General features: G+C 47.6%; 6 protein-coding genes and 1 long non-coding RNA gene across 16 annotated transcripts; 3 read left to right on the top strand and 4 right to left on the bottom strand.

Moving 5' to 3' along the window:
* Window positions 1-13,626: 13,626 nt before the first annotated feature.
* On the top strand, window positions 13,627-38,149 carry CD80 (CD80 molecule). Its single transcript, XM_075102812.1, has 7 exons — window positions 13,627-13,759; window positions 13,919-14,024; window positions 26,790-27,128; window positions 29,770-30,051; window positions 32,061-32,186; window positions 35,146-35,269; window positions 37,163-38,149. The coding sequence occupies exons 2-6, from the start codon at window positions 13,937-13,939 to the stop codon at window positions 35,250-35,252; spliced, it is 942 nt and encodes a 313-aa protein (XP_074958913.1). The 5' UTR covers window positions 13,627-13,759; window positions 13,919-13,936; the 3' UTR covers window positions 35,253-35,269; window positions 37,163-38,149.
* A 3,944-nt stretch (window positions 38,150-42,093) lies between these two features.
* Window positions 42,094-49,633, bottom strand: TIMMDC1 (translocase of inner mitochondrial membrane domain containing 1). Its single transcript, XM_075102798.1, has 7 exons — window positions 49,500-49,633; window positions 49,223-49,388; window positions 48,037-48,125; window positions 46,157-46,224; window positions 45,180-45,258; window positions 43,643-43,753; window positions 42,094-43,070 (listed from the first exon to the last, which is right to left on the bottom strand). Exons 1-7 carry the CDS (start codon window positions 49,592-49,594, stop codon window positions 42,971-42,973), a joined length of 708 nt encoding a protein of 235 aa, XP_074958899.1. The 5' UTR covers window positions 49,595-49,633; the 3' UTR covers window positions 42,094-42,970.
* A 302-nt stretch (window positions 49,634-49,935) lies between these two features.
* On the bottom strand, window positions 49,936-66,628 carry POGLUT1 (protein O-glucosyltransferase 1). The gene is made up of 11 exons (XM_075102784.1): window positions 66,473-66,628; window positions 65,852-65,942; window positions 62,052-62,195; window positions 61,489-61,624; window positions 58,857-58,978; window positions 57,253-57,312; window positions 56,133-56,232; window positions 55,290-55,348; window positions 53,024-53,191; window positions 52,491-52,547; window positions 49,936-51,874 (listed from the first exon to the last, which is right to left on the bottom strand). The coding sequence occupies exons 1-11, from the start codon at window positions 66,558-66,560 to the stop codon at window positions 51,718-51,720; spliced, it is 1,182 nt and encodes a 393-aa protein (XP_074958885.1). The 5' UTR covers window positions 66,561-66,628; the 3' UTR covers window positions 49,936-51,717.
* Window positions 66,629-101,164: 34,536 nt separating this feature from the next.
* Window positions 101,165-161,458, top strand: BCL9 (BCL9 transcription coactivator). 4 transcript variants are annotated; one of them, XM_075102680.1, is made up of 8 exons: window positions 101,165-101,263; window positions 149,195-149,501; window positions 151,083-151,399; window positions 152,315-152,504; window positions 152,998-153,097; window positions 153,504-155,733; window positions 157,637-157,897; window positions 159,258-161,458. In XM_075102680.1, exons 2-8 carry the CDS (start codon window positions 149,449-149,451, stop codon window positions 160,373-160,375), a joined length of 4,269 nt encoding a protein of 1,422 aa, XP_074958781.1. In that variant the 5' UTR covers window positions 101,165-101,263; window positions 149,195-149,448; the 3' UTR covers window positions 160,376-161,458. The 4 variants fall into 4 exon arrangements, with proteins under 4 accessions (XP_074958781.1, XP_074958771.1, XP_074958764.1 ...); XM_075102670.1 differs by lacking the exon at window positions 101,165-101,263 and adding an exon at window positions 129,693-129,713; XM_075102663.1 differs by lacking the exon at window positions 101,165-101,263 and adding an exon at window positions 129,888-130,052 and having other exon boundaries at window positions 151,086-151,399.
* A 5,049-nt stretch (window positions 161,459-166,507) lies between these two features.
* ACP6 (acid phosphatase 6, lysophosphatidic) lies at window positions 166,508-175,230 on the bottom strand. Of its 6 annotated transcripts, none has more exons than XM_075102693.1 (11): window positions 174,973-175,230; window positions 174,071-174,199; window positions 173,850-173,980; window positions 173,135-173,214; window positions 172,242-172,329; window positions 170,502-170,634; window positions 169,668-169,768; window positions 168,217-168,312; window positions 167,848-168,013; window positions 167,388-167,528; window positions 166,508-166,801 (listed from the first exon to the last, which is right to left on the bottom strand). In XM_075102693.1, the coding sequence occupies exons 1-10, from the start codon at window positions 175,156-175,158 to the stop codon at window positions 167,388-167,390; spliced, it is 1,251 nt and encodes a 416-aa protein (XP_074958794.1). In that variant the 5' UTR covers window positions 175,159-175,230; the 3' UTR covers window positions 166,508-166,801. The 6 variants fall into 6 exon arrangements, with proteins under 6 accessions (XP_074958794.1, XP_074958821.1, XP_074958812.1 ...); XM_075102720.1 differs by having other exon boundaries at window positions 167,848-167,918; window positions 174,973-175,173; XM_075102711.1 differs by having other exon boundaries at window positions 175,030-175,173.
* A 114-nt stretch (window positions 175,231-175,344) lies between these two features.
* Window positions 175,345-182,490, top strand: LOC142061549 (uncharacterized). 2 transcript variants are annotated; one of them, XR_012662143.1, is made up of 4 exons: window positions 175,345-175,996; window positions 176,104-176,238; window positions 180,841-180,883; window positions 181,018-182,490. It is a non-coding gene; the product is annotated as an uncharacterized LOC142061549 (long non-coding RNA). The 2 variants fall into 2 exon arrangements; XR_012662142.1 differs by having other exon boundaries at window positions 180,841-182,490.
* A 9,296-nt stretch (window positions 182,491-191,786) lies between these two features.
* GJA5 (gap junction protein alpha 5) lies at window positions 191,787-194,655 on the bottom strand. The gene has a single exon (XM_075102753.1). The coding sequence runs from the start codon at window positions 194,651-194,653 to the stop codon at window positions 193,544-193,546; it is 1,110 nt and encodes a 369-aa protein (XP_074958854.1). The 5' UTR covers window positions 194,654-194,655; the 3' UTR covers window positions 191,787-193,543.
* Between the last annotated feature and the right edge of the window lie 12,611 nt (window positions 194,656-207,266).

Raw genomic sequence — 207,266 nt, 5'->3', positions numbered from 1 at the left:
AATGACAGGCATTTTTTGAGTGGGGAATATTTCTGGGCTTACCCTAATTCTCAGTCCCCAGGTGCACATCTGTCTTTGTCACTGGCCAGTAAATAATAATATGCTATAACAGGGACATTCAAAACAGGGGCAGCAAATGCCACGTGAGGTCTGCTCAGGACCTGGCTGGCTCGCTGTGGGGAGCCCAGGCAGCAATTGCTGGTGAGGCAGCGGTGCATGACCCCGCATGCACGTGCGAGGGAAGCACTTGCTGCTACGGGATGCTCGGGGCTGCTGTGCTTGCTCTGGCTGGATGTTTGCAGCAGGGAACCGGCACCCAGCAGTAGTGGGTGCTTCTGGATCTGAGCTTCCTTCACCCTAGGCATGGCAGGGCGCTTTCTGCCTTGATTTCTCCAGCTAATCCTAGTGGGGTGGTGAACCTCACTTGTTGCCTGACTTCCAGTGGTAATGACGCGGGGGGCCCTCACCTCCCCCCATCCTGTGCAGGGAAGCACAGCTGAAAAAGCTGGCAAGAGCCTTGGCTGCAAATACAGCCTGTGCCTGGTGGAAAGCCAGTTGCAAAGATGCTTTTGCCTGGACATGGGATCACGTGTGGGCGTATTTGTGAGAGTTGTTTTGAAGGGCTTGGCTGAAGCAAGTTTTGGAGATGGCAGCAGAGGAGGTGCCTCTGGGTGACTAACCTGGTTTCAGGGAATACTGGACTTCAGCTTCTTATTTGAGAAAACAGACTTCACTGCAGAAATACCTGCCTCTCTCTGTCCAGTCTTGCCTTCTTCCACAAAACTGTTCAAGATTGGGTCTGGCTTGCTACCCAGGGCAAAAGAGAAACAGTGGAAAATTAGTATGATCTGTGCTTTGTGGCACCTGCCACTCTCCTCAGGATGCTTCCAAAAGCCCTCTTTAACACAGATGTAGAAAGAAAAATTAAAAAAAAAAAAAACAACAAAAGCAAAAACAAAAACAAAAAACCACCCCCAATGAATCTGACTGTTTCAAATAACCATAATTCTGAAGGGTAGAAGATAGGCAGGTTAATTGCTTTACCAGAAAGAGGCACTGCAATGCCGACTTGGGGCAACCAGCAAGGACAGTGTCACAGGGAACATCTCCTGGGTGAGCTGAGGGCTGTGATCACTTCTCCCACATCCACATCTAGCAAAAGAAACTGCAAATTCCTCTTTACTGCCCCTCCATTATATTTATAGTTGGCTTCTTGGTGAGCAGGAGTGTGTAGGGACAGGGACCTCCCAGCAGGCTGCAAGTCCTGCTTTCGAGCCTGGGGATGTCAGTGAAGCAATCCCGGCCCCTCCTGTGGGGTTTGGCTCAAGCAGTGGATCTGAGGCTCCAGGGCTGGCAGGCCAGTTGCTCCAAGGAGCAAATCAAATGACATTTTCATTTTCGCTTGTGTGTCAGTGCTGGCACTGTGCTCCCCACCCACAGGGTGAAGACGTCTGCAGGCCTGCGCTGCTGTCCCTTCTGCCACTTTCTTGCCGTGAGCTGCTGGCAGTTGTGTCCGAGTACTTCCTGAGTGTATCAGGGGAACCCAGGGGAGCCCTTCAGAAGGGTGTCGAGCCTGCCAGCGGAGGACCCCATCAAGCCTGCCTTATACCCACTCTCAACTCACTGTACAGCCACTGGCAAGCTAAATCTGGAGGTTCTTGGCACTTGCCAGTGAAGATAAGCCCTAGCAGGATGTGGTGGGTGAAATGTGGCCAGCCGCTTGGCAATGGGAGGGGAGGAGGTTTCATCATGCTGTAGGTTTTGAAATGTGGTGCTCTTCCTGCATTGCAGAAGCAGCAGTGTTTAAAGTGTTAGATGTGCTTTCCACTTTAAGAGTGGGTTTCTCCTTTCTGTGTGAAAAGATACAGTCTGGGGAACATAACTGCAGGCTGTGCTGTAGCAAAGATGTGTCAGGCGTGAGGAATATGAAGAACAGCCACAGGAGAGGGAGTTCAGCCTTCTGGGACAGAGAGCGCAGTGCCTCTCGCAATCCCGGTGGTAGCTCTGCTGAGGCTCCTGGTGTTGCAACAGCAACAGACATGGCCAACCAGATGTGTTTCACACAGGCAATGTGTGCTTCCACACTGCAGCAGAGGCAAATTAACTATCAGGCCCCTCCAAAAACTGCTCCTCCTCTTTCTCTCCAGCTTTTCCTCCTCCCAGCTGCGTGCACCCACCTTGTGCTATAAGGGTCATCCACCTGCAGCATAAATCCCGTTTGGCCCTCCACCTCGCTAAAACAGAGTTAGGTGAAGGTGAGAGTTAGTATAAAAATAAGGGTGGGAAAGGAACAAGGCTGGGGAGTAGGGTCTCCTCTTTCTTCTGCCAGTTGCAAGTTGCAAGCGTGTTCAAGCTGTCTAAGGAAATCACAGGTTATGTACAGGCATGAGAGCTAAGCCTGAGTAAGGAAGATGTGGAGGCACTAGCTGAGGTCTGGGGAAGCAGGCGAATGGGAGTGGCACTCAGAAATTCCCATTAGCTTGTCGGGGAGCTCTTATACACCAGGGCCTGCCATGCTGAAGTATTACTTTCCTCAGCTTGAATGAGTTAAACGGAGACTAGGCAAAATCCTAGGTATGATAGGTTAGGAAAAGCCCTGTAGTGGCTTTCGGTTATTTGATTGGGTGGTTATTTTCCACCACAGGGATTTCTCTAATGCTGGGTTGTGGCCTGAGCCTTCTGTCCTGCCTTTCTCTGCTGGATGTTTCTTCACCAGATCCTCTAAAACACCACTGTTCCTGGGAACGTCTCCTGCTTTTGGCCATATACCAAAAGAACCAAGGAGCATGAGAATTAGTGGGAAAGGGCTTAGGGTCAGCAAAACATGACATTTGAAAGGTTACTTCTGCATTTCATTCTTCATGAATTGGATTTCAGAGAATTGGGAAGTGCTGGTGTGTGACAGAAGAGGAACGTATGAACAAGAGCATTGAATGCTCTCTTTTATCCCTTGGTCTAACACATCTGCCTGCTTCCTTTCTGTACTTACGCACCCTGTGTGATGCAATTCAATGCTGACATTGCCTTGATGCATGAAGTCCTCCTGGAAGGGGGAACGGTGAGGCGTTGCAAGGACATCAACTGCTGGCCTCCCCTCTTCCAGTTTCACCCACACCCCATGCACGTACCCAAACTCACAGGGTAATGAAGCCTTTGAAGGAGGTCACCAAAGACACTGCTGTGCTGTGGTTAGCCCTGTGGTGTCTTCCCACAATGGCCCTGGTCTGGCAGAAAGGACCTGCAAGCTCTTAACAGCAATCACTAGGCAAAGGAAGCTGCTAACTGTGAAACCTCTTGCTCTTAAAACAGATAGCATTTGAGATCTGGGAGGAGATGATCTGTCACTGATCTGCCAGATATGTGGCTGCACAAAGCTGAAAGACAGTGTAAGAGGATCTGGTTTTGGGAAAAAAAAAACCAAACGCATTTGATTGGTGATACATGTCAGACCATGTGTTGTCAAAAGTCAGGTGAAAGTTAAGAAAATCGTAACTCCAGGAGACAGAGGGAGGCATGGGAATAAGGATGCTGCCCCTCTTGTAGGTCCAGTACTGCTGCGGTCCAAAACCCCCACAATGACAGTGGCTCTGTACCACCTATGAGCAGTTACTTCTGCTTGGAGCAGAAGAGAAAATAACACTTGCTCTTTCATTCTGTATCAAAGACACCTTCGCTGTGTTCCACCTCAAGTCCTCAGCAGCAGGAGTGCAGGACAGCTTCTTGTTTGACATGGATGTGACAAGAGCACGAGCTCAGGGGACAGGCTTCATGTCAGACCAGGCATTTGCTGGGTGTGGGAAACGTTGGTCTCTGGTCTGTCAAAGCAGCCGTCATGCTGGAGTAGCTGGATGGCTGTAAGTCGCAGAGGAGTGTGAGATCTTTTTGCATGCTGTTCAGTCATCTGATTGCAATGGGACTGGTGCTTGGGAAGTGAAATGTTGCTTATCCCATCCTTGGTCTCCAGAGCCTTTTCATTTTTTCCACTGAATATCCCTGACATGCCAGTTGCTTTGATGTAACCTAGCCATGCGTGGCTTAAGTTGTCTTGGCTGCGATAGTAAAACCTGTGAGGCCGCACTTGGACTGACACAAATGTGTCCAGCCATAAACGAGGCTGGTGTGAGGAACCCATAGGCGCCTTGTGCCGTGGCCAGGAGGAAGCAAACTAGAAGAGTTGATTGTGCTCCTTACTGAAAAGGGGGTGGTTGTATGTGTGGATGGTTGTAGGGGGAAATGAGGGGAAACATAATCCCCAAGTTCAGGAACTGGCACGTGAAAACACAGTCCGGTGATAAGAAATTCTGCCAGTGGAGAGGAGCATAGCAAAGGTGATTGCTATCATTAAGAAACCAAGCCTGGAGAGGTATGTGAGCTGGGATCTCCAAGCAGCCAACTAGCCTGACCTCAGTAAATGGGAAATGAGATAAAGTGCAAAATGAGTTTACCAAGGCTATCTCATGCCAGGCTATCGTAGTAGGTTTATTTTGATAAAATAATTGACTATGTAGACAGAGGACTTTAGAAAGGCAGTCCTTACAGTGCTACAGGCAAAGCCATTAAGCTGGAGAAATGGGATTAATGTGAGCGTTGCAAGAATTTCCCTAAAGAAAGGATGTCAGGAGGTTCTGCCTCAAGGGAAGCAAGCGGGGTGGAAAGGGGTTATTAATGATGCTCCTCAAAGGGGTGATCTTGTTTACCCAGCAGAAAAACAAGCTCTAATCAGATTTGGTCAGATTTGAAGGGCTAGTCACAGCAGAGATCGCTCAGGCGAAGATCGCACAAGAAGAGCTGATGGCACCAAAGACTAGAATAGGGGAACCAGGATGAAAGTAAGCAGCACGAAGTGTGAGCCTGCATGTGCAGAGAGTAGCTGTAAGATGTTTTGCTCCCAGCTCGTCCCCTGCCGTTTGGAAGTTACAGAGGAGGGGAAGTTTTGATTGACTGATCATGAGTCCTCACCGTAGTGTAGCCAAGAAAAAGAAGCCGGTGACGACAGATGAGATCTCCCCAGCTGGTTAAAGGCACCTTTGGGTGGCTATGGAGGCACAGGGCTCCTGCAGTGGGCATGCAGCGTAGCTCTGGGCAGCCCTGCCAGGCTGACAGAGGACAATGAAGAGAGGGCCAGGTTTGAGGGAGAGCCTACTGTGTGGGGAGAGACCAAAATGGAATGGCCAGCGCCCATGTGTGCGGGGGCATGGCTGCTGGGTGGGAAAAGCTCCATGGCAGTGACAGTGGGGTGCTGGTCCTAGAAAATGCACAGTGCCAGTGTCTCACCAGGGCAAGTCTGAGCCTGTGCCTCCCCACGAGCCCACTGCAAAGCCATGCTCACCCAACAGGGCTGGTGATGCCAGCTGTCCACTGCTCAGTGTGCCACCTAACCCTGGGGTAGGTCTTTCCTGCAGTAGTAGGAACAGGGCTGGTGGCTTGGAAAAGCTCTTCCAGACCTGTTTGCTTCAGGCTTATTTCCAAAGGCCATCTTAGGGTTGCTGGTGGTGCTTGCAACCTTCTTCTGAAGGTCCTTACCATGGTTCAGCCTTCTTTGGAAGGTTGAAAACTTCTGAAAACCACGGCTCAGCTGTGGGATGCCAGAGGGGGAACCTGTGTGTACATGGGTGCGGGCAGCACACCTGCCGAACAGGCCAAACACAGCACCTGTGCCACAGGATCCCTTTGTCTCCCCTTGTGGCTTCTCACGAGCACATTTAGATCTTGGGCCTCCCCTTGGTCTTTGTCCTCTCCCAGTGCCCTAACTGGAAGATGAGATACATTGGCGGAGGAGCTGAATTCAACAGACAGGCTCACCTGAGGCTCACAGCAAGTGAATGGTGCCTCTGAAGGAAGGCACGACCAAGTAAAAGGTACCTGTGCCCAGAGGTCCAAGGGTTTCCATCAAAAAAGTGTGATACCCATGTAAAGGGGGAAGTCCCATGGCTTGCGCTTACAGAAAATCACACTTTTGTAGGTTCAAAGGGAAAAGAAACAAACCGAAGCTGGACACCACGTTCAGGTTTGAGGTTCAAATGTTTTCAGGCTTGGTTCTTGTTTTAGGCTTTGGGGGCTTTTGCTTTTGTTTGTTTTCTCCTGAACTCCCCCTCCCACCTTCAAATGTCAGCCTGGCAGGTTTCTGGAATTGAGTCCTTTTGAGCTTTGCTTCCCGAAAGCCCTGAATTTGCACTTCCCATGTTGCCATCTGATCTGTGTGTACACTAGAATGAGCTATGAGTGTGGATGCATCAGCAAAGACAGATATGTAGCTGTCTCTAAATAAGCAAATCTGCCAAAAAAATGTTGTGTTTGGCAAGAACACTACTCCAATGTGACAAGTGGCCAGTCTGCAGGTTGCCAGCACAACCTTGCTGCAGATGGAGGTTTTGGAGGCTTTCTGTACTGATCCCTTTACTGGGCACATGTAAACTGAAACCAGCTAATGCTTTTTAACACATATATGGGCATATATTTTCGTAGGGTTGGAAAAAACAGTGTCCCTGACAATGCTCTTCTGAACATTCAATATCTTATTCCAATGCAGAAACAAGCCAGACCCTGGTATGGATACACAGGCACAAGCTCAGCACAAGGAAAAAAATCTTCTTATTTTCTTACTGTTAGTCTTAGAAATATATACTTCTTTCCTCTTTTTTTGGTGCATATTTCTAATAGATCCGTCTAAACCGTATATGTTATAAAAAATTTCATCCCTGTGGAGCTAATGCTTTTAAAATGAAGCCTAACCACAACTAAAGCAGCAGATAACAATGCCTAGCAGCACTGATTACAGGTAGTGCTTTCAGCTCTGCTTTTAACAGAGGGTATAATTCTGCTCTTCAGGCGTGACTCCTGTTGAAATCAGTGTTGCATTATATATACAAATGTGTTTCAGAATGTTATTCACACTTGCAAACACTGTGCTTGTCCATATGGGAAACTTGCAGGTAGGAAGCTGGGTTGTGAGGTAGCAGCATGCTCATCAATTCTCATTAACTCCTCATCTACATGCTCTAAGTGAGGCTGGGATGTGATTTGCCTTCCTCCACTCTCAAAGACAGGAGAGGTCCGAACACAGCGGTTTGGGTGAAACTATATACAACAGTCAGAGCTGATTTAATGCCCAGCTTTTGCCAACAGGGACCTGTCCCTCTCTCTGCCCTCAGCCCAGGTGATCCTGCTGCTGATGCTGGTTCTTGGGCTGGTCTGATATTCCAGTAAATTGATGCAACTCACAAAGATGGCCAAGAAAAGCAAGTTGATTGTTTTTTTATTTTCTTTGCTGGGTTAGGGTGTTGATCCAGATTCCAAGGGGGCACTGAGGGATAAATGTTCCAGGGTGAAATTTGTCCCTCTCTCTGATCGACCGTGTGGAAGTAATTCTTAGGATTTTGCAAGCCTGCATCTTAGAAACCAAGCACCATGTGAATCAACTGTGGATTACTAAAATCAAAACAACATTTTGACAAGCAAAACCCACTTACAGGTTGTCAGCCCTTAGTCATATTGACAAATTCCTCAAGTTGGCAGGACAAATGCCCAGCAGACCTCATGGAGAAGGCAGATCTAAAGAGACTTCTTAAACATCCTACTTCATAGCTTGATTCCTTTGTTTTTACACAAGCATTTTCATATCCGCACGTCATCATGTTGACACACATGCTTGAACTTTTACTTGCTTACATTTGCACTGTGCCAGTTTCTCACTGTGGTTTTATGATTAGGGCAGCTTGAACTTCCGCGGAGCTCTGCAAAACCTCTAGAACTGAAGTCCTCAGACCTCGCCTCCATGTGGTCCACTCTGAAGCCAGCTCAGAGCCTTACACCTTTTTCCTCAGTGAATGCAAGGGCAGGCTCTGTTCCCCAGGTAACACAGAGCAATACTGTCCTATCTGGATAGGAACCAGACTGGAAACCATCTTCCCCATGATGCAGTCACTTGTGCCAAATAGTAAAATGCCTGATTAGGCAGGCTTTCCAGGGACCCGTCTGTCCTCAGCTGCACTCTGGCACTGCTAACACCCAGAGCAGGGAGCGCAGGTGCCCTGCCTGCCAGGAGAAGCAGGGCTCCAGCAGCCCTTTGAGGCCGGAGAACAGGGCAGGGAGCATGCTGTAAATGTGCATGCCACGCACCAGCAGCCCTCTGAGGTCAGGTAGGTTCCTTTTCCATGCTTGCTCATTGCCGCATATAGATGTCTTCCACACAATAACACAAAAAAGGAAAATACAGCCCAGCATGTACTACCAGGTGCTGCGTTTCAGTGGTGTCTACCTGATTGCTCGCCTGGTGCTACAGCTAGTGCTGCTGCACATGGTGCTGTGTTGTTGTCCCTGCTCTCTGTCCTGGGATGCAGGGAGGGTAGTCAGGACAAGGCCATCTCGGGTACAGTCATGCTTCCCCTGCAGAGCTGTCATGCCCTGGCAGCCTAAGCTGCTTGTGCAACAGGACCAAGGCTCTCAGCCCCTTATGAGCCAGCAGAAGACTACAAAGCAACCAGCACAAATAGTAATTTACAGCACAGCACAGCCAGCAATAGAGTTTGAGCCACCGTTGTGCTGAAATAGCTGGCGCAAATGTTAAACAAAAAATCACCCTGTGTCTTCTTCACAGCCTGCTACTGCCGAGGGCCCTGACTCCCTAGCAGGGAGGGCTGGCACAACCATGGCAGGCAGCACAGCCTGCTTTGTTGAGGAGAACCAGCATACCTGCTCCTCTATCTTCACACGCTGGAATGGAAACTGTGGTTGGAGATCCAGTTCTCCTTTACGAGCAGATAAATCACCTCTGCTGCAAAGGAAGAGCTTGTAGGAACTAGACTGGGGGATTGGGGGTGGATGAAGGCAACTGCAAGTGCCAGCTTGCATGCTGTGGGGCAGCGACCCACTTGCGCTTTCTTGCATGGACCATGTGAGCATGCTGGGCTTCTACATGGTGGGTATGCAAACAGCGATGCCTCACAGCAACAGTGTACAGTGATCAAGTAGGTGCCATACAGCAGTTTGCTGTGAGGGTAACTGACAAAGGCTAATCCCAGATTATTAAGGCAACTTTGGTTTTGCAAGAAGCCCTGGTGCTTTGAGCAGTAAATATCAAATATCCTTGCAGTAATTAGTTACACTTGCCAAAACAAGACAGAGTGTGGGTGCATTTTGTATTTACCTTACTTGAGTTAATTTCCCACATTTCCCCCTCTCTGTTTCTGAGTTCAGAAGATTTTTTTTATTAACTTCATTCATCACCCCTGATTTACCATGGCACAGCAGACATGCTACCTGTGCTTTCTAATACACCACATCACCAAAGCGTATTATCTGTCTGTGCATGGCCAGCCCAGCACCAAGCAGTGCTGCATGCCCTGGGTGTTGCTGGACTCTGGTGCCAGCCGGGCACTGTTCTTATGATACTCGTCCCATCCCCAGCACATTTTGATAGCAGTGACTCTCTGCCTTGGTCGTATGAGAGCAGAGTTTGGCCCTTCAGATTACTGAGCTAAGGAATCTGTGGATTTGAATAGCTGGGTGATAGTGGGAAACAGTCTATCTGCTAGCTTGGATGTAATCTGATTGCAAAACTCTTAGCCCTCTGAAGGGCCTGCCACAGCATACCAACCACTCGAAGGCCAGAGGAATGCTGATCTCTGGAGCATGCATCATGCTGGATGGGCTGCAGAACAATGGTGCACCAAGCCCCGAACACTGTACAGGGAAAGGGCACAAATGCTGGCTCTGAGTCCATCTTCCATGTTTAGAAATGGCTTTTACAGTTCCATTGAGGACTTCTTTTGTCCCAGGGTGGTGGAGGAGCACAGTACCTAGGGGATGATCGCCAGCAAACACATGTGACCTTTGCTGAACACAGGGAGAGGACTGAGCCCAGCATGAGGACACTGCCCCTGGTTTCCTCCTCCAGTCAGCATCAGCGCATACTGAATGCCAAATCCCTTGAAATGGGACATCACACAGCAACATCTTTGGATTAAAGTAGTTTTGAGATCTCAGTGAAGGGTATAGGGCACAAGAGGCACAGGCTCCCTCCATGCTCTGAGGGGTTGGTGCCGTCTGTCCCGCCATGCTGAAAGTTGCACAAGTGAAACCTGCCCTTGTATCCAGAAAGTCCTCCTTTTTTTCTTTTCTGTAAACCAGATCATACCTGAGCTCTAATCTGTGCTGAGGTGAAGCATTTAACTTCTTCAAATCTTTCCATCTTTACAGTCTGCATGTTGGGGACGGCTAGGGGGAAAAACAAGAACAAGACATCTCTTGAGCTGTGGGGGTTTTGTTATTGTTGTTTTCCTTTTGTAAGATGAAAGTGATTTTCTGTAAACTGGAACTGTTGGATTCTCCTCTTTCCCCAAAAAGTTTTTTCTTTTGCTGTTGATATTTCGTAGGAGACAGTATCTGTGTGAATGGCTTAATTTTTCAGGATGCTGGGACCTCTTTGGTAAGGCTGCCTTCTGCCCCTCTCTTACAAGAAGGAAAAAAAAAAGGTGTAATTTACTTTCACTGGTGAACAGATGAGTGTTATCAGCTGAATCCAGTTCATTACTCTGTATACATTGTATTACACATGCTGGTATTGGAGCCATCAGATGCTGACAGGACGAGCGGAAATGGCCTCAAGTTGCTCCAGGGGAGGTTTAGATTGGATATCAGGAAAAACTGCTTTGCTGAAAGGGTTGTCAAGCATTGGAACAGGCTGCCCAGGGAAGTGGTTGAGTCTCCATCCCTGGTGGTATTTAAAAGATGTGTAGACGTGGTTTAGTGGTGGACTTGGCAGTGTTAACAGTTTGACTCAATGATCTTAGAGGTCTTTTCCAACCTAAATGATTCTATGAAAAATACTTCCTAAAAATATTACTCTGCTTTGCAATGGGGTCATTTCTCTGACAAAGATGTTTTTAGGACACTTGAACAACCATTCCTTGACGATGCACATCTCTGGAAACACATCTTGGATACTTCCCATTCAACCTGGACATTGTTGTATTAAAAGCATGTGGATGTGCTTTTAGTTCAGATTAATGCAGATGGGAATGTCTGTTTGCCTTAAAACCAATAAAAAGGGTCCCGGTTCTGTAGGAGGGAATGCAGTTATGAATCCTCACTTGAGAGTAGGTGCTGTGTTTTGGTTTTCCGTATTTACCCAGTTCTGCCCTTTCTGATACTTCTCTGAGATGCCAACTGAGAAATAGGGGGAGGTTGGTTTTTTTTGTTTGTTTTTACCAATCACTAAATGTTCAAAGTAATGGTGTTTGACTGCAATGGAAGTGCGTTTCTGCAGTGGTGGTTCTGCCGTTTGGAAAAACTTGGTGATGTCAGTGGGTCTACCGGAGAAATCTAGCCGCGATATGTTTGAAGAGCTTTCCCTTTGAGTGCAAAGGATTTCTACCCTAAGTGCTGATTAGTGAAATTAATTTCCTCTAGATAGCGCATATGCTGCAAACTTTCACGTCTTTTCTGCTCGTTTCCTAATGATTTTGTGTGAAAGCAAAGGAAAAATGTTGTGTGTGTGATGCTCTCACATCTTCCTCTTTCCACAGGCATTTTTTTAGCAACATTTAAATTCTTATTAAATCCAAGCTTCCCTTTTCAGGCTGCAATGCTGTTTCTACCCATTTAAAACTCTTTCTGGAACACATATAGGTGAAATGCTGAAAGCCTACTAATGTGTGCAAGAAAGCTTATTCCTATGGGGATTTCTCTGTGAATTAATGAGCTTATAGTACCTGCTACAGCGTTCATATAAAGGAGTCTCTTCTGAACTATGACTTCAATATGTATGAGTCCTTCAACTTTGTTAGCATCCTAAGGATGCATAATACCTCTTCCCTTGAATCCAAGAATCAAGAATAAGCGCTTAGGGAGCTTTAAGTGATGGAAAAATTATGACTTCTTCCTCTGATCAAAGCAGAACAAAGCAGTTGGCCGCTACGCTCTCCCTGTTCTTGCGGTCTCCTTACAATCAGGGTGCTCTCTGAAGGCGAAGATACCAAGAGCCATGATACCTAGAAAAAGAGAAGGAGCTCTGACCAAAAATAGCATTCGTGAGATCAGCTGTCTATCTAAAACCTAGGCAGCCATAACGAAGTGACTAGTTGCACTGGGTTCCTCTGTGGGTAAGAAGGGGTATGTTCCCTCCTTGCTACAGACTGCAGCTGATGAGCTCAATCGCTTTCCCTGGGACCGCTCATCTAAGAAGAGCAACGTTTAACCTCAAGCAAGAAATATAGATGTGGATATAACAGGCTGGGGTTTCCTTCTGGTTGTAATCTGCTAATGGCAGAAATATATATATATATATATATTTTAAAAAGCTTGGATTTAAAATGAAAGTGAGATGGTAGACTGTACTGCTGTAACAGGGTTGCCGGTAACTCTGTAATGATGCAGGATATGTGATCAGACTACCACCTCGTTAGTTATGTCAAAATAAAACTCTGATTTATATTACGATCCAATAAGCCCAATTCACTTCAACATCAGTACATCTACTCACCTAATCCAAGGCACCTATACTGAAGAAAAACCAGAGCATCATAGTGACAAACCATTTCTGATAAAAAGGATGCATTTGCTTTAAATCAAAGTAATTTAAATCAGCCAGCCAGAAATCTGCATTTAAATAAATGATTTTAATCTTGGTTTGCATTTGCACTTTAGGTTTTTCCTTGAAGAAAATCAGGCTTTCATTGGTGAGTAACCCTCTCACTGTGATTAGTACAGCTAAATATAACCCCTTACACAATACCGGGGTTCATTTTGTTTTGCAGGAGGGTGTGCAATATGTTGTACAAATCTACATCACTTAGCAATGCTTACTCCCCCGGGCTCTTGTTTACTAAGTGGTTTGTTTTTCTGCTTAGAATTTGCTTCAGACAGGTTTTGTTTGGCCTCTCAGGTTCATGAGGGCTCTGCCCTTCCAAGGTTCAGAGCAAGGACAGCCCACACCTCTGCCCTGCCCCATCCATCCGGAGCCGGGGTGAGGCAGGGAGTGGGAGGAAGGGGCTGGTGGTGGGTGCCATGGGTGAGCGGTGGTTGCCTACTGGAGGAGGAGGACCCGGTGCTGGGAAGGGAAGCACTCCCTCCGCCTCTCCTGCCACAGCTGACGGATGCTCTGCGGAGCCCCTTTGGTCGGGGTGGTGCATCTGGCAGCTGCTCCCCGTCCAGCTGCTCGGCCATGGTGGCCAACATGTGCAGCTTAAGCAATCTTTCTTACATTTTCTTCATGTAACTGAGCTTGAGGGATTATATCCAGCTGGGCCTGAAACGATGGTGTGGAGTTTTTTTTCTTTATTTTCAAATACAATTTTATAGGATTATGCCCAAAGTACTGTCAAGTGTTTACTTTAGTTGCTCTAAGAGAAGCAAGCCCCACCAGTGCCAGCAGTGCCCAACACTTAGCCTCGATACCCACCCGTCATGGGCACAGCACTTTGCTGCCCCCTCAGCCCAAAACCCTCCTGCCCCTTGCCAGAGGCCCATCCAAGCCGGCACCGAGGGGCGAAGGCAGCAGCTGAGCCCCATCCCTGGGCAGCGGGGGTGGCAGGCATGCAGACTTACGCACGCCCCACGAGGAAGATGTGGGCGGGCATGAGGTGACTTATGAAGCTGAGCACCCGCCCGCCGCCCGGCCTTCCCCCCGCACCCCGGCAGGGAGTGAGTGTCTCGGCAGCCCTGCAGCAGGAGCCGGGCACCTATGGACGGGCACTGAGCCCCCTACCTCCTCCCCACCTCAGGGGGTGGCCTCAGGGCCGCTCACCCAGGGAACCTGCAGGTACCCCGGGGGCACCAGGGAGGAAAGCGGGGTGGGCTGGGCTGGCTTCTGCTCGTGGTTTTTTTGCGGCAGCAGGCAGCAGGAAGGAAGGGAGCTCGGCAGCGGGTGCTGTGGCTCCTTGGGCGCCATTCCCCTAACCGTGTCCCCCTCTCCTCCCAGCCCAGGAGCTACAGGAAGATGGCGTGCCTGCCTGGTGCCCTGCCGGCGCTGGCCTTGAGGAGGTGGCTGGGGCTCGGGGTCTTCATGCTGCTCTGCCTTAGCTTAGGTAAGCAGGAGCGGCCGGCATGGGAGTGTGGGAGGGGTCATGCTGGTCCCGACCGGGCGGCAGTGCCCGCCTGACAGTCTTTGGCGGCCGGCAGCCCCCAGGGTGCTCGTTCTGGTGCCCTCTGCCAGGGCTGAGGCTGGGCCGGGGTTTGGGGGTGGCTGGCTTGCTAACCACGGTGCTGAGTGCTGAGCTGCCGGCTCCCAGAGGGACGAGGTCACCCATCCCAGTCAGGGTGAGAACAAGGAGGGTATTTTTGGGGCGGCTAATGTCCACAGCCAGCATGCGGCACAGCCCCTTGGGCATCGGCTTCGGCGGCGGGGCAGTTTCTGTAGTGTTTGGGGTGGCTGAAAGTGAGTGTGCGGTGGGGAAGACAGGGCGGAGTGGTGGGCTGGAGGGCTCTCCACTGCCCGGGCAGCGCAGTGCACAGCGAGTGCTTTCTGCAACAACAAAAGTCCCTGTGGGAGGACTGCAAGGGCTGTCCTCTGTCCTTCTCTAAGGACCTGCTGCAAAGCATGCTGAAGTCCACAGGTCCCCCCCGACCTCAACAAGCTTGGGATGAGTCTTCCCAGCTGTGTGAAATGTTAACCTTGAAACCACACAAAACTCACTTCTCAGCTGGGATTCGTTGTGGATGCAAAATAGGTTGTGCTTATTGGCAATTTTAGTGTTTCATTGCAGCTAATGGTACTCTGGAGCAAACCTGGGCTGAGCTGAGGCTTTGATTAAAAATCAAGTGATGCAAAATTAGGAGTTTTTCATGCTGATGTTGTGAAACTGGGAGATATTTGATGCTGAGTTTCATTTTGAGTTTCAGTCTCATAATCTTTGAACAAAACTCGGAGAATTATACAGGGGTCAGATCACAGAGCTCACCTGTAAAGAAAGCAAGCACTTCAAGCGCCATTCATGAGATTTCTACTCTCCTGTCTTACCCCGCACTCTTTCCCCTACCTCTGCGCTTGTGAAACACGTGTCAAGTACAGATGTATTTTGCCCTTACTGCAATGGACAAACAATCCATCATGTGCAGAGCTGTTTCTTCTCTCTGTACTGTAAGAGCTTGTGGTATGTTATTAATGTAACTATGAGCATGTGGTAATTAGCCAGCCTTGTAGTTTTTCTAGAAAGGATGCTGATTCCAAGACCAAAGACAGTCACTACTTGGATATATAGTCTGATGCATCCTAATATCCAGTACTGGAAATAGGAGCTTGATAATAGAAAACTACGTGTTCCTGTAGCTGTGCTTTTTCTGGTATGGCTTACTAAGGGAATGATAGTTTATCCTGCTTTCCATCTCTCCATCTGTTTCTTTAGGCCCCTGATTGTAACTTTCGAATCCCCTGCCCAGTTTCAACCAAATTTGACAGGGAGGCAGAGCTGGCAGAGGTGCGGCATCCTTGTCCACTGAATGGAAACCCCTGGCTAGCCACAGGCAGCACCCGAACGGCCAGAGCCTGTGCTGCCCCTGCTCATGCCCAGCTGACGGAAAGGGCAGGAGGCTGCTGTGAGAGGGGCCTGTAAGGGGCATGGCAGTACCGAGGACTTGGGAATGGGGTGGGAGGCATGGGGAGAGGTGCCTGGGCTGGGAAACACAAGGCACAAGTCTATATGCTGGCAGGGTTTCATCATCATGTTGCTGAGAAGACTTACTTCTCCAAATCTGATTGATTACAAAAGTCCAGGGTTTAATTCTGCAAGAGGCCGAGTGGAAAAAGAAAAGCTTTTAAAGGCATTATATCAGCTTTTGGGGCATAATTGTTAGATGCTTCCCACAGAAAGAGTCTGCGGAAGTCATGGTGCCTCGGGAGCGGGTTGCTTGGCAGGCTGACAAGGACAGCACATCTGATGCACTTTCTTTCTCCCTCCATATGCACGCCTACACACCCTTGCCACCTTTCTCTCCAAAAAGGAGTATTCCTATGTTAGTGACCCTTGAAAATACCTGCTACAGTACCCACAAACAAGTGGTTTTAAAAGCTTTACTGGCACTTGTAGGTGATGTCTTTCCTAGGTCACCCACAGGCACCACAAGGACCAACTTTTGACCTTATCGTGGCAAAACTGCGAAGCCCAGAAAGGAAACCTGCCATGGCCCTGCCAGTGCCTTCCCGTGCGTTGTTAAGCAAGTCGCCAAGGCCAGCATTTACAGAACTGACCCCTTGTGGGACTGGTCATGACCACATCAAGGCACAGTCAAAGCTGGCACCCAGAGCCTGTGTCTACATCTTGCATCCTTGGGTTTAGCTCAGGTGTTTTGGTGCTTGCACACCTCTGTGCTGTGGCACTCCAAAAGGTCATGTAGCATGCTAGCATGAAAGCAGTTGCTCTCATTATGCCCTATGTGAATGAAATAGTAATGTGGGGAATGCCAGACTGAATTTTTACATCGCAGCAGAAGGTGGCTTTAAGAGGGTCTTAATTAAAAAGGATAATCTGAAGGTTGTATTTTGTAGGAAACGGTTTATGCCCAAGCTACATAGATACATTTGTTTCCCCTTGAATTGAATTTTGCTACTCTGGGGTTCACCTGAGGTGACCCACTGAAATGCCAGTGTAATTTAGAGCTGCTTCTGAGATGTCATCTGCTGCTGGAGACACTGATGTGCATGAACGCCCTGCTGTCTCAGCACAGCGGAAAACTGGCAGAACAGCCTTGATTACAGCACAAATTTATTTATGGTCTAAAGGCATTGCTGGTATCCCCACAGGCTTGTTTTTCTCCTGCCATTGCACTTTCACACCTACCTACGAATATCAGGATGTTCTCAGTCCCACTTCATTGTATGAGGAGACTGTTGCTAGAGATCACCCAGTATGACCTTTCCCTGCCCTGTGTGCAAATGTGGCCTAGGCACTGATTACAGGGCCCCAGCAAGTCTGGTTTTTGTCCCATGGAGTATTCCTTTTAGGCTCCCCTGGAGTCTTTTCATCTGACTGGGGACTGTCTAGCTCTTGGTTTCTTCCCAGTGCTGAAAATCTTTGGGAAGTTTTGAGGAAAATCCCTACAGCTTTTCTGAGTTATTGGAGAGTTGGGGGGGGGGGGGAGGAATAGCCACTTCCCTCCGTAGTGCAAGCGAGGGCTGGCTCACAAGTAACTCACTCTGGGAATCCCCTCCTGCGTGTCACTGCCAATAAAGAGCTCGGAGTAGAGCTGGGTTTCAGAAAGGGACAAAGAGGGTTGAGAAAGAGAAAGATTCCCTGTTTTGTGGCCACCCCCAAATAATGAAGTATCTAGCAATGAGCTTTAGGTGCTTGGTGGCTAATTTCTGTGTCAGCTCCAGGGTGGGTGGTGCCTAGGGCAGATTTCGTGGCGGAGATGGCAGAAATTTTTCTTTATGTATCAGATTTGCCCACTTGATCACTGGATGCAAATTGAGTTTCTGTCTTATTGCTCCTGCTGCCTTCAGCTGTATTTTTCAATTTCCTTTTTTCCAATGAGTTTCTGTCTCCTCCTGTTCCAGCCATGCAGAAAAGGAATTACTTTGGTTCAAAAACAAGAGCAGCGGAACTAAGAAACTCCTTTTTCTGTCAGTCTGTCTATCCAGAGTGAAACCTGCTAGAGAAACTTGTCTGGAGAAACAGAAACCCAACTAAAGGGTCCTGCTTTTGCTTTACTACTCTGTTTTACTACTTCTGTTGCGTTCTTTTTAATGAAAGAATTCTTTAGAAAAAACACAGAAAATTAAGCATAGACAGGCTACATTCTTACACAGTCAAAATACATTTATACACCTGCACACTGAGTTTGTAAGGCTACTGGTTGAACATTTGTCTCACCCACTTTATTTCCCTTTTCCAGCTAGATCGGAATAAACCCAGATAACTTTGTTAAGCTCACATTAGAATGAGGGCAACAGCTCTTTTGCATTTCTTGGATCACTGAGACATTTGTAACCTTTTTGCAGTGTGAATGTCAGACATCCCTGCATTTAAACATGCAAAGTCTGGGGCTGAAATTTTTGTGCACTGCGGTAGGTTGCCAGCAGAAGTTGCCACCCTGTACGCCCTCCCACCTTTCCTGCCTGTCGCTGCCTCAATTCTGTTACAAGCATGGTTTAGTGGGCATAATTTATCTGACATAAATGAAGGCTGCCACTGACAGAGTTATCCCCCTGCCTCGCTTGCAATGAGTTAGTTTTTTGTGGGGGGTCAGCCTCCTCTCTTCAGTGCCAATTTGCTTTTACACTCAATACTGTATACCCCGGAGGGGGATGCAGACAGGCAGCACCGCTGAGAGGGCCAAACGGGTCACCGCCACCGAAAGGTGCAGTCCTGCTCCTCTCTCCTCTGCTCCTGGCTACACGATCCTCCTCTCCTTTGCACTAGTTCTGGTACATGTCCGATCCTTGGATGATCTAATTTGCCTTCCAGCTTAGCAGAAAGTTTCTTTTCTCCCCCCCCTTTTTTACACCAATGTGGCATATGGAACCAGCCTCTGGAGAGCCCTGCAAGGAAAGCAGTGGGAGTACATGAGGTTGGAAGGGAAAGGGGAGCCAGATCCCCTCTGCTTATGTGGGGAAGGCATGAGGTCAGTGCCAGTTTGTCGTCTGGCTGCACCCTGAGGTCGTGCCAGGCTGGAGGAGAATTTCCACATTCAAAGAAGCTCTCCTTTTTTAAGATGTGTTTCCTACGATAAATGCTGGTGGTATTTTTCATGAGGTGGCAAGGCAAATGTGCTAAAGGCAGTGAAGTCTGTTTGCTTGGTGAAAGGAGGTTGGTTTTGTTTTTAAATAGATGAAATTAATGTTTAACTGTAGATGTTCTGTCCCCTTGGAGGGACATCACCATCGGGAGTCTCGGGAGGTCATCTGAGAGTATATAAACCTTTCCCAATGCGGAAATGCCACGGGCTTTGCTTCTGCTTTTTCACTGTTACGCTTTTAAAATATCATTGGTCCCAGGGGACTCCCTGGCTGAAAATAAAAGTGCTGACTGCTGGCTAACGGTGGCATATCTAGCTATACAGTGCTCAAAAGGCGTTCACCTTTTGGCAAGCCCAGGATGCCATTGTATCATATGAAAAGTTGTTAGAAAAGGCCATCGAGGCAAGTCTGCGCACCACTGCTTTCCCCATAGCAGGTACCCTCTGGTGTAGTTTTAAATGTCTGGCAGACAAGGCTTTCATCCCTGCACCGGGGGAAGTGCTTCAGTCTGAACAGACCTCGCCATCAGACACTGCTTCCTACCGAGAGAGCCCCCTCCCCACGCCGCCCTGCCCTGCGATGCTCCCAGCCCGTGCCTCCAGTGGTCCCTGCCCAAGTCTCAAGTTTCACTCCTTCTGTGGCTTTTGTAGCTTTCAGACACCTCTGGACTGCTTTGGTCTTGTTTCCTAAGTCATCCTTCCGTTAATTACCATTCACCGTGCTGTCCTCTTGTATAGGGCTGTTTAATTTCTCCTCCAGCTGCGGTGCTATTGTCAAGGTTGTTGCTCGCAGAGCATTCGTGACTTAGTAGCCAAGCAGGGACCAGGCTTTTATAACAAAATAATGGCTGGCAGGCCTGTAGCGTTGTTAGCTGCACTGGTGAATATTGCTATGACTGTGGACAAGTACTTTAGAAGGAGAAAGAAAAAAAGTCATTTTTCTAATTTTGAGCGGGCTTATGTGAGAGATATCATAATTTTCCTGGTTACTGGGCACTTTCACCTTCTATTAGTTTCAAGAGTGGGCTGGCTACTTGGGGAGCACACGAGGCAGTGAGGTTTAGCAAGCACTGAAGAAAACTGAGGCCTTAAGCAGTGGGGAGGACCTCAACTTCAAAAGCTGTGCCGCGAGGACAGCAGCATGCATGGCAGTGGTGCTGGAGGAAATAGGAAAAATATCTGAGAACATCTTCAGCTGGGAGATAAATATAGAGGAAGTGCAAAGTAATCCAGTCAGCAAGGGACAGAGTCTGCAGGGGAAAAAATTAACAAATCTATTTTTGTCTTTGTGTGTGACAAATCTCTCCCAAAGGCCTGTCTAACACAACTGCCACATCTAGCTTCAGCCCCCAAACTGGGAAGTCATAAGAGTGCTGAGCCAGTTGCAGGAATCTGATCTCAGACAAAACTAAAATATGCCAAGCCTCTGAGGACATCCTGATTTAGGGTCTCCCCTGCCCATTTCTATTCTAGTGGGGTCACCCACTCCACATGCTAGGAATGGAGAAAGGGGGAAGGTTCAGAAAGACCCTTCGCTCCTTTCTCCAAGTCAAAGATGTCTTTCTGTCCCCATCGCCAGTGCCCCTGCTGCTGTTCAGCATGGGAGGTAAGCAAGCCCTCCTTCCTCTCCTCCCCGAGCGGAGGGCTCCGCAGCAAAGGGGAAGATCTTAAGACACGATATAGTCCCCACCCCCAAGTAGTTTGGCATCTCATCTCCAGCTCCTTGCTTGGGTCTGGCCTCCTGGCTAGTGCCAGAAATTTGCCAACTGACTTGAGAAGAGTTGCGATCTTACTCACGTTATAAACAAAGCAGACTGGACATACCCAGGTGGTGGGCTCGTCCCAGCTGGGGCAGTGGTGACTCAGAAAGCAGGAGATCTTTATTGCAAAAAGTACTGAAACACAAGCTGGGCATGGCAAGAGCAAGAGGGAGGCGTACTGGCTGGCTGGAACTGCCCCAGCGCAGTAGCGAGCCCCTTTGCTAGAGTATTTCAGATTCCCTTTCATCTTCTCAGTTGCTAACAGCAGATCATGGAACTTTTTCGTGATTAATGGAGTTCCCTTCCCTTTGAAGCCAGGTTTTTGACTGAGTTGTGGCTCAGTAACAGCACTTCCTTTCGTTCCCCATCTGGCTGGGTTGCCTTGCTGGCTTTTGTGGTAAACAGGCTATCAGGGGAGCATGAAGTCTGCTTTCTGGTGAGCAGCGATTAAGACTGGAGAAAGCGGAGTGTTTGGTATGCAACCTGGAAAGGCAACCGTAGTCGGAGGGAGGGCTTCAGCGGGAGTAGGGCATGTCTAAGGGACTGGGACCACATCGGACACCAGCATGTGTCGGGAGCGCCCTGTGAACCTCTCTAAAATGAGTGTTACCTACAGTACATCGCTGGTTATCAAAGTATGCTCTGGGAGACAAATAAGATTGATAATTTCATTTGTTGTCAGTAAGGCCTCAAGGTAACATGCTGCTGGGAAAAAAAAATTGTATTAGTGCTCACCCCCAGAGATTGGCTATCTTTCTGTCTACAGATGCAGGAAGGTGTCATTTGGTTTTCACAGCCACTTCATGATCTCAAGGATTTCTTTGCTAAAGGCTTTGCATGTGAAACAAAACAGCATTAAAATGGAATGAAGGCTGCTGAAGGAGTGAAGCACCAAAACACCATGGAGATGTTATAACTGTTGCCAAATCACACAGTATAGAGCTGGGTGAAGCAAGGTTATTGTTTTGTTTAGGAGGAATGTGGCAATGTAAAGATGGGAAGTGCATAAAGCCACATAAGGGCTGCCATGCCCTTGCTATACCACTCCAAGGAGGGTGCCCCGAGGTTATGGCACAGAAGCAAGCAGAGCTGAACTTTCAGAAAAAGCTCTTTAAACTGTTTTCCTATCTCAAACGTGCCATGGCATCATTGTAAACTAGGATTAATCCCGTCACTTAATGGCTGTGGGTATGCTTGACTAGTGAGTGGGTACAGGGAAGCAAGACAGTGGAACCGCTGCCAAATGAAGTGCATCGCTGTTCTTCTTTTGGACGCCTTCTGTTCTGCTCCTCTCTCTCACGGTATACGAGGTGAGTAAGGAAACACGACCTTGCAAGAGGTCACCGTGACCTGAGTGAAGCAAACTGGGTTTGCAGCTGCTTTGCTTTGCCAGAGCAGCCTAGAGCAGTTGAAGGGTAGGAGCAGGCCTGTAGTTTGTGACCAGAAGGTTAGATTGTGCGAGGGGAAGGGACTCTCCTTTCTCTGCATGCCGAGACCTGCCTTTGCGTGCCTCCACTTGCTGAAGCAGAGTCGGGGTAGAAGGAGCCTAGGAGGCTTGCCAAGCACTCGTGCCCAGGTTAATATGCAGACATGGACTCCTTAAAGAGGATGGTCAAGCAGAGCCTGCCAGCACCCACTTTTCTCTGTTTCATCCCATCTTTCTTATTTCCTGGGGTCTTTACAGCAAAACGCAAAGGAAAGCGATGATTTTATGCTCTGCTGAAGTGTCATGATGTCTCCATAGAAGTGAGCTGGGCATCTAATGGGGTCTTTTCTCTGATCTCTGTGTTCGCAGTGTCACAACACCAACTTAGCTTAAAAACTAAGCATTTCTTCATGTATTCCAGTGTAGCACAGGACATTTGCTGAATTTTAACTCCATGGAAAGCTGTGGGAGAATATGTTTCCTCACAGGTAAAATCACCTGGGGTAAAGAAAAGACCAAAGTCCTTTCAAGACTCAGCTTTTCAAAATTTCTCAGTTTTTCAGCTGATTATCTGTCTTGCTTGGAAATCCCTGCAAAATACAGAGTTGTCCTCAAAGGATAAAACCTGCAACTTTGGGGCAAATGTGCTGTTCACAGAGAATGAGGGGGCTTGAGCTGCAGAATTACCCAGGGACTGTCGAGTGTGATTCCCACACTGACCCGAGGGGATGGCTGCCAGGAGAAAGCTGCAGCGCCACAAGACATATTTTCCTCAGCTGGCCCAGCCTGGTTGCCAGAAGTGCCCTTGCCTCACCACAATGAGTCGTGTACCCACTCCCAGAGCTGTTTGAAGTCCTTTTTTCCAGCCCATGTGCAGGCAGAGGGTGAGAAAGGTGTCAGTGCCCCAGCAGAGCAGGAACCCTGGGTGCATGGTGCTAGGCAAAGTCGGTGATGCCAGTAATTTAGAGAGACCAGCTGCTGTTGCCAAGATAAATAGGGGACCTTATGGAAAAAAAGCAATGCAAGGCTGTTTTGACCCTCCCAGTTTTGGAGTGCCACTGACAATATGCCTCGGAGCTTTTTGCAGGACTGTCAGCTTTAAAAATGTGCAGATGCACTGTCTTACCTGCTGCTTACACAGAGGGGCAAAGGACTCCAGGCCCACCAAGAAGGACCTTTCCCTTATTGTGCATTGCTTTGTGGGTTGTGTGCGAGGCAAGGTAACACAAGATAAGATCAAAAAAAGGCAAAGCAGTTCAGAAGGGCAGAGAAATGGAGAACAGAGGGGAAGGAGAATGTTTTTGGGGTTTCTGATCACCAGAAATTATCTGAAGGTTTCCAACAGTTCAGCGCTGCTTCTCTAAAGCCTGGCGTGGTCTTTCACTGCCTTTTACAGTCAAATGTCTCTGCAGAACTTCTGTCCCAGGGGCAGTTTGCTCTTCCCATACTGCCTGATTGTATGCGTGGTCAGGATAACCAAGCTCTCGGTGGCCGGGGAATTTCTGAGGCATGGCTTGGGCAAGGATTGAAGGAAATAGGGATACGGGCTCAACAGCTCTTCTGCTTGCTGACTGTCAGAGAAAACAGGAAAGGACAGGTTTCCTCTACACTCACCTTTCTGTTCTCTTTAGCCCTGCCATGTGGGCCATCTGCAGCACAGGCATAGTGTGAATGACACAGGTTTCTTCTGCCTGGGGAACAGAATGTCAGCCACCATCGGTTCAGCATTGCCACACCCCACAGGCTTCCAGTGGTGGAGCAATGTGCATGCACAGCAAGGCAGCAGGTGGGCTTCAGGGGGGCATGGGAACAGAAGGCATCTTTTTTCTATAAAAGTCATTAAAAATTATTTCCATGGTGGATATCTCCCCCACAGACTGGTTACGGAGAGCATTCAGCACAGAAATGGGACAGAACTGAATTTTCATTTTTGCTTTGCAGTTCACCTTTAAAGTGAAAGGGGACTTTTATGGGGCTGAATGACTCTTCATGGACTTTGGTTCCTTCAGGCTTGCAGCATTCAGGTTACAGTTTCAAGGGTGCAGAGCCTTTTAAGGGCAGATGTGACATCAGCAGGAGTTTCCAGCCCCTGCACATGTACTGCTGAGGAGGTTTTTGTTCTCCTTTTGGTTGCAAAGGAGACTCTTAGGGGCAAGGTGCGGAGAACCTTATGCAACTCATGATGCGATGTCACCCTGACATTTACTGTACGCCTACTCTTCCCCTATTGCTGCAAAAGAAAATAGAAAATTGTTTTTGTCAGGCTTCACAATCCCAAAGTTTGACCAGTCACTCTTGTGAATCTCTCCAGCAATAGTAAGAGCTGAACTGTGAGAACAAGCAAAGATGTGGTCGAGGGAAAAAACACACGCACACACAAATGCATGAAGACATGCAGGAGGAGGAACTTCAAGAATCTCGCCTAAAGTGGGCTGCTTTTAAAGCGAACAGAAGGAAATGCATTTTCACACAGCATGTAATCAAACCGTGTTACTCACCGTCACAGGATGTTGTGGAAACCAAAAATATACGTGCATTCCTGAAGGGGCAAGATCTTTTCATGAAGGGTAGGTCTAGGAGTAACGATTGAACTGCCAGTGCCAAAAAATCCCTAAATTCATGACTGCCAAAGGTTGGCAGGGCATGGCAGTTCTTATCCTGTGTGGTGTGGAAGAACTAGTTTTACTACCGTTTTGCTACCAGTTGCTGGCTGACACAGGTCAGCGGGCTGAGTGGGCTCCTGGTCTGCCCCAGTCTGGCTGCTTGTGGTCTGCGATGCATTATAAGGGGAAGTACAGGTAGTGGGGGTGGGAATTGTGTTTGAATCTTTCCCTTTGGAAGAACACTGAAGTGGCTGAGTGGAGGGAAACCAGTTAAATGAGAAGTTGCTTGTTTAATTACATATTCTATTTATTTAGTATTAGAGCATTCCATAGTGTTGCCAGGACTTCCCCAGTATTTTTCAATGTGTTTGCTATTGATTTAATAGAAAGCATGTGGGTGGGACAGGGGTGGATGTGTCGTAGGGGAAAGGGGTAAAAACTTATTTCACGTTCTGTCCTAGGCTCTCTGCCTGGGCCAAGCTTCATCAAGCAGCCCCAGTGCTGCCCCAAGATCAGGCTGTGCTGGGGCACTGCTAGAGCATCTGATTGTCTTCTTCTAACACCGGCAGCTGGAGGACTGCAAAGAGCATCATCTGGTGTGTCACTGTGCACAGGTCGGCATGCTGCAGGGGTCTTGCTGCCGGCTGTGTGACAGCACCCCAAGGGTTTTGTGAGTCACCTCTAAGCAAACAAGCCCTGGTGGGCAACAAGCTTGTGTCTGTTTTGGACACTTCTGCTGAATCTGAGTGTCACAGCGCCCCGGTCACACCCTGAGTGCTGCACTCTGTGCCTGCATATGGCGTGGCTGTGGTTAGGCGTTAGTTGTGGCAATAACATGTGAGCCAACATCAGCCAGATTTTGCTGGGGGTGGGTGGCAGTTCTTAGGCTCAGCTTTGTCAAGCGTTCAGTTCGCACTTCAGGCTGAGGCTTTGCACACGGGGTCTCACCTCCACCGAAGGCTGATGCTGCGCTCTCCCCGTCAGTGACACACTCTGCCTGGTCAGGACTTCCCTGCTTTCTCTCTCTCGGACATGTTTACTGAGATCTGTTCTGCAAGGCAGGAAGAGGGAATTTGAATCTTCTCTGTCCTGAGGATAGTTATTTCCTTGTTTTTCTACTTTCAGTGAATGGAGCGCAACAGATTGGTATCCCCCTTCCACTACTGGAGATGGGTGCTCAGGTAGCGAGGCTGAGTCAAGCAGGGCAAACATAAAGCAACCTGACTTTCTGGACTAACAAAGCAGGGTGCACAGGGATAAGCATCACCCTGAAGGCTGCACAAACCCAGGCAAAAGCCCAGCCATCTGCCCTGGCCTTGCAGCGCAGGGCTGCACGTCAGTACTGGGTCACTCTTCCAACAACAGCAGGAGCTCCTTGCTAGGCTGCTCCCTCACCTGTCAGGTCCTAGCCCCTGTGAGCATGTACCCACTGGAAACAGGAAGGGGAGTGGGAAAGCCGGGCTGATCACGGGAGTGGCATGCATAGAAGTTGGAGCACAAAGCAGGGGGATAACTGCTGACCTGGTCAAAGTTGTACTAGATTTCCCCCTTGCAAGGGCCTCAGCTTGTTATTGTAGGCACATGCCTGTATACTAGGTATGGCACCAACACATTTGCTGGGCAGGAGTTGGGGAATGCCTGTGCTGGTTTGCAAGTAATCCCAAGGGAGACCCATGGGCCTTCACAAGTATAAATTTGTTTTAGCTAGACTAGAGAAAATTGTTCATTTACTAATACTGGGAGGCTGAAGACAGTGTGGCTGTAACCTTTGTTTATCATGGTACGGTTGCTTCTAGCTTCTGGGATCTTGAAAGTTTTGGGTTTTATTCTTTTACAAAAAAAAAAAATAAACCACCCAGACCTCCACACTAATAGTCCAATGTGGCCCTGTTTGGCATGCAGGGAACCCACCAGAGGGTGACACAAACATGGCAAACACTGAACTCTGAAAAGGGAGAGCAGAGGAGATAGCAGTTTGGGAATGTGTGTTTTTAGCCCTTTACATGAGTAACGGCAATCCTTTACTCCGAGGTGTGGCTTTTTTCAAGGGGTCAGCAAAATTTCTGTTCAGGCAGGTAACTCTCCTGCCTTTGCCTTCAGTAATCCCTGCAGAAATCATTATGTGCCTGCTAGGTTGGGATCCTACATAGGACTAGAGCATTATGTAAAAGGCAATGCCAAGGTAAGTCTTTCCTCAGTGCAGAGCTTGGTGGGTGACAAGGTACATTATCGGGGGCAGATAGAGCCGAAAGAGGTGAGGTCTATGCAGCAGGTGCTGGCACAAGGCTATACCACTGTCTCACTGACTTTTGTTTGCCCCCCCGCCTACAGGCTATGCACTGGAGAAGAAAGTAGTCAAAAGCAAAGTCGGGGAAAAAGTCTTCCTGCCTTGTTGTCATGAAATTCCCAGCTCAGATAGCCTACAAAACTACCGGGTCTACTGGCAGAAGAACACCACGGAGGTAGTGCTTGCCTATGCAGAGGGGAAGAAGATGCCCCAGCAAGAGCGGTACGAGAACCGGACAGGGATGGATGTCAGGAACCTCACCCTGTGGATCTCCCCCGTGGAAATCCTGGACAATGGCCCTTACCAGTGTGTAGTTCAGCACCGCAAACATTCACAGAACTCAGTTGTCGTGTGTGATGAGACTGTCACCCTCTTTGTTACAGGTAGGTGGATTGCATCCTGACACCTGAGGCTTTCTGGTGCCAACCTCGGGGGTAACAGACACTCCTTCAAGATTTAGTCACAGTGTAGCAGATAGACTTTCAACAGAAAGCCTACTTTTAGGTTACGTTTAGTACTGGAAGATGTGTTAAGACCCCTGTATTTCCATTCTAGTAGCCTCCCTCCTTACCTTTCCAAAGCTACCCCAGGTACAGAAAATTCGCCTTTCCCACCAGCAGCCCACCATCCTCCCCTTGATGCCTCCCGCTTAGCCAAGGACTCCTCCCCAGGTACCACTGCTGGTGGATGCCCTAGGCCACCTCTGCCCCCTGCTGTCTTTTGGGCAAAGCAGAGACAAAGCCTGTGGTGGCCAGGAAGCATCCAGGCCGAAAGAGGAATGGGGTGGCATTGCTTCTCTGTGGCCACAGCAGCATCCCAGCCCTGCATCCAAGCCCCTGGGAGCCCAGACTCTCCAGGGAGCCCTGCAGCTCCACAACCTAAGGCTGAACTCAGCTGGAGATTTGAGGCTTTTTACCTTAAAGAAATAACCCGAGTTCCTGTGCTCAGAATGAATCTGAATCTTTTCTTGGAGGCTAAAAAGGTTCCAGTGACATTATTTTCCATTTCTACCACTGTTTTTGTGGCGGTTGGTTTCAACCAAAGGCAGATGTACCGGTAACATATATAAATATATACACACATTTGAATACCTTTAACAGCAGAGAGTTCCAGGAATCTTCTAGACAAGCCAGTTGAATGAACATTGCCCATCCGGAATGAGATTCATCAACAAAACAGCTAAGCTCCTGAGATTTGACCATTGCCTGCCTGTCCGAGGGCATGGTGGGCATATGTGCAAGGAGACAAATTTAGTGATCTTTCTGGGAACCGATATGAAAAAAGGGAAGTGCACTGCCAGCACCCTCTCTAGCTGTGAGGGCTGAGGAATTAACTGCATGAAAAATGTGAAACAACAGATCTCTTTTCCTCCCCACAAATACTCCAGTTTCTTTCCTTCAAGAAATCCCCTTGCTGTCTTAACTGGTCAATTGTAATAATTGTGGTAGACTTCTGCCCCCTTTGGAAAAGCGGTATCAGTTGTTGTGGGGAACAGGAAAGGGAGAGCTCCCCTTGCTCCTGCTGGAATCAGGCTACCCTGAGAGAGGCAGAAAGGTGTTACTCCCTGGAGACTGATCAGGGAGCCTTGGTGAAGTCAGCTGGGATGCTTGAAGGGACTTTCCAGACTGGGTGTCAATGCCGTATTGCTCAACAGATAGTGGGCCGGGAAGGAAATCCGGGTGCCTCCTTGTCTGCCACTGGTCGACCAAGCAATGGTGAGCAAGTTTATTTCACAAATTGCTTGGTAGCCTAGACCACGGGTTTGTGGTCAACATAAGCTGTGGAAGACGCGCTATGACTGCAAGGCTGTCTGCCTTATCCCAGCGGTCATGTGGTCAAATGGTGAGTCAGGCAGGGAGCAGTCGCAGACAAAACCGTACTGCTCCAAAAGGGTCATTTTGCAGTGAGTTGAGCAACCTGCTGCAGCTCTCTGCCTGGCCTTGCCGTGCCTGGGCTTAGCACCTGAGGGGGTGTGCAGGCTACAGACCTACAGCTGGCAGGGGTGGGAGGCACAGTTTGGTCCCTTGGGCAGCAGTGGTGTTGGTGTGACTTACGCCTACAAGGAAGCCACACGCTGAGTTTCTTTTTCTGACTGGTGCCTTTCTTGCTAAAGTTGTGGTCCCACAGAGATTTTTCCAATGGGAGAGTTGCCTAAAGTAGTTCCTTTGCCACACCTCCTCACCCTGGGCTGTTTATTGCAACCCATGGGCATCCTCAATTGTACCAATGCAACTGTTTACAGTAACACGATGAATGAGATTGGCAAAGGGAAGCAGGCTAAAAATGACACCACCTTTCTTCTCCTTCTTCACCCATCAGTCCTCTCATCCATTTCACCATGCAGTCTCACAAACACTTAAAGCAGTACATCAGACCGGGCAGGAAGGCATGGAACAAGTTGTATGGGTGGGAAACCTCTGAAAACTCTCCTCGGCAATGATAACCAGTCTGGTGAGAACATGGTCTGAGAGGACCTGTGTAGTGCTGCACATTTTTGCAGTGACTACTATGACTGGGTCTTGCTCTCAGCTGGGCCTTCTGGAGGGGCACTCATGCAGAACATGTAATTTAGTCTCTTGCTGGCCATCCCAGCTTAGAGCCCAACCTCCACTACCAGCAGAGATGGACCCTCTGTGAGCTTCTGGCTAGGATGGGACTACAGGGAGGGAAAGGAAATTGTCTACCATTGCCTGCAGTATGGATTTTTATTCAGTCCTGAATTTTTCCTACCTGTTTTATGATTCCTTCTGTTGTTCCACAAACTGCTGGTACGTAGAGAGAAATGGCAGCATTGGAGAGGTGGGGTCACGAAGTCTATGTACTGCCCAGGGAGGAGAAGAAGCAAAGGCCAAGGCCATATCCAGTCAAGGCTGTGGGGAGGACACTAAGGCACATGAGAGGCCAAACAGAATATGATAGAGGAAGAATGACCTGTGGGGGAGTCTTTGGTTTGACCATGGGTGATCAGGACTGCAGCCCTTGCTATAATCTGACAGAATGGTAACTAAATCTTTCTTGCTTCAGCTGACTTCAGTAAGCCGAACGTAACAGTAGAAGAACGCTTTAAAACTTGTGAATCAACTGTGATGGTGGTAAGCTGTTCTTCTCACGGAGGTTTCCCCAAACCCAAAATCTCTGGAGCCCTCAACAACGTGTCTGTGGTGTGGAATACCAGCTCTGTGTCCAAGTCCAGCCTCGGCCTGTACAACGTCACCGGCCAACTGTGGCTCAACGTGACCAAAGACGTCAGCTTCACTTGCTCCGTTGAATACAATGGCTTTCTCAAGTCCACCAGTTTGCTTCTGAGTAGGTTTTTATAATAGTTTGTGTTATAAAACCATTCTGTTGAACCTGCTGAGTTGCTTCTCTGAGAAAGCAGTAGATTTTGTGTATCTGTTCATGCAAGGATGACCCAATGATCTAGCCCGTGAGCTGCACACCAAAATATTTCAAAGGCTGTAAGACAGTGGGGGTGGGAGAGGAGAGTTATGACAGTGACTGACAAGCAGAGACAGCTTTGTCTACCTGCTGCTCTACTGTGAGTCACAGCTGGGCTGAGAGGGCAACTGGATCCCGTTGTGACCTGGTGATGTCAGCCTCAGTGGCTCCCACAGGTTGGTGTTGCCGCCATTCAGTGCCCCTCTGTGCCAGCATGATCTTGCTGCCAGTTCCATTGCACAGACCTGGTATTCAAATGGAGGGACTGGAGAAATGTGTGTGCCTTAGAAGCCACAGGTTACATTCAAAGGGAATTTCCTCATTTAACAAGCATGCTTTTTCCTGCTTCAGTGACTAAAACTGTCAGCTGGGGTCTAGACAAAATTTTTCTTTCATACACATGTTTAATATAGGGTTAACTCATATGGAAAAAATTCCATCACGGTGCATGGCTTAAAAGTGATAACACAATAGATAAGTCTGTGCTTTGAAAAGCTTGAGGCAAAAATGGGAACAGCATGAGGGAAGGCATCACACTATAGTCCTGATGTTTTGCAGTAGAAGGGGATTTGCAAGAAAATTCTTAAAGCCAAAAGGAGTTTTTTTAATGTTGTTCCCAAAAAAGTATTCTGAAATGTCTCTGTGTCTGATGTCTTCACTGTAGAGATAAAGGCACCTTCAAGGGAAGGTAGAAAAGTGCTATTTTTACCTAGGGAATTGTACCTTATTCATCCAGGTAGCTTATTCATCAATCTTACTAAAATCAAAGGGGCTCGTGAGGGGAGGTGCCATTCAGCTTCAGGACGAATGCCAGAAACTAGTGCTTTATGACTATTGGTTATTGCTGGATGTAGTGCATAATGTCCCTAGAGATGGTAATAGCAGAAGGTTATCATACTACATAGAAAAGGAGAACAGCCAAAAAAGTAACAATAGTACTAGCACTGTTGTCACACAGCTTCTCAGAGAGGGGTGCAATCAACAGTGACAACAGCAGTCACAAAACCCCCACTTCTTGATTTTTAAGATGTGGAACTACTCCCATTCTGGCATGATGGAAATGGTCCTCCAAACAAGTCTTTCATGAACACGGAGTCCCAGGCAGAATACAGCCTCTGGTGAACATAGGAGGCAAACCCTACAGTGGAGGGGAAGGTTGTACAGCGGATCAGGCTAGTGTCTTAGAAGTTGAATGATGCTTAATTGTGCCAGATGCAGATGATGAAAATCTAAAGACCTGTGAACATGCACCAAGTCCGTCCCTCCTGTTGACTTAGGGCTGTCCTGTACTGTACAAGAATGGCCGGTCATCTAATGTCCAAGTGGCAGAATGGTCATCTCCAGTGGTGAAAAGCCAAAGGCTCCAGATCCATTGAAACTGAACTCTGCCACAGCACTCCTTCCCTGCCATGCAGAAAAAAAAAGCCTATTCTAGTCTGTTCAATGCATCATTCTCCATCACCTGTGAATTCAGAGGGAAAAAAATTAGGCATAAATCTGGCGAAAACAGTAAGAAAAACTGCAGAGTACCTTGGAGAATGGAAGTTTACTAGATACAGGCTCAGACTTTTCCACCAAGTCTAAATAGTTTCTTTAAAAACAGCTTATGTGTTTTTTAAATATTGCCTGTCTCAGTCTTGCTCTGGACAAGGACCTAGCATTTCAGATTCTGTGTATTTCAGTACATAGCAAATGTGGGAGAATGGGAGAATTTAGATACCAGCTCTGTCTGTTTGTTTATTGAATAGGTAAATTTTCAGGCTGAATATCTGAGTTAGAACTTGTCCAGAACCACCAAAATTCATGTACCTGCTCTTACACTAACATGCCAATATGTTGCTCGGCTCTTTATTTATGTTTTATTTCTTCTGTCTCAGAAAATAAAAATGACTGTGTTGTCCCTACTGTGCCTCCATCTTATAATGTCATTACTGCTTCAAGTATCATCATTATCATCTTCCTTTTGGCCATCACCCTAGCAGCAAAATACCTTCCAAGGCATGGTAAGTATAGCTCCTTTTTCAGGAAACGGTCTCTTACTGCATATGGAGTTTCTGTGTAAAACACACATTTATAGAAACTATACTGACCCACTAGGTATTTTTGTAACTTCTTCTCATTTCCCTTTTTTATTTTTTTTTTCATGCAACATCTACTGTCACAAATATAAGTCCAGCTCAGGACTTTCCTATATTTTGTGTGCAGGCAGCATGAGGGTTCAGGTTTGAGAGCAAAAGGGCGATGAGGAGTTTTACCAGCAGATCAGAATATTGACAAAATCAGGGGTATACAGACTTGAAGAGATTCACAAAGATCCATTTTTGTGTATTAAGGTGCTTGAAGATGCCAAGAATCGTGGTGATCACAATAGATACAGCTGAGCCCTACCGGTCTCAGAACGGGATGTCTCTACACACCCTACTTAGACAATCCCTCAGAAAAGTCACAGAGCCAAAGTTACAAAAATACACAGTGCTAGGGCCACAGAAAGGACTTAAGCATAGCAGTGTCCCACTTTTAGGAGAACCCCCATCAGGAGAGATGGATTTGTCATCTTTGTGTGGCCAAAACCAGCACAAGTCAGGTGCCCTGTCCTACCCTATGAAGTCTTCAGTAAGTCCAGACATGTCTCCAGGAGTTTTTCAATGGCAAAGGCGACTTCAGGCATCTCAGGGTTAGCTGGCGGCTTAGTAGGTTTTTATTTTGGTGGCTCAAAAAAAGAAAATCTCATCTGTTAGCTGTTGCTCCTAATCATGTCTAAGCTGACCTAGCCAGAAAGCCCCTGAAGAAGTGGGTAAGCATCTAATGGATTTATAAAGTCAGCTAGGTATCCAGCCAGTATAAAGTCAACAGTAGTAGATGTCCTATCCACACCCTGGTAGCAGCTTTGAAAAGCAATCCTGAGGAAGACAGCAGGCCTTGCAACATGTTATAAATATCACCCAATCAAGTTCTGTCAGGTCACTGGGGAGGTAAAGTCTGGAGACAAGAATCCCACACTGAGAGCACTCTATGTTTAGCCCACTTAAAGCAAAAGCCACCCGTCTGAGAGTCTTAGCTTATCACAGTCACAGTGGTATCCTCCGTTGGAAAGAGGTTATTTTCTAGGCAGCAGGGACTCAGTTCACTCAGGGACACTTGGAGGTCTGTCATGCTTGTGTCTTCTGCTACCTGTTTCAACTTCAGTCAAGTCCACTCTCAAGTCAGAGGTCTGGAGATAGCATTACTAGTTTTCTTTCCCCCCCACACCAACCACATCCCTTCAAAAACTAATAGGACCACTGAGTCAGGCTGGGCTAATTTTCTTTTTGGTGTTTTATTACAAAGAAAGGAAGTTTCTGGAAAGCAGTGACTCTTGGCTACACCTGTACACCTCCTCATTTTCCACTCATGTGCCCCTATGACACCAGTGCTGGTTCTCCCCTGCCGTTCCCTGCGGCTATGTCAGTGGAAAAGAAGCAAGCAGGTTGAAACCAAGAAAATAACAGCTGATCACAGCCTGTGCTGTTAGCTGTGAGGATAATGAACTTCTAATTATAGGAGAAAATGAACTGGAATTGGAAGATTTGGCTCTAAACAAATATAGGCTGGAAATTAAAAGGTTCCTTAACATTAAATTAGTAAGATTCTGGAGCATTCTGAGATAGCCTTTTACATAGAAACCAAATTGCTTTTAAGGTAGATGTAAAAAGCATACCAATGTGGTAGAATGTAGTCACCTGCAGCAGCATGGGGCATAGCTGCATAAACTGGCATTTCCCTTTCAGTCCCATTTTCCTAATATGCACAGGGAGTAAATTTGCCGAGTCAGATGGTGCTGTTTTGTACGCACACTTTCCAGACCAGGTGTATACTGTAAAAAACTGAAGCTAGAGCTTCAATCCAACTTCCCGGTTTGTACAGTTGTCACATTTCGGTGCTACTATGCATTACCACGTGTCTGGGAATATCTGTCCCAAGAGTACTTCCTGCTGGTGTTGTTAGAGGTCACCTTTCAAGAGATATTGTGGGAGCTCAGAATAGTCTGAGAGTACCTCTGTTGTTCTGGCATACGGAAAGCTGAGTTGGGAGCTGCCTTGATGCTAAGAGTGGTTTCTGAGCTCAAAAAGCCATGCTTCAAAGAGCTGAAGCGTGGGAGGGAAGAATAGAAAGATAGAGCAAAACGGAAATAAGAGGTCTCAGATGTGTGATTGTGGTGGTGACCAAAACATGTAGATGCTTTGCTGAGGTTTGCAACTCCCTCCTTTGAGGAGCTCACAGCCTGTCTTTGCAGTAATTTAAGACTGGAAACTCTTTAGACTGGTATTTCTTTTTTGGCTTTTCAATTAACACAAAGCACCAGGATTAGACCAAGAGTAGAGGCCACCTAAAGAATAGCTGAGGATCCATGTTGTAAAATTTGTGCAAGTACAATCTGCTGTAATAGTACAGAGACATTCAACTTCAATTATTAAACGAAAAGTCATTTATAGACCCTGAGATACTAAGAGGACCTGCTTAATCTGAACTCCCTTTAAAGCACTGAAAAAGTTGGTTGGCTGGTTCTAACACCAGTATTCTTTCACTTGCTTGGTAAACTGCATTTAGTGACATATAACTTTTACCATTATTTCCCTTCTGAACTGTACCAACTTGTCTTTGTGCCAGGCTGAGGTCCTAGCCCTGTGCTAGTAAGAACTGTTCTATCCATATGACACTATATAGATAACATTTATATATAACAAAGCTTTCTATCAGATCAGATTATGGCTATGGGCCAGTCATATTCAGATGTACTGCAGGGACGAGTCCTGTCAAGGAAAAGTAGAAGTAACTAGACCTAAAAGATTTCTTTTTCTTTAATGTCTTCTCTCCTTTCTTACCCCTCTCAGTTATACTTTACATTGTTGAAGAACACATTTGGATTCAGCACTTTTATGTCTTCTGGAATTCCAAATACTAATGAGGGATCTTCTTTTTCAGTCTGTTCTCACTGTTGTAAGCCTCAGGATTCAGTGGAAGAGGATGTGAAAGAATCTATGAAGCCACCTGTGAGCTCTAAAGTGACACGTGAAACTTCATCTGTATGACCAGATTGCATTTGCAGGTAGTTTTTGTCACCATTCTTCTCTTGGCAAAATAGCTTCTTGAATACTATTAGATCCTCATGTGATGTTAGCTCACAAAACCAGGTATGGCTTTTAATATGAGTGTGTGCTGTCCTTTAAAGTAAATAAAAGCGATAGGGTCCTCCTGCCGACTCAGACACATGGTGTTTCCTGGTCAGGTAACTAGAAGAATGATGCTCATGTTGGTTGTGGGGCATTGCTTTGTTTGGGTTATTTCAAATTTCTAGAAATGAATCTAGTGAAAAATGTTATAGGAACAAATATCCTGGGCTGCTAAGCTGCTTTCTCCACAGAATGGTCCCTGCATGGATGGCGTGCAAGTTTTTGTGGCATTCATTTCCTTAATTAATATAAATTTTTAGGGACTAAGTGGGGATGAAGAGAGAGAAATATTTGGTAACTTTGACTGTCAGTGTCTCCTCTGAACCTGTGTAAGGAAGCTAGTTAATGTCTGAGAGGTGGGTTTGTAGCACGGTCAGCCATCTGTCAGGATCTGCAGTGACATCCCCTGCCACTGCCCTTGTGCTCATTTTATGGGCCTCCCAACTAAGAACTGGGCAGCCTTTTAGTTCCTGTCCTGTTGGACTAACTTGTGAGTAGCTCATCACTACTACAGGTCCCACATGTGGGTTCATCCCCTGGAGGTTATTTCTGGCTGATGCCCTGTGAGCTGTGTGCCTGATCTGATCTGATGCATAAACATGGGAACATCGCAGATGATAGAAATGAAGGATTGTCTAAGTGGTGCTGAGGGAGAGGTGAACAACAGGAGAACAACTCAAGCTTTCCCAGTAATATTAGCAATGCCGATCCACTTCTGGAGGAATGAGAAGGAAAAGTTTCCCTTCTAAGACTTGCCCAGAAAACACTTGCATTTTTAAAAGAAGTTACTTCTGATAATGAGGTGTTGTGAAGTAAGGGCTGGGGAAAAGTCTGGCTTACCAAGGTTTTATGACTACAAGGCATTATACCCATTTTGGCTTGAAAGCTCAACTGTGTCCTCCAAAGGCATTTTTCAAGTCAAGAGACTTAAGGAAACATTAGCAGCTAACTGTCCTTATTTGCATCATTATCCAGGTGACTGCTCTCACCACAGCATGCTGAATTGCCAGGGTAATGCCATAGACTAACAGATGTAGAGTCCTAGAAGTCATGAATTTGTCACGCTGTGCATTGCAGCAATCTAAAAGCTTTACATTTTTGAGATGGAAAGGAGGGGAAACTATCATTCAGGCCACTCGTCTCATTTCCAAACCTGACCACCCACTCATGTTTTCCTCTGGGGAAGGCCCTATCTGGAACAGATACTAGAGCCTCGGTTAGCATGAATTCTGGGGGGTTTTGTGATGGGAGTGGCAGGAGTTCACCTACTGAATAAATCCATTCTGCCATATTCCTCTTTTGTTATAAAAGTTTGCCAGGCTTTTTCTGTAAGTGGCTGGTGTTTCCCAGCTCCAGCACCTGGAATGGCTGCTGTCTGTGGACACGGATGGAAGCTGTGCTTCCTTAGTGGCTGACTGTCATCTCGTACCTGTGTGATGCACTGAGCCCTGTTCTATTGCCACTTAAATAGGGTAGTGCATACATTAATCATCCTCACTTCTCAGAGGGACAGCGCCTCTGCACAGTCCAAAGGTTTCCACAGTAAGCATTGAGCCAGTCTGTAGCTCACTGTAGTGCCTGTCTTGAGCTGCCTAGCTCTGAATAGCTCTGTCTTTACTGTTATTACAGTATTACACTATCGGGGCCCTCTTGTGGAAGGCTATCGCAGGTGATCCGTGTTTGTCTCGGCTCTGCAACATTCTGGCTTACATTTAGGATTAAGAAGGAGGGGGTGAAAATCAGCAAAATCTCTTCTTTGTGTCCCTCAGGTTTCTTACACTGTGTATTCCGCACTGCAGTCCCCACTGTTCATTCTACAGCAATGCTTACTGCATTGACCCTTTGGCTCTCTGGAAAGGGATAACAGCAGTAGAAAATTCCGCTCAAGAAGACTGACAACATAACCTCGTGTGAATGAATACAAAACTCCACCTATGCCACAGAAGCTGTGGGGTGGTCTCGTTACAGTGGGGTCACTGGAATTCCAGCCATCCTGGACCCTCCATGTTCCTGCAATGGGGCAGAAGAAGAGTGTCATCAGCATCGACACACCAGTTCAAGAGTTTGGGATCCTCTGGCTTTGATGCTGCCTCTATGAAAATCAGGGGGCCTGCAGAGCCCTAGCAGGTAGCCCACACCCACCTACTCCTTTAGTAACACAGAGCTGGCCTTTGGGAGACCCCAGACCCCGACACACAAGCTCAAGTCAGGCTTGTGCCTCCATGTTGCGACTGGGAGCAGCTAAAACTTCTTTTGTATTCACCCTCGCATGGATATCTGCCAGTACGGTTCTTTGTGCTGGAGGACTTTGGATTGCGACTTGAATGTTACAGATACATGTCCTTTCTCCCCTCAGGAGGCAATAATGCACGCACTTTTCATGAAAAAAGCAGCTTGAGGTGGGACTGTATGCCTCATGCTTATTTTCAGGGCTATGAGACTTTCTAGGAAATCATACCTACTGACGGCACACCTAACAGCTAACTACTATTGCTTATCTACAGCAGTGGCAGAAGTTCTCCTAACCTTTCTCTTCTGAAAGGATGGCCTCACCAACCCAGGTACCATGATACAGCTCCTCCGTTAAATTACTTAGAGAGAGAGGAGCACATCCGACACAGCGCAGCCCGCTGGTGGTGGCTTGTGCGAGTGCACGCATGTGCACACCTTTGCGCATACACATGTACAAGCTTTTATACGCATTCCTTCGTACCCATACTTGTAAATTTCTACCCATTTAAATTTCTGTAACACTGGGTGGTTCTCTCACATGTATCTGTTGTAACAAAAAGTAACTCAGGGCCTTGCTTCATATACATAGGTCTGCTTTTGTTTGTACATTTGCCTAGGAATACACGTTAGGGTAGGCTCTCCAGGTTCTTGGGCGTCTCTCACAGCAACACAGGGATTTACTTTGCGTTGAATGCTGCTGCTTTCTGCCAGCGTTCTCTCTACCCAGCCAGGACGTGAAGGAAAGTCCCTTTAGGATGCTAACATTGGACAGGACTCATCTGGTCTGGGTGGATAGGATTCATCTTACCTACTGTGTAGGAAAAAGTGGTTTCTCATTTTGAAGGGAAAAGAGGAAGAAGCCCCAAGCTGCAACAAGCTTCCTGAGCAACTCTGCATACTAACCTAACTCAGCCTTGCCCTGAGTTTGACCGGTTTGGGTTTCCCTTTTGCTCTGTCCCATTGCAAGCTGTACCCATTCCCTCACTGCTCTGTCCATGCATGTAGTTAGCAGGGCAGGCCAAAGTCTGAAAGCAGCATGCATGCCGTCCTCTTTGTGGGATGTTTTGTTGCTTGAGCTGTTCATCTTGCTAGGACATGGCAAAGAAATATTCCATCTATTTCACTTTTTTTCCAGCGGGTACATATTGAGACAGAAATTGCTGGAGGAAATAGGACTAAAAACAGTTTATAGAGGATTGAGCTATGAGAGGCTAAGGGATCAAGGTGCTAGTAAAAAAATAAGACACTGCTCCCTTTCTACTCCTGCAGAGTCATGCTGCCCCATCAGCTTTTTAACTGCTTTCCCGTTGTATGAAGTGAAATGGGAACGTTCTTATTGAGGGCTTTTTGACAAAGAAAAGGAGATAAGGTGGGCAATAAGGAAACAATACCCTTCGTACTAGTGCATTCTTGTTGCAAGCAGAACGTAGTTGACTCAGAAAGCAGTGTTTCCAAACGGCAGCCTGACTTTATTGCAGGACTTGGTGGCAATGGTGTCTCATACTTTTCAAGTTTCCTTTTCTTTCAGTCTATGCTTGTTCTTTCTGGCACAAACTACTAGCTTCTTTCAGGCTGAACACTCTCTTCTTTATTTTGCTCATTTTCAACATCATGCTTCCTTCCCTGCTATAACCATGGTGCACGTCCAACTTACCAAGCACACCACAGCTCTGACGGTTGTACCAGCATGTTTTCCCTCTGACTATCCCAAGCTCTACTTCTGCTCCTGACTGATGATCGCACAGCCTCCTGGAGAAAGGTTTGTCTTTTGCACTGTGCAAAACCTTTCTACATCAACACAGACTCCTGTGACACTTTAAGTAACTCCTTTTGAAGGAAACAAAAAGTTTCACTGACAAATATGTCTAGCATCATTTTGTTTCTATATCCTTGATGGGCAGGTTAGTTGGTTTATTTTTCCCTTAAGCACTTATACTATGAACCATGTTTTCTATTGCCTTATGCTGTATTCAGTGAATTGCACACAAATGGTTTCTGTGAGACCTTTTCAGCTTAATATCTGGGTCTTTGTACCAGGTGAGCTGCTCTGTTTATCACAGGTATTTTTTATATAACTTTTTTTTCCCCGGGGTTCCTCCTTAAATCATATTAAAGAATAAATGGTAAACTCAGTTCCCTTTCCTCAGTAATAAAAGATGTCTGTTCTATGTGCTGGGAAGTGGTAGAGACTTTCAATTACTCACATGCACCCCAGCCACCATTTCCCAGCTGCTAAAAACATATGCTGTTGTCCTGGTTTTGTCTGGGATAGAGTTAATTTTCCTCCCAGTAGCTGGTACGGTGCTGTGGTTTGGGTTTAGGATGAGACTAATGTTGACAACACACTGTTTTAGTTGTTGCTAAGCAGTGCTTACACTACTCAAGGACTTTTCAGCTTCCCATGCTCTGCTAGGTGCACAAGAAGCCAGGAAGGGAGGCGGCACAGCCGACCCCAACTGGCCAAAGGGATATTCCATACCATATGACATCATGCTCAGTACATAAACTGGGGGGGAGCTGGCTGGGGGGGGTGGCAAATGCTGTTTGGGGAAGGACTGGGCATCAGTCAGTAGGTGGTGAGTGGTTGCATCACTTGTTTTTCCTGGGTTTTGTTTCTCTTTCTCTCTCATTATTTTCCTTTTTATTACAATTTATTATTCTCATAATAATTATTATTTTAATTATTCATCTGTTCTTATCTCAACCCATGAGTTTTCTTACTTTTGCTCTTCGGATTCTCTCCCCCAGCCCAGCGGGGGCAGGAGGGTGAGCGAGCAGCTGTGTGGTGCTTGGTTGCTGACCGGGGCTAAACCACAACAGCTGTGTAGCACCAAGGTAGGCGATGCAGCTGGTTGACAAAGCTGTAACAGGTACAGCTGTGTTCAAGAGCAATGACAAAACGGCACTCAGGTACCCAACTTGTAACTTCCACATATCTCATGTCTGACAACATGCCAGGGATTAACTGAGCAGTGTAGCTATGGGGCTCGACACTCAGTTTGCAACAGGACTTCCTTCTCCCTCCCAGAAAGGGAGGTTCTCCACAACAGCAAAATCCAATGTAAAATGTTCTCACTGTATCCCTGCTGCTTGTGTTAGCTCCTCTGAAAGTGGAGGACTAACAACTTCAGTGCTGTGCTTTTGCTGGGGCGGGATAGACAGGATGGAGTGGGGGTGCAAAGAATCCCTTACATTTGTGTTATTTAAAAAATAAGCTCTGAACCACTTCACTCCCTGTTTGGACAGTGACTTTGAATACAAGAAGTGAGGAAGCGCAGGGAACTAAATGCAGCAGGGAATAGAGAAAAAAATGGCTGTTAATCTTCAGTGTAATCCTGCCTGCTTCCCCTTGCTGATGTGCAGCGTTAAGGACATCTAGGAGCCCTTCTTCCCTTACATGGAGAGTAAATCCACAAAAGTGCTGCACCTTGGCTCTACCTACCCTCCCATGGAAAAACATCTCTGCATCATGGTGAGGAACAAGAAAATTAGTATTCTTTAGACACCACATCAAATACTGCTAAATAGGAAGAGAGAAAGACAAGGCAACAACACAGCTAAATGTCATCGGAACTGCTGTACAGGTAAGAGTGTGGGATATTGGGTGGAGATATAACAGCAAAAAAAGAGCAGGAGGGAAAAAAAAAGAAAAAGAAAAAACATTGCTATGTAACTACAATGGCAAAATGTGCCTTGGAAAGGCCTCCATTTTTGTTTGTGAGGGGGCAGAGGACTGTCACCAATGCATGCAGAGCTTAAAACAAGAAGGGGGAGACACATACCCATACCCATACCCCTGCTTATTCAGATCCTTCACTTACACATAGAAAAGGAAAATCAAAGCTCATTGATTAAAAATTAACTACACTGAGGTGTTCAAAAAATCAAATGCTCATTTCTGAAGTCAGGAAACAAAACACCTTCTGGGAAGCAAGCTGTGCCAAAAATCTGCTTTGGGTGGCTGCAATACGCTCTGTGGAATCGACTGTTCATATTTTAATCAACCTTAATCAGCTGTAACAGAGAAAAGCATCCACCCAGAACACAGTGACTACTCTCTTCTTGTGAGAAGGAGACCCAGACCTGTTGCCTGGATGTAATTCTCTTCAACAGGAGAAAAAACTCCAACAAAGAAAGGGGACCAGAATTCTGACCTTCTGCTTTGAGTGAAATGGTGATGGGCCACCTGGCCTTCCTGGGCTCAGATCATTATTCCATTAACTTCAGCCCTACCCGTAGGTAACAGCTATGACTTACAGTTCACCTCTGGTACAAAATAATAAACAGAGCTGGCACTCTCCTGGCTCTTGACTCTGTTACTGCCCAGATAGAGGAATGTCTGATGCTGCCACCAGACTTTATTGCTCGATGGCGGGATCTTAGATAGTGCTCTTCTCATGGGACATCACTACAAGTCTGTTTCTCTAATGCAAATACTGTGCTAACATAAAGAGCTTATGGACACAACCACCGCTGCTAGATGGCTTTATTGAGTGCCTTGAACCACATGCCCCCAAAAGGTAATCCCCTAATTTCCAACCTTCAAATGAAATTAGAGGCCTTTTTGTTGCTGTTGGAACTGTCCACAGTGCCAATTCTTCCACCATCTCCACCAGAAACAAGTCATCCTTTCCGTGGCCCCCTCAGCCATGGTGCTATTGAGGAGCCCAAACATGTCTTTTTCAGGGTATTTCTGTATCATTTCCAGCTCCTCCACCCTTCTTCATCATTGACTGCAAAATACCCCAAGTACTGTAGGAACCAAGTGTGTTTTTCTGCAAAAAGCCTGAAGAAACCACTGTCAGCAAAACAGCATTGGTCCCAGCCAGGCCAAGTCAAGCTGTTGGAGGATGATGGTGGGAGGATGATGGTGACAGGAGGAGAAACGCTCACTCTGACGCTGCCTGTACTGCGCTTTGACAGCAAGTTCTTCTGGTGCTGTCTGAAGAGCAGCTTTCAGCAGAGCATAACTAGCTTTTGGCATCAGGGTACCTTTCGCATCTAAAGGCTCTGCTACCTTGAATATTTCTACATTGCTGGTGGTTTGGACATTTTCAGCAGTGAAATGGGTTCCAGATGAGGCTCTGGGGCTGCCCTCACCCCCTGCCAAACCTAGTTAACACTTCCTAGTCTGTGGAGTCTGCAATCCACCTTCTCAGGTGGAACAGGTTCGGCCCTTCAAAGCTCTTGTGCAGTGATATGCATCCATGAACAATGTTTTCAGCAAAATGCTTTTTCACAAGTGCACAGGATATAACTGTGTTCACAGAAGACTTCCATGACCCCTTGACTGAAGACTTTTATGAGCACTTTATAGCTGCTTACAACAGAGATCTGGGGAAGACTCAGTAGCTCCTAGATTCTCTTGCTATCTCCAACTCCGGCCCTCCGTGGGCGTTGCTTTCCGTTTGGCCCAAGCCTTCAGTCACACTGATCCTGGATTGCCTAACGAGAGAAGAGAGAGCGCAAAGTAATTTTATGCCTGTATCCTCCTGACAAAGGCATCACTGCAGAATCCCAACTCTTGCAAAAGTTTCTTCTAGGACTGGCACTATTTTGAGTTTTAGTAAGCCATGCAACCAGTGTCATAGCTTTTTCTGGCCAAAGCCTCCAGCTATCCTTCTTCTTTTCTTTCTTTAATGGGGATGGAAAGAAGGCAGCAATGAAGGAAAAGCCAGAGTTATGGCCTCTCTCAATTTTGGTAAAGAAATACAAATGTGCTTGTCCTGCTGTCTTCTCCGCCACTGCAAGAGTAAAGAACTGATGCAGAGTTACCAGGCTGGGGCAGGGTGTGAATTTTGAACAAAATACCTTGTTACAAAAGAAGCAGCAACATCTAACACTGGGGAGACTAAATCAGCAGTTTTCAGACTGGTATGTGAAACACAGCAAAGACCAAGAGCAGAAGAACCGAGGTTTAGAAAATGTAGTGTGTAATGGTTTCTTTAAATGTTTGAACCACACAGACCTAGACACACTTCTACTCAAAGACGCAAACAGGCAGAGCTGTTCCTTACCACTCTGCTAACTTCTGTTCATACAGCTCCCTGCGCTCACGATTTCTCTTCTCCTGCAAGGTCTCACCAGCAAGCTTCTGCATTATCATTAAGAGGCCCCCTGCAGGGATCCTAGAGGAGGAAGCAGAAAAGTCACAAGTCACCCAAGGGACACGCAACAGTAGTAACTTACCGACATCGGCAAAAGGAGCATGCGGGGGACCAGCCACCGGATCAGTGGAGCGTAACGTTCCCCAATACTCACATCGCACCACAGACTACAGCACTCCTATTCTAGTGTCAGCCACCAAACACAGCCCGCCTTCAGCTGTGACTCACTGCAGCCCTTTCGATAGCATATTTTGAATTTACTCATTGACAGGCACGCATAGGGCAAAGGGCTGGAAGGATTTAAGGTGCCCAACCAACACCTGTAGATCACCTAACCCATAATTTAGAAAGTCACACACCTGCTTAGCTTCTGCCTGGCTCTGGAGGTATTTGTGTTTTCATTGGTAAAGCTCCCTAGGCTGCTCCAGACATGCCTACAGCTGCCGTCATCCTGACAGTGCTAAGTAGGGCATATAAAGCTCATTCACTTGTCCAGGCAGCATCCCCAAATTCATTTGTGAGGATATTTACAAGTCAGTACGCTGGGAAGAAATCCCAGTTCTGCTTGCAAAGCCAGAATTCTCCTGAGTTAAGAGGTCATTGTCCTGATGGACAGGTCCCCGGAGAGAGAACCATGGGTTCCTCCATGCCCCAGGGAGCTTTAGGAAGTACACGACTGCAAGACATACACAAAGAGATGTGCCACCTTACGGCCTTGGGTTGTGCAGCCCAACCACACAGCTTCCTCCTCAGCATTTCATAATGGCTGCTGCTCCACGTTTTGGCTTTGATGGAGCCTATTTTGCAAAAAAAATAACGTTTACACAGATTCCTAACCTAGGCACTGGCAGTTCCCAAGGTGTCCCCTTCTTCAAAAGGTGTCATCGTGACATCCAACGCTCCTTGTGTGCCCTCTGGATTCTGAGCTGCTACAGGAGCGGTTGCTGTTGCAGCTGAGAAGGGAGCCCAGAAACTCTTACGCTCCTGCCTTTACCCACAAACAACACAGTTCCTTTAAACAAACGGCCAACAGTTCTGCGGAGAACCACTGGGCTCACCAGTGACCACACCAAGGAAGGGGGGCAGGAGACACGTCTATAAGCCATCCTCCTAACTTCGTATTTAACAGTAGTTAGTGTCTCCTCTAATAAGCAAACAGCAGCAAGTAAGATGCTCTATTAAAAGCACCAAGTTCTTATCACTGAGGCAGCAGCAAAACACAAATCAAGAAAAAAAAAGAAAGAAGAAAAAAAGCAGTTTAAAGGTCGGAAGGAAAGTCATCACCATGAGGTCCCAAGAGAGATACAGAAAATCCCTCAAGGCAAGAGAAGAAAGGAAGCTTCTATAACCCCACCTATGACTCGTTTGGTGTGTGAGGCCACCATCTAACAAACACCCTAAAGAGTAGCTGTGTCTCGATCACTTATCAGCAGCAGTTACAACTCACCCAAACACTGCTCCGAACACGAAGCCGCCTACCAGTCCCTGCAGGCCCAAGTGCATTCTGAAAAGGGCTCCCGTGAAGGCTAAAAAAAAAAAAACCAACAAAAAAACCACAAACCCATTGAAACCATAAACAGCCCCCCACCAGCTATCACATACAGATGGAGGGAGCTGCTTTGCTGCATTTCTCCTCTCCGTGAGCTGACATCTACTTTTAACAGAGCAGAAAGCAAGCGCCGTGGCCAGCGGGAGGAACCCTCACCATACAGTCATCATGGTCTCTGCACTAAAACATTGCACAAAGCTCATTCTGCTTCAGAAAAACTCCCCAAGAAATGCTAAGAAATAAAAGTATCTATGAAAGTAAAACCGGGCTTCCTCCAGGCTGCAGCATGATCCCTACCCCCCTTTTGTTTTTTTTTTAGTTTTCAGCAACAGCTAATAATAGTAGCTGCCATGTAAGGCAGAAAAGATCAGTAAAGCATGTATCCAGCTGTAGGGCAACAAAGCCTGCAGATCATTTACCCAGAGGCCTGTTGCCAAAAGCAGACAGACAAACCTTGGCATGAAGAGGGTAGTTTATAAACAGTGCACTGAACCGTTATAAAGAGCAGAAATAAGAAATTATTTCCCTGCTAAATAGGTGGTTACGAGAGCAGGCTATGCACCAAGGGTTCCCTTTACCCTACACAAACATTTTTCACCCAAAAAACTCCAACAAGTATTTTGAAGATGAACTGATAACCACAAAACTCCCCAATGGTTTCAGAAGTGCATCGATAGCTCTCTGCTGCAAAGGCATGCAGCAGTTCAACAACAGAGCAAAGTTGCAATGGCAGTCGGTAGAACAGGAAACAAAACCCAGGAGCACAGAAGCTAGAGACCTCCTCAAATCCAAGAGATATGGATTTCTGCTTATGCTTTTCTGCTTATGACCCTAGCTCTTCAAGAGGAAAGTACACAAGGTTATAGCAGTCTTACCTCCTGCTGAAGCAAAATTACTGACGGTGGTTTTATTGCGGTACACAGACAGACCCGTGCTCACTGTGCTGCAAAGATAAGGCCCAGAAGAAGTCAGCAGTTGCACATGGAAAAGACAGGTAGCAAAACATAGCCAGAAACAAAGCCGGATTTCATTAAGCCAACCCTCAGGTTGCCTCTAACTACCTTGCTGCCCATCTGTCCAGAGCGCACACGTGCCAGCCACGACTGCCTTGACTTCTGTGACTTTACTGCAGGCAGCTGCACAGCCAGAGGCCAGGGAATACCAGGATTCCTGGCCAGGATCTGGGACATTCTTTTTCTTTTTAATCAAAGATATTTTTTTCCATCATACATTCAAGGGTAAAAGGAACAGTCAGTCAGTCCTGACATAGCACCTTTAGCCCCAGAAGCTGAATCCGTACGTCGTTAAGTTCCCGCCTGATGTAGACAGTCCCCACCCCTAGAGCTAAGTCACACTAATGACGTCAGCAGAGTCACCTACTCTTGCAGCATGAGATTTCCCACTAGGGTAGGTACACCAAAAACATCAGTTAAGCCCCACAACACACTCTGTTCTCAGTTCAGCCGCTACATCCTCCCCAGCACTTTATCGAGCCTCCTGCATGACATCTGCAAGTCAACAGTGACCTTCCTCTCCTCCCCATCGCTGTAACCTCACCCTAGCCTTCGTACAAGGGAAAACAAACAATTTGGTTTTAAGCTGAGGAACTTAAAATTCACACAACCACGGGACAAAACCTTGAGTTGGACTTTAGAGAAACGATTCATGCTGAGTGGCAAATATCTTCTTTCAAGCCCTTTTACAAAGGGGTGGTGAAAAAGGGCGATGATCTGACTGCATGGGAGACATCTCGTGGAAGAGGATGAGGTTACATCTCAAGCCCAGGAAAATGCTCCAGGAGAGAAAGCAAACAGTATGCTAACTAAACCTAAGCACAGACATTAAACCAGAAGGAACCAGAGGAACAAAGCAAGACTGAGGAAGAAAGTCAGAAAGGAACAAAAAATTAGGAAGCTGGAAGTACAAAATAATGCTAGTTAATACTGCTGGTATCTTAAAAGCAGAAGGGGAATGTAAATAGAACATACCTGCAGATGTAGTCAATCCAGGTTTAGGACTACATATAAATTTACCATTTTGAATGTCAGGGAAGGAGATATTCCTAGTTTAAAAGGGCATTATTTGGAAAAGCATGCTTAGTTTGATGCTATATTGTCAGAAATACACTGAGACATCTGAGGGAGAAAATCAGGGAAGCGGAACACTATCTCTGCGTTGGTTGTACGTGTAGGAAAAATTTGAAGGCCTAAAGAGGTACCGGTAGGTCTGATGTTCAGCAATTGCTTAACAACAAGACAATCATCTGCAAGCATTTGAGGACAACAACAAAGAATTGTGAGTAATGGTCGTGTATACAAACTAGAGGTAATGACACATAACGAAAAGGAAGAAAACGAGCACGGGATAGAAAGTTCTTCCAGAAACAGCCAACAGACTGTAACAATCTCCCAAAGAAAAATGCAAAAAAAGAGATGAAGCAAAAGCAGAAAGAAGCCGTCAAGTACAGGGAGGAACAGTAGTCAAGTCAGTGACAGCATGGATTACAGGTAAAGAACGGGGCTTTTGCTGTTTTAGTTTTTGTGTTGGTTCATCAGAAGATTTGAATTCTGGGATAATTATAAAGGTTAAATCCTCTTCATGTTCACGCCTTATCAATAGGACTCGCTGTTAGCAAAACACTTTGAGCCTCAATCAATCACCAGCAGTGCTGTGAGCACTGCCAGCACAAAGGGCTCCTCACCACTAGTGTTTAAGCCTAAGCCAGCTCTTCTCCCACTACCGTCAGGGAACATACTTGAATATTGTCACAAAAGCAGCTACTCTCCAGCTCCAGCGCCAGCCGTAGCGGATGAAACTCCTGAGACCGGCACGATGTGCAGATTGCTAGGGGGAGAGAGAAGACGGGTTATGGATCACAGCCCGGCTCCACCACACCAGCACCACCAGCCCGCTGCTATCTGGGGTAGTCACCACGGGTCACTTGGGAATGGTACCCTGACCCTTAGGGATGGAGCTGGTCACCTCCAGAGGAAAAGCTGCCTGCGTTTACCCCAGCCACCAACAGGAAAAGCAAGAATTAATTCCGGTTTGTAATGTCAACTGGTCCTTCTAATCCTGGTGCTGAAACACATCTGGTGGAACAGGGAGGGCTTGAGTAGCAGAGGAGGAGAAACAGGGGACAAACTAGAAACTAGTTCTGCACTGTTATGGGTTTGTAAGTGTTACTAAATAATAACCACTAATAACCATAATAAGTCAATAATAACCACCTACTTTAAATGTTATGAGACCATCAAGCTCTGCAGTTCAGCACTGGCACTTAGAAGTTTGGCAATAAGCGGCTTTTAAAAAGACATGATAGACCCAAGCTTCATAAAAATTAAAAATATTCCAGTTAATACCAGGAAAGTAAACAAATCCTCTCTTCCAGCACCTGCGGTGTAAGTGCGTAGCCTGGGCGCAGATACACACAGGAGTCAGCGGAAGCACAGAGCGAAGCCAGGCACTGACGCTTCGCAGGCCGCTGCGTCAGGGCCAGATCTAAATGTCGAATGACGTAAAATTAGGCAGATTTTTAAAGGGTTTTCTTTCCCTAATAATCCAGGTAACCAACACTTTAACTGAAGGGCAAACTCCCAATGCACCTATAAAATGTCGCAACCGCTCTTTGTTGCCAGGTGCGGCGATAAGCTAAAAGAACTTTAAATGGTCTTAAAATAACTCGGGTGCATGAGAGGACAGCACCGGTTCGAGGCGACGGCGTGAAGCCTCTTGCCAAGAGACCACTTTAAAAGCCAAAAGACTTTTCAAGGCGTACTAACCGGCCGTTTAACGCCCGCTCAGAGGTGCCCGTTACCCGCCCCACTGACACGAGCCCTCCCGGCCTCCCGCGGGCTCCAGCGGCAACTCCCTCCGCCGCCGGGCGCCGCCTCACCCGCCCCCACGCACGGCGCGCCTCCCGGCGCGGCCGGGGCTCGTACCACCGCATCGGCGCGGTTCTGGAAGAGCTCCCCGTGGCTCCTCTCAATGAAGGCCTTCCGTCCTTGGTAGAAGGCCGGCACCCCTCCGTACACCCAGCCGACGACTCCCCCGGTGAAGGCCGACTTGACGATATTCATCGTTTCCTCCGGGTACCGCTGCCGCTCGCTGCAAGGGAACGGGCAGTGCTGGGCTCCGCGCTCCGGCGGGGGAGGCACGGGGGGCCCGCGGGGACCCGCCGCCCCGCCCCAGCCCACCCCAGCCCGGCCCGGCCCTCACTCGCGCCGCCACAGCTCGCTGAGCCGCTCCCAGCCCGTCTGCGGCGGCGGCGCGGGGCGGCCGAACCGCGCCTCAGCGCCTGGATCCACCGCCATGGCCGCGGCCCTGCCCCTCTCTACCTCTGCCCGCCGCCGCCGGCAGCGCCCCCTGCACCCCCGGCGGGGCGCGGCGCGGCGGGAGGCGCGGGTCTTGCCCGCTCTACTACGAGCAACAAAGAGGGGGCGGGGAAGAAGGGAGCGGAGTAAAAAGCCCCCGCTTCCCGGGAGCGATGAGGCAGAGGAAGCTTCCAGCCGCCGCCGACCGAGTCTGGCGGCAGAGACAGTTGCAGTGTTACTGCGAAAGAGAAAAAACCAGAAAGACACGCTCCGCTGTCTTTGGGGAAACAGCTGGGCCCTATCCAGCTCTTCCACTGCAGTTCTGATTAAGCAACAAGGCATCGAACAAAAACTTCATTTTATTCCAAAAGCACTTCATTAAAAATCGTTTAAAAATACTGTACATAGCTGTTTCAGTTTCTCAGAGCTTTGTCTCTCCATTGACTGCAACTACAAAACCAGAAAACCCCTTCCACTCTTGGCACAGTTCTTTTCGTCAGAAACCAGGCTACTTTAATACCTGACTTGTTTCCTTTGCAGGCTGGGATAACCCAGGCGCCGGTCGCGTAAGCAGTCTGCTGCCCCAGCAGCTGGCGCTTGACCAATAGGTCAGTTACACCCCCATACCGGGACTCAGCGGTGCTGCAAGGCCTCCTCGTAAGCGCATACACCTGTAGGTGCACTTAGGGTTATTGCTCCTCATAGTGTCGTCTTCTCTGATCCAAGCTGACCGCAGAGGAGAGCGTGAGCTACTACTATCATTCTCTCCCACCACCGTCCTGCCTCCTAACCCTTGAGGCCACTTTATCATCAAGGGTGCTCACCTGGGAGGTGGCAGCCCTCCCGAGATCCTGTGCTGCTGCCCATGCTCTTCTGAGTACCTGCCTGGATGCCAGAGATGCTGCTTCCTACCAGGCCTCTCAGCCCAGGGGCCAGAGGAGGGCATTCCAGAAATCGCACTCCCTCTGAGCTGAGCAGCCTGTAGTGGGCATAAATACAGTGAGGACAGGCAACCTCTGACTGAACTCAAATTAAGTAACGTGAGGAGTAGCTGCCACTGGGTGGCTGAAGGGATCCCCTCAGCCAGACTGAAGGAGACAGGAAAAGGAGCATAACAGCCATGGGAAAGAAAAATGAATACTGAAGTGAGCAGATGTGTTACCAGCCTAGGGAAAAAAAAAAAAACACAACCAAAAAAAAAAACCCAACCCAAAACAACCCTAGAAAGATTACAGAAGGGGGTCAGAGCAGAGAATCTGTGAGCATCTGGAAAAAAGAAGAGCTGATCTAACTCTGCACACACTTTCTCTGCGTTCTTACCGATGTCCACCAGCCACTGGGGAGAGCTTGGTAATAGGTGCTCAGCTCTGTGTGGCTGTGCGGGCACCCAGCTCACCCGTCAGAGGGTAAGCCGTCTTTATCTTGGTTGCCAACTGCTTGGCTGCCTGCTACTCAGGCTTAGCACTGCGGCATCATCATCACTGGCTGCTCCCCCGTGAGGTAGGTAGTTTTAAGTATGCGAGGATCATTCGTCCTTTCAGTGGCACATCACAGCCTGACCATCAACTTGTTTAAAAACCTGACATAAACGTCAGAAAACTAAGCTGTAAGCTATCTAGAAAGGTTACTCGAAATCCCAGTACCTGCTTCTGTCAGAGAACACCTAATATCCCAAGCGCTATCGCAAGGGTGAGAAAACATTGACTATCTGCAAAAAAAGGGGGACGTATCTCCCAGCTGCGCATAGCTGACAGTCTGCATGCCTTGCGCAGGAGTGCAGAGGGCTTGGTAAAATGTCCAATAAACAGAAAGGCTTCTCATTGGCTGAATAGGATTTAGGATCACTCTGAGACAGGTAGTAACTAAGCCCCAAATGCTAACAAACCTCTTCCCGCATAACCATCCTGTTAAATAGCCACAATCTAACATTCTACTTGATGATCTTATGGCAACAGTATAACCAGGTCCCACTGTGAGGGACCGATTTCAAAGTTTGCCTATTGCTGTTCCCTGTAGCTCTAGTGTAAAGGGTAAGAAGTCAGAACAAGAAAGAAGATACACTGATCTTCAGGTTTCCACAGAGATCAGTTTGAGCTGAAGAAAAAAAAAAACCAGAGAAGTCTCTACAGTTCTGTTTTCAGCCATTCAGATGTGATCTCGCTGTAGCTCTTCCTCCTTTTCACTTTGTAAGTCAAGGCTTGGGAATATTCAGACAGCAGATGCTCCCAGTAGCAAGAGACATCCTCCATCTGCAAGTGCTCTGTGATGAATTGGCGTCCCCTAGAGACACACAAGGCACAGTCAGAACCAATTTCCAGTTCCTACAAGAGTCTTTGGTTTTGTTCTGTACATATATCAACTTTCACTCTCCCATGTTTCAAATGAGAAACAACATGCACTGCTCTGTACCGTCTATTTTAATTTCACACTTTTCTTTCACACTCACAGCTCTGACAGTTGCAGTGCTTTTGTTGTCCTCAAGATGGTATTTGTTATCTGGGATAATAAATATCAGATACAGCCTGAGCAGCGCCGATGCACGCTGCTTCACAAGGCAGTCGCTGCCAGCCTGGATACAGAGCGCTTCTATGGCAGACGCAGTTCCCAGGGGTCAACTCACCTCATACTGAGACGAAAGCTCCTGACTTCCAACAGCTTTCAGTGGGGTTCCTGACATGGGTCACATCTGAACCAAAGACCTAAGCATATGATCTTGTTCTCCCGTTCCCCCTGCTTGTTATGAGTTCTCCAACCCTCCTGCTGTTACCGCAGAATACCAGTTATACTGCACCCTATTAACACAAGGCTGTCTTTGATAGGTAAACCCTTCAAAAGCTGCCTCAGAAAATGCTTTGGAAGAACACTGCCTGATAGCCAGAAAGGACACACCACTTACCTCTCTGAAATTTCTTGCGCTATGGCATCGTTTTCCTTTACAAATTGCAAGAGCTCCCTAAAATGGAGACAAAAAAAAAAAGGCTATGAAACAACTAGCTCAATGGAGAACGTTGTCCCTTAGCCAAACTTCAGAGCACAGAAGAAACCTGCCGTTCTCAGTTGTTCTGTACCCGTTCTGGACGGCATGCTGAAATCCGGGAGCTAACACATTTTTGGCCCAGTGATATGTTCCTCTTTTCCTTACCTGTGCTGCAGGGCCCACTTGCAAATATAAGTGCCTAGTGCCTGGTGACTTCAGTGAGGGTGACAGACCTCTGTACCCCAACGAAACTGCGCTCTCTGAGTAATATGAGCAAAGACTTCTTTGGGGCCAGTAATAAAGAGAAAAGAAGACGACCTCCAAGAGCCTCTCCCTGATGCCTAGGAGCAGAGGCACCTCTTCCTGTAACACAAACCAAACCGCTTTCCCGAACACAGCAGGATTTTCCTGTGGCATGCAATGCTCCACTAAGTGCACCTGGGGTCTCCCACCTGACGTTGGAGAGATCTGATCGGACTGGGATGTAGTGGACCCAAGGCTTCAGCTGGGGGTAGAAGAACTCCAACCACTCTTCTCCAACGTGAAAGACGAGCGAACCGCACAAGAAAAGGTGTTTCAACCGGAAACTGGCAGCCACTCCCCGAAAATTAAACAGATACCTTTAAAGAGAGAAGCACAGAGAGGGGCCTGATTACACCTGGCACTTTGTGAGGAAACGCACTAAGAAACTGGGCTCCAAGCAGCAGTTGGCCTTCCCTCACAGGAGCAGCTGGGGGGCTCCCTCACACTGAGCCAACAACCCATTGCTAAAACAAAGGGGAGACATTTATTTGAAGCTCCTCACGGGAGAGGTGAGCTTAAGTGAAGGATGTGCTAGGTGAGTTTCTGCTGCCAGCCAAAGCAGAGGGAGGAAAGCAAGGCATGCTGCTTTACCTCTGATAAAGACACCCACCTGCGACAAACCAGATGAGGCCTCATGGTCAACTGCCAATGAGGCATGGAAGGTCACAACATGGTGTTGATTCTCTGACTCTACACTTTAGAGACTCTGTACCACAAGGAGCTTTTTCCCAGTTCTCTGTTGTCTTGCAAGTGAGCTTTTCTGTTCATTGTTCTGCTTTGCCACATCTATCTCAGTTGGATTTTTGTTCTTCTTTTTTCTTCTGGGACCCTGCTTTAATCTGAATCTAATTGTTTCATATTAACTTGGGAATGCAACCCTAGGAGGTTAAACGGGCTAGCGCACAACAGATGGACTTTGCAGATAACAAAGAATCCACAATTTTGTTTTCAGTTTTTTCTGCCAAGTTATTAAAGTGGGCTTGACTGGGGGAGGAGGCGGGGGGGGCTGAGATTTCTCTTAGCAAACTGTATCTCACAGGGATGTTTGCTTGCTTGCTTTTTTAAACCCACAAATCTCCAATTATATTGAAAACTGTTTTTCCTGTGGGTAAAACCCCAAAGCACATACAACTAATCTTTGAAGTCAAACATTTTGGGGGAAGGGTGTTCTTCCTTTAATTAAGCTATTTTGGGCGAGATGGGGACTATATTTTATATATATATATATATATATATAGGGTGAGATGGGAATTATAGCTAAACTTAGTTGAGCACTAAGTGACAAGGAGTAAATCTGAAATTATTCTGCATTCTTTGTATTACTTAGGAGTCCAAGGCAGGGATAAGGAGCTTATTGTATCAGGAACTCAACAAATACATGTAAAGATGTAAGAAGAACAGCAGTCTGGAAGCAAGGAAATGGCCCTGTCTAATTCCAGACGCAGCTCCCACCATCCCTGTCCTCAGCTAAGCCATCGAGGGCTGCCCTCAGACAGCCTGCTATAGCACCTGCACTGAAGGAAGCAGTGAGAAGTTCATGTTGACCCTAGCAGACCCTGGGCTGTGACAAAAGTGCATGAGGATGTCTCAGCCTGTACTGTATGAGGGGCTTGGGAGGCATCAGGAGTTGGAAAGTCTACAAGTAACAGAAGGGAGAAATCTGGGCAGCAGTCTAGCTAAATATAAAATGAGACAAGTCAACAAATTTGCACAAAAACACAGATCCAGCCAAATGACTGAGTTCTTCTATCCGCAGATTCTAGCTGGTAGAATCATAAATAGGTAATTCTAAAGCAAAAGGACAACATCAGACATACAAGTGCATACACATCAAACCCACAAGAATATTACACCAAAACCCTCTCCCTAAAGTAGTTAAAAAATAAACACCTTTGTAAATCAGAACCACGTTCTGCCAAACAACATACAAAGTATGAATCAATACTATATTGCTCAATCATATTTCAGGTTCTCCCTTTTACTGTATACATCCAGTGGCAATGCTTGCTGCAGTATGCGTATGAAGACATGATTGTTTAGTTCCCCCTATGTCTTTGAGGACAGTAATGCAATCACTGTAGCACCGAAAAAATAATTTTGAACACACACCTTGGTACAGGTATATAAAAAAAAATTGATAGAAAGCCTTTTTTGATTAAAATTAGATTTCTAATCTATATGTCTATTAGCGATCTAAGACCTCTACTTGCCCCAAAGCACTTTGGGGCATCCTGACCTGATGGGGAAAGCTGACACTGAAGGTGGCCATGCTAAACTCCCAAACTTTCGATTGCCTTAAGTCTGTTAACAAGCTTTCTTGTCTGCATGGAGCTGGTTGCTGCAGTTAGATCTTAAACTAAAATTAATAAAAATAACTTACAGCCCTTGAACAGCTTTACTGATTGAAAGTCTTACTTGTATTTGCAGTGATCAACCAGTGGAACTTCCTTTGCAGGAGGCTTTCCTAAGGTGTCCTTAAAAATAAAGATAATTAAAAAAAAATCAGTAAGCTTTACATGGTGATTTCATATTTGTTTTCCTTCTCAGCTGGAAACAAAGCTGAAGTCTCAAAACCCTCCATTCCCACTTCTGAGAAAACCCTCTCTGGTGGGCTTTTTTAAGTATTATGAAGAATTCCCAGCCCTTCAGACAGAAAAAAAGTTCAGTAAATTACACACTGCCTGTAAGCAAACACCAGCACAAACCCATTAAATGATAATGCTTAGCTGGCAGCTACAGAATGGAAAACAGCTTGGGACAATGGGCTACGTGAAGCCAAGCGTAACGGGATTTGCCAAGACTGTCTGGAGAGAGCTGGACTGTAGACTAAGTATGGAACTAAAAAGTTATCAGCAACAGTTATCAGAGAGTTATCAACAAAAAGACCAAGAAATGGACATGACTGAAAAAGGTTTAAAAAGGCTGACAACAACATACAGGCAGCTTGGGGCTAGAAGGGGAAAAGTTGGCTAATTTTGTTGTGATGGAAGAGGAGGGGATTGGCACAGGTTCATTTTCTTACGTGTGCTGGTTTCCTTGAACAAAAGCGTAGATGGAAGAAAAGTGTTCAGCCTGCCAGGCTCCAGAGACCCCTTTCTTTCATACATCAGAGAGATGCAGCCATCAAGGGACGTACAAGCCTCCCCCACTCTAGAAGATCACCCACAACTCCAACAAGATGCATCTCAATCATCAAAGCCAACTTGCAACACCACCCTTTCTGGCCTTCGCATTCAAGAGACAGACACACCCACACACCTTCTCAGATTTCCAAGCCTGGTTTTTAGTGTACTCAGCATCAACAAGTTCTGGGTGTTCTCGGGACAGCAGAATGAGGGGGTCTCTCTCAGGGCTCGTTCTGCAAAAGAAATGCTAGCAGTAATTGCCAAGCCACATGACCCAATGGAGATAAACTACAGGACTCACGACACTGCCTCTTTATGAGGCTGGCTCCCTATGTGCCCCCAGAACATTACTAAGTGCCCACCATAAAGTGTATTCCTGTCCCCGGGCATACTAGCAGAAGAGAATGAGTTATGTGTACCAAAATCATTTGAGGCTACGCTTTTTTATTTCACATCCTAAATATTTAATAGTATTATTTAAGCAATTCCCAGGACAAGTCAGCAGAGATGATGCTTCCTTCAGGCCTTATCCTGATGGGTGCCAAAATATTTAACTCCCTTCTAAGTCAGAGAGAGAGCCAAGAGATGTTAAGCATCTTCAGCACTTGATCCCTCTGACACTGAAACACTACTGATAAGCAAGGCTATGACACCCCTGAGACTCACTCCTCAATCTCTTGAGCCTACCTAGTAAGATATCAAATCCAACCCTACTGGGGATGGAGGAGGAACAAAAAGGAGTAGGGGTTAACATTGTTTTCAAACTGTCACAGGGGAGAGGGCAAAAATCTACTCTCTCATCCCCCACCACTCAGGTAATTTAATGCAAGAATACCTGTTGATTCACTGTCGAGCACTTGCATAGCAAATGAAGTATTCACACTGGCAAGAAGAACACACATCAGTATCAAATCTTTAAATTTGTATCATGCACCTGCAGTTCCCTTCACAGAACAAAACAATCTGGTTCCTAGTGCGACAGTTTTACTCATTGAGAAATAATGTAGCAAATCCATCATGAATTCTGTTTCTGATATTAGACTTATTATAATAACCTAGTTGCAAATGGAAATCCTTATGGAGAATCACTAACAGTGAAATGCTGCTGGACAAAATGTCTCACTTTCCTTACTTTTAAAAAGTACACCCTGGGTTACATTTGTTTAGGTCTTGGAGACAGAGAAGTTTCTGTGTACAGGCAGCTGTCACTCTGTATTTTGGTAGAATGCCCTGCTATGGGAAAATATGCTCACCTGGATCCTCGGAAATATGCTTTAGAGATTTTTTTCATCCATGGCCATTTTTCTGCAGATCTGAAAATATTGTTTATACATGGCAATGAGTGACTTAATATAACCATGAAACAGCACTCTCATCAGTTTTCACAGCATGATCTCTTTTTGTTATTCTTCATTTTTGATGGAAATCACCTTCTTCATTATAGCAGAAAAAACTCTCAGCCAGGTCCACAGGTTTTCCTGTGAATATTGTGTTGAAGGCAACATGGCAGAAGCTACTTTTCAGAATGCTTTTCAGTCAAAACAATGAATTACACACAACCCCCTCACCAAATCTTTAAGGGTATTAAAATTTACCTAAACTTTGAATCCACTTTTTGCATTGTTGCTTTTTTTTTCTGTACTTCACTGAACATGGGTAGTGCAAAATGGCTAGTTTCTAACCGCTGTCATTTCCCATTAAAAACAAACCCCAAACAACGACAAACAAAAAAAACCTGCCTAGCATTTTGCATTTAACACACGGGGGTTCATTGTTTTCCCAAATAACTTCCGTTTTAAATCTGAATGAGTCCTTCAAAGCAGCTGTTCACATGTGTTATTTCTGCCAGTGCAGTCCCCTGCCTCCCTCTGAGGAACATTCTGTTGCACTCTCTTGTTTCACCTGGCTTGACATGTAGGTCCTGATCCCCAAACTGATCTGCACAGGTCAAGCTCTGCATCTGCTTGTAACAACCCAGTGACACAAGTGGGGTTCACTGGGAAAGAAAGGATAAGTAAATGCTTTGGACCTTCATTACATTAGGCTTCATCTATGATTAGTCCCACAGATCTGCAGATTTCGAAGAGGGAAACATTCAGCCCTGCATTCCGATGTTAAGTGATTGACACCAAGGTGGGTTTTTTGTTATGTTTCCATGTTCACCCCCACTGTTGAACACTTTGTTTGTGCCTCTCCAGGGGAAACATCCCCTTATTTTGCTAATAGTCAAAGATCCTGCCAAAAGTAAGACTCCCAGCCAGAAATGTCTTCTGTCACTCTCGAGCCCAGTAAGGACTCTTGATTCTTGGGAATGATTCCAGGTTTCTCTATTGTACAACAATACTCAAGTAAAAGCAGATCTAAAGAAGGCTTTCCTTTACCCTTCCAGAGGCTTATACAAACATCCTGGATCATCCCTGCAGTGAAAAAACCACAGCTCTTAGAGAAGTAGTTGGAAACAAAGGAAAATATTTCCATGTGTCAAGGGAGATTTCTGCAGGCAAAAGATAACTGCTGCTTTATTGACAAACCCTATCCCAGCAAAAATGATACTAATCTGGCCCTGACAGCATGAAGAATGTGTATACTTTGTCCCCTGCATTCCTTAATACGGCACTGGAAACAGAGAAGCTAATTATAACCCCTAGTTGCATCATCCAAGGTTTCCACAGTGAATCCTTATAGAGCAGTTAGGCTGTATGTAGTTAATGAGAGGCAGCAGAATAGATCACAGGCCAACAGACGCGTGGCCTTAGACGTCAATGTTGCCCTAATGCTGCCCAGTGCTAGATAGCTTTTACTGCGAGTTTGTCTCCCATTAAACCTCCCCTTCTGCATAACTATTTCCAAAACATACCTTCTGAGGTCCTCTCTCATGAGATCCCAGCGCCCTAAACCGGCTGGGTAAATTGGCCAAACAGCTGGTCCTCCTTCCCAAAACGTCCAGGCAGGATACATGATATCATTGTAGTCAGGTGTCTAGAAAAAGGAGAATAATGTAAGAATAAGAGTAATATCTGCTTCAGTTTACTGACCGAGCCCACCAATAACAAACATCCCTTGTGGGAGTTCAGTCTGCTTTCTCTGTTACTGTTGCATCAGCAGCCACGAGAGCTTTGTGGTCAGCACAGCGCTGCTGAGGTTTGTACAAAGACAACCCAATACTGACATGTTTCAGTGATTTCAAAAAGGCGATGCCTTGCTGCACAACAACGTGGGACTTTCATGTTGGAAAATAACAGAAGAGATCCACGATATAGCTGATCAGTAAACAGTAGAAGACCTGAGCTCCACTCACCTTTCTAAAGACTTGTACCTATGTGTAGCTACAAATGTTGTCTACTGATCATAAGTTAAGAGGCGTTATTATCTCCTCAAAGACAGAGGCACTTATAGACACCCAGACCTTTAGGTTTCCAACACTTCAGTTCATTCCAGCCTTCCTAGAAATCACTTAACAACTCCCTGTAACAAATACCCAGGTCATGTAAGAACTTCAGTTCCTCACTCCTATTTGGATGCTTCAATTCCCAAATTATCAGAGGGAAGACGAGCACCTGAGTAAGACTAAACACTTTCATGAAACCAGACTGTAGGCCACTTCCTTGCACTAGTAATAAACATCCTATAAAATTTATTCATCTATCACCTGGAGATACCAGAGAGAGAGTCTAAGGCCACCAAGGTAGTTAGGAGGTTGATGCACATGACATATAAACGGGCGCTGAGGAATGGGTTTGTTCATGTGCAGGAAGAGAAGGCTTGGGGGAATCTAAATGCTGTCTCCTGCTACCTAATGAGAGAGTTCAGAGAAGATGGAGGCAGGCTCTTTTCAGAAGTGCAGACAGAATCAGAGGCAACAGGCTTTGATTACAAGAAGGGAAAGTCCAATTAGGTATCGGCAAACATGTTTTCATTCTGAGGGAGGTCAAACACTTGCTGTGGAGATGCTGTCCTCTGGGATGCTCAGAACTGGGCAGGACACAGCCTGGAGAGCCCTGATCTAGTTGGTCCTGCTCTAAGCAAGGTGCTGAAGCATGCGACCTCCTGAGGTCCCTTCCAACTTAAATGAGTGTGTGCTTCTACGATCTGCTCTTTCTCAGTCTTGCTATAAACAGACATTGATAACAAACCATGACAGCTCCACCACAACCTCAGGGTGGGCCTTCTGATATGCAGAATAGGACAATCCTGCAATCCCTTATGCTTTTGGTTTTAGTACACATCCCAGAGCCTTCCTCATTCCAGCAGTGTCTAACACTGACTGGTTAAATATGAGTTGTGTCTAGTTCACTGGATTTCAGTTAAGGATAGGGCTGAGGTTACAACTCAGATACCAGACCATGGTGACCAGAGAACTTGCAGGGTCCTGCAAGGCACCCAGGGGCAGGACGATGAGTACGGCTGCAAAGATGGAACTCCTGCAACCTGCTCGGCATCAGTTTGGGTTCTGCTGGCTAGAGTTAAGCCTGTGCAATGGTCATGGGGTATGACAGCTAGCTTTAATACTACACCTGGCAACAAACGTGGTTCTTGCATGACAGTGCCTGCAATGCTGTACTGAAATTCTAGAGAGAGTTTTAGGATGGCTGTGGACTAGGCAATAGTTACGGACCATATTAGGGTTCAGATTGCATGAGCTGAAGACCTGGGTAAGATGCTACAAGTTAGCCAAAACAGAATAGGGCCTGAACTAGCAAAAGCAAACAGTTTATTGCTTCTTTTTGCATCTTACTCTCTGCTGGCCTTCAGCCAAGGACAGGATCATGACCAGGATTAGGTAAGTGAGGGTGCAGAGTTTGGGCATGTTGGGCATACACTAAGGCAAAGCAAGAGTAGCTGAAGCTTGAGGTGTATGGTATTTTTCTGGAAAGGATGAGACACTATGTCACCATCAGGTTTAACAATGGGAGAGGCAGGAAAGCATATGGGAGGGCTCTCCAGTCTGGGAACAGAGATGCAGAGAATGAATGCCTCTGTGTGTGCACCTCTGCGTTTGTGTGCGTGTTTGGAGGTGAAGGGATTCAAGGGGAAAAGGGTTCACAGGAGACAGTAATATTACAGAAAAGAAGGTAAGAAACACTTATCTGTGGTACCAAAAAAAGAGGACTAAAATATTCATATTAAATGAGATTAATTGTATGACAGCTGACCGATAATGAAAAACCCTTAACAACGCTGATAAACTACAGCTACAATTTTAACAGAGGCATTGTAGTAACTGACAGCTATGCTGGCACATATCCCATCCAGCTGTGCATCATTCCGCTGTGGCAGAGGTACATTTTTTGACCTGGAAGAGAAGCTAATGAGGAGAAACACTGTTCTGTTGAATACATCTGCAAGTCTGTCTGCCAGAAAACTGGAAGCAAAAGCAAAGACAAAGAGCAAGCAATTTTGATGCACAGAAAACCTGTGTGGGGAACCGTCCTCAAAAATATGTTCCCATGCACTTTTCAGAAATGCTCAGCTTTTAAAGGTGTGCGCACCTTACTGAAGGAGAAGACTGGGATAATGGGTTTCATCCACTTGGGGACCTGGGGGTAGTCTCGCACATTGATCACCATTTCCATGTCAGGGAGGCGGTTGATGATCCCCAGAAGGAAGTGCTCAACTCCACTGCATCTGTGGAGAAATGACATACAGCAAAGAACTATAAGGAGACAGCACAATCCTGCAGTCTCTCTTTGTGAAGGAGCAGAAGAGATGGTGAGCCTCAGCCATACCATGATGCATGCCGCGAACTGCCTATAGCAGCCTCTTAACCTGAGTACAGTACAGACACCAGTGAAGTAACCCATCCTGCTAAATCTTGCCTTGTCTGCAGCTCTGAATCCCACAACCAACCAACCCACCCTTTGTACACTGAAGTGCAACAATGACACTTGCCTCTTGCTACATTTAAGCTTCATACATAATTTTCTAGGCTTCTGCTCTGATAAGGAATTCAGACCTTTGAAATACCACTGTACTCAACGACTTTCAACCTGGCAGAGCTGAAAGTACTCCTGTGTCCCAGCTAGGAAGATGAGATCATCTGCACAGCTCTTACCTTGCAGGGAACAAGCAGTCCTGCTCACGGAACAATTTGTTCTTAATGATTTGGTAGTGTGTCCCCAGCTTCCGGCTCACCACATCTGATATCATGTCCTTGGAAATGCCACCTCGAAAAGGAGCCAGGTCCTGCTTCCAGACACTGAAACAAAACAATCAGCCATTACTGTGTACAATAGGGAGAATACTGTACATTAAATTGCTGCAGTATACAAAACAGACTTCTAGCTAAAACAAGCTCCATGTAGCTTCCAGGAGCTCTGCTACATGTGGCATCACGGAGAATTTAAGTCACTTGGAAGAGCTGTTATGCAGAGACTCACAGGTCCAAGCAGACTCTTTGAATACCTGTGTGTTGTTTGCCCAAACAGAAAGCCCAGTACAGGACTCTGAGGCTAAATCAACATCGACAACTCCAGTTACTTTCCCAGAAAGCACCTTACATCCCTGGCAGGTTATGGGTAAAAGCCTTCAGTTCACTTAACCTTTGGGTTGCAAAGCTCGTGCTCTGGCCTTCCATGAATGATGATCCACAACAGGACCAAACTCCTCACACAATGTGATGCTACTTAGACATAAAAAAAAGAAGGTAAGAGTCTAGTTCCAAGGAGCAGCAGCACCAAATAATGCTCTGTGTGGTGAAAACCAGCCCAGGAGGAGAGGCCTATGCAGCATGTGTGCTGTGACATCTGCACATCACCAGTGAGCTCCAGGAATGCAGTATGAAAACATAAACCTAACGTATGTAAGAAGACACAGGAGGAGGATGCTGTTTATATAAATTTAGTCTAAAAGGACCCCAGATTGAACTCCTTGGAGCAGTTATCGAACCCTGCCAGATTTTAACAGCCGCGGAGACATCCTCCCCACTTTTTGGTAGACACTGCATCAATGCTTTGGTTTAATATAAGACTGTAGGGGTGATCCCACTGTGAGAGTAGTCAAATGGTGGCAGAGGTTGCCCAGAGATGTGGTGGAATCTCTATCCCGAGATATTCAAAACCCGACTGGATACAGTCTGGGCAACCCTGTATGAGCAGACGTATTTGACCTCATGATCTCAAGAGGTCCCCTCCAACCTCCAGAATTCTTCTATTTCATCATCAGGTAGAAAACGGTAAGACTACATAAGAATTGCCGTTGACCACAAGATAAGCAGTCTGGCAGGGACGCAAACATAATAAGCTTGAGAACAGGAAGAAAGTTGAAGTTTTGTGGCACATCCATGTAATTGTAACCTAAGTGACAAATGCAAGGTAGCAACAAATGGGTAGGACCTTAATTCATTGGCCACCGAGTCACAGAAGACTAGACACAAGTAAAATCTGTTATATGGGGAAAAGTACTGGCTTTCAGCATTCTGCTGCATATTTATATACTTCCAAATCAGCTATCAAGATGAACCGAGTTTCTCCTAGCATATATGCTGTATTACCTTCCTGGATTCATTTGTAACTCCTCAACAACCCTGAAATAAACCACTGCTTTAGTGAAAACTAGGTTTCAAGACCCACAGCAACCATAACTTCATGTTACTATTGCCTATCATGTTCTGAAAGCAGGTTTGGAGGTTGTAACCACTCGGGAACGTGTTCTTCCCAAAGGTGGTCAGGAGATGGTGGAGCGTATGTTTAAAGATTAGGAGATGTCTAGGCTTTATCTGAATTGGAACTGAGGAAAAAGACTGGAAGGCTAAACTAGAAGAGACTTTTCCCCATTCATATTTCAAGAACAATGAAGATCAAAAACTCCAAACAGAGTGTACAAAGAGTTGCCCAACACGACTCATCTGATATTAAAAGCCCATATAGCACTCTTCTCACCCCCAAAATGAGTGAACACATCTGGTATTTCTTTAAAGAGGAGGCTTAAAGTTGGGCATCTGTGTTTCTCCATTTGGAATCCAAATCCTATGGACAAAAGAATATTTTGAGTCTTCCCTCTATTCCCTCTTCCCCTTTAAATATAAATTGCTTAAAGATATCAGAAAAACCCCGTCTCACAGTCCCTACCTACATAACAGTGATGACCTACACACCTGTAATATTCTCCATGCTGAAGTCATGCTCTACCAGTGGGAGCAGATGGGAAGTTGGGTTTGGCTATGTCTACACTTGTACTGCCTACAATGGTCTTGCATCCACATATAAGTCTCTAGGTCACTGCACTATATCACTGTAGGAAGATTATGCACAGTGCTGGCATTTTGCATAACACTCCATAGTTATAAAAAATCAAACAGGACTTGGGTCTTCCTGAATGAGCTCCTCTTGGATCACACTTTGGTCACGTGAAAATCAGGTAGTTAAATATCCACTGCCACTCCAGTTCTCACAAGCAGTGAGCTAAACTACCTAGAAAGAGTACTCCGCCAATTCTCTCCTCTTCCACGGGAAGCCCTGTCCAAGCACAGGGAGTGAGCAAAGCACAAGAAGCTACCACACCAAATGGATCTCTGTTCTCTAACAACCTTTCTTAATTGAGACTATTTTAAAACATTTTGCACATACTTGGTTTCTTCTACATTTAAAAGCCCATGAGAAAGAGTTGTTAGCAACATTGCGCCGAGAGAGAAGGCAGAAGTGGATTGTTAACACAGAAATATCACAACTGCATATGGGTTTATAGTGTAATCACATTTGAGGTCATAGAATCATAGAATGTCCTCAGTTGGAAGGGACCCACAAGGATCATCAAGTCCAACTCCTGTCCCTGCACAGGACAGCCCCAAATTCATACCATGTGCCTGAGGGCACTGTCCACGTGCTTCTTGAATAGCATCAGGCTTGGTGCCATGACTGCCTCCCTGGGGAGCCTGTTCCAGTGGTCCACCACCCTCTGGGTGAAGAACCTTTTCCTAATATCCAACCTAACCCTCCCCTGGCCCATCTTCCTGCCATTCCCTTGGGTCCTATCATTGGTCACCAGAGAGGAGAGACCAGCACCTGCCCCTCCTCCTCCCCTTGTGAGGATGCTGTAGACCATGATGAGGTCCGCCCTCAGTCTCCTCCAGGCTGAACAAACCAAGTGACTTCAGCTGCTCCTCATATGGTTTCCCCTCTAAACCCTTCACCAACTTCATGGCCCTCCTCTGGACACTCTCTAGTAGCTTTGTATCCTTCATGTACTGTGGCGCCCAAAACTGCATACAGTACTCGAGGTGAAGCCGCACCAGCGCAGAGTCAAGCGGGACAATCCCCTCCCTCAGCTGGCTGCGATGCAGGGCTTGACGCACCCCAGGACACAGTTGGCCCTCTTGGCTGCCAGGGCACAACTGTTGGCTCACGTTCAACTTGCCATCGACCAGACCCCACAGGTCCCTCTCTCGGGGGTGCACACAACTGTGCACCTATGTTTGTGTGTGTAGAGGAACAGAATTTCCTGGGATTTGTTGCAGAAAGGTATTTAGAAATTGGCGGGTATTTATTAACATCTCAGCATTTAGTGTTGATGTTTCTCTGTTGTACTGCCGATAATGTTTCTGAATACACAACTCACCGATAGCTGTTTAACTACCTGTTGTTAATAACAGTGTTTGTTGTTCAGCGACAGAGGACAACAAGGAGAGCGGTCAGTTTGCAGGTGGACACACCTCCTACTGGAACTATGAAGGCCAACCTGCTTCACACAGTGCCATTAATAACCCCCCTCTTGCAAGCACCGTGACTTATGACAGCTGCAGATGTGACACTTTAGAGCCCAAATATTCTTTAGCTAATTCCCATCCATCAGCACTGGAAAAAGTATTCCCTCTCATGGCCAGAGCCCTGTGCAGCCAAAAGGAAACCAGTTTCTCACCTTTGGTGACAGCTGCAATTCTCCTTTACACAGGGCTCATAGACTTCCACAGCTTTCTTAATTTGGTCAATTATTGCTTTCCATTTGACATCTAAAATACACAGGAAGGAAAAGTAAAGGAATCAATACCACAGCAACTAGTGGGAGCTGAACAGGATTGCAATAGCAATGCACCACGGCCCCACAACACACGCCGGTACTGCCCCAGTCCACGCAGCTCAACTAGTGCGAGCCTAGAGCAAGGAAAGAAGAGCCGCACGGCCAAGAGGAGCCCAGCTGCGACCACGGCGGGACCACCCAGATGAGGGGGGCCGGCGATGGGGCAGCGGGTCGGGCACCCTATGAATGGCCCCGGGGCTGAAGGGGAAGCGGGCAGAAGCCTCCGCTTCTCCTTGAAAGTCTCTCAAGCTCCTCCCGGCTTCCCTCTCAGCCGAGGGGCCTTCACAGGGTGGGGGGGCAGCTGCCCGACCGGAGGAGGAGGCGAGAGTCCCCCGGCATCCTCACAGCAGGGGCGGGCTCCCGCCCGTGCCACCGACCCTCGCCATCGGCCGCGAAGCCGCGACCCGTTCCGTGTCCCCCACGCCCCCCCAGCAACTCCCTCATACCCGGGCGACCGCTCACCTGCCGGTCCCCCCGCCGCGGCGGGCTCCAGCCGCCAGAGTACGGCTACCGCCGCCAGAGCCCACAGGGCCAGCGCCGCCCGCCCCATACCGCCACCACCGCGAGCACGGCCCTGCGCATGCGCCGGCACCGCCGGCGGGCGCGGGCAGCGGGTGTGATGCCCCAACCAAAGATGGCGGCCGCCGCCGCCAGCCCCGCACAAAGATGGCGGCGCGAACAACGGGCCTTATGCCGCGGCGCTTGGTGGGAGCCGTAGTTCCCGCGGCGGCTCAGCGGCGGCGCTGTCCCGCCCCGCTCGGGGGCTGCCTGTGAGGACCGCGGGGCCGCGTCCTCACCGCAGGCGGCTTTTGTAGTTTAGGGAAATAAAAGCACTGGCGGGGAGGGGGGCGCTACAGGAGATGGGGCCTGTGCTGCAAAAATATCCACTGCCCAGAGCAGATCTGAGCGTGCATCTGTAATAGTTCCTCCAAATCAGCTCCTCGCTCTGCTTGTGTGTGACTTGGGACTCACACAAGCCCTATGCAGGTCTTGCGTACCTGCTGGCCCTCGATCCCTTTGGGCTTTTGGGGGTAGGGGGGAACTTCCCCGGACACCTGAAGTCATCAAGCAGTTTATCCAACCTGTAAGAGGCTCCTTCTCCTGGCCCAACCTCTTGCAGTTGCCAAGGCCTGAATCAATCTAATCATTGATGATTAAGACGTAAATCTCATCATTACAGTATAAAGGTTTAGACTGATTTGTAGAAACTTCTCTGCAGCTTCAGGGGTGTGGACTGCAAGAAAGAAGAGAAACAGCAGGATTGAGAATTGGTGGTTGAGTGCCATCAACGTAATGCACAGGACCTTCTCTTTGCAAAATGGTTTCTAAAAATACAGTCTTCAAAACTACCCTCCTCTTAGTGTTTAAGTCAGCCTTGAGGAGACAGGCTCATTAACCCAGTGCTGGATATAATAACCATGCTGATAAGCAGGCAAATTAATGGAGGTAAGAAAGCATGGGGATAAGCAGACATTGTCCTAACATTAATCCAGACCAGTCAATCAATGTTTGTTCTCTAGGTTGAATGTGGGAAGGCCTGTCCCCTCTTCGTGGGGTCTATGTACTCATGTGTGAACACTAAATCTTCATCTTTCCTAGCCCGCATCCAGCTTGGTGGTTTCAATTCAAGGAGGAGGTGCTGTGGCTGCTCATAAATAAGAAGGAGCCACATTTACATCAAACTTCTACAGACAGCATGGAGGCTGAGTGATTAGGCCCAAAAGCCACCAACTCAACTTGTCAGAAAAGCCTCTTTTGTGTGAAAGTGAATTGGTCCTGTAGATACCTGTAAGTTTGGATGGAGAAACAGTTACCAGAAAACAGACCAAAGAAGAAAAGCATGTGCTGAGAAAGAGTGTGAAGGTTTCCCAAGGAGTGATAAATTCTAGAGTCCTGCTGGAACTGCAAGAGCTGATAAACTCCAGGCACCGAGTGTCTGCTCAATCTGTGCAAGGCCACAAGTGAATGCTGGTATCAACCGGGGGTTATGTGACTGTAGGGCAGGGGCTGCTGTATGCAGGCAAAGACTGCAGGATTATGCGTACATCCATCAAAATAAATGACTTTGAGGGACTTTGTGAACACCTACTTGGAAGCTGCTAGTGTGTCAGCACAACTTTCTACTGAGTATACAGCTGGGGTTGTCCTCTAACTGGGTAATTGGGTGATTGTGTGAGTGAACTATGAGGGAATAAGTGAATGTTGTGCATATTATCTGCTATTAGTAGTAACAGCTTCCTAGAGTGAAAACCTTGAGTACTTCTGGCTGTCTCATCCTGAACTCCTGTTGCACAGCCAAGGAATTTTTAAGCAAATCAGGGGAATTAATCCCTTCTTTCCATCTTCTCCCAGAGTCCCTCTCTCTTCCTTTTGATTTCTGCATAGGGTCTGCTTTTTTTCTTTTCCTCTGCAGTCTCTCTCACAGCTGCAGTAGTCATAGATCCAAAACTGGAGGCTGGTCTGAAGACTCCCCCAAAAGTGTGAACCTTAAGTAAGGTAAAAGCAAAAATTGCCAATACTCATATATCTATATTTGCCCCCACTGGCCTCACTTAGTCTTAGCCATCTCTATGTGGCTAATTCACCCATTATTTCTAGCAGTTTTCTGTCTTCCCTCTCGGGTTCCAGACCAGATTTTCCTGCTTCTTTCCTGGCTGACAGAACAGAGACATGAGCGCACTGTTCCAACACCATTTCTGGTTGTTTCTCACAGCTCCTCAGTAGTCTCCTACACAGCCGGCAGAGCTGTAGTAGTTTGCTCTGTAGCAAAGGTTATTTCGGGTGGTTTCTCTGAGGCAAAGAGTAGGAGTGGTAGTCAGCATAAATGTTTAATAGGCCCTGAGAGCTAAGACTTAAGATGAAGCTCCTTTTGAAGCTACATTTACAGCCTCTGCTCTCCCAGGCTTTGTATAATGAAAGCACCCCAGGCCACTGTGGTGTGGTTTTGGCATGCGCTGTAGTTCCCCCCGAGCACCTTGGATGGTTGTAAGCTTCAGAACGCCTTGACTCTCACTTCAAACACAGGCTTTGCCTCACCTTCTCTACCTTCTTAATTTCCTGCAAATCCAGAGCTCTGTGCAGGAGCATCTGGCTCTGATCTTTGATACCCTCCCTCAAACACAATCCCTCCCTCATTTTTTTTCTCTGCCAAATCAAGCACAAACACCCACAAATTTACTTTCATCGTGTTCCATGTGCCTGGAGTGGATAATCACTTGGCTGTAAGTCTGGTGTCCTTGCTTTACATATTCAACATAGGTTAGAAGAAGGGTGCTTGGGAAAGTTTGGTTCTCTAAGCTGGTTACAAGACTAAGCTAAAGGAAATGTGCTTTCTAGATCTTGTGTTTCTCTCAGAGCTGTGGTCTGCCTTTTCTAATTGTTACCATCTGCTTGTGCAGGGGTAAAGCCTGCACAAGGCTCTACCACCAAGGGGGCTTTTCTCCCTTAATTCATCCTTTTGTGCTAAATGGAATTCCTAGGTTTTCTGAACTCCTCAAAGAATGGCAATTTTTTCTTATGAAGAATGACCATCCTATGTGCACTGAAGTTCTCCAGAAGTATGGACAACTAGAGAAGGTTTATTTGCAGGTAGAAAAAATGGTGCTAGTAAAAGGGGAAATACTCAGACGCTATAAATGAAGCTTCTGATAGTTGTGAGGCAGCTGATGTGTGGCTCTTATAGCTTTCATGCTTGATCTTCAGTGGGGCTAGGCTGCTGCAAAAGCCTTAGTCTCAAAGCCCAGTGGAGAGGGCAAGGAAGCTATACAGGCTGCTGAGTTTCAAAACCTATGATTGACATTACAAGGGCTTCTGGGGCTGAGCCCAGCCTTTCCCATAAGAAGCCACACGGCTTCTAGACAGTCAAGATTGTTTCCTGTTAGTGAGCTCCTCATGGAGCTTCTTTTCCCTTTGGCTCTGAGCTGTGTCCCATAACACTCACTCCTGTGGAGGTGTTGGACTGTGGCTGGCAGGATTCACGAAAGCTGGCCACATCTTCAGTACCTGGCTTGGGGATGTTTGGTATTTAATATTCAATTATTTTATGCAAAGGAGGCTAATTATGAAACTGTTACAGCAAGTGGAGCACTGCATGAGAAGTGTAGTACAAGAATATGACACCCAGTAAGGGCTGGGGTCACGAACTAAGGCTCAGACTACGACTGCAGGGCCTGCAGAACAGCTGAGTTGGAGTGGGCAAAACAAGTGCAGGAGATCCCAGAGTTAGGTCTTGATGAAACCCCATCCGAGTCTGCCAGTGAAGGAAGTCAGTAACCCAGCCCTCAGCCTAGCCTGAGGGTTTGTGAAGGCAATGGAAACAATGGAGGATTCAAGAAAAAGTGGGCGAGGCGTCTGTAGCTCAAGCCTGAGGTCAAAGTTTAAGTACTTGTGCATGCTGTGGGAACAACACAAAGCAACTACATCTGGTGCCTGAGAGAAGATGCAAGAACTGCAGTGGTTTCATCCCTTGAGGAATCTGTATGTGTCAGGGGATGCCTGTGCTCATGGCAGTGATGACAGTATTATAAAGAATTTTTTATAATGGCAACAGAGCGTAGCAGTCCCAAAAGGGAAGAAGGACACCTGTTTAGTGTGAACTGTATGTGTAAGTGCGCATATAAACGTGGGACCAGGACTACATTTAAGTCTTTTTATTTGTACCCTTAAAAAGGGAATCCACCTTTCTTGGAGGAGTTCAGAAAATGTAGGATTCTTGTTTTGTACAGAAGAATGAACTGAGGAATTAAAAGTCATCAACACCCCTGCACACACAACAAACTGGAAAAGGCACAGATTTGTAATGGTGGAGCATGGGGGATCTGGTAGATTCAGAAGGTATGATAAGGCCCTTGGCCTCATCAAGAGGATGTATTTAATATCTGTACTCATTTGCCTTTGCAGTTGCATCGCAGGGCATCAGCACAAGCTAAAATTGAGTATATTCCTATAGAAAAGGCTTTGGCATTAGGCCATGGCTGTAAAGACTTTGTAAAATCTGTTTGAGAGGCCATGTTAACTAAAACTGATCATAAATCACTTTTTGCCATTGCCAGTGGGAATCTGGCAAACACCTTCCTGCAAACAGAAAGTCTCTTTCTCCCTACAGTTGTATAACTTGCAAATTGAATGAGAACCTGAGAAAGATTTAGTAGTTGCAGGCATACTCTCTAGTGCCTTTGACAAAAATGCTGTGGAACAAAGTCCCAGGCTAGATTATGTATATGTCAATTGGGGAAAACAAAACAGAAAAACCCAGCCCTGTCGGTTCTCAAATGAAATACAGACTTTTATTGCTAGTGGTTTGCTGAGGATGAGACACTGCAGGATGTAATTAAGGTTCTACTAGAAAATGATTTGCACAGCTTATTCTGTCCCTGTTTCAGTTTAAAACGATTTAGATACCACTTCTCTGAGGCATGAAGAAAACTGATCCTTGAAGTGTTGCAGGAAAATAAAGATACAGAAAGCCATTTAGAGCCTGAAGGCAGCGCGAGACATCTCTGCCTCCCTCAATAGTCAGAAATACAAGTGATGTTAAATGGAAGAGCGCATGCTGGTGGGAAACACTCACCCTCTAGAAGGAAGTTAACGAAGTAGGCTTGCATCAGCTTGATGTGGGAGTCCTGAGCAGCCATTTTCATATCGCCAGGTAGCCTTTACTGGAAGGCGCTAAAGCATTATAAGGGAGCAGGTCGCTTCTATCTGCTAACAGTGGATTTCATATGTATAGCAGTAATGTCTGTCAATGGAATACAGTTCAGTACAAGCTTACGTGTATCGCAGCTAATCCCCAGGGCCTAAACCTACCATGCCGGTGGAAAGCAATGTCGAAATACTGCCAGAAAGGGGGCAGTGTCAATCTGTTGCACTTCTGGCACTACTCAGCTGCAGTGGATTGTCACATCTGTGCTAGCAGAAACTGATATCATAGTACGGGTGGGTTGGCTGAGATAAGTAAACAGAAAAAGTGGAACAAAAACGTGGTATGATTTTGCAGTCTGGGATTGGCAGTGTTTCACAAGTGATATAAATGCATAGTAACAGCAAGAAACAATTACAGATGGGGTGTGCTCTGTGGAGACTTCGTGATCATATGAAGCAGTTGTTGTAGGCAGTGCGTGCTGTGGAGAAATAGATTCACGTTTCCTAAATTCCAGAGGGCAGTGGGAGAGTGTAAATTGCTGCCTTTCACAGTGGTGGTGTGAGGTTTGAGTGGCTGTAGTCCAGAAAGGCGAGAAGCTAGAAGTAGGGGGCTTTTTCCTAACTAACCATGGCATGGGTTTTCCAGAGGAGACAGATGACAACACGGGACATCTGGGACAACAGGACGTTTATTAAGGGGAGCAGACAGCTTGTATGTACTTGCCGTTGTCCATTAGTTGAGCGTAGTTTAACTTGGCTCCCCAGGGAAGCTTTGGGGACCTGTACCTTTCAGAAGCTCTCAGAGTGATATCCCTAAGAAAGTGGAATTTTTGGAACTGTCTGCTAAAGACATAACAATGGGCTATGCGAGCCTGGCAAAACAGCAGTTGAGGGCCAGAGACAGAAACTGAGAGATAAAGAAGCACTTGTTTTATGATTATATCCTTGAGGAGAGCTGAGAAACGGATCAAAGCAAACATCCCGTCTCAGAAGCCGCTGAGAACAGGGTGATAAAGCGTATAGTCAAGGAGAACAACTAATTGGGGTGTAGATAAGAACTAAAATGAAGTGCCCAGTAGGGGAACTATCCTCATTACAATCCTAAAAATCAGGCCCATAGGCCAGGAACTTCTCCCCCCCTCTAGTAAGTCCCTTAATCTATGAGCATGCGTGGTAAATTAAAAGTGAGCTGTACTGTTACATCCAAGCGAGAAAGAAATTAAACAATTATTAGCTGATGCGCGTGAATATTAGCTATGACTGACACATTTAACTGTATAAATGCCTTGTTTCTCGGTGCGGTGTGCTAGCTTTGTGGGCTACCACCTAGCATCAATCTGCAGAAAAATGACTTAAGTAAAATACCTCTGCTCTGTGTGTAGTTTGACGTTTTGCACACCGGGTGAATGAATCCGCTTTTCAGGATAGCAAAAGGAGGTGCCATTGTGCAGAAGCTCACGCTGAACAGCACTGATCAGCTAGAGCTCATACAGGGATCAATGCAAAGCTGTTTGGGGTTCCCGGTTAGAGTAATTCATGAACAACATGGAATATGGGAGCTCTTCCGCGCTAATTCAACTGGCAACAAATAGCGTGTTCATGTACAAAGTGCTGAGTGTTGAAAGGGCTCTAGTTCCTCCTAAAGTCGCAGCCCTTGTCACTACCAGTGTCATTGCTTCAGATACTTTGTTTCCTGAAGACCATCATCGCTGGAGAATTCCTAGCTGTTTGTGACTCCGTAGACGTTAATTCATTCAAGTTGTTAAATCATTGAAGCATTGAACTGTAATTGTGAGCAGCTTTGTTCCAACTACTTTTTTGCAGAGCTGCACAAAAATTGTGATTTTCTGTATCTTAACATTGCTTGAATGTAATAGAATTTCCTTCTGCTAGTAAACTGAAGCATTAGGTTTCTAATTCAGGGACAGGATAAAATGAATTGTGCTGTGACTTCTAATCATGGGAGAACTCTTCTAATGTGCGCACGTTTACTGTTTGTCTTACAAAAATAGTTTCTTAACAATGCCCATCGCAGCTAATTTGTAACTACATAGGGTAAACATTGATTTCTGAAGTTTTTTAATAGATCCCCAAGCTACTTAATTATCACTTACTGACCCTTGTTTTTTAATGGTGATTAGTTTAGTTTCCTCAAACTTTATAAGAGCCGGGTCTCAAGTGGCAGTAAGATGGACAACTTCTTATTCCATATCTAGTAGGACAAGAAGGTCTCCAAAGCATTACTAGTTCGTGTTTTCCCAGGAGTAGGTTCTTCCCTTCACAGTGATACCCCTCTTAGCTGGGCATCTAGAATGTTCTTTCTGGTTCAGCTAAAGCTTGTATTAAAATCAGGGTTAAGCAAATTCAAATAAAAACTTCTCTGGGGTTTAAAAAAATCCTTCCTCTCGCTAAGTCTCTTGCTTGTGGAAGGCTTCTTTCAGGTCTGGCACACCTTTTGGTCTATGAACCAGCTGGATTCCTCAGTACCCGTGTCAATATGAGCTGAGGGGAGATCTGAGAACTATTTGCCATGAGGAAAATCTTCAGGCTAAGTTAATCCTTATTACAGTTCCATTGACGTGAACAGCTATCAGAGCTGAACTTCTCTTCTAGGCATCAAGTCTTCCACTACACTATTTAAATGACTAGCACATTGGCTGTAATATCAGAGCATCACATCTTACTCTGATGTTCTTATAGAGCAGATGGTTAGAGACCAGTTCAGAGAGCTGGCCACCTTGAATGAGCTATCACCAACAGGAAAGGGGATGGTTGTAGAAAAAGGTCATCAGTCTCTATCCACCTTTGGCAAAATAAAAGGTGAGACACATGGAGGGAGATTGGGAAAGGATAAGGAAATTACAGAAGGGTCATCAGAGACACCAGAGGTTTCAAAAGCTTTCAAGGCTATCGCAGACCATAAGGTACATTCCTTATTGTCTTTGTTTTGCTGTAGACTAATCACCAATCTGTAGCGGGCACTAAGCTAGCAACTCGAACACATGACCTCAGAGTACCCCCTGCACTGCCTCTGCTACAAAAATAATAGCTGTACTTTACCTGTCAGGTAAAGCCTACAGTTTATAAAGGGTGAATAATTACCAGCTATTGAAGATCTGAGGAGCAACAGATGCACACATCCAGAAGAGATGTGAAACAGTTGGCACAGAGTTCAACAGATGGCTTGTACTCCTCTATAGCAACCTGGGACATCTTCTTGTAACAGGACTGGAAAGAATATCCTTGGGCTAGGAATGCAGGCCCTTGGACCATGTGCTGCAAGCAGCTGTGTTGTGTAGAGTACCCACAAGGCTAAAAGCACTTGGCTTATTCAGTCCTCCAAGCAAGATAAATCCTGTCCTGACAGCATTGTTAGTTACTGAAATATATTGAGAAGGCTAGAAGAGAAGTAGGAAGTGCGGGCAAAAGTACTAATTAAAGTAAGGGGCATAAAAGAGAAAAGGTAGAGACTGGTTTTGACTCTGTTTAGATAGAAAAATTGAGAAAAGCTTTTACTGATCAGAGAGGAGAGCTTCTGGAAGAGACTTCCAAAAGCAGTAGTTGTTGGTTTTCTTGTCACCTCCTGCCGTCATAGGGCTAGATCTATCTTAAAAGAAATACTGAGGCGGTCTGTCAGTGATGGTAGGGCATGGCTCAGAGACGCCCACCAGTCTGAAACAAGCGGTGAAACTTTTCTTCTTGTCAAATACAGTTTCACTGAAAACTCAGAAAATAGCACTGAAAGATGCACTGGAATGCCTTCTAGTCCATCCCACTATCCGATAGAGTGGCTATCTGTATCTGTCATTCTTGACCAGCATTTGCCCTTTTCTTAAAGACACGCAGTGATGGAGCCTGCTCAGACTTGCAGGAGTTTGTGGCTCCTTTTGGGCTTGCTTCCATGGTAAGTCCAAATCCCATCTTCCAATGCTGGCATTGTAGCTCCCATGTAGCTAGTCCTACCCCTGTCTACTACATTTGAATAGCTGATTTTTCCTAAGTAACTGTAGAATTTTGCATGTCTTTTTTGAATAACATCCTTTTCTTTCCCAGACTTTCTCAGATAATCAAAGCTGTTTTGAATACTGCTGTTTTCCAGCATATTTCCAGCCCCTCCCAGCAAGGTGCCATCTAAAAGTTTAATAAGGTCAGCCTCTGTTCCTTCATTCTTGTCATTAATGAAAATACTGAATAATACAAGTTCTGGGAGAGTTCTCTACAAAAATCTAGCTTGATGCATCTCTACAGTTTGATGGAGAAGTAGCATAACTTCACTGAGTATGAAATTTCCCTCTCCCCCAACTGACGATCAAAAGCAATTTGCTTTCACAGATTGTGAAAAGTTCCAAGTTTAAAATCTTCTATGAATAAAAGTCTCCAAAGGCTGGGGAAGCGTAGAATATGCCTAAAAGCAGAATTTTGTCATGGATTGTAGGAGATCCATGCTCTAGCTGTAAAATCCATAAACATTTAAAGGGAGATGATCTGCTCAAGGAAATTCTTTAAGTATTTATGGCACCCTGCCAGACAGCTACCAGGCCAAGACACCTCCTGGCCTTAAAGCTGGAGTGTCACAGAAATAGTCTCAGCAGATTGTGAAAAAAACCTGTGGATTTAAGTCTTTTGGAACAGGTATGACCTCTGTAGAAAGCCTGGCAATTCCTTAAAGGTTTTATTTCTTTGAAAAACCTCTCATGATTTGCTGCTTTTGATTTTTGAGTCACACAGAGATCTCATACTGATGGTACATTGATCTGCATGTAGCCAAGTACTTCTCAGACATACTTCTAAGGTTGGTAGACATTCAAATGACCAAGAGTAGTGTTTGTATTTTCCAAGGTAATGTGCCTCATACCTTCAAGATTTAAGCCAATCTCTAACTTTTTGGTATCAGGAAGAGCGCTTTGCAGAAGGCAGATTATTCCAAATGGTCGTGCTGCTGTTCAAAGGGATCTCAACAGGCTGGAGAAATGGGCCAACGAGAGTCTCATGAAGTTCAACAAAGGGAGATGCCAAGCTCTGTCCCTGGGCAGAAATAACCCCATGCCACCAGTACAGGCTGGATTTGCTTGGGTCCTGGTGGACACCAAGCTGAACATAAGCCAGCAGTGTGCCCTTGTGGCAAAGGCGGCCAACAGCTCCTGGGCTGTATTAGGAAAAGCATCACCAGCAGGTCAAGGGAGGGGACCTGGCCCCTCTGCTCAGTACCGGTGAGTTATATCCGGAGTGGTGTCCAGTCCTGGGCTCCCCAGTACAAGACAGACATGGGCTACTGGAACAAGTTCAGCAACGGGCCAGGAAGATGATGAAGGTTTTGGTGAGTTTCTCATATGGGGAAAGGCTGAGGGGGCTCGGACTGTCCAGCCTGGAGAAGGGAAGGCTCAGGGGGCTCTTATCAACATATATAAATGCCTGATGTGGGGGCAGTAAGGAAGACAGAGTCAGACTCTTCTTTATGGTATATAGTGAAAGGACAGGAAGCAGCAGGCACAAGGTGAAATACAAGAAGTTCTGTCTGAACATAAGAAAACACTTACTTTTTTTTTTTTATGGTGATGAGGGGTTGAACACTGGAACGGGTGTCCAGAGACATTGCAGAGTCTCTATCCATGAAGATATTAAAAATCTGACTGGATATGGCCCTAAGCAACCTGCTTTGACCAGGGTTGGACTAGGCAATTTTCAGAGGTCCCTTTCCACCTCAATGATTTTGTGATTCTTGGGGACATTCTTACACATTCCTTCGAAGCACCCATGTGAGGCACCATCAGAAACAGGGCTCAGAGTTGAGTCCCAGTTTGTACAGAAGTCCAAAGGAGGAATTTGCATTTTGATGTAAGGGAATGAGAGAAAGGTGTCTTTTCCCTTGTGTCTCTCACACTTGGCAGAAACACATCTACGTGTGCCAACTGATGCCAAATTAGCATTTTACACATAACTAACTCTGGAAAGGCAAAAGGAGGCGGTGAAGAAAGCCCTGTAAGTGCAGACCTTTCTATATGTACAGGTCTGGATACATAATTAAGGATGCTCTCACTCAGTTATAGACTTTATCCATTATTATTATCATTGCTAATGTTTTCCTATCATTATCTGTTTTTAATTACAGGCAAAGATGGATATGTAAATCATCCCCACTCTGACCTAATGATGAAGCAATTGCATTTTCTTTCCTGTAGTGGGAGAGGACGCATATGAAGCCAGTGCCCCAAGACACGGCCCTGAGCACAAGGCAAGCCATTAGTTTCAAATGGCCTGTTTGAAAAACAGGGGATGGGGTGCTGGGGAGCTGCCCGAGAAGGGCTGTGGGAAGAGCTGGGAGCATGGTCTGGCAAGGGACAAGGGACATTGCTTGCTCCAAAGGCAGACTCCAACTTCTGTACAGGGAAGCTGCTTGTCCTTGTACGTTTTTACAACACGTAGGGAAACGGGACTGGAATGAAAGACAGAGGCTGTGTATGAAGAAACACTTTGCTGATTCAATAGATTTCTTCTCCACATAGAAACAACACAGCAGAGCCTCAAAAACTAGGCAATGAGCAAAAAGCATATTGTATTTTTCTGTATAGGTATATTAACAACATGTATTTTTCTCAGCTTCTCAGATACACCTTTTCCTGTTTTGTCTATTTCTTATTTCAACTTCCTTTTTTTCCAAGTTGTATGGTCTTTGTGCGCTGCAGAGATGCTTTTGTGAATATAGTCTGTCCAATAGGCCTCCAATGTGTAGATAAATGCTGCTTTCTGAAGGCATCTATAGGATCCTGAGAAAGAAATAATTCTTTAGTTTACAAGTAGGTCAGAGAGCATTACTTCATTGCTCAAACGTAGGATTCTTCTCTTATTTTGGGGTGCAGAACCTGGAGCTCTGCTTGTGCTCTGACTTCAGTTTGTTCTGTGACAGAACTGCTTGGCCTACCCTGTAGCAAAAGTAAGAAGGCAAACATTGTAAGGGACATTTTAACGTGTATGTAAAGTCTGAGCGGTATTTCCATACTACTCTATATCACAGAACAGTAGTGGTCCAATCTTTCTATACTAACACCCAGTAATTCTGGACCGAATCTGAGGGCTGACCTGTTACTGGGATGTAACTGGTGCTGTGTGAGGACAAGTAGCAAAAGTGGCCATTGTATCACTGCATCTGGATGCCATATACATATTCTGAATGACCTGTCATCAACAGCTGGCCTGCGTAAACAGGCGGTTTGAACTGGAATTGAAAAGTGCTGCCATGATGCTGGTATCAGCAAGTTCTGGCTGCAGAGGCGTCAGCCTCTCAGGTGCCACCTTCTGTGGAGCTGAACTGGCTTTATGTGAGGGCTTTTCCAACAGAATCCTAGATGCTGCAAGAACAGCTGTCTGCCACTGTGACACCCAGACAAGGTAGCATACTCTCTCTCTCTGGTACAATTAGCTGCTGAGCTGTCTGAATCCCAGCCCTGCCATCCTGGTAGGACCTCTGCAGCAAAATAAAATGGCCTGCAGGACTGGGGTGAGGCTGCTGGAGCTTCTCCTATTATCCCAGATCTCAAAGACTCCCGGAAGAAGGAAGAATTCCTCCTTCCCAGAACAGTGTTTCTCATTAGCCCTAGTTTCAGGCAAACAATTTTTGGGTGAACTGGTATCCTTCAGTGAGACAATAATACCTTAAATGCACTCCTTTCAGGGCCATGTGCTTTGTGCATTAGTCCCTCCTGCCTTGAAATGAGAGATGTCTGTATTTATGGGTTTATCTACACAGTGTCATCATATCCATGTGGAGTAGCATACATTGAAACTTTAAAATGTGCCAGGCTCCCTGCCCTTTTTTCCTTTAAGCCGTAGGGTGTTTCTGATTTGTTCTTTACTCTGCCCTCCTTGAAAGGGGGGAGCATTGTGTTGCTGAAGTGGCAGCCTTGGGCAAGGTGTGGTATGTCATTTCTCTCACCAGCTTTGAGGTTAAGTGCCAGCATTGGGGTACTTTGTCTTGCACTCCCCTCCTGTCCTTCTTTCCCTCCCAAGAAGCAGGGAGAAAATGCTGCCCCTGTTGTTAACCCGTATCCATTTGGGACAATGGGGACTTCTGCCTCAGTCTCCAGGAGAAGTGGAAGCAGCCCCTGCTGCTGGAGCATCTTCAGCTGCAGCCCTGCTGAGGTGCCCCGCCTGCTGCTGAAGTGTAAATCCCCAGCAGCTCTTTTAACCACCCTTCTCATACTACTTGAAAAATAACTTTCTCTTGTCATTAACGCTGATCTATAGCCGCATTAATGTGTGAAATCACTGGGTGTGAAAATAGTGTACTAACCGCTACTTAATGTAATATTACCACAGTAATGTCTCTAAAAATATCTTGTCCACTTGATTGCTTTCATTGTGAACTAGAGATAATGTACCACTTACAGCTGATGATTAAAATTCATAAAGCTTTGGTTCTTAATTACAGCAACTTGCAATCAAAGTGAAATGTCAGATCCTGAATGTTGTTTATCTGTATACAAATTCACAAAAACAAGAAAATATAAGGACCGTCTATACAACAAAGCTGAGCTGCTTTGTTTTAAGGTTAAGTAAAATAAATATCCGTGTGGGTATTTATTGAGACAGGTTGGAATCGGTGAGCATGAGATCTTTGATGCGGCAGAACTCATCTCTTACAAAACGCACATCTCTGGGAATATTCAAATGTTCAAATTATGGATGAGACTTGGAAAATATATTGATGAAGATGTAAATGTAAACTTGATAGAAAACTGTTGTGGGTGGATGGAAGTAACTAACTGATGTGCTACGAATGGAAATTTTGCAACGCAAGCTCAAGGTTAAACCTAAGAGGCATCCAAAGAGGGAGATATCTGAAAATGCAGAGATGGATTCCCGCTGCCATGGGGAATTACCATGGTGGCTGGCAGGAGAGGGTAAGATATTCGGCTTCAAACGTCAACATGACTTAACTATAATCACGCTCTTGGTCAACGATGGCACTGTAAAACAAAATCATGTTCTTTTGGGTGCCCTTAGCTCTGCATTTCCAGAGCTATGGTATTTCTTTTTTTGTTTGTTTATTTTTGAGTTAATGATAACTCTGAGGGTTTACAGTACTCCGAGATGTATCTCACCCTAAATTTACTAACACATAGTCTCAGCCCTAACTCCTTGTCAACATAGCTCACCCCCTTGCCTTTTTTTTTTTCCCCCCTGTTGTTCTGGTATGTGAGATACACGCGTAACTAACTGTAGAAACTACAGTTCTATTCCATTTGTCCTCCTGGCATTCTTCATTGCTTGTATCTGTCCTGTGCCAGTCTGGAAAAAACCAAACCAGAGGGAGCCAATTTCTCGTAACATCAGTAAAACAAAATAACATTAGAACAATAGGATCACTTCCTTACTAAATCTGAGTAGTTCCATTTCTTTCTTCTGATTAAATGTCACTTTGAAGGAGATCTGGCCCATTGTTTGGAAGTTCTTTAGAAAAGCTAAGGGTTTTTTCCACAGGATATTCCCACTGTCCACACACTGATTTTTTTTTTGCATCCTTTTTTTTGCCAGTAGAATAAAAAAGAAATCACTGCATAAATGGGAAATCAAACCTTGACAATGGTATTCATTTTCCTAGGCTTTCCATGCCACCAGCCCTTTCAGGTGTTACTCTTCCTGGTGATTTTTGTCATCTTTGCGTTGACACTGATGAGGAAAGTGCTCAATTTTAGAGCTGATCCTGTACACCCAAGTGTTATTCCCTTGGCAATTTGTCTCATAGACATTTGCTATTTGCCTACCTCTGTTCCAGCTACACTGGCGAACGTTTTCGAAACAGGAAAACCATTTCCTATGCTGGCTGCATCATGCAGCTCTGATTCACTGTGCCTTATCCTGGCATGGAGTCTGTACTGCTGGCTGTCATGGCTTAGGTAGCTTTTGTAGCTGTCTGCTGGTGTTTACACTGCTTGTGTATCATGAACAGGACGGCTAGTTTGCAGTGGGAAGGATTTCTATCGCTGTGTGGCTTGGGGAGCTCCTCGGTATGTGCTTTCCTAATGTCAGCTTTAGCCGTCAGCAACTTGTAACAGCTCAGCATGTCTGGGATGTCCTGCTGCTACCGAAGCTCTCTTGCTCGGACTGCAGCTGCAGCAAAAGCTGCTCTCCGTGTGGATTGTGCTTCAACTGGAGGGCGCCTATTCTTGTGCTCTTCTGTACCGGTTTCACAGGTGTCATCCAGAAGACATGCTCAGCCACAAGAAGAGCAGAATCCTCTAAGCGATGCAGAGGCAAAGTAAGTCACCTTCCCTCCCCGCTTCTGCCCTTCTCCAACTTCAGGCTAACCCCTTTGCCTGGGGCATGCTATGACCTTGCTGGGATGTTAGCTCTCTGTAGCAGCTTCAAAAGCTCTCTCTCGAGTCCTGCTCAGAGCTTTTCCTGATCCCTGTTTCAGTGTACAAGGTGTGTGTAGCACAGTCTGGGACAAAAAAAGAAGATTCTCATAATGAAAAAATACTAACTCCTTCCTCGTTTTGACATCCCAGCCAGAAAACTAGCAGGAAATTTGGTGCAAAGGTCCTGTTCATCTCTATGTTGCAGATAACTTGGCCCCTCACATCTCAAGCAATGGGTTTGCAATCCATTACTTCCTGCAAAATCTGTAAGACGATTACCCATCCTTTTTAGTGCCAAGTGCATCACGTTTTATGTCAGGTGGCTTGCAGCTGCAAGCGGCATCTATATGTACTTCCTAGGCTGCTTCCAGAGCCTACACAAGTTCATTTGCAGGTAACTCGGTTATCCCTCCCCTCCATGGCAGCGTGTGCTGCAGGCACACCCCTCTCAGCTTACTTTCAGTCCCACTCTTGGGGCTGTTCACCGTCCCTGGGTGGTTTAGGTGCTTCTCTTGGGAGTCTGCAGCTGTGGTGGGGGTATGAAAGGAGATGCATCTAGCTAATCTGTGTCTGAATTGAACACAGAGGTACAGAGAAATGCCCCAGTTTTCATGGTGCAGCTGCAGCAGGCAGAACCCAGCACAGCAGTGCAGGGACTGGTAACGGGGAGCTGCCTGGCCTGGGGGAGGAACCCAGGATTTTCTGAGCAGCCCGAGCCCACTGAGGAACGTGTCCTCAGAGGCAACGTCTGTCAGCTATCCCACTCGCATGAAACACCACATGTCGAGGAATTTAATGTGAGCACAGTGGGCCAGGTTTGCATTTCGCCTGTTGCCTCTTCACACTTCCCAAATGCTGCAAAAAGGCCCAAGCGTCAAAGGGAAGGCAGCCCCTGGCAGTCGTGCTTCGTGCCACTGGAGATCCTGCAGGTTCCCGCTGCCATATGCTGCAGGTTGCTCAGGGAGGGAAGGCTCTCTTGTGCCTCTCACGTTAGCCTTTTATTCCATGTAACAGGTTCAGGGCTAGTGATGACAGCTTTGCACCTAGGGGTAAGACAGTTAATTTAGATTGGGCACCTGTAGCTCTCTTGTCCTCTTCTGGCTGAGGAGAGCTCTCCTTTAAATACTGTATTTGTTACCTACTCCATGAGCAAGAAATCAGACTGCAAAGGAGGCGAGGAGGTACAACATGTAAAAAACATGTCCTCCCACTCTCCCTTTCCTGCAGGATAGGCGATGTTTGACTTCACACTTGAGGAAGCAGCTGAGAAATCCTTCAGATGGTTAAACATTTCAAACGGTTTGGATGGGTAAATGTCCTAGATTTTAAAAAATTCACAAAAGTACTTAAGTTAAGAAGTGGACCATGAAATGTTTGTGGAGATGTTCTTGTCTTCCTGCTACTGGCATCAGAACAAATAACGGGGTGAGGGAGGGGAAGTGGGAATTTTAGGGTAACGGGAAAGTAACTGGGTGATGGTAGGTTTCAAAGTAGATTTCTCATCCTTAGAAAGGAAATGCTACACTTGCCTGGCTTTGGTTTCCCTTGTTTTAAGAATATTTCATGTCTGTGAAAATTTGCCATTTCGTTTTAATAGTGTTTATGTTTCGAGTGACGCTTTCCATCTCAGAGGGCTGCGGTTCTGGTGACCCCGGGCTGAGGCTTGGGCTAACCGACGGTCACTGGGGAATCTGAAGGGGAAAATTGCCAGTGCTGGTGAATTACCATTTAGTAAGAGGAAAACATGTATTCTGGAATACATAATATTGCTCCTCAGTGACGCTTGGCTTCAGCTTCTCATTCAGCAGCACGGACGTGAGTGATTTTTCTTGCACTCTGCAGTGAATATGATGTTGGTGAAAGGTCCCGGCCTGACCGCCCTGGGAATTGAGCCCTGTGTAAACCCTCAGCAGAGAGGCAAAGGATCCTGGCTACAGGCTGTTCTTCTCATCCGGTCGCAATGATGGAAGAGGAAACAGAGTTTATACAAAACCTAGCCCAACCCCCAGAAACATCTTGCTTTGTTTATGTTCTGAGCTAAGCCTGCGAATCTTGCTGTTTGGAAGAGCTATCCAGACATTTCTCCATCCAACTGACTTCACATCTACCCTTGATCTCATCCAGAGATCTGGCTTTTAGCTCCTGCTCGTGACGTCCCACTTTTCTCCCTCTCTCGCTCTGCTCTCCAGCGTCTGAAAGATCCCTGTATAACATGATTATGCAACCATGCAAATGGACACGGTTCTTTTCATTTACTGCAAACCCTGCTTTGGGTCTCCCGTAATGAAAATAAAATCGTCGGCAAGAGACATGCTGTAGAAGGTAGCAGGAAGGGAGTTTTATGTGGCTGCGTTTGAATGCTTGAAGGTGGTATTAGAGATGGAAACAGACTATTTGAAGTAAACCAGTGTGCCACCATCTCTCCACAGGAACCAGCATCAACTAATAGACTCAGACAGTTCTCCTCGGAATCCTTTCCCCTAGGAAATGGCAGATACTTGCCTTCCTGGTTGTTTTCCTCAGCTGGAGGTCTCCCCCCCCGCCCAACCCTGAGCTGCAGGGAAATTAGCAGAACAGCTCTCCCAAAAGGCTAATTTGCACCCTTCCACTGTAAACAGGCAGTTGCCTTCTTTACTTTGCACCCAGGCAGGAGGGCCGGGGGGGCAGTTAACAATGCTGGTGCTGGTGCTGCACCCGGTGCTCAGCACAAGGGCACCCAGCACCAGACTGAGGATGGTTCTCGACCTGCGGGGATGAACCAGCCTCTCAAATTACTCGTGTTGTGAGGAGGAGGAGGAGGAGTAGTGAGGAAATCCCTTACACAGAGAGGGGAAAAAATAAAGTAAAAAGCACAAAGCTTGTGCTACTCGGTTAATGATTCAAGAGACCTTGGCCACCTCATGTTATCCCTGTATGTGAAGGTGCCCCTCTCAACCATGGTAGCAGTAAGACCTGTTCAGTTCTGGTGGCCTTTCTCACCACAGCGCCCAAGACCCTTGCCGGGGCTTCACGGCCCTTATCCGATGGGATGATCCCATGGATCGTCCTCGTGTTACCTGTGCTGAGAGCAAAGGTACAGGGCAGGCTGAACTCTGCCACCAACGTGGGCTGCAAGCTTGTGCCCGTCTTCCTTGGGCAAACCCTTCCTCGCTCTCCAGCGGTGGTGCTATGTTGCCTGCATGGTGAAAGAGAGGATACGTTAGCTCTCTCCAAATCTCTCCAGAAAAGCTGTTTTTCTATTTCACTGCCCTTGAGGAGGATCTTACCGATACAAAAGTTCCCCTCACCGGGTAAGCAGGGCTCCTGTATCCGTATCCATCCAGTTCCCCTTATCGGGTAACCGGGCCCCCGATACTTCCCAGATTTGGGCAGCACTTTGCAGACAGCGTGTTCCGAAGCAGCAGCAGGAGGTCCCGCTCCGCGGCAGGTGCTGCAGGGGAAGCGACGCCGGCCCTGGGCCCGCAGCGGCGGCAGGTGCGGCGCGGCGGCAGGACGAGCCTGGGGGCGAGCGGGCAGGGAGCGGCGGGGACCCTCGCCGCGGGGCGGGGGGGCCTGCGGGGGCTCCCCGGGGTTTGGGCGGATTTGGGGGGGTTCGGGGGGGGGGGGGGGGGTGGAGGCGGGGCGGGGCCGCCCGGGCGCGCCCCGCCGGCCTGCAGGGGGCGCCCCGTCCCGCCGCGCGGGGCCGGCAGGGGGCAGGCGCGGCCCCGCCTTCGGCGCGGTGGCGGGGGCGCGGGCGGCCCCCAAAAGGCACCCGGGCCTGGGTGCACCCACCCGGCCTTTCCCTCTCTCCCCCCCCCCCGCCCCCTTTCAATTTTTTCTCCCTTTTTTTTTTCTTTCCCATTTTCCCCCTTTTAATTTTTTTTGTTTGGGGGGGGGGGGGGGGATTGCTGTTGTTGCTGCCTGTCTCCCCTTAGTTGCATTTGTCTCCCCTTAGTTGCATTTGTCTCCCCCCGTCCTCTCCGCCTGCCTCTCCGTTTCCTCCGGCTCCCTCTGTCAGCTCTGTGTAGCCTGGCGTGTTTCTCTGTTTCTCTCCCCGCCACGCAGCCCTCCCCCTGTGCTGCTCTCTCCATGAAATGGAGCTGAACAATTGCACCGGAGCAGCTTTTTCTGTTACTGCCATATGTCCCTCTGCCGAGGCACCATTTCTCTTGCAGTACTTTGAATGCATTCGTCCTGGAAATACCAGGACAATAACGAAACCGAGAATTTCTGCCTGTGCCTTTTTGGATCATAATGAGAACTGAAATCCCGCATGAATGAGATTTGATGGATGGTTGTACTGATATTTTGAGCTGGTTTAGTTCAGTCGTCTGAGGTGCCCAGGGCAGACAGATGCTGACGGGAGGACCTTTCAGGAGGAAAGGAGAGCACCTGCCCCCGAATATTACCTGCCATCTGAGCACCAAGAGGACATACCAAGTCACCAGTGGCATCATGCTTTCTTCCCCCCACCCCCACTCCCCCATTTCTTTTGGAGATAGATGTGGTTCTGCAATCGAAGAATCTCTAGTGATCACCCAATTCCTTAAATATAAAAAGATGATGCCTGCCTTAATCTGCAGGATACCTGAAATGACAGTAGCTGTGATCAATGTACACTGTCCCCTTCACCTTAATATGGAGTTAGCTGAGCCTGCCTCTGTGGCACGGGAGTCCCTCCTCTTGTCCCCTGATCTGCCACCTTGAAATCCCTGCTGGAGTACCCTGTAGGTCTGTCCCCTGTCACACACAGGGGATCCACAGCCCTGTGTCACTCCTCCTGGTAAAAAGGAGCTTTGAGACTGGGAGCAGTACTGCCCTGTAATTAATGTACACTCAGCCTCCGACACACAGTGACAACAACTTAAATGTCAACATTCCTAGTTAATCCCTTGCTGACAAAATATGCCTGGAAAAAGGTGGCTCTGCATAATCTCCAGTGAACAAGATCTTATTTTAGTAGTACAAGCACTTGGGAGATTTCCTCAGTTTGACCACCGAAACTGAAAGATTGGCTTTGATAATCGCAGCTGTAAATGATGCGTTTGATCCCCTCAGTGAAGAAACCCACTGCATGTGGCAGAGCGTTACAAACCCTCCTCCGACCAATCCCTCCTCCAGAGCAGCAGCAGGCTGGTCTTCCTGGGTGGTGTCTGTGTGACAAGGGATGTGATTTCTGTTCTCTGATGTTCACTGCTCTCCTCTCTGTTCAAGGAGATGGCCACAGACTCTCCCTGAGTCATGTTTTCCAGCCCAAACAGCTAGCAATATTAAAAAGGAAGCTATAGGGTAACATTTATTTTAATACCCTCTCTGGGTCATTGGATCAGGCACCATAGACGTGTGCTGTTTGGATTCCTCTCTTTATGTGTTGAGGCCGGCCTTGTGTGTATCGTGGGGAGCCCAGGCAGACCCCGAGTGGTGTTCACGTCATCTCCCTGCGGCTGCTTTAAGCCTTCAGCATCAGTGAAAGGCAGAGCACCCAAGGTGAGGAGATGAAGCTCCTCGCTGTTCAAAGCAGTCTGACGTTTTCAGCGCCCAGGCTCCCCACAGGCAGGATACCTGCGCTTCCAAGGCTGGCATCCACAGTTTCAGGGCAGCAGCATCCCCCATGGAGCAGGCTGCAGAGCCAGGAGGGCACTGACACAGGTTTTCTTGCCTGTGGGGTGGATTGGTGCCTGAGCTCTAGGCTCTGCACAAAACCACAGCAGAAAAGGTGATGGGCCATTCTCCTGGGGATCACCCCAATTTAACACCCCGTCCTTGCATCCCCTGGTTATTTGTGTCTGTGGTATGCAAGCACGTATTGGGGAAATTCACCGTTCTGCCTCTGGTTTTCAATCACTGGGTTCCTGCACACGAGCATCACCTTACACTCGGTGATAAAATGATATCCACTTCTTTCCCTTGCATTTTATGTGGTTTTTTTTCTTTTTTCTCTTTGTCACTTCCTTTCTGAAGGATGTCTGAGGGGTGCTCTCCCCACCATTATTTCAGTCTCTCATTTCAGCCTGACTCCGTTCACGCTCTCTTTCTCACACCGCCTCTTTTATTCTGCTTTGTTCTTCCACCACCACCTGTCACCAAAGCCTCTTCCTTCCCTACTGTGTTATCTTCTAGAGACCCATCGATCTCCTTTTTATCCATTCCTAATCTCTCCCTTCCATTATTTGCTAAAATATCTTCTCCATCCCCCTCTTTCCCACTTGCCCGTGTCTCAGTCATCCCTCCCCAGCTCCCCACCATGGCAACACCCCCCCACCAAACTCACAGTCTCTCCACGCCTGTTGTATGCCACGACTGTGCAGCAACACTCCCTTCTGCAGCACTTTTTGCCTGCATGAACGGACAGCGCACCCACCACCACCCCTGTTGCAGGCAAGCAACCACACCTCAGGCTGGGAGGACGGGCAGCGGGAAGGCTGCTCGCCCAACCCTGTAGTTGCTTGTCCTCCAGCATCTCCTGCTCGCAGCAGTTGGAGGCAGGCTACTGGGCTGCCCTGAGCTTTGAGGCCCAGCACAGCTGTGCTTACTGGTGGAGCTGCCCTCTTCTCTGAGTGTCCCTCCAGCAGCCTCTCACGCCCCAGAGGAGTCCTTCCCCAAGGTCATATTTGCCCCAGTACTCCCCATTGCTCCTCCACAGGGGCTCTTGGGGGCTGCAGTTTTTGCCCCTCTCCACCGCCCCTGCCCGCCACAGCTGCCTTCCTCTGCCTTGCCTGCTCGTCACCTCTGGGGCCCTGAACCCTGCTAGAGCCCCCATGCTGCTGGTCCTCTGGACCCTGGTGGGATGGAAATGTTCAGCTTAAGTCAACGTGGAAAGATGTGACTTCTGGGCTAGGATGGGCTCCCTAATTACTTAGTAATGAGTCTTAGGTGCTTGAATCCAAATAACTGTTAGAGATGGCTTCATGTAGCCCTGAGCCACGCTCTTTACCATCTTCCTGTGCCGAAACAAGCGTGCAGCACACTCAGGCTCTGGACATAATTGGATATTTTTGAAGCCTCAATTCTTCTGCAGACCTGTAGTGCTTCCATCTTTCCTTGCCCTTGCCTTATTCCTGACTCTTTTCCCATCTACCGTGACTGTTTTCTATTTTTACTTTTGACAAAGGGTTGTGGGCTTAGAGGCTGCTCTTGTAGCTGTAGATGTAAAATGCCTGCTGTGTGGTGTTTGTAATGAAAGAACCGCTCCTGGAAATTAACTAATTCACAGACCTAACTAATTAACTCTGCAGCCGCGCAGAGCTGCGGAGGAGTGTCAGTGTGGTTTCATTGCCGAGGGCGCTGGTCTGGGGGAGCGGGAGAGAAGGGAGGCGGAGAGACCCATGTCTGTGATCCCAGCTCTTCCCCCGGCTCCTGCCACCGTAAGCAAGTTGTTTCCCATCCCTGTCCCCCTTCCCCGTGCCCTCGCTCTTTTCTTCAGTCTTGCTGCTCAGGGCAGGAGCTGTTTCTTATTATGCCTATTCAGTGCCTTGTACAGGGAGGCCTTGACATTGGCGGGGGCACTAACCACTGCCGTTGCACAAACAATAAATACTGGAGAGACAAGGAATTATAAAGCCAGATAGGTCCAGATGTCAGTCTGTCCCTTTCTGGATTTTCTCCCTTTGCTATCTCTGCCTCCAGGAGAATGGATGTACAGCTTTGACAAGGGCAGGTTGATTCCTCCATGGTGGCACCACACCCCATCTCTTCTCCTTCCCTCAGGCCCAAACCCAGTCCCCCCTGGAGCCAGTGAAGAGATTCCTGCAGAAATACGTTGGAAGTGGACCAGGCTGTTCCACCCTAAGCAGCATAGTTTTGACATCAACCAGCCAGTGTTTGAGTACACTGGGAGCCAGACAAGGCCGCCCATGCTATTTCAAGGCTAGATGCTTGATAGGAGAGGTTTCTCTCCATGCGTACTCCCACAGAGTTTCAGTACGTCCATGTTGCCCGCCCTGGCTCACTCTCCCTCCCCGCATGCTGCTGGAGCTCCCCAGGGAGCTCAGCTGGGCACCTGTGCAGCAATCACTGGCAGCACGAGGATGGGGTGAGCCTGCTGCTCAGGGGCCTGCTGAGAGACTGCCAGGAGCTTCCCTGACCCGCAGGAGGGTCACCCCTTCCTTCTGCCTGCTGCCTGCTCCCAAGCAGGCAGCACAGTAACTGCGGCTTGTTCTTGCTGGGATGGTGGTTAGGACTGGGGCTTGCTGAGTAATGCACAGCTCAGATGGGTTTCTCAGGCTCGGGCAGCCAGAATGCAGGAACTAGAAAAACCCCATTCCACCGAGTCCCAGTGGGTCGAAGTGGTGACAGCTGGTGCTATTTGGGATCAGGGATCATGCCTGATGTCACGGCTGTGTGCACTCCCAGCTGACACGCAGGGCTGAGCACTTGTGGGACTGCATCCAGCATGCGAGGAGGCAGAGGCACTCAGGCTGGGAACCTAGAGTGAGGAGAGGAAGCAGAATAATTGCTGGATGAGAGAGGAGATATATTCAGCTCCTCGACTTAAGCATGCCTTCCTGCAGGATTGCTGGGCTGTGCTTGCCGAATGCAAGCACTGGCCACCAGGGAAAGCAAAGCGGGAGCTTTTCTGGCAGTTGACGGAAACTCAAGGAGAAGGCTCAGAGCCAGGCAGTGCTCACTAAGGGGATGCATGATGATGACTGCCAGGCTGGGAGTATGTGAGTGTGCATGCTGAGGCATACCTGGCACTAGGGCAGGTGACAAAACATACCTGAGATCACCCTAGGGTGAGCCCTCTGGATTTCACCCCCTCCCCCACCCCGAAACAAATCTCCTGATGTTACTCATTCCTCCATTTGGTCCCCCTGCATGCTGCAAACATCTTGACACCATGATGCATGACACAAAAGGTGGTACGATGATGTCCATGCTGGTGACGACCCAAAACACTATGCCTGTGCAAGCACCATGAAGCCTGGTAGACTTCATAGCTCAGGACCTGATCCCATGGAGTCATGGTCCCCTTTTGAAGCTGTGCGAAAGGCAGTAAGGGTAACAGAAGGCACACTGCTGAACTGAGGAAGCAGGACTAGTGCTGGACCCAAGATAACTCATGTCCCACCAGCTCTGCTATGCTTGTGTGCCCTGGGACAGTTAGCAGCAGCAGAGCTAACTCTCTGTACTGCACAGGTGTCAGTGTCACCGAGGTGGCCAACACTGCAGGACTGTGCAGATTGATTCTTTGGGACATTGGCTGACCTTCCAGCTGCGGGAGGTGTAGCTTTTGAAAGGACTACTTTGTCACCAGGTGTCATCCCCGTCACTGCAGAGATGTATCCAACTGTGATTCCCAGGGACCCTTGGACCTGCACCCAGTTTGGGAACCCTGCCTTGCTTCATAAGGATCACTCTGGTTATTGCTATGGTTGGTGACTGTGAACCTGCAGAGTAGCCAAAGACAAATGGAAGTAACTGGAGTGTTGAAAGCCTCCTTTTTGTAATTTCATGCTGCAGGACTTTACGTCGTTGTCAGAGCAGACGGTCAGAGGTCAACTAAGAGGGCAGAGCCAGAGCTGAGGAGATGTAGGAATTAATCTAGCAAAATCACTATCTCTGGTTCAAGACCACTTGCACTTTCAAGCTCTGCCAGGCTGCCAAGGCTGGAGGTGATGTCAGTCTCACGTACCCGGCTCACACATGAGTCAGAAGCTGTGCTCCTTTTTTGCACCGTATATGCCAGAGGTCTGGAGAAACAGCTATTGTGCTGGTCCTTACTGCGCCCACACAAGTAGGCTCTTTCTTTTGACCTAGCAGCACTAAGCACCGGATTACGACAATCTAGGCTTGCCACCCAGTATCTCTGCAAGACCCCAGACAGCCTAGATACAAGCTTGTGCTGAACCTGGAGCAGGTAGCTCAGGCTAATGACAGCAGAGAGCTGTTACTGTTTTTTTTCCAACAACTGTGGTTGTTAATTTGCCTGATAATAGCAACAGATATTTGGGCAGGAAAAAAACCCAGAATAAAACACCAGTTCACAGTTTGAAGTTTTAATTCCCTTATTGTCCCCACTCGTGGCACCCAGCCTCTGTGCCCTCTTACTCTAGGTCCTAGCTGTATGCTCCAGCTTTGCTAAGTTTCTTTGGACCATCATGCACCCAGGTACATGCCATTCCTCTGCCTCATCCCAGTCCCTGATCTGTTGTCCTGGCCTGATGTGTGCCCCTGAGCTCTCCCTGTGGCTCTCTACTGTCTCAGGGGCTCCTGGGCAAAAGGTTAGGTGGGGATCATCGGTGCTGGTGAGAGGGGACATGAGGGACCCTCCTATGGCACAAACTGTTCACTCACAGGTGACTTTGGAGCATTCTGCCCCAGCTTTGAAAGTGACTTAGCAATTGGTTTAGCTGGTTAACAGCTCTAATCTAGGCTCATCCACCTGGACCCAAGCGTAGATCTCTGCCGTCCTGTCACTAGTGGTGTTCCCTGGGGGTCTGTGCTGTGTCCAGTCCTGTTCAACGTATTTATCAATGTCCTGGATGATGGAATGGAGTGTAACCTCAGCAAGTTTGCTGATGATACCAAGCTGGGAGGAGTGGCTGATACACCAGAAGGCTGTGCTGCCATTCAGCGAGACCTGGACAGGCTGGAGAGCTGGGCCAAGGGGAACCTCATGAAATTCAACAAGAGCAAGTGCAAGGTCCTGCACCTGGGGAGGAACAACCCCATGCACTGGTACAGGCTGGGGGCTGAACTACTGGAAAGGGGCTCTGTTGAGAAGGACCTGGGAGTGCTGGTGGACAGCAAAGCGACCATGAGCCAGCCATGTGCCCTTGTGGCCAAGAAGGCCAACGGTATCCTGGGGTGCATTAAAAGGAGTGTGGCCAGCAGGTCGAGGAAGGTTATCTTCCCTCTTTACTCTGCCCTAGTGAGACCACATTTGGAGTACTGTGTCCAGTTTTGGGCCCTCCAGTTTAAGAAGGACAAAGAACTCCTTGAGCAAGTCCAGCGGAGAGCTACCAAGATGATCAGGGGGCTGGAGCATCTCCCTTATGAGGAAAGGCTGAGAGACTTGGGTTTGTTCAGCCTGGAGAAGAGAAGACTGAGGGGGGATTTCATAAATACCTATAAATATCTAAAGGGTGGGTGTCAGGAGGATGGGACTGGACTCTTTTCAATACTGCCCAATGACAGGCCAAGGGGCAATGGGCACAAGTTGGAACACAGAAAGTTCCACCTCAATATGAGAAAAAGCTTCTTTCCTGTGCGGGTGCCAGAGCAGGGGCACAGGCTGCCCAGGGAGGGCGTGGAGTCTCTCTCCCTGGAGACATTCAAAACCCACCTGGATGCGTTCCTGTGCCCCCTGCTCTGGGTGTGCCTGTTGCTCAAGCAGGGGGTTGGACAAGATGATCTCCAGAGGTCCCTTCCAACCCCAACCGTTCTGTGATTCTCTGGGATTCTGTGTAACCCTGCTGTGCAGGACAAGCAGCTGGCATGCTGCCCTGGCACCACACCTGAAACACACAGCCCTGCCCGAACCTCTGGCACCTGACATGTTCCTGCCTCGTAGAGCCCAGCATGGGCAGTGCTGTCAGTGCTGGCTGCCCGCTGGAAGCACTGGGAGCAGGCAGGGGGAAGGTGGAAGGCTGTCCCCACTGAGCTGAGGGCTGGGAACGGGAGGACTGTCAGCTCCAGCCCTGGCCCTGCTGGCAGGGAGAAGGGTGTGTGTGCAGCTGCAGCATTGGGCAAGAGATGCTAATGGAAAACAGAAACAATTCAAACTGCATGGCGGTGGGGGAAACACTAACAACGTTATGAGCTTGGAGCTTGTAACAGTCCCACTAGTGAAGTAACTACCAGTGAAATAACTTTTTTTTTTTAAATTTCATTTGGATACAGAAGCCTTCCAGCTTGTTATGCCAGGGCCAACATAATTCTTCAGTGTCCACAGGATCTTGGGTGGGCAAGCCAACATTTTTCCTGCTAAGCACTACCATAGAAAGAAGAGCGGCACATGGCATCCCCTTCCCATGCACTAGGCACTGGGAGCATTGCCTGTCTCCTTGTTCCTTGGGCAGGCAGAGGGTCAGGGGGGTTCCTGACAGGGCAGCAGTGGCTCTTGTGGGTGTGCTGTCCCTCTTTCCCGGCAGAAGTCCACAGGGCAAGCATACTGCAAATGGCACCCTTGCAGAGAGAGGCTGGGAGGGCTGGAACAAGTCTTTTTTTCCTCTGGGAGGTGACAGAGCACATTCTGGATAATGATTTCATGCTGCTTGGGAGTGGTGCATAGTTTGGTTCCTCTGGTTGTGTTAATTGTGTGGTAAGGTGCCTAGAGCCTTCTATTGGCATCTTTATTTATTTGAATACAAATTAAGAAGGCATTAAATCAATTGTTCCTTTTTCTTTGCTCTCTTTTGTCTTATTGTTTCTATCATGTACACTTAGCTGTACCAGGCTTTTGCTTTTTCAGCCTGATCAGGTACACTAAGTGAGAGTCCCAGGCTGAATTTTCTGGAGTCCCAGGGAGGCTGCACTGAGGGAGCAAGTACACCTTACATCCCTGGCTTTCCCCCACTGCTAGTCCACTTTTTTTTCAGGGCAATTCCTAACCTTATTTGCTGTCCAAGGCTTCGGTCTGTGAACCCCTGCACGCCTAACCCTCCTGCAATGCCAAATTAAACAAGGAGAGACTAGAATACTGTTCTCTCATCCCTTCAACTACTCTGCCTTTCATCTGGATGGGCTAAATCTACGTGGTGACTTGGTTGGCCCCTCTGCTATTTTAACCTCTGGGTCCTATAGCTAGGAGCAGAACCCAGGATTCCTTGGTTTGATCATTCTCCTGCTATTTAGCAAACGGTTTGTAACCAAATGGCAAACTATAAGCTGAGGCCTTCTCTCCTTGCCAAACTCCATAAAAGATAATTACTCCTGGAGTTCAAGTGGTGGCATGTTTTGCGAGAGATCTGGAAGCCTAGTACGCAGCTTTCAGATAGACATTGTAATTGTGCCTATGATTCCCCCGCTCCTTTTTTGTTCCCAATGATTTATTAAATTTGCAGATTGAAAACTTGCTGGAAAACCAAGATGTCTTGTCAACAATCTGTACATCGTTGTGTGCCAGATATCGAAATACCTGTATGCTGATTTGGGGGCATTTGTTACGCGTATGGACTGGTGAAATCACAAGCGTGTGGTCCTGAGGGCTGAGGTCCCTGTGTCTGTTGTTACGTGGCAGTAGCAGGATGAAGGCAGATTTGGTCCTTCCCAGAGGCTGTATGTCTTCACCATGCAGAGGTTAGAGCAAGGGATGCTCTTCATTAGGGAATGGGTTCCTTCTTTTTGGAGCCTATACATTTTCTTTTAAACTTTGACTCCCCTTTGTCTCTGGTGATATCTCCTGTGATGGATGCTGGCCTCTTTGCTTGCCCTAAATTCTGTTGTACTTACCTCATTAGTCTCCTAATGATGAGCTGACAAATGCTTTCGCTTGATTTACTGGCGGTGTTACAGGTGTGTGGAACACTTGTCAGTACCTTGCTACTACATGCCTAATTTTTCAAATGGCTGGGTGTGCTAGCTTCCTTTGCAAAACGTCCCTGCACATCTACCTGGTATTATTCCCCTATTGTAGGCTTCATCACATATCTGTACCCAAAGCTTCTGGAGCTATGCCCTAAGATTTCCTACCCGCCCCCCAAAAAAACCAGGCCTTACGTGCAGGTGTTGATGTAACTGGCCTTCTGATAAGAAGTGAATAGAGAAATGGCATGACGGAGCAGCCCTCCAGCTGGTTGTGGGTACTCTGGACCAAGGATGGTACCCACCCTGAGACAGGCAGCAGGGCAGCATGCGTCCCTTGTGAGGAGCTCCCGGCTGCTGCAGCCCATGGCGCAGGTTTGCACCCTGCCTTTCACCTCTCACCTGTTTGTCTTTTTAAACCAGAAAAGGACGTTTTCACTGATCAAACCCCAGAAAACAGACCTTGCTACCACCTGCATAAGTGCGTCCCTGAGGTCAAACAGAGCTTTTGGAGTGAGGGAGCAGGGCAGGTGAGGGGGCTCCAGGCACCGCACAGCAATGGAGCAGGAGCTTCTTGGCAAGGGAGGAACATCAACATTTCGTGCACACAGTTCCTCACCAGTTGGGCAGAGCTCTTCTGCTCTTCTGGTTGTGTTGCTAGGAGAGGAGTGCTCTGCCCTCTTCATGGCTATGAATAGCTCGCTCTTGTTTATTCAGCTCAGCTCCGCCTGCTGGTTACAACCACAACCGGCACCATCTCATTGCATGACACCACCATAAAACAATGCAACTGCAAGACGAACAATCCCCCCTTTTGGCTGAGAAGACTTCAGGATACCTCTCCAGTGCAATGCTCCAGAGCCATCCTCCTCCTCTTGCCACACTTCACGGCGCATCCTCTGCCTCCAGCAGAAAGGTCAAAAACCAGCTGGACCTTGCACTGTCACCCCCAAAAAGCAATGCTGAGAGGCAGAACCTGCAAGTCAGGGCATGAGCTCAGAAAACTGGCTTGAAAATAAATGCACGATCATTTCAAGGGTCCTCTTCTGCTATTCCAGTGTCGGATGGAGCATTTCCTGAGCTAGAAGAGTTACTTTTCCTTTAATAGTGAAGGCTGAGATTCTTGCATAAGCCCATGAATCCAAGAACAGGGACTTTAAGAAAAGTAACAGATGGCTTGAAAATTGGCCATAATGGGATTCCTGAGATTTTCTTAAGAATATTTTGTCTGAGGTCTGACCGGGAATGAAGCATCTATGGCAATGGAATTAGATGGGCTGTGTTGACAATGGGAAAAACTAATGGGGCTGAGCAAAGTGCTGCAAAATGTGACCGAGCACAGCATTTCGAACACCTGCTCCAAGGGTCAGTGGGACAGGCAGCAGTCACAACCAGCCTACACATTATGAGACGGGATGCATGCATACTGGCAACCACAGAGAGCCATGCAAGTTCAGAGTAGCAGAGCAGACACAAACCTCCCAGCTTTCAGAACAGCCCGGGCACTCGGCTGAAAAGAGCAAGTACTAGGCAAGGCACAGCAGCATGAATCAGAACATCTATGGATGGTTGCTGCACAGGTACAGATGAACGACCCCTTCTTTTTCCAGCATTTGTGAGCTTCCACGTGTGTGTTTCTCCCTGGACATCTCATCTTTCTCCACCTGGGAATTTTGTTGGGATGAAATCTGAATAGTGCGTGTGTTTATCCAGAGTTTCCACATGCCCATCAGGCCTTTCAGATAGCTGGGCTGCTGAACATCCGGAAATTCAGGATAGGTCGACTGCACACTGGGGAGGTGAACTGTATAGCATGCACACACTATGTCTAATGAACCCAAAAACTGTCAGACCTGCCTTGCATATGCTGTGCAGATGATCTGCATATGTACAGTATGACCAGCGTGCTTGAAAGATGTCTGGTCTACCCTGCATGCGCAGAACATCTACATGGTGCAGCTGTAGGTATTCCTGCTTGGGAAATAGGATAAACATAAGGGGTTTTACACGTTCTTAATATATTTGTAGAAGAGGGAACAGCTGAACGCTTCAGTGCAGTAGGCAAGGAAACTTAGGCGTATTCATATGTATGGAAGCTAGGCTATCCTATTAAATGCTACTAGTTTTACAGCAGCCACCTAAACAACATAACTGGGGTTGGGGTCCTATTATACAAGACACTGCACATGCACATAGTGAAAAGGTGTTATTCTCCCCCACTCCCTCTCAAAAAACCCCACCATATAATCTAAACAAACATTAGTGCAAGAAAGCGGCAACGTAATTCCTACTTGACAGACAGGGAGGTGAATCCCAGAGATGGGCCAAATAAAAGGAAACTCTTAGTCTCCTCAAGCGGGACAAAGGTGAATTTTAGACATCTGAGCACAAATTAGGATCCTGCAAACCTTTGTTCAGCTGATGCCTGGTGCTGGGGACACCCAGATTTTGACAGTGGAGGCCCCATGGCTTCAGCAGCTCTGCTCTGCACCTATCTGGGAAAGCCTCCTGCTTGACAAGGCTAAGCACAACAGCAGCAGCAGGAGGAGCCAGCCACGAAACGCCTCTTTGCCTAAAAGAGCAAGCCTCCAGAATGGACTCTGCACAAGTCCCCAGAGAGGCTGATCCTTCTTTTTAAGGTGCAGTGTCCAAAGGGGTTAAAGCACCCATGGAAGATATGGAAGACCCAGCCTGTGCAGCCTCCTCTGCCCCAGGGCTTTCCTGTCTGCATCTCCCATGGACATGCTCCAGCTTCTGAGCTGCCAGCTGTTTCAGAGAGAGAGGGCATGCTCACCTCTTCTGCCACAGGCGCTATGATTTTCTTAAAAGAGTTGTGGCTTCCCTGGGCATACACACACACCCCAGAGAGAAAGGATCTGCAGGAATCACCAGCCTGGCTGTTCAGGATTTCAGCAGAGAGGAGGGGGAAGTTCACACTCCAGTCCACTCTCAAGTGACCGCTTCTGACTTCTACCTCACATCTCTTTAATGTAAAATTTATAAGCAGGCGCTGGGCAAAGGGACCCATGTTTTCCTTCGTACATGGAGTGCCATGAGATCAATGAGATTAAACATGTGCTTACATGCTGTCCTGAATTGGGGCCATGAGGAGAGCAGTGGGAAAGTAAACAGAAGAGAAACGTTATGGAAATGAAGGAAGAGGGAAAATCCACCCTGCCAAGAGCAGCAGCTCTCATCAGTTGCAAGAAGATATGGCCTCACCCAGAGCTGATTAGGCATTAGGAAGTCGACGGACTGGAAAAGAAGACCAAGTCATCATCATCAAGGTTCAAAAATGTCCTGAAAGAGTGGGACCTGGAGTGGTGGAAAAAGGCTATCTATTGGGCACAGCTGTTCCCTGAGAAGGTAAGTTTAGCCCTGGGTTGTTTTTCCCCATTAACAGAATGTGGGTACTTGAAATAATCAGGCTTTGACCTGCAACAGTTCAGAGAGGTTTTTGTTCTCCCTTAAAAGGCTCAGAAATCTTGAACTGGACTTCAGGCTCAGGAGATATGCCAGAGCCTTGCTGTGGAGAGCATGCACTGTGCTGACCCTGTTGCCCTACATCCTGTTGTGGAGACCGCAGCAGACGAAGCTGGATGTGATGACTGCCCCGCATATTATCTGTCGTTGCTTTCAACAGGATGAGTGTGGCAGCCAACCTCTTCTGAGGACTTGTAGTGCCATGCTCCCGGTGCTTGCCAAGACGCGAGTCCTGTTGAGGGGTCTGTGCCTGCCCCCGCTGCTTCCCGCAGCCTGCTCACAGTTGTTGACTGACACCTTTGCCCAAGGCTTTGACAAAAGTGCGCTTTACCAGCTCCCAAGTGCCTGACTGCAAATGTTTTGAGTTGGTTTTCCTCCTTGTCCAATTCTAGACTCTACGTTCTTCCACCTTTTTATGTTCTCCACATTGCCTTCAGTCCTTTCACCCGGATCTCTTGATGCTGCCCTGCTCTTCCTCCAGCTGGGAAATTTGTAAGATTGTCTCTGGTTTTCCAGCCTTCTTTGCTTTTCCTCTTCTCTTTCTCCCTAGTGATTCTTGGTTGCAGTCTTCCTTCCCCGCTTGACCTCTATTTCTCTTTCCTGGGAAGCACCTCATTTGCATCTGTCCCAGTATCCAAGCTACAAATTAGACCTGGTTAACATTTCTCACAGTGAAACCCTGACTCGTATAAAACTTTAGGGTTTGGGGGGATTGTAGGAGCTATTTTTGGGAAGTGGCTTTTCTGTTGAGCTCGAGTTCAAAAATGTGCATTCTCCCTTCTGAAAAGGGTTCAGAAGATGACCTTGGGTAGGTCACTTCATCTGCCTGCATCTGTTTTACCGCTTGAAAAATATGAGATGAAAATGTTTGCCTGGGTTAGTAAAATGCCTTTGAAATAGTTGGACAAAAAAAGCTATCCAAGTGGTGACTATTACCATTATTATAATTATTTTTATTAAATGAAACCAGCCAATGCTTGTGCAACACTCTTCTGGGCTCCGCAGACCTTTTCCGCTGAGACTCACAGAAAAAAACTTTTGTTGTCCCTGGACAGGGATGTGTTTTTTGAGACTGAGTTTTGTGGTTTCGTTATGAAACGTATGACAGTCGGTCATGTGGTTTGCTTTCTGGGCCGACTGAACCCATACGTAAAGCAGCACAGTTTCATGATTCACGCTGGCTGTTTTGGTTTAGTTTTTGCTGGACGGAGGGTGTACAAACCTGAACGTCCAGGAAACCCTCTCAGCCCAAGTCACCGAAAAAGCTTTGCCCAAATATCTGCGAAGCTGGACCCAACATGGCCCTGCTCTTGGGTGAGACCCTTTTTGGGTGACTTGGGTTGTCAGAGCCGATCATGCCTGGAGACACCCAGACTTTCCCACTGGGGAACTAGGTTCCCTCATCCCTGCTGTTTACAGTGCTGGGGGCTGCAGAAATTTTCGGGAACCCATGAGGACTTGGGTTTTTTGACTCCTTGCCCTCCTCTCCTGCCTTCAGCCACTGTGAGGAGGGCCGGTGGCCGTGGGATGAGGCCAACCCTGAGGCCTCCTGAGTCTGGCTCTCCACCATTTGGCACACGAGGTTATTTGCACGACCTTGGGGGAAGCGGACAAATCCTCCGCTGGCTCCTCAGCCGATGGCGACCCTTGAGGAGCGGGAGCGCTGGAAGACGCGGTTAGCAGCTGCGCTTACGAGGAAGGCCAGCGGCCGACCTGTTATTATTTACTTCGCAGGTTTCCCGTTGGCTTTTCCGCTGGAGCCCGGCATGCCGGCTGGGGGAGATAGGAAACCCACCGCCCCCCTCCCGGGGCCCTGCCGGCGAGGCCCGGGGCCGGCTCGGCGGGGGGGAAAGCGGTGCCTGCCATTTTGCCGTGGAGGCGGCGGGCGGCTCCCCCGTCCCCCTGCGCCCCGGCGGGTGCGGGAGAGGCGGCGGCCAGGCCCGGCCCGCCCGCCAGCGGAGTTGGAGTTCGCATGGAGGAGGCCGGAGGAGGGAGGAGGCAGCAGGAGGAGGAGGAGGAGGAGGAGGAGGAGGAGGGAGGGGGACGTCTTGTTTGTGGCTTGTCAGCAGCCACTGGAGACAAGCCTCCATGTGTGAAAGCCGCTTGGCATGAATGCCTGGGCCGTACCAAGCGCCGCGGCGCCCGCGGGGGGAGGCCGCCCCGCCGCCCCGCCGCCCCGCGCAGACAATAGGCCCCGCAAGGGTTCCCCCTAAGTTGCCTTGATGCTGCCCTAGCAGGGCGGCGAGCGCAGGCCGCGCCGCCGGCAGCCTCCCGCTCCCCGCCGCCCGCCCCCCGGCATGCCGCTCCGCGCCTTCGCCGCCTGAGGCAGGTAAGCGCCAGCCCCGCCGCCCGCCCCGCCTCGCCTCGCCTCGCCTCGCCTCGGCTCGGCTCGGCTCGGCTCGGCCCCGGCGTCCCCGGGCAGCCTGCGCCGCCGACGGGGGCGGGGGCGTGTGCGTGTGTGTGTGTGTGCGTGTGTGTGTGTGTGTGTGTGCGTGTGTGTGTGTGTGTGTGTGTGTGTGTGTGCGTGTGTGTGTGTGTGTGTGCGTGTGTGTGTGTGTGAGGGGGCGATGGCTGGCGCCGCCGCCCCCGGGGCCGCCTCCCCGCCGCCCGTTCCCCCGGCGCGGCGCGGTCCGGCTGCCTCAGCAGCGGGGGGCAGCGTGTGCGCGGCGGCGCGGCGGCGGCGTGTCCGTGCGGGCCGGCGGCTGCCTCTGCCGCAGTGAGCCCCCGGCGCGACGCCCGGAGCCCCGGCCCGGCTCCGATCCGATCGGCCCGGCTCCGATCCGATCGGCCCGGCTCGACCCGGGGAGGGGGCGGAAAGTTCCGCGGCGGGCTGGGGCGGCCGTCCCAGCTGCGCCGTGCCTCAGTTTCCCCCCGCAGGATCCCGGGACCGGCGTGAGGGGGGCAGAGAGCCGGGACTGAGCGCGGGAGGGACAAAAAGCGCCTTCCACCTGTTGGCTTCTATCCCGGCCGGGTTTTCTGGGGAGGGGGGCGGCCTTCCCCCCCCCCCCCCCCCCGCTGCCCTGCACCGGGGAGGGGGAGCCCCGTGGGGGCGGCGGGCGGCCCGGGGGAGGGTGGAAAGCCGGGGTCTTTTGTCACTCCTCCATCCCTCCCTCTGCCTCCGGAGCCGGGCAGACCCGGCAAGTCTTGCCGCGGGGATGGGAGATGTGTTTTTTTCCCCCTCCTGGACGTTGGGGAGATGGAATGAGATGTGTTTGCAATTGCCGTTTATCAGCAAGTAAATATCTAGCTCGGCGGGAGAGCAGCAACGTGAAGCTTGCTTGCTTGCTTGCTGGAGGTTTTGCGGCTGTTAACCTACTGTCGGTGAGGTGATAATGTGCAAGAGCAAAAAAAAAAAAAAAAGGCAGAGGGGAGAGAAACCCCAACCCTCCCACCCGGCCTCATTACAGCATCGACACTGTATTTGATTAAAATTTGGGGGGTGATATTTTTTTTTCCCTTTTGGCATGAGATGCAGAAAGCCTCCTGGTACACTAGGTGCATCCTCACAAGGTCTTTTAAGTTTGTCATCTGCCATCATTCAGGTTTCATTGATTCTAGTTGTTTTGTTAAAAAATAACCTACAAGAATCTGGGCTGCACAAATGTTCGCCATTCTAATGTCCTGACACAACCTAAGCGAGGCAGGAGCCGAAAGAGGGGGAGAGAGTAAGGATATGTGCTTTCCCAGTCGAGGCTGGGGGGAGAGCATCATGTGTTGAAGAATATGAGCAGGAATGGGAGATGGGGGAGGGAGTCTAAATTGTCCTGAGACCCTATTCAATCCAGCAAGGAAGATGGAGGATCTTGCTGCTGCAAAAAAAATGTACGGCAGAAATCTCAGCCGGCTTCTCTCTGACTTGTTACCTCCCTTCAAAAAATAAATAAATAAGCAGAAAAAGAACCAAAGCAAAATCCCATGATTTGCTGTAATGTTTTCCATGATACCTTTATCCCGCATGCTTTACAGTCGGAGTCCAGTGACGGAGGTATGTGAGAAGCAGAGAGAAAGACTCGGAGGTTTTTTGTCGCAGGAGGGAGAGAAGTATCAGCTCATGTTTGAAAGGAGACTTGTCAGGCTGTGAGGAAGGGAGAAAAAATGCCTGTTCCAGGCAGCTGGACCTGGGGAAGAGGAGGAGGAGGAGGCTCTGGCACCTACGGTTCCGACGCTGGGTGGAAAAACTGCGGAAAGAGGACGTAGACAGATGGGGGAGTGGGGAGGAAGGATGTCTAAGGAAGACCTTGTACTGGCTCCTCAGAAGGCTTTAAAAAGTGGGGGAACTTTGAACTGAGGCAGGGCACGAGCAAGGATGGAGTGTAGTGAGCAGGACTTTTCGGCATCGGAGAAAACGGAGGTTGGGTTTTCTGGCTTGGCAGAGTTTGGGGTGGTTGGTAGGAGCAAGGGATCTTCGTAGCCAGCTCAAGGGGTGATAGCAGCTCAGGCAAGGGTTGCAGCTGAGGGGATGGGATGGTGAGGGCCCACGGTTTGCCTTTTCAGAGGTAGTTTCTCTAGTAGGGGGAACTTCTGTTAAAACGCCTTTGTAAATTTCTGTTAATTATGTTGGAATCTGGCAACAGCAAGGACAAAACATCCATCCCTTATGAAAATATGTGCGGGGATGAAATAAAGCTTTATCGTGAATGCTCCTGCGCACCCAGCCCCTCCACATGCATGGAAACGGCAAGTTTGTGCAAACACACCTGCTTGTGTAGCACATTCTTCCTCCTGAGGGGCCATGTGCCCACGTTGTAAGCGTGGTTCCTGCACAGACATGGCCCAATTCCCATGTTTTCCTCAGTTTACATAATAGCTTATTCTATCAGCCTGGTAGCGGTAGTATTTGACAGCCAACTTTGCAATAGCACAAATTACAACGTGAGGCGCAGGGCAGCTGAGACTTAAACCCAGTAAGTGCCATGTTTTAGCTTTTCCATTCACGGTAGCGTTCCTGTGATGGAGCAGGCACGTACCACAGACACTGCACGCACAGATGACGACACTGTAAAACTGTTATGCACATACACATGCAGAGGACTGGTCTCGGTTCAAACATACCTAGAGTTGCTCTCTTTGGGAAGAAGCTGAAGCAGTGCCTGCTCATCGCCGTCAGAGCTTGCACACTGCTCCTGCACACGCAGATCACATGCATGCCTGCTCCACCTTTCCTCTCTGGGATCACCTGTTTGAATTCCAGCTGGGCTGGCAGCATGGGGAAGCTTTGCAACCCCCTGGGCGGGGATTTGATGCCCTTTCTGTTCCAGCTTGGCACTGGATGGGCTTGAGCCACAAAAGCCTAACAACAGGGAACACTAATGAGCCCCTGCTTGGCATGCTGAGAAGAAAGGCCAAGGGCTGAACGGGCATAAAAACAGTGGCTTGGAGCCCCCTGGCCAGAGTTGGAGCCTCAGCACGAAGGCTGGGGAGGGAGCGGAGCCTCCAGAGTAGGGAACAAGACAGCAGCGCTGCAGCAAAGGCGCGAGAGGAGACCATGTTGGGGGGAGGAGGGAAGGCTGCTGTTTCCACATCATCTGAAAACTCAACCTGCTGTCAGGACAGAAGGAAGGCTTGTGCATATTTTATGTCACTTTTCTCCTTCTAGGACAAGCTGCTGATCTGATCAGCTATGCGCTTTAAAATCCTCGACGTGCCGATCAGCAAGTATGACTTGAGGCCAATAACCAGACTTGGCCTCCTGCCTCCGCTCCTTTGTGGACAGTCGGTTGCATCCCATGCCGCCCTTCCCCGGAGAGCGCCTGCACAATTAAACCCTGCATGCTGCTCCTCAGCTATGGCATGGGATGTGACTAGCTGCAAGGAAATGGGGACAGAAAATGGCAAAGTGTCAGGGCTGGGGTGCGGGGGGAGGCAGACAGGGGAGCTGGCCATTTCTTACACTGTTTGCTGATGTCTAGAAGGAGACTAAACTGGTAAATCGGTTTTCCTTTGAACAGGTTGTGCGTTTCTCCAGTCAGTGGCTCTTGCCTCCAAGGTCTTCAGCGGTGGCTCAGGAGTTGGTGGGGCTGGTAGCAGACAAAACACATTTTACTCCTCCAGCCTGGATTTTGTGGTGTTGGGGGCTGTCAGACAAGAGAAATCTCCTCAGCAGTCATTTGGTGCTGCTCCTGCATGGCAGAGCCACACGAGCCACCGACATAGCTCCTACCCACTGGATATGTGAGCACCGCTCACCGATGCTCCCTGCCCGACGCATAAGGATGCAGGCATCTTGGGCATTGTTGTTTTTGATAGCAGCCTCGCACACACAAACACATTATTTCTGTGTCCTGTAAGCAGACTCATTGCCCTAAACACCATTTTGAGGCACATGGGGAGCAACTATTTCTGCTGTGTGTCGTGGACTTACATACATAACTGAGTTAACGTCATCCCTGCTTTATCCTTCATTTGTCCCATTTGAGAAATAGTGGTCTCGGACATGGGGGTCTTGCAGAACTTGCAATCTTGACACCGATTTGACGGACAGCCTTAGGCAAATCGCTTTAGATCTGGGATCAATCTTCCTGCTGAAATCTGTAAAATGGGTGTAAGGCTTTCCTGCCTCCCAGGGAAGGGGCAGCACACCAAATTGCTTGCGTACAGTTGTGAAGCGCCGCGTGCTCCTGTGCAGACACTACGGCGGTCTCGCACACCATCTCACGAGCAAAGTGCGTGGTTTTGCACCGAGCGTGACTCATGCTACGATAAATTTTGCTAGAAGTATGCGCGCACCCGGCGCTGCGTTGGGCAGTGAATTCTGTTTTGTCCTTCAGCAGAAAACAGCGCAACTTGCCAGTGACATGGACTGTACATGTATTCCCATAACAACGATATTATAAACATATGGTAAACCTGGTATAACAACTGCTGCCCATGTCTCCATGCAAAACAAGGAGCCGATTAACAAAAACTTGAGGCTGTCTGAGGCTGTATCTCCCCAGACTGTGATCTCATCAGCTTTCCCAAGCTAACCACAACCTGGTTGCTGCTCGGATTGTAAACTTGGGGGGTGGGGGGGTGAGCAGTTTGCAGGAACGGCTATTTGTGATTCAGTCCGCTTCCCTGTGACTCAGTACTAAACCATCCCTCGGTAGGGTATTTGGGGATAGTACGCTTAGGACGTCGCGCATCAGTTTAGTTCTTGGAAGAAATTCTGCAGTACCCGGGCTTGCTTACAACTGAGTTTTGTCTCGGCATCTTTTGTAAAAACAAAACCCTAAAAACGACTTCTGACTATTAAAGACGCCATGGTAATTTTTGCCAAAAGAAGGGGAGGGGGGTGGTGGTCTTAGCCCTGGGCACTTTGCCAGACTTGAGCTCAGGAAATTGCAGTCTATCTAGGTAAAACTCCCCTATAGTTTAAATGAAAAAAAGTATTCATCTCTTACTGTCTTAAAGGGTTAGCGCGGTGTTTCTCTGGAGCCTTAAACAGACAGTACATTCAAGCTGGAGAGGTGGTTACAATTGCTTGCTGGAAGATAATTTTTTCTGCAAAAGCTGGGGCTTTTTTTGCATTTTTGGGATGCTTCTAAGTGCAAAATGCTGTATGTATTTTAGGTTATTGCAAGGCTTGAATGAATATGCGGATCAACGTACAAGTATAAGTGCAAGGAAATACACTGTTGTGGTGTTTGCGCAGGGGGCAGACAGCTAGCAAATACATGTAGCAGAAAAATAAGGACCAGTTTTTTAGTCTTGCACGTGTGCATCTGGGGGCTGGATGTTGTATGTTTAGCAGTGATTGCTTTTGTAAGCTGCTGCTAAGGCACGTAACTGGCCGTGTGCAATTGCAGTAATGGAATGTGAAAATGCAACTACACACAGACCTGTAATCTTGCATGCAAAATACTGCTGGTCTAGTTCTCCAGGTACAAAAAATGGTCTGAGATTGTACTTGCCTTTCCATTTAACTGTGTTCACCTGCATTTTTCAGGTGGCAGCTGTGTGTATGGAGTGCTGAATGATTATCCTTGCTGTTTTTCCTCCAAGAAGAAGGAGGAAATGAAATAATTTCTAGTGATCGGGGTAGTACATGTGTTGCAGTAAGCGCAGGATGAAGTTGGGAGCAAGGAGTTAAAATGGATTTCATAACTCTCTGAAATCCTGGGGGAATGCACAGGTGAAGGAGGAAAGCAAAGAGGTGAGCTTCCATTCCCGCCACAGACGAGCAGTACTGAACCACAGAGTTGGGCAGCGGTGTCAGGGTCTGGCCTCGCCTTCTGCCAAATCCGGTTCTTTCAGAGCCCCCCAAAACAGAACATGCGTTTGGCCACAGACGGATGCAGGGCTGAATATCAACACCGGTGAGGGTGTGCTTGGATGTTGCAGCCCAGGGCAGCGCGCACCGAAGCGTGGAACAGGTTTCTGACTCCTCGCTCAGTGGGTACGTCTCAGCCCTGCCCTGGTGAGCTGGGGGCGGCTGGGGCAACGAGGAATAGCTCAGTTTCTCCACCACTTCACTCTCTGGCTTCTCTGGTGACAGCGATAACAAAGGGCTGCTTGGCATTAGGTGATATGGATCTCTCTCAGCCCACTAAACCTGAGTCCCACAGGCTTCTCACTAGCCCTCGGGGCTTGGATGTCACTGTCTGCTCACCGCCTGGGGTGGCCTGGGACAGTCCCCCTGGAGACAGAAGGCTGCACCTTCTCCACAAGGTCCAAGAGCATGGATTTCTTCCTACCAAAAACCTGTGATAATATTTTGGGGTTATTTCTTGCCATCCTGGGTGCTTGACTGCAGTCACTTCCATTTTGCATGCTGCTCTTTGTAATTGAATCTATCGATGTATATTTAATCCACTTGGCACCATGGTTCGTAACTAGGCACTGCTTCCAAGCCTTCTGTCACTTGTTTTCACAATTACCATCTTTAAGTTAGGGTGGATGCCTGCCGCTCAGCTTTTCACCCAATTGCTATACTGTCTTGGAGGACCTGTGCTTGACAGTCAGGTCCGCAGTCAGCACAGCTCCTGACCTTTGATCTGAACATCAGCCAGTTGTGTAGGACTTGGGTAATGGAAGCTAAGCCTGTTGGGTTTAATTCTCCTCTCTGCCACTGATTTGCTGTGTGTGATCACGGGCAAGTCCTTTAACCTCAGATGGCCTCAGCGGACTTATCTACTCCAGAAAGGTGTTGTAATGATTAATTATTGCCAGCTCTTCGGAAACCCCCAGGGGAAAAAAGTGCATTTTATTCAGAAATGTCTCTGACCTCTCTGGCCTTTCTAAGCCGTCTTGGTGGTGCTAGGAGATACTCTCTTTCCTCCCTTAATAATGTTTCTTCAATTTTTCATCTGTACATTCACCCACTCTCTCAGCTGCATGTGAAAATACCAAGCTGTCTGAAGTCATGGAAATATTTTTATAAGCTTGACAGCCACGACAAACATTCCTCCTTCGCAATAAACAAACAAGGTACACAACCTGCCGTTAACATCAGTTTATGGCAGGGAGACCTTCGTCACTCATTGACAAGGGAATCCTAGACAATTCCTGTGCTAGCAAGCCATAAAGTAGTGTTGTCTAAGGTTAGGAAAATACCGGATCCTTTGGGTTCCTGTGTGCAGTGAGTAACTGGGAAGCTCAGTTTGCCTCTGTGTGTACGGGAGTGCAAACAGGCACCAGGTATTTGGTTTATTCAAGGCTCTTACAACCTATATTTGGCTCAGGCGTATGTGGTGTCAGGGGCTTGGTGTGTGTTTGTATGCACAAACCCCACATTTTCCATACTGGCAGTTGAAACATTAAGATAGTACAAATTAATCTGGAAAAATATTAGATACTTAAAAACCAAGCTGCAAATGAAAGGTGTTAGTGAGCGATGCAGGAGCAGAGCCCCTTTCGCACAGCCTCCTGGGCACCCCACTTCTGTTTTCCTTGTGGCTGGCTGTAAGCTGGTAGGGTTGGCAGGTACCTGAACCTGCGCTGCAACATCTTCTCCCTGCAACATCTCCCCACAGGTAATCCTCCACATAAGTGCTCAGACGTTGCTGGTTTTGTTGAGTTCTAGTTTAATTTACTCTGAGTATGTCTAAATCCAGATCTCCGGAGACTTTGGTGTTGGTGAAAAAGAGCAGGTGCTGCTCTTTTTCCTATGCTAATTTGGTTTATCTCTCGTTTTTCTAGCAGGCCCTCTTCCTACCACCTTTGGGTAGTGGGCTTTCTCTGGTGTGCTCAGGAGAAGAAAGTCAAGACTGTTCTTCACCTGTATCTTTGACGGAAGACTTTAGGTAGGGAGCTAAGCTCCTTTCTACCATCTCACTCAGCCACTGCCTCTCTCAGCCTCTGTGTCTTAGTTCCTCCCTTCTTGAAATGAGGATGACAAGTCTTCACTCTGCTTTTGCAAAACCTTTGAAAGCTAAGGAGAAAAAAGTGCAGGGTTTTCTTCTTCCTTCTCAGGGAGACCTTAAATCTCTCCTCTCCCTCTCCCTCTCCTTTCCTCTCAAGTTCTTATTATATTCTGTCCCTCTAGGTCTCCTCTACTTCCACTGCTCTCACAATCTGTCTCTTTCTGCTGTTTCCACATCCCCTTCTATTTGCAGCTCCCTTCCTTCTGTTCATGTCATTTTCTTCTCTCACCCTGTATCTTCTACCCTCCCCCACTATTCATGCGCCATGCACTCTTCCTATTGCCTCTTTCTAGTTTATTCCCCAAATTCCTCCCTTGCATGTCTCTCTCCCTTGGACCCCTTGTTGTTGTCCCCGACTTCGTGTCCCCGCAGCCCAGCCGTGTGGGAGCTGCTGGCGGGGCTGCCTGGCCAGGGCCAAGTGAGAAGGACAGGGCATGGGACGAGCCGGACAGCCCCCAGCTGCCGGCCGGGCCAGGTGAAGCTTGCCCTCTGATGGAGCAAGGTGAGACTCCCTCTGCTTGTGTGCCGCTGGCTTTGGATGGGGCTGCCTTGGGTCTTGTTCTGAGCTACAGCACAGTTGTCACTTCAATGCCTGTGCACTTTATTTCTCCCTGGGAGCCTGATGAAGTCTGTAGTCTCAGATTTTGTCTTCTGATGTTACCTTACCTGCTTGGACATTGCCTTACGACTTGTTCTGGTCCTGGCTTGTTGTCCTACTCCCATTCCCCCAGTTTACCCCTGGATCCAGACACTCTGCCCTGAAAATGTGGATTGTGTTCTGCCTGGCTGCTTGGGGACATCTGTCCTTGTCAAGAGGAGGGTGACTGTCCCCTTGCATTGATCCCAGCTGAGTTCAGGGTCCCATGCTCTGCCATAATGGAAGGGGGACAGGAATAGCACCAAACATCTGGAGAGGCCTCTGCATCTCCCTGGAGAGCTGCATTGAGCCAGCAAGCCAGTGCCCAGCAGGTCAGGACAGCAGTGCTCCGTTCCTGGGAGACCTGTACTTAGCAGGGGAAGAGAGTTGCTGTTTGGATGGGACAGGGGCAGCAGGGTCACTGTGTTAGGGACAACCCCTCTCCCATCTGCCTGAGAGCCACCTGATCCAACACAGAGGCTATCCCACTATCTGATGTGGTACAGAGTTTCCTCCAAGTCAGCCAGAGTGCATGCAGCCTATTTAACCACCTACCTTCAGGCTGCAAGGATCCTGGCCAGCAGAGACATTTGAAAGGTGGTAGGTTTTTGGCTGTCCCTTCATAGGCTGTGTTTGGCCTTCCACAACATGGACATGTGGTGTGGAGAAGTCCTTTCCCCAGGGCAGGGAGAGGTGGCTGCAGCTAGGCTGATGGGAGAGCCGGCCAAATGAGGGCTCATCAGGTGTTCCTGACAGCAAGGCACGAAGAGGTCATTCAGATGGTCGTGTGTTGAAGTTCATCCAGTGTCCTGCAGGACAGGGCATGGTGACTTTCTGGCCTCCAGCAGAGTTTAGCTCCATTTCTGGGTAACTCTACATTTGCCTCTGCCAGGTATATCTCAGTCCCAAGCTCATGAAAGTCACGAGCCTCAGCTCTCCTAACCAGACAGTTCATGATTTCTCCCTTCTGTCTCTGTGACAGACCAACCTTTCCTTAGCATGCTGAGATGGTATCCCTCATGCTCCATGGAGGGTGCCATACACCTTTTCCCACTTTTCCCACAGCTGTTCCTCTCCTGCTCCATACCTGCTTCACCTGTTTTACCTGCTTTTGCCCTCCTGCTCTGCCTCTGGGCTAGGTCTCCCTCCAGACTCTTTCCAAAACTGTGTTCCTCTGCCTCGTTTGCTTTCCCATCTGGCTTCCTTGTCTCTCTGGTCATGCCTTGAGCTGTCAGCAGCTAGGGAAGAAGAACCATTGCAAAAGCAGGTCAGAGACCGGAGGGTGTCTGGGAGAGCAGAGTGGGAAGGCAGAGTGTTACTAGATCAGGGTCCATCATTTGCTGGGGTCTTTGGCCTCTCCCAAGTATGTACTATAAGCAATGTGACAGAAGTCCCCTTCCCCAAAAAGAGTGATTTTCCCATTGCTTCTGCTTCACTATTGGCAAGCTCCTGAAAGGTTAATGAAGTCATTCACTGCAAAAGGAAAAAGCACATCTTGCCGTGTTTTGCATAAATTAATCTTAGAGATTATAGAGCAGCCGGTGTACAGGGCACAGGACACGCAGCTATGTCCTTGAGTCTTCTCACCCGAAATGCAGCTTTGGGAGTATCACGCAGATAATACTGTCCACTTCAGTCCTCGAGATCAGCTTAGGCTGAAACTTAGGTCAAAAGCTGTGGCATTCCCACCCTTTATTCATGTTTCATTGCATCTAATGGGGACTGGGGAGGAGGTACCCAGGAATGTCCGTGAGCCTCCCCTTCCTCCCAGTGTGGTGGATCCTTGTTTCCCACAGACCCTCTTTAGAAAATGCCCTGTATCAGGTTTCACTCCCACTGGATATTTTCTGTCAGAAAAGTACAGAAAAAACAACTCGATTGGTTTTGAATCACGTGAGTGGGAGCAGGAACCAACCCCAGACGATAAGTGTTCTGACCTTTACTGTGCTCAGATATCTGAAAGTAATAACAAATAAATACATCTTATTTCTAAACCTCAGACTTAGGGATGCGTCCCTGCCTATGCGACAAGAGCCTGAGCCAAGGCCCTTGGGAGGGTTGAGGATAGGAACCTGGCAGCTCCCTGCAGTAAGCAGCAGCCCCTTTGCTTTCCTTTTGGAAAGGCAGCTGATACCAACCAGATATTCAGGATAGGAGGGGTCAGGGCCAGTGTTGCTACTCTCCTGCCATCTTGCTGCTAGGACCCTGGATGTTTTCCTGTGGAGAACAAAAGTTTGATTATTTCTGGCCTGTGGCTGTTTCCGTGTACTTTCTGCCTCGTCTTTTCACCTATAGGGTTGGCCATATAGGGCCATACAGGCCTGACCACCAACTGGACCTCTGTGGGCAGGCAGGCCCTAAATAGGAGTCTGGGATTTGCTCTGGAAAGTGTGTTAACCCTCCCCAAAAAGGTGGGTGTTTGAAAATAAATGAGGAAACCTGGCTGGAAGGGGCATGTACTGAACAGTGACTCACAGCAAGCTCCCCAGCTCTGGGTCTCAGGTCACTGAGTCAAACCTCCATCATCCCCTGTAGATGCCCCTGGGGAGGTCCTTATGAGACAGCCTGTCTTTGCAGGCTGCTGGTGACAGTAAATATTTGTGCACTGCACACAGAAGTGCTGGTACGGGGCTGGGGACCCGTTGTGCAGTGTGCTGCCCAGACACCGGAAGGAGGCAGCCCCTGTCCTGAAGGACTTATTGTAGTCCCAAATTAGAGCATTCATGGTGCTTTCTGTAGTGGTTGTGACTTGATGTTCCTCTACCAGGATGTTGCTTCCCTTCCCTCCTCTGTTACGTAGGGAGCTTGTTTGCTTGGTTTCTGCCATCCAAACCACCGTCGACTGAAGAGATGCCTGTATACAGAGCTTGGGGAGGATGTTAGGAGGTTTCTGGCACTCTGTCAGTGTAAAGCATCTTATTTATTAGAGTCTAATGCCCAGCTGGGATGCACTTTTGATCTAAAGCTCCTGAATTCCTCCCTTTTAACGCTAAAGATGCCATTCAGAGAGGCCCCCTGGGCCCAATGTGTGCTTCTGCTGAACACTGCCCTGATCATCTATCTACCACCGTGTTGCTCAGACTTTGGGTTCCGGGATTTTGTTTCCATTAGAAGATCTCCTCCAACTCGCCTCTTCCTGCAGGGGTTCCAGCAGATACCCAAATAAATATGATTCAGTGGGCCGTAGGCTACTGTATTGCAGCATATGGAAGCATGTGCATTTTGAACATGCAACCTGATACGTGTACGGACGCTTGCGTTCGTGTCTGCTAGTGTATTTGGGCTGGAGGAGGTAGCAGTAAAGGCCTTAGCAGCTGGGAAGAAAGGAATGAGGGGCTTGCCAGGGGAGGGAGGAGAGAATTTGGTAGCTGAGATGAGGATTGGGTAACAACTGGAGGGGGAGATCAGATATATGATCCATGTTGCTTGCTTAAGAAAATAGGAGAAGTAGTAGTACATTGTTTATTGGGGATTGTGTTATTCCTGCGCATTATTTATTAATCTTCTGCTAATGGTACTGCATAAAGAAGTGGCACTTCTACAGAAATTTCCCAGACAGCTGGAGGAGCAGTTCCAGGAGGTATTGTAACCAGGTCAGGTTGGTGTAGGGAATCCTGCTGGGCTCAGTTTTGACAGGCTTTGGAAAAAGAGGAGATTGTTCAGGAGGCATTTGGAGGGGAGAAGGGGGGGTGTCTGTGACTCACCAGGGAACAATGATCGCTGTGAGGATAAAGGGGCAGGCTGGAAGAAGACCTACAGACAATGGTGAATTTCTGGTTTCAGCAGCTTCAGGATTCCAGCCCGAAGTACAAGAAAGCATAAGAAAATGAAGTGTTTAGGAGGAAGTTTTAGGACCAATAAAGGCAGCTGGTGAGAGAAAGCCAGAAGTAAAGAGAAAGCAGGTTTTACTACATGCTGCACCTTGAAGCGGATCCTGGAAGGCTTGAATTTGAGGCAGGAGTCGGAAGAAGGGATGTACAGAAAGAGATGGCCTGTGCAGTGAATGTGACTAAACCATTCTTGACTTATCAGTACTGTCCGATAGCACAGACCTGCCAGTTTGCAGCCTCAGCAGAAGTGACAGGCTGAGCGGAGGTGTTGAGGTGCTCTGACCACCCAGGGACAGGAGGCCTTGCAGGTTTGTAAAGTTTGCAGCGCAGATGGATGAGTGGCCAGGATGGGTGCTCCCAGCCAGGTCTTGGATACAAGTCCTCCCTTGCATTTGAAAGATGTCCAGTCACTTCGAGAGGTGGGACTGGTGTTTTGGTAGGTGGCATTCTTCTTTCACTCAGCAAATACTGCAGGAGGAAATCATGGTACTGGTGCAAACCATTATTGGGTGAGAAGCAACAGCTGAAATCCTGGCTGACCCATAGTCCCCAAAATACCCAGACAAAAATGCAGTGCTCAGAGGTTTTGGTTTTAAGCTTTATTTTACCCACCAGTTCAGCCATGTCAGCATGAGGTGCGGAACACCCTACTTACTGCCTGTGACTGTTTCCATAAGCCGAGGGCAGGTCTAAGTGGTAGTTGCCTTGGTGTCTCTTCTACCTGAAAATCAGGTGCTGAGCTGGTGCAGAAATGTTGGGGTTGGAGGGCAGGAGGAGAAGCTGCAACACAAACACAGCTTCACAGGCTGTCCTTTATTTTTCTGAAGGCAGTGTAAAGCATAAAGCCAACTTCATTAGATACAGTCAGACGGTGAACATGGGGAGTCTTGTAGCACAGATGGGCTTTGCAAGGAACTCTGTTAGCTAGAGTCAGCCTCTTCCCTCCGCCATCACATACAGCACAGCTGAGCCACTGTTACTAAACAGTGTTGGGATGTAGTCTCCAATTATATACAGCAGTGATGCACATCAGGCAACAGGTACGCATGGCTATCGGTATGTTTAAGAGCTTTGGGGGTTTTTTTGTTATTTTAAGTCCTAACACTGCAGAGTGCCCTACAGCAAACCGCCTTACTTCTGTGCAGCAATCGTGGCAGTGTAGGTAGTACTAAGTCCACTGAGAAGTTGTAACCATGACTATGTGAAAGTGGCCTGTAGGTTTTGAGTGAAACAGGCTGTGGTGGGACACAGCTCTGTTAATCCACTGTGTCTGTTAGAGCAGAAGGTGACTTGGGACAACCAACTGAAGTGCCTTCAGAGAGCATTTTTCTGCCTTGGGAGAATCTGAGATCATCTGAGATCTGGGACTTGAGTTTTAACAGAGCTTATCCGTTGGGGAGGGACAGTCCATTTTAAAAGCAAAGTGGTGGTGAGTCCAGGAATGATAAAATCACCCTTGGATTTTTTTTTTTGTGTGTGTGTGTGAACTCCTAGAAGTCATCTATGTTGGTATAAATGAGATCATTTGGCCTAATTAGTTCCAAGCTTAATTAGCAGTAATTATCCCAACATGGGAGTAATACCCGAGTAGGAAGTACTGAGTCCTCGATTAGATAGATCTCTAATTGGTGTTACAATATTGTAATTAAAGCATGCTTGTACGCCTCTGCCTCTGCAAGTGATTTGTTTTATGTCTGATTAAACAGGGAGTCCGGCAGCCTCAAGGAGGCCAGGACATCACCACTGATTGAAACAGTGTATTATTCTTTGTTATAGGAAAGAAATGATGAATCACATATACTAGGAAACACTGTGGGCCAAATTAATCCTTTGAGTAATTGCTACTGGAGTTAGGGAAATTACAACAGGGGTGAATTTGGCCTCAAGTGCATAAGCTCTATCTGTATATCACACCGTTAAACAAATACTCATTTGAATGTGCAGTCTGGCAATTATACCATCAGACGAATGCAAGTAACTTAATCTGCATTTGCGATCACTGGATTGCACGGGTGAGTTTGTTTGGCTGCTGGGTGATCGTTATTAGTTTGCACATTCTGCTCAAATTTTGCAGGAGGTGGTTCCATGTGTCCCGGGATGTGCTGCACCCCGAAACTTTTGGCAGGGTTTCAGATGGCCGCTGCTGGCTGCAGTGTCCTCTCCTTGGCCAGGTGGGACTTGAAAGGCGCCACTAGGATCACCAGGAGCACCTTACAAATGGAGGAGATGGACAGATAAAGTGTCCTCTTGTCTTCCAGCACTGTTACCTTTAATCTAGCTGGTGGTCTGACCCTCCCTAGCAGAAGACATTTCAGGAGAGCAGGTAAACAGATGTTTTTTGAAGAAGTTTAAGAAAGAGAGTGTGAAACGGAAACTTTCTGAAATTAGTCAGCTTCAAAACACGAAAGCTTCCTATGTCTTTTTAAGAAACCACCTCCTTAAGAGTTGGCAAGTACGCTGCTTTATTACTTATCTCTTTGCTACATGAGTGGGCGACTGTACTTCCTGATTTGGTTCTTCAATATAGAGAGATCGTCAGCATAGGTCTGTAGAGGACAGTAACTCCTCGCCTACGGAAAGTAACAAATAGGAATAAGGATGCAGGCATCTTCTGGCTGTCACAAAGGACTTCAAAGCACATTCGAGTCATAGCCAAAGGTGTCAGCTTATTTCCATTTTACAGCTGCAGAAACTGAGGCACAAATCAGTTATTCTCTTGCTGTAGCCCATGGTGCTGGTGTGTATGGCAGCACCAGGAATGCGGTACAGATCTCATCACCTTCTGATTCACCCACAGAAACATCTTTCTTTCCAGGGGTGCAGGAGGGAGGTAGCTTGAGCAAGGAAATAAAATACACAAAATTCTGTTACGGCAATATTAGGGGTAAGAGTTTAAACACCCCATATACGGGAATTCAAAGCAAGGGTTTCCATAGCAGCATTGCTTGGCCATATTGTATATATGCTATTTTGCATTGCTTTCATGATGTCAAAGGCATATTCTAATATCTGTGTGTGCAATATGTCTGAATCGGAGTTGCTATGAAACTTAAGGCTGAATTACACCATGGAGGCATATTTTTGTGTGGTGCTGGGAGGAAATAATAGAACTAGGTTTTGTTAGGATTTTTCTCCGGTGGTATATTTTTCTTAGAAAAGTGCTGATTTGCCAAAACTGTTGCTATTTTCGGGAAAAGTTTATTCCAGTTTTGTGTCCCATCTTGAAAAAAAAAATGGAGAAAAGTTTTGAAGCTGTCAAAATGAAGCACTTCAAGAAGGCAGAATGAAATCTTGTGTTTAATCCACTTGCTCATAGTTTCTAGGTATAAGCTGTGAAAGAATTTTCTCTTTTTTTCCTGATGAGGTATAGAACAATGATTTGAAATCTCTGAAAATCTTGAAGGAATAAAAAGCATTCCCCTTCACCCTAAATAGTCCTGAACTGTCCTTGGGTTACGGGGTGACAGGGAAACGACCGCATCACTGCCATGACATGTGGCTGCCTGGTGCGCAGCAGTGGGAGCGGTGGCAGAGGCTACCCCCCAAGCACCTCTCTGCCTACCCCATATAGGCAGTTGTCAGGTACAAAAAAATGCCTGTGCAGTACTGCTCAAATCTTTCACAAGGCCCAACTCTCTCTAAAAAACCCCAATATCACCTGGGTATTAGGTAATAGCATACCTTTGATAACAAAGGTTAAGCCTTTGGAACAGGAGGGTTTTGCTGTCCAGGAGCCGCTGTCTCTCACATCGTTAAACATCCCCCCCCACCCCCCTGCCTCAGCAGATGATGGGATCTTGGCGAGGGAGGAGCCGCTGCCTCTCCCTGATGGATGCTCCAGACCAGGAATGATGGGACCTGTCCTTCTCACCTCCCTATGCATGGGCAGAGGGCCTCCTCCATGGCAGCATAGCTCTTTGTGCTCTCCCCCCTTCGCTCCTCGCCCTTCCAGCACCTCGTCCGTGCTCTGAAACTCTTTGAGGAAGAAGGAGGGACGTTGTGCTCAGGGCTGGGAAGGAGAGTTCGCGCTCATGGAAAAGCCCTGTGAGTTGGTTTGGCGTCACTCTTCCTGCTGGCAGCAACGTTTCCTCACTGCCAGCGTTCCCCAATGTTGGTGTAGCCTGTATGCCAATGTCTGCTTTCTCCCTGCTCCCTCATGTTGCAGTTGCTAATTTCTGTGCCGGTGCCTGAAGAGCTGCAGTTCAGGCTTGCTTTGCCGTGCGTTGAAGCCATTCTTGTTTAGGAAACAAACTGCAAAAGGGGTGCAGGAGAGAGGAAAAAAGGAGGAGAGCTTATTTTTCCTATGTGGCAGCTATGGATGCTGGGTATTAGAGACAAGCTGACAAACATCTGAATGAGTGGAAGAGACTCCTAACCCAAAGGGAGGAGTTGTGGTTTAGGTTAAAGCCACAAAGGAAGTGAGGGAGGTTACCACTTTCCTGTCTGTGGGCAGGAGGTTCTCCTTGTGCTCGTTTGAAGGCTTAGCTCTAGCTCATTCTTCCCTAGGAGCATACTCATCTGTGTACTTCTTAAAAAGCATTCGATCTGGCATCTGATTTTGGGAGTGCCAAACATCCCCTTTATCCACAGAAATCAGCAGGAGCTGGGAGTTAAAGAACTGGGAATCGCAGTCTAATTTATGAGGCCAGATATTCTAAAGCGTCTCCTTAAGCCACGCGCCTTGTTTGGTGCTGGAGCATGTAGTGCATTTCTCCTTCCCTCTTCCTCTTGCTGATTCCACTCGGATTTTTTGTTGTAAATGTCCATACCTCTGGGGCCTGCTGGCTCCCCACAGGTCTCACTTCTCTCTTGTTCCTGAGTGATTGGCAGATTGCATAGCCGTCCTGCCTGGATCTAGCAGCCTCGCGTGCCGACACAGGGCAGATTCTCAATGCCATCGAGCTCCTACCAGCACGGCCTGTGATCAGTATTTTTGTTTGATTTTCACTGCATGCTTTTCTTTTAATGGCTCAGAGGCTCTAGCTGTATGCAGTTGAAAAGTTTGTTGTCTCGGCTCTATAGCTTCTCATCTGCGAGGAGAGAGTGCTTAACCCTGGTCTGCTGCAGAAGGGCGTGCCAGGAGGGAGATGAAAGAATACAGGACTGCTCTTAAAAGAGAGGAAGCCTTATCCTGAGTCTGAGGAGCGCTGGCATGCAAGCCGGCTGTCTTAACCCGAGCTATCAACTGGCGACTGCACAGTTAGAACCTCTGTCAGTGACAGTGACTTTAGTATGTGCCGCCAGTGCCTTCTGATCACTGTGCGCTGCTGTACATGGAAAGAGCATCTGAAAGGTGCTCCCTGAAGAGCCGTTATGTGGTCTCTAACCTTCCATTAACAGCTCACCTTAGCCCCTAACCCTGGCCTCGAGATGCAGCAGAGTCATTTCATTTACCAGGTGTGAAAATCATATTTTGCCATGTGAGGATGATTGCTCTATCAGGTGTATTACAGTATCTGTTCTTTTTTTTAAAGGCTTTGTTAGAACTACAAGATATCATTAAAGATTTATATGTGGCAAATGTGTCCTTTTTGCAGAGTGTTTCCTTTTAGAGACCTTCATGGTATTGATTTCAAGTAGATATTCCTCCTCTGTTTTAAAACACTTCCTTTGCCTATGGATTTTCAACATTACTCACTGGGTATGTTCCCCAGACTATATTATCAAGCCAAAGTCCCTTACTGCTGGCCGTCAGGGACCACTTCTGAAGTTCGAAAGCCCATTCACTCCATTGCTGTGTTCACTCAGTCCTGAGCAACTGTCCCATGTTACATCCTTCTTACTCCAGGATGTACGCTGTCATCTAACTGAGCCATGGGTCTGCTTTTGGCATGTGCCAGTGGATCCCAAACCTAGCCTGGCAAGAGCCTCGAGCTGTCCCTTGCTTGGTGTGAGTGACGCTTGTTCGGATGCTTGAGATGTAAAAGGGAAACAAGCTGTATGGTGGGGCAGTGAAGAAGCCGGAGTGGTAAGCAGCTGAAATTGTAAGGTCATTTAGTTCTGGTATCAGCATTTTATTGCTTGAAGTCATCCTTACAGCCATTAGAGCGGGATGCAGGGTTTCTTGCTGGAGAGGGCAGAGGACTCAGCAGGGAGGCTGGGAGCACTGATGCAGTGCAGGGCGCAGAGGAGTAGGGTACTGCTGCCCTTTCAAGAGGAAGTGCCTAGGAGGAGCAGGCTAAGACCCACCAGCCATTGCTCTGCCTCCGCATGAAGCCCTGGGATCCATGTTCTGCTGATGGGTGAGAGCGCTCTGTGACAACCAGCTGAAGGTGTGGGTTCAGCCAAATTTTGTTGAATCATATGTGTAAGACATTGAAAACTTGAATTCAGACCTTAAAGCATCTGGCTTACGGTATTCGCTTTGTTTACTGTAGTGTTATAGCCTTAGGGCCACAGAAAGTGCAGCTTTATTGAAATCATCGGAGTTGTGCTTGCTTATGGCAGCAGGGAGCTGGGGACGGGTTTTTTTGGAATGTGTTGCCAGGAGCATAAACCCTTTTCTTTGGGAGATAACTTTGTAAGGATGGCTTAGGTAAGTGCCTGGGAAACTGTCCTAATGGAAACAAGACGTGGAAATGATCGGGTCTCAGAACAACTCTTATTTCTTCCCCCCATCTGTGACTTTAGAGTCTACCATCCTAAGGCTCGGTCCTTCTCTTCTTCCTCATTGCCATCAAACCTTAGTTTTGAACATCACATACACCGCCAAGAGCTGGGACACTGTGGAGGACACTGCAGACACTGCGCACGGGGGAAGTAGGGACCTGGATGAGGAAGCTAGTTGGCTTGTGTGGGACCCAGACAGGCTGAAGCTGTGTTAACAGGCCAAAGCAACAGCAGTCTCTGTTGTCTGATTCTTAAGGGGAGGGTACCTGTGTGTCAGCATTTAAATGTTTATATGCTGCACTGTTTGATGCTGGATACTCATACAAAAGCAATTACCAAAAATGCAAGTGGTTCTTAATGACACTGTAGCCAGACTATTACCTGCATTCCTTGCACGCTGGCTGGGGTGCTGGCGTTCATTTTGCCTCGGCTTGACAAAAAGGACAGGCAAAAGGTACAGGTTGTGTGTAGGAACAGCCCATCTTGTAAGCCAGCCAAGGCGCAGGGAGCGTATCCCGTCAGAGTTACGTTACCGAGGCAGGTCCCCCGTGCAGCGCCATCTCACACATTAAGTGGATGCTCTAAGATATGAGGATATAGTCAGAAAAGAAACATGGTGTTTCAGGTGTCTCTCAGGACCTGCAAGGCAGGTACTGTGAGCAGATGTATTCATGCTAGGGAATAAACAGATATGATTTAAAATAAGCTGGCAGATTTTGTGCTCAGATGGACTAGGAACATTCACGCAGTCTGTTATTGCAGTTCAGCTGTGAGAGGCCAACACCTTCAGCAGAGGGGGGCTGGCAAAATGTTTGGGCAGAATTATGTCCAGTCATGACATCTGTTGCTAAAGTGGTCTGGAGTTTGCACCATGAGAGTGCACAAGTAACAGTGCAGAAGAACAAGAGCGAAGCGTTTGTGTAGCTAAGCCAAAACTCTTGAGTGCCCCCTAATAATGAAGACTCCTGTTTTTTGTTGGTATAGCCCTGTATCATCTAGCATCTTGTAGATCGGAAAGCTGCTGCTGATTACTATAGAAGAACATCAGCACCACGCTGATGATAAACCAATGCCTAAACTAAAGAGCAAGGGGGAAATCTGCTTGCTTTCTTTGGAGGGATCTCACTGTTTTATGTAATCTTTGTACAGCACCTGTAAATCAGTGACTGGTACTTTTGAAATGTATTTCCTTTATCAAAAGCTATTTGAAACAACAGGTAGCACCTATCCATTCAGTCTAGGCTCCCTTGACATTTTTAAATGACAGATAATGAAAACTGTCTTCATTATAACTCAAGCAATTTCATCAGACTGTCACCAGCAAACAATGGCAAATTAACGACTGAACAACCCTCACTCTACTCTCCTAGGTACCCGGGCGAGAATACCCAATGTCTTTTCTACAGCTTCTAATAAGAGGTGGTTTCTCAGGTGGGGGACTCTGGTACATGAGGCACTAGAGGTCAAGAGGAACATGTTAAAACCTGTCTGGAAACCAGTGGTCGGGTGGCGTAGAAATGGAGCACAAATGTGAGAATGATCGTGGGTGAGAGACGCGGCTTATCTAACAGAGTGCTGAATTCTGCACTGCCTTCAGTTTATGAATGGATTTAAAGCATGGTGCCAAACAGAGCATATTGCGGTTGTCTAATCCTTAGGTGACAGAGGCAGGCATGCTAGTAGACAGAGCTGCATCCAAGAGGACTCATCAGAACAGCCCAGCCAGCCTGGCATTATTGCTACCTGATCTGCGGGAATCGGTCCAGGCCCCCAGATCTGAACTGCCAGAGGGAAACCTAATCGAAGGAGCAGGTGTTGAGGTATGGCGCTAGCTTATCTTACCCTGCTTGTCTCTCCCCAGCCAACATTGCTTCAGGCTTGCTGGGGCTGAGAGCATCAGTCACTCAGCTCCTTCCCCCATTGCCTCCCCACCCCCAAATCTATAGACTTAACCAAGGTACCCCCCGCAGTTAGATTAAAGGGAGACAGAGAGCAGAAGGGGCATTTCACAATAAAACATCATTTGTATGAGATGGCCTTGGTATGGAGGAGGCTAGCACCAGGGCGTGAATGATAGAGGTCCAGAGAAGAAGGAGGCTGTGGCAGAGGGAGGGTTGTTATTGGAGCACACAGGGAACAAAATGACTGAGACAGAGCATGTAGATAAATAGTTAGAAATAGCTGCAGCGGTGTGATTTGGAAGGAAAATCAGTCACTACTTCAGTCACCAGTGGTGTTCAGTTTAGGGAGCTGAGTGGTAAATTACAGCCAGGTTAGGACTGCAAGAACGTCTGTGACCCTGTGAAATCCCGGAGAAAGAAAAGTTGCAGTAACAGTGAGTAAGATTCAGATCTCATCTGTCTGAGCATGAGTATCTCAAGGTGAAATAACAGAAGGAGAGGAGGTGGGAATATTGATTTCTGCCTCACAAAACAGACAACAACGCCTACATTTCATAGCAAGAATTTAACCATTCGCTTTAATGGGCCAGTCTGCGGTACAGTGGGGGCTTGGTTTCTTCTTCATGTGCAATCTAGAGGGGAAATCATGCTGAAGTTATTTTTCTTTTATTGTAGCCTTGCAGAAGAGACACGGACAAAATTTTACTCTTAGACACCTGTGCACCGACTGTAGGGGCAGCCCTAGTCCCTGAGCATAACCTGCCTGCGCTGCTGCCCTGCTGTTTAGCAGGCGGGTACCCTGAGTGACCAGATGCTGGAGGAGCAGAGCTGGAAGGCACAAAAAGCCTGTTATGCCAAGAGGGCGAGGGCTGTTGTGCATGCTGGCGACAGACTATGACTTCTGTCTCTGTCTGAGGGCAGACTTAGCCTCCTTCTATTTATCCCATGAGAAGGATGCTCCTAATGAAGTGTGCTTTCTTCAGCTGGTCCTGGCTTTCTTAGAAATACTCCTTCAGGAATGAAACTTCATTCAGTTGGTTTTACACCATGGAGGTGCACGTGTGCGCCCTGGCGCTGTGGGGCAGGCATTACGGAGAATGTAGCTGCGGGGCTGTGCAAGGGGGCTTGCTGTCTTGGACTAGGCTCAGCAGGTGGCTGAGTGGAAGCAGGAGGTGAGTTTGGCTATTTTCTGAGCTGCTGCCAGGTCTTTTCTCATTGAAGTCAAAGGTGGTCGTACACATACAAAGGGACCGTAAAGTCATGGCTGAGAATCTTAAGTCTCAAAGGTCAGGCGATTCCACAGCCGAATTCTCCTGGCGGCACCACAGCATGCGGTGTTGTGTTAGCGGTTTCCTGTAAAACACGGGGACAGTGTAATGGGAGCAGTGTTCCCGGGCAAACATTGATTCTGGAGTCTCCTGTATGCCAAAATTTCCCACCTTTGTTTAGTATGAATTAGTATTTTTCATGTGTTGCATGAGCATATGTTTCCCCAGATTCTGTTTTCCTGATTTCCCTTCTGATTCAGTATCTCTTCTCCCCTCCTTCTTCTCCTTCTTTTTTAATCGCAGGAGATAAAGCTGAGCATTTATCTCTATGGCTGCTTCGTATTTGCCTCATACCTGCTTATTGACTTGAGAGATGGCTTTCTAAATAGGGCAAGAGCTTCCTGCAATTGGAATGTTATAATATGTGGGATTTGTTCATTGCATCACAGTTCTGATGTGCGATAACGTCTTGAAGGGGGCAGATCAACTAGAAGGCTCTCTGGAGATCCGGAGGAGTATTTTAACCATAGGCCCAGTTCCACGCTCAAGCCCAAACTTGATTAAGGCTCAGATTGTTTGGATGCTTGTGTGCAAATAGGAGAACACAAGATCAACCGTTTCTCTCTTTTCAGTGTAGATAGGAAAATGAGAGCAAGGCCTTTCTTGCCCAGCTGAATTTGCCCTCATCCATACGCTTTTGCCATAGGGTGATGTTGTGCAGCCAGTGCTGGTCAGACCCATCGGCTAGGCTCCTTCCCAAGGGAGCTCTGTGCACCGCGCAGCCAGCGAGGCAGCAGTGATCAGAATAGGTGAGCTACTGGTGGTCTCACGCCAGCAGTGGGGACAGAGACTGGGGGGGCTGTATGTGTGTTTGGAGGGGGGATGACATACGTGTGTGTGTGTGTGTGTGTATTGACATTGATAGGGATATATATGCGTTTCCTTCCTCTGTGAGTCTGCGAAGCCCCACACAAGCCAGGCTGTGGAGCGACTGTTCACCTGAATCAAGTGAGGAATATTCTCTGATGTTTGCAGGGCTGAGGTTCAGCGAAACTGGGGAGACTTAGGGTAGTGTCTAATATCAAAAGACACTGACCTAGAAAGACAGCCACAACAATCTCTCCCCCTCCTGCAGGCCCGATTTCCTAATCTTTTAGGAATGATTTACAATAAATAAAAGACTTTCTGAAAGAAGGGTTTTTTCCCAAGTTGACGGTGGATATTAAACTACCCTTCGCTGCGGTCCTTTCCCATCTCTTTAACACTGTCCAGCTTTAGACTTCATCTTGCAGCAAGATTCATGAAGGCAGCTCCCCTGTGCCCATGCAGAGAGATCACGGTGGTATGCAAACTGTAATCACCTGGATTCCTTACAGAAATGGGTTGTTTCCTTTCGAGAAGGCTCATTAGAGCACGCAGCCATGTAAAACTCAAAGCTTGTAAGAAAAAGATTTCATAGAGCCTGATCTCGCTCTCCTCCTGCAGCTCCTCTGATCATTTACACCAGAGTCAGAAGAGGGCAAAAAAACCCCAAACCTGAAGCAAACAAACAAAGCGAAACATCCCCCTAATGATGTGTGTTCTTCACTTCCAACAGTGATAGCGTTTTACACCCACTTTGCGCAGGTGTACATGAATGCAAAAGTCAGGAGGCAGTACAGAAGAGCAAAGCTCTCAAGGAGTTAGCGGAGCTTCCCTGCTGGAAGGTTATAATCACGCTGGAAGAGGGAAATCTTGCCTCAGCAGACAGGAAATATGTGATGCAATTTCAGCACAGAGTTGCTAGAGATAAAATAGCCCATAAAATGAAAAAAATTGTAGGGGACACTTTGCATGGCCCAAATGTGCCATGTCAAAGCTAATAGTGAGGGATCCTTTGGCCGCAGAAGCAGCAGCGTACTGGCTACAGATGCGCATGGTGACTATCCTTTACCTGCGAGGAGGAGCGCACGCGCATCCCTGATCCTGGGTGTAGTGACCATCAGCAGATCCTTCCTAATCGTGACAGATTTTCTCGGGGCAAGGTTTTTAAGCGTTAGTGACTGAAAAGGCTTAATCTGCTGTTGAGTTTGAGGTGAAACTTGTTTTGTGTGGAAGAGGCTCCGCTTCAGAGAGTGGATGGTCAGGAGCAGGGTGTAACTTCAGAAGAAGGTAACGCCTCCAGCCTTCACATGTTGCCATTTCGCCTGCCCTCAATCCCATCTTCAAAAGTTCTCGTTCCTCAGATGTTTCCACCTCCTCCAGTTGTGCCAGTTCAGCCGCTTGTGGGGATGAAATCTACACCGGAGCTGGTCTGGCATTAAGGATTTGCTCTCGTTAGCAGGGCTTTTAAAAAAAAGTTGGATCATTTAGACAGCTCACCTATGAGTGTGACTACGTAAATAGTTTAACTGGCACAAGTGAGCGGCAATAACTGAGAGAAAGCGCGGCAGGATCCTCTTAAACTGGGTCTGCTGCAGATGGAACAGTGAAACAGAGCCACAGCCCTGCACGCTCTTAACGTTATTTGCATGAGTGGCTCCATTGTGTTTCAGTGGGACTCTACTTACACATGTAAAATTAAGTGTTTGCAGGGCTGGGCCCTTAAAGAGAATAAAAGCTGCGACTGGGGTGTGCCATGCCCTGAACCATATACTGAAAGTGTAATGCAAATGTATTTTGCTGGCCGGCCTATCTCACCCGATCTGTCTGCTCTGCAGAACTGGAGCTCCTGTGGCCGCTTTCCTGAGGCTTGGTTCGCTCTAATGGAAGAGGACCCTGCTTTTGAATAGAAAGGCTGATCCTCTGTCCCTGCTGCAGCCAGGGATTTGTGAGGAGAGAGTACGCAGTGTGGTGAGAGCTGTAATGTTTCCAAGATGTTCTTGGATTTGCTGGAGTGCTCGAAAGAGCCGGCACAGCTGGCTTCTCTGGGGCGGCGTTTATGGGCTTGGCCGAGGGAGGGCAAGGCCCCAGCACTGGTGGATGCTCTCAAGGCTGGCAGAGGTGGTCCCCTGGTCTGGGGCTCCATTACCTGAAATCCTGCCGTACAACCTGTCATCGTGGTTAAGATCATTTGGGAGCCTGTTCCCATGGTGAAACCCTTCAAGGACAGCAGGAGGGATTTCTCAGCTGAGAATCCCTGCCTTGGGAATTCACCGCTCCTGGCGGCTTGCTGTGGCAGATTCCCAAAGGTGGTGGGTGAAGTAGCAACTTAACTCTTGAGAGTGAAGCCAAACACCTTGATAGCTGCTATCCAGAGCCCTGAAGAGAGGAAGGAAGAGACATAAAGCCGTTGGAGGGGAGAGGCTTGGTGTGGTTATTTGAGACCGCTGCCTGCAGAGTTGCACAGTCATTTATAACTGCTTGAAATGTTGGGGGATGGGGTCGGGGGGGATGGGAGGGGAGTTGGAGGAACCACAGCATCTGCGAACTAGTAGGATTTTATGCTCCTTTTCCCCAGTCTAACTCTGCAAGGGACAAGACAGTGAAGTACCGGGTCAGAGGAGGGAGGAGAACAAAAAAGGCAGTCTGCTAACACCTCCTATTTTGTCGGTGCTGTTGCATGTGTCAGGACTGAAGCACAGGGTGGGATTTTCAAAGGTACCTTCAGGAAACGGAAGCTGGGTGCCTGGCTTCCTTAGGCTCCTTAGAAAAATCCCAGCCTCTGCTGCCCAGGGGAAACAAACTTCCTTTTAAGCAAACCACCATGGGTCCCTGGTGTGGGTGAGAGCAGGACTGGGTCTTCTGTCTAAAGCATGGCAATGCGTATCTGTTCCTTACAGTGTGTTTAACTGCCTGGCTGGTCTACTGTGTACAGCTGCTGCTGTTGCAGCCTTTCCTGGGCTCAGTCCACTGAGCCCTCTCTGGTGCGGGATGCCTAGAGGAGAGGAGGAATTGTAGGTGTTCCATTAAAAAAGACCCATGTAAAAATACCCGTGTAAAAAAAGAGAAGGTTTATATGTCAGCTAAAGGAGCAGGCTGCAATAATGGTGACAGAAGGGGTGGTTCAAGTGGAGCTGGTCTGTTAGGTTTCACCAACACTTCAGCTTTAGAAAGCGCTACGGTAGTCCATGGAAAGGTATGGGTAGGGCTACAGGTAGGCTTCCAACTCATCGGTGGATGAGTTGGAAGGACTGGCCAGACACCCAACAGTTTCCACCTCCAGGTCATGGATCCTGGGAACTTGTAGCCCGAGGGACTCATCTGGAAACTAACAGAGAGGAGCAAGCAAGAGGCATCAGTGGGCTGAAAGTCGGTCCAGCGGGAAATGTTTAGGGGGTCTGGTCTGCAAATCAGAAGGGATTAAAAACCACTGTTAAGAAGCATCCCCCTCGAGGAAGAGTATCTTTCTCGGGTGAGAGGTGTGAATTAGCTACTGTTGCAGCACTCAGGAAGTTGTAAAGAGTTCCTTAACGACGTTATCGAGCGGGCATGGACAAGGGAAGGAGAAGAGAGGGACAAAAAGAGGGAAAGCCCCCGGGAGGGGGTTGAGAGCTGAGCAGAGAGAGGAGGTGGTTTTATCTGACACAGCGATGCCCAGCCTCAGCGCTGAAAGGGTCTTCTCCCAAAGAGCTGGGTCATTTAAAAGTGGGAGTTGGAGAGGGTAAAGAGCGGGTCGTTTGAGGATAAAGGGAGAGGGAGAACACACTCTGCATTTCTATTCACTATTCTCGTATTGGCAAAACAGGTTATTCAGGCATCGCGGATATGCAAAAATGATCAGCCTGCTTTCCCTCGTTAGACTGCGGCGGTTCTGTGCATCTGTGTGTCACCCGTGGTTTGGAAAGCTCTTCCTTACAACCCACAAGATCGCCCATTTTATGAACGTTTTGTGGAGGTGAAGGAGGATTAGTGCATATTGAAAGCGCTCTTTTCACAGAGTAAGTCGCAGACTGAAAAGGGTGGGGGATTGCTACCAATCTTCAAAACTCTTACCTGCCAGCTGGTTTCAAACTATATTGGCGTTTAATCCCCCAAACATGGAGCATTTGTTCAGGATAGGGCCCCTGAGCATATTTAGGAGTTGATAGGTTGTGTCTGTTTGTCATTACTGTCTGGTTCCTCCCTGCTTAGCTGCAAGCTGCCGCTTAACCCAGCGCTTTCTCCCATCAGAAAAGGCCCTCAGATCTCCCAGAGCGGCTCCATCAACCCGCTGGCAGCCGGCGGGCAGAGCCAAATTGCTCAGCCACCAGGTAGGAGAAACGTGCTTCTCCTCCAGAGCTTCCCTCCCGCATTCCTCCCGCTTTGCCAATGCCCAGCCGTCCCCTTCCTTCTCCAGAAATACGTGGAAGGGAAATACCACCCTTGGTGCCAGCGGGCTGTGCTCCTCCGTAAGACACTGCCTACCCGCCGGGCAGCGCGTCTCTCGGGATGGCGGCGGTGCCCGGTGCCCGCCGCGCCTTCCCGCCCTTCAGAAGCCCCTCCTGAGGCGGCGGCGGTTCTACAGCCCGGGCAGTTGCGAGGCTCTGGGCGGGGGCCGCTGAGGGGGGCTGGCGGGGTACCCGCCTTCCCGCAGACCCGCCGCCGGCCGCCTCCCCCGGGGGCCTCGGGGCTTGGGGGCGGGGGGGCGTCCGTCCGCCCCCCTCAGAGCGGGGCCCACGCCGTTTCCGTTAGGGGTGCCATTGGGGGGCGGGCTCCGCGCGCCGCCTCAGGGGAGCGCGAGGTGCTCGCGCGGGGCGGGGCGTGGCGGGGGGGGGGGGGGCGCCGGCCCCTCCCCGGCTCACCGGGCGCCTCCCCTGCGGCTGCAGGCACTGGGGCGCGCGGAGCCCCCTCCCCACCCGCCACTGCCGCCGGCCCTCCCGGGGCGCGCGGGTGTGTGTGGGGGGCGACGGGGGTGTGGGGGGAGGGGTCCTCCCGGCGCTCAGATCGGCGGAGGGGAGTTGAGGGGTCGGCCCCTTTAAGAAGCGCCCTGGGCGCGCGGTCTCTTTAAAAGGCGAGGAGGGGGCGGGGTCATCGCGAGGCGGGGACAGGCTATGTTAAGGTAGGGGGCGGGGCCGGTGCGAGCAGGGAGGGGCGGGCGGCGCTTCCCGCCGGCCCGGGGGGCGCTCGCTGCGGCCGGCCTGTCCCTTTAAGAGCCTGGCTGGTACCACTGTGTGGGCGAGGGCGGGAGGGGAGGGACGCGGGCTCCGCCCTCTGGCTGGGGAGGGGCGGGGCGGGGGGCCGGGCGAGACCACTGCCCGGAACGGGGAGTAAGAGGCGGTCCCGCTGGCGGAGTGAGTAGGGGACAGTACCATTCCCGGGGCGGGGCGCGCGCGACGGGCGGTACCATTCCTCTCTCCGGGTTGCGGGACGCGGCGGGAAGGGGGGGCAAGGCGGGAGGGGGGGGAGCGGTGTGGGGGAAAGTGGGGGGGGGGAGCGGGCGAGAGGGGCTGCGATGGGCGGTACCATGTGTGCGGGAAGGAGCGGGGGGGAGGCGCTGGCGGACAATGGAGCCTGTGTGTGTTTGCGGGAGGGGGAAGGACCCGCCGTCGCCGGGGGGAGACGCTGCGCCGCCCCCTCCCGCCCGGGGCTGAGAGGAGCCTCGGCCCCCGCCCCTCCCCCACGGCCCGGCGGTGAGTGAGGGGGAGGCGGCGCGGCGGGCACCGGGCCACCACCGGCACCGGCCGCCGCCGCCCGCCCGCCCGCCCGCCCAAACTTTGAGAGTTGGGGGAGGCTCGGGGGCGAGGGGGGGTCGGGGGGGCGCCGCGGGGTGGGGGGCGCCGCCAGCGGCTATGGGGAGGGCTGCCCCCGGGATGGCGGCGTCCCGGCGGCTCTGCTGGCGGCCCCCGGGGCTCGGCTCGGCTCCCTGGCGTGCCCCGGGGGCTCTGCCGCGCTGCGCGGAGGGGTGCGGGGCGCTCCGGGGGTCTGCTGCCTGGCGGGGGGTGCTCCGAGGTGCGGGGGGTGCCCCCGGGCTGCACTCGGTGGGGGGCCATGCGGGGTGCCCTGGGGTGCGGGAGGTACGCTGGGGCTCCACAAATGGAGGGGTGGCGAGTCCTCCCGGGTGCAGGGGTAGCCCTGCAGGCCGTGCTCTGTGAGGGGCTCTGCGGGGGTGCAGGGGGTGTCCCGGGGGCTGTGCTCTGGGGGGGGGGGGGGGGGGGGGGCGGGCTGTGCGGGAAGCAGGGGATGTCCCGGGGGCTGTGCTCTGGGTGTGTGTGTGTGGGGTGCAGATGGTGCCCTGGGGGTTGTGCTCTGTGGGGGGGGATGCGCGGGGTGGCCTTGGGGTGCACGGGAAGCCCTGGAGGTTGTTCTGTATGGAGGGGCATATGGAGTGCTTTGCATTGCATTGTGGTGCAGGGGATGCCCTGGGGGCTGTGCTGTATGGAGGGTTGTAGGGGATGCTCGAGAGGTGCTGGGTGGATGGATGGATGTGTGGGGTGGCCTGGCTTGGACTGTGGGTGGTGCACGGGATGCCCCAAGAGCTGTGTTCCATGGAGGAACGTGTGGGTTGCTCTGTGGTGCAGGGGATGCTCTAGGGCTTCTGCTGCACGGAGGGATGCGTGGGGTGCTCGGGGAGTGCGTGGGATGGCCACGTGGCTGTGCTCTGTGGGGTGCCCTAGGTTGTGCTGGGGGCACTGGGTGCTCGCGTGGCTGTGCTGTGGGGTCCTGTGGGTTGCAGCACTAGGGTGCCCTGGAGGCTGTGCCGTATGAGTGGGTGCGTGGAGTGCTCTGTGCTGCGCTAAGGTGCACTGATGAGCTTGGGGCGCCCTAGGGGCTCTGTTCTATGGAGGGGATGGTGTTGCGTGGGTTAGAGAGGTAGTTATGAGGTTTTAATCCTAGCGAGGGATGGGGATGTAGGATATGATAAGAGGGACTGCAACACCAGGGCTAGGCTGTTGGGACTGGGGGTGTGGGCTGTCCTAGGAGAAAGAAGCTGGGTGTGTGGACTCTGTGGTGGAGCTGAAGTGAGGGGCTGGAACACAAATGTCTATGGTAGGGATGTAGGGAGTGGGGTACGAGCTGAAGCATGCAGCGAGGGGATGAGAGGTGGTATGTGGGACATTAGGTCATCTGGGATGTGCTGTGAGGAAGGGATGGGGGCTTTGTTGCAGGAAGGCTTGAAATATGGATGTCTGCAGGAAGGGATGTGGAGAGATGGATGGAGAAATGTGGAGTATGAGGTATGCTGGGGAGAAATCAGTTGATACACGAGGGGATGGATGTAATGATGGAAGGGTGTGGGGAGCTGGGACTTGAGTGACTGGGAGAAAGGCATATGGGAGTGGGACTGTGGTATGGGGAAGCACTGGGAGCCAGAATACGGGGTAGGAAGTGCTTTTGGCATGAGGGAGGTGGTGCACATGGTCGTAAAGGGAATTGTAGGGGCCCAGAGCTGGGAAGTAGTGTAGGATAGTTCAGGGGAGCAGGAATCCAGGGAAGCTAAGCATGTAGTTGAACTGACATGTGGGATAGTTGTGCATGAGGAGTTTGTGGGATACTAGAAGTATGGGAGGGGATCTTGTATATAGGGATTGTGGGGAAGAGCAGTATCTGACAAGGCAGCGGAAGTGTGTTTATTTGGAAGTGTTTCTGCTAGGTAGAGAGGAGGCACTGTGCGTGTGTGCATGAGAGGGAGTCTGTGGTGTATGGGAGGCTGTCAGTGGGATGAGAGAGGCTAAATCTGTAGAGATACTGCAAGTTCATGAGCTTAAAGGTTGGACGATGACGGGGTGAGGGGGGAACAACACTGGAGACCTTTAGGTGGAGATGCTTAGGGAAATGATGGGACGGGTGGATGCATGCAAGCAGCAAGGCTCTGCCTCTAGGATGAGAGAGTGCACCCTGTATTTCTGTGCTGTCCAGCTTTCTGTCCATGAGGCTGCTGTGTGGATGCTGGGTCTAAAAAGGTCTCTGACAAATGAACGTTTGGGATGTGGAAGGTGGGTGTTACTCTGGGAGGGTAGACAAAGCATGAGGACACAGATGGGAAGAATCCAATGTGGCAGTCAGTTGTGGGTTGTTGTTTGGGCATAAAGTATTAAGGTGGGACGATTACATGGTTAGTGGTTTAATAGTAAACAAAATGAGAAATCAGGAAATCGTCATGCAGCAAAGAAAGTATGAAATAATAAGTGGCAGTAGGGAGCTGACTGGAACAGTTCAAAGCCCATGAATGTGAAAGGGAAGATGCTTTTATTCTCCAGATGCCAAACCTAACTGGGACTATGAAACTGGTCTGGAAATAACCACGAACCTCACTTTCTGGGAGAGGAGCATCAAGTCATATAGCTCTTACCTTGTAAAGTAACATCTCTTTAATTTGGGCATTAGACTCACTGACCTTGGGGCAGAAGAGAAAAGGTTGTGCCAAGTCAAGTTTGTCTCATTAAGCCTCCCTGTTGGTGACTAGTTGTTCCACTGTCAAAATACTATTGGAGGAAGCAGGGGAGATAGGTCTTCCAGTTCTGAGGGGTTCCAGTAGCATTTTTATTTTCCTTGAAAGTATTTTGTCCTCGATTTCTCCATGAAAAACCCACACAGACATCATAGGATGCTCTGAAGCATCCTTAAATGTATCAAGCTTTAAATGCAGGAGGGAAAAAAGGTGAGGTAGATTTTTTTTCCTCTTCTGTTTTGCTGAAAGATAATATTTGGTCAGTCATTGCTCAAAATATTACAAAGACAGGTGTTGGAAAACTAGGCAAGGCATTACCTGAAATCAAATAATAAAAAAAAATCACAGGGTATGGAATGAAATTAACATACCTAAACAACTTTGTTCCTGTCATCTTTTTCTTTACCTCTCTCCTGCTTTATATTAGGGCTGTAATGCCCGATTGCTGTCTACAGTGGGGTGTTACAGGTGTTGAACCGATGAAGTTAAGTAGAGGCTAACACACAGGTTTTTTTTGTGTTCAACCTATGCTTGCAGCAGAGCTGTGCTAGCAGAAGTGCACATGCCCATACCCCATAGCAGACCAATCTGCTTTCTCCTGGGGATCACAGGGATTGCTTTGGTGAGATTTTATAACCATTTTGGACAAGCTGGCATGGTGTCTCTGTTGTGTGGTGATGTGTTTTGGTTTGTGTTTTTTTTCTTTTTCTAACAGTGATCGCTAAAGAGATTATTTTTAATGAATGTGTCCTTTTTTCTTACTCGGAGCATAAAAATGGCTCAAGGGCTCATATTCTTTCCCTGTCTCCCTTGCTGGCCCCTCCTCAAACAACAAAAGAAAGGCAGCTTTCTTTTTTTAACTTGGAGTTAGCAACGATGTCAGTTTTGGGATTTGGGAAGTTTTCCAGTGGGGTGGGTGCGTTCGTTTTTTGTTGTTGTTGATCTGTTTTTTGGGTTGGGTTTTTTTTGTGGAGAGGGGTCTGGGGATCTTCGGTCTCACTGCACTGTTGTGAACTCTTAACACCTTAATTGAAGGGGTGGAGATGCTGAATCACTAACAAAGACCTCCTTTATCCAAAATGTTAATCAATCATTGACGTTAAATAAGTGTGAACAAAACCAAACAAAAAAAACCCCACCCTAAACAAGTCTTTGTCTAAGCCCCCCTCCTGCTCAGCTGCTCATCTGTGGTCAGGTTAACATTAGAAATTCTTCTGGGGGATGTTTTGTGTGTGTGTATATAAGTAGTTGGTTTTTGCAATGTTTGGTAAAAGTTCTGTTGCTGACTTGCCAGGGTAGTTTTCCCAATACAGATTATTTAGCTTATAGATGCAGTAAACGTATCTTGGGAGAAACTGCGGTCTGCCTTGGTGTGAGGAAAGTAGCTAGACTATGACAGTGCTGTTGTAACTATCTTTTTATGGGCTAGGGGTGTGTGTCTAGGTGCCTTTTCAGATTTTTTTTTTCTTTTGGGGAGGTGCTTTGCTTTCCTCTCTTGTGATCGGTCAACACAGCCTTCTAAGCTAGGCAGGACCTGAATTTTTATGTGAAAGAAAAAGAAATAGGTTTCTGTTCCTACAACCAGAAACTTTGTAGATCACTTCTGTATATGATGAATACAAAGGGTGTGGACTCTTTCTTCCCTGTGCTCCCACCCCCCTCTTGCATTTCATCTTTACAGTTCATGTACTTGGATTGTTTTCAGTTAGGGTTAGCCCACAGCCAGAGAAACTACATTTGTCACTAAATATCCAAATATAGAAACTAAGGCAACTATAAGCCCCAAGGCTAAAATATTAATATGCAACAGCTTTTTCTGAATGGTTTATATGTTTGAGGTAGATAATAATGGAGTACCTTTGATCCGTATTTCCTAGCTATTCAAAGCCTTGCTACTCTGATATATGTTGACTTTCCATACCTATTTCTATATGTTTCTTTCTAGATTTTTTTCCCCTCTTGAGTTCCTCACATGCTGTACCAATTCTGTTGTCTTACAAACTCTGCCTATGGCTTAGGAATTTTCTTGGTCTTTTATAAATTCAGTGGGGGTGGGGGAAAACCAAACCATAACAACTTTTTCCTGCGGAGCAATTTACACTCAAGTGAGTATTCAAACTAATGCCCATCTTAAACGTCAGCTCTGTTACCTAGCAGGGTTTGCTCTCTTCTGTTTTCTAGAAGTTTACCAGAATTTCTTCAGAGCAATGCAGGCAGCCTTCATAAAATCCTTCTATCTAGTTTGCATGGCCTTGGACTTCACAGAAATCTCTGTGCCTTGGTAAGGTCTGTGGTCTGTTTACATAGATACAAAGTCCTTTAACCCAGCAAGATTTGCTATGGGCTTGGATTTCCTGCTTACAAGCTCTGCTGGAGTCCCTCTAGTCTTCCTGCTGGCAAAATGAAGGTGTTAACTCAGGTTTTCAGAGCAATTTGTGAATGGAAGGAGATTTCATTGCTGAATTTTTGTCTGAGCACTGCTCTGCCTATTGTATTTAAAATAGCTTTCCCTCTGTACCTTTACTTGTCTGTTAAGGTTTGGTTGTTTTTGGTTCCCCCTCCCCCATTTTAGAAGTTTAATCATTCTGGAGCCAGACCTCCTTTGTGGTAGGGACTATACAAGCACAGAAGAACAGGAACCTTATTCATAATTTGGAATTCCAGATAATGCTGAAGAACTTGAGCAAAAATACCCATCTTTTGGGAAATTTCTGAAGAGTTGCCTTTAAGACCACGTGGTCTTAAAAATGCTAGTGAACTCAATGACAGTAGCAAAACACAAGGTGACATTTCAATGTGTGCTGAATACAAACAAACTGTTCCAATGTTGACTTTAATATATATTTTTTGAAGAAGCGGGGTTGTACATTGTGGCTATACCCTCACCCACAGGCCTAGCCGCCCTCTGTTAACATGCCCATGAGCATTTCTTTCAGTGCTAGAGTTGGCTTTTGAGGAGACCTTGGCGCTTGCCCGTTTTGACTCTGCACCACCCCTCTGTATGTGCTGGTACTGCTGCTGGAGCAGCTGTATGCTGAAACAGATCAAGGAACTGATCTGGATTATAAATAGCTTGGCAAAAAAAAAAGGCTATACTTACCCTGCATCAGTTTGCCAAACTGGTTCACTGTTTGGCCATGCAGACGGCTGTATGGGTGCATCAGACAGTGTGGTGCGGGGCTGGAAGTAAATATTGGTAGCAGCAGTTTTTTACGCTGGTGTTGCTGCCAAGAGGAATGCTCATCTAACTGTACCCCTAAGAGTCTGCTAAACTTGCTAAATGTTATTTACACCTATTTGTTACAGCTTCCCTTGCCTGAGAACAGCTCCTTCAGCTTACCTTGTTCTTTTTGCCAAAAATGTTTCTCATCTCTGAAGATATATGCAACGTATAAAAAGAGAAACCCTCTTTAAGAAGCTCTAAACAGGGCAAAAAGAAGAGAATGGTGGTTTTGCTATGGAAAAGTTTATGCTGCTTCGAGACTGTCTGATGACAGAGAACATATAGCATAAATTGATGATAGACTATTTAGTATGGTTGCGATTAAGCAGTGAAACTCATGCTGTGAGAATCACCAGGAGCAAGAATTCAGCAAGAGTTAAAAAGGATCAGATGTCTGTAAGAATATGAAGAATGTTCAATTATCATAATCAGTGACAGTAGACATTTTGGAAGAGGTATTAAGCCTATGGTCTAAACCTTGATTTTTAGAAGCACATCTGCTAGAGTAGAATATATTGGGAAAGAGAGGGAGGGAGTAACTTGTGCCTGTGTGTGCTGTGGGGTTCTTGCACATTTCTCTGGACACTGGATTGAGATCAGTGTGTGAGATGTACCATTAAGCTGCATAGGCTTCTGGTTAGATCCTGGTGACCCATCCTGAAATCCAGTCTGAGCTACCAAACTGTGGCCACTGAAAAGTGAACTGCTGCTACCTGACTTTTTATGTTTTACTCCTCCTCCATCTGTGGGTTGTTCTTACCTGCTCTTTGGCAGAGTCAGATCTTAGCGCTCTGTTTTTGATCTACTTTGACAACACTCATTGAATTTATTTTAAAGACTGTTATGAAATTGCAGTTTACTACATCTGAAGAATAAATATTATCTCTTTAGAGTGTATCGATGTGCTCCAAGATCCTTTTTTTTAAGACAGGCTTAAAAGCAGAGGTGGGCTTTTCCTTGTTTGGCCTCTGAGAAGGAGCTTGTGGAATAGGGAAAGGAGAAGAAAAGTGGAACTGTAAGGTGGTTGGCTTGTTTGTTTTTAAAGCCTAGGCAGAATCAATGAAATTGTTTTGAAGGGATGAAAATGGAAAGTGCTTTACCAGCAACATTTCTTTTGACGAAGCAGGGCTGAGAGGTGGTGGAGCGATGTCCTCTGAGAGTTCACTGAAAATTGGGTGCTGTAGTCTTGAAAACAATACTGACTTTAAGTGCTCCTTAGTGGTACAATCTATGGCAAAAAGAGTGTATGACATAAGCAGTAATTTAGCTGCACATAGAATTAAGGGAGAGCTTGCTGCTTTCTGTATTGAGTTCAGAGCAGCTGTGACTCAGGCATGGATAGCCATACAGCTGCCTGCTCAACTCCTAGCATTTGCAGTTACTCTGAGCTGGTTGTCCCATTTTCATGGCTGTGTAGCTTCTTGAGAAAGCAGTGCCACTGTATTCTTGCTACTTAGCTTTCTGGTGGGGCTGCCTGTGTAGCAGCAGAGCAAGGGAGCTTTAAATCACTGACCCATCTTGTCACCGGATGGTCCCCATGTGCCTGTTGTTGTCCTCTATGTCTTCTGAGCAAAAGGTGCCAATATCCGTTTTACCGTATCAGTAGGGCAGCTGGGGCCCATGGGCTCTTTTAAAACTGGGTTAGGTTGGATTTGGTTGTGAATTTGAGAATGGAACCTGGCTCTTAACATGCCTCCGATTTACCTACTCAGGCGTGTTACTTATGCTCTATAAATTGCTTTAAATCTCTAAGTCTGCTTGTGTCTGTTGCATGAAGCCATCTTTGCAACTTTGCAGCGTGTATAGAATTATGCAAAACCTGAAGGAAAATTCTGGTTTAGTGGTTCACTGATAAAAACACCAGGTAAGATCAAGCAGTAGACCCTGTTTCAGGTTGCTCAGAGCTACGCGCTCCGCATTTTGCGAAACTGACTTCTTTAGGTGGCTTGGTATCTCTGTACTGCTGCCTGTGAAATGGCAGTATTTTATCTATGTACCAATCTGGTTTTGTCTGAGGATTGATTAGAAACGTATTTGCAGTGTAATATGAAATAAAGCTGTAGCCTGTCAAGGTGAGCAGCCACAGCGCCTACAGTGAGAGGTGTTATGATAGAGAGTTCAGGCAGTCTTATGTATGGAGAAACTCTTCCTGGAGCTTTGGTAGTGGAATTGATGTTTTCCACCACGTTTCATATGTATGTATGAGAAGGGAGTAAAGAACTTCAGGCCAAAATGGCTTGACAGCTTGTTAGCAAGAAAATGCTTTCTTCTGTCTCTGTTAAAAAAAAAAAAAAAAAAATTAACCTTCTTGTGGTTGGGGATAGAAAGTTGAAACTGTCAGGCAAATAGCCACCATCCAGCAGAAATGCTTCTGAATGTTCTTGTGAAAGCCAGCTTTGATTTGACAGTTATGAGTCTTTGAAAATAGCGCTCTGTTTATACAGTACAGTAAATACTTTGAAGTATGTTAGGCTTTGCTGTACGTGCGTGGCTAACTAGAAGAATATTAAACGCGTACATCTTGTGTTGAGTGAGGGAGGATCCCGCAGCAAGTGGAATTGCATGCTCTTCATACTTTTATAAGAACATGTCAAAGCAGTAGATCTGATAATAGACCTGATTATACAATTGCTTAATTTCTTGTCAAAATAACATTTTTACATGCAGTGTTTTGAGATCTTTTTGGTGACCTCATGTTATTTATTAAATGTCAGTTTTTCATCCCAGCAGCTTTGATATAATCATGTAGCATCGTGGAGTACTGTGTGCATGCAGTCTTTGCTTGCTGGAGTTCTTTGAAGTGCCTTACTCCTTAGAAGAGTCATTGCTCTGTTGAGGATCCTACATTTAACAACTAGGAAGCCAGTTAACGGAAGCACTGCACTGTGTCGCTAAAGGTCGTGCTACAGCTGACATGCCTAATGTGGGTCTGAAAGCAAAGAAATGAGAGGTTCAGTGTACCAGGAACGCATACCCCTTGACACACATCTTGCCCAGCGGTGAGCTGCATGGGATGTAGTAATTCTTCAGCCCTGCCCCTGTGGGAATGCCGGCTTTGCAGTGCTGAGCTCCCCAGGTGTGAGCGTCTGGTGCTATAAAACAGCAGGAGGGCTCGTGTAAGGGAGAAGAGCAAAGGGGTAGCTGGCGGTGGTGGTCCCGAATGAAAACTGGTCTCACAGGCAGCACTGGAAGGTAGCAGTGCTTAGGAAAGCCTTGAAAAACTGCTCGTTTGGGATGAGAGAGAGACCAGACACCTGTTAAGGTGAAGGTTAACATGAAGGAAGGTGTGTGGGTGGCCCCCAGCAGTTCTGACAGGCCTCATGTGTGATGTTCCCTTGCAGCGTACTGGGGAATTACTGCTTGCTGTAGCACTGGGTTTTACTCGGAGGAGGTCTGGCCTGTACTGACCCATCCCAGCCCCACTTAGCTTATGAAAACTGACAAGACTGCAGCCTGAGGAGTTATGCCTGAGGACTGTTTCTTATCTTTTGTTCTGGAAGCCTAGTGAAGGGATGCTGAAATGAAAAGAAAAAGCACTCGGTTTTTTCTGTGCTGACCTGATAGGTGGCTTGTTTCTCCCAAGCCTTCTGCTTAAACAGTGTGGTGTTACTACATGTTGAAGAACAAACTGGTGTCTCCTCAGTCCTGTCTTCCTACCCATTATTTCCACATCCTTTTTTTTTTTTCCCTCCCCTATTCTCCACTAACCTCTCCACAGATTAGTTGCTGAAAAATGGGCTGCTGGCAAGCTTGATACAGGTGTCTCTTACCTATGGTTGTTGATGCTGATGTCTCTATTTAAATTTTAGAAAAACCCAGAGAAGTAAGGGAAAAGAGGTTGCCTCTGGCTCTGAACACGTCACCTACTTCCCGAAAAGTAGATGAAGTTTTGACAGAAGGCAAAACTATGAAAGCAGCTTGCGGATAGCTCCTGTTATCCACTGGACTCCTGCATGTAATGCTAACTGGTGCCGGGGCTGTTAACTGCTAACACGATGTAGTAAGCTGAGGAAACCTGTCATATATTAGGGAAATACTGTTAAAACTTTTCTTGAAAAATCCCTTATTGCTAGAGCTTTTGATCTTTATCAGTGTTAACAATAGTAGGAACTCTAGAGCAGACAGGCTGCTGCTAAGGTAAGTGACGCTCCATGTAAAGTGCTTAAAACTCCAGTTGTAATGTACATAGACTGCTCCCAGCATTGCTAGCATAGGTGGAGCTGAACTGATGTTGGCAGCTGTGCTGGAGTATGCCAAGGCTGAGCTGAGGCTAGCCTGACATTGTAGCGCACTATGGGTTATGCGACAGTGTGCCTAACGCCCTGGCAGCAGTCTGGCCCACCTGCACCTGCCGCTAATGCTGGCAAAGTTGAAATGGTGTGAGCAGCAAGGGGAACTGTTCACGGCGTTCCAGTACAGAAGCAGATAGTTGTAGCTTAGGCTTTGGGGGCTTTTTTAGGGTTTTTCTTTCACCTTTTTTCCCCAAACTGATTTCTGGAATTGTGGCATAATATGCTGACGTTGTTCTAGTCCCAGGTGGACCAGGTAGTTCAGGTTTGTGGCCCCTTCCCCCCCTATAATAACTGCTGGGAAATTGAAAGGGGTGTCAAGTGTCTGGCTGTGTACACCTTGAATCTGCTTACCAGTGTCCATAAATGTCTGGCTCCTCCATTGCTTTGGGCAAGGAGTGTGGAAAGAGTTGTACAAAATCAGAAACTGTGTAGGACTGCCGTTCATGCCCATTGTATTAAAAATATGCTGAAGTGGTGTTAGATGCTCTAAAAATAAAGTTTAGCGGACATCTAATTGTCGTCTTGACAAAAAGTTAGTGTTACTCACAGGTCTTAAAAGTGATGGTTACAAGTTTAGTGGACAACATGCCTGTTGCGAAAGATTATTTTAGAATTACTTCTGTAAATACCTAAAAAGAATAATTACTCAGCCATGGCTACTTTTGGTTATCCATGTGCTTGTCAGAAGGAGAAAGGAAGAGACAAGTCCGTGGAGATACCATTGTTTGACAGCAGGGCATGGTTATGTGAGAACTGTCATAAAACACTTCACAAACCCAAAGGCTCAGAGAATATTGTGCTTTGTCAGTGATTGTCTTGACTACACTCTCTAAGGATGGAGAGCAAAAGTTTGGACTTCTGTGGCTGTCCCTGTTTTGAATGGAATTTCAGGAGAGACCGGTTCTCTGGGAAATGTCCATATGTGTGGTGGTAGGAGCTGGGGGGGAAGCGTGGGAGGAAGAGTATCTGCACTGTCTTACTTGGGATATGTGGATGGGCAGGCACAGGTAGGCTCAACAGAGCTACGTTTATATGACCACATGTACAGAACTTGCACGGGGATGATTAAGTATATTATGGTTTCTGGGAGGTTTATCCTGTGGTCCTAAATTCTTAAATTAATGAGCTACTTGAAGGAACTTATCTTCCTTGTAATGGCATGGAGTCTTGCCTGCTCTTTCCCTGTCAATGTGCTTGTAGGTCATCAAGGTGTTAATTTTAAGTGAGCCCATCTTTGCTTGGTGAGCCACTTTCTCTGTGCTTGAAGGCATGGAGGTAGTTGTGGGCAATAACCTGCCCATGTTTTAGAGGTTAACAGAGAGGTGCGTACACACCATGTGTACAATAAGAGTTATTTCCTCTGTGACGGTTGTATGGAGCCTGGTGAGTTTGTGTAGTCCTCACGTTCATGTAGCACAATGAGTTTACGGAACAAGTTCTTGATTCTTCTTTGATTCACAGTCATGTCTGGTGCAAGACCACAAGCAGAGAGGTAATGCTGTGCAGACTTGGGGTTAGCAGTGATTTCTCTGATGTGCATAAGGAGAAATTCTTGGCTTTGGGAAACTGTGAGGGCTTTGTGTATGGCATCATTTTTAACTGCCGAGATAGAAATGTAGAAAGGTCCATACTGTTTCAGGGTAAGTTAGGACCATCTGGAAATTTGTCACTGGCTGCAAGGTGCTATCCAATCAGCTTAGTATTAACAAGTTAGCACTTGTTATTGAGCAAATTATAAGTAAACAGGATTTGTGGCTTACTAGGGAATGACAGAACATGGTATTTTCCCCAAATCAGCAGCTGTTTTGGGTAGAGTATGCTCCATGTACCAGATGAGGTGCCCCTGGTGTAAGCAGGCACTGCCTTTCTGGCAGATAGAGCACATGAGCAAATCAGCTGAAAGTCTACTGCGTGATAACTGTGTAGTTTGATTAAAGGATGAGGTCTGCAAACCCTGCAATGAAAAGAGCCAGGACATGTTCTCAGGCCATCTACTGATGACTTGCTTGGACAAGCAGAGTTGTATTGGGTCCAGATAACATACATATTGATACTGTGTCTTTAGCCCCAGCAGTTCTTTAGGTACCCGATGTACTTTCTGCCCTTGTTTAAGAAAAAGGGCAGAGGCACCTGGCAGGAGAAGGATGCAAGTATGTTTAAACAACCAGCTTAAGCCTATCCATGCCTGTGCTGGCAGTTGCTGCTGCCTCCTTCATGCCAGCGCCAGTGAGCATGTGGCCACCTTGTTGGCTGAAAGAGGAAGCTTGTCTCCTGAAAATTAATTATATCGTATCTAGAGTTAGTTTTGAGCTGGGTCACAAGTGCTAGTGATGGCTGCAAGGGATAGAGTTGGATAGACTTCGGCTGGTTGAAATTGCTTTCCTGGGTCCAGCACGCACTTGGTGTACAGAAGGTAAGGGGGCATTTTTGACAAACCTGTTTGAATGCTGGCACATCCAGTACTAATTGTATGACAAGCACATGCTTTATGCATTCATGGGGAAGGATAAGGAGGACAGCTTTTGCTAAGAGGTAGGGGTAGATTTAAAGGTGTGGTTATAAGCCCTTAGTAGGGGCCATATATAGAAATTGGGACCGGTTCAAGGGATTGAAGAGTGTCCCATGTCCCTGTATCATCAAGCATCTTGGTGAGATGTGTTGGGTGTAGAATACTTATGTCAATTTATCAATTTACTTTTACTTTCATGTGATCTTAAGGGAGTCTGATGGTTCAATAAAAGCATTGAATAACACTTCCTGCATTGTCCTTGTTTCCTGGTTGCACTCTTTATCAGTGAGATATATAATCAAGTACTTTATTAAACAGCAGCTTATTAAAAGTAACGTGTAGTTCAGCTGCAAGTGTGCAAAAGAAGCAAATGCTTAACAAAACTGGTAAGCGTAGCACGTGGTGAAAACCAGTGGTAGCTCTTAGGGTGTCGTGGAGTCACCTTTTGCCAGTGCAGCTGTTCTCCCTCTTATTTTGTTGAATGAGGGTCGGAGAAATAGGATGTGCCCCTCCCAGTAAAATTGCGCTGAAGGAGAGCGTCAGTTGATTCATTGCCTTACCCCACCTCTCCAGTCGCACGAGGCATCCTCTGGTGGATGCGCCTGCAGAGGTTTGCTTCCTGGTGGCTGTCAGGATGAGCAGTTGCTCAAAAAGCTCCCGTGGCTGGTGCTGCTGTTCTTGGTCCCTCCTGAAGCTGCTCCTCTTCCTGGAGCAGTCTCTTACTCTGCCCTCTCTCTTCTTTCTCTCCCACTCCGCTGTCAGAGCTACAATGCAAGCTGAGCCAGCACCCTGAATTCAAAGTTGTCATTTGTTTTCTGTAGCAGCTGGTCTCTAGCCTTTTTTTCTTTTTCCATGCTGACTTTGGGCTCTCACCACCCTCAGTCCAGCACAGACTGACAGTCTCAGAAAGGCCGTGGGAAAAAAGAAGTGTGCTCTTTCTTGTACACAGAGAAAGAGATTTCTTGCCTTTAATGCTTCGTGTCACAGTAAGGCCACAAGTTTGATACTTTTATCTACTTGGTATGCCTTTATTTCATCTCTCCACATTCTCCTTCTCAAAGAGGGAGAAAAGACTGAAGTGAATCAGTGATAACTGCAGCTGTTCCTGTTGAAGCAGCCGTAACGCTGTACACCTCCAGTGCCTGACCACTTGCCACTGTCAAGCTTCTGCAGTTTAAGTGCATAAAGAAGGAATAAGCTAGTTTGGATGGTTTTTTCCTTCTGTTTGCGGTACAATAATATGGTGGCTAGTTCATAGAAGTACAGGGATGGTTCATGAATAAGTTACCAAAAGGTAAGCTAAGGTGTGCATTTGTATCTTGTTAGTTACTCTGTGGTAGCTGCTTACATAGACGCTGTTGCCTTTTGCTCTTAAACTTACTGTGAAGCAAGCTGTCTTGCACCGTCTGTGGGCTAAGACCATGCAGGTGAGCAACAGAGATAGTAAACTAGGGGATGGAATTGCATTGCAAGGACTTGGCTGGGTAGCCTTAAAATGGATCATGTTTGATCATTTGTGTCCCTCTTGCGGTTCTGAGCTATGGTCTGTAAGGCTGCCCTGCTCTGGTGCTTTGCCAGGTTAAGCCTGAATGTTTCGAGCAATAGAGCCCCAACCATTTGCTGTGATAGATTCTCTCCATCCTGATGCGTGCTGGCGTTTACATGTTTTCCCTTTCAAGGGAAAAGGTGATTTTTGGTTGCTGCTTTGATAGAGGTGTGTCAGTATTGGCACTGGCATGGCTTAGCCTGTATTGTTTTGTTGGGTGGGGTGGGGGAAAGGGGAGAGGAGATATAACTGGGTAATTGGATTCAGGGATGATTGTGCTGCTGTGGTAGGTTTTACTGGATGAAGCAGCTTGTTGCGATAGGTGTTTGTTTCAGCTTCTGTCTGCAAGTATGACTTGGCTAGATAAGGATGGTCTATCGTGATGATTTCATTGTTTGAATTGGCTGGACTGGGTGGAGAATGCAGCTGCATTGTTTGGGACTAGCTTTGTAGTTTCGTTTTGTTGAAGTGGATTACATGGCAGTGCATTGCTACATTATTAAGGTGAAGTTGCAGTAGATAATAGTTGGAGAATGTTGGAGGGAAGAGAATACGCACAGGGTTTCACAATGCGTACCTAATTGAGCCTCGCAACAGCTCCTGTGTTCCTGTTGGGAGATCTGGTCAGCAGAATGCATTGGGATTACGCAGAAAACCTCTGGTAGTGATTTGAGTTTGCAGTCATACTTTAACTGCAAGGCTGTCTGTGCTGTGTAAATAGCTGAGAGTGCTCTGAGAGACCATGCCGGCCCCGACAGTGTGAATTTTGTCTGGATTCATGCTGTTCTTGCTGCCTCTCCAGTTTTCACAGTGGGTGAAGGAGAAGCTGGCAGGTAGCTGCTCTGTTTTTCTTTACTGACCTCAAATTAACCATTGAGCCGTGCCTCAGAGTCCATGTCTTTTTGTATTACGGAACTTTCAGGCACTTAAACTTGCTATAACATGTGAGTGACTGTTAACTGATGCAGGGTTGTCTCCATTACTGAAAGTGTGGCTGATCAGTTGTTAGGTCATGAACTCTTTTGGCCTTATAGGAAATAACTGTAGTGCAAGGTGGGGCTAACCCCTCTGCCTTGAGCAAACTTGCATTATGTCTTACTTGGGAAAGTTTGCAGTTGGATTCCCTTCTCCCTGCAGCATAGCACAACGATGTGAAGTAGGAGTTGCCAGAACAGTAGGTAGTGCTTCCTCCTTCTAAAACCAGCCTGGTTTTCCCCTAGATGCGACAGAGCGATTGCCTGGCTTTACCTAATGCTTGATGCTTTTATTTATACGTTGTCTGGCTGTGGAGGAGGTGGTATATAATGAAGCACAGGGGTTTGGCAGAAGTTCTGCTAGGCTCATGGTGAGGGGAAGGCGAGCCTTTGAAGAGAGATGGGTGCAAGAGGAGGAGAGGTTACATGTCCCAGCTTTGTGCCAGCTTCTCAAAGCTCGGATGAGCTCATGAGAACCCAGCTGGCTCAAATGTGGGAGTGCTAAAGCAGGTCTGACCTATTTCTTCCCCTCCATGTGCAGCACGCATCTTGAGACTCTTCCAGTCTGACTTTTTCAGTGCTGACAACAAATCCTGCCAGTCTGAGCAGAGGTGCCCCCTTGTTAGTGGTTCAGAGCAAGTTTTGATTCCTCTGCTTCTGTGGCTGGATGCATGGGAGGGACGCACAGACTGACTGTGCATTCTTGTTGGTGAAACTCTTCCTCTCTCTTCTTGTTCCAGGTGATCTTTTCTTGTGAGACAAGTGGTTTGTGACTCATGGCCTCCACAATGAGTACTGCTGTGTCGTGATACCAGGGGTCTTGGTAAGCTGCTTGTTTGAAATATGATAGGTCCTCGCCATTCCACAAATGCAGGCCCATCTCTCTTGTCTTTGCAATTGAGGTTCAACATAATTTTAAGCCATCCAAATTGTAAGCTGCAACTGAGTGGAGTGAGGCTACTTTTCACCTGTTCTCACCACCTTCTCTGAGCTTGCAGTGGCACTGATTCAGTTACATGATCAACCAGACCAGGGGACTGATCCAGCTGAATAGATTTCTGCTGTTTCCCTTGCATTTGTTCCCATTCAGATCTTTTCCCCAGTCTGCTCAGGAGAGAGGTGGTGAGAACTGAGTACACAGTTGAACCATCCCTTTTCCCTGCAGCCATTGCCTGGCATACTTAAAGCAAGCCTGAAAATAGAACCTTGGATGTAGCTTGCCAAAACGTCTTGAAAAGTAGCTTGACCATTCACTGTTGGTGACCCTACCTCTAATTCTAGAGCAATGATAAAGGCTTTGCTGTGGCAGGCAGACTCTAGCTGCAAAAATACATATCTCTAGAGCTTTTCCATTATTGAACCCTAGATTCCCAGACATACATATGTTAGAAGTGCATTTAGAAAAATCATGAGGCATTCCATTTCACATTATAAAAGATGGTACATTCCCAGTGTGCAGAAATGAGAAGCGGAGGAAGTTGAGTTGCCGTTGTTCCACCAATGAATATATTGATATATCCTTTATAGCTCTCTCTGGTAAGAAGAAATTTAAACCGAGATCGGAAAATACAGTTCCCTTGCAGAGCGTATCATTCCAATTCCATTCTAATAGATGGAAGATACATGTATATAGGATAATAAAAAGTAGGGTTAAAAAATTGGAGGTTTTTTTATCCCCTGTGAAGTACTTGAAAGTTTGGTGATGTCAGAAATATTGTGCAGCCAGTGTGATCCTGATTCTATTCTTCATGTTTTCTCATTGCACTGTGCAAGACTGGGAGTCTGAGGAAACTCTCGTCTTATAATAAAAGGTAACTTGGTAATGCATGAATATCAAAAGTGGAAAAGCAGAGGATGAAACAACTAAAACACTTGAATTTATCACACCAGCATCTGCATTCTGCTGTTAGCATTAAGCTCTGCTCGCTTTAATGCTATTGTTCCTTTTTTCTTCTTTTACCTGAAATTCACCATATTTTCAGTCACACTGTCACCTTAAGTGAGGACCCTGAAGTATCACTAAGTTCCACTAACTTTTAGAGATGCATAAATCTTTTGAAAAGTGGGTGCTGTTGATAACGTTACGGTTTTGTTGTCAAAACAGACATAGGAGCCAAATTTGCATGTAAAGATGGTACAACTTAGATATTTGTGAAGATGTTCTCTCAAGTCTTCAATGTATCTGCGTAGCACCAGCTCCCATTACAGCATGATAGGAGTAACAATAGTAATAGATTAACCCCAACATTGTTCTCAAAATCGGTGGAATAACCAGCTGATAGCCCTAGAGAGGCATGTGGATCCTGTGGAGTGTGTGGCTCAGACTGGAGTTCATCTGCCTGTGCCCAATAGGAGGCATTAAAAATGAGACCTTTGTTGCAGAAACATTCCCCCACAATAATGGGTTTGTGTGGCACAGTGGAGGTGAGCACAGGGAGCGGGATGATTTCTCTGCATCATGAAGAAGCCATGTGGTAGAGAATTGAATTTCTGGAGATCATGCAGAGCTTCATGGAATGACTGCAGTGTGCAGCACTATCATGTTAAAGTACAGCAGTGCAAAGTCGCAAAAAGTATAATGGCACAACCTCACAACAAGATAAATTTGTGGAACTGGAAAACCATAGTGCTCAATACTGTAGGTTACTGATAACTCTCGTGGCCAGAGGTGCTCATATAGTGCCCGTGTTTCTTAATCCTCTGGTGTCAGCATGTAAGCAAACCATTTTTTTGTTTTCTAAATGCAATTTGAACAGTAGTTTCTTCATAGAATTCAAGGCACTCCCTGTCTGGTGAGGTTTATTTTGTTTCATTTGATATACCCAGGAAGAAACTGCTTATTTGGCGCTGAGAAGGAATACTGGGAATATTTACATTTGAATAATATTTAACTAGAATGCTTAATACATTAACAATAAATCTTGGTTAGATTCTAAATTAAGTGGATTTGCATCTGAGTAGGTGAGATGAACAGGAGAGATTTTGCTGAAACATAAACAAGACAGAAATTTGTTCCAAAATAACTTAGCCCAAAGGACATAAACAGTAATGTTCAATAGTTTCCTCCTCCAGAAACAGTTTTATGTACCTTATTGCCTGCATTGTGCATATCATTTCTTAGAAAGAAGCTGAAAAAGTGTTTATTTTTAGTTGTGTGGGGTTTTTTGTTTGTTTTTTTTTAAGCCTTAATGGTCTGTATAGTGCTGCTGTGCAAACTTAAAGGGGTAGTTCTCTAGTGATCTTTTGGCCTTTCTACTAGATACAATGAGTGAGTAACCTCTGGTATTTTCAGAGTAATCACAGCGGAGCTGGTTGCTTACAGGTGGTCAGGAAGGCATTTTATTTTATTTTCTTCCCTTTGTGCAACCCTTAGCGCACATCATTGAACATATGTCTAGTTGTATTGGACCAAGGAGACAGAGAAGGTTTGAGCAGAGTTTATGTTCTTAAGAAATATCAGATTACGGCCATTCACAGGGGAATTCTGGATAGCTAAGTCATGTTGGGGGTTTGTAGATTTGGCTTCCTACTGACTTGTTGTGAGGTATCTTCAAGCTGAGCACAGAGGCAGAATCAAAGTGTCCAGATACAAGGCACTTCCCTGTTTTGTTGACTGCAGAGTGATTTGCTTTGTATGAAGGGAAGGTGTCCTCTCTGCCTGTAAACTGAATGGCCAGCCAGGGCTGCCTCCAGTTTGAAATACGCAGCTGTACTGAGCCATCTGAAAGCTCTTCTCAGTAACGGGGGAAGAATTGCCTTTTACTGCTTCACACCAGACACATATGCCTGGAAAGTTCCTCACTGATTTTCTTGCTCTTTTTGTGGGGTGGTTTTAACAGTGTGCCCTGGAGATGCGAGACTTCCCCTGGGCAGCAGGAGGCAAGCGTCTAGAGAATGCTGGAGCTGCAGGAGGGAAGCGCCCAGTGCAAAACCAGAGAGGAGCAAAGAGAAAAAAGGCAAGCAGACAGCCGGCATTGAGAGAAGCGGGTGGCAGAAAGTGCTTCGACGCTGCCTCTGGCGGCACTCTCCCCAGAGGAACTTGACAAGAGCCCATCTGCGTGCGTGTGAGACTGTGAGCTCAGGATTTCTGTCAATGCATTCCAGTAACCCCAAAGTGAGGAACTCCCCGTCAGGCAACACACAGAGGTAAGGAAAAGAGCCTGCAGTCAGCTGCTTGGGATTGGTGCATGATGCTGTCCCTGCTCTGCTGCAGGATGAGCCAAGGACTGGTGCATGTGACTTACTGGTCCTCCTTTGTCCTCCCATTGGACCTGCCAAGTACCTGAGCGCTGGCTGCACAGTGCTGACAAGTCTCCACATTTGGCTAGGGTCAGGATGTGCTGAAAGCTCTAAACCCATGAGGTGCAGATTCTGTATTCCTCACGCCCTCTTGCCTCCCATCAGGTGTCTGAATAGGCTGTAGGAGAGTAAACATGCTGTTTCTATCTGTGCTTTTTTTTCTTCCCCCTCTTCTAATTATCTGTTTCCCTGAGGGGTAGTTGGGCAGCAGCAGGTCTCTCTGTCTGTACTTTCACACAAAACTCCTCCTCTGTATTATTGGCCTGGACAGCCTGGAGAACTGATCAGCTGTGCACTCAGATCCTCTACATCATTCACCTGCCAGTGCAGCAGGTCAGCATCTCTCCTCTGCTAATTTGGAAGGGGAAAAGTACGGAAGCGAAGCACTGTCCAGGGACTTGCAGTGGTCTGATTGACAGCATTCTCGACTTTGATTATTTACTCCTAGAGGTCATCTGGAGCTTAAGAGTAATTCAGAGGGAATGCCTCTGAGTCAGATGCCTGCCCAAAGGAGGAAACGGCTTGTGTGAGTCCCACAGTGAGGATGCTAGCAAGTGCTGCCTGTTGGAAGTGGCAGTGATGATAGGAAAATGCAGTGCAGAAGATCTGATAGCAATGGAGTAACCGGAGGGTGAGGAGGAAGGGGTGGCTAGTGCGTGTGTAAAACCCAGAAGAACAAAATATGTTTAGGATGCAATTTGCTGAGTGGAAGAGAGAAGAAAAGACTCTGAAGTTCCTTTGGCAAATGAAAGAAGCTTCATCTGCCCCATTTTGCAGGAGTGTGCAGGGAGATGGTATCCTTCTCCTTCCTTATTCAGAGGCAGGTTGTAGCTGGTTTAATTGTTTTCACGGTCAGAGGTTTGTGTTTTCCTGGCAGCTCGCCCCAATGTATGATGAATGCTGCAGTAATGCTGGGTTTTCCTTGTGCTCCCTGTAGAACAGGATAGGGAGGTACAAGGGAGGGGGTGGGGGTGGGGGGTCCTACTCTGATCAGAGCTGAAGTGTATAGTTTGGGTCCAGGAGAGTGGTGAGGTGAACTTTATTGTGCCTTGTTTGTTTACTCTGAGCTGGTCTTGGTGTGAGGCGCTTCTCTGTGCACATAGAAACCGTTGTCTTTATTGACAGAAGCCACAGAGGTAGGTCCTCATGTGACAGCAGTTCCTGGGATCTGGCAGGTTTGTAGCTTGCCCTAGTGCCTTCTTGAGCAATGAGATCCCATCTTGGGTAATAACCCTTTCAGGGCATGTTCAAAAAAGCACCTGCATGACTCTAAGCTTGCAGGCATTTTTTATATGTCAGCAATTGTCTTAGCTTGCAAAGGTGGCAGTGGTTGTTTCTGCTTCTCTCTCATCAGTTCCTACGGGGTTGAATGAATCTGTGGTGTGATTTGTCACTTTTTTCTTTTCCTTTTTTTTGCTCTGTCCCCAGTAGCCCCAAATCAAAGCAGGAGGTGATGGTCCGTCCCCCTACAGTGATGTCCCCATCTGGCAACCCCCAGCTGGATTCCAAATTTTCCAACCAGGGCAAACAAGGGGGCACCACCAGCCAATCCCAGCCCTCTCCCTGTGACCCCAAAAGTGGAGGTCACCCCCCCAAAGTGCTCCCTGGCCCAGGTGGGAGCATGGGGCTGAAGAATGGGGCAGGAAACGGTGCCAAGGGGAAGGGGAAGAGAGAGAGGAGCATTTCAGCAGACTCCTTTGAACAGAGGGAAGCTGGGACTCCTAATGATGATCCTGAAATCAAAGGTATGTTTGCTAGGATTCATGTGCAAGTGCAGACATTTAGTCTGAGTCTTCTGTGAGATGGAGAATCGCTATGCAAAAACATTTATTTGTCTGGGGTTCTGTAAGTTCTAGCCAACAAAGTCTAAAGGTCTTGAGAGTAGGTGAAGAGGAGAGGTTGTCATAGCTGGCATGGGTAAATGTCCTGTTCACGCTCAGTTAAAGTGCAGACCTAACCCTGGTGGGAAAGTTCCTTTGTTACTCTGAAACTCCCCCAGAGGATTTGAAAGTACAAATGCAACCTGTTGGTTTCCTTCTGGCCTTTGGCCTTTCAGGAACTGCTCTGTTGTAACTGGGGTTTTGAACAATATGCAAGCCTGTTTTGTCAACACAGATACAAAACCTGTAGCACCCTGACTGGTAACACAAGCCAGAGAGTTGGGATTTCTGTGTTCTGTTCCTGGCTCCCAACATTGCCTCTGTGAGGCAGTGCGAAAACAGACTAGATGTGCAGTTGTCCCGCTTTCCTTTGTCCATTTTCTAGGTCACCTGGCTAAGGTGGCTGAAGGGGGAAAAAAAAGTGGAGTTTTGCACAGAGCCCAAATATGTCCTCGGGCACAGACATTTTCATATTTGTTCATTTTAGTGTGTAGTTTTCCTGCTATTCTGTGTGGCCATTAGAGAATTCAAAGGGATCAGCTCTGGGAACTGCCACGTGCCTTGGAAGATGAGCTTTCTCCCAGTGGTACCTGAAGGGCAGCATGGCATTAGAGGGAAGGAAGATGCATGGTGTAACAGAAGAATTGCCTTTAGTATAGTGCTTGAGAGAGAAGTGAGAAATTTTAGAGGAGGAAGAGCTCTGGTCATTTTCCAGAAATGGATTCCAAAGAGTGATCCTAAGGTAGTGATTCCCCTCTGCTCCTCTTTCTGCCCTTTCAGACTGCAATTCTGCCGATCATGTGAAGTCCCAGGATTCTCAGCACACACCACACTCCATGACTCCTTCAAATGCTTCAGCCCCAAGGTCTTCCACGCCTTCCCATGGCCTGACGGCTGCTTTGGAGCCAGCAAGTGGGCAGAAGACTCCATCCAAAGTGGTTTATGTTTTTTCTACTGAGATGGCCAACAAGTAAGTAGGTGGATGCTCGAATGTCTTCAGGGAGTGGGGCTTATATTTGTGCTCCCTTTTTAAGAGGTTTTCAAGTGTACTTTCTCCCATCAAGTGCATTCTTGTAGCAAGAAGTCATTATTTATTTTGGGGATGCTGAAGGGACTGGAGTGGAGAAAGTCGCTACCTCTTGCCCTCTGAGAAGTGATTATTTATTCCTCCAAGGTGCGGAGTGGTGTTTTTTTTCTTTAATTTTTACTTTTGGCAAACACTGGTAGGTATTGTTTTGCAATCCACGCAGTGAATAGCAGCCAGGATGGCTTAAACTGAGACATGAACCCTGAATGCTGATGAGTTTGTAGATGGAAGCATTTTTCTTTTGCTACTCATCTAGAGTGAAATATGTGTGGTTAAGTCTCTCTCCCGTCTGCCAGCTGAAGGGTAGAAGGGAGGACAGTTAAGAAAAATTGATTCTTATCTTCAACTGGATATGTGCATCTGTCTGTCTTTGCAGGGCTGCAGAAGCTGTGCTGAAGGGACAGGTGGAAACCATCGTGTCCTTTCATATCCAGAACATCTCAAACAGCAAGGCGGAACGAAACACTGTACCCTTGGTAGGGAATACCTGCATTTGTGTGTGTGGTTGGGTGAGAGATGGTTGATTATTTACATGCTGAAATAAGTTTTAGGGTGGAAAAGAGAGACAGTTGTTGTCCTAGCCTCCTGCAAATAAATGGCTTGGATGATCCAAAGAAGAGCTTGTGTCTTGCAATATTTGGGTAGTATATTTCTGACCCACTGCTTATGTGATGCTAGCGGAGAAGCAAGGGGTAGCTGCTGTAATACCTGAGCGAAATATGTTTCTGCATGGCCAAGATGCTGCTTTGTGATCACTGCATGAAGGCTACCTTTCCTTGCAAAGTGTGGGCTGGTGATGTTCAGACAGGATGCTTTGCTTGCACCTCTGCTTATGTCACACAGCTGTAAGATGAATGAGTGACATGTGGCTTTCTCTTGCAGAACCCCCAGATCACTGCACTTCGGACTGAACCCAAGCCCCTGCCGCAGCCGCAGCCCCCCACCGCCCCAGACCAGAACCCTCCCCAGAACGCCAAAATGCAGCCGACTCCACCTGTGTCAGCGCCGGTATCCAAATCTGCTGGCCCCGCCTGCCCCATAGATCAAGACAGTCCCAGCGTGGAAAGCAAAGTGATGTCTGTGGGCAGCCCTGCCAACTCTACCCCATTGCAGACAGAAGGATTTGGGCAGAGTTCAACCCCCAATAATCGAGCAGTTAGCCCAGTTTCCCAAGGTAGCAATAGCTCTGCTGCAGACCCCAAAGGTCCTCCCCAGCAGGTGTCTGGTGGGGACCCATCCAGTTTGGGCGAGAATCCAGATGGACTGTCACAGGAGCAGCTGGAGCATCGAGAGCGCTCATTGCAGACCCTGAGAGACATACAGCGCATGCTCTTCCCTGATGAGAAGGAGTTTGCGGGAGGGCAAGGTGGGGGACCACCCCCAAGTGCTGGGGTGCTGGATGGTCCCCAAAAGAAACCTGAAGGGCCGATACAGGCCATGATGGCTCAATCCCAAAGTTTAGGCAAAGGGTCAGGGTCTCGGACAGATGGAGGGGCTCCGTTTGGCCCTCAAGGACACAGGGACATGCCCTTTTCCCCAGATGAAATGGGGCCGCCACCAATGAACTCCCAGTCAGGACCCATTGGGCCAGACCACCTGGACCATATGACTCCCGAGCAGGTAGCCTGGCTTAAGCTGCAGCAGGAGTTTTACGAGGAGAAGAGAAGAAAGCAAGAGCAGGTGGTTGTGCAGCAGTGTTCCCTGCAGGACATGATGGTCCATCAGCACGGGCCTCGTGGGGTGGTCCGAGGCCCTCCCCCTCCCTATCAGATGACCCCTGGGGAGGGCTGGGGACCTGGGGGTCCAGAGCCCTTCCCTGAAGGCATGAACATGTCGCACTCCCTGCCCCCCAGGGGCATGGCCCCCCATCCCAACATGCCTGGGAGCCAGATGCGCCTGCCTGGTTTTGCAGGAATGATGAACCCTGACATGGAGGGCCCCAGTGTCCCAAATCCTGCCTCCCGGCCTGGGCTTTCAGGAGTCAGCTGGCCAGACGACGTGCCAAAAATCCCAGATGGCCGAAACTTCCCTCCTGGCCAGGGTGTCTTCAGCGGCCCTGGTCGAGGGGAGCGGTTCCCCAATCCGCAGGGCCTGCCCGAAGAGCTCTATCAGCAGCAGCTGGCTGAGAAACAGATGGGCCTCCCTCCTGGCCTGAACATGGAAGGTATCAGGCCCGGCATGGAGATAAACAGAATGATGCCCTCCCAGAGACACATGGAGCCTGGGAACAACCCCATCTTCCCTCGCATGCCGGTGGAAGGGCCGATGAGCCCCTCCAGGGGGGACTTCCCGAAAGGAATACCCCCACAAATGGCCTCTAGCAGGGAGCTGGAGTTCGGGATGGGCCCTGGCAGCATGAAGGGGGACATGGGCATGAATGTCAGCATGGGCTCCAACCCACCCCTGGTCCCTCAGAAGCTGAGGGAGGCAGGAGTTGGGCCAGAAGAGATGATGAAACTGCGCCCCGGCGTCTCGGAGATGCTCTCCTCTCAGCAGAAAATGGTGCCGCTGCCGTTTGGGGAGCACCCGCAGCAGGAGTATGGCATGGGTCCCAGACCTTTCCTTCCCATGTCTCAGGGCCCAGGAGTCGGTCTACGAAATCTCAGAGAACAGATCGGGCCTGACCAAAGGACTAACAACCGGCTCAGCCACATGCCGCCACTACCTCTCAATCCCACCAGTAACCCTAATAGCCTCAACACTGCTCCCCCGGCGCAGCGCAGCCTTGGCCGCAAGCCCTTGGATATCTCTGCAGCTGGTCAGGTGCATTCGCCAGGGATCAACCCCCTGAAATCCCCCACGATGCGCCAGGTCCAGTCTCCCATGATGGGGTCTCCATCGGGGAACCTCAAGTCCCCTCAGACACCCTCCCAGCTGGCAGGAATGCTTGCGGGCCCCACTGCCGCAGCTGCCGCTGCCTCCATTAAGTCCCCCCCTGTCTTGGGGTCTGCTGCTGCTTCTCCTGTCCACCTCAAGTCTCCATCTCTCCCTGCACCTTCTCCTGGATGGACTTCGTCTCCAAAGCCTCCTTTGCAGAGCCCTGGGATTCCCCCAAACCACAAGGCATCTCTCACCATGTCTTCTCCAGCCATGCTGGGGAATGTGGAGTCGGGTGAGTGCCGCCTCTGCTAGCCGGACTCAGCTCATCGGCTCATGTCAGGTTACCCTGAGGCGTGCAGCAAGGGGAGAGGGTTGGAGGTTTCTTGAAGGGGTGGCAGTGCCGCAAGGCTTGGTGGTGCTTGTTCCAAGGGTCGGGTTGGCGGCTGCATGAGTGGAGCACAAGTGCTTTTCCTGCTGTTGTATTTGTGGGTTTGCACCATGCCTCCTGGGTGTCCTGGTGAGGGCTAGTCATCGGAGGATGTGAAAGGGTGGGGTCAGGAGGTGTGGAAAAATGTGGAGTGTTGATGGGAGAAATCTCTCCCTGGAGGAGTTTTTGGCTGTTCCGCCACAGTTCCTGGTGGCAGTAGCTTTGTGGAGCCGTTCCTGCTGATGTTACGAAAATGCTTTGAAATAACATCTCCTACAAGTTGATGCTGAGCACAGTTAGTCATGTACCTAGATATGGTCAGGTATGGTTACGGCTTTCTAGGCTCACCACAGACAGGGAGGTGTGTTAGCATTTTTTCAGGCTTCAACCATTTCAGAGAGAGTTAACACCACCATATGTAGCATTCAGTAGTGTGCTGGAGCTGTGCCGTGCCTGGGACCTTCGAATGCAGGTGCTGGCATGCTCCTGAACGTCTCTGGGCTATTGGCGGCACACGTCCGCCCTCTCCTTCCCACTCCCAAATCCTCCCAGAGCTTGCCCAGGAGCATGTTTGCCCCTCTGTCCAAGTTCCCAGTGCTGCAGCCCGGGAAGGTCTGGCTGGGAGAGGAGGCTTGCCCACGTTGCCCTCTAGTGCTGCTGTGGGTAACAACGCGGCAGCGGTGGCTGGGACATGCCCAACGGGGCCAGGGGACTGGTGGTGGCAGGGGGGGTAACCCCTCACATCAGCTGGCAGGACTGCTGGCCGGATCCCTGTGCTCGGTAGCAGAGGCTGGGTGTTGGCATCTGTCGTGGCTGCTGAGGCCGTGCCCGGTGTGAGCCCGAGTGCCCACAAGTCAGAATTGAATGCTTTAGTCTGTGCCTAATGTTGTGCCTAATGAATGCTTTTACATGCAGCTCTTCCAAAGCATAAATGTTTTGGCATTGCAGGATTTTTGTTTTATCTGTTCTCCTTTCCTTTTTCTGGGGTGAACCGAGGAACATGCAGTGGATTTTCAGTGATAGTACAACTTTGGTTTAGCATCTTTCCTTCCCATGTGGTTTGGGTGGCATGAAATTCATCGGTGAAGAACAAAGGAGATTGGAAATGCTTTGGGAGAGCAGAGGATGAGAAGCTAATAAGGGTAGAGAATGTTTCTTTAACTGGAATGATCAGTAAATATGTGTATATAAAACCTGAATGAAATATAAACAAGGAGTCTTACTTGTAGCAGCTGATGCAGCTTGTCAGAAATCTGCCTGTATGTCTTGGCATAATATCTGCTACAGCTTTCATTGTGCTGCCTATGTCTACTGTGCTTGTTTGCCCCCTAAAGAAAAAAGGGCAAGGAGCTAAAGTTGACTTCTGGTAGGTGCAGGAACAATTAATTGGCTATGGGTTTAGATTTTTATGGATAGACTTGGTGTGTGAGTCTGTCTTCTCCAGTGCATGGAAGTTGAATAGTAGGATTTTTCAGGCGTACCTGATAATTCTTCCTGTGGATTTGCAGAGGCTCAAGATAGTTCCAGTGGAAGTGCAGAATCCAGGATAACGAATGTTAACAGTCTTGACCAATAGGCTTATTTTTCTGGTTACCTTTCACAGGCATTGTGACTGCATTAGTCAGATGGTCTCATTGCAATAATAAAAATCTAGGTTTTGAGATTTCTAGGAGAAAAGGGTGGGTTTTCAGGGGAAAAAAATGCTAAGAAAGAAAAAAAAATTGACCTTTTTTCTTTTCTATCTCTCTTCCCCCTCTGCCCCTGCAAGGCGGCCCACCTCCTTCTACAGTCAGCCAGTCTGCTCCTGTGACTCTTCCTGGAAATCTTCCCTCTAGCAGTCCTTACACAATGCCTCCAGAGCCGACCCTCTCCCAGAATCCCCTTTCCATTATGATGTCCAGGATGTCCAAATTTGCCATGCCCAGCTCTACACCGCTCTATCACGATGCCATCAAAACTGTGGCCAGCTCGGATGATGACTCCCCTCCGGCACGCTCCCCAAACTTGCCACCCATGAACAGTGTACCAGGTAAGAAACTCAAAGAAATGTAAGCCCAAGCTATCAGGCAATACAGTGAAGGTGACTTTAATGGAAGCTTCATCAGATGAAGATGGCAAGAAGGGAAAGACCTTGAAAAATATATAGCCATGGCTGTTTCTGTGGAAGGCAGTTGCAATTCTCTGAAATGGGGAGAGGGAAATTCTCATTGCAACCATTTTTTTCTGTTCAGAAAGAGTCTGATCTGGAAAACCTTTATGTATGGGAGAGATTTCCGCTCATGCAGACTGGAATTACTTGCGTGAGTGAAGGCTGCTCATGGGAGTAAGGGTCAGACCTGAACATGTTACCGAGAGGAAACCATTCTTCTCCTGTCTTAAGGCAGTGTCATAGAAGCTTCACAGGGGTTTGTTGGTTTTGTTTTGGTGAGGATTTTTTTGGGGGTGGTTTTTGGTTTGGTTTTTTTGACACTGAATTATCTAGTCTTTTCCTGGGTTTTGTGGGTTGCCTTTGTTACAGAAGAGTGTGCTAGAATTCTTTCTCAAAGTGCACATCTTTTCATATAGGGAATGAGTAATGGCAGGTGGCCTCAGCCAGGGCTGAGGGGAAACTGCCCTGGTCCTTACCTGAGAGAGTTAGAGGAAGAGTAAAGGAAAACATTGTCCTATTGGGCTGTCTTGTGGGTGAGCATGTTTATATGAGAAATCCAGTCCCTGCTGGTAGTTTAATGTTGGTGCGTACATGTTTAATACAAAAGTCGGCTGTAGCCCCAACTGAATTAACATAGTTGAAAGAGAGGGTGAGTGGATGTTTCATGGGGGCAGCGACTGGAAATGAATTCTTGATGAGTTTACCTTTAGCTTTGCTGTCTGTTTCACGCAGTAATGATCAGAATGGCTGAGTATACCTGGGGAAGCTGGCTAATTGAATAAGTTCATGATGATAGCTCATTAACCTCATTGATCGCTGCCTCCTAGTCTTATGAGGGTTACCTGATTTATCACTTCTTGAGTTTTGAAAGGAGATTCAGTCACCTCCCAGTGGACAAGTCTCCATATGCTGGTAATCTGTCACAGGCATGTTTGTTACTGCCTGCATCATCTAGACTGATGGAGAAAAGTAGTAAAGGTATGGGTTGGGTTGGGATCCTATTTACAGAGCAGGCTTCAGTCGATTTTTGATAGGGCACTGACAAGCTTAGGGAGGCAGCTGCGCAGGTGGCATCAATTTTCTGGTTAAAATAACATTTTCCAGAGCCACTACTGATGTTTTTTTAATAGCACTAATTTGTGTGTGTGCGCGGACTTGGTAACCTTGCAGAAAGCTCACTGATAGTTTTATTGATTATTATTGGCTGTTCTCTAAATGTGATTCCTTATTTCTTCCCTAGGCATGGGCATTAATTCTCAGAATCCTCGAATTTCAGGTCCAAACCCAGTGGGTCCAATGCCAACCCTTAGCCCAATGGGAATGACTCAGCCTCTTTCCCATAACAACCAGATGCCCTCTCCAAATGCTATGGGACCCAATATACCTCCTCATGGGGTCCCCGTGGGACCCGCCCTGATGTCACACAACCCGATGATGGGGCATGGCTCCCAGGAGTCTCCAATGGTACCTCAAGGACGCCTGGGCTTCCCACAGGGGTTCCCTCCCGTGCAGTCCCCTCCACAGCAGGTGCCATTTCCACACAACGGGCCCAGCGGTGGACAAGGCAACTTCCCAGCGGGAATGGGCTTCCATGGAGAAGGACCTCTGGGGCGCCCAACCAACCTGCCCCAAAGTTCGACAGATCCAGCACTTTGCAAGACTGGAGGCCCTGGCGGTCCAGACTCCTTCACTGTTCTTGGAAACAATATGCCTTCGGTTTTCACTGATCCAGAGCTGCAGGAGGTGATCCGTCCTGGAGCCACAGGAATACCTGAGTTTGACCTGTCCAGGATTATCCCATCGGAGAAGCCCAGCCAGACACTACAGTATTTCCCTCGTGGGGAGGTGCCAGGCCGCAAGCAGCCGCAGGGGCCCGGGCCTGGGTTCTCCCACATGCAGGGGATGATAGGAGAGCAGACCCCGAGGATGGGACTAACGTTGCCTGGCATGGGGGGCCCTGGGCCAGTGGGAACTCCGGATATCCCTCTTGGGACGGCTCCGTCTATGCCAGGTCATAACCCGATGAGACCGCCTGCCTTCCTGCAGCAAGGCATGATGGGGCCGCACCACCGCATGATGTCACCAGCACAAACAGCGATGCCTGGCCAGCCCGCGCTAATGAGTAACCCCGTGGCTGCCGTGGGCATGATCCCAGGCAAGGACCGAGCCCCCGCGGGACTGTACAGCCACCCGGGCCCTGTAGGGTCACCTGGTATGATGATGTCAATGCAGGGCATGATGGGACCCCAACAAAACATCATGATTCCCCCCCAGATGAGGCCCCGAGGTATGGCTGCTGACGTCGGCATGGGAGGGTTTAGCCAAGGCCCTGGAAACCCAGGGAACATGATGTTTTAAGCTGCTACCATAAGACTGGATGTTCTGATCCTTGTCAAGATGAGATTCCAAGTCCTGAGTGCTTTTTTGGGAGCTTCAGGAGTACAGTTTGGCCATGCAATAGGTGAAAAGAGACCAGAGGACGCTTTGGGAAATCTCGAATGTATGGAATTACCTGAGAAAAAAAAAAAATTATTCATTTTAACAGGTTGTTTTTTTTTTAAGATTTATTTTTTAAAAATTATTTTTGTGGACTTGGGTATCCCGTGACGGCACCTGCTTTGAGAATCTGTAGCTGTATTTTGAGAATTGCCATTTGTCACAAGTTGCACCATTCTCTGTATGTTTACGTCCTTCGGACTGGCTTCTCCCAGGACTCTCGGTTATTTTTGGGGTTTTTTTGTGTACTGTACTATATTGTAAAAGGGATTTTAGCAGAGACTTTAGTCTTTGGGGTGAGAGGAGAATGGGATTCTAGGCTGTTTACTTTAGGTGGAGAATCCATCTTCAGAACTTCGGACTATTTTCCTTCAACTCCAATGTATAGAAAAACCAAACTACGACCTCAGAGCAGAGTATTAATGAAAAGCACAAAAAGGAACTTAAGTTCAGTGAGGGGAATCTTTTAAATGAAATAAATAATAAGTTAAGGACATATTTTTCAAATTATGGCGTGCTGTCCAGCACCTTCTGTCTCTCCCTCCCACTCTTTATTAAATAGGCTTCTCTCTCTGTCCGTCCCCCTTCTGTCTCCTCCTATGGCAGCTGCAATACATTGTGTTATTTTGGGGAGTAAATCTAGGAGAGCCTCTCCTCACGTGGGGACTCTTCCCACTTTTAGGAAGGGGCTGGACTTGGACACTGTTACATCCTACAGTAGTCTCTCTCACTGTTTCCTATTCTCCTTTTCTTAGAAACCCCAAGTGATTTTATTAATGTGGGAGTGGAACAGACACTAAAAGTTATCCAGGATTTTTTTTGTGGTTATTTTTTTTTTTCCTCCCCAGCGTAAAACGTTCTGTGTAACCTCCATTAAATTTGGTACAAAACCACTCGCCAGGGCTGTGGTGTCAGAAAAATAAAATATATTGTTTCTTATAAAAATGAACTGTCGTCTTTATCCAGTCCAGTTGTTTCTGTGTATGTCAGATGGCTGGCCAGATAACTGTTTGCTCTTCCTTATGATCACAGCCAGCCTAGAGGCCAGGTGGGGTAAGCTTTGGCAGCTCCTGAAAGTCTGGTCTGTAGGCAGCTGCGTGCTCCTTGCAAGGCACTTCTGTTCGCTTAATACTGAACTGAGCCTGTTTTTCCTCAGAGTGAGGTCTGTCTTCAGAACACCTCAGGGATGATAGTTAGTCTTTCTTCCGCAGTTGTTTGAGGGTCAAGAATAGATGAAACTTGTTGTCTCCATCACTTCCTGCTGGTGAGTGTTTGCCACAATACAAGGTACGTGGTTTTAAGCTTTCCCTAAGCAGCGGTGTCTGTCTGCCAAGTGCCGGAGTCCAGCGCTGTGCCGGGGCATGGAGGCTGTGTGTCCCTCTGGGGCCTTTGGATTGGGTAGGGTCTCTGACTGCCAGTGATCAGAGGCCAAGGCAGTGGGTAATGGATGAACTTAAATAACAAAGGTGAGAGAGAAATGGTCAGTGAGCAGATTTTTATCGACAACCCTGCTGGGTAAATTGTTGCTTTGCTGCAGTTGTCATTGATTGCTTCCTAATCCCCTGTCTTTTCAAACTTGCCTTTTGGGAGAATTTTGGCAAGAAGGTTTTGTGGTTTTGGCTATGACAAGTGAAAGACTGGATGCTGAAACATTGGGTTGGGATTCGAGCCCTGCTCCTGGAGAAGACCAGGATGAACCAGATATGGGTATGTTGGGGCAGGGTGTGGTCTCTGTGGTTGTCTGCTCTCTGGTCCCCCAGCACTGTGTATGGAGTGTGTCATCTCTGTTCTTGCTTCCACTTACTGTTACTTGACATTATTTCAGTGAGTAGTTTTCTCAGAGGGCTGGCTATTAGTGTGAAACTTCATGTGGAGAATGGGTATCTTTAATATGCTTGTGCATGAGAGTTTTTGAGTTAACTGATCAGGTGGAAAAGTTGCTGTTGGTGGCCAGCTTACCAAAGTTTCATTGCTAGTGTTACAAATGAATGAAGCCATGCACCATTGGAGGCATGCAAGCCTCAGAGCCTTCTGTTGCCTGCTTCCAAATTCACCTTTGTGCTGTCATGCAAATTTACAATGATTTTGGGTGAGAATTACTCTTTTGACAAAGTGTAGGATGCATGTTGTGGTGCTTCCCTCTAACAAGACAAGCAGCGTGCCTGAAGCACGGGCTTGTCAAGATTTTAGAAAGAGCTGACAATGACACAGTAAGTGTTATTTCTGTAGAGTGGAGTTCTCTCTTTAAATGGTTGCTCAGCTCCCTTTTGAGGACCTTGCACACGAATTGTCACAGTGAGGGCTTTTTTGAAATGTTGCCATTTCCGCTATGACTCCTGACTTCTTACCGTGTTGAACAAAGCAAACTTTCTTGATCGACAGAAGTAACCTGGAGGGTTTGTGGTTTCGGTTTGGTTGGGTTTTTTAATTTATTTTTTTAAACAGTCTTTCTCAGTACCTCTATGCCTGTTGAGGCATTTTGAATAGCAGAGGATTTGAGGTGACTGCAACTTACTCTTCAAAAAATTGACAGAGGGGATTCACTGTTTCAAAGCCACTTGACAGTGAAAGGATAAATTTTAAAGGTGCTGGATAATTAAAGTTCCTTCTGTGTCTGTCTAACTTACACTGGCATTTGGTATCTTAACAAGACTCTTCCTACAGAAGATGCAGAAGATGTGGATTCTCCTCAGTCCATGTAGGTGCACTTAACCACAGTGGCGTTGCCTGGTTTGCACTAGCTGATGCACAAGAGATGTTAAGGCCTTAGCTGGCTCTGGTCGGAAAAATGACTCAGTAGATGTAGACTGAACTTTGTTTTGCTCTGATTCTACTTCTCCCCTTTTTGCTTTGCAAATGAAAACAGCTTTCTAGCTGCTGGCCTTGCAAATTCACCTTGGGATCTGTAAGTCAGGCTCTGTTCTCTTTTGCTTATTTATAATCAATAGTAACTGTGACTCAGCTCTGGTAGTCATGGTGCAGTTGAAGATGGAAGGTGGGGTTGCCATTTTTAGTTTTCTTCCCTTCCCCCTGCTCCTTTTTTTTTTTTTAAAAAAAAACCTTTCAAATCATCCTCCTCCACCTTTGTTTGAAAGAATGAAATAGACTTTATTCATACATACTTGGCTGCTCTTCCTCTCTAGTAACATGGGAGGAAACAGTCTGCTGTTCAAATTATCTCATCCCAGATGGCTGCGCAGCCGGAGTGCGGAGAGACTTAAAAGGTAAACCCAGCAGATGGTGAACTTCTGAAACGCAAAGTAATGTGCCTGCTAAATCAAAAGTTTAAAATATTTGAAATCTGTTTGTTTTAAAGTAGTAGACTGTTGCAAACAGGTCATCTGTGAAGTATGCTGGCAGTTTTAAGCACCGTCCAAATAAACTCTAGCTTTGTACCTGTATCATGGGCTAGTTAATCTGCTAAAGAACATGACAAGCAAGTAGCCAGCCTTACGAGTTTAGTCCTGACCTCCTAGTGGTATCTAATGGGTAACATTTCAGAAGACAGACCAGTATGTGGCGATCTAATCCGCATCAGTCTTCGCTGGGATTTGAATGCTGGTGGCGCTTCTGGTACAATACATGTATTCCCGAGGGTAAGTGTGAATCCTAAACATGCTTCTTAGACTGCTGGAACACAGCATTTATTGTGCCAGAGTGTTGGGGCTGTTACAAATATGGTATACACAGGGCTTAATTTTGCGGTGCTTGGTATGCTCGCTGTCTACTATGCTGGGTTTCGTTCTCATGGCAGAAACAGCTGTTTCATTTGGTGGTACCCTTCTGTACTCAAAACAGTGACCGCTTTCCTTGTGTAGCCTTGGCAGGCTGTTGGCTGAAACCTGTTCCCTATTGTGATACCTCTTGAGGATAAATGATCTGTGTTCGATATAGGCCTGTATTTAGTAGAGAGTGCACTTCACTGTATCCATTAGTAGTAATTCTTAACCTAAAAAAGGTAAGTTGTGTTACATATGTGCTGTGTCATCTTTCTGGCGAGGTGACCTCTAATTGAAAGATCTTTCAGTTTTTAGCCAGTCCACATAGTTTCTAATCATTTCTGTTAATGCTGTTTGTGGTAGATGTATAACACCTAGCTTTGTCATGCTTTCCACTTAAGGTTAAAGTGCGTTATCAGGACTGTTCTTCAGGCCTTAAAAAGTTGCAAAACCGAACTGCTAGCTTTATTATGTTGGGTTCATTGACAAACATACCAAGCTCAGGCTCCTCTTAATCTCCTTTTGATTTTCAACCAGCAAACCTTTTGTGCCAAGAGATGTAGGTCCTCATGGCTCATTACGCACTCAGGTTTTCAGCTTATGATCGTTTTTGTTTGAGTCGGAGCATGAGGCGGCAAAGAAAAGTGGTGCTCTTTTGTCTGAGATACTGGAAACTTTTTAAAAGAGAATGTTTTACATGAGAAAACAAAACCCTAACTTTAAGTTGACATCTTTCCTGCCAATTACCTACTGCACTAACATTGCCTTAAATGAAACGTAATATATGAGGATAGGTTTGCAAATGCAAAATGTAAAAAAATGTCTTTTAGGTTTAAGTTGACCAACCTGCATTAACTGTATTGGACTAAAATAGCAAGGGAGACAGACAAACTGGGCTTAGCAGTTCAAGTTTGAGGGAACCTGAGGTTGAACATGTTAGCTGCTCGTGTTAGCAGTTCTCATATTAGCAGCCCAGGGTAAGAAAGTTTTGGGTTTCTTATTTTTTGTCCCCTGGGATTTGTGTCTTTCCCAGTTTCTGCAAAGAATCAGCCCATTCATGTAAATGCACTGGTTCCTTGGGAAATTGTTGATTTCTGGAAATTTTTATTCTGTGTTCTCGGAAATGCCTCAGCTCTTCCATGCCGTGTTTGCAGTTCAGCACTTACCACTTACCTGTGTCCTAAAACTCTTCCACTGTCCCACCAATCCTCTTCTGAAATCATTATTTACACTAGTTGTGGTCAGAAAGAACTCTTCCTTTAATGTGGGCCATGACTACCATGGAGTTGCTCAGTGGGATGTGAGCAATGCGTGGCCCAACCACTTGCACACCGAGGGGAAGGGTAAGGCTGGAGCAGGGCACAGAGGGCACTGCAGAAACCCTGTAAGAGACAATGATGAAGAAACCTGTTCCTAGCGGAGGCTTCTTCCTAGCCGCTGCCAAGAAGCTGGCCTGTTTTTCTGAGGTCTTCTGCTGTCACTGAAATGTATGTTACCCTGCCGAGAGTGGTGCTATTATTTTAATGGTGTGAATGCAGCGCCCTTTAACAATGCTGCGTGCACTAGGACAGCTTGCACTGCCAAGTCCTGTGAACCTTGACTGCGTTGCAATTTTTAACCTGGCTGCTGGTCAGTTTCGCTGGGAGATGCTCCTAGCTCTTGTTTAGGACAAGGTATGTGAATTTCTCCTTCCTCTACTGGTATGGCCAAAGCTTCTGATGCTGTCCCCTGATACCCCTTTCCCAATCAGCCCATGCCTCACAAATAACTTGCAGTCGTATGCCTAATGTTTCCATTGCCATTCTGCAAATACTTTACACCGTGCATAAGAGAGCGCTTGATTAGAACAGAACGTGCTGTTCTTGAGCAAGGGTCGGCTGTTGCTTTTTATATAATGACATTATGTTTTTAGGCTGTATAAAAACTTGGTAGAAAATAAGAATGTTTTGTTTGCTTTTTTGACAGCTTCTAATAGCAGTTCAGTGAGACCTCCAGCAATGTATTTAGTATTCAAATTATTCTGTTCACTGTGCGTGGTGTCAACATGTAATTGTGGTGGGGGCAGGCTAATGAAAGAGTAGAGGTAAATCCAGCCCACGCTTCTCAGGGAGAAGGTACCGTAGTGCCTCCAGTCACAGATCTGTCAGTGACTTACACTAACATCACTGCAGTCTGTTTTCACCAAGTGAAAAGGGGTAGAGCAGAACCAAAACTGCAGGGCCATTTTGGTAGTGGTTCCCCTATTTTAGCCTTCACGTGTTGCAAAGAAAGTAGGTCAGGATCCAAGTTTTATTTACTTGATTGAGAAAATGGGGATTTTGGCAACATAGTGATCTGTAGTACTGTCTTACAGGAAGAAGTGTTGTCATCTCAGCTAGAAGTGCTTCTGTTGGCTGTGCTGGTGTATTCCTGTTTCAACAAGTGCAAGATAGATGCAATGCTGCCCAGAGCTGAAGTCAATAGCAGCTCCCTGGACTTCCTTGTTTAAAGCACATTAAGCGGAGTTTACCGAGTGCCCGTTCTTGTACTTGGCCCACTGTCGTCATTTTGCATGTTTGCAGCAGAATTTCTGTAATTACAGGAGTGCAGGGGAAGAGGTTTGGAGGCTTTCTGTCCCTTTGGAGAGGTTCTGTGTGCACAAAAATGCCCTCAAGAAGATGGGGTAGCTAAATGCTACACAGTTTGGGTGGTTCACCTGTCTGCAGAGCAACCCTCCAACGTGACAAAAGAAAGGGAAAGGCACAGTGGCTTCTGCAGTTCACTATACATAAAAGCAATTATTATGTCAAAGCTCTCAAGTCTGGTAGCACAGAGCAAGCTGGGCTTCATCCCACAGTCCCAGCATATGAGGCACAAGTATGTTTTCTCTCGTATTCCTGAAGCAGCAGGGCAATTTAAAAAGGTCTGTTCTTTCCCTCACTGTTTTCAGCCTCTCCACGCTTTTGTGAATGCTCAGAAGTGAACCCAAGCCATTCTATGACGTGGCTTCTTTCATCGTGCTGCTAATGGTGAAAAGTGACACTGTGCCACCCTGTGTCTGGTAGGAAAAAGTCCCCTCATCTAAAATGTCTTTAGAATAGGGAAGGCTGACAGGAAAATAAAGGAAATAGTCAAAGATTGTGACAATAAACTAATTTTAATTTAAGACAACTTACTCATGAGTCAGTTTGCTGATCTCCCTCCATCTGGGAGCACAGGTTATTGTACTGCTCTGGACTGACTGCGTACTGCGAAAGAACTTCTAGAAATTCTTTGAGTGGGCAGAGACCTGCTCTGCATCCTTTCACCACTTGCTCCTGCAAAGGCAAAGAGACAAAATCATAGATCTTGTGTGCTGCCAAACCCCTTTTTATCTGATACAGATGCATTTGGTGGCAGGGAAATACACTAGTCAAGGCAAGGATACAGGCAGAGGTTCAAAGTCTTGGCCTAAACTCACATGAGATCAATAGCCAGCTCAACAGAAAAGATATCTTGGCTACTATGGGTAGGTGTCTTACTCTGTGATCTGCCTTGACGGCATGCTTGGAACAAGTCTTGTTTCACAGCTTTATGTGCATGCATGGCAAGACCAAACCCCAAGATTTGTATGATGGACTCCCCCAGGGATCTTACCTCTCCATGGTAAGATACGCGAACAAACCACTCTTGGGACTGCCTGTGCTGATACAGTTCCAGGGTCACATCTGCAGCATAAGGTGGCCACTTGCGATCAAAGGTGCCCAGTGCCACCAGGAGAGGAATAAGGGTAATGTCATGAGAGGCATAGAGAATGAGCTTTCTGATAAAAAGGGAAGGAAAAAAACCCACAAACCTAAAATGTTAGCTGTGTTCCTCCATGGATAGCCAGTAGCACTCATGCTTTTTCTAGCAGATGAGCGCTCATTCTCTTTACCCACATAATCAGCATCTTTCTGAACCAGCTTTTCACGCTGACAGCAAGTCAGAATTTTTAACGATTAGAGGAAGAGATCTGCCCCGTACCTGGCCTTTTCAGCTGGAGATGAGGGATCTACTGCTTCTGCAATGTTCTTCTGTAAGGTGTAGAAAAGGAGACCAACACACATCTGAAGAACTTCTCTATAAAAGAAGCAGAAATAAATCTACTAGTTTTTAAACTTTAAAATTATTTGATTTGAAACGAACACCTGGGAACCTGCTTTTCTCTTACAAATTGATAACATGTATTGAGTGTAGCCAAGAACTATTAAATGCAATTCCTATGGTTACTTTTTCTTTCAGCAGTTGCATAGTCACTGCAGAGATTTAACATGATTGCGGATCGGGAGGGGAGAGCTGTTAACAAGCAGTCTCATGAGGTGTGGCCCACATAAAGGCAAACAGAAACTCCTTGATGTTCTCAATTATATTTTGTTTCTCTAGCTGTGACTTTTGGATGCCTGGATTTCAGCTAGGGAAGATGAATCTAGTTGACTGCAAAACAGAAGCTGAAGTGGTTGGGGTCTTTGGCTGGAAGGGGAGGGGTGGGCTTCAAGAAGGTGGCAGCTTTTATCCCTGTACTGAACAAAGAGGAGATCTTTAGACAACTTCTGGTGTGAAGAAACTCCCTCTACCTAATTAATACATCCGTGGAAATGGAGGATGAGTGTGACTGTGGCTCTGCTGGGTGTGGTGGGAGTGGGGGAAATCAGTCTCTCAGTACTTGATATCTCTAATACAAGTTAAAGAAAAGGCTAAGGGCAACTGCCCTAACAGAAACGGCAGTTGTATACCACCACCTGAGAAGAGCTGGTGAATATGGCAGCTGTGAATAAATCTGAAAGGACAACAGCTGCTAGGCTAGCAACTCAGCCACCTTTACAAACAACTGTGGAGGAGGTAATTAACTGCATGTAGCAGCAGATTCTTCTGCAAGTAGTTACATGTGCGCAGGGCCTGGTATCACCTTTTCCACTAGCATCAACTCCTCTCAGCCCAGCTGTGCAGGTGCTATCCTGGGGAAAAAATTCCCAGGTTAGAATTCAGATTTTAGCTGTGCATCTGCACGGGCAGCCTCGCCTGTGCAGCCTCAGCGCTCAGGCTGGAAGCATCTCCTGTTCTCTTCTGCTTTTGCCTTTGTCACAGGTTCACTTCAACAGCCACAGCAACTGAGGCATTTGCTGCCTACCTCAGGGACTTACTACTGTTCCTTGGAGACTACTATCCACAACTGTCAGCAAACAGGGCCTAAGCCCACATCTTGGCCTCCTCCATCTGGACACCTCTGTCCTAGCTCATGTTCCTGACTCAAGGCACTGGACTTTACACTGAGATGGCTGAGGCACACACCTCATGAGGGGGCAGCAGCCCCTTGTGGGGGAATGCAGCAGGTCAGAAAGGACTTCTTTCTGCCGCAGTAAGCTGGTGTTAGCTCATCCATCCTGAGTAAGTCTAAGACAACGCCTAAGGCTGGAGGCGTGGATACGGGCAATCACCTTGAACCATCTTCCAGAACGAAAAGCAGCGAGTCAACAGATCGACGCTCAACTGTCTGCTGAAAGTTCTTCAGCACAGGGCAGCTTGGCAAATTGTGCACCTGGAAGGAGAAGATGTTGTGTAACAATCGGGTTTGACCCTTTCTGAACCCAGCCTGAAGACGCATGGATGACTGCCCATGGAAAACAGCTGTTCTTGTCACAGCATTTGTACTACAGGATTGTACTCTGGTATTTACTTGAGGAGACCTAGGATGGTTCTAAACAAACAAGACTTGCTCCATGTACCAAAAGGAGGGATGTTTGTTCTTAAGGATGTTTCTGTGTGAAGAGACTGTAACGCTTTGAGCTACTCAACCAACAGCCAGACCAATTACCATTAGCTCCAGCAAAAAAGAGGTACTGAGGGGGGTACAAATATGCCCAGCTCCCTTCCAGTTAGCAGAAGCAATCTGGGTCACAGGTAGTATCGTGGAACCAGGATTAAGATGACTCTGTTGGGGGCTGGCTGCCAAAAAAGGAAAGCACTTTGTAATGGGGTAAGCAAGGCCCAACTGCTCTCTTAGCTCTACTTCATTACACTTGAAAGAGATACTGGATTTCAACGTAAGAACATAAATACTAGAGTCAAGTCTTACATCCATCCTCGAGCAAGGCTGACTCCACATCTTGCCTTTTAAAAAGGCCATGCTATTTCTGTAAACTTTATGGATTGCTCTGAAAGGTGCTGGAGTACCCACTGGTGTCAGTGGGTGCTGGCACTCTGGCTTCCTCCATATGCGTGGTAAAGGGATGTTTCTTTCTGTGACAGTGCAACAGAACTCCTCAGCTCACCTGTTCAGCAAGAATGTTATCAAGAAGGAGAAGAAAATCCACAGATTTATCATCATCAATACCCATCTTCTCCTTAATTGTTTTCAAGTCATCAGAGATACCTGGCTGCTGCAGAGCGTTCTTCAACTTATACCTGTCGGGGAATTAAGAAAACACAAACTTTTCACACATCAGGCTTTTTATCTTTTGGGGTTTTTTTGTGACCCCAGCCCAGTGGAGCTGTCTCACATCAGTGATGGGTAGAAGAGAAGCACCACAGGATCCTGAGGGATTCCTGATGTTGGGAGTCTTAAGTTGCAGAGCAGACAGACACTGTGTCTAGGTGTCAAGGATTGGAGCTGGCTATCTGCTGTCTCAGAGGTGTGGGGGGAAAAAATTAAGATGAGATGTGAACACCTCAGAAGTGGTTCCCATAAGCAAGGGCTGTGTATCAGTTAAGAGATCTGGTCATACTGGAACAGTACAAGTCTGTGTCTTCAGGGAGTAGCCTTTAACTGCCTCATGAAAGAAGAAAGGGCAGAAGCTTTGAACTGATTGCTGTATGCTGTGGGAAAAGGGAAACACCTAGATACTCACTTGTAGCTTAAATTCACCTCTCACTTTGTTAGAAGCTATTTGCCTCTTCACTGTTTTAAATTTTATTTTTAAAAGTGTAGTTGAGAATATCCATGTTGGCCATGTACTTCAAGCAAAATACATTGCATAGGTTTTGCTTTCTCTGACCTTGATCTGTTGGGGAGGAGGTGGGAAGTTTTTTAAGTTTGCTTTTAATTTTTTTTTTTTATGAACAGCTTTAGTTTCTGTTTGAAATCAAACGTGCTAGGAGTTCTGGCATAGGTAGCCTGTAAGCTGAGGCAGTGCTTCTTACTACAGCTTAAAAAAATCCACCTTGATGTGGTCACAAAAATGTGCTCAGTTGGTGGGCTGGGGGGGAGGGAGCACACTAGCTTGCATTTCACTCCCTTTTTGGACAGTTGATGTTACCAGAGGAGGCTGAATGTACTGCTTCTATAGGCTGGCACCTCACCACTGTCAAAAACAACCCTTTGCCTGCAGAGTCAAGCTTTATGTAATGAGCTTTTGCAAGGGAATTCTGACAACTCTTGAATTTTAGACCAAAATACGCTCATGTGTAATCCAACCAAACTCTAATACATTTGCCCCTCTTTTTCTGTTTCTACTCCATGCCCAACCTGGCACAGGCAGTTAGCACACCTGATTCTGCAAACATGAGTGTTCTGTGTAGGATGTTCCTTATTTTACTTCATTAAGCTTTGTTAAATGTGTCAAGGCTGAGTATATTTCAGTTTCTTCAAGGTATAAATGCGACGGGAATGCTGTAATAACCCCCAAACCAGAAGCTGAATATGAAAAGGAGGCCCAATATGTTCACACTTGAAAGGCTTGTTAAGGGATGTAGATGACATTAATTCTGCCCTGCAGCAGTGCAGCAGAATAGCTGTACATTAGCTAGTAATGAGTACTTGCTAGACACAGATGAAATTAAATTGGTCTTTCAAGAAAAAGTCTCTCCTTTCTTATTTTCTTTTTTTCTGGTGCCGCTGCTTGGTATACGGCTCCCCTCACTGAGTATTTTATACAACTAGCTAACCATTCCCAAAGAACAGTAAGTGGCAGGGGAAGAAATTGGGAAATGGGAAGAAAATTTGCTGTTTTAAATTACTACTGCTGAAATGAAACGGCAATGAAGTCATATGGGGAGGTATGGCTGGCAATTACCTGCTCAGGCATTTCAGGCGCTGGCAGTTGTTGTAATTGGGGTAGAGGATTTCAGAGCTTGCTTCATCAGTGACAATGACAACAGATCCTGTGGAAGAAGGAACTTCTGTGATCACTAGTGCATCTGGCTGGCTTTAGACTGCTTTAATCAATCCCACAGCCTTTGTGCTCAAGTCCACTGTTGTCAACTAGCACCTCCCCCCGAGCTATCACCTGCAATTCAAGCCACTGTGCTTGTTTGTCTGCACACAGCATTTAATTCCACAGGGGTGTCTGCTGCGCACCTGGTAAAGCTTTCTAGTTTGTTTGTTTTTTCTAGTGTTCGTATGTGACAAAAACTAGTTTCTGTGTCATGAGGCGTAAGGAGCTCTGGCAAGTCACTTCTGCTTTGTGTTCCTGGAACTGAATACAGAGGGAGCAGAGGCAAGATCTTCAAAACCCAGAGCGTATTTCTAGGACATACAAGTAGTTGTCAACTGTAGGATACAGCTGAAAGATACTCCAAATACTGAACTTGTAAAGGATCTTGGTACTCCTGTGGCAGAAATACTTGGGTTTCTCTGAGAAACTTTTTTCAGATGAACATTGGACCTGGAAATTTTGCACTCTTCATTCTGAAGTGGGTTAATGCTAACCTCCTTAGCAGGTCTGAAATTGCAGCATTCATGGCAACAGATCCAAGCTGAGCACCAGCAGAAAGTTACACAAAAAGAGGGAGTAAGTGACAAGTTGATAAAGAATATACAGAACCAGGACAGTGTGGGGAAGAGGGCCAGGCACGAAGAACCAGGTAAGAAGTAATGACCAGGAGCCAGGGAGAGTTGGGATGTACGAGGTGTGTGCATCTAGGCAAGAATAAGAAAGGAAAGGCACTGGTCAGAAGTCTCCCCAACCTTCTTTCTGCTGTTGGTACAGCCCAGCTAGCAGGCACCGTGTGGACTCCAGATTTCGGAAAATATTAGTGGAACGGATGCTGAAAGAGAGAAGGCAGTTAGTGACGTAGCACTTTCTCCTTCACGTGCACAGAGCTGCAGCTGGGGAGTATTTGCTGGATCTAAGGGTAGTGCTTTCACTGTGGCTTTGGCAACCTGTGGTGGGATTCACCTTGCCTTGCTTTAGACACCTATATCTGAACTGCCCTTTAACCTCCCTTCACAGACAGCAGAGATAACACATTGGCACTTCTCTGTTGTAATTTTTATCTCATCCTAAACCAGACGCTCCCAGCATTGCTGAAGTGAGTAGTAGGGGTGCGCTTCATCTCACTGAACTTTAGCTATTTAATCTGCAGTGAGTTAAACTGTGCTCCAGAAATGCCTGTTTCTTTTCAGGCACCATAAAGGTGCATAATAACACTGTCAATGGCTAAACGTAGGTGAGATGAATCTGTTGCTGGCCTCACCCTCAGGACTGCTGGGGAATTGGATGCACTGTGTGGTGAGCTCTAGTACTGGGCTCTGCAGGCTAGGCAAAGATGAAGGCCCAGGGGCCAGTCAGTCTGCTACAGAGTGGAGAAGGGTATGCTGGTCAGAAAGTTTCCCTAGCACAGGGCTACTTGTTAGGAGGGAGGAAGCAAGGGACGGTCCAGGAGGGAAGTGAGAGACTCACAAAACCTCAGCAGGCTTAAATGTTGGTGAGAGAAAGTTGGTTTCTTCCACATAGCTTCTCCTCAGCCTTTCCCCCAGGGCAAACATCTGCTGCATCCCTACTGTTGTCAGCTGTCCCGCTATTGCACCACCCTAAGCGCAAAGAAAAGGAAGGGTCTCCAGTAGAATATGGAAATAAAGTCTACAGAGGGAAGATGAAACCACCATGAAAACCAGCCCCACCTTGAATGTGATCTTTTTGTATTGCTCCTCATAGTGCGAGGGAGGTTGAGGTCCTCCATTTAGGTCAGTCACCATGTAGTCAAACTTAGTCTGAGCAGGTACATCTAAAAGAGTGGGATGCCATTCTACCTGTTTCAAAACAAACAGTACTTCAGTGAAAAGCAAGGACTTTCACAAGCATTAAAACCAATGCTGGACTGTTATTCTGTGCTGCCTTGCCAATAACACAGAGTCCAAGAATCATAGAATAGTTTGGGTTGGAAGGGACCATTAGAGGCTGTCTAGTCCAACCCCTCTGCAATGAGCAGGGGTGTCTTCAACTAGATCAGGTTGCTCAGAGCCCCATCCAACCTGACCTTGAATGTTTCCAGGAATGGAGCATCTACCACCTTTCTGGGCAACCTGTGCCAGTGTTTCACCACCCTCATTGTAAAACACTTTTGAAGAGAACTGTTCTCTTCGTGCAGCACGTACAGAAATGACAGCAGTGCTGCACCTTGGCCTCGCACGGATGATGCGCAGGAAAGGCCGTGCTTGCTTTTCTCCCCTTACAGGAAAAGGATCTGTAGGAGATAGTTATTGCTGCTGTTACACGCCGAAAGGCCTCTTTCGCCAGCTCGGGAGGCCGCCTCGCTGGAGGCTGCGGGGAAGGCGGCTCGATGGGATCGCGCCGGGCGTGGAAGCCCACGCTCGCAGCCGCCGCCGAGGGTGCTCCCCCGCCACCGCCCGCCCCGCCAACAGGCGCTGCCACCGTTACGCTTCCAAATTCCCGCGTTTTGCCTAAATTTACTCTCGGTAGTGCCTTGGGAAGGGGAAACCGCACCCATCCGTTTACAGGCTGGTGGAAGCAAGGCAGCAGCTCGGCACCGCGCCCCCCCGCCAGCCCCCCGTCCCGCTCTCACCGGCGCTGCCCCCGGGAGGGGCCGCAGCGGGGTGCGCGCCCCGTGCCGGAAGACCACCTGCACCAGCTTCAGCTCCAGGTCCCGCCGCTCCCCGCCGCCGCCGCCATCCTGGCCGCCCGCCGCCCGCCTCCCCCGCGCCCACAGGGCCAGGCCGCCCAGGAGGCCCAGCCGCCTTCCCCAGCCCATGGCGGCGGCGGCGGCGGCGCTGTCACAGCCGCGGCCGCCGGTGCCCGCCGGGAAGCGGAGTCCCCTCCCCGCCTCCCGTTAGCTGCGGGGCCCGGCGGCGGACTACAGCTCCCGGCGGGCGCCGCGCCGCGGGGCGGGGCGGGAGTTCCGGGGAAGCCGCCGTGCGCAGGCGCGGGGGGCTGGGGCGGTCCCGCCCCGGGGCGTCGTCACCGCCGCCTCCTCAAGGCGGGCAGGGCGGTTGCCCCGCGGGCTGCCCCTCACCTCCGTTCGCTCCTGCCCTCTCTTGTCTCTTTAGTTTCATCTTCCCCGGAGAAACGGCCAGCCTGCGGGCTAACCCCCTGCGTGCCAGCGTGCGGCTCCCCGGGAGGCAGAGCTCCTTCTGGGCTGGCTTTCTGGTGTTTGTTTGTTTTTGGTTTTGTTTTTTTTTTATTTATTTCTTTTGCCCTCCGAAGGCGCGCTTGGCCGCGGGGGTGGTGCGTTGGCGTGGAAGAGCTCACGCTGGTGCTTGCCGGTGCCTTGAATTTAGTCCAGAGTGGAGGGAGAGGGGTCCCCGAGTTCCTCCCCACCTGGCTGCCTCTGCCCTCCTGCTAGTTAGGAGGTTTTGGGGAGGGGGGATGTTGCATTTGGCTCAAATATCATATGGGCCAGGCACATGTATGTAGCGGTTTGGTCTGTAATTGGCCCGCATGGATGTGGCACAAGCAGTAGGAGAAGCTTTGCCCCCTCAATGTGGTGTTCATGGCAGTGCTTTGCCAAGGGAGGGGAATAGCTCGTTATCCCTGTAGCTTGTTTCTCTCCACACTGTTACTGGGTTGCCCCGTTCACCTCACCAGCAAAGGTTTGCAATTGGTGTTAAATATGGTGATGGCAATTCATTTGTTGCTCTTGTTTAAATAAGGGCTTTTTTCACTGTGAATTTGTTCAGCAAGTTCTTTTTCACTTTAGGTGCCCAGGTGCAGACACCCTCGGCGGGGAGCAGTGGGCCTTGACCTAGTCTCATCCCCTCCATGGCTTTGGGAGCCAAGACAGGGCTGGAGATGAGCTGCAGCAGTGAGGTGGGTGAAGGCACGGCCCCACCCTGTGGGTAACCTGATGTTAGCTGGAGGGGTTCAGGGTTATTTGCAACATTGGAGCTGCTTCTTGGCATCTCCTGGCAGCACTCGGCGAAGCTGTCCCAGGGTGAATGTGAACCGGGTGCCTGGAGGTGCATGTTCCACTCCTCGCTTCTTCAGACTGTTGCTTTTCCTTTCCTGGCAGATGTGCAGGACCAGTGAGTCTGCACAAATTAACTCTTCGATGCTATTTAGCGTCTTTTTAGCATAGTAGCTAATAACGTTGATATATGTGAAAACTAGAGAGCTGTGCATTAATAAAGCCTTTCTTGGGCATGATAAAGCAATCAACAGGTTCCTGTCTCCGTGGCTCCCGTGAACCTTCTGGTTCAAGACTTGGTGGTGATTTCAGTTTTGCATAAGTAGTATTTTTATCAGGGAATAAGCAGTTTGCTTGTTCCGTGGACCACATCCGCTTGACTTAGATTTATTAGGGATTCCTGTGTTTCCCCTTTGTCTGCCATCCTGCCTCCTTACGCACGTTATAGGCTCTAGCACTCCTCCTGTAGGTTTGGATCTCTGCTTTACCCAGGACTTCTTTTATCCTTCCCTTTTCTTCCTACTTGTGCTGATAGTTCTTGGTGCTCTCCTTTTCCTCGTTTACCCTTGTCGTCTGTCTCATGTCCCTGTTTCTCTTCCTTCTTTCACGGTGCCAACATCTTAAAAATCTACAAGGAGATGAAGGGAAGTTCTACAGAAACCAGGATGTTGGTGGAAGCTATCGAACAGTTATTTTACTGTCTGTAAAGATCAGCTCTCTAACTTGCCCGTAGACAACTGCAGACCTGACTACATTGCACTCACTGTGTCCCTCTCTCTGGTTTTCCCATTTGGAAGTGGGTGTTGTCTTTTGGGAGCTGGAGCACTCCCTGAAACACTGGAACTGGTGGAAAGTGGTCTTTGAAAGGTAGCCTGCCAGGAAAATGCCATGGAGACAGGCCAAAGAGGGTGCCTACAGTAAACGGCGTCTTCAGGAAAGCTACTGAGTGGAGATTGCTACAGTGAGGTGTCGGTGTCTCTGGAGCCTCATAAAGTGCCTATGGTTTGCTACAAGGGTAGAGGAGTCCCTTCTGTGCTTCATTGCTGCCCTAGTCTGGAGCACCCCTTCCTCTGGGGAGGATCTTGCCTCTGTTTCTATGATTTTGATTTTCTGCTTTGTCTGAAACGTGCAGGTCTGTTGCCTGCCTAGACTCTGAGCTTTCTGGTACCTGTATGCTTCCTGATACCTTTCCTCTGGTCTGTTGCCAGTGGTGCGCCCTGCGTGACAGGGAGGGTGAATGTCAGAAAGCCGTACCTGACACTTAACACTAGGGCTGGCATTGCGGTTGCTGGTCTGGTATCAGCAGCCCTGTACACCAACAGAGACCCTTTGCTTGACTCCATTGCATTCAAAAGCTCAGCACCTACAGCAAGTGCTGGCAGCCTGGAGGCTGCCTGAGCTGTCTGGGGCCAGCTGGGGCAGTGAGGATGAGAGGACACAGTGTCCTCAGCCCCAGCATACCCTCCTACCCCACCTACCTCTCCCTGGTTCCTAGCTGTCCCACTTTCCATTTGTCCCGCTGCAGGCAATTAAAGAAATCCTGGAAAGAGAGACAAGGTTGTTTCCCATGAGGTCACCCCTGAAAGAAAGAGGAGCACCATGTGGATACACGTGGCATGGGTGCCAAGCTGATATGAGGCTGGGAAAGAAGCTCAGTGCAGGCTGAATGCATGTGCCTGTAAATGTCCACTTGGCAGACCTGGGATCTCCTGCTCCCCGGGGGGCCTGCTGGAAACTCATCTGTGACCCCTGTCACCAGAGCAGCTCAGTGCTTGCCAGACTTTAAAAGCAAGTATCCTCAAACTATTCTGGAGCACAAATACCATGTTACAGATAGAAATCTGTGGCAAAGACAACTGATTAATTTGCCTTGTTGTTGGAAGACCCGGATGTAGAAACCAAGTCCCCTGAGTGTCAATTCTGAGGATGCCTTTATCTGCCTCTTAGGAGCAGTACCCAGCACTGATTCAAGCAGAGCTTGCAGGACCTCTGGTTGGAGCGGTGGTGGCAGGAGGCACCGGAAGAGTCACAGTCAGCTGGTGTGTGCAGGGATCAGGAGAAGGATGAAGGAGCAATAGGAGGCGGAGGATGGTGACCTGCACAAAGGCCAGAGGGACGAGCTTCTGCAGGTGGTGAGAGGTTGGCACAGCCACCAGGACATGCAGGTGGGGGGGAATCTGGTGATCTTCTCAAAGCAGTGCTGTTCTGAAAGGGTTACCTCAGTTTTCTAAGCTTAGAGCATGTGAAACACAGAGGCAGAAGCAGAGCAGAGAGAGAAGGAAAAAATATTTTGGAAGTCAAGAAAATAATAAATGGAGGAATCAAGCCTAAGTCTTTTGTTGGGGGGGGGGAGGGTGAGGGCAGCAAGGGTGCTGGGGAGAGGGAATAGGAAAATGTAGTTATGGGGAGGAAGGGAAGGAGGGAGAGAGCGAGAGGCGAAATGAGAAATGAGCAGAGGCGGAACAAGGAAAGCAACTCTCAGTGATTTTATTGAATTTCCATTCAAATGTTACCTGGGAAGAAAACTCCAGTTCCTGTGAAGTTGTGAAGACTGGGACTGCAGGGTCCCTCCGGGGTGGGGCTTGGCTGCCGCCAAGCAACATTACTGTTAAGATATATTTTAGAATATACCATGCCACAGCAGGTGCATGCAATTAGAGGAGAGCTCTCCAAAATAGCAGGCGGCTGTCAATTTTTTAGCAAATGGTGTTGCCCTTTTTTTTTCATTGTCCAACTGTGTAGAAATTTATTCTAAGATGCATCGTCTTTGCAGAAACATTTTCAAAGGACCTGTTATTTTTACCCTTCTGTTGCTTTTTGTGACCAGACGAGGAGCAGAAGGCTATTGCAATGGCCGCTGTGGGTGAGCTTTGTTTCACTGGGGGAAGTTAATGAACTATAACGAACAAGCAAGTTTCAGGAAACCTTTCTCTCTGAAAGCAGAGTCCAGATTTCCTCCTGGCTGGAATTTAACCAAATTACAATGATTGCTACCTGTGCAAAGTATTACCGTTGCTATCATTTACCTTTTTATACTGTTTCACAAATGTATCACACCTCAGAATGCTCCTATATGATAAGTTTACATTTACGTCCTCGCTTTCCTGAAGAGGAAACTGAGTCATAGTGTGTTTCATAATTCAACCAAACCACCCAGTTGTGTGGCTGATACATTGATAAGGTATGTGACCAAATATCACGATTAGATTATTTTTTTCCCCCACAACATGGATTGAAATTTAATAGCGTTTAAAAAATGCCCACCAAAGAAACAATTTAGTCTGATGAGTTTCAGTGTTTTATTGTTTCTTGGATTAGGCAAATGCCTTCTCCCTGAACAAATGGCTATAGCTGTTGTGGTGAAAATCAGAGATTTACAGTGAAATGACTGCGTGGTAGAGACACAAATAGAATTTAGGCACCCCTTAGGCAGGTGAGGTTTTTTTCCCCCTGAATGGTAGGGGTCAGAAAATAGACTTGTATCCCCTTGGCTTCTTTGGTTCCTTCCCACATGCTTTTTGATGAGCAAGGGGAGCAGGCTGGAAACATTCACCCGCAGCTCTATGCAACCCAGGCTGCAGCTGCTCTGGGAACCTAGTAGTGATGCTGGCCGCTGGAGGAGGGTGGCACAACCAGGCTGATGTGAGTGCCCTAAGTGAGCCATGAGCACCTCATGCCAAGCGTGATGTCTCCCTGTCCCACTCTAGTGGGGCATGTGCCTGTTTTGGGGCAGCTCCATGAACTGCATTGAGTGCATGGAATATGTCCGCTTCTGGATGGAGTGTCTGCTGCTCTGCTGTAGCACGAGGTGTTCTCCTACCCTTCCAAGTACTGCTTCCACCACAAAACATTCCCATGACTGGCTCTCTCAATACAGTTAAGGTGCTTTCAGTCTGGTCCCTTGAAGTGACTACAGCAACTGAAATCTCAGGTGTTCTAACAGGCAGGTCTCCACTCTTGCAACATGGGAAAGAATACGTGCAGTTTTCATGTTCAGAATCACAGACCGCTTTACCCTGCGGCTGAAAGAGCTTTCGCCATTCCCAGCTGTAGAGCAAATCGTGATGTCTTTGTGTCCTGTCAGGGTTGGTGACCACCGCGGCTATTATAAACTAGTCAGTCTGGGCACGTAAGCTGTATTGCATTCACAAAGAGCAGAAATTTATTTATAAATTGTTCAAATGTGCCCTACTGCTTCCTATGGAGCTGTATCATTCTTGTCTACTCCAGTCTGTCTGTGGTTGTGAACCTTGTAGCCAGCTGCTTTGCGAGCAAGGCGCCTGGGGAAATGGAAGGAATGCTTCCACTCCTAATTTCTGTGATCCTTTGGGGTGGAATCGGCAAAAATAAACTCCTGAATGCCACTGCAGACGAAGCCCTTCCTGCAAGACACCGTTCATGGTACCGTGTGCAGATCTATGCATCTCATCTCCTTTTCTGCATGCTTTCACAACAGTGCTTTACCTTTCAGCAGTGAAGTGGTGTGTGTCGATACTTGCAGGTCATAATTTTATTTCTGAATTCCTGCAGGTTATGTGGGACAGTCCTGGAAGTCAGAGTTGCGGCGTTTAGGGTTGGTATCATGAGGACACTTTTGGAGATTTTCTTCTGTGGATTTTAGAAACAGGGTATCAGACAATCAGTTGTTTTGTGTCCCTTTTGCCGGGGACCACATGATTTTCACTCTCTTTTCCTTTTAAATTACAGGCTTGGGCATTTGGTCATTGTCAGTGCGGCAGTGGGAGAGCTGGAAGCCAGCTGTGTGCTGGGCCAGTTGTGTGAAGGTCCATCCCCTGCCCTGTAACCTAGCACAGAAGATGCACTCCCTGCCTTCTGTTTTTCTTTTGTTCAAACTTTGTCATCCTAAACTGGATGATGCCTACAGCCATCTGCTGCGTTTGGTAGTCTGCGGCATCATGCCGACTCAATTATGCGCCTGTTTGGGATAACAGCAGGCCAGTTTTCTCTTCAACTTTGAAAGAGTGTGTTTCCTGTGCAAATGAAGGCTGAGATAAGTAGGAGCCTCCAGAAGCAAGCTGGATAAGCTGTTCCCAGCCACATCAGGTGGACTCTTCATGTCTGCGTGGTGGAGCTGTCCGGGTGAGGTGGAAGAGCTGCCAGTCTTTCGCTGCAGCTGAGATGCTGCGTCCTGGGGCTGGGTGCTCTGAGGTGCTGGCAGATGTGCTCCCCTGTGGCAGCATTTAACAGTTTGGCACTTTTAATCTTTACCACCTCCTTTGCTTCATGTGAATATATATTACATCAAGTGGTTTGGGATGATATGAAATTAAAAGGAGATGGCGCAAGTATAAATGATTATAGTTGTCTTTTTTCTAAGCACCCAGGGGAGAAGAGCTACAAAGAGATCATTGTGAGCTGTACAGTGGGTTCCTAGCAAAGTGAGTTGTTTCATTATACTTTCGTATTCACACAGAAGTGACCAAACAAGAGGATTTGTGTGTGTGTGTGTGTGTGTGTGATACAACCCGTGGCCTCTGTCTTCTTCCTGTCGTGGGCTGGGGGAGACATAACCAGAACCTGGGGTAAAATGTTATCATTTTATTTTGCTGCAGGCTTAGGTTATGTTTTGAGACTCCAAGGCTGCTCCCCATTTTCTTCTTTGCCTTCACTGCAGGTGGTAGACCTGATGGCTTTCAACATGCAGTCGTCGAGACTGACCGTTTGAGTTTCTGTGGGCTGTCTATAGCACCCTAATTCTTTTTCCCCTTCAGTATATACTCTTCCCTGTTATATGAGGATGGGGGTCAGATCAAGTGGTGTGGAGCTAGAAGAGGGGACATAAACCTCATCGCAGGGACCCATGCTATTTACATTCAAGACATTTCTGGACCCACCAGCTGTTCCATGTGTGTTATTTTCAGAAGGGCAATAATCCACAGGAGGCCAGGAGGGTGGAATTGTGTGAATACGCTGGGTGAAGGAGATCAAGACGCCTGGAAGTCCTCAGGCCTTGTCATGACAGAGAGTCAGGATCCCAGATGATCGTGGCTTGCAGACTGGGAGAACTCAAGGAGAGCTCTGAATGTGCTGCTTGTATGCCTAGGAAACGCTGCTTGGCTGGGCATTTGTTAGCTGCTTTCAGGAGTCATCTGTGTTTACAATGCTGGCAGGACCACCTGTTCTTTTTTGAACAATAATATATATATGTGTGTGTGTATATTGCTGCGTTTCTGCATTTATTTTTAGCCCTTTCTAAAAACCCCCGACAGGTTTGAAAGATGCTGTGGATTGTGAGTGGTGCCTGGCGGCATTGCTCACATTGACGGTTGTCAGAATTTCCGTGATAAATCTCTGCTGTGAAAGGCTTATAACTCATCCTTCTATTCTTGGTCCTGCAGCTCTCGTATCCTGGGAAAAAGCCCCATTTTTTAAAAACTGCATGTTCGCCACAGGTTTGTGAAAATCAGTTTTGTTGGCCTAAACCAGAGCTTTTTCAAAGCAGATGTTGAGTCTTGCCACTTCATTTTTCAGTGCCTAATTGCAAATGTATGGCAGGTCTCTTTAATATGGTTTGCATGGTCAAATGAACTATTTTGCATATTGGACTGACACAGACGCTGGATGGTGTAAATCAGTAGGGACCCAACAGCAGTAGCTCTGTAACACCAGCTCTAAGGCAGCAGAAAACTGGCTGAATTATTATGGCAGAGGCTGGGCAGTCTCCAGATCTGGTGTGATACCAGTTGCAGAATTATAGGGTGAATGCTCCTCATATTAAGAACTAGCAGAGAGATGAGGCATACTATGGGGCTTTTGCATTCATAAACAAAGCACATGTGTATAGCTTGCTATGTGCAGTCAGCAAGAGAAATCCAGTACAAATCACGAGCTGATGATTTTAATGAAGAAATTCATAGTTATCGCTTTTTAACTTTATGGTTCACATGTCCGTAGCGTCTTCCATCCATGCAGTGCAGAGCAGCTCACAGTCGTTAATCGGAACCATTCCCCAGTGAAGTCGTGCACACATCGTTGTGATTTCCAGCGCGCACCCAGGAGAGACGGTGTTGTGAGGAGATTTAATGATGTGCCCTGGTGATCCTGTGAATCTGTGGCAGAACGCAGAACAGCACACAGGAACCCAAGCCGTGCAACAGCGCTGGAAGGAACGAGCTGCATCTCTTCTGAGAGTTTTCACAGTTTTTGCAAGCTGTTGAAATGTTAGCTGCAAATAGTACATTTGCATGCAGATGGTAGCTGCTAATTCAAAACATGAAGGTAATGAACTTGAAAGTGGGTCTTGACACACAATGAGAATTGTGGAGGGAGCACTGGGAACTTGAGCTGAATCAAATTCAGTGTAATTTCACATGCAGCCTTCAGTAGGCCATTCAAACTCAGATTATCTTTTGGCAGATGGGAATAACACTTATTCCCTGCCTCACCAGGAAGCCTGTGAGGTAGCAAAGTACATGCAGAAGGCTTTGTATACAAGAGCTCAGCTGTTTTTCAAACTATATTAGTAGCTGCTTGAATGAGGGATATGACCTTTCCTTCAGGTCTTGCCTGACAGCCCTGGACCCTCGTGGTTACAAAAAACCTGCTATTACAAAATGGAAATAGTCCTCTGTTGCTTTTGTGCATGTTGCAGGGGTACACACAGAGTGCCCTATCTGTGTTTCACTGTAGCTCTACAGACACAGAGCTTAAACTCTTTTATCCTGCTTTTTCTTCCTCTGCAACTGCTTTTCCTTCAAACATAAAGCTTTTTTTTTTTTTTCCTGGCTCCCCTGTCCATCTATTTTCTATCTCAGAAGATTGAATTCCTGTAGGATCTCAGCACTTCCTTAGCTGTAGGTGAGGGCCACTGTATTCATTTTTCAGACGGGGATTTCAGGCAAAGAAAGGCTCAGGTGACTTGCCTGTTGTCAGACACAAAACTTGCTGGAGTAGGAACCTGAGGGCACTCTCCAAAGTTTCAGGCTGGTGTCTGAGCTGCTTGTCCAGACTCAGTGCTATCTTTCTGTTGCCGTTGTGATCCCATCTGGCTGTCAGCTGCACCAGCCAGTGCTCTGTGGGTATTTACGCTGCTGCCAGTTCTCATGTCTCAATTGGGAGTCATTTAATGCGAGTGACTGAGATTCCTCGAGAGGAAGAATTTGAAGTATCCCAGACAATGGTATGGTTAACATCAGTTTTCTTGTAAGACTGTTAGTATTTATTTTAAGGATTGTTGACACACATGAGTTTTGCTAGGGTTTTGGTATCCGTGGTTGCAGCCATGAAAAAGGGTCAGAGGCAAAACAGTCTTGACATTGGAGTTTAATATCCTTCCCTTGTAAGATAATAAAATACAAGGAAAGAGAAATGTATGATTTAAAATCTTCAGTGATTGTGAGACTGTAAGAAAGGGACAGCACAACGTTTTTCATGATGCATTTGGCATTTCTGAAGAAAGAGTCCTGGTAAAACATGACAGCAAATCAACAGAGGCAACAAATGAATCAGAGAAGGGAATGGGGCACGTCTCCCTTGGTAAAAAACTTTATTACATGTTCTCTTACTCTCAATTACCCTAATTTGAAGTGGGAGCTAATGAATATTGCTAAATGGATTGAAACAAACAGCAGCACTGTGGACAAAAAATAATCATTATGAACTGCAGTGAATTTTTCACATATTTGTAGGTTTTAATGCTGGGGTGACTGGTCTGACTGTCTGCTTAGTGTCAGGGAGAGGACCTTAACCAGTAATTTCCAGTGGGGTCAGTAACTTCTATTACTGCCAGTGCATAACTTTGTAAACCCCATTGCAGTAATTAGAAATTACGTAGTCCCTAGACTGTGCTTTCCAACTGTTAATTAAAATAATAGTTCTCATTATAAGAGTGCTTCTGTTAGGAGAGCAATCGGTTGTCAGAAATGTCCCCATTGTAAGTACTTGCGTATCAGGATTAAAATGCCTCTTAGCTTTGTCTCGGTAAGTGAAACAGAGCAAGTTGTGGACTCCCATTGCAGGCCAGTCTGTGGTGCAGGGATGCTGGGGGTAATGCTGGAGCTGGCATCGTATGCAAGTGCGGTGCAGCCGGGCCCGGCTGTATTTGTGTTTCTCTGTCTGAGGCGGTATGGATGCATGATGCTGTGCTGTGATGCATGTGTGTGAGCGCACTGCACCCTTGCTGCTTGCCTAGAAATACACAAAGCAGTAGCAGCCCTGATCTGAGTTGTGGGGAGGAGAGCTTTGGAAAGCTATAGCCTATTTGCACCATAGGAAGCTGGCTGTTTGCCGTACCCCCAGGTGTGCAACTGGGAGAGGAAAAACTAAGGTATCTCAGCACGTGTGCTTCTGAGGATCTCCTCAAGCTCTCGGGTACCTCGCTGTGCTGGGAGCTGTGGTGTGCTTGTGTGGTCAGAGATATCCGTCAGGCATCAGTGAGGATTATTGAGTCCTTTTTCATTTTATGAATGTCTTTATTGTTGATTTAGGACTGGGTACTTTAATGAACTTTTCAGAAAGTCCTCAAATTTGGCATTTCTCTGGAAATGCCAGAGTTGAACAGAATCTGGAGAAACTAGAAATACAGCGAGGAAAATGTGACTCTAGCCTAAGAAAACACAAGACCACAGGGAAAAATAATCCAACGCCTAATTTCAGAGGAAAAAAAGGTGAGAAGAGAGTTCTCATGATCTGTAAAGGGAAAATGAATTGGAAAAAAGTCCATTTTTTCAGTGAAATACCAGCTACCACTCATAATTTTGGGTTAACAGTTCATGTTATGAAGCAAAGGTGATGGTAATTTCTGCTATACATGTGTACCTAAGTGCTGTCTTGAAGCTTGGCTGAAGTGGAAGAAAAGCAAGGTGGGAACCGAACATGGCTGCATTGGACTACGTGGTTTAGCAATGGCTAATTTTAGACACTTGTTTCTGAAACATCTTGCCCGTAGCCTGGCACCCATCAAACTGGTTCTGTTAGGAGCACTTTTCAACCTCAAACTTTGTTCCCAGGCTGAAAAGCTGGCATGGCATTTACTTAAAAAATAAACCCAAACAAACAGCAGCAAGTTTCTGACCTCAGGCTTGCCTCTCCCTGCTAATCTGATTCCTTTTAAGGGTAGGAGCTGGTGGCTAACATGATTTCTAGTGAAACCCTCTGTGTAGCTGAATATGAGTTTGTTGGGTTTTGCTGGGGCTGCTGTTAAAAATGTCACGTCCTAGCAGCCCATATCCAGGTTCTAGAAAAATCACTTGATGTGTCTTATGCTTTCTTTATATTGTCATACAGCTGACCATGGCCGACATGCCTTTTTAAGGTTAGGATCATGTCCAACATGAACAAGGAATTTTAACTCTCTCATGAGTCCCTAATGGTTCATTTTGATCTCTAGCTTGGCCCCATCTGTCCTGACCCTTCCCACCTAAATTAACATTATGATAAAAAGGAGCTCCTGCATATGAATAGTGAGTCACAAGACCCAGCTTGAAGTAATCCCTGAACACCTTCCCGCTGTGGTCCAGCCCCAAGAGATGGACATGTCCTCTTAAAAAGTAACAGTGGTCTGCAGGGGGCTTGGCTCTGCTCCTGCAAATGCCGCAGTGGGGCTGCTGCCTCCCAGCAGCTTGTCACAGGCCAGATGGACGGAGTCTGTAATGCAGAAGTGAAAAAAGGAAAAAAATGCCTAATCTGCTGATGAGATGTAGCCACCTCGGGGGAGGAAAGTGGACTAATGTAGCAGTCCTACAGGCCTCGGTCCAGAAATAATTTTAAAGGAATACATAAATTTTGCAGCTTTTCTGAGTTTTGCTTCCTGGCCTGCTCTGGGGGGGAATATATTTTTAGCTCGAAAACACGGTATGATTGCTTTTAGTCATCCAGAGACCGGTGTTTTTGTGTTAGTAGGTAGGATACGAAGCTCTGCGTGGTAAACTGCTTTAGAGGACAGGGGAACATGTTTTATGCCGACACCGTAGTGCTTTTGCCGCTCTTGTGCTTGGGAAGTACAGGGGCTTGCGAGGGGGTGGCAAAACCCTCTGTGTGGAGCACAACATGGTGAAAAGCATCCACGTGGAGAAGCTGCTGAAGGGCTCGAACCTTCCCATGGGAACTTCGTGAGCAGCCAGGAAAGCAGGGTCTTCTGAGAGCCTTGTACACATATGTCCTGCTGTGGGGTTCCTGCATAGGTGTCGAGGATTCCCAGCCATGTCTCAGGCGATGCCTAAGGGCTAGTGGAAGGGAGCTAAATATGTGTTTGAAGCAACACCATTTCCACCAGCAGAATGCCAGTACTTCACAGTTCCCTCAGATGTTTTATATTACTGATCTAATGCATAACTGTCTTTAAAACGTATTTTGGTGTGTATTTATTGCTCATACTCTCTGGTGGAGGTGTGTTGTTTGGTTTGTGATTGGCAGGACTGGTTATGCAATATTGTTTGTGCTTCCCGATGCCTGGAAGAACACACAGCTGCCTCTGGGGTGGATATTGGCCCACATGAATTTAAAATTTAGTTTCCGTGACTGACATTTGCTTTCTGAGAACTCTGTTGCCCGTCAAACTCAATTGCTCAAATGTCTGTGGGAAACCAGTGGTGGTATGTGAATGTGGTCTCAGTAAATTCATTTTAAAAAATAAACCAATGTTCATTGGAGGAAAAATAAAGCATTTCTGCATTATTTGGCTAGAATTGAGTGTTATAAGCTCATTTGATCCTCTTTCTGTCATCAAATTTTCATGACGATGTTTTTATATATATGTGTGTGTGCACGTATCTCTCTTTATATGGTATTACAATTCCTGTGGTCCCCGGAAAGATCTTTACTCATCTAGACTATGTAAGCACTTCAGTCACAGTTTTTACCCCCAAAAAAGTGTATCTTAAGAAGCTGCCACTTTCCATCCTCATTCTTAGTCCATCTGCACCACTGCTGCTGCTGGTAACCTAATCACCGAAATGTTGCACTTTATTCACAAATGGGTGCAAAAACTGGCATCAGCCCTTTACAGGATCGTTCCTGTAACCCCTGCTGGGGGGAGGTGCCAAAATTCCTTGGGGCAGTTAGAGGTCTTAATGGGGAAAGAGGGAAGAGGCTGAGTTCTCACCTGACTGCTAAAGGTAAAAGCTGACCGGTCCTATCTTGGTGTTTCTTAATGCAAATCGGTCTTAATCACAGCTGGAAGCTCCTCATAGCCCAGCCAGGTCTTTCAGCTCTGAGAGCTGGGAGAGATGGATGTGATGTGAACTCAGTACGGAGGTCCCCACCCTGTGTCACTGAGGTGTTGGTTCCCCTCCTCTTTTTCTTTTTTTTTTTTTTTTTTTAAAAAAATGTCTTTAACAAGTTCCCGGTTGATATTATAGCCTTGAACAGGACTGCCTGAATTTATTTTATTTATTTATTTATTTAAATGCCATTTGTAAAGACACTGGTGCCCTTTTCTGTCATCTTTTTTGCCACTGGCAAAATTTCTGATTTTTGTGGGCCTGATGATAGTTCACCAGGTCAGAAGAAAAGCATCAGACTACCCTGGGAGCTTTACTGAGCAGAGAAAAACCAGTAGTGGGGTATGATTGAAACAGTGACACTATATCCCTTCAGCTGCCTCTCAGCTTCATGCCTATTCTTAAAGTCATTTTCCATGCTTGGGTGAGTAGAAAATTGGGTGCCAGCTACTCCTGGGTCCGGAATGAGATCGATCATGTGTTGTATGTACCTTGATTCTGCTGCTGAGCTCAGGCTTATAAAGACCCTGGGCATCCTTTTGGCCAGACTGCGCTGCTGCTGAGAGGATCCCAAGGGAGCAGCAGTGGCACAGGAGACTCCCCCGGGGACAGCAGTTCCCCTTGTGCCTGCCTTCGGCTTCCTGGGACACAGCAGCAGCAGCACTGGCAGGAGAGCTGATGCTCCATGGCTCCAGAGTGGTCCAGAATGCTTGCCGTTGCTGTGAGCTGGGCTCCCTGCTATGCTAGGCTGGCTTTCCAAATTGTGAATCTCTGCATTCTTCATACTTTGGCCATTTGCAGTCCAGTCAAGCATGTATTCATTCCTATGAACACACAGTGCTTTTATTCCTTGGGTTTTGGATCTTCCTAATTCCTTGCCCTCAGTGATATTTTGTGGAAAAGCGTCTGAGGGGAGATTGTGTAGTCTGGCATCTTTTTACCCGTTTCCTTTCAAGTCTTAAATGTTATCAGCTTTGACTTTGCTTAAGTATTGCCTTTCTGGCATGTTCTGAAAGAGGAACCAGCTTGCTCCACCTATGTGCTCTAGATCAGCTATTACTTTTAAATATTTCTCTCCAGTTCTTCCTCATTTGTCTCTCAGCCCGCTCAACTGTCCCACTGTGCTGTTTGGAGAGAGAAGAGAGACTACAGGCATGACCTTGTCTCTACATTACTTTGTTAGTTTTGGCATTCTATGTATTTTTAGATATAACTTTTCCTTCTATAGAATGAAGTATTTCTGTTTTTAAGAGCTTGGTGAAACACAAGTTTCCCTGTTCTATCTTAGGGTCGGCAGCTGATCAGCGCAAGGCTGTAGATCAGACCTGGCTTCTGGCTCCTTCAGACACCAGTTCAACGAGGTGATGCTGAAATGGTTTGAGGTGTGCTGATCAAGGAGGTGACTGGGGATGGTATTTCTGTTAATGGTCAGTTCCAGCTCTCACTGGAGAATTCACAGTTTTGAAAGGCTGAGCAGGTAAGGCTCTGCAGAAAAGAGGGATAAGTGCAGAATGAAAAGCTCTCACATTTTCTTTTTCCTCCCTCGGAGGAAATGCTGCTGTTTAAAGATTGAGCGCTTACGTGAGGGCTGAATTTAATACATAATGTTGATTTAGGTCACAAGTATAGGGTTGTCCGTCCATCCATCCATCTGGTATAAAGTAATAAATACAAAATCTGTCTGAAATGACAGGCCAGCCTCTCTGCTTGCTGGCTGAAGTAAACGTGCTCCTATCATGCTGTGATAGCCTGGCTGGCCTTGACAGTAGATTCCAAGAATTGCAAGTTTATGGTCTGTCAGCCAGTGCAAACACCCATCCATCGAATATTCCCCACTTGTTATATCTAGAAGGCAGAACCAGGGAGGCATTAAGAAATGAGTGGCAGAGGGAGATTATCTGCTTTGATGTTTGTGTTCTCTAGGCTGGGAGAGAAAGCTGGGATGGTTGTACTCTTATGGTCTCGAAGATCACCAAAATCCCACCTGTGACCATGTTTGGATCACAGAGGTCGGAAATGGCATCAAGGAGATCCTTATCCTCATTTTTTGGCTATACCTTGCTTTCCAGCAGAGGTGCTACCCTTCTGAGTGCTTGTAGCACTGAGGTTTTTAAGGTTTGGGCTATTGCTTATTATAAATCCAGAATAGTTTATTAAACAAGGCCTGGGTTAGTGCTTGCATGGCCCTGTGAAGCAGCAAGATTACTCAATAGCCAAAATTGCCAACGGGAGTGATCTGGTGTGAATATGCTTTAATAAGCTCCCAACTTACTCATTGCGTATCTCTCCCAGGAAGGTGGCACCCTTAGGACAGGCATGCTCAGGGCTGTGTACATCCCAGTTAAAAACTCCAGGCCTGCTAGCACGAACCCCTCCTCCTTGCTGCATTGTGTGGCTTTGGGTGTTCAGGTGGCATCCTCACTTCTGGGCAGAAAACCACTAAACCAAGGCTTTTTTGATCTTAAATGGTCCCTGCAGTTTTTAACATGGCTAAATATCCTTGCCTCTGTGTCCTCATTGAATTCAGGTTTCATTTTTTACGCCCCCTCTCAAGCTCCTTGCTGGGACCCAGTACTTTACAGGTCTCCAGCTTCCCAGCCTGCAGGGTCTCATGGGATAGATTGTGTCCAGAGAGGAAGGAAGGGTACTTCCTTTGGGTGGACAGGGGGATCCAAGGTCAGAAGGAGGGAGCCTGTGAAAGTCAGAAAGTGGGAGCAAGGGATGAAGTTCAGAGGAGAGGCATCAGCTGGGGGAAGAAGGGTTATTCTTTGGGCTAGACAACTACATCTTAAGGAAGCTGAGTACTCAAAGGAACTCTTTGGTTAGCGGTGGATTCTCAATGTCTCTCAGGACCTTGCCTCTTAAAAAGCCTTATGGGGCTCTGTTGCATGGACAAGCAATCAGGTGCTCAGGGGACAAGTTTTGCTACTCTCTCCTGCTGAGTTGGCCTCATGTTGTGGGTGGCCTCTCTGGGTGCGGCGGTGTGCTAGGGGATGCAAGGAGGGAGCGCTTCCATTGCAAGGTGATGGAAGCTCTGCTCTCTGGCCAGCTCTTCCCACTCTTCCTTGGTAATGCAGAGGCAGGCGGGGGAGTTGGAGGGGGTTTCTGTTAGCCAGTCAATCAATCATTTCCCAATGTTTATTATTTATCCCCCTGGCCAAGCCTTCCCCTCATCCCTGCCACTCTGGGCAATGGGAAATTTTGTGATCCCTGAGCAGTAGAGCCTGGCGGGCAGCCTGATCAATGCTAGAAGCTCATTCTCAGCCACGTGAGAGGAGAAACATCAACAAGAAGAGATGGAGTTAGAACTTTATTAGGAGAAACCTAGGCACGATTGACTAAAATCTCATGTTAAGGGGAACACGCAGGTCTTTTCAGGATTAAAAAATACACATATATAAAACACCTTACAAAAAAAAAAAAAAAAAGGTTCCCCCCTCCCCTGTGTGTGAGTATATATGTATATCTACAGGGAACTGTACCAAAGCTAACTATGTATCAGGAGCAGGGATTCACAATCCCTTTCAGCAGCTCCTAAGAGAGGGAATGGCTCAGTCCCCTCATAAGCTGGTCCCAGGCCATTCGCTCACACAGTCCAACGTTGGGAAGCTGTGGCCCATGTCTTGAAAGGGCAGCGCAGGGTAAACAACAGGGAGCAGTTTAGCTCTGTTTAGCAATTCTCTTTAAAAGAGGGATGTCAGCTCTGCAGCGAGAAAATATATCTGGAGTGGGAGCTGCCTACAGACCTCACCCACCAGACTCACTGTGCACTGTTGGGCCCCAACAGCTGCTCTGAGAGGCTACAGTGGTGGAAAGAGCTGGTCCAAGTGTTTCTTATGCCATATGCGCTAGGGATGGAGTGGAGGTGAAGAAGATCTGATGGCAGAACAGGGACTTGCTGTGAGGACAAACATCTTAGCTTGCTCTGGCTGGCAGGCTTGAGAGAGCAGCCAAGAGCCGAATGATGTGCAGGACCTGGAGAAGACTCTTGCTCCTCGCAAAAGATGCTGAAGTGATTTGGTAGGTTAGTGAGAGAAGACACATGCCGTACCTCTTCTGCAGATAAACAAAGGATGGTTTTTCTCTCACTTGGCAGCTGGCAGCACACTTTCAAAAGCATTCATGTTGCTTGAAAGATGAGTTTAAAAAGGGGAAAAAATGCTTTGATTCCACATGATAATTCCTTCTTTTTTACCAGGAGAATATTTGTTCTCACAGGACAGTCTCTATTTCTGTTAATGGATGCCTTGCTTAGAATTGGTGACATAAATGCTTCGGGAAAATTCCCTAGTCTTCATCAACTGGTCATCTAAGCGATATCCCTGGGCCCCAGGGCCAGTCTGCTGCACTGACTTAGGAATGAGGAAGGGATTCCAACGTTAGACATGAGGCAGCTGTGTATGCGGGACCACAGATATCCTTATCTCTGGGGAAAATTTATATACACAGTGTCAAAAAATTCAAGTAGGATTTATTGTATAGGTAAACTGGTATAAAATATCTGGGCTCAGGTAGAGAAAGGGAGAGTTAAAAAGAGCAAGAACAAAGCAGATGAGAGTCTGTCTTCCAGAAAGCCTACCGGTGTGTTTCTGCTCCCTGCAGGTGCGAGAAGCTTCAGCTCAGTACAATTGCCAAGCTGATGTAGCAAATGTTGAATAGACACCAATGAAGATGCAAGGGCATTGAGGTCCGGTCAATCTGCTGAATACAGTGCCTCAGTGGATACCCGCTGGGCAGCCTCAGGAGTCTGCTGGCCTGTGCTCCACCAGGCTAAGGATGGCAAGCCTCCAGTCCCTGTGGGTCCCATGGTGAAAATATGGCCAAGAGCTTCACATCTTGAGATTGGTGCCTCTCTTCAGTGCGTGCCTTCTCATGGCTGCCCCTGCCTTAAGCTGTGAGAGGTGCTGTCTGCAATATAACAATGATGTTCATTGTAAAGGAACAAGAGGGTGTTAAAACAGAGAGAGGTTAGTGGCAAGAGTCTGGAGTCCACTTTGCAGAAGTTTTACTAAACGCTGAGACTGCTCCTTCTCCTCATCCTTCCTGGAGACAGGCTACACAGACAAATCATCCGACCTCGCCTTGCTGCTGGCACGGCTGGTCTTGCTGAACCGGCGTTTCTCATTGAAGTAGTTCTCCGGGAAGGCGGGTGCCGCACATTCGTTGGCCACGTCTGGACTCTCCATGTAGCTGGACTTAATGAAAGGCCCTTCACCAGCAGCATCCTCCTGGCCATGGACTCTCTCAGTGGCAAAGTTGGCGGTGTTCTGCTGGGAGGCCATCTTGTTGCTGAAGGGGCTGATGAACTTGCCGCTGGGACTTGACAAGCACTGGTTAAAATCTGGTGGAGGAGTGTACATCTGGGCCCTTTCTACTTGCGGGGCGGACTCCAATCTGCCAGGGGCTGTGCTGGGGCTGGGTTTGTAAGATCGGGAGCACCTCTCCTTGGCTTTCTTCCAGCCCAAGTGGTACAACTCTGCCAGACTGAGGAATAGAGAGAGCACTGCCACAGCCAGCATGAAGACGATGAACACGTTCTTCTCTGTGGGACGGGATACGTAGCAGTTGACAGGGTGGGGGCAAGGTGCCCGCTGGCAGATATACAGGGTCTCCAGGAAGATCCCGTACAAGATGTACTGTCCCACAATGAAGGCCACTTCCATGGCAGTGCGAATCAAAATGCTGTAGACATAGGTGTTCAGCAGACTGCCCCTGAGTATGATTTTGCCTCCCGATTCATCCCAGCAAGACAGCTCGGCCTTCTCTGCCGTGGGGCACTTCTGCTGGTAGTATGTGTCACCGTTGTTCTTCATCTCCTGGGCCTCTAGTTCTGCCTCCTTCATCTTCCTCTTTTCCTCCATGCGTACTGTGTGCATCGCGTGGCCCATATACACCAGAGATGGGGTGGAGACAAAGATGATCTGGAGGACCCAAAACCGGACATGGGAGATGGGGAAAGCCTTGTCATAGCACACATTCTCGCACCCAGGCTGTTGAGTGTCGCACATGAAATCGGACTGCTCGTCCCCCCAGGAGGACTCAGCGGCTGTGCCCAGCACCAGCATCCGGAAGATGAAGAGCACAGTCAGCCAGACTTTTCCCACCACTGTGGAGTGTTTGTGGACCTCCTCGAGGAACTCTCCCAGGAAACTCCAATCTCCCATTTCTGCTCAGCAGGAGGGGTGAGAAATCTTGAAGGGAGAATTGGACACAGCCTCTGTAGGAGAAAATAGAAGAGAGCGGTTTTAAGGAGGGTTAGGAAATGCCCAACTGGGAATGCATGGAATGAAATAATTTGTTTTGAATCAAAGGAAATGTGTTAATTCGACCTGAAATGAATGAGGTCTGGTTTGCTGAAAACTTTGTTTCACATCCACTGAAAACAATGTGTTGGATTCTTTCTTTTTTTTATTCAGACTGAAACAAAAAGTGATCTTTTTTGCATAATTCAACTACAACCTGTTAAACAGGCTGCCAAAACTTTGAGGGTGAGCCAGATTTTTTTCTTGGTTCAGAAAGTAGTTTCACTGCGGTCTGCATATTGCATCCTCTGTGGACTGTGTAGTTAAAGCAGTATTCATCTGTCTGCAAACTGTGCTCAGGGGAATCCTTAATGGGCTGATCCCCTGGGAGATAAGACTGGAGTCTACAGCTTGGTCTGAACTGTGCCTTGGCTCTTTCATATGTTGCCTTTGTGTAATACCTGCACTGACACCTGGAACATGAAGTGCTCGCAGCTCTGGGCTTCATTTCTGAGCTCGATGCCACCACTAAACGAAATGCAGAGAGAACCTTCCTGTTGCCCACCTGCCCCTTGCCCATAGGTTTTGCTTTGGTTTTGCAGTGTTGCCAGTTGCAAGTGTTTCATTTACAAGCTGCAAATGTAAAGACTTTGGCTGTGTAAATCCTGTAAACCTAATCTGCTGCCACCCTGTCATGCCCCTCTGAGAGGGACTGCTGCAAAATCTAAATGGTGGATCTTGCTCCCTCCTCTTTTCTTAAGCTCTGAGACAAAATTCATAGTTCAAATGACACAGGCAAAGAAAAAAGCCTCCTTTGAAATGCCTCTCAGGGACCAGCAGTTCCTGGGAACTGCTGTTTGGTAGGTGGTCTGATGAGAGGAACGGTTTGGTGGGCTGGTAGTAAGATTGTAATGTGAGGACATAGGAAAGCCTGCTTCAATTTTGTTTCTGAATCTGACAGACTGTTTCTGTCCAAGCCACTTAACCCCCTGGATAAAAAAAAGAATGATGGGTTTAATCCATCTTGTGTAGGGCTCTGTAGGAGTGCTTGCCCAATCATTTGATCCACTTATACTCACCGTGCTTACCTTCCCATGGCACTGCAAAGCTTTCCCTTGTGCATGAGTTAAGGGCTAGGTGCTATAAAGTGTGCAGTATTAGCTTGGAGATAATGTTCTCCCACAGTCACTCTTTTTGAAAATATCCGTAATAAATAAATGAAAAACTTAATAATCATCATAATGAAATATTAAAAGCAGCTGACAAGGTAAATCCCAAAGCCATAGGGACCAAAAGTGTTAACTTGCCTTCTTTATTGTCCCTTGTCTTGTCTTTAAGAGCCAATTATTTTTACTGTACAAAGAATGTCTGTGGAGATTAGACACTGTTAAACACTGAGAATTTACTGCAGCAATATTGTGTAGATTTCCTGTGAGCAAAAGCTGGAGAACAGAGAGCGCCACTCGTTGAGCGAACAATATCCCCTCCTCCAGTTATGTACGTGATATAATTATATGTAGCAAGGCACGCAATGATTTATGCCATAGCTTGTTTTTGTGCAGTGTCCATCTGCAAAGATGGATGCGACAGAGATCAAAAGTTGAATCCTTACACTCTTCCTGCTGCTGAGCGCTGCCCTGAGGAAAGGTGAGGATTGCCCAGTTAAGGAGTCGGGGAGGTGACCACTTGCTGCCCCACTGCCAGTGGGAAGCTGTGTGAGGAGGGAGAAGGGGCATACCAGGAAGCAAAGGATGGGCTTTGGCCCTTTCCTGCTTTGGCATGCGTGCTGCAATTGTGCTGATGTAGATCCTGGTGGCTGCTTAGAGTATGAGGAAGCTTTCATTTGCTGCCAGCCCAGAACTGGAGGAGCGGTAACACAGACAACCAGCTAGTCTTTCTGACTCCTCTTTGTATCTGCACTGATAAAAACTGGTGAATCTGTGGGTCTGTCTTATCTTCTGAAATGGCTTTGGTGCAGTTACTGCATTCTGGAGAAATTAGCATATTAGGCTTCATTCTGTGGGCACCAGGAGATTAAATACAGGCAGACAAATCAGTGATGGGAAGTATTTACAGACAGTTGCACTGAAATCAGGGGTTTGGGTTTCTTTTGGGGGGGTTCTCCCCCCCGGTCAGAGTGCAGACAAGGCAACCAGCTACCTGCAGTTCAATGTACAGGTACGTCCAAGGTCAATACAGTGTAGCACAACTGTATGCGTGGAATGTTCCTTCCAAGACAGCATGAACAACGGTAGGCGTCCTCATTTTTCCAGGTGAGTTTATGTTGTTTTCTGGTGCCCCTATTGCACCTGCTGCTGTTAGTTGACAGCTGCCTTTTCTTGATTCACCTTGCTTGTTAGGGTAAAAATGACCAGAGTTCTCTCTGGTTGTGCCAAGGCTGAGTTTTCCTTCCTGCCATAAGCATGTGCCATCACAAACTGAGCATCTCTTTCCGTCAGTTCTACCATGTGCAGGTGGTTTGGGGTTTTACTATGGCTTGTTTTCCCTGAGGAAGGCTACTAAACCGAGACACTTGCAAATTGTAAAAATCAATGTGTACAGAACACAAAGTAAAGCAAACATAAGTGCAAGAGGAGTCCAAAAATAAAAAATGTTACTGGATGCAAGAATAACAGTAATTTACCTGCCCCACACTTGCACAAAATTTTTCAAGAGGAAGTAAATCGGAATGATCGAAGACTGGCAGCCATGAGGCTTGGGTTAGATAAAAGGGCTATTCTCTCTGCCCTTCCTGCTGGCTGCTCCCCTGCACAGGAGGGGCTTCCCAAAGAGCCGAATGCCTCCTGAACAGCCCCACTGAGAGCTGAGATAGCTGCTGCAAGGGGATATGGGAGAACAGGCTTTGAAAACAAGAGAAGGAGGTTGCCTCCTAGAGCAGTGGTTTTGGCTTAGACATTTTTTAGTTATTAGTGAGCTATTCTTGCAATACCAGACCAAGGGCCTCCTACAGCAACAGAAGAGAGTGTCTAGCTCTCTGCTGCCAGCAAGAAGAGAAGGATTGTTGTCACCTCCTGACAGCTTTTCCTGGCTAGGCAGGACTGCCTTTGACCTAGCCTTTCTCCTCAGGGCTTTACTATTCTTGGGAATTTTCTGTATAGTTCCCTTTCCTCATTCCCAGACTACTGCTCTTTCCACATGCTTTGACCTCTCAATGTGTGAGCGTCTGCAGCCTTTTATATTCCTAGTTTGGACTCAGTTGGACAAATCTCATCTCACTCTGGCGTGACTCAGCGAAAAACACCTCTGGGTATCTTTGCAGGGTCTCAGCACCTGATAGCAGAATGTCTTGACAGCGGAGTCATGCATATTCATGCAGAGTTGTGGGCTGTGCCACTGCCTGGCCATGCTTTTGGCTGTCAGCTTTCTGCTGATCAACAAAGGAGCTGTGTGCAGCCATGGGATCTTGGCAGCAGGAAATGTGTATGTGACAAAGACCAGCACAGCCTGGCACAAACCCAGCGACATGGACGTCCCAGCTTAATTATCACCTGGAACGCTATTAAAGCTGGGGAAAACTGAATATCACACCGCAGGCCAGGCATGGAGTCCGCCCAGCTCTGGGCTGCCTTGTGACTGCCAAATTCCATGATAAAAATTCCCCAGCGGGGACAGCACCTGCCATTACTCCAGGCTGGCTCACCAGCAATGGGCTGCTCTCCACCATCCTGTTTTTTTGTGCTACCTTTTTCTGTGGGAGGAGAAGCATCCCGTCACTCTCGGAGCAGTTTTGCCCATCCTTTTTGTGATGGCCCGTGCTTTGAACGACAGGCGAGCATTTTATATTGCTGCCGCTTGCTCCAGCTGGTGTGCTTGTCCTGGGTGGACCAGCCACGGTTTTGAGGAATAGCTAGGAAATTCACCTAAAATAGGAAGGAGGACTATTCCTGACCAATCCTCCTCTTTATGTCAGTTTATTTCCCCTGGAATAGTTAGGAAGAAATTTTTCCCCTCTTTAGAAGACAGGCGAGACTATCAGCAGCGATATAAATAGCTGAGCTTGACACTTCACGCTAACTTTTCCCACAAGGAAGGTGACAGGAGGTCGCCATGTTTCTAAAATAAAGTGGAGAGCCTGATTATGACACTGTTTCTGCTCTCCCTCACTGGGCTCACCTCTTCCCCTTGGCAGGTCCCAGGCACACAGAGGGGGTCTCTGTGGAAGGCTCCTTTGTGTGGGGGAAGCGTGGTTCCCAGGGAGGGGGAAAGGAATGAAGTCAAAGCCATCATATTTTTGCCCGATCTGCATGTGTGATTTGCTCAATTGGATACAAATATGTGCATCTGATAGTTAACGAGATGTCCCAACGAACTAGAAGACTGGGGCCCAAGATGATGTGAAAAGGCTCGCACACTAGGCTGTGTGGAGGCCATACAGCAAGTCCATCCCTTCTGAGCTCCCAAATGGGGAGGCAGCCATCTCCTTTAGGTACTGGGCACATGAGAAGTGACAGCCCCGTGCAGGGGCATCCAGGCCATCTGTGGCACGGTCGGTGCCTAGAAATTGCTTGTGTCCTTCCTTCCCCCAGCTGTGTCACCTCATAGCAGGTCCAGATGAGCGTGTGGCACAAGAGATAGCTGCTGTGGGGGTATGAGGGCAGAGGTCTTTTCCCCTGCATTGACAACCGTCAGGCTGCAGCCAGACTTGAGCGGTCTTCGCACTGCAAAACTGGATGCTCGTACCTATAGACACTTAGGAAGGACACTTTCAGTTCCGCACTGGAAGTTAGTTAATGCTGCTTTGCTACACAGCTGTACCTTTTACTTAAGGACCTCTGGTCCCCTCTTAGCAGTAGTCCAGCCCCACAGCATCCCACACAGTGCGGATGCTGTCAACTTTGTCTTGCAGATGGTGATCGCTGGGGTACAGAAAGGGCAAACTGCTTGTTTGAGGTCACTGTGTTAGTGGCAGTCTGGGGACAGAGCTCAGGGGTTGTGATGTGCAGACTTTTGTCCTTTTTTCTATGCAGCACTGTGTCTTAGACTTGGTGATAGCTCACAACACTGTTCATACAGCACAAGAACATCTGCTCCTCCAGACTGTAGCCCTTCTCTCCTATGCCCTGGGACAACACTGTCTTGGTGACTTGAAAGAAATCCCTCTTGTGCCACCCTTCTATAGCAGATACACCTGGCAGAGGTTGTCTTTTGGTTTGGGGGTGTGTGTGGGTTTTTGTTTGGTTTTGGGGTGTTTTTTTGGTGCTTTTCTAAGAGACAAACATCTTGTGATTGTTGGCAGAGCCTGCAGCCATGGTCAGTGCTCAAAAGGAAGAAGCAGCCTTTTCAAATTACGTATGCAGTGCTCCTTTGTTGCCAGGACCTGGTGAGGAAGCATTCTGGGGGCACATGGCTTACAACATAAAAAGATGCACAAAGTTAGAAATGCACTGTCCAGCGGGGGTGCGACGCTTTGAATTCCAGAGGCTTTGCATAGCTCTGTGACATAGGTTGATGCTACAGCCCACCTCAGCAGGTGTCTTTTGTTCACTGGTTACTGACATTGGCTCCTTCCTATGTGTACGCAATAGAGAGGCAATGACCTGTTAGGCATTTTTTTCTAAGCGCCATCCCTCTGGCATCATAAGCCGATGCATGCATATATGAAAACTTTCTGCCTGAAATAGGGCAGTTCCTTAGCCAAATTTGTAACTCCAATCTGTGCATGGATCTAGACTAAACAGGTTTGTACTTCTTTATGCTTTAAAAAAAAAAATGAATCTGAGATGTTTGCATAGATTCCCTTCTAGTTCCTTGGGTTCAAAGTCCTGCGCTGAACCAGTATCAGGGAGAGTGACTTTGACTCCAGTGCTCAAATCTCACAGGAGAGGCAGTGCTCTGTGTTAACAGCTCCTGTTCTGGAAGACAGACATCCAATGTTTCTCATCTTTCTGCTCTTCCTGAGCTCACTGCAATTTCTGGAAAGGTCATACTGGTATGCAGACCACTGGCCCTGCTTGCAGTTGCAGACAGCTTGTTATTCCTTGATGAGGTGTGCTTTCCCCCTCCTCTCCAAATGTGGAAAATCTCAGAGTTCACAAAAAAGAGAGTGGGTGAGAAGATAAGGGAGTTGAATGACCTGTCACCTCCTGAACACACACACAACCCTGACGCACACAGAGACACAGGCAGAGGGAAATCACTCAACACCTCCAAGTGTGTACATCAGGGATGTGTTAAACACACAGATGACAGTATTGTGTAGAATATTTTCATCTGAAGTGATGGTGGAAGCTGCAGACTCCCAGTTAGCTGAATTTTTATTGTCTACCCAGGACATCTAATGCTATTTTCTGCCCCACCTTGGCCAGGGTCAAATTGTGCTTTCATGTATCCAAATATTAGGGCCAAGATCTGCCTGATGCAGGCACGAGAGACAGAGAACAGAAAAGACCTTGAACTTAGATGAGTCAAGCTGAGGAATGAATTTGTCCCACTGTGTTTGAAAAGCCCGCATCAGATAGTTACATGATAGTGGTATCCAGGCTTACACTTAGCATGCAGGGAGCACCCTCTGATTCTCTTGGGATTCTCTCTTTGCTTTAGGGAAACATGGCTCCTTAGAGAGCTCAACAAATGTGACTTGGGATAAGCTGAATGAAGGTTTACATGTGCTTTTTGCTAGAAAGAAGCATCAATTTTCCCTCTGATGTAAATGCTGCAAAGAGGCTAATAGATATTACTCAGTTTACTCCTTACCTAACAGGATGAAGAGCATCCAGTTCAGGATTACAGAGCTTCGTGCTCTTTCCAGCTTCTTTATCTTTGCAGGGAGAAGCTAACCTGTATGAATTTGCAGATGATGCTAAATTGGGCAGTGCTGTATACAGGAGAGGGGACAACCAAACAGGGTAGAGGGAGCTCTGGAAAACAGAAACACGCTGAGAAATCTGGGGGCTGCAGTAGTAAAGTTGTTCCTGAGCTCTGCTGAGAAGCTGATCTTAAGCACTGCTCAGTCAGTGGGGGAGACTGGTATAAGATGTGGCAGTGATGGCAGGCAATCACTGGGCCCAATATAGCAGCGAAAAACCTGCCCATGTGATTTTAAGCTGGTTCGTAGACTCCATGAGATGCAACTTGTTATAGTGATGAAATAAAACAGACTGGAGGGGTAGTGGGAGAAGGAGAGGGCTCTCATTCAGACTTTTCGCATCCTTTCTCTCCTCTCCTCCCAGTGTCCCCCTGCCTATCACTTCTCTATTGCTCCTCTACAGTCAAGATCCCCCCCGCCCCCCACAGAGCCTTGCCTCAGCTTTTTAGCAGTTTTGACCAGTTAACTCTCTACAGCACCCAGACTGCTAATGCTTTCAGCTTTAGAAGGGGGAAATTTTCAGTGACTATCTACTTCCCACTTACTACTACCTTGTCAAATCTCATTTCTGCCTTCTTTCCAAAAATCCGTAGGATTCTCTTCACACTCCAGCCTCATTGCTGTATCCTTGGCTCAAGTATTTAATTTCTTATTCAGGGTGAAGTCTGGCTATAGCTCGTGAGTGGATTGTTTTATATACACAGTGTATGTACATGTGTATATATATGTATGCACTGCCACCACCTCCCCCCCTCCCTTTAAAAACAACTAATATTAAATTTGCAAAATGCAGCAGTAGGGAGCTAGGAAATGCTAGAGTTACTGTTCGCAGTAATCTTAATTCAATCTCTTTGTGCCGCTGCCTCATAGCTATGAGTCTTTAACCATATCCTCACATTGTCACCTCATTCTTTGCACAGGATGCCTGCCTTGTTCTGTGCCAGCCTGGCTGGGTCTTTCTTGAACAGCCACTATTCAATGTTTTGTTTTCTCGTCATTGTTCAGTGGGTGGCCTGTGCCTCATTTACTGTACATTATTCAACTCCAGATCTAAAGACAGAATTATTAGTTTCCTCATGGGTTTTCCTATGGCTTCCATCACAACAGTGTCTGATTGCTTCACAATTATTAATTTACCTATTTTCATTACCACCCATAGGTGAGGAGATAGTATTAGATCAACTTTACAGCTGACGAACTAAGGCAGTGAGAGATTTAAGACAAAAAATGCTCATTAATTTTGGAAGCTGTTTGGTGATGTTGCTAATCTGGGGTTTTTTTTCAGTGTACTTAGCACTATATAATATATGTTCGAAGCAGAGATCTGTTTGGTTAATGCTGGAGTGGGAGAGTTTATCACTTCCACCAGCTGGACCACATCCAGACGACGAGAGACACCACTGAGCGGGCATTTGTGAAGAAATGTGGCTTAAGTGATTTGCCCCATCATGACAGAGGACATTGGAGTAAGAAGTAAGAATTAACTCCAGTCCTCTTGGATAGCTCTTTCTGATTTTAAACTGCAGATAGTTTTTCTCCCATCCCACTATTCCCTCCCCGACCTCTGAATGCAGCTGAAGACCCTGGAGCTCAGCAGCAGTCACGCTCGCTGGACTGCTTCACTTCCCGAGCGACCCTGTGCCCTGACCAAGGCATCTGTCAGCTTTCCTGCTTATAAGGGAGAGGAGTTTCGTATGGAAATTCTCAACTATTCTCAAGGCATGTCCCTAATGACAAACATAATGAAGAAAGACGGAAATGTAAGTGTAAACCCCTTAGTTCTTACATTAAAAACCACTGACCCCTCTTTAAAAATACACTACAGGAACTTAGAAGCATGCATCTCTATGCTCATTACTTACTGTGTGGCACGAACATTTCTTTGTTTCAGGAAAGAAACTGGCGTGCTAAAGTATTGTTCATAGAGATCTCCCTGTTGCTTATCAATAGCCATAAAAATGATTTTTTTCCCCCTCTTTACGAATTCTTAGCCCAAATATTGAAGTTTCTCTGGTGCCTCCTGGGAGCTGTTTCTAATTTTAAGCCTCTGTCCTCGTGCCTCATACAACAGCACCCGAGGTGTGGAGCAGGCTCTGAAACGTGCTCCCTAATGACATGGTATAGCGCTGAATTACTCGTTCCTTCTCGTCTATTTTCAATGCTGCAAGATAAGTCAGAAAACAAGGGCAAGTGTGCAGAATGTGTGAAATCTGTCTGAAGGTCAAAAAGAGAAGACAGGCTAGGGTATGAAGTTCTGTATTTTCTGGCAAGGTTTAAATTTTTCATGTGAAAGCCCATAACACTAAAATATTGTGATAATATATAATGTTGAGTGGAAAAAACGAACAACCCCAAATAGTTATAGTAGCAGGAATACTTAACATAGTTCCCAAGTGACCAGAGCCTGATGAGTATTTTAAACCCTGAAGCCTCAGGAATCCTCCTAAACTACTGTTCTGCTCCCAAGGAAAGAGGGAAGAAAGTTAGATATCTGTGCTCTTCTCAGAGTAAATTTTGAAAAGACCAGCAAATGCAGAGTATTTTGGCTTCTGGTGCAAATACTGAATACTGTGAGGCTTCTGAATAACAGTTTAACCTGCTCCTAGCTGCACACACATATGCACACATACAGTACATGCATTAAGTTCTTTAGACTTAAAGAGAGGATCACATAAGCAGTAGGGAAAACCTCCCATACATGCTGCTTCAGCAAGGTATTTTGTCAGATTTATTAGCATCGAGGAAGAGTTTAACGATTAAGGCTTATCCAGCCTGTGACTTTTTTTAGTTGAGGTTTGTCCAAAAATGCTACTTGCATGGTCCTCTGATGGTTTTTATGGAAATTCAGGGACAGAGGCACTGACTCAGTTTACCGGAGTTGTTAAAATCAGAGTGCCACAAAACTCATTAGCCATTACAGATGTCCAGGAAAATGAGCCTTTAGGAAATCAGAGGAGTCACTACAGATCAGAGGTGGCCGTTAGCAGACAACCTTTACACCCATTGTGATTGCTTCTTTCCAGGTGGATGTATAGGGGTACTGTGCTTTCCAGCTGGGCTATTCTTTGAAGCATGCGGTGGCAATGCTAGAAGTTTTAAATTAGGGAAACATAATTGAATAATTTTGCCAAGTACAAAAAGGGGAAAAAAGTTAGGAAGGCAAATAAAAAGAAGCAGCAGCTGCTAGTGGGAGAGGGCGTTTGTCCCTTTAGGTCTGCATGCCTCTTTGCTGAGGCTGCCCTGGGCAGTGTCGGGATGGAGAAGAAAGGCATCCCCCCCGGTGGCGCGCGCAGTACGGGTGACTGGGAGATACGATCAGGGCACTTCTCTACATTTGAGTTACATTCCCAGGCTCCATGTCACGGTCCAGCCAGGACGCAATACTCTCAAGGAAAAGAAACTGCAATATTTTTAAACCATCCTGTGCACTTCGGAATACAGGCGGTTCGCACAGACACTTGATAAAGTGTTTATACCCTGAGAGCCTCTCATAGGTAAGAGTTCCCTTCACCACCCTCCCCTGAGCAGCCTGACAGCATGCTGAAATGGATTCTGACAGAAACTGCAATTTGCACATTAATACTGTCTGAGGATACTTGGGGCTCTTATCCTGCTTTCCTGTACATTGAAATCTATTGGTATCCATGTTCATTGCAGGGAGGCTTCCTTGTCATTTCTGTAGCTGCCTGTGGCAAAAAGAATTTAATTTTTAGAATGTCCCAAACCCACCTTGTTACTAGTGGGAAAGTTTTGGAGATAAATTGAATGAAAAAGTAAATTTCTTAAGGTATGTTTGGCCATCCTTCTTTTCCTGCCTCACCAAGTCCTTCTCTCCCCTCATGCTGTTTTCCCCTTGAGTGTAACAGCTTGATCTGCCATCAATGCTTCTGCAGTTCTGTTATTTCCCCCTCATGGTTACTTACCTGATTTCCAGTATCTTATCTTCTGTCTTCTTTCCTTCTTTTAACACTTTTCCTTTCTGTAATTGAGTTGGACTCCTTGTTCTTCTCAGTTGCTTGGTTTTATTCCTTTAATATGGTTCTCTCTCTCTTCCTCTCTTTTTCTCCACCCCCTTTCTGTGTCACTTTCTGTCTTCCCCACTGCCTCTCTGCCTTTCCCCCTCTTCTTTCTTCACCTACTTTTCTTGTCTCTCCCACCCCCTCCAGCTTAATCTTTCTATTTTCAAACCTAGTTTCCTGTTGTTTTTCCTTTAAGGACCATCAATCTCTTTCCTCCCTCTCCATTCTCAGCCTCTCCCTGTGCCACCCTCCCCATGCCGACAGGATGCACTCGCTGCCAGCTTCGTGCTGTCCCTTCCAGTTGCCGCTACTGCTGTTCCTCGCACCTCCTCCCCCAGATAACGTGCCATGGTCTGAGCCTTCCTTAAATGAAAAGAGAAAGGGTTGCCCCACAGTTACACCAGCCAGACCCTTGGAGGCATTTGCCATGCAAAGCATCAGTGAAGGACATTTTTCTGACTTGTTCAAGCTTAATCTGGCAAAGCAGAGTTCATGTGGAGCAGGGTCCTTCACCTCTTTAAATACATAGAATTTGCTCTGCTGGCTTGGAACAGGGGCTCAGCACAGCTGCAGCCTTGTCCCAGAGGATACCTGATGCTTTCCCAGTAGGGTTTTACAGGCCCCCTTTACTGATAAATAGAGTAACCTGCCTGTCAGGAAAGGTGGTTTTTGACACACTACGCCCCCTGCCCGCACACACATCGTCTGATATGTGAGCATTTGGGCCTTTCTGAAAAGTGCTCTTGGCACATCAAGTGTCTGAAGGTCTTGTATTTCATGTATATGTCAAATTGAGCCTCTGATTCCTGCACATCAGGCCCCAGAGAGGAGGGTGAATAAGAGACACCTTCTGGCTTTGGTAAAGGCTGGTCTCAAAGAACCGGTGTCAGGAGAGTGAGATTTGCACAGAAGACTCTGCTACCCTGAGAATTGGCTTGCTGCGCCCAAGCTTTGGCAGGTGTCCCTCCAGCAGTCCTTACTGGGCTAGATATCTCCCATCCAGAACATCATTGCCCAGTGGTCCCTGTGCAGCAGCTAGTGTAGATCATGAAGCAAAAGCAGTCCAGAGACTAAAACATGGGGCTGGCAACACTTCTAATCTAATAATTGTTCTCCCACTAATTTAGTATCCCCCTTAGTCACGACATTGAAAGCCAGCCTACGCAGGGATGGTGCTGTGCAGAGGCTACCTCTGGAGGCATGTCCTGTGTGGACACTTTCACTCTGAATTTAAGAGTTCAACTCCTTTTCAAGAGGGCTGAATCCTCACTGATGGTTAGCGTGGGATGTACAGTGCACACTAAATTCCCAGAGCAGCTCAGTATACTCCTGGTGTGGAGGAACCCATAGTCATTTGCCACTTCATTTCTAACTTTATCGAAAGGCCTTCTGTGACTTTGAAGACAATGGGAATGTTTCTAGAGTTGTTTCTCCTTCTCCTGCCTGGCAGCTGTGTCTCTGTGATGGAATTTCATAGGAAGGAGACTACTGTGTTCCTTCATCTTTCTGGAGCAATTTCCATAAAGCGTTATTATGTAAAGTCGTGTTGATTTTATGCCAGTGAAATTGTCAAGGACTTCATCATAGAAGTGTCCAAAAAAAGGTGTTAATAATACAGATCTAGCTCACAGATGGCTTTGGGATAGGCTAGCTAAGTCTTGTCAACTATTTCTCACGTGCTGTAGAGAGG

Source organism: Phalacrocorax aristotelis, chromosome 1 (assembly GCF_949628215.1).
Source record: "Phalacrocorax aristotelis chromosome 1, bGulAri2.1, whole genome shotgun sequence".
Classification (NCBI taxonomy): Eukaryota; Metazoa; Chordata; class Aves; order Suliformes; family Phalacrocoracidae; genus Phalacrocorax; species Phalacrocorax aristotelis.
Note: the sequence above shows the minus strand (reverse complement) of the source record. Positions and strands in the feature narration are given on the sequence as shown.

What these genes read in the sequence shown, in the direction of transcription:
- ACP6 (XM_075102693.1), bottom strand. Translation starts at nt 175,158, where the DNA reads ATGGGCTGGGGAAGGCGGCTGGGCCTCCTGGGCGGCCTGGCCCTGTGG. An exon ending in CCCTCCCGGGGGCAGCGCCG is followed by an intron (nt 174,200 to 174,972) that starts GTGAGAGCGGGA and finishes GTTTTGAAACAG; the next exon opens with GTAGAATGGCATCCCACTCT. An exon ending in TCTCCAGCTGAAAAGGCCAG is followed by an intron (nt 168,014 to 168,216) that starts GTACGGGGCAGA and finishes CCTTTTTATCAG; the next exon opens with AAAGCTCATTCTCTATGCCT.
- BCL9 (XM_075102670.1), top strand. An exon ending in AACGAAACACTGTACCCTTG is followed by an intron (nt 153,098 to 153,503) that starts GTAGGGAATACC and finishes TTTCTCTTGCAG; the next exon opens with AACCCCCAGATCACTGCACT. An exon ending in ACCCATGAACAGTGTACCAG is followed by an intron (nt 157,898 to 159,257) that starts GTAAGAAACTCA and finishes TTTCTTCCCTAG; the next exon opens with GCATGGGCATTAATTCTCAG.
- GJA5 (XM_075102753.1), bottom strand. Translation starts at nt 194,653, where the DNA reads ATGGGAGATTGGAGTTTCCTGGGAGAGTTCCTCGAGGAGGTCCACAAA.
- POGLUT1 (XM_075102784.1), bottom strand. Translation starts at nt 66,560, where the DNA reads ATGGGGCGGGCGGCGCTGGCCCTGTGGGCTCTGGCGGCGGTAGCCGTA. An exon ending in TCAGATCTCTCCAACGTCAG is followed by an intron (nt 52,548 to 53,023) that starts GTGGGAGACCCC and finishes TCTCCATTTTAG; the next exon opens with GGAGCTCTTGCAATTTGTAA. An exon ending in GCGCAAGAAATTTCAGAGAG is followed by an intron (nt 51,875 to 52,490) that starts GTAAGTGGTGTG and finishes GTGTGTCTCTAG; the next exon opens with GGGACGCCAATTCATCACAG.
- CD80 (XM_075102812.1), top strand. Translation starts at nt 13,937, where the DNA reads ATGGCGTGCCTGCCTGGTGCCCTGCCGGCGCTGGCCTTGAGGAGGTGG. An exon ending in TGTCACCCTCTTTGTTACAG is followed by an intron (nt 27,129 to 29,769) that starts GTAGGTGGATTG and finishes TTCTTGCTTCAG; the next exon opens with CTGACTTCAGTAAGCCGAAC. An exon ending in GTCCACCAGTTTGCTTCTGA is followed by an intron (nt 30,052 to 32,060) that starts GTAGGTTTTTAT and finishes CTTCTGTCTCAG; the next exon opens with AAAATAAAAATGACTGTGTT.
- TIMMDC1 (XM_075102798.1), bottom strand. Translation starts at nt 49,594, where the DNA reads ATGGCGGTGGATCCAGGCGCTGAGGCGCGGTTCGGCCGCCCCGCGCCG. An exon ending in TAATTTTGCTTCAGCAGGAG is followed by an intron (nt 45,259 to 46,156) that starts GTAAGACTGCTA and finishes TTTTTTTTTTAG; the next exon opens with CCTTCACGGGAGCCCTTTTC. An exon ending in GAACAGAAGTTAGCAGAGTG is followed by an intron (nt 43,071 to 43,642) that starts GTAAGGAACAGC and finishes TTCTCTCGTTAG; the next exon opens with GCAATCCAGGATCAGTGTGA.